This window comes from Leucoraja erinacea, chromosome 33, assembly GCF_028641065.1.
Source record: "Leucoraja erinacea ecotype New England chromosome 33, Leri_hhj_1, whole genome shotgun sequence".
Classification (NCBI taxonomy): domain Eukaryota; kingdom Metazoa; phylum Chordata; class Chondrichthyes; order Rajiformes; family Rajidae; genus Leucoraja; species Leucoraja erinaceus.
Genome location: NC_073409.1, coordinates 12,119,263 through 12,407,620, shown reverse-complemented (window position 1 = coordinate 12,407,620; position 288,358 = coordinate 12,119,263). Strand labels below are relative to the sequence as shown.

Below are 288,358 nucleotides of genomic sequence, written 5' to 3'. Positions count from 1 at the left end.
TCTCATTCCCATACAAATTTCACTCCCACTCCCGCAACTTCCTGGCCCCATCTCCCAGTACCATCACCACTCCCAAACCCCACACCAGAATCATCATATCCCTCTCCAGCAACCTCCTCCACACACCACCCCACATGCCTCGCCCATTCCCATCCCGCCCTAACCCCTTCAAAATCATATCCAGACTCACCCATCAATGTCCTTCCTACAATCTATGCCAGAATCAACCCCCCTCACCCTCCTCCCTATCCTCAGTTCTTCCCGCCCCCAGCCTCAACATGCATCCCCACACCGCAACGGGATTTTGATCAGCTGAATAAATGAGTTGAGGAATTGCAAATAGAGTTTAACACAGATAAATACTAGGTGTCTCTGGGAAGTCAAAACAGGATAGGACTGTCATAGTGAAAAGTAGGTTAGGCAAGTTAGGACTTTATTCCTTGGAAGTAGGAATAATAGGAGTAATAGATAGAGTGAATGCACACAGTCTTTTCCCAAGGATTTGGGAATCAAGAACTAGAGGGCAGAGGTTTAAGGTGAGAGAGGAAAGATTTAATCGGAACTTAGGGGGGAAACTTTTTCACACAGAGGTTGACCGTGTGTGGAACAAGGTGGCAGAGGAAGTGATTGAGGCAAGTACATTAACAACATTTAAAAGACATTTGGGCAGATACATAGATAGAAAAGGTTGATATGTGTCAACCACCAGCAAATGGGAATAATTTAGATGGGCACTTGTTGGGATGGACTGAAATTGGGCTGAAAACCCCATTTATGACTCTGTAACCCACAACATTGTTCTTGCCTCAAGAGTAACAATAATCATTGCTCTTCCACATTTTGAGGTATCTCAGTTAAAAATTAACTCCATCCCTTTTTGCACATGCTGATCAATACGATTCGTATTTCAGAGTTTTGGAATTGTGTACATTTTAATAATTTTCTAATCTCACCCACTGAAGAGCTTGGCCATGGGTACAATGCATGGCACTTCAGCTGCCCTCTGATTAAAGAGTACTAACAATTGCAAATTTCACACCATTGTGTTTAAAAATGAAAGGAGAATATTATTCTGAATTGCAGATATATTTTCTCTGATCTTACAAAAGATCTATTAAAAATCAATTGTGCCTGAATGGATATTATTAATGTTGCAGACAATGGAGTTTCTGAATGCAGCCACTGATTTTAATAATTTTAATTGGAAGCGTTTCCAAATGTGGAATATTGTGAGATTATAGTGTCACTTGTAAGATCAGAATTGATTACCACTTCCTACATGTTGATCTGCCATCTTGAACAGCTGCAGTCCTTCTGCTCTCAGGCTGCTGTTAATGAGAGGAGTTATGAGATTTGGAGTTATGAGAAAGACCAACAATATATTTCTGAGTAGGGATGGTGGAACAGAACTTGCTGAACTTCTACTCCCTATGTGTTAAGGTTTGCGAAGCATCTGTCAAGAGTCCAGTACAACACTGAGAGTGCCACCATCCCTGAGGGGTCATGTTTTGAGTGAGATATTAAATTAACCTCACCATTCTGAGTAAATTAGCTGCTGTATTCTCATCGTACAACAGTTTCTTGCATTTCACTGATGGCAAATTGCTGTGGATAATGATGACAACATAATGGGTTCTATCGAAATGCAAGCTTGTCTTTATGTCTCAGTAATCAATGCAATAGTTGATGAAAAAGTTCCTGATTCAATTTAAAAAAAAACAATTCCTGCTGCTTTATTTCTCTGACAATTGTTTCTATAACTGATTATACATGTGTGATGCTTCACACAGGAGTCAGTCACCCCATCTGTGCAAAGCCTTGTCAAACTCACCAGCCAGCACCTTTGTTTTCACGTTGCTCATTCGGATATAAACGTCATGACAAATAACATAGACTAAATCGAGAGCCGTGCTTTTGATGACCATAATAAATGGTTGACTTGAGCTGAGACTTGCAAAAATACATTCTGCCTCCTGATGACAGTCTATTATGTGTGAATTGCTAAGTCAGAGAGTCACTATGGAGACATCTCGAAGCACAGACTCCAGAAGCAAGGGAAATAAAGCAGCCTTTAATTAGCTTCTCCACTTCTCATTTAGTATTATCACTTGATTTTTCTGCTTGAAATCAGAGCAAGTAAATATATCTACATTGATTTTTCTTCTGTAGTATGTATTACATATATTTTCTTTTGTTGTGTGAAATGATGCTTACACAAACAGCTTTGGGGGATGCAAATGATTACATTTTCAACAACATGGCTTTTCAATATGCAAGCAGCAAAGTTCATATGAAAATCTAATAGATCAAAGTGAGTAAAGCTGAGGTGTCCCTTTGTATTAAACTGTGTGTATTTGTGCACTCTAGACATTCCATCACAGTCAGCAGCTACACACAGATACATTTACAAACAAACCAAACCCAGAGCCAATTGTAGAGCATTCTGATGGACCATGTCATGAGTTTTCTTCCTCCTGTGTGGTTATTCAGTGTTACTTCCAACTCATTCCCATTTTGTAAACCCATCAAACTCTTAAGATCATATGACATAGGAGCATTCGGCCCATCGAGTCCTATCTGCCATTCGATCATGGCAGATCTGTTTTCTTTCTCTCAACCCAATTCTCCTGCCTTCTTCCCGTAACTTTTGCTGCCATCTGTGGTAATGAATTCCACAGCTTCACCACCCTCTGGCTAAAGAAATTCCTCCTCGCCTCCATTCTAAAGGTACGCCTTTTATCCTGTGCCTGCTGGTCTCAATGAGATCCCCCTTCATTGTTCTAAACTCCAATGAGTACAGGCCCAGAGCCACTCTGGCAGTAGAATGACACCTTGAAGACTCGCTCTTCAATGACTCATTCCACTCCCAGTTGTTCTTAATGAATATAATTCACAATTCTTAGAGTTCACCCAAATGGTTAATGTTTAATACATTTTCCTTACAGAATTGCTCAGAGTTTGTCTTGTCTACATTCACTTGATGCTTAATTATAATCCAGGAGCAAACCATTTTTAGAAGCTTTAGTCATTTAATATAGAGTATAGGAAATGCAAAAAAAAGTTCTGAATGTTCACACAAAGGATGGTGGGTGTATGGAACAAGCTGCCAGAGGAGGTAGTTGAGGCTGGGTCTATCCCAACGTTTAAGAAGCAGTTAGACAGGTACATGGATAGGACAGGTTTGGAAGGATATGGACCAAATGCAGGCAGGTGGGACTAGTGTAGCTGGGACATGTTTGCCGGTGTGGGCAAGTTGGGCCGAAGGGCCTGTTTCCACTGTGACTCTACGACTGAATGGTGGTGTATAGAACAGTGAATATATGGGGATAAAGATGAGCTGTGTTGCTACTGGACTTCAGATGGTGCGAACTTCAGAATAATCGAGTGTGGTTACAAGATTGTAATCTAATGGTTCATGTCTTTTGTATGCATGTTATACATATATTAAATCATTATTTAATTGTATTATGTAGCCCTTTGATATGGTTATGGCTGATGTACAAATGTACTTAATTCCTGAACAAGATGCCTAATTTAACAACAGCCTGACAATCTGAATTATCTAAAAAAATCTTGAACTAAAAGTAAACATGGCCATAAAGCTGTTGTATTGCTGATGGTCTCACTGTCTGGGCTTATATATCACTAACTAATATTGGTTACTTTTATCTCTCCACTGATCTAACAAGTCACTCAATTATCTACTCAACAAATTGGATAGTTGTACAGCACAGAAATGGACCCTTTGGCACATCATGTCTATGCCAACTTTGCAGCCCATCCACACTTGTCCACATTAGAACTATTATTCTATGCCCTACCAATTTATCTGTCTAAATTACTCATCTGTCTAAAACATCATCATTGGATCTGATTCCACCATTTCCTCTGACGGCGCAATCCTGATATCACCCACTCCCTTTGTAAAAATCTAACTCCTCAGAACCCCTGTAAAACTTCTTCATCTCACCTTTAACCTGTGATCTATTCCTTTTGATACATATTTATTTTGCAAATATCAAGCATGTCTTTTCATGAACTTTGATTACAATGACAGGCCACCTCTCTACAATCCATCTGCAGAAAATCTCTATACTGCCAATTAATAAAAGTACCAAATGGTAGGACACATTTCTTAGACAGCCTTTGTAATAAGATATGTCATGTGATCCTCGACTCGGCATGAGGCACATTTCAAACAAAAACTGAAACAAAAATTGAAAGTGATCTCACTGCACCAGACAATGTGCCATTTCACCTCCAACGTGTGCCAGTCTACAAACAATTCCTTCCACTAATGTTTAAGTAAGAGGGCAGGTTCAAGGGGTGAAGAGCTATACCAAGAGTTGAGAATCCTCAGAACCTTCTGATTAGTTTAGGCTGCGTGCCGTTTGCTTTCCGCAAGCACCATCTCATGCTAAATGTTCCCTAATTACAAGCTTCTCTTCTTGCGATGCACATTAATTGGCCATCAATTATGCAGATCACAGTGAATAGAATTTGTGCGATCCTCCGACAGCAGCCAAGCACTCAAACCAGAAAGGGGCAGTTTAAACCATTGTATCTTATTCCTATAGACCATAGATCCTCACTAGAGATTTTAACATTTTCAGATTTTATTTAAACCTAAATGCATATTTCTTATCTCATGTTTATATCTCTTTCTATACCAGGTGTACTCTAATTCACAAGTTTCTTTCCCCCTCCACCGTTTGCCTCTATCTTGGTCCAAACCCTGACTAGTTATTAAGGAGGTGATTGTTGGACCTTTCATTCTCTGATGTTTCAGCTTCCCCATTGGTTCCCCTAACCAACCCATACTCTCTCCCCTACCACACTCACTATCACCCTCACGTTCCATTAGTTTTGGGGCACAGACATCTGGGTTAGTTTGATAGTGACTCTAGGTGAAGTAGAATCAGCCCACTGCATCCAAAATAAATTAACTGTAGATATTTATGGTTCCATTGAACTGCATTCCCAATCATTATAGCTGATTCCCATTCAACTAACAAGAAGGTTCCTGAGATACAAAGCACACAGAGAAATGGACCAATAGGCAAAGCTTTTCACCAGCAAGTGCTCTCAGGATTTTCTTTCATAAAATATAGTCAGGTTCATTGCAGAATTTTATTTTTCTTTTAAACCGTGATTAATTAGGACAAAATATGGGTAGAATTAAAAATGGTGTTATTACAATTTAGTGACAAAGACCTATAAGGACATGGAGACATTAAAGGAGATACATTCACAGCATTCTCAAAGACTCCTCACACCTTTGTAATGGACTGTTCGAACTACTTTTTTCCGGCAGACGTTACAAGGGCCTTCTACGCCCGCACCTCCAGACTCTGCAACAGCTTCTTTCCCAGAGCTATAGCTGCTCTGAACCGGCCCTGCTGAGTGCCCCCCACCCCCACGGACTGTCTCCCTTGGATGGTCACATCGCACAGACACATCTGCACTTTAGTTTGTTTTGACTATTTTACTGTTGTAATGTTCGTTGTACAAACCATGTTCTCGGGGTATCTAAACCTACATTTTAGTAGTTACTTAAGTTATGATGTCGGATGGAAGCTGCATACCCAAATCTCGTTGCACTTATGTGCAATGACAATAAAATATATTATTATTATTATTATTATTATTATTACAAACATGATTTATTATCTTAACACCTGAACTGAGAATGTATATGTGATAAGTGGCAAGTGATATCATGCCAGCCATAGACTATGTTTGAGAGAGTTTAACCGGCTACCCATAATATTCATTACTGAATTTCCCACTATCTGTAACGTGGAATCCCCTGATCAGAAACTGAACTGTAACAGCCACATACATATTATAGCTACAGAAGTATTCGGAGGCAAGTGGTTCCCTTCCTGACACCCCAAAGCTTTACTACCATTATTAAGTTAGGAGGTGTGATACTTGCCCAATGAGTGCAATATGACCAATTCTCAAGAAGCTCAAAGGACCCACTTGATTGACACTCCGTCGACAAGCCTAAATATTCATTCTTTTCACCACTGGTTTGCTGTGGCTGCCATGAGCACCATCTACAAAATGCAGGCCAATACTCAGTCAAGCCCCTCTGACAGCATCTCTGAAACACACAACCTCTACCATCAAGAAAGGCAAGGGCAGAGAGCATATGGGAACACACCACCTTCAGGCAACCTCCAAGTCGCACCATTCTGACTTGAAAATATATCACCAATCTCTCATCATCTCCAAGTCTAAATTCTGGATCTCAATCCCCTACAGCATTGTGAGACTTGAAGAACTGCAGCTGATCAAGAGGGAGGTTCACCACCACCGCAATTGTGGACAGGGAATATATAAATAATATAATAAAATACTTTCTGTAGTGTCAGGAAGTGCTGTCATGCCAGCAGACCCAAATCCCCAAAATAGACTAGAATATTTTCCTTAGAAACAAGCAGAAAGTTAACGAGGTCAAGGCTTTCAAGTTTGTGAAGTAGTTTCATCAGAAGGATGTATTTAAAATATCCTCTTTGTGGAGACCAAACTAATGGGCTTTAGTATAAGGGAGTCATTAAAAAATTCAGAAGGGAATTCAGGAAACACACTGTAATCAAGAGGAGTGAGAATGTGGGGCTGTGAAAATACATTTCACAGGGAACTGGATAAATAGGAGGTGGAGATGGTGATAAGAATGGTGGGAGGAGACTGGTGTGAAGCAGCAACACCAGCATAGAGCAGATGGAGTGAGCGGCCTGTCTTGGTTCTGCAGGCTCAATGTGACAATTGCTTTATTCAATTTGACAGAGTTCTTGCAGCAATGTTTTGAACTAGTTAGTCTCAGGTGCAACATCACAGTCAATATTGCTTCCAACACCCCAGGGCTTATGGCTTACAATTGCAGTTCTCAGCAGAAACCAATATTCTGTGTAATACAATAAAAGAGGAATATGGGAAAATCTGTTACAATACACATGTGAAATGTTTAAAAAGAGAACTGGGGCAAAATCAATATTTCTGTGTGAATCATCTCCCCAAGTAATATTGCTGTGGGGGGCATTAATGAAAAGGCTACTCTGGACTCAGACTCCAACATAGTGGAGTTCAGCATGGGGGCGAGAGGTTTCACCAGGGCATGCAGTGGGGACGGGGTTAACTGCAGGAATTTTACAGGAACCAGTGCAGAACCTGTGAGATTTTGATTCCCATCATATGATAGATTGAGAACCAATCTATCAATAGGCAGGTGGTTGATATGGAAATTGTAGATCAGAGTTTTCATGTTTAAAGCCAAACGTCAGCCACGTGGGACCAATTGGGGTTTCCAGTAATGATACTCCCAGATTAATCTGAATATCAGACAAACAATCCTGCTGCCTAAAGTTTCCCATCAAACGCCACACGCAACAAAGAGTTACGCAATGTCATTTAAACTTCATCCTCTCTCTGCCTACCTGACATTAGCAATTCCTCACTCCCCCACCATGGGTGGTGTGGGACCTGACACCCACATGCACAGGTTCAGCATCAATCATTTTCATGTGTCCCCATGCCTCTGCTCATAAATCTACCCTTTTGTGCCAAAATAGTTTTTTTATGTAAAAGCTTGGCTGAGGCAATTACACTAAATTACACTAGATTGTACTAGATTATAGCACAAAGCACTTCTATACAGAAGACCATCTTAATAAGGCTTTCTACAACAAATCCAACTCCTAAAAACAGATTAATAGTGTCATGTCGTTATTTTGTGAAGTCATTCTGTGGCCCCATTAACACATATGTGCCCTATACTACTCCACTGATCTCGTAGTCAAATATGCACTTTGGTTGCATTACAAAGGTGCAAATCTACCTTGATTTATTTTATCTTTTCAAATATTACAGTTTTGCTACAATATAGATACTGTATGCTAGTGGCTACAAAGACACTGCTTATTCATCCTTAATGGAATAACAATGGAATTCATATTACATCTGATGAACTTTCATTGATATGAGGTCCATGTAAAATAGCAAGTTTGATCTGATACTTTGACTTAAATTGATTTAATCCAACCATCATTTGATTTGCTTTAAACACGTAAATATAACAAATTGATGATGGCATAAGAAGCCACAATTTATAATTATGTTGCATGGTGCTACGTAATGGGTCAATATTTCTATTTGCCACATTGCTCCATTGAAGGGTTACCCAATAGCATTCAAACTTACCAAGATATAGTCTGACAATTATCTGAATAATTTAAGGTAAAAATCATTATTCCAAACACTATTGCAAGTAAAGGCAGACATGTACCAACTGCCTTGATGCTGACCTTATTAAATATCAAGCAGAGTAGGTGTTAATGAACATCTCAAGAAAATGAATGCATGGCAGATCCTGACATTTTACCACTGCTAATATCTCAAACCAAATGCTTTTCTTCTGACCTAGAATTCATTAATGGTCATTTAAGATGATCAGTGTATTCAATGTGAGCTGAGTAAAACATGGTCTATTCCAGAATATCTTCATCCTCAACTACAAAGCACATTCGTTGTAATCCAGTTTACCTTCACAACAGAGAATCTGCAATTAAACAATGCTTCTTGCAACCTCATGAGACTTCACAAGACAGGAAGTACTTTCAGAGTTTATTCGCCAACGTAATGTGGGAAATAGGTCAGCCAATCTGTTCACAGCAAATTCTCACAAACAAGGATGTAACAATCAACAAATTTACCTGTTTTTAGTATTATTAGTTGAAGAATGTACATTGTTGAGAAAAACTCCTCTTCATTTTTCCGTAGAACCATTTATATCCACCTGAAGGATCAGAGAGATTTTATATTAAATCTTTTGTCCATTAAATGTTATACACATTTAGGACTCCCCAGGATTTATCCCCTGACTGGAGAACAGTAAATGTGTTCCCCCCCCAACTCTGCGCGAATACTGATCGGGTTTCTTCTGTGTGCTCTAGATTCTGCCACATCGCAAAGTCATGTGGATTGGCAGATTAACTGGCCGCTGTAAATTGTACCTGTTAGGTGAGTGGAAGAACAGGAGGAGTTGGTAAGAATGTGGAGAAATTAAAAAAGGTAGGATTGTGTAAATGTGTGCTTTCACTAGTCAACGCGATCAATATAGGCTATATCACAGAGATTTGCGAAGGCTGCTTGTGAGAACATGCTGTGATTAAATTGGCTGCTACACATGTAATCCACCATAACAACTCTTCAAAAATAGTTCATCAGTTGAAGTGTGAATTGGGATGTCCTGAGTTGTGCAGGGTGGTAGAAATGCGTGCCTCTTGACAGAAAAGTAAAGATTGCGCAGTATCCACCAGTCCCAGCATTGAGTCAATGTTCAGGCAAGGCCAGGGGCTCTTTGTTCAGTTTACTCCAAACTAGTTATTTATCTCCTTTTGATTGATTCCTTCCAGTGTTCAGCCATGGGGGGTAAACCTCTGCCACAGACTGGTGCCACTTTCAATCTCACATCTGTAGCCCTCGGAGCTTTTTATTTTCTTGCTATTTTTGTTTCTGTGGCAATGAAGAATGAGTCATTGCAGCAAGTCAGTCATTGCTCAATTCTATCAGAGATTGCCTGAGTGCAGAGAATACAATGTGGGCACTATAATAACTACAGTCTAAAATAGATAATTTCACCAGTGTCTCCAACACTCACATGGTTAGCTTTGTAACGACCAGTAGAGTCAATGATCATTTATTAAAGACATTTATCTTTCATCTTATTATCATTTTATTTTAAGGCAAAAGGCTGAAAGATGTTGCATTCGTTGCCTCATTCTCTGGAGCCAATAAAGTTATTTCTGAAAAATAGTCTCTGCTACATTGAAGGAAATATAGCAGACAATTTGCACACAGCAAGCTACCATAATAAACAATGAAATAAATAATCCGTTTTAGATGCTACTTAAGGATTAAATATTGGCCTCAGATATCCTGCTTTGAGCAGTCGGATGTGGTAGTATTTTCTGGGATGCATTTTGCATTGTTCCCAAAGCAACATGCTGGTAATCTCAGTGCCTTTGCCCCAGCACCTTCTCTTGTGTTGTGGCGAAATCACACAAAAATGTTTCATCTTGAATCTCAGCCTATCATTAAAATGTACAATTCAACAGCTAACAATTATGTCTCCATAAGACACAATATTTTTATTAGCTCTGCTTTAAGTTGCACAGATCTAATACATTGTCCCATGCTACTCATTGTTTAGTTTGTGGTGTTTACACACAGTACGTCACATGCCCCTGCTCAGAGGCGAGAAGTGGAAGGTGCAGTGTTAAACCCACATCCATTCCTGGAAATAGCAGACACATCTCTTTTGTTGGTAGGAGGACCTTGAAGTGGTATTTCAGAGGAGACCTGCTGTGTAGGATAACTCCCCACCTGGATCCAAGTTGGGAATTGGAATGGTGAAGCTGGTTGGATACAACAGGCTGAATGACATTGTGTGTTATGATTTTATGAAGAATAGATGAAGAAGAAATGAACAGGATGTTGCGCTAATTCGATTAGAAGAAGAGGGATAGGAGGAAGCTTGTGTGGGAGATAGACAACAATATGGATCTGTTGTGCTGAATGGTTTGATTCTGTGCTGTACACCCAATATAATTCTGTGAGGCATTTGGTACCTGACCCATATACAATATCACATTGCCTGACAGAATCTCCAGCTCTATCACCAAAGCTTTTCCTCATAACTTCATGGTATCAAACCATATGGTTAATAGTGAGTCTGAAGAAGGGTTTCGACCCGAAACGTTGCCTATTTCCTTCACTCCATAGATGCTGCCTCGCCCGCTGAGTTTCTCCAACATTTTTGTCTTCGATTTTCCAGCATCTGCAGTTCCTTCTTAAACATGGTTAATAGTGAGATTGCTAGGGGAAATTCAGACCTGCCCATTCCTGTAAAAATAAAGTACCTGGTTGGACTTAGTGGCTCCTGAATCAGCTTTACTGCTTCCATGGGATCTTGTTATGCCTTGGTAACCTGCTATAAAATTTACAAAGCAGGAGCAGACTACAAAATTCCTTTGCTTTCACTGATCCAAAGAAAATGACTCTTCTCCATTATAATATAGGATGATTTTAAATGGGTGGTTGATGGTCAGTGCAGAATTGGCGGGCCGAAGGGCCTATTTCAATACTGTATCTTTTTATGACAGTATCTCCTACCCTCACTCCACCCATGACAAAGACAAAAATATAGAATGCAGTGGAACGGACTCAGCTGCTCTCGAGTTGTCTAACAATGGCCAATCCTCCCACTATGCCACTGACCTTTTCCTTCAGTAATATTTTGGTCAAATTTGTATTTATTATTAACCCCTGCTGCTGAGCCCAGACAATCTGCACATCAATGAAAAAAGAACACTTCATTTCACTCTCATTCACGGCTATACCTGCCCCATTTTCAAACCTTACACTGTCATTGTGCCTTCACACATTTACCTCTCCCCCTGCCTTCGGTTCGACTTTCTGTCTCACCATTCCACTATTTCATACCTTCTACTTCGCACATTGTTAACACGTGGATTTCCAACAAGCAGCTTCTATTTTGTATTTTATTGCCTTTGCCTGGCCCCAACTACATCCAGTGACCTGACTGATGTGTGAATGAGAGCAAACATTAGTCTATGAGAGCAGTTGGAAACCATTCAATACATGATTGTGAAGAACTATGTAACATCTTGTGACCACTACTGCCAAGCATATCATGGACAGCAAGCAGATATAGAACATTGCAAAAGCTGGAATCCTGAGCAAAAAAATACGAACTGCTGGAGGAACTAAATCTGGGCAAAATAGCGGGTATGATTTCTGCTGTCCTTTAAATTATACCCTTGAAAACCATGGTGTGTGCCTGGATCTGGACAACATTACCACAAGTAATAGTTGGGCTGTGGCAGATAATTAGATAAACTAATTGTAGAATGCTGATGGGCTAAGGGTAGGGAGAGGTGGGCCAATGGCAGGAGTGAACATCAACATGGCTACTTTGCAGTTATTTGTCTTAAAGTGCTGAACAGAGAAATGAGATGAGTATGCAGCTCCCATACTTCTTGTTGGTTGGATTAATGCCTCCATTAAAGGGAATCAACATTCAGTTCCATTGAGAGACAGAAAACATTGCTAATGTTGGAATCTGCAGCAAAAATCAAACTACTGTGGAAACACCACTTCCACTGCCAGGTCAAGGCCAAATGCAATGAAGAAAGTGCCTCATATTGTGCCTGACTGTCTACAACTCAACAGGTCTCCATCCAATGTTGTCGGTCCATTTCCTCATTGTTGGTCTCTCCACAGATGTTGCCTGACCCAGTGAATTTGTCAAGCAGTTTGTTTTCTACCATAGGGATAGGCCACGCATCCGGAGGTCCATGCTGGTCCCCAATCATTCAATTCTTCCAAAACCCCATAAAACCCAACTCAGAAGTCAATGAGATGAATGCAACTGTGGTAAACGTTACTCTGATTTATTGCTAATCACTTTTTCATTATATATATATATAATAGTTCAGTTGTTGGCTGAAGACTGGTATCACAGTGCAGCATCCAGCTTCACCAATCTCGAACAATCTTTTAGAAAGGTTGAACAACATGTCAAATCCAGCTGTAAATTAATGGAGAAAACCTGCAACTTCACAGACTTATTGTAAGATTAATTCTGAAAGAGATAAAATCCCACAGAAAGCATTTTTGATGTGAAACTGAGCTCAGTAAGCTGGCTTTCAAAACAGAACAGTTCTCTGGAAGCAGTTTGAAGCTGGTGAGCTGTCAGCTCAAAACCACTCTGACGTAGAATGCTGTCAAATGTGTTTATAATCTGCCCCCCAGAGCTTTGAACAAATGGAAACCCAATGAAACTGATTTCTTCCACTCTTTCAATATTGACCCCAAGGTTTAGCCTCAAAATCTCTTGGAATGCTTGCATGGAAGAAGAGTGGCAATGGGTGTGAGATATAAGTGGGTGATTTAAAAGAGGGGTATCTCTGCTACTTTTACTCTTTGACCTTCTGTCACCTCCACATAGAACCTTTACTAATTGCACTTGCTACGGAGTGGTCTCTCTGCTGTCTACCACAAGGTAGGTCAATGGAAGGATCTTCCTCAACTCCTGGTGTCCAAAGAACTACTCCCAGTGTAGATTATGTGCAACAATAGGAAGAAATGAAGCTCTAACCACAATACGTGGCCTTTTTTGACCAACTACTTTGATTCTGTCAATTAGGTGGAACTGTGGAGAACCTTTCTCAGATTCAGCCACTCTCAAAAATCTGGGTCACAAAAATCTGATGATGATGATTGATCAACCCATGATCCTATCCCATGTGAAGATCGGTGACAAGCAAGGGGACATCATAACTTCGATTTGTTTCCAATCTTTTTCTTTGCAATGCTGCACCTCACCTACACCAAACTTCTCACAGGAATGGAATTAATCTATGACTAAGTATTTTAATACTAGAAATCATAGGCTTAAAGTGAGGATGAGGGGAGGATTTAAGAGCAACCTCAGATGCCCTTAATTCAAAGGATAGGCCGTATCTAAAATAAGCTGCCAGAGGTAACTAGAAAAATGATACAATTGCGACTTTTTCAAAAGATATTTAGGCAGATATATGGATAGGAGGGGATTAGGATATGGACCAAATACAGGCAAACCCAGAATGCCAATTTGGTTGGCATAAACAAGGTGGGCCAAAGGGCTTGATTTCACGCTCTACATATTTCTATGATTCTATGACGAATAGGAAACAGTCTATCATACAGCACCTACACTCGAGAACCACGACAGGCAAAGATAAGGTGAACCGCCAAGTGTTTCCCCAGGAAATTAGTGTCAAAGATCAGAGGGCATATCATTGACGTGAGATGGTGTAAGTTTAAAGGAGACATACGAGGTCATTTTTTTTTACACAGAGAGTGATGAATGCCTGGAATGTGTTGCCAAGGGTGAAGATGGAAGCAGATATGATAGTGGTGTTTCAATGGCATTTAGACAGAAACATGATGTACAAGGAATGAATGGAGGGATATGGATCACATGCAGGCAGAAGGGATTAATTTAGTTTGGCATCATTGTCAGCACAGACATTGTGGGCTGAAGGGCCTGTTCCTCGGCTATACTATTCCACATTCTACGTGTCATGAAGCAAGTACCTCAAATGATAAAGTCATTCAGCACAGAAATAGACTGTTCAGCCATTCGAGTCTGTGCAAACCATTAAGCACCCATTTACACTAATCCTAGTTTATTCTCCCTACATTCCCTTGAGATTCACAGATTCAATCACTCACAAGACAGATGTATGACCTCCTCGCATGCCCTACGTAAAAATCCCGAAGTAGACACTATTCCATGCTCTGTCGCGGGACGGGATTACCAGGTGAACAGAAGAAAAAAATTCAAGGATGTGCTGAAAGTGTCTTTGAAGAAAAACAAGAAACACAACATCTTCACTGACTCTTGGGAATCTCTGACCCATGACCTCTCAAAGTAGCAAAGGAGCTTTCAGGATGATATTGTAAAACTTGAGTCCATGCATCAGAAGCACAAAAGAATCCCAGTATTAACAGTGGAAGCATCTCCTATCCCATTTGTGGAAGAGTCAGTGTTCCGCACTAGCCTCATTAGCCACTTTAGAACCTACCAAACAGCATGGGCGTAAGTCACCCTCGGTCTCAAGGGACTGCCTAAGAAGTGATGGGTAGTGCGCGAGGCGAGCTGTGTGTCACAGGAGTGGTGTGCAAGGGGAATAATACAAGGAGAGGTACCACCATTCATAGGTAGTGTATAAACTGAAGTGTGCTGGTAGTGTGCAAGCACGATTGTGGAACCAAAACAATATAAAGGGAATATGTAAGTCTCCACGCTGTAAAATGTCAGTAGAGCTTTATTAAAGGAGATTGCAATGAACAAATATGCATTGAAGACACATTAGAGTGCAGTAGCAATCTCCTAGGATACCTCGGCAGCTCACTCTGATCACAGATCGTAATGTCGGTAAAAATAAAACAAAAGGACAATGTGCAAGTGGAGGCAATGTGAATAAGATCAGAGTGGAAAAATGAATTTAGATAATCCAATAATCCCTGATGTACTGTACACTCCCATGACTGTGTACACATGCACATGCATACAGAAATATACACTCAACTAATGGATCAAACCTCTGAGTCCTACCAAGTCTAGTTGGGAATGCTGGTGGACAATTAAACAGCTAACCCAGGAGACCCTAAACACATCCCCATCCTCCACAATGGCAGGGACATGCATTTGACTGCTATATTAAAAAATTGAAGCATTCACAACTAATGTTCAGCAGAAATAAGCGAGTTCGGTATTTCAACTGCGCATGCCCAGGTCATAGGTCACTCGAGATAAACATTCTCGGCACCTGAGCTGCTGCATGTATGCAGACCTGCGTTTCATCCGTAGTCAGGATGAATAGCAGTCATTGTTGCAAAGTTGGAAACTCTAGCAGCTAATTTGTGCATAGGAACCTCTAACAAAAGCAATTTAATAACATCCTTCCTGTGACATTGAGGGTCTATGTTGGTCTTGGAGCACAGTGGACAATACGCCTGCTCTTCTTGTATCATGCTATGGGAACTTTATCAATCACAGCGAACAGGCACAGTTTAAATTTAAGGTCGTGTCTAAAGAACAGTTCATAGCCTCCTACATTCCTACGCTTTGGAATTGTGGTACCAGGTCATGATGTGACCAATTTCTACAGTACATCTTCAGACGTTTGTGAGAGTATTTAGTGACATGTCGAATTTCTATAATCTTCTGAGAAAGTGGATGTGCTGGCATGCCTTCCTTTTGATTGTATCTACTGGAGGTGCTGGGCCCAGAACAGGTCAGTTGAGATGTGAATGTCTAATAATTTGAAGCTGCAAATTCTCTCCAGAGCCAATACACCAATGAAACCTTGTGCAAGGTCTCCCGATTTTCCCTTTCATCGGGTCATATAGAGTTGAGGCCCAATACTGATCCCTGTGGCACACCAATCATTACCACCTCCGACAGTCCTTCAGCACTGTGTTCGAATAACAGCTTGAATTTGTGCTCATGTCTATAGAGTGAGAGTTGAATTCAAAACCTTCTGTCTCTCGGGTAAACACACACACTGAGCCAAGCTAATAGATTGCAATGCAGTACATTTGTATGACCCATTAATGCTTGGCTGTTAATAGAGCATTTAAGAAGCAAATTTCTATCTTCCCCACTTTAAGAATTTCTCTCTCTTCCTCCTCTCTCTCCTCAGCCCGATTCCTGCAGGCTCCTCTAATCTCCAGCCCAGCAACTCCCAAAAATTGCCGCGGAACTATTTTTAAACTGACAGTTTCCACAGCAACACTGGGTCTGGTTCCTTTCTGACACTGCCTATGTGTAGGAGTCTGCATTAATTCACAATCTGCAGCTTGGTCAGAATTAATGAATCTCAGCAGAAAGTAATAGCCATGGCAGTACAGATGCAATCTGATTGGATTCTCTATTCTAGCAGGGGAAGGATAGAGCCCCCAATGTGCAATGGTGCCTGCACAGGGTGAGGCTCCTCAATAAGAAACTGAATATTGACACTGTCATTTCAACAATGCACAGTGTATGCGTTTATCAAGGAGGTGGGAAGTATGATGGTTAGGGGAAGTTTGGCAGGGCAGAGTTTTTTTGGTGGGGAGGGAGAGGTTTAGAGTGGGGGGGGGGGGGGGGGTGGTTTGATTGAGAGGAGCTTGCTGGTGGGAAGGTTTAGAGGGGAGGAGATTTGGAGAGGGGTTGGTGCAGAGGCTAGGTGGAGATATGGTGGGGAATGCATTTGATGGGGGAGGAGGTTTGCTGCAAGGAGGTTTAGTTGGGAGATTTGTGGGGTTGGTTTGGTGCGGCATGTTTAGTGGGGGGACATTTGGTTGGGGGAAGTTTGGTGCTGGGGATGTGTTTTGGGGGTGTACATTGGGGGGAAGGTTTGGTGGGGGGGGAATATTGATGTGAGGTTTGGTGGAGGAAGGTTTGGCGAGGGGCAGGTTTTCTAGAACTGGGCATCGTAGCTCTTGAATGGCTAGATGCAAACAAGCTCCTGGTTAAGTCTATCAAAGTGTGGCCAAGGTAATGACACGTGAAATAGTCTATTGAAGAGGAAGAGAGCAATGGGTGTGCTGTTGGAGGTGTAGCCCATGCGATTGGGATCAAGGAGAATGGAGGATCCTTTGATCCAGTCAACAGATGTATCTAATGATGCCGAAGTCCATCACCTGGCCAATCCTCACTGCTTCAGAGAAGGAAATCATATCCACAAATGGCTTCGTGTTTCACTGACTTGATCCACAACAATGATTCAATTGGAATGCCCCAAAACCATATAGCAGACTCAGTCATTATCGCAAACAGGGGAACCCAGTCTCAGGATAAGGTATTGGAACTTTGGGCTGAAGTCTTCACCCTGGTATATGAATCTTTGGGATTCTCTAGCTCAGTGATCAGCCAATTAATATTCACATCCGATATGGACAAGTTTTTGGCCACAAAGTGAATCAAGTAACTTGGGTATCGAGCAGGAGGTAGGGCATGACAGATGAGTTACCATCATTTTATAAATAGTAGAGGAGGCTCAAGAGACCGAATGGTAAACTCCTTCTAACCCTTATGTTAGGAGGGTGCTTTACTGTCCATAAAGCATGTTCCTCTACAATAACAAGAAAGTAAAGGAAGAGTGTCCAAATGTACTTTCACAGCGAAGCCACGGCTGCAATGTGGGAAACAGATCAGATAATTTTCACACATCAAGCTCCTATGAATAGCTATAACATGGAGACCAGATAATTGTTTCTGTGATCCTGGTTGAGGAACAGATATTAGTCATGAAAGCATGGACGACCCCCCTCCTCTTCTTTGAAACATAATGCAACAAAGAAATCTTTGTTCAAATTAGTGCCCTGGAATTTTCTACATTCACTTAAGAGAGCAAACCAGGCCTTGGCTTCACGTCACACCTCCAAGAATGCAGCACTCCCTCGACACTGCACTGGAATGCCAATTTGACTCTCATCTAGAATGAGACTTGAACCCACATCCTTCAGCTCAAAAATAATTTTGCAACTCAAGGTTATACATAGATCACCCTGACTCAGACAGGGATTACAGTTTTATTGTTCTGGAGATGAACCATTGCCTCCTGCTATTTGATGGATGCCCTATGATCCACAAGAGAAAATATCAAATAATGAGTCGGAGTACAGGAAGGAGATTGAGGACCTCATGTCCTGGTGTCGAGGCAGCAACCTTTATCTCAATGTCAGCAAGACAAAGGAGATAGTGATCGACTTCAGACATACCCCAGTTTGCATTGACGGCGCTGAAGTAGAGATGATGGAACACTTCAAATTTGGAGGAGTAAATATCACCAACAACTTCTCCTGGACCACCCATATTGATATAATGCACAAGAAGGCACACCAACCTCTACTTCATAAGAAGGTTTAGGAAGTTTGGCATGTCCCCAAATAACCCTCACCAACTTTTACAGATGCGCCGTTGACAGAATTTATCGGGATGTATCACAGTGTGGTTTGGGAACAGCTCCATTCAAGACCGTAAGAAATTGCAGTAAATTGTGGATGCAGCCTAAACTATCACACAAACCAACCTTCCTTCCATTGACTCCATTTATACCTCACGCTGCTTCAACAAGGCCAGCAGCACAATCAAGGACGAGTCGCACCCTGGCCACTCCTCCCCTCTCCCATCGGGCAAAAGGTAAAGAAGTGTGAAAACACACACCTCTAGATTCAGGGCCAGTTTCTTCCCAGCTGTTATCAGGCAACTGAACCATCCTACCACAACCAGAGAGCAGTCCTGAACTGCTGTCTATCTCATCAGCGATCCTCGGATTGTCTTTGATTGGACTTACCTAGCTTTCCCTTGCCCTAAACATTATTTCCTTAACATGTTTCTGTACACTGTGAATGCTTGATTGTAATCATATATGGCTGGTTAGCATGCAACAAAAGCTTTTCACTGTACCTCGGTACACGTGACAATAAACTAAACTGAACTGAACCAAAATATATTGGAGGTTTCTGCTACTCAGGATATGATTTTCTCCAAATGTGATTCCTTTCTGTTCTGCCTCTGTCTATCTTTGCTTATATCCATTACCATCGGTCTGTCTCTGTATCTTTCTGTATATCTAACTGTTTTTCTTTCTTTCTCTGGAGAGAAATGGTTGCCGATTTGTATTCATACCCTCAGGAGCTACATTTGAATGTTTACGTTAAAGAACCTAATTATAGTTACATTATTCATGCCTTTCAGCAGAAGTCCCAGAGTGTGCGAGCTTGAAATCTTTTTCTAATAATAATAAGTTCAATTATCCCAGTCCATGCTAATTCCAGACCTCATCCACAACAATCATCCATCCTCACAATCATTATCAATGGCATTTTGAAGTTGTGGTGTGCAAAATTACGATCAATATTCAAACAATGATCGTATAGATAAATTAGCTGGGTATGAGATAATTTGATTCATCCTGTTAAAAATACATTTTCAAACTACAGCCTGAAAAAAAAAGCTTGACAAGCATCAACCAAGAAAATACAAAACAGAAAATGCTGGAAATACTCATCAGGTCAGGCAGCATCTGTGGTACACCATTACATCTTTCTTTAGTTTTTGACAGTGGACATAGCTATGGATCAAGCGATTTGGAATGTGTGAAAGATCTGAGCGTTTTAGTAGCACCAGTGTTAGCTCGCCAGCTGTGTCTCTTGCATCCTACATTCCAAATACCACTTCTCAGTTCAAAGAGTAGAGCCCAGGAATTCAGGCTGATACTCTTGTCCAATACTGACGGAGCCAACTCTGTCAAAGATGCTTTTTTTGAACTGCTTGTAAATCAAGGTTAATGTAAAAGTGGTTAATTTGGAAAAGAACAGAAGCGTTCCCCTCAATCACACAACTAGTAGTTATTTCTTGATCAATGCTTCTAAACACTAATGAATAATCAAATTGTTTCACCATGGTACCCACTTGCTGACTGCACACTTCCAGTATTACAAAGCAACAATAGAATATTTTAAGAGGTAGCTAAAGAATCTCAAGCTTTTGCTTTCATCTGCCACTGTTAGCATCATGGAAAACAGTTTAAGCATGCATGACATATCAGGCCAGAACCTTGGTCAAAGTGGAATGTGTTAGCATCCTCGTGGAGGAAAATGAAGCAGAGGGATTTTGCGGGAGAATCCAAGAATTCAGCGCATGTAGCTGAATGCACACTTGCCAGTGATGGAACAATTAAATTCCAGGGAATTAGAAACTAGATGATTCTAAGGGTTTCATAAGGCTAAAGGGCCGGATAAGGCTATAAAAATGGGGATGAGTGAGATCAGGAGCCAATCATAGAGAAAATGGGTGAATTGATCTTAGTGCGGACAGGTATACCAACATTGGGAAATGGGAGTCTGGGAAGAAAGAATTGGGATATTCCGGCTTGTCGGGAGCAGAGTACAGGACACGGTACCTGAAGTGGCACAGAACAATTGATCAGGAATGCATCGCTGGTTCATGCTTTATCCACATTGGCACCTACTTAAGATTTGGTTTCATTCGTGAAAGGGATGTTGCAGAGTGAGACGGCTAAGTGCCAGTCTATCACCATCCTCAGAGGAGCAATAAACTCATGGATGCAACAAAACTTGCAACACATCGGCACTCTCAGGATCGCTCTCACCACTGACTGATGCACAATCTCTTAGGTTATTTTACACCTCAGTTGGTAAATAGAAAATAATAACAGTTTCCTTTTGTAACTAAGTGCATCTTTCAAAATATAATCCTATTTTAAGTAAGATTACCGGGTTCTGTTAACATTTGAGCTGTTGATTCATTGAAAGTCTTTCATTTATATTGAAAGGTTTCCAAGCCCAAAAAACATGTTATATCCAAATTAGATTTTACATAATAAGAACGGTGTGTGTGTAAGTGTATGTGAATGCGAGTGACTAAGTGAGCAATGTTGAATGTGAGTTTGTCTTAAATTAGGAAGGAAAAGCAATGAATTAGGAAAGGACATTGTACATTGGCCTTTATTTGCAAGAGGATTTGAGTACAAGAGTAAATACATCTTGCTACAATGGTTTGGGGCCCCAGTGAAACTTCACCAAGAACATTGTTCAAAAGTCTGGTCCCCTGCTTATGTGTGGAATATTGAGTTCAACTAAGTTTCACCAGATTGATTTCCAGGAAGGGAGGGTGGGAGGGAGGGAGGGAGGAGGGAGGACAGTAGATTAAGCTCTTTAGGCCAATGCCCTCTTGAGTTTAGAGAAGGAGAAATGACCTAATTGAAATATAAAATTCTTACATGGCTTGACAGGCTTGATGTGAAGGTGATGTTTCCCTGCACTATGGTGTTTGTAACCAAGGGGTCACGGTTTAAAAATTGGGGGGGAGGCTGTTCAGAAAAGGGTTCTTCAACCAGCCAAAGGGAAATATTTTCTCCGCAAAGGGTTGTGGAGGCTCATTCTCTGAGTATACTCAAATCAAAGATCAATAGATTTGTTTAACTTTGGAGATGTCGAGGAGGGCGACTAAGAGTGTTGCATTGGATGAAGTCCACATGGATTACGTTAAGAATTCTGACAAATAAATCTCCTGGGATTCAAGAAAGAGTGAAAGAATTCAAAACTAGTACAGTGACACAAACATTGTAACATGTGATGGGTGCCCTGTGACTAGAACACTAACAGTGGGGTTCCACAGGCTCAGTAGTTTGTGCCTTACATCTGTTGCATTTTATAATGATGTTGTTTTACAGAAAGAAGGAATTAGTCATTTTTTTCACTTTGTTGGCACCTTTATGGCAACTCTTTAGTGTACTTTATTTGCAAAAAATAAAAATTTCACTGTACCTAGGTACGTGACAATAAAGTATAATCATCAACATCAGCATCCACAAGCTTGCCAGCTCTTGCTCTTTCCCTTCCCCTTCAGCTCTTTATCCTAGCTATTTCCCCTTTACCCTTTCAGTCCAGATGAAAAGTCATAACCGACAATGCTGACCGTCTATTTCTCTCCACAGATACTGCTTGACCCACTGAGTTCCTCCAGCAGCCGATCTGAAGAAGGATCTCGACCCAAAACGTCACCCATTCCTTCTCCCCAGAGATGCTGCCTGTCCCGCTGAGTTACTCCAGCATTTTGTGAGGTCCTCCGGCAGATTGTTTGATGTTGCAGATGTTGTTAATGGACAGATCAGCAGGACACACAAACATAAAAAAGAATTAAATGATATTTTTCAGGAGATGTGGACATTAATTTATTGTCTGTTCCGAAGTTTTCCCCAAATCGAGGGAGCACATTAGAAGGTCTGCTGGTTCTCCTGCAAGTTGCACATCATCTTATGCCTCATTGCACAAAATATGCCTCATTATCAATAAATCTTGTAACTCCCTTGCTAACATCACTGTGGGAGTAGCTTCACCAGAAGAACTGCTGGGTTTGATGAAGGCAACTCACAGAACCAGGTTCTGTAGGCAACAGATCCATTCTTATCCAGCTTCCTTTAGATGACATCTGTGTTACACATCGCAACTTGGGGGCAAATTGACTAGTTGCATCACGGTTTGATTCAGTAATTGAAACGCTCAAGAATGAAGGAGGCTGTAGAAAATGGTGGGCACTGCCCAGTCCATCAAGGGTATTAATGTCCCTACTATTGAATTTCATTGTTCCCGGTATATACAACAGCTAAGGACTCCTGACTCTTGAAACATAGAAACATAGAAAATAGGTGCAGGAGTAGACCATTCGGCCCTTCGAGCCAGCACTGCCATTCAATATGATCATGACTGATCATCCAAAATCAGTACCTGCTTTTTCCCCATATACCTTGATTCCGTTAGCCCTAAGAGCTATATATAATTCTCTCTTGAAAACAGCCAGTGAATTGGCCTCCACTGCTTTCTGTGGCAGATAATTCCACAGATTCACAACTCTCTGGATGAAAATGTTTTTCCTCATTTCAGTCCTAAATGGACTACCCCTTATTCTTAAACTGTGACCCCTGGTTCTGGACTCCCCCAACATGGGGAACATTTTTCCCTCATCTAGCCTGTCCAATCCCTTAAGAATTTTATATGTTTCTATAAGATCCCCTCTCATCTTTCTAATTTCCAGCAAATATAAGCCCAGTTGATCCATTCTTTCATCATATGTCAGTCCAGCCATCCCGGGAATTAACCTGGTGAACCTATGCTGCACTCCCTCAATAACAATAATGTCCTTCCTCAAATTAGGACACCAAAACTGCACACAATACTTCAGGTATGGTCACACCTGCAATTGGACCTCCTTGCTCCTATACTCAAATTATCTCGCAATGAAGGCCAGCATGCCATTTGCTTTCTTCACTGCCTGCTGTACATGCATGCTTACTTTCAGTAACTGATGTACAAGGACACCCAAGTCTCGTTGCACCTCCCCATTGGACTGGAGGGTAGCTGAATGACACCATTCAGATAATAATCTGGCTTCTTCTTCTTGCCATCTAAGTGGATAACCATACCTTTATCCACATTATATTGTATCTGCCATGCATCTGCCCACTCACCCAACCTGTAGCCTCATAGCATCCTCCTCACAGTTCGCACTACCACTCAGCTTTGTGTCATCTGCAAACTTGGAGATGTTACATTTAATTCCTTCATCTAAATTGTTAATATATATAATAATTAACCGGGGGACCAGCACTGAGCCTTACAGCATCAAACTAGTCACTGCCTGCCATTCTGAAAAGGACCCCTTATTTTCCTTCTCTTTGCTTCCTGTCTGCCATCCAGCTCTCTATCCATGTTAACACCCTACTCCCAATACCATGTGCTCTAATATTGCACTAATCTCTTGTGTGGGACCTTGTCAACGGCTTTTTGAATATCCAGATACACTACTTCCAGTGGCTCTCCCTTATCCATTCTACTTGTTACATCCTCAAAAAATTCCAGATTAGTCTAGCATGATTTCCCCCTCATAAATCCATGCTGACTTTGACCAATCCTGTCACTGCTTTCCAAATGTTCTGTTATTACATCTTTAATAATTGAAAAGGTCTGTAAACTGCTGTTACATCCTTAATGTCGGGACGACAGATGGCGCAATGGGCTAAGTGTTCGGCTGGCGACCGGAAGGTAGCCGGTTCGAATCCCGCTTGGAGTGCATACTGTCGTTGTGTCCTTGGGGCAAGACACTTCACACACCTTTGCCTGTGTGTAAAATGTAATGTAATTATGTGAAGCACTTTGGGGTCAATGCAAGTTGATTAAAAATGTGCTATATAAATAAGATTATTATTATTATTATTATATTAATAATTGACTCAAGCATCTTCCCCACTACCAATGTAAGGCTAACTGGTCATTCATTTCCCATTTTCTCTCTCCCTCTTTTCTTAAAAAGTGGGGTTATATTAGCTACCCTCCAGTCCACAGGAACTGATCCAGAGTCTATAGAACATTGGAAAATGATCACCAATGCATCCAAGATTTCTAGGGCCACCTCTTTAAGTACTCTGGGATGCAGACCATCAGGCCCTGGGGATTTATCTGCCTTCACTCCCAACACTATTTCCTGACTAATGTGGATTCCCCTCAGTTCCTCCATCATGCTAGATCCTCGCTCCCCTAGTATTTCTGGGAGATCGTTTGGGTCTTCTTTAGTGGAGACAGAACCAAAGTACTTGTTTAACTGGTCTGCCATTTCTTTGTTTCCCATTATAAATTCACCTGTTTCTGACTGTAATGGACCTGCTACCATCTCACACTTTGTACACTGAACGTGATGTTATGTGTCTCCCTTCAAGTAAAGTATTTCTGCCATAGGTTTTCAACTCCTCAGTTTCTCTCAATCGTCATTGGGAGTACGCCAGGCACCGGGCCCACCAAGTATCACCTCAGTCCCAGTTAGACAGTACAGATGTGGCGCTGGCCTCAAACCCTGACTGCTCGTCTAACTACCCAGCTTCAAGCACCGGACAAGGCCGGTGGCCTGTCGTCACACCCTACAATGTTTTAAGGAGCGGCTCTATTTTATTCAAATACTTTGGATTAAAAAGCATTAAAGTCATCTCCAGTGAGTCAGCACAGGATGTCACCATCAAGAAGGTAACCAGGGTTTCCATGGCAACTTCATGACAGCAAAGCAGTTTAGTCATCACTCTGAACACTGTCTGTAGCCAATCAGAAAATGTGCTGACAGCATGCTTGATTAGTTGAACTAATGAATTCCTATCATGTTCTGCACAATGAGGGGAGAGGGATATCAGGGGCAGAGATAGGGAAGGAACGGAGGAGGGGAACAGAAATGTGGGAATAGATGGAAAAGGGGACAGGGATGTGGACGGGAATGGGGAGAATAAGGAAGAAGAGGGTAACAACATATGGAGAGGATGGAGATGCTGTGGGAAGGGACGTAAAGTGTTCATTTGTGGATGGGGAGGGGACAAAGGAGAGCAACACAACAATGTAAGTTTGGGGGAAGAGGTTCAGATGAGGGGGAAACAGGGGCAGTGGAGGTCGAAAGGTTAGATGAAGGATGGAGGGAAGGATGAAGAGGGAAGGGATATGGTGTGGGATGGAGAAGGGAGTGTGGGTTGTGGAGTGGAATGGCCTGAATGAGCAGGTGCTTTCTCAGTGCTGAGAACAGTGAGAAACAACCAGCAGGAACACTGAGAGGAATTAAAAAAAAACTTGTATCAGTGATGATGATAATGAAGCTACTGGAGCAAAACACAAAATGCTGGAGGAACTCGGTGGGTCAGGCATAATCTATGGACGGAATGGACAGATGATGTTTCAGGTCCGGGCACCTAACGTCATCTGTCCACTCCCTCCACAGATGTTGCTTGATCTGCCGAGGTTCTCCCGCACTTTGTTTTGCTCAAGATTCCAGCATCTGCAGGTTTTGTGCGTCTCCCTAAAGTCACTGGGTTACGCAGAAACTCACATGGGATCAAACCATGGAAAAGAAAAGCCACGCTGTGTTGGAGTAACTCAGCGGGTCAGGCAGCAACCCTGGAGAGCATTTTTTGGTTACTTTTCAGGTTGGGACCCTTCTTCAGACTGATTGTGGGTGGACAGGGGAGGGAAGAGAGCAAGTGATGGTGATAGGTGAACACAGGTGATGGGGTGGGGTGGGGGGGTTGATAGGCAGATGGTTGGATAAAGGCCAGAGATGAAAAAACACTAAAAGGATGGAAGAGTTGCGAATTGTGAACCTAGAGAAAGGAATGTACGTGGAGAGGTAGCGGGGAGGGGAAGGGAAAAATAGCTGTGTGTCCAATTGGGGCACAAGGGGTTTAGAAAGTAGGGTGTGGGAGAGAAAGGGGAGGGGATGGGTTGTTAGATGTTACTTAAAATTCAATGTTCATACCGTTGGGCAGTGAGCTACGCAAGTAGAAGGTTCTGTCCCTCCAGTTTGTGTGTGGCCTCACTCTAGCAATGGAGGAGGCCCAGGACAGAAAGGTCAGTATGAGAATGGGAAGGAGAGTTAAAATGGTTCGCAACCATCTCAATGGGAGAACCAGTAGGCCTTGGCAGACCGAGCACAAGTATTCAGCATAACGTTCGCCAAGTCTATGGTTGGTCTTGCCGATGTACAGGAGGCCACATCGAGAACACCAGATGCAGTAGATGAGTTGTGAAGAGGCGCTGGGGTCCTTGGATGGGGGCGAGGTAGGGATAGGTTTTACATCTCCTGAGGTAGTGGGGGGAAATATCTGGGGAGGGGATGGTTTGGGAGGGAAAGAATGAAGGAGTAAACAATTTTGGAGCAGAATCTGTGGAAGACAGAAAGAGGTGGAGATAGGAAGATGTGACTGGTGGTGGGATCACGTTAGAGGTTGGACAATATGTTGAACCATGCCGTGGATTAATTGTGCACGGTTTCTGTGGGACCTTTATGTTAACTATAAGGCCATTATAACCTAAATTCTCTACATGGTGATGCCTGCCTCTCAGAGTATTAGCTGGGATACAAGCAGAAGCCTCCACGTGGCACATCCCGGACAATGCTGACGACAGGAACTGTACCACAGTGACTGACTGAAGTAGCCAATTCTGCAACCACTGACCGTCAACCGTCACTGACCGACCGGAAAGACGTGATATAGAAAATGGCCGGACACAAGGAAGAAGAAGAGTATTAGCTGTTTACAAAGAGCCTTGAAGATAATGTAGAAGCTTATTTACCATAAATTAAGCTCATTTTTTATTTATCAGGGTATGATCTTTATGTGGCTGCTGGGTTTATCACTTTCCAATGCAGGAGTTGTTGAGCATTTTAATCAAATGTGTATCAAGAAGCAGTAGCTCAGAGTCAATGTACCACAATATTCCAACAAAGGACACTGCATACACTTGGCCTTTAAGATAATTTTGCTTCAAGGCTGATAAAGAATCCTCCATTGTAATCAGTGCATCCTTTGAAAGCAAGGGGTTCCTGACATTAGAGGTCTCCAATCAAATGGAACACACATGGAATTTTGTGGAACTCCAGTTCAGATACAGGCCATTCAACCCATTACATCCATGCTTGCCAATGGAGTAGGTGCTCCAGCTTCCCAGTTCACTGTCCATAGCCATACAGGATATCCAAGTTCCACTCCAGGGATATAGGAATGGTGATTTCAAGCCATGAGTTGGAGAGCCAATCTTAATCCTTCTATCTACCTACTCCATGTTTCCATCACATCTACTCCAACCCCCTTCCCCGTCTTAGCATTCCTCTCTGATCTTCTCTCACTTCTTCCTTAATCCTTGTTGCTCCTGAAACTCTTCCAACTATAGACTTGCACTTCCCAATATGTTCGCTTTCCTCGTAAACCCCACACACTTAACACTCGGAAGGTTCTACATTAGTATAGATGTCAGGGGTTATGGGGATAAAGCAGGAGAATGGGGTTTGGAGGGAGAGATAGATCAGCCATGATTGATTGGCAGAGCAGACTTGATGTGCCGAATAGCCTAATTCTGCTCCAATGACTTATGATCTCTTGACCATGTCCTGTTCTCGTATAACTGACATCCAACAGCATAGGAAGAGGGGCACAGCCTCATTGCCCCCCCCCCCCCCCCCCCCCCCCCCCCCCCCCCCCCCCCACATATTCCCCCTCTCTTCTCTGTGTCCCACCTAGATTTGCTCCTATTTCTCCCCTTCGCCCTCTTGCTGATCCCTTCCAACTAAGCCTTTCAAAACCCCACTAACCTCTATCCACCTATCACTTGCAGGCTTTATCCTCAACTCCCCTCTCTTCCAGCATTCTTCCCTCGCCACAATGTCTGAAGATGGGGCATGTCCCGAAACATCACCGATCTATTCCCCCGAGATGCTTCCGACCTGCTGAGTTACTCCAGTGCTTATTTTCTTATTTTCCTCTTCCGTTGCTGGTATGTAAACCTGTTTACTGAATGAAACTCCAGAGGGGATGAATGTGAAACAACACCAGTACAATACAGTAATAAAACACGGAAATCATGCGATAACTTGTCAACTGCTCTGCCTCGCCAGTAATTGAAAATCAAAACATGGCTGATACTAAAATTCCGGAAAACAAATCTGAAAATGCTCAACAATTCAGGCAGCATCTGTTGAAAGAAAAAACAAGCTAATGTTTCAATTCAAAGACCCTCCAGCAGAACTGTCTTTAACAGACCTGAAACATGAATTTATTTTGTCTACGGACCTGTGCTGCTTGACCTGCCAGGTGCTTTCATCTTTTCCTGTTCTAATTTTTGCACTCCTGTGTCTTATTCAGAATAGAGAGTTAAGCGTGGAAACAGGCCCTTCAGCCCACCGAGTCTGCAATGTCCATCAACGACTGATTAACACATCATACACTAATCGCTTTTTTTATTTTCCTCGTATTCTCCTAAACGCCACCTTCCTTCAATACCTACCCCATTTATAATGGCCAACACCTTTGGCATGTGGGAAATAACTGAAGAATCCAGAGGAAACCCGTGTAATTTCAGGGAGAATGTACAAACTCCACACCTACAGCATCTGAGATCAAGGATTGAATCTGGGTATCTGATTGTGTGAGGCAGAGGCTCTATCAGCTGTGCCACTGTGCTGCTTATTTCCTGGCCACTGAGATAATGCTTTCTGATTTTAGCAGAGCCATGTGAATTTCCTCTATTTCAACAGGAACGATGGTTAATTGATTTGAAAGTTAGCATCTCCATTAAAACAGCTGGCAGGAGAATTACATATGGATGTGTTAATCATCCCAGTGTTAATAATGAAGAGCCTAATATAAGGCACCGTCTTCCAAACCAGAGGCCCATTTACTTGAGTTGTGGCTCCATAACATCTGTCTCCTCATTCACATTACAGTATGTCTCCTGACAGCTAAACACACATAACACACACTCACACTGCTGCAGAAGGAGACCAAAGATGGAGAGAGCACAAGAAATATAGATTAAATAAAAGTAGACTCTAAATTAAGTTACTTTGACTGCAGTGTTCGATAATGTGCTGTCCCCAATGCCTGAATGCTGTACACGACACAGGGCTCAATTCAAGCCACGTTAAATATTTTATATCAAATCTTGAGTGCTTTTGGATTAAAAAGTACCAAGGCTTGAGAAACAGATTGTGAGCTGTCATGTGTGAACAGTAACACATCATACAAATATCATAATAAAACATGTAGAAGGTACACCCAGTACAATGGCAATTTAAATATGACAGAATACAAAGAAAGTGCCAGGTGATTAGAATCGCTGCAATGGATGTATTCATCTGCTTGTATGTTTATTTTTATGAATCCACATACACATTGGCAAGGCTATCATTTATTGCCTGTCCCTAACTCCCTCTTGAGAAGATGGTGGGAAATATATTGCCAGTTCTTCTAGTGAAGGTACTCTCACAATACTGATGTAGGAGTTCCACAATTTAGATTAAGTGAGGGTGAAGAACTGGCAATATATTTCCAAGTGAAATGTGGATAATCGACGGAATCTTCTCTTAAAAGAGATGAATTATGATAGCAATATTCCAAATTCATAAGCCATACTATAATGCAAAGTCTTGTATAAATAAAAGTCTGGAAATTAATATACATAGGGCAGAGTATGGTAATGTAGAGAATGAACTATCCTGATGACAACTCTCCACACTTCCCCCTCCTCCAACCCCGGAGGAGGTACCAATAGAGGGAAACCTGTAAATATGGTGTATTTGCATTTCCAGAACGTACTTGACAAGATGCCACATAAAAGTCTCATAGTCTTTAGAAGAAGTGCGTTAACATGGATGAAGACAGAGAGTCAAATAAACGGGTCTTTGTCATGCTATAAAGATGTGACTAGTGCAGTGCCCCAAAGATCAGTTCTCAGCCTTCAATTATTTACTATTACATGTAGGCGGCAGAGTGTAAGGTATCCAAATTTGCTGATATCATGAAAATAGGTGGGAGAGTATGATGTAATTAAGATATTTGGAACTGCTGCAGGATATACAGTCCGAGTTATTGGGTTAAACCTTCGCAAATGGCAATCTTCGTCACCTCAGTAAACCAAACTAAGTTAACTTTTTGAACCTCTTCTTTCTCCATGGATAAAAACTCAGCCATGTCCCAATGGCATCATAGTAAATGGCACACTGCATTGCCTTTGCGGAAGTGACCCAGGCAGCTGCAGTGGAAGAGCGATGAGGTTAAGGAGAGAGGAATTTGGAGATGTGTGGAAATTGCTGGAATGATTTTCACAGCCTACCTACCTAGTTTTCACCATGAAAGTCAGACACAAGCAGCTTACAATAGCAGCAAAAAGCTGCAATCGCATTTACTATGTTGGAACCTGTATCATCCCACTCGTCCACTGACCTGCGATCTCTGACACAATCCAATCCAAGATAGGCAAAACCTCAAATTTGTGATGCTCATCTTTGTGTTCAAATTGCTTCATGACTTTGGCTCCCCTCCTCCAGCACTGCAGCTCCCCGAGATCTTGCGCATCTCTAATTCTGGCTGCTTATACAATCTCAATACCTATTGCTGGAATGCCAAGGTGCTGTCCCGCCAGTTTGCGTGTGGCCTCACACTGACCTCACTGTTGGTGCTAGAGCATAGAGAATGCTGAGTGACTTACTCTCCGTGGAAACCACATAAATTACATTTACACGACAGGACAATAGCTCTTAAAATATATCTGTTCAGGGCCTCCATTGCCAGATAAGCCAATGCACAATCTGAAGGAACAGAACCTTATATTCTGTTTGCAGAGCTTACAACCCAAATGGTATGAATATTGAATTCTCCAATTTCAAATAATAACTCCTTCTCCCTATCTCTTTCCCGGGCCAATCCCATTCATATTTTTCCCACCATCTCCCACCCATCAGTCAACCTGCTCACCTTCCTACTACTTTTTCCTTCTTTGTGCACATCCCCCAACTCCGAGTCTCCCAATTCCCTTTTATTCCCTCCTCCTTTCCATTTCCATCCTTATCCCTCCCTCAGGGAGGCTCAGGCTATACAATTCACTCCTCCTTCTTATCTGACTTTTTTTGGTCACCTTTTCACCTTTAGCCTTTGTCACTTACTCCATGCAAATGTCAACCATAACTTGCCTGTATACACCATTTATTTGGCAGCTTTTGTCCTGGCCCCATCACACTTTTTTTCAGCTTTGTCTCCCCTACTCCAATCAGTCTGAAGAAAGCTCCTGACCCAAATGTCATCTGTACATTCTCTCCACAGATGCTGCTTAATCTGCTGAGTTCCTCCAGCACTTTGTGTTATCATCAACACATAACATCAGTACAACATATCTAGTCATTGCTGTTTGTGGGTGCTTTATGTGCATAATTTGGCTGCTATTTCCCACTGTGCAATGGTGGCTACATGTGAAAAGTCCTTTAATGGCTCAGAGTGGTTTGGGATACCCCGAGGCTGTGAAAGTGGTTATATAAATGTAGCTCTTTCTTCTTGCCAGCGCGAGAGAAGAGAAATTGCTACATGACCTGCTATCTTGAGACTTACGTCGAGTGTGGTAATTACAGGCATATTTATATTACAGGATAATAGCCCCCAACCTAAATCATCCATCAAACAAACAGACGCTGTCCGATCGTTGCTCTGAGAGGGAACTGATATTCAAACATAAACTATCTGGTGACTGTGATTTTATGGTCCGTAAATGGTGAAATTGAGAAGATTAAATAGGAATAATTTCAGTAATAGAAAAGAAAAAGGGCACAATGGAACATAAAAGATTTATTGCATAATAGGAACTCAGCACTATTCTATTTTAAATCAATTCTGACTATCTAACTTCTTTCCTAATCCTTTTTACAATCTTAACTGGCAATTGCATGTCCCATGTACATTGCAGGATATACATGCCAAACAGTAGCGGATGTGCATACTCCATGTATTTACTGATTATAAACACCTCATAGATGTTGCAGGATATACACTCTCCGTGCTTAATACAGAATATCCATGCTTGTGTACATTCGAGGATGAACAGACCAGTGTTTATTACAGGATATAACAGACAGAGGGGCATTCTCCACATATGTTAGAGAAATATGTGCTCTATGAATACTTCAAGATATAAATATCTCATTCATATTAAATGTGCACGTACAATTCAGGATATTAATCTTAATCTATTTGATACTCAAAGGCTGATGTAATAGATTTATTTTTTGTTTCATATAATTATTGAATGATACAGTATAGGATGAGGCTATTTGCTCCCCCTTGCCCACCCTAGCTCTTTCAAGGAATTTGCTAGTTAGTCCCAGCCCGCACTTTATCCAGAGCTCCACATTTTACTTTCTAATTGGAATTGCTTCCACCACTTCCCAGCGGAGAGCAACACACATAAAAATATTTCACGCAAATAATTCACGTAAAATAGAAATGTTTTTCTCAGCTTCCTTTCCATTCTTAGATCATTCAAAGTCCTCTGGTGACCAATCCCTCGTCACTGGAAACAGTTCATTCTTACTTAATCAAAATGTTTCATGATTTTTAACAACTCTATGAAACATTCCCTAAAAAAAACCTCTATTCTAAGAAGAATGCCTGCATCAATGTCAAACACATTGGACAACTGAGATGTGGAAGTTTTTCCATGTGAACGGACTTCAGTTACCTCCTCGACCTCAGTACACACCGTGTCTGAAAGCCAGTCTGCAGCAATCGCTTCAATTTCTTCAAAAGACCCAACCAAGCCCACAATCCCAACCACCTAGGAAGAGAAGGCCCACTGGTATTCTCACAAGTTCTCTTCAAATCGCACACTGCAATGAATCTCTGACAAGATTTTCTTCTGGTTAGAGTAATTGTTGATTAATCCCTGCTCCATGAAATCAAGTTGGACGATTGCATTGGCGTGCTTACAATTCCAGTAGGCTTTGTTTAGCTGTTTCTCATTGATAAATGGCAGGCATAAATGGTACGGATCAGGAATTTCAAAATAATTCAGCTCCATGCATTACATGGTTTACAGAAATCCACATACATCCAATTTACCAAATCTTGATTTTCAAAGTACAAACACACTTCAGGTCTAATATTTTCTGTTGTGTGAGGTCTTATATTAGTCCCAAGCCAGCAATAAAAATACTTGAAATACTCATCAGATCAGGCACCTTCCATAGAGAGAGGCACAGAATTAAGGTTTCAGATTGGAGACTTTTCATCAAAATTTGAGCAATTAAGGAAACGAGAGAGAGGTGCAGAGATAGAGAGACATCAAGGTCAAAGACCAGTCAGTTGAAGACATAGCCACCAACAACAGAGCGACAAAATCAGGGGTGCACAAGAATCAGAACTGGTGAAGGCAGAATTCTCAGAGATTGTTGCTGGTCAGAGAATTTGAACATAGGGAGGAAATGTCTTGTAAACAAAAATGAGAAATTTCAAACAAATACAGAAATGCTGGAAGAACTCAGCCAGCTATGCAGCATCTGTGAAAAGAGAAATTAGTCAATGTTTTCAAGGGTGGATCAGCACCCTTCCTCATAATGAGGAGAGAATGGAGGGGGTTATAATATTCAAAGCTGAGCTGGGAAGAGGAGTCGCATTAGACAAAGCCGATATGGAGATAGGCCAAGACAGATCAGGTGAAAGGCATGACCTTTAGAAAGTGATTGTAAGAAACAGGGTGAGAAAATATATATATATATATAAATGTGGTCCGTCAATAACTGGCAGTGCTAAGTGGTGACTGGCACTATCCTATGGCTGACTCTGTACCATTCCCACTTTCCCTCTCAATCTGTGCACATCCTGGGAAAGGAATGCTGATCAGCCTCTCAGTACTATTTTGAATAGAAACAGGTATCTTCTATGTTCACTAAAAGAGAACATGGACCACACGTTTCAATCCTTCACCGCTGACCATGTGAAACTCTTGGTGCTTCTCCAACATATGCACTTTTGTAACCTTTCTGGAGAAGTTCGATACCTCGCACTGTTACACTGAATGTACTGAGCAAAAATCCCACCCATTGAATTCTATGGATATGCTGATGAATGCATAAAGTAATCAAAATTCATGTTATTTATTGTCATTGTGTTATTTGCATAACCATCAGACACATCCAGGTCTTGTCAGCCTAATTACTCACAGATTCTGCTCACTGCTTGCATCTGACCTCCAGAAATAGAAATAGATGAAGCAATAACCATGGTGATCTTTAGCTGTCAGCTCAGAATAAGAACACATCGAAGTCAAGCGAAATGGAGCATATCCTAGATTTCCAATTTATTAAAAAGGAAAATAAAATGAGATTGAACATGGAAACTGTTTGCCATTGATTAGCGTTCATTATATTTGGCTTTCATAGTCATGGTAACGTTAGCAAGTTCAATTCCACCTCCACAACCACATAATAAACAAATGCACCTTTACCTTTCACTCAGTCTCAGCCAGTATCTGACAACTGACAAACCACAGCAACAACAATAACTTGCAATTGTGTAGAACATTTGGTGCAATGCAACATTCCACACATGTCACCCAAATGTCATAAGCAACCTTACGATAAGTAAAATAGGACTTAAAGGGTCGCTCTTAAAGAAGCAATAGATGGAATCATAGGATTATTAAGGCACAAAAGGTGACCATGCAACCCACAAAATCCATGTTGACCACGTGCAAGGGTTATCATCACAGAAAAAGGCCCTTCAGCACATCTCACATGCTGACCGAGATTCCTCATCTAAGCTAGTCCCGTACATCCCCATTTGACTCAAATCCCTCTAAACCTTTCCAATCCATGTCCTGTCCAAATGTCTTTTAAATGTTGTTATTGTACCTGCCTTAACTATTTTGTCTGGCAGCTCCATATTCCCACTACACTATGTGTGAAAACATTGTCTGTCAGGTTCTTTCCACTCTCATCTGAAACCTATGCCATCGAGCTTTTGATTCGCCAACTCTGATTCGCCAACAATCCAATTTAGCCAGGGTTAACATATGGGGGTGGAAAAGAAAAGCAAATGGCAGAATCTTCAATTAATATCAAGGAGAGGGAGGTTATGTGCAAAAGTCTACAATTGCTGGAGTGTAAAAAGTTTGCAAAATTTTGAGGACTTGTAAAGTTAGAAGAGGTCAAAGAGAAGGAAGTGATTTGAACACAAGGCTGGGAGGTTTAGAATTGCGATGTCACAAAATGAGTCCTAAGCACATGATATGAGATGTTAGGTGAGAAGATTTTTTTGAGAGTTAAAAGTGGGTCAGACATCCTGTTGCTGATTACTTTTCTGTTTAACTCTCTCCAATGTCAGATGCAGCAATTTTTCTCTCAAATTTTACTTTAGACAGAATTGATCGCAATGGTGCGCTTTCATACATGATACACCTGTGGAGCTGGGTGCATAGTGCCACGGTGGTTCAGCACACTCAATTTTATAGTAGGATTATGCTCACGATATCAGCAGACAGGATTATGTTACTTGTTGGATTGCTAGTTAAATGACTCGTAGATAAAATGGTAGCTACTAGATGTGACGCAAATAGCAAAGACCTAGTCATGATCCAGCATTTATTTGAACATTATTTTAACATCTGCACTCAGTGAGACTTCTGGGAGGCAAAATATCTAAAACAGGAAGGAGCATTCACACACTGAGCATCCTGCTCTGCATCATTGATTGCTCTGTGCACTTCTCCAAAGATTCCCATTCAACCCTTCTTTCTCTCCCACTGGGCCTCACTATAACTATTTGCTAACCATAAAGTGATAGCGTGAAATTTGTAATCACAATGGGATGAACCCGAAACCAGCATTTTGATTTCCACTGTGAACTGTGTAGCATTTAATTAAAGCTTTGAAGGGACAGCATGAAACATAACAACACTTCCAGCAGTGACCTGATTGGTTCTAAGAGCTGGCAATAAGGTCATAATGTCTTAAGTGATAGGAGCAGAATTATGCCATTCAGCCGATCAAGTCTACTCCGCCATTCAATCATGGCTAATCTATCCCTCCAACCCAACCCCGTTCTCCTGCCTTCTCCCCATAACCCTTGACACCCGCACTAATCACTCTATCTCTGCTCTATAAATATCCATTGACATGGTTTTGCACAGTCTTATGTGGCAAAGAATTCCATAGATTCACCACCATTTGGCTAAAGAAATTCCTCCTCATCTCCTTCCTAAAGGAATGTCCTTTAATTCTGAGTATGACTTCTAGTCCTAGATTCTCTCACTAGTGGAAACATCCTAAGTTATGTAAATTATGTCAAAATTAAGTCTGGATGAAGGGTCTCGATTCAAAACATTAACTGGCCATTTCCCTCCACAGATGCTGCCTGACCCACTGAATTCTTCTAGTGGTTCTCTTTCCTTTGCTACCGATTCCAGTATCTGCAGTCTCTTGTACTGTAACAACATTCATTATCCCAGGAATCTTCTCTTATGCACTGCTGTGCCTGAATAAATAATGACTATCAATACCACTTGCTCGTATTCATAAGCTATATTATTAACTGAAGCTTTAATCATCTAAATGAAGCAACAACTAAAAAACAATCTCAATATCAGCTAATACAGGCTAGGAGTGAGTGTAAAATGTAACTGAATCCAATCCAGCCCACAGTGTGTGAAACAGGTAACAGACTGTAATCTATGTAGATTCATAACTCTCATTAATTAGCAGCTCCATGTCCATTCCAACATCTGTCACCTAGTGCCTTATTAGAAGTTTGACCAACAACTGCAATTCAAATACAACGACAGAAGCTTTTATAGGCACTTAGGGCCCTAGCTCAGGTACCAGGGTCAGGGTTGGAACATGCTTCATTAGCATGGGGAAAATGTAATTGTACTGGGAAAGCATTTGAACATTAATACTGCCTATATTATATGACAAAAGTCCTTGGAGTGACAATACTCAATAAAAAGGTGAGGCACCAGTAACTGTTTCGAGGAACATTGGGGCATAGATTGATAACATTTTCAGTGGTTTGTGGTTCAGTGTGACAGTGTAACACCTACATCCCTGTTCCTTCAGGATGTAGGGAGAAAGAGGGGATTAAGAATCCTTCAGACTGTTTTACAGGGAGCGGATGGTAGAGAGAACAAGCCCTGAAACCCCACTATTATAAAACATGAATAGTGACATCAGATAGCTGGACACGCCGGACCGTGGAGCCACTCACTAAACTGAGCAGGAAAACACGTCAAATGTTGCAAATTTCATATTATAAGAAATCTGGGCGGATTCCAGCTTGGGTTATAATAGCCCGCAGTAATGCTTTGGAGGCCAGTGACGACTGCAGTGTTGGTGAACTGCAGACTTTTTCTGAGGACATGATTGTCACATTGGAGAAGGTGAGGGTGTGATGGTATAATGGTTAACCATGGAATTACATGGAGATATTGCAATGTAGGGATTCCATTGATCATGGACCTGACCAAGAGCTCCACAGTAATGATTCCTAGCTGTATATATTTGTTGACCGAATACATTCCGATACGAGTTTACAACTTTGATACTAGTACTGCGATAAAGGGGGACAGGCTGAGTACTTTTCTCTAGAAAAGAACATTGAGGATGATCTGATACAATCTTTTAAATATGAAAAGTATTTTAATCGGCTGGATGAGAGATGTTGCCACGTATGATAAACCACAATGGGGTCGTTATTGTAAGACAGTGACTAATAAATCCCACAAGGCTTTCAGGAACAACTTATTTACCCAGAGCCTGGGGAAAATATGAGACTGATTCCCACAGGGAAAGACTGAGATGAATTGATAGTTACCCCAGAAAACCTAAGAAATGGAATAATGCTTTGCCAATGAAAGGAGGACCAGTGCAGGAATGTGGACTGTGGATAACTAGAGCCTATGCCTGTATCCATGTAAGGCTCTGGCATTCAGTGTTTGATTTTTAATAAGATGCTAAGTAAGGTTGGTGTGTGTATTGTTTGAGCTTGAAGGCTGCAGAATTTTGGTGAAAAGGGAGATTGTAGATGGTATTGCACCAATGGCAATGGGTACACCAACTGTGCCTCAAGGAGGACCTTGTTCAGCACAACCTTCCTTCAACCCACCTTGGCCTTCCGTCCACCCACCATTCTTGCTTCCAAATGCTGCCCTTTCTTCCACCCACCATATCCTTCCTTCCAAAAGCTGTGTCCTTCCTCAGTGTGCACTGCAACATCTGCTTCTTCTCACTACATTCTCCCCTCACAGTATTTATCTATCCATCTTCTTTTCAAGCAGCATATTCTACATCTCAATATACTGTAGGAAACCTTTCTCTTCAGATCTCCTCTGGTTCTGTCACCAATAACCCAAAATCTATACATACCAGTTACATGTCATCCTGGAAACAATGTCTCCCCCTCTACTCTATGAAAGCTATATACTGTACCTCCAAAGTGTTTCTTAAATGTTCCCGTGAAGAGCTTCTCAGCCTGTTGAGAATAATAGCTACAAGGACTCCTCCACTTCCCAATACTTGAGTATCAGCTTGATTTAAGCTTCATGGTGTCTGTAACAGACTTCAAAATGTAGATGAGCCTCTCCAAGAAAAATTATCAATATTGTTCACAAGACTTTTTGAGATACTATACACCGTACAGAATTAACATCCCTATATTTGAACTTTAGGTAAGTGACAACTGAACAGCAAAACATATTCAATGAGTCTATAAATATATTTATATTTACAGTGAGTCACAGAGTGAGATTTAGACTAGCACTGCAACAAACATTAAAAGGATCTATTTTGGGATTTTTAACCGCCAGTGAATAAGAGACAGGCTCAATCCATGCCCCAAACAGATTATATTGGTTGATATTCTACATAATTCACAATTGAAGGATAACATTCAAAGGATAGATGTATGGTTAATGTATGAATTACATGCGGGATCCATTGTAATCTGATAGAACATATAACACAGTATATATAGCACAGAAACAGACCCTTCGGCCCACCATGGCTGTGTTAATCATAATGCCAGTCCAAATTAATCCCATCTGCATGTACACGGTCTGAATAGCTCAATTTCATGACTGTTCATGTATTTGTCTAAATGTCTCTTAAAAATTACTATTGAAACTGCTTCCCCTATCCCACCTGGCAGTGCGCTTCAGGAACCCATCCCTCCCTGTGTGAAAGACGTGCCTTGCAAATCTCCGTTAAACTTTCCCCCTATCACTTTAAACCTATGCCCACTAGTTTTTGACTACACCTAGGAAAAAGACTAATTATCTTCCATATCTATGCCTCTCATAATTTTAGTTTATTGTCACGTTTAGTAAAGTACAGTGAAAAGCTTTTTTGTTGCATGCTCTCCAGTCAAAGGAAAGACCATACAATGACCACAATCAAGCCATCCATTGTGTACATTTATTGGATAAAGTGAATGATGTTTAGTGCACGATACAGTTCAGGAAAGTCAGATTAAAGATTAAAGATCCAATGAGTAGATGGCCGGTCAGGACCACTCTTTAGTTGGTGATAGAATGGTTCAGTTACCTGATAACAGCTGGGAAGAAATTGCCACTGAATCAGGAGGAATATTTCTATCCCCTCAGCCTTTCAGCATCCAATCCTCCAAAAAAAACAACCCAAGTTTGTCTAGCTTTCCTCACCCTCATCAACTCAATCTACGCTCATGCTGCCTTTGAATGCAGACCACTCATACTCAGGTCATTCTTCTCCCCTCTCCTGTCAGGCAGAAGATACAAAAACATGAATGCACGTACCAACAGATTTATGTTTTAAAGCTTCTTATTCAGTGTTACCAGAATCTTGAAAGAACCTCTCATATGCTAAGCATGGATTTCCCTTCTTCCAATTTACCTTGTTGTTGCCCTTGCACTGTTTTATAATCTGTACGTTCCCTGCAGCTGTAACACTACATTCTGAACTCTGTTTATTTTTTCTTATGCACGACCCATTGTACTCATGTGGTATGATTTGCCTGGATAGCACGCAAAACAGTGTTTTTCACAATACATCAGTACACATGAAATAATAAACCAGTAGTAATCATAGCTAATACACTCTAAACAAGGCAACAAAGTAATACATGCTAATCCAGGCAACATCCTTGTGAACCTCTTCTGCACCTTCTCTAAAATCTCCACATCGTTCCTGTAGTGTGGTGACCAAAACTGCAAACACTACTACAAATATTCCCCAACCAAAGTTTTACACAGCTGCTGGACAGCATGGCCTCCCAACTTTGATACTCAATGCACCAATCAATGCAGGTAAACATGCCATGCACCTCCTTTACAATATGAGAGAACTTTATTTATCCCAGGAGGCAAATTGGTTTGCCAACAGTCATAAAACACAACAAGATACATGAAACATGAAATTAAAATGACGAGTGCAAAGTCCAGGATTGGGGATGTGCAAAGATTGAGGAGGGGGAAGGGGAGTCAGTCTACCCCATGACAAAAAGTTGCACAGTTTGATGGCCACAGGGATAAAGGATCTCCTGTGGCATTCTGTGCTGCATCTTCGTGGAACAAGTCTGTTGCTGAAGGTGCTTCTCAGATTGACCAGTGTGTCATGGAGGGTGTGAGCTGTATTGTCCAAGATGCTCTGCAGTTTGAGCATCCTCCCTTCCAAGACCATCTCCAGTGAATCCAACTCCACCCCTGCAGTGGTTTGGGTGGGAAGGGACGAATTGACCAAGGAGTTACGGAGGGAGCGGTCTCTGCGGAAAGCCGAAAAGAGAGGAGATGGGATGATCTTCCCAATTCATCCCTTCCCACCCAAACCACCCCCTCCCCCGGTACTTTTCCTTGCAACCTCAAGAAATGCTACACTTGTCGCTTTATCTCCCCCCCCCATCCAAGGACCCAAGCAGTCTTTCCAGGTGAGGCAGAGGTTCACCTGCACCTCCTCCAACCTCATCTATTGTATCCACTACTCTAGGTGTCAGCCGCTCTACATCGGTGAGACCAAGTGTAGGCTTGGCAATCGCTTCGGGCCAACACCTCCGCTCGGTTCGCACTAACCAACCTGATCTCCCAGTGGCCCAGCACTTCAACTCCCCCTCCCATTCCGAATCCGACCTTTCTGTCCTGGGCCTCCTCCATGACCAGAGTGAGTCCTACTGCAGAGTCCTACTGCAGGAGGAGCAGCGCCTCATATTTCACTTGGGCAGTTTACACCCCAGCAGTATGAACATTGACCTCCAATTTCAGGTAGTCCTTGCATTCTCCCTCCTTCCACTCCCCTTCCCAGCTCTTCCACAGCCTACTGTCTCTGCCTCTTCCTTTCTTCTTCTCACCCCCACACCTCCACATCACTCTGAAGAAGGGTCTCGACCCGAAATCTATTCCTTCGCTCCATAGACACTGCCTCACCCGCTGAGTTTCTCCACCATTTTTGTCTACCTTCAATTTTTTCCAGCATCTGCAGTTCTTTCTTAAACGCTACTCATTCCTGGGATCCTTCTTGTAAACCTCCTCTGGACCCTCTCCAGAGCCAGCACATCCTTCCTCAGAAATGATGCCCAAAATTGCTCACAATATTCCAAAAGCGGCCTTACCTGCGTCTTATCGAGCCTCAGCATGACATCCCTGTTTTTTGTATGCATGCCCTCTTGAAATAAATGCTAGCATTGAGTTTACTTTCTTCACTACTGATTTGACTTGCAGTTTAACTTTTTGGGAATCCTGCACCAGCACTACCAATTTCCCTGTGCGTTTCCGATTTCTGGATTCTCGCCCCTTTTTAAAAATAGTCTACGCCTTTATTCCTACAACCAAAATACATGGCTCCACACTTTGCTACACTATATTCCATCTGCCACTTCTCTGTCCGCTCACCCAACCTGTCCAAGTCCTTCTGCAGAGTCCCTGCTTTCTATACACTATATGCCCTGCCACCTATTTTCGTATTGTCCGCAAAAAATTGCCACAAAGCCTTCAATCCCCTCATCCAAATCATTAATATACAAAGTGAAGAGTCGACCCTTGCGGAACTCCACTAGTCACTGGCAGCCAACATTATTGCCACTCTTTGTCTTCTGCCATCCAGCCAACCTGCTATCCATGCTAGTATCTGCCCTTTGATACCGTGGGCTCTCATCTTCCTAAGCAGCCTAACTGTGCGGCACCTTATCAAAGGCTTTCTGAAAATCTGAGTAAACAACGTCTACTGACACTCCTTTGTCTGTCGTGCTATTTACTTCTTCAAAGAATTCCAGCAAATTTGTCCAGCAATGCTGACCTCGGCCTATTCCGTAACCTCATCCTTTATAATGGCCTCTAATGGACTAAAATCTTACCAACCACTGAACTCATACTTATTGGCCTATAGTTCCACTATTCTGCTTTGCTCCCTTCTTGTGCAGCTGGGTGACTCTTCTCTGGACTGTAAGCAGTCGGGGTGGACAGAGAAATGCCCTAAAGGCAACGAGTGTACATTCCCTCCCAGCCGATCCGTAGAGTGTTTCAGAGACTCTCATAACACGGTCGCAGACGAAAGAACATCAAATGGGACAATAATCACCCAGGATACTTTGTCTGATCTTCGTCAAGTTGTGATTCGGAGACCTTTTCAACGGATCTTAATAAGAGAATGGCTGACATCTGCGTAAGGTCCATTTGTAATACCCTACCAGTGTCATCAGATGAACTGAGCCGAGAATTTGCCTCAATGTGACTGCACACCATAGGCGGGAAGATTAAACATCCACCGCCCGGCCAACCTCGCCTCTTGCCCCCTTCATGTCAAAACCACCTGCTGACCATCCTGAGCGGCCCAGTGTCCCATGAGTGGGATAAAAGTGCAGACCTCTCCCGGACCATTCCTTCTTTGAAAAGCAAGCAATTCCCAGGCAAATTATGTTTAACTGTTCAAAAGTTCTTATCTTAATGACCTGAATACAGCCCCTCCCTCCAGCAGACACTTCGTGACTGATTACGTTTGACAAGGAGGTGATATTTCCACAGAAGAGTAATTTTTAGAAGATGTTAAGAACAGAGGGGCAAAAATACTTTCTACACCGGTTACGTGCTTATTTTGGGGATGACGTTCATGACGCGCACGCTATCGTACTTCTTCTGACAAATGAAAGAAACGGATATTTATAAACCCTATCTCTCCATCTGAGCTCACCCTAAACACAGCACAAGCCAAAACAACGCTGTCCAGACCCGCGAGGGGCAACACCACCGGCAGGTCTCACCTGCAAGATTCCACTCATCACCTCCCGTTTCAACATGTAAATAAAATCCTCTACCTGCCGGAGCTACGATCGCAACCCTGCACACATTGCTTTCCTCTCCTCTCCCCTCCCCGTGCTGCCGCAGTCGGGAAATACATCGACTTCTTGATGTTTTATTTTTGGATTAAATAGCAACATTGAACAAGGCTCTCAGCGATTTCAACAGGCAGAGAGAGACACCATGGTCTGTTCAACGCCTCAGCGATGTCGAGCTCCGTCCCAACGCGTAAGTCTGCTTATTTCCCACCCTTTAAAACATCATTTTAAAAACATGGAATAGAGAGGCAATTTTAAGGGCTATTAAATGAAATCTCTATCGACGATTTAAGAATGATAATCTGTTACGATCTCTGTGTGAGCAGCCTAGATAGCTAAATGTAATTTTTTTAAATATGTATTTAGTTTTCCAGTTAGCAGTCCCCGCTCCCCCTCCCTTAGCTCTGTCCCCCGGGGGGAGATATTGCGGAGTTCGGCAACAGCAAAGCATTTTGGTGTAGGCGTGCTTTTAACTCTGTCTAGTCCGAGAGAGTTGCTTTTCTCGCCGAGGGTTACACTTTCAAATGTCTTCAGGGGTACGACCGGGTGTCCGCGACATTTACCAATTGATACTTCTTTGGCGGGATTTTCCCTCCGATCAAGAGACCTGCAGTTTACTGACCCGGGTTGAAGCAACAACGAGTCATTCAAATGGGGGCTCGGGAAACAGCCTGGAGAACGGATCGCTGGAAATATTGGACTTCTGTACCATTCTTGTCGATTCCCTCCCCCGGCTCCTGAACACGCCCTTTCTTTACCCGCGAATGCCCACGGGATGATTGCCCCCTCGGCATTGCCCCAGTGGGTCTAGGGAATCAGAGACGAGAACCCTTGTCACTGGTTCAAAACCCCTGCCGCTCGCACAAGGCTGGAGGATTGACGTTGCGCTATCTGGTTCCCACACTGAAAGGCAACAGGAGTGAGCGCCTGCACAATAATTAGAGCGAGCACATTAGCGAATGGTAAACAGGCTGCCCGCAGCACAATGCGGGTAGTACACGAGGCGTCCCCCAGCACAGGAAGGCAGGGTAGAGATACCAAGGGGATTTGGAAGGAGGAAACTGCAGGATTGAGGTAGGGGTAGTGAGAGGCTGCATGGAGCCCAATAAATAGAAATAGACAGTGCAGGATATTCTCAGCGGGTCAGACAGCATCTGCGGAGAGAGATGCAGAGTTAAAGTTTCAAGGGTTCTATGTGAGCGGCAAGATGTTGGAGAGGGGTGAGCAGGGACGGAAGAAGGGTAATTCTAGACCCAGAGCCTAGTGAATGAAAGGGATAGTGGTATTGTTGTGAAATCAGCACCGTGGACAGCGACCATTCCCTAACGACTTATCAACAGCCACAGTTAGTTTTTGGTTGGTCTCTGGTATGCGTATCCTCTGTTTCCCCGCCTGTCCGTTTATATTTCTTCGACGTCTCTGTCTGTCTGTCTCCATCTACCTCGATATCTGTCGGTCCCCACCACAAGATATTCGGTTCCTCTTGTCTTTGCTTTTCACATCCTCACAGTCAAAGCCTCGGTATCTGATGCCCGACACACCCTTCTCAATATCAGGCTGTTAGGGTAAAGATAGTGACTTTCCTTTTTGTTTGGTTTGCATGTTCATTTTGTAATTCTGAATATCCAATTCAAATCAGTGCTAATGTTCTGAATTTAATTAACTAATTTCCATTCCCTATATTTTCCTGTATAAATTAATTAGTTTTTAGCTCCGGTGGGTTATTATAATGTTAAAATTTATATTTAATTACAATTAAATACTTTAATTGAAATAAAGTGCAGAATGGACCAGAACATTATTAAGAAAATGAAGAACATTTTCGTCAATTAATGCCTATCGCAGGATTGGCATTTTACAGGCGACCTTTTCCTTTCACCGATTGGTGTTTCACAGAGTGAGGGCTCAGGAGATGGTGACCAAGCGGGAGAAGGGACGGGAGATAGCTGTGCTAAACCAAAGAGGATTTGGCGATACAACCACTCTGGGATGAAAGATTCCAGCTCTAAGGTTAGTCTGGAGAAGCTGTTGTTGTTCCCCCATCTGCAGACAAGTTGAGAGGAGACCTGACAGAGGTGCGCCATATCATGATTCTTTTACATGGGACGAATGCAGAAAATTTGTTCCCAGTGTCAACTGGTTCAAAGAGCAGGAGACACGAATTTAAAGAGACGGCGGGATTCATTTGGGAGCAGTGAGCGGTTCTGGTCTGGAACTCGCTGCCTGTATGGGCGGTGTAAAACAGGCACCGATGGCCTTCAAAAGTCAATTATTTAGGAAATATGTTGAGGGAAAACGGATAATTTATGGAAAAGTAAATTTCAAGGCTCCATGAAAAAATTGGGTAACGGGTAAAGACTGGGTGGCTTGGTGTTATCCTTTGATCATTTAACAGGTCTGTGGTTCCACTAAGCAGAGTTAAAGAAATGGCGAGGCAGAAAGATTATAAATGAGAACAAGGATTCTGAAATTCACGGAGCCAGTAAACAAGTAAAACTGTCACAACTGGTTCATTCAAACCTAACAACATTAATTCCAATTCGATTGGAGAGGTTAAAATTAAGATTGATTATTATGCATTTTGACATTTACTGCGCCTGGATTGATTTGCCTAGCGTACTAGACTATTTCCAACAACATTGTTATACTATACTATACATTGTGCCCCTCTAAAGGGTATGGTCCAATACAGTGCAATATTCTAACATTAGCAGTGATTCTGGAACCACTGATGCTGCAGCATCCTTCCACCACTTCAACCTGTGTGAAAGGAAGTTTCGAGCCTCGATTGGTCAAATCAGCCATCTCCGTACTCATCGCAACATTGTAGACTAGATGTCACGGTCTCACTTGAGAATGAGTTACGGACAACAACATCAGCAACGGCGGCAACATCCTAAGGGCAAACGCGTGTGCATTTCCCTAATCTTGCTGCTCACATGAACTGCTGCGCCATCTACTGTCCAAAACATGGAAAGTAGCTTCATCCAAACCATTGGGACTTGACTGATATTCTGTTGCTTTATACCCGATTGCATCCACTTGAACGTGATCACAGTTTTAATATAATTAGGCTGCACTGAAATGCGATGATGCTTACCCTACCGCTGAAGAAAATAGTATTTTACTTAACCGTGGCTATCAACTCTATTTAATGAGTGTCAGCACAGGTCAGGATTAACCAGTACAGACAGTTCCAATTGGGCAGAAACAATAAAGGGAGCCGGCTGCAGACATACCACTCCAAGAAGAAATGTACAAGCACAATTACTAATTAATTTTCTTGTGTCCTCAGTTTGAATCTTTCAAAAAATAAGTATGTAAATCTCGTCATTCATCTGTCAAGGTCAGCACAGTAGTGTAGGATTGAAAACAAGCCGGGTTCAATCCTGACCTCCTGTGCTGTCCGTGTGAAGTTTGCATGTTCTCCCTGTGACCATGTCAGTTTCCTTTCAGCGCTCCATTTTCCTCCCATATCCCAAAGACATTCTGGCACTCATAAATTAACCCTGAATATAGGTAAATGGCAAACCATCAAATTGTGTGTGTGTGTGTGTGTGTGTGTGTGTGTGTGTGTGTGGGGGGGGGGGGGGGGGGGGGGGGGGGGGGGTAGATGAGAAAGAGAGCAAATTGCAAGATTGCAGGGAAATAGGGAGGAAGAATGGTACTGCTGGAATTGCTGCATGGACCTGATGGCTGCATCACCTCCTTCTGTGTTGTAGTAAGTATTTCTTGTCATTATGCAAGGAAAACAATGGAATTTCTATGACAATAACTTCCATTTATATTGTGCCTTTAATTGGTTAATTGACCAGTCATCTCACAAGGTTATTATCAAAGGAAAAAACGTCACCAGGCTCTCTCAGGAGATATTAGCACAAGTGGGTTTGAGACAGTCTGAGTGATAGATTAAAATAAATGTGTAAAACGAGAGGCAGAGAGATTGAGGGGAGGAATTCCAGAGCTCCAGGTGCAAGTAGCTAAAGGGTTGGCTGCCACCGGAGGATGGGTTAAATTTGGGATTATCAAGAGGAGAGTGGAGAAGTCCTGAGGATTGAACACCTGGAGGAGAATATAGACAATGGAAAGATTTTAAATCATAGATGACAGTTTTTGAGTCATGAAGTTGCTTAACTGGGATGATGAATGGTTACCCTTGAGAATGAGTTCAAAGACTTGCGACCACCTGAGATAAAATAATTCACTTTATCTTTAACTCAAATAATGACTTTCTATTTTTAAAGTCCTAGTTATCGTTTCTCTCTTCACACCACCCTGTCCTGATTCGTCAACATCTAATGTTGCTGTCATATCCCCTTCACATTTCTAAACTCCTGTAGATACAAGCATGGCTTGTCTGACCATTCCTTATAAGACAGTCATCTGAGAAAATAGACAAGGCATCCATTTAAGCTCTCCCTAATCACTGTACTAGAGTATCAGCCAACGGTATATAAATAGCAATGAAACTGCGTAAGAACAGGAGTGGAAGTGGCCTCGTTCCCTCGTGCTACTCTTCTACTTAGTAAGATCATTAGTAGATCTGGTCTTTGTTTCCTGCCTGATCCCTCGACCCTAATCCAGGATCCCTGTAATATCTATAATTTGTAACTCTAATCTTTGTAACTCTACACAGATAAATGATAGGACATTATATACAATGTGTGTGCATCGAAGACAGTATTAGAACTTTAGATATATTATTGATTGTTGCCTTTTATTGTTTAACCCAGATGTTCAAGTCCATCAGGCTTCCAAAGGATATACAATAAGATCTCTTATCATGGATGATGCCACTGAACTACGGACCGATGGGAATTCCCTCCTAAAGGCTGTGTGGTTGGGGAGGTTGAGATTAACCAGACTTTTATTAGAAGGTGGAGCATACATTAATGAAAGCAATGAAAGGGGAGAGACAGCTCTAATGGTGGCTTGTATGACCAGGCATGTAGATCAGCAGAGTGTGAGCAAAGCCAAGATGATCAAATATCTGCTAGAAAATCAGGCAGACCCAAACATTCAAGATAAGTCTGGTAAAACAGCATTAATGTATGCCTGTATTGAGAGGGCTGGAGAAGAAGCTGTATCCTTGCTGCTGACCAATGGAGCTGATCCAAGCCTGGAGGATCATTCTGGTGCATCAGCGTTGGTTTATGCCATCAACACAGATGACAAAGAGGTCCTTAAATGTCTGCTGAATGCCTGCAAAGCTAAAGGGAAAGAAGTCATAATAATAACTACTGATAAATCTCCTTCTGGTACAAAAACAACCAAGCAGTATCTAAATGTTCCACCATCACCAGAGTTGGAAGAGAGACATATGCCTCTGTGTATGTCCCCATCCGATATTGAGCTCAAGACTTCTTTGACTCCATCACCTACCAGTGAGCAGGAAGATGAAAAATCATTTAACTTCCAGGTAATCTCACATCAAACTGGAAGTTACACTAGCAAACCACACAATGATCTTGGCTCTCCAACTAGAAAAGCCAATCCAAAACGAATTGGGACACGACTACCACAGTTAAAGAGGCTTCAGTCAGAGCCCTGGGGTTTGATTGCTCCATCTGTTCTTGCAGCATCTGCTTACCAGGAGGAGAGCAAAAGGGTTAGTCCAGATGATGAGATCATGCAAGGAATCAATGGGTTGACTCTGCCCAAACGGACAACTTTGTCCAGGACCAACAGCATAGAAAGTAAAGATCCATCTACGTTCCCATTTGTAGGTGACTCAACTTCTAGAACTCCATCCACATCAGCACCAGTTTCCCGAAAACAGTCCTATGAGAAGAACCAAGCTCAACATCAGCCTTTAGCTAGAAGAAGCACGTTGCCCTCTGAGCAAGATAGCGTCAGCAGCTTTGCTTCAACTGGCCAAGTGAGCTTGCGAGACACTGTTCACCGCAGAAGATTGGGCAATGACCATTATGATTCAGACTCCCAACTTTATTCAGATTCAGTCACCACTCCTTTTGATCCAATAAAAATTACTTTTGAAAGAAAGAAACATAACACCTCTCCCTTGACCTTGTTGAATAGCTCTCGTGAATCATTAGATAGCATCTCCAGCACATCACCTAATTCTGTTCGTCGCAGACCCCCAGGTCTCCTTGAAAGGAGAGGCTCTGGAACATTACTTCTAGATCACATCTCTCACACAAGGCCAGGACATCTGCCTCCACTGAATGTCAATCCCAATCCACCCATCCCTGACATTGGCTGCAACAGCAAACCTTCATCCCCTCTGACCATGTGCTTGAAGTCTGTCGTTCCCATGGCACCATCTTCACCAAAGCGAAATGACATGAAAGCCAAGAGGAAGCTGGTGAGAAGACATTCTATGCAGGTGGAACAAATGAAGCAGTTGTCGGATTTTGAGGAGCTGAACACTTAGCAACACATTGATCTTATCTTCATTTTATGGATCTTTTGGATAAGTAAGACTAATTCCAGTTTAACAAGTACAATGTTTTTCTTTAAAGTGATTCAATACATCGAATTGGGCTGGCTGGGTCACCTTGATTATATGTGATGGATACAAACCAATCAAATCTTGTTCCGAATAAGGATGAAATTCAAATGTATCGGGGTCATGAAATTAACAATAAGGGCTTCTCATATATACCATATGTGACATTCTATTATATTGATTACAGAAGACACTGGTCATTTCCCATTAAGCACCTCATTGTCTTTTGGTGCTGCAGTTGACACAATAATCATATTAGTTATCATCTGAAAACGAGTGTCAGTCTCCTGTTACAAACCACATGGGATATTTATTAATAGTCCGCTAGCACTTCCATTCTTTTGCCTGACCTTTACTTCAATTGACTATGGGGTCACCAGACATTCCTTCCATCGATTGCAAGGGCACTGGTCTCTCACTCAATGTAAAAATAAACTGTAGGAGCTTCTACTTATATCCACAAAGCATGAGTATAACAAGGGAAACCTTGTTGGCAGGGAGGGGGGAGTTTATAAAGGACAATAAAAAAATGGTAGAGAAAGTTAACAAATACTTTGTGTCTTCCTTGAAGATAGTTACAAACACATCTCCTAAAGAACCAAGGGTCCCATGCACATAAGCAAATAAAAAATAGATATGAATGAAGAAATGATTCCAGAGAAGTTAGTAAACTTTAAAATTAAAATAAAAGTAAGGACCTGCTCATCCACCACAAAGGTTTGAAAATGATGACTGAAGAGACAATATAAACTTTGCTTATCATCTTTCAAGATCTGACAAACTCTGTAATGATTCCTGCAGAATATAGTAGTAAATGTGATCCCCTTTCTTTAAGAAATGAATGAGAGAAAATAAGGGATTAATGATCTGTCAACCTGATGTCAGCAGTAGAAAATCTATAATTAAGGATACGAGGAGGGGGGGAGGGGGAAGAAGAAAGCTAGAAGAGGTGAGAGGCAAAACAAAGTGGCAGGCTATAGATGGACACAGGTGAGGGGGGATTTTGATAGGCAGATGATTGGAACAAGGGCCAGAGATAAATGCATGGGGTGTGCAACAGGGTTGGAGTTGTGAATAGCAGAGCTAGATGCAGGAAACTAGCAGAAGGGGAGGGGAGAGGTGGGGGGGGTTATGTTAGAATCTAGGTGGGGCACAGGGAAGGAGCAAATGAGAGGGGAGAAAACAAGGGGAGACTGTGGGAGGGGGAGCCTTTTAATGAGAGGTTACCTAAAACTGGAGAATCCAATGTTCATACCGTTGGGTTGTAAGCTACTTAAGTGTAATATGAGGTGCTGTTCATCCAGTTTACATGTGGTCCCCCTCTGGCAATGGAGGAGGCCCTGAGTAAGATGGTCAGTATGGGAATGTGGAGAGGAGTTGAAATGGTTAGCAACCAGGAAATCCAATAGGCCAGGTCAATCTCCATTTGGTATTTTGAGACAGATTGGGTACTGCAGCGATTGGTGCTCAGATCCCAACAATAGTATTCACAATTTATATCACCTATTTAGCTATAGGGTCCAAATGTAATATTTCTATTTTTGCTTATGACAAAGGAGGGAATAGGAATATTGATAAAGAAAATGACATGAGGCAGAAACTGTTCATTTAACAGATCCCAAGCATGAGGGACTAAATGGCATACTTCTCCTACCTATGGTCTATCAACTGCTGGGGCTCTGGGCTCACTCCATGTTCTGTCCATTGACTGTAGAGGCTGCTGGTTTCGATGACTTTCCCCTCCATCAGATGTAGAGGTGTTGTACCTTACATCTCCCACCATCAATTAGAGGAGGCACTGGTCACATACTCAAACTTTTTTCCACTTACTAAAGAGTGTGCTGGTGTTGCAATAAACAATAGGTGCAGGAGTAGGCCATTTGGCCCTTCGAGCCAGCACCGCCATTCAATATGAGCATGGCTGATCATCCATAATCAGTACCCCATTCCTGCCTTCTCGCCATATCCCCTGACTCCGCTATCTTTAAGAGCTCTATCTAACTCTCTCTTGAAAGCACTAGACATTTCCTACTATCAACTGCATGGTCCCACATGTGGTGTTCTCTACTATCAACTACAGGTGGTACTGAACTCTCACCCAACCTCTTTCTATTGACTGCAGGAGTCACCCAGCCAACATTCCCTATAATTTTCATTCCCTATAATGAACTGCATTGTAATGATTTCACTCAACATTCCATTCTTCCAACTGCAGCAAGTGCACCAGATATTCACTACCATCAACTGCAAAAAAGCAATGGGGGTCACACTCAGAATTCCTTCCCATAAACTATACGGGATGCCCGATTACGGAATGTCCGATTTACAGAAATCCAACTTTTCGCAAATTCTCCCATAAACATTTCAAGAATATTTAGAATAGGAAAGTTGGTTAGAAAAATGAAAATAACTACAGGAGTTATAGAATAATGATAATTCAAAATACAACCAGTCTTCAAAAAATGTTTACATGTAACCTTCCTGCAGTAATCAGGGACCATTGTCTGTTAAGAATGCAGGTGCCAGTTCATGGCAGGAGGCAATTTAAGAGATGTGGTTTGGAAACTGACAATGCGATCTCTTTTATTCATCTTGTAAAATACTTTATCAAACAATGTGACATCCATTTACAGTTTAAGGCCACTGAAACTAGCCACTAGTCACGTGACATTCTGATTCTGTACCATTGTAACTATGCAGGGTATGGCAATAAATAAATGTTCATGATAATCAACATTATTGAAATTGTTCATTTCGGACATGGAAAAAACGGTTTATGAACAATTCTCAGGAACAAAACCTTTACAATAACCTGGGGACTGTTCTCCTTTGGAGCATTGGTCTCCAAGCCAAGGCCACCCTAGGTATCCCTAGGTTAAAGATTATCTCACATACAAATCCTAGGGTATCCCGAGGTTAAAGATGATCTCACATACAAATCCCACTCGCTACAAATGCTCCAAAACATTTTTAAAGCAGTTTTCAAGATTGCTTTGCTGCATTCATTCATATATATATATTTCCTTAATTTAATTATAGATAGTGTTAGGATGAATAGTCAATGAAATTAAAGAATAATAGCACGTGTCTGTAGATACAATTTGGGCTATTATGAAAAAATAGATATGTGGGATAATTGACATTCAGACAGTTCCCAGGAACTGTCATTACCCAGGGACTGTCTACATTGAAAACTACATAGAACCAGAGTTCTGGAGACACCATAAAGATTTCCTAACACTATGCACTGATTTCAAACCTTAGAGATTCCCAATTTTCCTACTGACTCGGAAATAATTACTTGTCAAATGACAGCAGATGGGAAAATAATTTTTAACAAGTAGACCTCAACTTATTGTAACATTAATGTCATCACTATCAGAGTGCCATATTTTCCCATTGAAATCTGTCCAAACGCCTGTTCCATATTGACATAGCTGCATTGTTTTGGTTACGAAATGATGTCAAACCCTCCCAGCCCTTCCAGTCCTGTGCTTATGAAAATTTCATTATGATGGAAGTAGAATTGGCTTTCTTTTTTTAAGGCAATTTATTTGTGGGTTAATCCTTATTGTGAATCAGTATTTCCTTAATTATGATATATCTTGAAATATCATGTTTATATTAGTAATCTAACATCCTATGTTGTAGAGTTCAAATACCATGTTTTTTTTCTTCCACGCCAGATTTAGATATTATTCTGCATCTAGGGGTCCAAATAAAACCTGCTTTCACTTCCAAAGCTGTATTATATTAAAAGAAGAGGAAATTACAGAAAATATGTTCTGAGCTTTGGTGTATCTTGCATGACTGGTAAAACGCAGTCACTGTGGTGTATTTAGCAGATGCAAAGAATGTATATGTATATATAATTTCCGGTATCAGAAAGGCATGGTTAATCACAGGCTTCACAAGCTACTATTTTGGCAAGAATTATTATCTGCTATCTGATTACACACTGTGTTTGCTAGCTTCTTATCTGCTTCTGCTGATATTTTTTTTGATAATGCCTCACCTTGATAGTTGTTACTACCTGTGATCCTGGGCCTGTCCCAGTTAGGCGATTTTTTAGACGACTGCCAGCAACTAGGACAATGGAATTCACAGGTCAGCACCGGCGACAACCTACATCACCTGGCAACAACCTACGTTAATCTGGCGACAACCTACGACAGCACCTACAACAACCTTTGAGTGCCCAGATTGTCACCACTGTCGGCGAACATTTTTTAACATGTTGAAAAATCGCCTAAGTGGGACAGACCCATTAGGACAGATGAAATATTGTAATGCACATATGTAGGTTGGAGAATGCAGGCACATGTTAACATTTTTTTTCTGCCAATGATTTCCCTGAATGCTTATGGCAAATACATTCATTAATTTCTTGTAAAAATGACCAGGTTTCTACGAATATACAAAATAAGAGGAGGATTAGGCTACCTGACTCTCGTCTGCTGAATCAATTACCAAGATCATGACCGATCTGATTGTATTCTCAACTCTGCTTTCCCATTTCCCTGAGATAACATTTCACATCCAATCCCAGACCTAATAAAGAAATGATCTACCTCTGGCTTAAAAATATTAGGAATCTGCTTCCTTAAAGGGAAGCAGTCTCTTCAGATCCATGCTTGTTGAAAGTCCTCAGAATATTTTATGTTTCAATCAAGTCCCCTGTCACTTTTTTAAACTCCTGAGAATATGATCTGGACTGTTCAACATTTCCTTGTCAGAAATGTTGAACCCACATTCCAGTTATCAGCCTAGTAAACCTCTGAACTGCATCCAAATGCATTAACATCCTTCCTTACCAAAGGAGAACAATATTGTGTGCAGCACTCCAAATAGGGTTACAACAATACATACACATTGAAGTATACCCTCCCTATTTTATATTTAATTCCCCTTAGCATGTCTGCATTCTCGATTTTTGAGAGCTCAGGGCATTCCAAAGACCTTTGTAGCCAATGAAGTTCTTCTGAAATATAATCATGGCTATAAGTGAAGGAAACAGGTCAGCCACTTTGCACAGAGCACACACCCTTGAAGAACAATATTGTATTTCAGTAACTTTGTCTGAGAGATAATATTGGCTCAGGAAGAGAGGAGTACACCCTTACCTTCTTCAAAATTGTGCCATCCATCTGACAGGCCTTTTCTGAAAAATGTATCTAGGCAAAGGTGAAGTAGAAAACAGCTATTCTCCTGTGGATATAAAATGCTGGAACAACTCAGTGGGTCAGGCAGTAACACTAGAGAAAATGGATGGGTGACACTTTGGGTTGAAACGTCACCTATCCATTTTTTTCAGAGATACCATCTGACCTGCTGGGTTATTTCAGCACTTTATGTCTATCTTTGATGTTAACCAGAATCTGGAGTTAACCAACCAATTCCTTTTTATTATATTCTCCATTGGACCTATGTATCACTGTAGACAGCACATACAACAATAAAAATCAACCCCGTATCAAGGATGGTAAATTTGATTATATGTAATAGTTTCAGCACATCATCTTGTTCATAGATATCTTACCAACACTTCCACTGAATTCTACCCTCTTTTGCACATGTAGGCACTGAAATCTAATACAATAAATCCTGCTGTTTAATAATAACAAGGCTAATGTGCATTACTGGAGGTAGGAAGTTCATCAACTTTAAGTCAGTGGGCTTAAGGAAAAGTTAGCATTTTGATTTGTTCTATCAAGCCAATTACTCTGTTAAAAATTGTAAAATCTCAAGCTTATTAAAAATGAAAAGTTCAAGCAAATATTATTTACACTAGGAGCATAATTATACGATATAACCTAGGTTGTATTAGTATGTTTCTTTCAAAGTATTATTTGCAAGAAAATTTAAATTCGGCTCTGTTTAATGAGAAAATATATGTACAAGTAAATACTTCTTTGTCTACCAAGGTTGGCACAAAATGCTGGAGTAACTCAGCGGGTCAGGCAGCATTTTTGCAGAAAAGGAATAGGTGAAATTTCAGGTTGGAACACTTCTTCAGACATCTTCACACCCAGTCTGAAGAATGGTTCTGACCTGAAACGTCACCTATTCCACTGCTGCAGAGATGCTGCCCGACCCGCTGAGTTACTACAGCATTTTGTGCCTATCTTTGGTATAAACCAGTGTCTACAGTTCCTTCCTACACCCTTTATCTACCTATGATTTGATTCAGTTAGATGACTGAAATAATAATCTTACTTGGCAGTTTGCAGTTTCAAAATACATCAACATGTATGGATTTTTCTATTTAAACCACCTTAAATTCTTGTCTGTGGCAAGATTCCCACAAATCCAGACACATTCTGATGTTAAATTTGCAAGGGGAATTTGAGAAAGGACAAGCTTTTTGGAAAAGCCAATTTTCCTACAGCTCTAATTGTGTCTGTTGTCCTGTTTGCCATTATGTAAATAATGTGATATGTATTTGCTTAGTTTGTACATTTAATATCTATAAATAAGCCTGCACCAACAAGATGAATGTCATTTGGAGGGTCCCTGCAAGGTTTGCAACCAGTCTGAGCAGCAACCTTCCACCATCACCCTCTGCTTTCTTCCATGTAGCCAATATTCTATCCATTCAGCTTTCTCCTTAGATCCATGCGATCTAACCTTCCAGAGCGACCTTCCATGCGGAACCTTGTCGAATGCTTTGCTGAAGTCTATATGAAGTCCATCTGCCCTCATCAACCTTTTTGGTCTTGTCTTCAAAAAAGTCAATCAGATTTGTGAGACATGATCTCCCATGTACAAAACCATGCTGACTATCCCTAATCAGTCCTTGCCCATTTACAGTAAATGCCTGTATATCCTATCCCTCAGAATACTCTCTAGTAACTTTCCAACTACAGATGTTAAGCGCGCTGGCCTATAGTTCCCAGCATTTTCCCTGGAGAACCTTCTTGAACAGAGGCACAACATTTGCCACCCTCCAATCTTTCAGCACATCTCCTGTATTTAAAGAGTGCAAGGGTTAACTACCAAAGCAGACTAAAGTACAACATCGATTTAAGGGATATTGAAAAGTACAACCTTACTGATGAAAGTCAATTCAAGAAAGTCAAACTATAGCTAGGCCCACTCAATTTCAATTTGGGGGTGGGGGAGGGGGTGGGTATGTTGGGAGGGTAGAGAGTTGCAAATCTTGTGTGGAATAACTAAGTTTAGCCCTTATTTGTGTTCGAATATAAATAAAATGGCATTTTGTAATCTGCCAATATCCTCAAGCTTGAATGGTTCTGATGCTAACAAGAAAAGATTTATTATGGGTACAAGATGATTTAATGCTTGAGGTGTTTGGAGTTATTATTATGCCTGTTGGTGGACAGGAAGCAATATTTTTGAACACATATATTACTCTACAGACTGAAACTGACTGAAATCAACAGGAGTACATGTTATTTTATAATGATATTAAATATGTCAACGTTTTTGTTTCATTTAGGGATTTTAAGAGATCTATGTATTAGTGATCTTTTAGTGAGCATCTAATCAGTAATTCAATAATTTAAAAAAAACATTTATTTTATTTCTTTAACTCTCAGTTAATTTACAGCTTTATCTTGCAACAAAGTAGATTCAGAGGGAATCTGAAAATGGCTGAAGAACCAGGCACAGACATATCACTGTTTGACTAACAGCATCACCACCAAGAGACCCTCATAACTATGGTTATGTTTTCAAAGTCTCCAGGAAAAAAACAATCTGTCATGAATGTCCGACACCCTGCCTGCTCTCCAAAAATGACTAATTTGCAGAGTGGAGCCTTCATTCCAAAACTAGCTTCTGGGGTTCAAGAGGCTGCAGATGCTGGAATCTGCTTAACATTTCTGGTAGATGATTCCCTTGCATCCACAAATGCAACTTGACTAACTGAGTTCATCCAGCAGTTCTTTTTCCGTTTGTTTAAGAATGTAATGCTGGGGTTTTTTCAGGGGCGGATGAGGCCACATTTGGAATATTATGAGCAGTTTTGAGCCCCATATATGAGGCAGGATATGCTGACTTTGGAGAGTGTCCAGAGGAAGTTTATGAGAAAGGATCCAGAGGATGATTGGGTTAACGTATGTGGAGCGTTTGAAGCCCTGGGCCTCTATTCAATGGAGTTTAGAAGGATGAGGGGCAAATCTCATTGAAACCTACCTGAAAATAAAAGGCCTATTAGTGGATGTGGAAAGGACGGTTCCAGTAATTGGAGAGTCTAGAAGCAGAGGACACATCTTCAGAATAAAAAGATGTTCCTTTAAAATGGAGACAAGGAGGAATTTCTTTAGCCATAGAGTGGAATTGCCACAGACATTGGAGGCCAAGACATTGGGTATTTCTAAGGCAGAGATTGATAGATTCTTGATTAGGAAAGGCGTTAAAGGTTAAGGGGAGAAGGTAGAAGAATGAGTTTGAGACGGAAAAATCGATCAGCCATGATTGAATGGACTGAATGACCTAGTTCTGATCCTGGTTTGATGGTCTTATGGCTTAAGACTAACAGTTGTTGCATTATCACTGACCAGGGAAGCCTTTGCACCAGCCAATGCTGATGTATTAAATACGATTTACAGCATCTTTTTCCCCCTGACTACTGCATGTCATTGGCATTGGGGACTTTAAAATGGTTTGTAAAGACTCACCAGGTAGATTAATATTCACAAATTCAGTCAGACCCAATTCATAGAAACATAGAAAATAGGTGCAGGAGTAGGCCATTCGGCCATTCGAGCCTGCACCGCCATTCAACATGATCATGGCTGATCATCCAACTCAGTATGCTGTACCTGCCTTCTCTCCATACCCCCTGATCCCTTTAGCCACAAGGGCCACACTACCAAGCAGAATTTGTTCTTTTAAAATAACCAAATTCTGATTAGTTTCTTGTGGAATTACATAGAAGGAGTCAAAAGTTAGTTAAATCACTGGATAAAAAACAAGACACATTTGCTTGTCCTGAGTTCACTGCTTCAGGACAAATGCGAAGTGACTCACAAAAAGCTGGAATTAGTTCAACATGAAACTGTGATTCACTAGGTTGGAATTGGGCCAGATGTTAATTCATGGAGAGATTTTTGGACCACCGGGCATTCGCAGGTTATTGGGGCTGGGCAGGAAATTGAAGATGAGACTAATGAACATATCCACTATGACCTTACCAAATGGCAGAGTGGGCATTAGGTAATATGGTCTATTCCTGCTTCGCTCTCTTATCTTCTTAGATTATATAATATTCCAATCCATAGTAAATAAGAGCTACTACAAAGAAATAAGGAAACAATGATTGCCTGCAGAATGCTGAGTTTACAAATCTCAACGTTATAGCAGTAAAAATGATGCAGCTGTTCTCAAAGGGATGTGTCTATGTAAGCAAACAAGGTCATGCCACATTACAAGGTGGGGTCATACTTTGTTCCTATATTCTTAACAGCCTCTATGGCAAGGTAAGAGTTTCAGATGGAAATTATGGGTATTTGTGAATATGGAACCATATTTTATGCACATTATTCATTATATTCTTACAGTTACTGTACATTTGGTGAATCCTCAAGGTATACCAAGTAGCATATTCTTGCACTCCAGAACAGGCTTGTTTCAATAAGGCAACATGGTACTTAGTGTTAAACTTCAGAACTGCAACAAACTGAAAGAATTTCATCACTTTAATATTTTTCACAACTTTCAGAAATTTTAAAGCATTGTTACACCAAATGAGGTACTTACAAAGCATAGTCACTACTGTAATATAGGAGACAATACAGCAATGTTCACAGATCAAATTATTATTGACAATATCTAGGTATGCATTTTTATTGATGACGATAGGGATAAGTACAGTTTAGGGCATAAGGGGAAAACCTGTCTGCTCAACTTCAAAATAGGGCAGTTGGGTCGTTCAGATGGGGCCTGGTTAACATTTCACCTACAACACCTAAAACATAATGGTACAGCACTCATCAATATTGGACATAAACGTTGCCTTATATTTTATGGTCAAGTCTTTAAACTACAAATCTATTGATACAGAGACAAGTGTGGTACCCACTAAGCCAGAACTGATATGTGGACAGGAGGGAAAAATGGAAAATGATAAGGAGAGCTGGAAGTTGGTAATCAATTCTTTATTAAGCATTTCATCAGCCAGTGCATTCACAAGCATGACAATATTGTGAATAACAGGATGATCCTTCGTCAAAAAATCAATCCCATCTGAAACACAGACCACCAACATTGATTATGTGAAAAGATTCAGGGAGAACGATCCACTAGAAAGGCAGAGTAGAAAAAAAGTAACAGTTCAACTACTCTGGGTGTGTCGAGAATTGCTCCTATAACTGAAATATAAACGAAAAGACACATATATAGTGGGCTATATCTTTTTTTAAACTACTCTGCTGAGGATTGATTCAGAATATGTTTACAAGTGGTCAGACACCTAAAATTTAACAAATATGAACAAACTTTTAGACGGCTTAAATTCTGAATTTATATACCATAATTACACAACAATTAAAAGGGGGTCTAATGATGTTTGATGTACCAATCAGAAATTGTGGTTACAAAACATAAACATAGTTCAATTTAAAAAAAAGTATTTCCTTGCTGGGAGTATGTAAATGTGAAAACAACACAATCCATATCCTACTAGACATCTCTCAATTTCTCTATGAGAGATTGCCAAAAAAGAAAAAGTCGTTGAACTGTTAATGCTAACATGAATCCTAATGACAATCCTCCAGTAGCTTCATCCCTACAATTGGCCTATTTAGCAACAATTATTGAAGAAGCAAGTTACCCTGAAGTCTCTTCAAGCTACTACCAATTATTTATAGCTCCAAAACAGGTCAATGTAGTCAAGTGGTCTATGCCAGTATTTATTTTGGAAATTATTATTTTTATTATGTTTTTATACATGGGTATGAGAGAATCAAGGAGATCACATATTCTACTCTGAACTGCACAAATAGACAAAACATCCTCATCTACTTGTTCATACTCCAACAATTAGATGTCTCCTCTCTCTAGTCAACACAAAAGTTGGATCATTCTAATTGGATACTTAATTCTGGCTTTCAAGTTTTTATCTGACCAGTTAAAGCTGCTGGTTAATCTTAAGGATACAAGACAATGCATTTGTTTTGTTACTAGATGCCAAAATAATATATGAATACAAGAGGAGAGATTGTAACTGTCGCCAGGCTACGAGGTAAGTTCTTTTATTTTCAAATAAGCAGATCAAGAGAAATTTCGAAGGAGGAAAAACGCCAATTAACACGAACAGAGAAATAAGACGATATAATGGCTTATCAACCTCCCCTCTACTTTCCTATCCATTCCCATAACCTATAATTCAATTAGAATCTAAAGCTTTAATAATCTCTCCTGAGTGTCATATGTATCTGAGTAAAATCCAATAGCCCATTTACTGACCCCTTATCCTGAGACCTATGCCAACTCACTACCAGAGCAACTCACTAGATCTCAATTTTTCATCCGAGATGTACTCTTTCTTCTGTAAACATGCCTCCTCCCCCTCACCCTGTTGTCGTAGATGCAAACCTCACCCACATCTCTGTGTCCTGTAGTTCTGATCTTGCTACCTCTCCCACTGATAAAACAAGGATACAGGTCCCCTCATCCTTACCTTTCTCCTCACCAGCCTCCACATCTAACGCATCATTCTTCCACCACCTTCAACATGATCCCACCACTAGTCACATTTTCCCACCCCCACCTCTCTTCCAGCTTTTTCCCTCCTTTTACAATCAGTCTAAAGATGAATCTCAGCCTGAGACATCACCTATCCATGTTCTCCAGAGCTGCTGCCTGACCCAGAACTTTTTTTTTTTTTTTATTAGATCGGCCTTTAGTCCTATCTACATCACCAAGCAGATATTTTTCCACCATATATTTATCTAATTCCTCTAAAGCCACTACCACCACATCTGCAAATTTCAAAACACACACTGTAAAATAAAGTTTCCTCATGTCGTTCTTAATTCTTTTTTATTTTTACCTATGACCTCTAGTCCTCAACATCTCCACCAAAGAAAACAGTCTCTCACAATCAACTCTGCCTAGACTATTCATTACATCTGTCAAATATCCTTTAGGGTTTCCCTTCTCCAAGGAACACATATCCAGCCTCTCTAATCTATCCTTGTAATTGTTATCCATCATTTCAAGAACCATTGGCATAAATCTTTGCTGGACCCTCTCCAATGCTTTCACATTCTTCCAATAGTTCTATCTGCTGTGCCACTCTGCGATAACTCTCTGGGGATGCATGTAGAAAAACACGTAAATTTATCTTAATTCAAAAAGATTTACACACTCTAATTAAGATGTCACATATTAAAAAGGATCTGCATTACATGTTCAGCCTCTTAAGTATCAAGAGCATCATGCCTCAGGTTTCTCCTATATACATTCAGGCATACCCTTTCTCACTCAGAAGAAGGTTCACATATGAAATTAAGTACCAGAGGAAGTGGTTGAGGTCAGTACAATTGCAATGTTTAAAAGACATTTAGACAGGTACATGGAGAGGAAAGGCTTAGAGGGATGTGGGCCAAATGCATGTAAATGGGGTTAGCTCATGAATACACTTGGTCAGCATAGATAAGTTGGACCAAAGGGCTATTTCCATGGTGTATAACCCTATGACTCTAAACAGACTGTCCACCACTCACCAATCAATCTATATGTAGGGCTTAAATTCTTAAATAGATACAAAATGCTGGAATAACTCAACAGGTCAGGCAGCATCCCAGGAGAACATGGATAAGTAACGTTTTGGGCTTCAAACTGCTACACTTGATCTTCTGATCACATGGAGTCAAAGAGTTCTGAAAGAAGTATGTTGAGGAGTTCTTTAAAATAGTCTTGGCAGCGAGGGCTGACAGCCTCTCTGTTCTTGATAAAATCTCGTACAGCCTTCGTTTTCAAATACTCATGCTCAATTTACTGGGAGACAAGGATGTTGCACAGTACATTCTTTCCACAGCCCTAGCTTGACAAAAGATTGAAAATGCATTATACCAACTGAAAAACTAGACCTTAGGAGAAGAAAATATCCCTGATTAAGTTGTAAAACTAGACATGGAGGGACAACTGGTACCAATTCACCACCTCATCTTCTTCTGGGAAGAGGACGGCCCTTGGGAACACCACCATTGTGATATCTTCAAGGAAGTAAACAAATCTAATTGTAGCAAATTACTATCCACCACAGAGAATGTGAGCATAATGAGGCTTCTTGAACCATCTGTGGGATTTTTGTCTTTTTAGAGACAGAATCAACATGATATCAGACAAGAGATACAGAAGTGTGAAAACGCACACCTCCAGATTCAGGAACAGTTTCTTCCCTCCTGTTATCCGGCAACTGGATCATCCTATCAACAACTAGGGAGCAGTCCTGAGCTACTATCTACCTCACTGGAGACCTTCAGAACTAAACTACAGAGAATGATTGAATCAGGCATGCGTTTATAACTTGCAGACTGTGAAGTTCAGATAATGTTCCAGGAATATTGTCCAAATAGGAATTAAAGGACATTCTTTTAGGAAGGAGATGAGGAGGAATTCCTTTAGTCAATGGGTGGTGTATCTGTGGAATTCTTTGCCACAGAAGGCTGTGGTGGCAAAGTCATGGATATATTTAAGGCAGAGATAGATGGATTCTTGATTAGTACGGGTTTCAGAGGTTATGGGGAGAAGGCAGGAGAATGGGGTTAGGAGGGAGAGATAGATCAGCCATAATTGAATGGCGGAATAAACTTGATGGGCTGAATGGCCTAATTGTACTCCTATCGCTTATGATCATATGAAAAAGTGTTCATTTAATCAGCACGATATACTATTGTTTCATTGCCTGGGTGCCAATTATATAATGTGTTCCCATTGGCCAAGCCATCATGGCCTTGTCTTGCAATCTTTCAGAATGCATTCAAGAAGCTAGTAAACTGGTATGTTTTTATAATTTTATTATTTTGTTGTTTTTGCTAACTAATATTTTTCCCAGCACAAGATCAGTATAATGGATCTGCATTCTGGACATAGGAATCATGTCCAAATAATAGCTCATAAGTTCATGTGATAGGAGCAAAATTAGGCAGCCTTATTAATCATGAATGCACCTATCTCTGCTTAAAAAAAGCATTGACTTGGCCCCCACAGTCTTTTGTGGCGATGAGTTCCACAGATTCACCACCCTCTGACAAGAAATTCTTCCTCATTTCCTTCTAAAGGAACATCCTTTAATTCTAAGGCTATGACTTCTGGTCCTAGATTCTCCTACTAGTGGAAACATCCTTTCCTCTATCCAAGGCCTTTCACTATTCAGTAAGTTTCAATGAGGTCCCCTCATCTTTCTAAACTCCAGCGAGTAGAGGCTCAGTGCTGTCAAACTCTCATCATATGTTAACCCACTGATTCCTGGGAATGATTGTGTCACAGCTAATACTAATAAACTATTCATTGCCTTATAGCCGAAGGAGTAAGGTGAACGGAAAAGGACAGAATTCTGAAAACTGCAGAATGACTTGGACAGGTTGAGCGAGTGGGCAGAGAAGTGGCAGATGGAATATAGTGCAGCAAAGTGTGGAGTCATGTATTTTGATAGTAGGAATAAAGGTGTAGACTATTTTCTAAATGGGGTGAGAATTAAGAACGTTACATGCAAATCGTAGGTGCAAAGGGACTTGCGAGTGCTGGTGCAGGATTCCCAAAAAGTTAATCTGCAAGTTGAATCGGTAGTAAAGAAAGCAAACTCAATGCTAGCGTTTATTTCAAGAGGGCTTGTATTTAAAAACAGGGATGTAATGCTGAAGCTCTAACCTCTTCTTATTGAGTCCACACACAAGATTAGAAGTTGTTCAGCCAGAGCTGAACACACTTCTCCGCATCTGCATACAATGGTATCTGTCTTGTCGCTGCTTGTGCGTGGTGGTGGAAAGATTGGTGGAAACAGGGCCGCGACATGAACACTCTTTCCTTCAATTGCCCTATAAGGCGCTGCTAAGGCCGCATTTGGAATTTGTGAGCAATTTTGGGCACCATATCTGAGGAAGGATGTGCTAGCTCTGGAGAAGGTTCAGAGGAGGTTTACTAGAATGATCCCAGAATGAAATATACAGAATAATGAAAGGTTTGGATAGAGTGGATGTAGAGAGGATGTTTTCACCAGTGGGAGAGTCTAGGACTAGAGGTCATAGCCTCAGAATTAAAGAACATTCTTTTAGGAAGGAGATGAGGAGAAATTTATTTATTCAGAGGGTGGTGAATCTGTGGAATTATTTGCCACAGAAGGCTGTGGCCAAGCCAGTGGATATTTTTAAGGCAGAGATGGATAGATTATTGATTAGTACAGATGTCAGAGGTTAAGGGGAAAAGGCAGGAGAATGGGGTAAGGAGGGAGAGATAGATCAGCTATGATTGAATGGCAGAGTAGACTTGATGGGCCTAAATTCTACTCTTATCACTTATAAATGGGCCAACAGAATGTAAATTAATGAGCTCATTTGTGTACTAATGGAATACAATGGCAGGGAAGTTAGATGTAAACAGAACTTGGAACTATTATCTTCAACTAGTTTCTATAATACATGTGTGAAAGAAAGGGAATATGGCAGGGTCAGAAAACATAATTTAAGTGGAAACAGGCTGGTGTGGAATTATAAAGCATGTGAATGTATAATTCAGCCGCTAGTTTAAACACCATTTAATGTCATAACTAATATAGCTGCAGCCTCAACTCTATATTCCTGAATACCTTTGGTACACTTTCACTTCTTAAGTTAAACATTTTCCAACACTCCGCCCTCTCCACTTTATGACAATGTTTCAAAGGCTCATGACTTTTTCTGAGAGGAAAAAAAAGTCTCATCTCTGTCTTAAATGGTGACCACCTTATTTTTAACCAGTGACATCTAATTCTCGATTCTTCAAGCCAGGAAACTTGCCTTTACTTCAGGATAGAGAGACATGAGCCTGCAGATGCTGGAAGCTTGAGCAAAACACAAAGTGCTGGAGGAGAGAAGCGGGTGAGGCAGCATCTGTGGAGGGAAATGGACAGACGATGTTTTGGGACGGACGGGATACTTATTCAGACAGTTTGAGTCCCTCCAGCAGTTTTTTTTTGCTCGAGACCTTCAGGATCTTTTATTTACAATTTTCATTTCACAGCAACCAGGCAGGGTTCGGCAACTCACACACCTTCAGGATCTTTTATTTACAATTTTCATTTCACAGCAACCAGGCAGGGTTCGGGCAACTCACACAGCTTCGAACTTTCTGGCACCTGAGGCTCGTGGTACTTTGCAACGTTAAAGGTGCTCGATTCAGTGTAAGCAATGGACAAAACCACTGTGAGGCCGGATTAACTCCACAATCGGCAGTTCGGCCACAGTGGGCTTCACTTTAGGCTGTCGGTGCCGGCGCTGGAAGCGGCTCTGGGTCAACGCCGCCGCCGCCGCCGCCACAGCTTGCAGGCGACCTGCGGTTGCTAGGGACGTGTCTCCAGCCCGCATGCGCGGGGAGTCGGAAGTGACGGATGGGTTGCGTGGGGCAGCGGGTTCCGGTCGTGTCGGACGCCGCGCAGGTGGGACGTGTTCAGGTAGTGAGCGGGGCGACGGGCCGGTCGGTCGTCTGGATGTCTGGTGGGTGGGTGCAAAGAACTCCGAGCTGCAACTGAAACGCCCAAGCTGAAACCTTGTACTTTGCACCGGTTTCTTCAAGTCTGATGGTTAAAAGCGGGGCGTGCGTGGTGAATGATAAGTTTGCAGTGCAGCAAGGTGTGTGACCGGCATGTGTCGTCGGCAGCCAGGGAATTAATCTGCAGCTGTTAGTGTGGATTTGATGATCAAGCTTTTCCTCTGCCTTAAACAATGTTGAGTTTGAGTCATGGAGCTCCCTCCCTGACGACAGTGTGGAAACATGTTCTTCTTGCAATGAACAGTCTGCTAGAGGAACGTAGCGGGTCGAGCAGCATGTGTAAGAAGAAAGGAATTGTGGATGTTTGCGGTCGGGACTCTGCATCAGGACCCTGCAATTCCTTTCCCTACACAGATGATGCTGGACCCACTGAGTTTCTTCGGCCGATTGTTTGTTGATCCAGATTCCAACATCCGCTGTGTCTTGTGTCGCGACCCGAAACGTCACCTATTCATGTTGTCTATAGAGACACTGCCTGACCCGTTGACTTATTCCAGCACTTGTGTCTTCCCGTGACTGCTTCTACACCTTAAACTGTGCTACTGAAAGTGAAGGTGCAGCTGCCATATTACTGGGCTAGAAATCCCAAGGCCTTGACTAACAGATCTGAATTAATATCCAACTGCGACTGTCATTTTTACACCAACCTTACACTGACTTATTTTATTCTTCCAACATTCTTATTAACGCGCTCCTTCTCACTCTCTCCCGAATCTACTCGCTGGCACACGATGGGCAATTTACAGTAAATCCACTTAGTCACATGGAGAACATGTAAACTCCACACTGACAGCAGGGTCAGTTACGTCATACCTCGTCTCTATTGCAACTCAGTTAACCAACTCCCCATCCCCCCAGCCCCCCCAGCGCCAGATAAGTGCCTTCATCATCCACAAACTCGTTTTTTGGGGAAATACCTTCTAAGATTTCCACCATCCTTTGTTTAGAAAAGGGACAGAAGTTTAGGGGTAATATGAGGGGGAACTTCTTTACTCAGAGAGTGGTAGTGATGTGGAATGAGCTTCCAGTGGAAGTGGTGGAGGCAGGTTCATTGGTATCATTTAAAAATAAATTGGATAGGCATATGGATGAGAAGGGAATGGAGGGTTATGGTATAAGTGCAGGCAGGTGGGACTAAGGGAAAAAAAGTTGTTCGGCAAGGACTTGTAGGGCCGAGAAGGCCTGTTTCCGTGCTGTAATTGTTATATGGTTATATTGCTTCTAATTTCAAAGATGAATGACTTGGTTCTCAGTCCTTTACTTAAATTTCTACCATGTCAAATCAATTTGAACATTTCCATTAGAATCTAAAGTCGAGGTTTACTCAGATTGGAAATTTAAGCTAAAGTGGGTAGCGGATGGAGAGAGCTTCCGTTTTTTTTAGTAGTACACAGAGCAGTGTAGAAATAATGTACAGACTTAATTTTCCTTTGCTGGATGCCTAAGGTCAATGGTCGATATGAGATCTGAAAATTTTTCCACAGGTGGAGTGAATGGGTGGACAGTTTGGATGCTAATTCACTCCTGCCATTTGTACCAGGCTTCTGACAAAAGTATTTGAAGTACTTGGAGCCATCATAAATGCTCTTTCTCCATTTTAAGCTGTGAATGACCTGGGATTTTCATGTCGGTGAATGTTAACTAATATTGTGAATGTGATTCCTCCAAGTACTGAACAATTTTTCTCTTTCAGGTATTGACTCGTGAAAAGACCTTTATTTCATGACATACTGCTATTTTGTCTTTAATTAGCAGTCTACATTTCTGAAGCTGCTCCTGCATATCTGTCCTGGTCTTCACACATAGATAGCTGCTCCTGGTAGGACTGCAATGTATGATTGAGAGCAAGTGAATTAAACATCTTGCAGGTGAGCTGAAAACCACAGTGAGGCTTAGAATGTTGAGTCGGCTACAAGAGCTGAAAAAAGAAGAGGAAGCTCTACTGAAGATCAAAAGCACTTTACAAGATCAATTAAACCGACTCAAGGTAAATCCACAAAGAAAGTTTGTGTTTAGTGGATTGTCCTCTTGTGCTGTGCCATGCCAGGAGATGGAATCCCTTTCAATCAAATATTTCCAGGTTAGGTATGGTATAAGCAAATGGCACAGAAACAATTACCATGTCTTCATGTATTAATCCAGCCAGAAATAGCAGAAAAGTACATAGGAAAGATGTTTCTACTGGCCTATCCTGTTACATAGTGCACACTCTGTCATGAATTTGTTCAGAACCAAGATGGAGTTGGGGATGTGGAGATATTTCTGGAAAATGGCACTTAAATAGATTGGTCATGATCCAGTCAAAGTACTGAGTCTTGTCAGAATGCAGCTGAAAATTTAATAATACAATTAGGCCCTACAGGTTCACTAAGATCATAATTTATCAGGTTGTGGCCTCAACTTAACCTCCCTGCCTAACCATTGACTTCTCTTAGCCCCAAAATGCTTGATTATATTTAAATATATTTAATAATTTACAATATTGAATGAGTCATTCAGCCAGTATTTGTGTCAGTCATAAAATAATAATCCAAACACCTTCCAGCATTTGGTCTTAAAACATCAGGCCACACTGAATTTTGATAGAGGCCTGAGGGGCTAAATAGCTTTTCAGTTTCTGTGTTCTATACATGTTTGATTTATTTAACCTTTATGTGACCAGCAATGTCACTATTTTTCAAAATGCATTATGAATGCAAGTTATTGTTAATGTGGCTATCTACAGCTTTAGGAATGTGTCCATGTTAATGTGAGTTTGCTATGATTGCAGGTAGAAGAGTTGGCCTTGCGATCCATGATCATGACCAAAGATGAAGGCCACACTGTTGGCACTGACAAGTGTGGCCAAACACCTGAATCCATGGAGGTGAGAAATGTGTTTTGTGCTGTAAATACTGTAATGTTTAGTAAAATTTCCAAGATGACAGATTAGCCAGGCACAGTGACTGCTTGTAATTTTGTTTTGGTTATGTGCTGTCTTAATTCTGGTATGCTTTAGTATTTGTATGTACTTTTCTTCATTCATACTTGGACCTCATTTCTTTGTTCTATTTTCCATTACTTGGAGAAAATATTGCAGGAATTTAGAACAAGATAATAAGGTTGAATAGATTACTTTGTAAATAACTCATTGTTTACCTTCTTCCTTGCATTTCTACTCTGCTTCCCTGTAGTTTGCTCATTTGTGTACCTGCCTTTTATTTTTTTCTCTTGGGTTCTGTCCTACACTAACTCCTTTGGTCAGCTTGTCACCAGTACTCTTTTTGTCAATTTGAATGCTGTATCCTGTGATTGTGAGCAAGTCAAAGCTTGGGAATTCTGCTGAAAGTGAATCATCTCATGACACTCAAGTCTTTAAATGTGCAAAGTACAAATACAGAACATGACAGTGTACTATTCACTTACCTGGATAAGCACAGTTCAGACTACATTCAGAAACTAAAAGCCATCCAGGGTAAAAGTCAGTCTGAAGAAGGATTTCGGCCCGAAACGTAACCCATTTCCTTCGCTCCATAGATGCTGCTGCACCCGCTGAGTTTCTACAGCATTTGTGTGTACCTTCGATCTTCCAGCATCTGCAGTTCCTTCTTCAACACAGGATAAAAGCCCATTTGATTCACGCTCTCAGAATTTACATGAATAAACACAATTTCTTTTCCAATTTGTATTTATGCACAGATAACATGACTTTGCGTTAAAGAAAATTAGAATACACGCCATTTTCTGGGTATACAAATCCCCATTAATCTGGGGTACCCTGTGTTTGGTCCAGATTCTCAGTGGTGAAGTTGTGTATTTTCGATGACACATTAAATGGAGAAGCCTATCCCGGTGAGAATGATCCCAGAACATTACTTTTGAGGAGCTCTTCCTGATCTCCCTGCCTGAAATTTATTCCTCAGTACTGAAAGATACCTGATCAATTTCCCATTGCTATTTGCAGATGCTTGCTGTGCACAAATTGGCAGCTTTACACTCCCAACACAACTGTAAATTGATTTGAGATGTTATAAGGTTGTGAAATTTTCCCGAGAATCGAAAGTTATCTTCCTCAAGCCTACGTAATCCATATCCCTGTCCCCTCCAAGGTTCTCATATGTAGGGACCCAACAGACTAATTCCCCTCAAAATGGGTTTTGAACTAGAAAAAAGGAGCAAAACATTTAATATTATAGTCATTCTAGAATAATTTAATAGTAATTTAATAGAATAGTAATTCTAATCTTAAATTTAAGGAGTGAAAGTTATGTAAGATTCATTATAGCTTTAACCTAATGTGTCTATTGAATACCTTATTTTTATTGCTAATCATTTCCTTCTACAGTCTTTGATGCAGGTAGACAATGAAAATACCATCAATCAAACCCAGCTACAGTTAAACACATCCCAGTTTGTTACTCATATAAGACATGATGAGGAGGAGGAGGAAGTGGAAGAAGAAGAGGATGAAGAATATAACTAAATCATGCTTTGTGTCAAGACTTTAAATTAATAGCACAAAAGATGTCTTCAGATTTTTTTTCAATGTACAGCAAGTTGGATGTATGAACACAACAGCCTTTGAGAACTGCAGACCATAACTTCTGAAACATTACTTTGAAAGTGTTGTCTTCATTGCTTCACCTCCTTGACAGAAATGAGAAGGGCAGCTGCAGTGGACGACAGTTGCAGCGGTGCAACCTTTGTGCTGAATAAAGATGTGTTATCGGCACAAACTGACAAGTCCCTGAGAATTAGGAAGACAAAATCAGAAACGCATCTCTGCGGGTGTGCAAATTTTCGCAATTTTGAACTTTCTTGGAACATGGGTGCTGAGGTTTTGGAACAATAGACAACAAAGTTAGCTGGATGTATGAATGATATTCACATGCTGCAGTCTCTGTGCTTGGTCACGGGATCTTTTATTATTTTATTACTTCTGTGCATCCCCTGAGGATCTCCAATAGTGACTAATCACTATTGCAGTATTAGTTTTGTTAATAAAAAAAGCCTGTGCAGAAACTCCTGAAAGTACCATTACAATAGTAAGTGTCCATGTTTATGGTAACAAGCTTGGGTAGTCTAACAAGGAGAGAGGAATGTCTACCGAATGTCGGCAGAAATTACAGGGAGACGGGAATGTCTGGTGTGGCATCCATATAACTCATCTACAGCTGAGTTGGTGACAGCTTCTTGGTGTCATTACATATCTTAACAGTTCACAGTATTGCATTGGCTATGTTTGTAGCAATGTAATTGATTACCCGTACCAGCATAAAGTGCACATAACCCCATGTATTTATTAAACCACGATAAAAAGATTTCCTTTAAATTGTTTTCGGGAATGTACCCTGAGACAATTTTAGTGAAGGCTGATTGCTGAAAACAATGTTGTTGACCCTCCACCTGAGCAGGGCGTACAAAGCTCTTTGCCAGCCTTAATGCTGGGGCAAACAACCACTGTTCTTAGTTAATGTAAGCTGCGGAGAAAGACAGAAGGGTGCTATTTTTGATTGGGTGTCCTTATTGTACTGTTGTACTGTGCCTGAGCTCATTTTATTTGAATTTGCAGGATATTTGGCAGAAGCATTTGAGATATGAAATGAGATTCAGAATTTGAGAGTTGGGAAAGTTTATTTTTCTTATATTTTAAAGGGAGAATGTGTGTCAAGATGCAGGGTGCAAAATGGTTTAGTTTATATGTTAGTGATGGGAGATTGTAACAATCTATATGACATTTTTTTTTTCTGAATATAAATCTTAACATCACATCTTTTTACTTCTAAATTCAAATTAGTCATAATGATTGTAGGATTATCCCGTATAGACTTGAAGCTAATCATTGACAGGTAAACCATCATTACAATTAAATATCATTTTAAGCCAACTCTCAGTGCATGTCAGATGAGACTCAGAACCAAACAGCACATAAGCTGAATACAACAGAATGAAGACGCAGGCACTTCATGAATTGTTTTTCAAATCTAGTGCAATGAGAAGATCCCAGAAGTCTGAGAATGCCAACATTGTTGCCTCTCAAGTGCTAATGACAGCAGGAATAGGAGGAAAGGGCATCATGTGCTGGAACAGGTGAAGGCATTTGGACCATTGCGACCTATTAGGAGCAGAGGTTACCTGTATTAGACACAGAAGCTGCTACTGAATGTAAGAGGAACAATATCCTGGTGGACAGGTTTTCTGGACTACTCGGGAGGTTTTAAACTAGTCTAAACTAACAGGAGGGTGTGTACCAAAAAGGGCTTATCCAGGGAGGTATTGTAAACAAAATTAGTTGGTGTTTTTTTTGCTGTTTTGAGGAAACACTTTGGCTCATTGATCATGAAACTTTGTGGCAGGTGCTAGACAGATTAGGCTGCCTTTAAAAGATAATAAGATTCTGAAGCTGTCGCAGTCAGATGACTGAATGTTCTGAAGTGGCCTGGAGATGGACCAATATCATTTGAACTGGGATTAAATAGAAGTGTGTTATTGATCCTATCCCATTCTCCTTCAATAAGTGCAGGAGTAGGCAATTTGGCACCGAGCCAGCACCGACATTCACTGTGATCATGGCTGATCATGCTAAATCAGTTCTCCCCATATCCCTTGATTCTGTTAGCCCCAAGAGCTATATCTAACTCTCTTGTAAACTCTCCAGTGAATTGGCCTTCACTGCCTTCTGTGGCAGAGAATTCCACAATCTGTATTTTATGAATCTTATTTCAGTGAGACTGATGCATGCATGAGATAATCCAAGCTAATTTGGACTCCCAATGCAACATTATAGATGTTTCATTCTATGATTAGTAGCACCATTGAAGGGCCCATTTAATACATTTTCAAATTACTCTGAAAGCTAAACATTCATATGTGAAACAAGAACATGACGGTTTAGGGGAGCAGTTAGGCTAACATTTTGAGTAGAAGTGTGAATATGCCAAGGGAGATCCATTTGCATCCATACTATCACTCACTTGCAAGAAAATTGTCTATCTTCTGCTTCGAGGACCTTGATGCACATACTGACTCTTGTCCTGTGACTCTGGGGTAAGATCAGGTCAAACACACATGGCAACGTCACTATACAGATACTATGACCTATCATTGAACATTTCAACAACTACCTCAAGCCTACTGAAAGGTTAAAACTCACTGTAAAAGATAATTACAACAATGAACTCCCTCGTCCAGTTCAGTTTAGTTTATTGTCACGTGCACCGAGGTACAGTGCAAAACCTTTGTTGTGTGCTAATCGGCCAGCGGAAAGACAATACATAATTACAATCGAGCCATTCACAGTGTACAGCTACATGATAAGGGAATAACGTTTAGTGCAACATGTCTTTGGAAGAATGTAATATCCCCATTGGAATTTTATCAGAAGTTTGGATTTGTTGCAAAAGATCTTTTTTTGGAAAACGTGCAATACTTTTCAGAGGGGTGAGCCATTCTAATTCTGAGGCATTCACCCCATTGCAGTATCTAGGCAGAGGGAAAGAGGTTGAACTTGCTTTGTCAGTGGTTGCCACTGAGCAGCTGTTTCCAACCTGGCACAACATTGTGATCCTTTATATGCTTACATTTGGAACTATTCCTATGAAAATGGACACAGAGCTCATCCTCACACTGAAGTATTGTCATCAAAAACACACACAAGAGAGGCTGGTTCAAATACAGCTTAGAAAAGTTTGCTTACAAGGGAAACTCGGCCTTTACAAAGAGATTTGTCAAGTTCAGCTAAATTTGCTAACGCATCATTGAATTCCAAATGACATTCTCTCTCTGGAACCAATGAATAGTTTGCTAGATTGTTCTCCAAATTTTTACTTTATTTTTGGACTGTGTACGGCTGCAGGGTGGATTTATTCTGAGTGCCTAGTATTGGTGTCATCTTCTCATCCAGATAAATGAAGAAAGGTTAACAGGTAAGATGATGATTTGTGGCAGTCAGTCTTTCATTAATCTCATTTGCCAAACTTGACTGGATGTGTATATAACACAAATGAGCATTACATTAGGAATTCATTTTTTCTACAATATTGTCTGGAAATCAACAATGTGATATCAAGGTGATACCTTTAGCTATCTGGTGCAAATGTTCAACATCAGGAACTTGGAAAGACCCAAAAGCAGTATTGTGGCTTTCTGAATGGAGGATCCAATCTGAACACAAATTCAGTAAATGCTATTTTAATTACTTGGATGACAAGGATGCCAATTAATATAATGCAAGACAAAAAATACATGGTAGTGCATATCTTTGATACTTGTGCCTGCGGTAGAAGCTATGATGGTTAATAACCAGGTTTATTTTGTATGGAAAGCACAACATAGAAAGAGATCATTCAGATCAAGTGCTCACTCACGGCATCACATTCTCCCCATTCATCCGATCCCCCCATCATCTCGTTCTATAACATCCTCCTTTGTACGTTTATTCCTTTGGGAAGAAGTTTCACATTTGCACTGTGAATTCATTAAGATGGGGACACGTTTTCTCTTCATTTATCAATCAAATTAGTTCAGAATTTGAAAGACCTGTCGGGTCATCCCTCAGCTTTCACTTTACAATGTGCTCTTGCCCGTGTGGTTAGTTTTTCTGCGGCACTCTTCTGCATGATTGTGTTGTACTCTGTGTGTGGACAGATTGTGGGGAGAAGCTGCCATCGGGTGCTAGGTAACGACACTGGACTGATAAAGGCTGAAGGATGATGCAGCCCCTGGTTCTGCATGGAGGGCTGCTGCTGGCGCTGCCTCTGTGCCTGACTCTGGACTTTGACTGGACAAAAGACCATGGCGGATCCTTCTACTATGGGACTTTCCCTGCTGGTAAGTACATTGAAGGGCCCAAGTAGAGCTAGGAACTAGAGCGATGTATTCATTTACTGTTAATACTTTTAAGATGCTGTATGGTGAAGGCATGATTTTTATGGTCAGAACAAATCTATTGTTACAGAATGTCCATTTCTGGTCACTGATCTAAAAGTTTAAGAATAATCAAGAAAAATAATATTGGTCCTTCTCAGTTCTGGAATCTTCTCATTATACCAGATTTGTGGACAGTTTCTTAACTTTACGCAATATAAGAATAAACTGATCTATTGATATGTTCTCTGTGTCCAATAGCTTCAGAATTCTTACCAGTTTAGAGCAGGCCAATGTTTGTTACCAGAAGCTGGATTATATGCATCATATTGAGTTTTCAATGACGAAGGACTGTTGCCCCTGTAGTGACAGATTATTGGCAGTCCCCATAAGAAACAGTATGTGCATTTACCGTCTCAGTTTACAAATCAAGATCCAGGTGAAAAAAAGAGACAAATATTCAAAATCTTGATTGGTTGAATCTAACAAGTATTCTGAAAAGACTTTAGGATATTGGAATTGTTACAGCACCAAGGACTAGGATCTACTGCTTCATCTTCCACTATCCCAATGATCAATTGATACACAGACGATTTATTAATCAGTCCACAACAAATCCAGGCTAGAAATGAATAAAGCCCCCATGATACGTAGCTTTAGGAACTGAAACGAATGGTCTCCCCGCCCTTCCATAAAATAATTCAACTTTACAATAACTTTCCAATATCCATTAATTCATTACAACCTCAGAAACTACCTAATCTAAGCCTCAAACATGCAAATGACGAAGCACCACATATATGGTGCTGCAGAGAATTCAAAATAAATCTCTACTCGGCTCTCTCCCAAATAGATGACATTATAGCATGAATGCATGATTTCTAATTGTGGATTTCACAACCAATGGACATGTCCTTCTGTCTAACCCTCCCAAGATTTTTTATGAAACCTCTCTTGTTCTTGTGTGCTCCTATGTGTGAGTGAGCATAGCCCTTGGGAAACATTAAGTCCAAAGACATTTGCTTTCCACTGTACATCCTTTCAGATTATTCATGCAGAATCTCAAAATGTTATTTTCTTTAAGAAATATGTCTAATTTGCATTCCTTCCACCTCCGGTGCTGTGGGAGTTATGTAGGCTTCACGTTAAATAAAGGTCTTGATATTAAAAATTCCAACTTTGCTTTCAAATTCCTCCAAGATTTTGCCCCTGCTCACCCTGAGTGGAAATCCATCCCTGTAAACTCTGGTGCTACAACTCTCTATGATCTCTGTGTTCCCCCAACTCTCACAGCCTTCCAGTCAATGTCGATTTTAATCTCTCTGTCAGTTACTTGGACACCAACCCTAACTTCTCTGCCTCCCTCTCCTCCTTTCATGCTCCTTAAAGCACAACTCGTTGGTTGACTTTTGGTTCTCTCTTTGCCATCTCCTTTTGTGACACGCCTTGGATGTTTTACTATGTTCATGGCAGACTATACGAATTAATGAACAGTCCCGTGCAGCTACAGATCTTGTGACAGCATGGTTGTTCTGTTTCTCGTCTCGTACTGGACCAGACACAATCAGCTCCACACCAATTTTCTAAAATCACTTCAGAGTTTGTATTTAGAGCTGAAAGTCATGCAGTACCATCTTTAAACGTTCTGTGCTGCAGCATATATGAGCAACACAGTGGTTTAGCAGGCAGTTCTGCTGCTTCACATCTCCAGTGACCTGGGTTTGATCCTGATCTTAGCTCCGATTTCCATGTTCTCTCTGTGACAATGTGGCTTTTCTCTGGGTACTCTTGAGTTTTCTCCCATGTCCGAAACTCATAAGAGTTGTTGGGTTTATTGGTCATACTAGGTTGTCCCAAGTGTAGGTGGGTGGCTGGTGAATTAGGGTAGATCTCAAGGCGAGTCACGTTTATTGTCACATGCACAAGTGTGGTGAGATCCAGGTACAATGAAAATCTTGCTTGCAGCAGCATCACAGGCATATAGACTCGGAACAGAGACGTCCTGCAATGTATGAGAAATAATAATTACAAGGGAAATAAGTGGGATAATGGGATTTTACTAACAGCCAGCATAAGCTCATTCAGATGAATGGCCTCCTGCATTGTATGGAAATGTGAAAAATACCGAACTTTAATTAATCTTAGTTTGAAACAATTTGGAATATTTCCAAGTACCAATCAATGCACAAATATATTGTCGTGAAACACAGTGTTTAAGTACTCTACTGATTTTAGGTTTCTCCTGGGGTGTGGGCAGTTCGGCCTACCAGACAGAAGGAGCCTGGAATCAAGATGGGAAAGGTCTCAGTATCTGGGATGTTTTCACGCATAAGAAAGGAAAAGTATTCCTGAATGAAACAGGGGACTCATCCTGTGAAAGCTATTATAAATTCAAGGTAAGAACATAGAATATGGGTTGTGTTAGAGTTTTTCACATCCCAAGGTATTTTGCAGGCAATGAAATGTTTAAGGTGGAATATGGTGAAATTCCTGACAGAATGGGTGTGATTGGATCACCCACTGTCAATCAGGTCTATTGACCACTTTTCTAAGTGACTCGATTTGCAATTCTATATGTAACTATCCTCCGTCGCCAAGTATTTCTGGTGAAAATACATTGTTTGGATTACCTAACTGCCTGCACCTGGCCCTTATCCCAAACCTTTGGCGTCACAACGCCAACCCGTCAGCCGCGGCTGCACAGTTGGGGGCTATGGGTGAGTGGTGGAATATTGCGATCGGGGACCAGCCCTCCAGTGTGACAAGGACCCAACGTGTCCCACTTGGTCTAGTGATATTATAAACCTCCATAACATAATCCTTCTGGCTCCTATATTCCAGGTAAATAATTCCCAGCCTGTCCAGCAAACCTTCTAGACCCAGTAACTTCATAATTTTCCTCATGCATGCAAAGCCTGGTTAACACCTGATTTTATTACAGGAGGACATTGCCTTGTTGAAGGAGTTAAAAGTCAATCATTATCGCTTTTCTATATCCTGGCCTCGAATCATACCAACGGGGATAAAAGGTAACATCTCTCACTTTACTGTCTTGCTAGGTAGGGAGTCGGCCTTCTCTGAATGCTAGTAAGCTAATGTTAATGCTGTCAGAAGTGAGCAGATTCCCTCCTTGTTCACAGGGAGAAAATGAATTTTAGCATAATCTTTTGCTGCACTTCAGCATCCACAGATTTGCACATGATTGGCACAGAGAGTGGAAAGGTGTCAGGCCGGGTACAAGTTCTGGGACTAAGCAGGTATTAAGTATTTTTACTTTGTAATACAAATCAAAGTTTTGGTTTGCATTTCTGGTCGCCACATTATAGGCAGGATGTGTAGATTTTGGAAATCAGATATAATAGCAATGATTAAAAGGCATATAGAGACATGAACAGGGAACTGAGGGATATAAACCATGTGTAGGTAGATGTGAGGTTTACATTGGTGTCATGTTCGGCATAAAGTTTATGGGCCAAAGGGCATAGTCCTGAGCTATGAGTACATATGACGTCTCTCTATTCACACTTTTTGGTTTGGAATCCCCTTTAAACATTTGCTGTTCAGTAAACACTTGGCCTCAGTCACCCTGTAAGGGAAGGGAAAGAAGCTGTGCATTTGCCCCACAGCTGTGACAGACCAGGCTTGAAGAACCAGGATGGCATCATAATCATACTTTATAAGCCAAGTATGTTTTGCACCATATATGAGGAATTACAGTGCAACATACATGCAATATACAGTCATACCAATAAAAAGCAACAGAACACTCAAAATACATTTTAACACGAACATCCACCACAGTGACTCCTCCACATTCCTCACTGATGGAAGGATAAAAAAGTTCAATCTCTCACTTCTTTGTCCTCCACGGGTCGGGGGCCTTCCGTTGACGGGATGATCTTTCTCCTGTAGCCGGCGGCTGGCCTCCTCGTCGGGGCGATCAAGCTCATGCATCGGGGGGGGGGGATCTCAGCTCCCCCGCGCCGGGTGATCTACCATGGGTTGGGGCTAGTCGAACGTCTTGCGGCTTTTGGAGCTTCCCGATGTCGGTCTCAACCCGAGACTGCAAGCTCCTTGATGTTAAAGGCCGCAGGCCGCAGTTGGAGCATCGAGCCCAGGCAAGGGGCTCAAAGTCAGTCCCGAGCAAGGCCTCCAGCTCCACGATGTTAGGTTGCAGAGCGACCGGAGATACGATCCAGAAAACAATCGCATCTCTGGCAAGGTAAGAGATTGAAAACGTTTCCCCCGACTCCCCCGCCCACTACACATCCTTCCTGCAATGGGGCGGACAGAACTGAAAACCACTATTCCTATAATTATTTTTTATTATTAGGAAAAAATGCCTGTTATGCCCACCACTTTAACCTTGGCTGACACCCTTCCACTCTCGGCAAACCTTGTACAAATTTATGGGTACTGAAGTGTAACTAAGGATTATACTAAGGTTGTTTTCTCTCTCTGTTTCTGTGCTTTGAGTTATGAGGATAAATCTATCATCCTGGGTGAGGTCAGTTAATAGCTGTATACCTCCATGATTGCCAAACTTGCTGATACTCGGATACCAGCTCAGTATTAAAAATTCCCTGCTGAGCAATGACATCTCCCAACCTTTCCTCCCCATCACATCAACTCCCAAATCTGATCTCCGGCACTGCCACGTACATAGAAACATAGAAAATAGGTGCAGGAGTAGGCCATTCGGCCCTTCGAGCCTGCACCGCCATTCAATATGATCATGGCTGATCATCCAACTCAGTATCCCTTCCCTGCCTTCTCTCCATACCCCCTGATCCCTTTAGCCACATCTAACTCCCTCTTAAATATAGCCAATGAACTGGCCTCAACTACCTTCTGTGGCGGAGAATTCCACAGATTCTCAGTAGCCTAGCAGTACCTGTATTATCACACTACATAAGAGTCTTGATATAACTGTGGGAGGAGGTCCTCACTGTAGGAAAGTTACAGTAGAGTATAACAAAGATTGTATTTACAAATAATTTGTACATTATAGATAATCTATTTCTTATCTTTCAAAATTCTCCAGCCGAGCAAGTGAATGGCAAAGGAATCGACTATTATAATGAACTGATAAACACCCTCCAGGAGAGCCAAATTCTGCCCATAGTGACCCTGTACCACTGGGATCTTCCACAGGTCTGTACCAAATGTTTGAATGTGATTTAGGATATACTGGTACAGTGTCAGTCAAGGGACTGCAGAGTTTCAAGGATACAATAAAGCCAACCTTGTCTATAGTGTGAGAACAAACAAATAAATGAGCACTGACTCTTCAGCTGAATAACAGTCACAAAAAGGCAACAATTATACACAGTAGCCACATCCCACAGATAAATACAAATAAAAGAGCATAGGCTTCACCCACATGGTTAATTCTAACCTGTGCAGGAGGGCACTGTTGTGTTCATCCTAAGGACCATACTTTTAGAGAAAGTGGTCGTGTCACTCTGAATACTGTGATGTTACAATCCTGTCTTAATCTACTGAATTCTGTCATTGCAACCCAAAATGATTACAATCTTTCTCAGCAGGGACATCTGCAAGGGTGGGGTGGAGGGAATGGAAAGTGGAGAAACGACCATCTCAATAATCATTTAAAAATTCAATATGATTGTGAGCATACATTTGTCCATTTACATCAGAATGCATATATGCGCCTCTCCACAAGATGGGAAATCTGAATTTCTGCACTTCCCCCTGTATGTGAAAAGTCTGGCTTTATTTTACCTTTTCAGATTTGGGTACTTGTGACCAACTTTAACAACTCTGCTACTACCCTTCCCACCACAGACTGAACGACCAGGGACAAGACGTTCTAGCTCTAGTACAGCTGTGTTACACACAGGTTCCTGGATTACTGTCGGACTAGTGTCTCCACCTATCTGAGTGGGGTTTGATTACTTTGGTTGTGCAGAAGTGTTATTAAGAGATTTAATAATGACAATAGATCAGGATTCCTAGTTCTGCGGTGATATAGGATTTAACATCTCTGAGGTTGACAGTGGCAACAATGTAACAGCTGACATAATGAACTCCCTCCCTATCCTTATGTGCTATCAGTGGAGCATGTCCTCATTATCAATTTGGGGTCAACATGCAGATAATCTAATGATCTATAACGTTTGATGACTGATCAGGTCACCCTTCCCTGGCTGCAATGTCTTTTAAGGTAAAACCCTGCCCGTTATTAACTGATTTAATTGTTACTCCTCCTTTAACATTACACTAAATTTCACATTAAACTCATCCTTAGTGTAAACAAACAGGATTTCAGACCAGACTAACTTTGCTGCCTGATTTAAAACTGCATCAATGCCACATTTTGAATTACATTCTCGTGGCTACACTCAGCTTTAACATATAGTCACAATTAATTTTAAGATTGAAAAATACAAAATGTAATCTATTCCCGCCACCTGCTCTCTCCTTTTGAATGCACTGCCTTTACGTCAGGTGTTTATTGGAACTGATATGTAACTTGAACAAACGGTCCCACGAGACACAGAGGAATTGAGATTATAATCACTCTGTTCGGATATGAATTCTGTTGAAATGCTCTAACAATATTTATTTTGACTCAATACCTTTGACTATTTCATATTTACAAAGAAGTTGGCAATGAAACCAGCCTTCTTGGAGTCCTTTTTATTACTGTCAAGAATTTCATTGTCTTGGGAAAGGAGTTCAGAAAAGAGCTGTGTTCATCTTAACAAAGGCGTCTCTCTCCATCTCTTTTCACAGCCTGTACATTTATGGTTCTCTTAGGGCATACTGGGTTATTAAAATATTTTTTCCAATTTCTGTGGATTCCCTTTACTGTACAGCCACCTGGCCCTGTTAATGTAAGTACCATAAACCATCATTATATTGGACAGAAACAAACAACTGCAAGTGCTGGAGTAACTCAGCAGGTCAGACAGCATCTCTGGAGAACATGGATAGGTGACGTTTTGGGTCGAGACCCTTTTTCAGACTCTCAGTTCCAGGTGAGTTGATGGCCTGGGCCTGCTGGCCCAAGGAGAGGCGAAGATTGGTGGAGTCGTTGGTACCGGCCTGCAGGCGGCTGGAGTGCAGGTAAGGGTAGGTGGCGGCAGGCACGACCTGAAAGGGGTCTAGAGAGCTGTGTGGGCCGGCAGAGGCAGCAGTAGATCTGGCCTGGAAGCTGCCGGGCAGGGCGGTGTGGGCCAGGGGTGGTGTCGGCATCTCAGCCTAAAAGCGGCCAGGTAGATGGTGTCGGCAGCCCAGCCTGGAAGTGGCAAGGGAAACTGTGTGGGCCGACCTGGAAGTGGCTGGTGGTGGCGTCGGCAACGCACCTGAAAGCAGCCCAGCCTTGGAGGCGGTGAAGCCGGTGGTGATGTTAGAAACCGTCGATGGGTCCGCCGCTATAACCAAAATCCGTTTTAAGGAGGTCCGTTAAAACGAAGATTTACTGTACAGTTAGCCATGCTCTTCCTGCAGATACCTTCGCCAATTGATCTGTTTACGTCTGATGACTGGCTTGTTTTGTTTGTTCATCTAAGGTCATGTTAGCCCACTAGAAATTGGTATGCACTACAGCGTGTTAGAAAGAGAAGTTATAATGCATTAAATGGCATTTGATTCTCATTTCATATTTATCTCTATTATTTTTAGGTCCTCCAAAATAAATATGGTGGCTGGCAGAACAGTAGTATGATTAACTTCTTCAATGATTATGCCAACCTGTGTTTTGAGAAGTTTGGTGACCGAGTGAAACATTGGATTACTTTCAACAATCCTTGGGTACGTTTTATGTCATAATGGAGTTTGATTAATTGAACATTAACTTGTGGAACGTAACGCTGGAGATGAGAGGTATCAGTCACCAATTATTCAGCACTGATACATTTCGACTCCAGCATTCCTTAAAAAGGTGTGCAAGTAAAGCCGTTTCTATAAGTATGTGGCTATGCACAAATGGAAGGATATGGATCACATATACAGGCAGAGCAGATTAGTATAATTTATCATCATGTACAACATTGACACTGTGGGCCAAACTGTACTGTTCTATGTACACGATTAGAGTTATTTTATTTGTAACAATGTAACTCTTTCACATTGCACAATTGTATATATGCTCTCAGTTGTTTGTTTATAAGCAAATAGGCTCTGAACTCTCCCCATTTAAAAAAAGCTCACATTAGTATGATTAAACATTTTTCTCCATTCTTATTGTATCTAGTTTCAATCTAATGTTAAAGACTTGGTTCTCTATGCTTTGGTAGCATGATAGCCCATTGCAAAAATGGCCACACTGTTCCCAGAAGGAACAGGGAGAAGACTTGCTTTTACATCGTACCTTTTCACCCAGCTGAGGTGCAGTGACATACTTTGTTTTGGAAACATGGCAACTACCTTTCATATTCAAAATGCTGAGCGCTGCCATGTGTTCAGAATTCTATTTGAAAGTAACAACTAAAATTATTGAAAATGGTTTCAAAATAAATATTAATTATGATGACTTGAGACCATTTTTTTCCAACTTTACTTTTCTATATTATTCAGCTGAAGCCCGTCTTACACTATTCTCCACCGTGTTTCCATTCTGTTTCATTTATTAATTGAAAGCATAAGTAAGAATAAAATTAAAAATATAAAAATTGAACCATAGGATCTAAAATTAATTAGTTCTCAAATATTATTTTTTTGAGAATGAATTAAGCAAAATTCTCGTCAATTCAACAAACTGTTTATGATCTGTATTGCAATGTCCTCGTCGCAGGCAGTGGCCTGTAATTGGTTAATTACCAATTGATCCCATGTGTTGGATGGCAAATATATGAAGGATTATCCTGGGCAATTTCTTGTTTAACCCATTCGTCCCACCAATCAAGCTCCACCATTATTGATCTCCCTCTCAATCTCACATGAGAATTCTATAACCCAGAGTCATAGAGTGATACAACGTGGAAATAAGCCCTTTGGCCCAACTTGCCCAACCTGTCCCAGCTACACTAGTCCCACCTGCCCATGTTTGGTCCATATCGCTCCAAATCTGTCCCATCCATGTACCTAACTGCTTCTTAAACGTTGGGATAGTCCCTGCCTCAACTCCCTCCTCTGGCAGCTTGTTCCATATACCCACCACCCTTTATGTGAAAGTTGCCCCTCAGCTTCCGATTAAATCTCTTCCCTTTCACCTTAATCCTATGTCTTCCAGTCCTTGATTCGCCTATTCTGGGTAAGAGACTGTGCATCTACCCAATCTATTCCTCTCATGATTATATACCTCTATAAGATCACTCCTCAACTTCCTGCTCCCCAAGGAATAGAATCCCAGCCTACTCAACCTCTCCCTATAGCTCAGACACAATCATTTTTTTGAAGATATCCTGCTGTCAACACTTTTCTTTTAAACCTGACAAATATCCCTCGCCAGGCTAATAACTGGTACAAATGCTTATTTCTTTGCCACTCATTTCGAATGACTGCAAGCAAGGAAGATGGATAGATCCTGTTTGGGAAAAGGCCTGGTGCTGGCCTACATGGTTGCAGCTCCATCGTGGGAAATTTAAGTACAATTCAGGAGCTTTAGATCACAGTGGAATAAGTGGGATATGTTTAGACTACCATCATTGATGCTTATGTATTATATATTGCAGTCCATAGCTGTCGAAGGATACGAGGTTGGACTGCATGCCCCAGGGTTAAAGCTTAATGGAATAGGAGGTTACAGGGCAGCACATAACATTATTAGGGTAAGTTTCTATATCAAAAAATTGTTTAACAATGAAATAAAAGAACACTAAATTCTGATAATCTAGCACACTTGGTACTTTGGTGGTGCCAGACTGGCAGATGTTATTATTCCTTTTGAAATACCAACTAACTTTTAATTCACTTTATGATAAACTTTCCAGTGAGTCAGGTGTTTAGAGGGATGTGGGAATGCAGCTCTGGTGAGTTTAAAAGAAGTATAAGAATGGGGTCCTCATGAGATTAAAGGCAGTATGGGAACAGCGTCTTCATGAGATTAAAGGGAATGGGACAATGGGGCCCTGGTGAGTTCAGTGGGAATGTAGGATTGGGGCCAGTGAGTTAAATAGGAGCACAGTCAACAGAACCAAGTGAGCTGGATTCCAATCTATGAGGATTTCTGAGAAAACAGATAGTGGATCATCAGTTTTGCTCTACTTGCTTGCAGACAGCATCTTTCCTGATCTGACGAGGTCCTCATGTAGCATTCTCCAATCAATTTGCATAAAACAAAATGCATTAGACATGAGGAATTAATCAGTTTTGCCAGTGGTTGATACCAGGACATGAGCAGCACATGCATGCTCAGCCTCATAGTATCTGCCATATAACGTACAGGACATCTGGCAGTGGAGCACTGCCTCAGTAGTGCACCAAGGCATCAGTCAAGCGGGTTCCCACAATGTGGCTTCAATCCATGACCAAGGTCGAGGGTCACCAATGGGAGAAGCCTTACTCACCACATTCTGATGTCCGGTTTTGGTGGAAGGTTCTTTTTCTGGTCCTTTTGGTGGGCGAGACAGCTGAAAATTTTAATTAAGGTTGTGGGGGAGGAAAATGTGTAGAAGCCATGATTTCAGTAACACTCTTGGTGTTGACTTCTCTTTCACAGGCCCACGCGACAACTTGGCACACGTACGATAGACTCTGGCGCAGTCGCCAAAAAGGTATCGAGTTCTCAAAAATAAGGAACAAGTCTCAAACATATAACAAATAAGTAGCACAGGAGTGAACTGGAATGTCTAGCGTAAAGTATACTGCATGATTTGACTACTTTCTGCTATATAGATGTGATAGGGTGATGTATCATCTGTTTCAAGTAGAATTTATGAGACAAGCTCCATTCAAATAATCTCATTAGTCATTAGAAAGGCCTAAATTCAGCACAATTTGTTATATTTCAGTGAGTATTAATGACTGAGCAGTTCTGTGGAGTTATGCAAAATTGGGATTAACCTCCTTTAAATTGGTGGTTGAGAGGTTTTAAAGAGGTTCATATTGATGAAAGGGTTTGATAGATTAAATTAAAAAAACAACCGTCCCATGGACAAGAAACAGAAACCAGAGAGCACAGATTTAAGGTAATTGGCAAAAGTACTTAAGAAATAATAGTATGATATTTTATGCATGTTATTTATACACTGCCTGGAAATGTTGCAAAAGCAGAATAATACCATACACATGGAGAAATTACAGATAATTAAACTATTTGCTAGATTATGGAGAAAGAAGTTGTGAATAGAACTAAGCTATGTCTTTTAATGCACATTACCACATTATAATGTTTCATATTCAAAATAGCTAAATTCAGTCAGTTTTAAGCAGTGTCCAAAAGATGAGATAAAAGGCAAAGAGAGTCAGGGAAGGTCCTTAAGAACATAGGGCTCTTGTGGTTGAAGGATGGCAACAATGCTGAATGAATGCCAGGATCACTGAGCCTAAAACATCTGGAGGCCTAACACGAGGGACTTTATCAAATGGCTTACCAAAATCAATTCAGACATCTACTATCTTTTCCTCAACGGTGACCTGTGTCATATTCTTGAAGAGCATACTGTGAATCAAGAAGTTGACAGACCAGGAGACTACATAGTACATGGTTTAGTCCAAAACATAGCAAATATCAAAGCCAAGAGATCTTGACCAGTGGAGAAAGAGAACAAATATAGTGGATGATCTTCAACTCAGGAACCATTTTGATTTTCAAAAATCACAACTGAAACATATATATTCTAATTTAAAAGACTATTCATGTGGTACCTATTAAACATTATTTTAATATTAAAGGCATGGTGGGTATTTCCATCACAAGTGAGTGGGGAGATCCAGTTGACATTACAAGCCAGAAGGATATTGAGGCTGCTGAGCGATACATCCAATTTAATCTTGGCTGGTTTGCCAACCCTATTTTCAATGGCGACTACCCTCAAGTTATGAAAGACTGTATTGGTAAGTATAAAATAATAGGATGGAATAAAGTGAGTGCACACTCCACACACAGATGCATACACACACAAAGCCTATATAGCAACTTAACCCGACACAACAAAAACTAAAAACAGAGAGCAAATGAATCTGTTTAGACGCATATAATCCTGATTTTCCAATGGATTATTTAGCAGCCTAAAATGCAACCAGGCAAATGTTACAGAATGTATTTTGTTTTCTTAATATAATTTAAAATGGCACCAATTTTGCAGTTCTTTAATTTCCCTTCTTCACTGCTGCTTTCAGTAGGCCAGGTGGGAAAATGTGACCCCAGAAGTACCGCAGTATGGATGTAAATGCCATCCAATTTAAGCCTGGATTTATATTAGGCAGGCAAAGGCAGAGATTCATTATATCATAACGACATGCATGAACAGTGGATGGCAACTCATGATGTCACAGCACCTGGGACAGCATCAGTTAAAGAATTTTAAACAGGAAGCGAAAAAATCCAAAAGTGGTAAATAGAAGGGATTCACAGACGCATTGCCTGGGAAAGATACATTGTCCTATATGACATCAGAAATGCATGTATACATTATTTTCATGTTATATATTCAACAGGGTGCCAACAGAACAGTTTTTCTTCTTGTCCACTATCTACTCTGCTGGTCAGAATTATTTCCAGCAACCTATATTGCATTCATTCCTACTCTTTCCATTTAATAAAATGTGAAAGATTTTTATTGAATCCGAGCAATGTAAAACTATTTTTATGAAGACAACGCAATTCAATGACATGACAGATAAAATCCAGGACAAAATGGGGCCAGTTCAAGACTTGGGAAAATTTAGCATTGGAGCCAATGGTAGTGTTCAGAATATCTAATCTTTGAACTAATTCTAAATAACCATGGTGTTTACTCAATCAACAGGGAGAAAAAGTTCACAGCAAGGCCTGGGCAACTCAAGACTGCCTGCCTTCACTCCACAGGAGAAACACTTCATCAAAGGCACGGCAGACTTTTTTGGACTGGGTCACTTCACGACCCGTTACATCACTCACAAGAATTACCATTACAGCAAGGGACCAAATTATCACACTGATCGTGATTTAGTGGAACTCGTCGACCCACAGTGGCCAGACCCAGGATCTGAATGGCTTTACTCAGTACCCTGGGGTTTCAGAAGGATCCTGAATTTTATTAAGGTATTTACTACAAATCGGTGACGTGTAATTCAATTTCTCATTTTGAAGTAATGACAAATGATTTACGTTTATTTATTTAATGATCCCATGACTTGTAAACATACTATAGGCCAAAGTCCTCCTTTCTCAAACCTGCCATCAGTTTGTGCACAGAAAGTCCAACAAACAGCAATCTGATGATAACTACACCATCTACTCTTTTACTGAGGGTTAACATTTGGCCAGGACTCGGAGAGAACACCTTCTGCCCAAGAGAATCAGATGGCATCTTGGTTTAATGTCTCATCTCACTACTCTACTTGAATGGTCTTCAAACTCTATAGTGGGAGTTGAATGTACAATCAGTCGACTGATCCAAAGACAAGTCCGAAAATGTTTTGCAGTGTTAACCTCAAGCCACAAGTATTCAACCTTCACCCACTAGGCAGTGTTCTATGTGGGCCAAGTGTAACATCAAAAACCTGAAAACATAATCGACCAGTGTGGTTCTGAGGCGGTGTGACATCAGAACAGATCTGGTATTTGGTTGAGACACAAGAGCCCATCTCCAGGAAGAAACAAGAAACCCCATTGCAATACTTCAAAAATAGTGTTCTCTCAGTTTTCAGGTCTATATTTATCTCTCAACCAATTTAACTCCTCCTCAGATTGCTGGTAGTGGGATCATAGAACACACAAATGGACTGTTTTCTGCATCATGGCAGAAAACATTTAATTAGCTGTATTTGAGTTATTAAATATGCTACATAAATGTGTTCTTTCTTTATAAACGCTCATATCCTTACACCTACATTCAGTAGGCCATTATATGTTCAGCACTGTATAACTTTACTCTGAATTAATACTGCTGCCCTGCTAAGCCAGCGTGAGCACTCACCAAAGATGTTATTAACTCCGATCTGTTCCTTGGCACCAGTTTGCTAACTACGCTTTGCAGCCTCCAGTTTGCATTGTCGATCCATGGTGCATTAGACCACCTTCAGAGAAAGGCTCATTAAATGTTAGGAGCTCAGATAGGATGGAAACTTCCTGCAAAGTGCAACACCAGTAAATACTTCCCTTCACCGGGCACAACGATAAAACAAATCTAACAATGAAAGATTATAACAAGCTCTATCTCAGATTCCTATCCTGGGAGGAAAGGTGTGAAGACATTAAAAAGAACCATGAAAAGATCGATGAGAATATTTCAAGGAGTGAGGCTCTATGAATTCAAGGAAAGATTGGAGAAATTGCAACTGTCCCTTTCCAGTTGAAAAGATTAAAGTATATAAAATGATGAAGGGTCAGGACAGAGTTGATAGTGGGAGGATGTATCACTGTTGAAGGGCCCCGGGAAATAGAGGTTATGGGCATAAAATAAGATAGAAGGCACAAGAGGATTTTTTTTTTGTACATAACGTGGTTGGAATCTGTAATGCATTATCTGTAGATGTGGTCAAGGCAGGTCTATATCGTCTTCGGTACTGCATATTTATGGTAAGGAATAATTTGCAAGGTTAGAGAAAAGAGGTGGAATAGGAAGAGGTGGATAAGGAATTAGTGAGCTGTATATATGAATGGCAAACAAAAAAGCACAATTCCTGAACTATTTTATTCCCTTATTATTACAGTTGGGTTCATGCTGCATTATGGAAGTACGAGAACAAATGCACCATTAGTTTTGAAAATCTTCTTAAAAAATAAGTTTCACCACCTCACCCAGAATTTACGTCATCCCGTTGCCCAGGAAGATGGTGGTCATCTATCTCTGTGCCACTCTAGTCCTAGTGGTGGAGGTATTCCCTCAGTACTTTAGGTAGGCGGCAGTTCCTTCATTTTAACATTCTCAAAGATAATAAAAGAATAGCAACAGGTTCAAGATGGAGGGAAAGTTAGATTCCATCCACCAGACGGAAGTGTTTGATTTTAAAACAGAAATGGTGTTGAACTCAACCAATCAAGCTGCATCTATGGAAAGAGTAACCAGTTAATACTTCAGGTTGAAGACCCTTCATAACCAAAACATTAACTGATTTCTCACTTCACAGATGCTTCTTAACTGGCTGAATTCTTCCAGCATTGCCACTTTTGTTCCAAGATCTTTTGGGTTGTCAAGATCACAAGATTGGGACGTGGTGCTGAAGAAGCTTCATCCATCTGCCACTGTGACAACCGTGGACAATCTATCCACACTTGTACCGGGACTATAACACAGACTCAGAATCAGGCTTCTAACTGAAGCTTTGGAAAATGAACACCATATCCAGCATCATTTTTAAATCACATAGAAGTTTAGAAAATATGTTTTTAATAAAAGAAGCAGAACAACATGAAATACATAAACAGCAAAAATAACAGAAAATTCCAGGGAGACATTTCAGACATTTAATTGTGCTATCATAGATTTGAGGTGAAGGGCATGTGTAAGCTCCTGCGATAAGTGCATCTGGAAAAAAAAAAAAAAAAGGTTGGTCTCATAAATTGCATATTATTTGGAAAAACGACTTTTTGTGATTCCTCACTAATTACGATCCAAAGGTGCTGAACAAACAAATTGCTTTCCAGTCATAAATACCATACATAGTTGTGGGAATTTGCACACAGCAACTTCATTTGTTCAGAAATCTCTAGCTCTTTGTACAAAAAAAAAATCACCACACGCATTTAAAACAATACACAATGTAATAGTTCACTCCAGCAGAATTGGCTTATTTACAATTGGTCAACAATGCAAGACATGTTCGGCTTTCTGTCAAGCCTGGCTTTAAAATAAAAAAGTCAGTCTGGATGAGTTCGACTAACAATAAATTTGAAATTTGGGAATGAAATATTTGATTTGCAACACTTTTGTTTTCTGATTTGTTTCAGAGTCGATATGGTAACCCTAGGATCTATGTGACAGAAAATGGAGTGTCGGAGAAATGGCAGTGTACTGAGTTGTGTGATAAGTGGCGAATACAGTACATGAATAATTATGTTAATGAGATTCTTAAAGGTAGGTCTTCATTATCTAAATAAGGCATTTTCCATGATAATACATTAATATGAATTAATTGCGGTTGTTATTCCCCCATGGGAGTGAACAAAAATTAGAAGACGTGAATTTGTTTTTAAATGAAATTTTCTAGTCTGCTGAAGGTTAGTAGGGACGTTGTTGCAGCAATTAGTACATCACACCTTCAGTAGCCTGGATCCAATCCTGATCTCGGGTACTGTTCGCATGGCGATTGCATATTCCTGCAGCCTCAAAGTGTGTTAATTACAGAAATCATCTAACATTTTGGTACTAGTGCCTCCATATATCTTGCATATTTGGATGTTGTTATGAACATTTTGTTGCAAAAAATTGTTTAAATTATACAGATTCTAAATAAGTTGAGGAACATAAGAATTAGGAGTAGTAGTCCATTCAACCTTTCATAATCTTAGCTGATCTCCCTCAGCATAGTTTTCCTGCACTATCTCCTTATCCCTCAACTCCCTTTGTATCCAGAAATCGATTAAACTCCTCAGCAAGTGGAACTAACCTGCATACAGCTGTCAAGGCTGACAGGTATTTTATCAAAACTTCAATGAGATCACCTCTCATTCTTGCGTGACAATACAGACCCAGACCACTAAAGCTCTATTCTTACGGCAAATTTGCCATGACAGTGGAGAGGCAGGTGGTAGCAGTGTTTGCTCTACATCGTTCAACAAAATCAAACAAAATCCACCATGCAGCAGCTAGAGTAAAAAACGATGAGACAGAGAAAGAGAACGAGGGTGAGCATGACGGAAGGCAGCGAGAGAAAAAGGAACATAAGAGTGAAGATGGAGAAGACAGTCAGGGAGAGAAAGCAGGGGAGAGAACTGATTTGATTACGATAGGCAGAGAGAGATGATACAAAGATAGGAGAAATGGCTACTTTATCTCTTATCAATAAATAAACATCTGCTCATATTTTTAGATGCTGCAATTGAGAACAATCAATCCTGATAGCCTTTTTGAGAAAAACATGATTTGTAGTTATTTTAGTATCATTCAACCAAAGTAAACAAAATTCACAGTGGTTGGGACCTAAACCTTTTTTTCTGACTGAAACATTGCTATGTATGTATTATCTGAATTTTTCTTCATGCAAATACTCATGAGATGATGATGAGTTTCCAGCATTTCCTGATGCTATATCAAATCGTTGTGTTTATAATCACATGTGGTTTTGAAACATTGCAGCTGTGAAAGATGGTGCTCAAGTGAAGGGTTACACATCCTGGTCACTGCTGGATAATTTTGAATGGGATGAAGGGTATTCAGAAAGATTTGGCCTTTACTACATTGATTTTAAAACCAAACACAAGAGAAGGTATCCCAAGGCTTCAGTTCAATATTACAGGAAGATGATCAGCTCCAATGGATTTCCCAACCAGAGAGAAGTGAGTACCACAGTTTATTTAATTAACAACAATAATACTCACTTTCCGTGATTACTCGGCCAAGTGAGACCGGTCGAGCCCCGTTCCACCAACGCAATATTCCACCACTCACCCATTCCCATTGTGACGCCAGGGATCCCCGTTGTGACGCGAGTCATGGCAACCCTCCCCCAACTTCACCTCCCATCCCTCTTTCTACACCTATCCTCCTCCATTCCCCCTCATCCCTCACCTCTCCCTCCCTCTCCTTTCCCCTACCTTCACTCCCTCCCTCCATAACTTCTCTCCCCTCCGTACCCCACTCCTCACCTCCCCCCTATCCCACACCCCCACTCTCCCTCCCGACCTCCCCCACTGGCCACCTCCCATGTTTTGTTTACCATAACATTGTTTTTCCTCCCCACGGCAGCAGAATGTTGGTTTTTATCCAAATGATGGTGATTAAACAAACTTTCCACTTTTCTTTGGGTAGATTGAAAACTGGCTGCGTAAGGCCGCTGAGACGTGCTCAACCACCAATGCACTGCTTGCTGCAGGTAGGTGAACATCGTCACAAAGGCGTTAGAAGCACATTTAGGAGCAAGGCAACAAAGCCCATCAATGTCTGCTCTAGCCAGAGCACAAATGTAGTAATTATACCATTGTCTTTTTTCTGGGCTGCCTAGCTGATGATATTTCACCTTATGGGACACAAAGGTCCCTCTGCTTCTTTGCAGAACACAAAGAAGTGATGTAATTATTTATATAACTCAAGTAATCACCCTCCCACTCCCCGTTCGACAAAGAACAGTTGTGTGTGTTTATCAAAATATGGGAAGGAGTGTTATTCAGTAACAATGCCCATCCATTCTATTTGATTAGCATCAGACAGTGGCAGCTCACTATTATTGCCTGCTGTAAATACCTTGGAATATGCATTAGCCAGAGTATGAGTCAAACAGCACAGAAATGGGGTCATCTGACCACATCTCCAGCATTAAGGCCACACCTTCCATGCCATGCCTTTTTAACTGTCTGTCTAAATGCCTCTTAAAGTGAATGTATCTGATTACACCGCCCTCCTCTGGCAGGGCGTTCCATATATCAGTCACTCTGTGGAATAAAAAAATCCACTACGGTCCTCTTTAAATCTCTTACCTCTTAACTGAAACCTATGCCCTTGTTTTTGATACGAAGTGCAGCGTAGGTTCATCAGGTTAATTCCCGGGATGGCAGGACTAACATATGATGAAAGAATGGATCGACTGGGCTTGTATTCACTGGAATTTAGAAGGATGAGAGGGAATGTTATAGAAACAAATACAATTCTTAAGGGATTGGACATGCCAGATGCAGCAAAAATGTTCCTGATGTTGGGGATGTCCAGAACCAGGGGTCTTTGTTTAAGAATAAGGGGTAGGCCATTTAGGACTGAGATGAGGAAGAACTTTCAGCCAGAGAGTTGTCAATCTGTAGAATTCTCTGCCACAGAAGGCAGTGGGGGCCAATTCACTGAATGTTTTCAAGAGAGTTTGATATAGCGCTTTGGGCTAATGGAATCAAGGTATATGGGGAGAAAGCAGGTACGGGGTACCGATTTTGGATGATCACAATGAATGGCAGTGCTGGCTCGATGGGCCATATGGCCTACTCCTGCACCTTATTTCTATGTTTCTATGATACACCTACCATAGGAAAAACAGTTTTGCACTACCTACCCTGCTACGCTTCTTCTATTTTTATATATTTATTTCGAGTTGACCCACAGCCTCCTGTGCTCCAGGGAAAATGGGCCCAGCCTATCCAATCTCTCCCCATAGCTAGAATCCTATAATCGGGCAACATTGTGGTGAATCTCCTCTGCACTCTCTCCAGTACAATCCCATCCACAGCATCACATACGGTGTTTTCTAACCATCCCATAAAAGGTCACATTAAGCTAAACTAAAGGACAATTTTACAAGTTAAAAGCTGAAAATACTTGGAAATACACACACAGTCAAGCATCATCTGTGTGAAGAGAAATAGTAAATGATTCAGGTCTGAGATTTTTTGTTAGAATGGGGGGGAAAACACAGCAATTAATTCAGTGCAAAACCTCCCAATTATAAAATATTGCAAAAGTAACACAAAAGTTATTATCTGCAGAATAACCCTGAAATATAGATTACGTGGACAGGGAAACAGAAGCATGGCAAAGCTTGATTTACTCACAGGTTATGAATGACTACATCAGCTGACTTGAATGATCAAAAATAAGGTTTGTACTAGGCAACAGAAAAGTTGGGTAACTATGAATGAGCAAAATGGCTACCTTGGTCAAGTAGACGTTTCCGTACCTTCACAAATTGACTGTATTAAGAAATTGTCACCACTTTCTCTATTCCAGTCAACAAAATGTTTCATAGTTCTCTACAAATTATCAGCAGTGAATTAACTATTGCTTTGACTCCAAATTCCAAATAAAGCATAAACCAAACTATAATATTGAAACAATGCCACTATCTAGATGGAAAGATTTAATTTGCAGCTACATCAGACCATTCCTCTATTTGCAAAATGAAGATACCCCATTCACAAAAGGAACATATCCCATTTCATTAAAAATTCAGAGAATAAATGAAATTTGTTACAACGGACATCATCAACCAATTAGAAATGGAACTATTTAAGTTACTCACTTCCCAGCTGTCTGTAGCCTTTTTCATTTTGGTTTTCAGTTACTTTATAATCAGTTCACATTAGGACAGGAAAGGCCATTGTTTTTTTTTTCTCCTTAAAGGGACCATAAAATCTAATGCACACATCACAATAGGCAGCAACCTCTACCTGCTTTTAAGAACGTTAATTTTAAGATAAAGATTTCTGGGGTTCAAAATAAATTTTCCCCCTACATAAAAGCATTTTTGTTAAAAAAAACTCATGTTTTGAAATTCCAATGATTCCATAATAATATACTGGCTTATGTTTTACAACTGCATTCTTCTGATTCCATTACACTTTACTTGAAATAAACATGACAATACATACATCAATAATTAATATTTTGAAAAATAAATTCTACTAATCCTAACACTATTAAACACACACACCACAGAACATGTTGCACCACTCAAGGTTATATTCTCCATACATTTACTAATTTCCACAAACACTCGGTTGACCTATGCACCATTTTCTATAGTACTTTTAAAGTGACACTGACATTACTATATTTAAAATTGCAGGAAGGTATAGGAGGTCCACTAATGGGCTAATGGGTTCTTTTCTGTTTGCGCTTTTCAGCTGGAAGAACAGACGGAACAAATGAGAAGCAGGCACATTTGCCAACAGTTTGGCCAGTGCATGATGAAGTTTAGGTATAAAGGGCTTGATGTCATTTTTTTAGTGCCAAGATCAAGTCTTGAAAGCAACAAAGAAAGATGTGCACATTAGCCTTTTAGGTTACAAATCATGGCTAAAATAGGTTGAGATTACTTTGTCCTTTCGTATTTACAATTTCTCTAAAATAATCACGTTGAGTAATTATTTTGAAAAGTTGGGCATTTTGATTTTAATGCTTTCCCATTTAAAATATTATATTGTTTTAAACTAAAATGATTTGTTTTCTGCTAGTTGAGTTGTTTGGTTTATAAAATCACAATATCAGACAACTTTCAAATTCTTGGGTTGCTGGATTATAACAGCAGGAGCCAGTTGGCACATTTTATCTGTGCCACATCTCAAAGCAAACCCATTCTTCCCCAAAAAACTTATTTCCCTGCTTCATATTTTCTCTCACAGGTCCATTATCATCCGCCCTTCCCCTCCCCCTAATTCCCTCTGTTTCTCTTAAATCTACACAAGAGAAATTTAAAGGAGCCAATTAACCTACTGGTATGTCTTTGGGATGTACATGTAAACTCCATACAGACAACACCAGATTCAGTACCACAAAAGCACCACCTGCAAAGTGAAAAAAGCTGAAAAACTTGCTGGGTAGAGTCGGAAAAGCAAATCTACAGGTGCCAAAAATACAGCTAGAATAAAGTTTTCAGAAAGGGCTATATATTGTACAAACAGTGAAGCCGACCAGATTTACTTCCAAGCCCTAAAAACTTCAATAAACACATACAAAATGAATAAATATGATGGGCAGAGAATTACATGAGGTTGTATAGACCCTGGTTGGAGATGCAGGAGAGGAGAAAAGTAAACCCACAAGACTGACAAGGAGGGTGCCATTAGAAGATTAAAATGTCCATGATAGAAAGACTTGGGTTTGTTGTTCTTGATGAAGCAACAGAGCCGTAATCTGGGAGTCGCTTTTTTTTAAAGAAAGAACAGATGGTGGCTATAAACTGGGTCCAGGCGCCCATGGCAGCAAGATATAAATAAGCTCAGTGGGGAGCAATTGAGAAAGCATGTACGGGTCTTGAAAAGGGGAACAAGGATTAGACAAGGAAAAAAACCAGAAAATAGGCAATGAAGACATGTGAGAGTAGCTGACCTCTTTAAATGATTGACTCAAAGATATTTGGTTACATGGACCCGAGTCAGAGAATTAGAAATGGCAAGGAACATGCTTAGGATGCTTTAATTCAAATAGGTTATTAGCTCAGTACCTCTCATGTTCTGCTGAAATTTACACGCACAATCCAAATACATTAAAAGGAAAATAATCAAAGATACTTTTGAGTGGTTTCAAGATATAATTTCTATATTCCTATGACATTACTACTGGAAAAGCTCAAACTTCTAATCTGTAAACCTATCAAGGTTGTATCTCTATCTGTAGTTTGTGCTTCAAAGGAATTTAATGCTTCAGTTATGAGATCTTGCATAAAAACTAGCTGAGCAATAACACTGCAGTCAATATTCTCAGTAACAGATGTTTTAGTTTTTATTTAAATTTAAAGAATGGGCACATGATAAAATAATTTTATCACATATTAAATAAATTCACTTGATATAGTGCAAACAAATTATTTCTCAAATAATTAAAGGATTATTTGCATCATGTCTTTTTGTTTTGACTTAGATCCTCTCATCAATCATATGGAGATGGTGACTGAGATTGTAGTTCCAACCGTGTGCACCCTATGTATACTCCTGAGTGCTATTTTACTGATGTTCCTACTTCGGAGAAAATGAGAAACGAAGATTGTTGTTGCGGTATACAAGAACAAACATGGATGGCTAACCAACTTCTACTTCTCCAGCAAGTTTGTTCAAATAGAAAAAAGTTAACAAAAAATGATTTGATACTTCATTAGTATCAAGTCCAAAGATACTACTTGTTTTATTGCCAGTGAATGAGATAGTAAATCTTGGGATAGTAAAACTGTTTTTGAAACAAAACCATCATCCAAACCTGCAATTAATATTCCATGACTGAGGTAACAACAGGATAACTGGATTTTTCTTCCAATTGTTCCTTCCCTACTGGGCACTGTGTGCTATGCAAACCCATATTAATGATTCAGTACAGATAAAAGATAATAAATACTACAACCTATGTCTCTTCTTAAAGATTCAGTACCAGTTCCTGCAGAAGAACAATTTTGACTTTGGCAACCAACTTTAAAAGTTGCAAGATGCAATGTTCAATAAAGTATAGTGAAAACAATATTACTGTGTGCTAATGAAAAGTGCCACGTTGAATAAATCAGCCAGTTCTTCAGTATGTCATAATGAAGACCATAACAACTTGGTCTAGATTAAAATATAGTTTAAAAAAATGAGTCAAAAGGTAAATTGACCATATAATTTTTACACGTGAATCACTAACCATTGACACACAATTTCCCCTGTCCATATAACATATACTCAATGGTATATTATCTCTGTAAACAAATATTATTAATTGATCTTTTGTAAAGTATTGCTGACAAAACATAACAGTTGTCAAAGGGTTTGTCCAAATAAAATTTCCACTGAAAGATGGAATCTTAAAGCTATTATTCTAAACTTGTAAAATGGGCATCAAAACCAATTCTACGGTATTTTTAATTCTACTACACAAAATTAAAAGCTCAGTCAGGTTCAGGAGTTCATATTAAGTTTTGTCACTCATAATCCCAAACTAGAGGGCATTGGTTAAAGATATAATAGGAACCCGAGGAGCAACTCTTTCCACAAAGAGGGTGCAACACATATGGTATATGCGACCTAATTAAGTAGTTAAGACACATACGATATCAAAACATTTGGACAGGTAAATGAATAAGAGGTTTAGAGAGATATGGGCTAAACACAGGCAACTAGAACAAGCTTAGATGGGGCACCCTAGTCCGCATGGATGGGTTGGGCCATAGGGCCTCTTTGCATGCTGTGCAACTCTATAATACATTTGAAATTATCTATTTGTGTACCAGTTATTCATCTTTATGAAATCATATTCAGTAATTGTGGCAATTTAGTAAACTGCGTTCTAATAGTAGGATGACCTGAACAGTTAATTTTGTTTATTTTCTACAAAATGCTGCCCGCTGAGTATCTCCAGCATTTTTGATTTTATTTTAGATTTGCATCATCTTTAATGTTTTGCTCTTCTAGCCACATACATTATCCTGGTTGCTAGGTAGTACTGGAGAAAATCTTGAGGGGATTATGTTCAAGCTGCAGCAAGTGCCTGTAGTAGAATGATTAACTCTCCATGCGGAATAGAAAGGTACAATGTTTGGAAAAAAATTATACTGTTAGATTTACCTTTTCCCTACAATGTTTTAGCTGAAATGTGCTTGACTGCAGTTAATCACTGTATTGTAATAAAATGCTTCCTCACAATTGCTACTCAGAGTTGCGTCATCAGTTTGCAGATCTTCAAAACAAAAGGGAAACCAAATTAGCTGTGTATATTTTTAACTCATTTAAAACCAGTGTATCAATTTTCTTAGGCCATAAGAAGGTTAAATGACCACTCATTTTCAAATGTGCTTTGATAAAGTATAATGCAACAGTACAGAAATTGACCATAAACATTTGTGTCATGTAATACATTTTAAAAATAAAGCATATTTTAAACAGTAACATTTAAAGCTCTCAAATAGGAACCCCTTTAAAGTGTAATCTAAACTGACTAAAACATAGGCCACAGCTGTACGTTTCCTAAACTACATAGCAATTTATACATTAACTCAGTGAGATAGAAGCATATTGTTAACTAAAACAAATTTATCTAATAGATGGGAAAATATTTTTGATTAGAAAAGGTTACAAATAGGCCTGAAGGATTCAAGGAAATTAACAGCTAACTGAGTGGTCCTATATTTGAATCTGTACCATACAATGCAGCCCTGCCAACAGACTGACTTGGCAGCCAGTAAATAATGATCTGGAGATTCACTGACATTTTCCCCTTGTCTCCTCCAACCTCATACCCGCCGAATGCTTTCTATCTCAATCTCATCTTCAAACCCTGCAAACAAGGACATTGCCTCCGTGGTCTGGCAATCTGATCTCTACCTTGCAGATTGAATTGAATAAATGTTATTAGCCAAGTATGTATACAGTGGCTTGCAAAGGTTTTCATACCCCTTGAACTTTTCCACATTTTGTCACGTTACAACCACAAACGTAAATGTATTTTATTGGGATTTGATGTGAAAGACCAACACAAGTGGTGCATAATTGTGAAGTGGAAGGAAAATGATACATGGTTTTCAAATTTTTTTTTACAAATAAAAAAACTGAAAAGTGTGGCGTGCAAAAGTATTCAGCACCCTTTACTCTGATACCCCTAAAAAAAACCCAGTGCAACCAATTGCCTTCAGAAGTCACCTAATTAGTAAATAGAGTCCACTTGTGTGTAATCTAATCTCAGTATAAATACAGCCGTTCTGTGAAGGCCTCAGATGTTTGTTAGAGAACATTAGTGAACAAACAGCATCATGAAGCCCAAGGAACACACCAGACAGGTCAGGGATAAAGTTGTGGAGAAGTTTAAAGCAGGGTTAGGTTATAAAAAAAATATCCCAAGCTTTGAACATCTCACGGAGCACTATTCAATCCATCATCCGAAAATGGAAAGAGTATGGCACAACTGCAAACCTACCAAGACATGGCCGTCCACCTAAACTGACAGGCCGGGCAAGGAGAGCATTGATCAGAGAAGCAGCCAAGAGGCCCATGGTAACTCTGGAGGAGCTGTAGAGATCCACAGCTCAGATGGGAGAATCTGTCCACAGGACAACTATTAGTCGTGCACTCCACAAATCGGGCCTTTATGGAAGAGTGGCAAGAAGAAAGCCATTGTTGAAAAAAAGCCATAAGAAGTCCCGTTTGCAGTTTGCCACAAGCCATGTGGGGAACACAGCAAACATGTGGAGGAGGGTGCTCTGGTCAGATGAGACCAAAATTGAAGGTTTTGGCCTAAATGCAAAACGCTATGTGTGGCGGAAAACTAACACTGCACATCACCTTGAACACACCATCCCCACTGTGAAACATGGTGGTGGCAGCATCATGCTGTGGGGATGCTTTTCTTCAGCAGGGGCAGGGAAGCTGGTCAGAGTTGATGGGAAGATGGATGGAGCCAAATACAGGGCAAACTTGGAAGAAAACCTGAGAGTCTGCAAAAGACTTGAGACTGGGGCGGAAGTTCACCTTCCAGCAGGACAACAACCCTAAACATACAGCCAGAGCTACAATAGAATGGTTTAGATCAAAGCATATTCGTGTGTTAGAATGGCCCAAAGTCCAGACCTAAATCCAATTGAGAATCTCTGGCAAGACTTGAAAATTGCTGTTCACAGACGCTCTCCATCCAATCTGACTGAGCTTGAGCTATTTTGCAAAGAAAAATGGGCAAAAATGTTAGTCTCTAGATGTGCAAAGCTGGTAGAGACATACCCCAAAAGACTTGCAGCTGTAATTGCAGCGAAAGGTGGTTCTACAAAGTATTGACTCAGGGGGGCTGAATACTTTTGCACACCACACTTTTCAGTTTTTTAATTTGTAAAAAAATTTGAAAACCATGTCTCATTTTCCTTCCACTTCACAATTATGCACCACTTTGTGTTGGTCTATCACATAAAATCCCAATAAAATATATTTACGTTTGTGGTTGTAACGTGACAAAATGTGGAAAAGTTCAAGGGGTATGAAAACTTTTGCAATCCGCTGTACATACAAGGAGTTTGCCTTGGTGCTTTGCTCGCAAGGATAACAACACGATATACAGTACCCAATTAAAAATAAAACATTATAATTTAAACATCTAAAGAATGAAATAAAATATCCGAGCAAAAGGTGTCTACAGACTTTTGGCAGTTGAGTTGAGCTACTGCTCGTGGAAAAAAAGCTGTTTTTATGTCTGGCTGTGGCAGCTTCGATAGTCCGGAGTCACCTCCCAGAGGGAAGTGATTCAAAGAGTTTGTGGGCAGGGTGAGAAGGGTCAGAGATGATCTTACCCACTCGCTTCCTGGCTCTTGCAGTGTACAGTTCGTCGAATGGGGGAGAAGGTTGCAGCCAACAACCTTCTCGGCTGATCGAATGATGCGCTGCAGCCTCCAGATGTCATGCTTGGTGGCTGAGCCAAACCAGACCATGATGGAGAAGATGAGGACAGACGCTATAATATACAACTGGACCATCATTGCCAGTGACAGATTGTTTTCTCAGCTGCCGCAGGAAATATATCCTTTGTTGGGCCTTTTGACTGTGGAGTCGATGGTGGCCTCCAATTTTAGGTCCCTGGAGATGATGGTTTCGAGGAACTAAAATGACTCCATAGATATGACTGTGGTGTTGTTGAGTTGGTGAGTGGGGGGAGAGGAGGGGGAGCTCTCCTAAAATCTACAATGAATTCCACTGCCTTAAGAGCATTGAGCTCCAGGTTGTTGCAATGGCACCAGGACACCAGCTGTGTCACTTCCTGTCTGTAGACAGATTGCTCCCCATCCTGGATCAGTCCAATCAGGGTTGTGTCATCAGCAAACTTGAGAAGCTTGACAGAGGTGTCTGTGGAGGTGCAGTCGTTGGTGTAGAGAGAGTAAAGGAGAGGGGAGCTGGAAACTCTCAGACACCTCCTCGTACCTATCCCTGCACTATGAACCCACTCACAATTAGGCCACAGACTCTCATACCATCACAAAGCTCATCACTGTGACACCAAAATTGCTGGAGTTACAGACTGTGAGGAAGGCTGTCAAAATATACAGGGGGATATATATCAGCTACAGAAATGGGCAGAGAAATGGCAGATGAAGTTTGAATGCATAAAAAGAAATACCTGGAGTAGTAAATGTAATATGATCCACAGGTGGCTTGGTGTTCACCTGCCATATCGTCTTTAATTCTTTTTGCCCTTGACTACTAATAATCTCAATTCTCCACATGATGGGATTTTCACTGGAATACAAGAAGCCAGAATTATAAGGAAATCAGTTACAAATACAAAGAACATTGTGTTTTATTACTATTTTCTCCAAAGCATCAACTCTATTCAGTCTTTGACAAGTAGCCAGATCAGTTTGCCAGAAGCATTGAGCATCATGCATGTTTCTACAGGCGGAGTCATCAGTTGAATCTTAAATCATCTTATGTTTGAAGGCCGAATATCCTGGTTGCACTAGGAGTATGATTTTTCTTAATCACTCAAAAGTACCAATGACGAAAGGCACAAAAGATAACTAGAGAGTCCACAGTATAATAAACTTTAAATTAAACCATAAATTAGGGGAGGGGCAAAAAGTATATTGGATTAACACAAAGATAGACACAAAAAGCTGGAGTAACCCAGCGGGACAGGCAGCATCTCTGGAGAGTAGGAATAGGTGAAGTTTCGTATCGAGACCCTTCTTCAGACATGTTAGGGATATGGGAAACGAGAGACATAGGCAGTGATGTGGAGAGATAAAGAACTATGAATGAAAGATATGCAAAAAAGTAATGATGATAAAGGAAATTGGCCATTGGTAGCTGTTTGTAGGATGGAAAATGAGAAGCCAGTGCGACCGGTGAGGGAGAGATAGAGAGAGGGAGGGAATGCCGGGGCTACCTGAAGTGAAATAAATCAATATTCATACCACTGGGCTGTAAGCTGTTGGATTGTTTTTTTTATACAAAAAGAGACTCCATTAGAGTGGCACAATTGAGCAGCTGGTAGAGCCACTACCTCAAAGCACCAGAGACCCAGTACTATCCCGACTATGGATACTGCCTGAGCGGAGTTTACATATTCTCCCTCTACCTCCCTGCCCTTTAACTCTTTTTTGTTAAACAAAAACATTCACCTTATCTTTAAATATTTCCCATAATCCCCACCTACTCCACATTCAATTTTTTCAGTTAAACGTTTTCTCACAGCCGAGCCACTATGCAAATGCAAGTTCTCTCAAACACAAATACAAATTACAAGCAGATTTAAGCCATTTAATAAATATGTCTAATTAGATTGTATCTTAAAGGAATACAATGTTAAAAAGTGGACAATGTTAAATATTTTGAGTTTACGTTCTTTGACATCTTATGCACTTCATCTATCGATATCCATTTGTAGCCTTCTTATTCCCCTTCACAATTTATTTTCCTACCCATCCCAACCAAATATACCAGCTATATCTATGCTGACTATCAACATTTTGATATAGCTCATTAAAAGAAAAGACCTCAGCACTGTTCCCTGTGGCATATCACACATTGCATCTTTTTCACAAAAAAACAATGAATGTTTACTCCGTTTGCTGCTAGCCAGCCACAGCGAATGCTACCTCCTTACTTTTCCTCACACAGGACTATAAGGATTATGATTTTGTCCATTCTCCTTCAAGAAAGTAAACACAATAAATATATAAATGAACAGCATTTTCGAACATAAATTATACTGCAAATACCTATTTGGGCATTTTGATCAAAGATATTGTTCTGACATTCAATACCATTATACCATCCAAGCTCATCTCCAAAGTCGTGGAACTTAAGAGTCAGCATTCACCTCAGGAACTGGATCCTCGACTTCTTGACCAACAGACCACAATCGGTGAGGATACATGAAAAGTCATCCTCTACAATAATCCTCAACACTGGTGCCCTTCAAGGATGCGTTCTCACTCTCTCCCTTACACACCCACGACTGTGCAGCCAAATAAAAATACAACTCAATTTACAATGATGACACCACCATAGTGGGCCGAATATCAAATAATGACGAGACACAGTACGGGAGGGAGATTGAGAAACTCGTAACCTGGTGCCAAGACAATAACCTTTCCCTTAATGTCAGCAAGACAAAGGAGATTGTGATTCATTTCAGTAAACACATACCCCAATATACATGGATGCCACCAAAGTAGAGATGGTTGAAAGCTTCAAGTTCCTAGGAGTAAATATCACCAAAGGGGCTGGGAAGTTTGGCATATCCCCAACAACTCTAACCCCAACTTCTACAGATGCGCCGTATAAAGTATTTTTATCGGGATGCATCACAGTATAGTTTGCGTACAGCTCCATCCAACACTGCAAAAAAATTGCAGAGAATTGTGGACGCAGCCCAGACCATCACACGAACCAACCTCCCTTCTTCCATTGACTCCATCTACACCAGCATAATCAAGGACTAGTCACACCAGTCATTCCCTCTTCTCCCCTCTCTCATCAGGCATGAGGTACAGGTGTGAAAACATACCTCCAGATTCAGGGACAGTTTCTTCCCAGCTGCTATCAGGCAACTGAACCATCCTATCATAACTAGAGAGCAGTCCTGACCTAGTATCATCTACCTAATTGGAGACCCTCAGACTATCTTTAATCAGACTTTACTGAAGTTTACCTCGCACTAAACATTGTTCTCTTTATCCTGCATCTGTACATTGGAGATGGCTTGATGGTAATCATATACAGTCTTTAAGCTGACTGGATAGCACGCAACAAAAAAGCTTTTCACTGTACCGTGGCAAAAAACTAAACTAAACTAACAGCAGACACGTTTCATTTTTGCCTTACTTTTCATGGAAAGCTTTAATGGCGCTGGGATTGATTGGTAACTGGAAAACATGTTGTTCATCTAGTGGATTGTCCTTGTAGTATCTAGAACAGGACCTGTTGTAAGAGAAACCAAGGGAAAGTAATATAATATTTTTTTTTTGTAAAGACAAAAGATACTATCACCAAAGAAAATAAATGTACAATAAAAATGTATATATTAAATCCTCCAACTCCAAAGTATGCTATTGATTTCCATTATCTATCAAAACCCTCTAATTTTAGTGCATTACAAACATTAACCCTTCATTCAGCTCATTATCTCAATTTTTAAATCAAAGCAAACAGAAACCAAGGATAATGACCTTCCCCATTCTCTCTTCTTCCTTCACTGCGTATGCCTCTCCTCCTTTTCATCCCTATGCATCCTCATCACTTTCAAAATGAGATGAATACTGTATAATCTAATCATTTTCAGATACTCTGTTTTTTAGCCGTTTCAAATAATATTTCACGTGTATTCATTTAAATAATTCTCTAATTTTCTGCACAATGTAAAATTCCCATTCTTGCCAACTCTATAAGACACCTTAGATACCCACCAATTCTCATTTACTTTAAAATGTATTGATTGTGAAAAGCACACTTTTAATATCATGAACATATTTGTATTTATTTTCTATATTTCACACTTTTTACAAAGATGTGCAGCATTGCAACAAAATAATCTTGTCTGTACCTCCCCAATCTATATTTTTGTTGGAAAACCAACTCTTCCTAAAACAAAAAAGATAAGACACAAAATGATGTAGTAATTCAACGGGACAGGCAATCTCGGGATAAAATGTCTGCACAATGTTAGATTTAGCTTTTAGGGCTAAAGGAATCAAGGAATATGGGGAAAAAGCAGGAACGGGATATTGATTTTAGATGATCAACCATGATCATATTGAATGGCAGTGCTGGCTCGAATGGCCAAATGGCCTACTCCTGTACCTATTTTTCTATTTCTATGAAAAGGAATAGGTGACATTTCAATTCGAGACCCTTCTTCAAGAACGGTCTCGACCCAAAATGCCACCTATACTTTTTCTCCAGAGATGCTGCATGTCCCGCTGAGTTACTCCAGCATTTTGTGTCTATCTTCAGTGTAAACCAGAATCTGCAGTTCCTTCCTACACATCTCCAAGTGGTCTTTAAGAATTAGTATAACAAAGATCAAATGGAAAAAGATTAAGGATGATGGTGAAGAGGGAAGATAGCTGGTCGAAAGAGTTGAGGGGGATGGATGGAGTAAAACTAAAAAGTGATAAGTGGATCCAGATGAGGAGTTGATTGCAGTAGCCAAGCCTTGAGATGAAGGGGACGAGACAAAAGGGTGCAAATGGTGGAATCGAATAAGAAAGGGGGAGTGAATTGTAGAATCAGAGGGAGGGATGGTGGGTGGAAGGAAATGGAGAGGTTAAGGGGTGGGGAGGGTGTGGAGAAGAAAAATGGGGTTTCTTCTATCTCCTCTCTCGTCCATCAGTCTGAAGAGGGATCCTAACCCAAAACGTTGTCTGTCCATTTTTCTCCACAGATGCTGCCTGACCAGTTTGTTGTTAGCTCAAAATTCTAGCATCCACAGTCTCATGTCTCCATTTTCGGGCACTGTTCAATTAAAAACATATTCTAGAATTGAAGGGACTTCTAAACATAGAAACATAGAAATTAGGTGCAAGAGTAGGCCATTCGGCCCTTCGAGCCTGCACCGCCATTCAATATGATCATGGCTGATCATCCAACTCAGTGTCCCGTACCTGCCTTCTCTCCATACCCCTGATCCCCTTAGCCACAAGGGCCACATCTAACTCACTCTTAAATATAGCCAATGAACTGGCCTCAACTACCCTCTGTGGCAGAGAGTTCCAGAGATTCACCACTCTCTGTGTGAAAAAAGTTCTTCTCATCTCGGTTTTAAGGATTTCCCCTTTATCCTTAAGCTGTGACCCCTTGTCCTGGACTTCCCTAACATCGGGAACAATCTTCCTGCATCTAGCCTGTCCAACCCCTTAAGAATTTTGTAAGTTTCTATAAGATCCCCTCTCAATCTTCTAAATTCTAGAGAGTATAAACCAAGTCTATCCAGTCTTTCTTCATAAGACAGTCCTGACATCCCAGGAATCAGTCTGGTGAACCGTCTCTGCACTCCCTCTATGGCAATAATGTCCTTCCTCAGATTTGGAGACCAAAACTGTACGCAATACTCCCAGCTGTGGTCTCACCAAGACCCTGTACAACTGCAGTAGAACCTCTCTGCTCCTATACTCAAATCCTTTTGCAATGAAAGCTAACATACCATTCGCTTTCTTTACTGCCTGCTGCACCTGCATGCCTACCTTCAATGACTGGTGTACCATGACACCCAGGTCTCGCTGCATCTCCCCCTTTCCCAATCGGCCACCATTTAGATAATAGTCTGCTTTCCTGTTTTTGCCACCAAAATGGATAACCTCACATTTATCCACATTATACTGCATCTGCCAAACATTTGCCCACTCACCCAGCCTATCCAAGTCACCCTGCAGTCTCCTAGCATCCTCCTCACAGCTAACACTGCCCCCCAGCTTAGTGTCATCTGCAAACTTGGAGATATTGCCTTCAATTCCCTCATCCAGATCATTAATATATATTGTAAATAGCTGGGGTCCCAGTACTGAGCCTTGGGGTACCCCACTAGTCACTGCCTGCCATTGTGAAAAGGACCCGTTTACTCCTACTCTTTGCTTCCTGTTTGCCAGCCAGTTCTCTATCCACATCAATACTGAACCCCCAATGCCTTGTGCTTTAAGTTTGTATACTAATCACTTATGTGGGACCTTGTCGAAAGCCTTCTGGAAGTCCAGATACACCACATCCACTGGTTCTCCCCTATCCACGCTACTAGTTACATCCTCGAAAAATTCTATAAGATTCGTCAGACATGATTTACCTTTCGTAAATCCATGCTGACTTTGTCCAATGATTTCACCACTTTCCAAATGTGCTGCTATCCCATCTTTAATAACTGACTCTAGCAGTTTCCCCACTACCGATGTTAGACTAACTGGTCTGTAATTCCCCATTTTCTCTCTCCCTCCCTTCTTAAAAAGTGGGGTTACGTTTGCTACCCGCCAATCTTCAGGAACTGTCCAATCTAAAGGACTAGATCTTTACAAGCAAAAGATGTGTTTTTTTGCAAATCTGCAATCTTTGTTGTAACAAGACCATTATTTACGTAGAAATTTTAATTAAAAAGGGTGCTTTTCAAAATACTCACTGTGTCAACGCAAAGAGCTTTCCGTGTTTCAAAGTGAGAAAAGCACTGCAACTCACTACCAGCTCAAGCATGTGATGGAGCTTATGGAGACGGAGCACCTGCTCTTCTAAATTTACAGTAGAATTCACAAAGTAGTCCTGCAGAATAGCATCAAGTGTCAATAAAGCATAATTATTAGGCAGCAAATAACATTTAGTCGAGTCACAATTTATAAACATTATTCATTGTCCTTACCAAGTAATTCAAAGTAGTGAGTTCTTGACCTAGAAGAAAATAATTTGTCAATAACTAATTACAATACAATACAATACAATTTATTTGTCACTTGAACCTCATAGAGGCTCAAATGAAATGTTGTTTCTACAGTCATACACACAAGAAAAAAAGACCCAAGACACAACACAATTTACATAGACATCCATCACAGCGCATCTCCTCCTCGCTGTGATGGAAGGCAAAAAAAAAAAAAAACGTATCTCTCCCCTGCACTCCCCATTCCCCTCCCGATGTCAGAGTCAAATTGAACATTGAACAAAAAATTACATTCATATTTTTGCAGTGTGCATGAGACATGCAGGGCTTGCAGTTACTATCCCCCCCCCCCCCCTCCCCCCGCCCAACATCACATTATATGCAATATTAAATCGGTTCGAAATCCTTGGGGGAAGAATGCTCATGTCATTGACCAGACTTTCCAGATTACCTTTCCTTATCACTCTTACTCCTCTCCACTCTTTAAAGGTTTGCTGGAACTCTACTTGTCCTCAATTGATTCAGCAGCAACAGAGGATGAGAATATATCCTATCACAATTAAACAGTGCCATGTTACACAAACACTTCATGTCATCACACTACCTCAACCTCCTCCTGCACCTATTTTCTATGTTTTTGTATATGGAAGAAGTGTATAGACAGTTTCAAATATAATGTGTTGTTAATATTTTCGTTACAAATCAATAAATACTCTGGAACACCTACCGATAAAATAATTTATGTAATCCCTCCGCAATTTATCCAGACCTATCTCCAAAAGCATTCGTATAGCAGTTAGTCCATTAATATGGACAGCAGGCATGACGGATTGATAGGACTGTTGGATTAATTTGCTGAGAGAACTGTTGCTCCCTCGGTGAATCTGAAAATTGATCAGAAATTGTTCAGTGCTCAATAACAGTAGGCATATTGTAAGAATTACACCTAGCTACGAAATTTGTTAAAACAATTTAAGAAATGATTCTCTCTTAACAGGTGTACTTCTGGAATATCTGTATAACTACAACAATTTGGATGGTTTGGCTCTGAGGAATTATAAATGACGCAGTACAGAAATCAGTCAGAAGGCACCAATGGAAGTATTGTGGCCTCTACGCTTAGCTTCAAGTACTGTCAGATGCTACCTCCACTACCTCCAAATACCCAATTGCTCTGTCACACCAAAACAGACAGTCTCATGCCCTAGCATTAATCACCAAACAATGAAATAAAAATATAAAACAAATTTTAACTGATCCTATATTAGAGTATCTTCCAAAACTTCCAAATCTTAAAATCAATATATTTTTAAAATATATATTTCAGTTAACATTTTAACAAACATTAAAATATGAGTTATCTCCATACCCATGGTTGAATATCCTTGCATTTTAAGTGTTGGATGACTAGCATTAAGCAATCTACCACATCTCGATATGAAGAAACAGCTAAAAAAATAAAGAAAAAAAGAGTAAAACGCAAAGAAAGGAACACCAGGCTAACAAGAGGAGTAGAAAGCACAGCAGTTCCAACGGCATAGTCCTTGGAACCTCCTCTTTGCTCGCCACAGATGCTGTCTGACGTGTATAATATTCAACACTCTGGTTTCAGGACAAGAGAAAGCTAAGATCACCTGCTCTGTTTTTCACTTAAATCTACATTAATTGCAATATATTTCAATACTTTCTACTTTTCGCAAAATGTTTACAGTTCTATTATTGAACCAGATTCTAATTATTGCATGAATACTGCCCCCAAGTAGGCAAATCTTCTGAGGGCGACCACATGTATTCATCATGTATCTTTCTTGGCAAGACATCAGCAGAGAGTGAATCTATTAGGAGCATAGATTTCAATACTCTATCAAACTTCTGTAGGTGTATGGTGGAAAGTACACTAATTGGTTGCATCAGGGCAAGTTTAGTCAAACATCCAAGAATGAAGGAGGCTGCAGAAAGTGGTGAACACTGTTGTACTTTTCTATGTTCATCACAGGTATTGACCTCGCTACCATCAAAAGGATGCCACTGACGGCTGTGGAGTGCAAGTCAGTAGATTGATTAATAAGGGTGTCAGGGGTTATGGGGAGGGTGGGGGAGGGGGCAGGAGAATGTGGTTGAGAGGGAAAGATAAATCAGCCATGATTGGATGTTGGAGTAGACGATGGTCCAAATGGCCTATTTCTGCTCCTAGAACATATAAACATGATGCTCTGGATGCACTTCCTCAAGGCAGCTGCAAATGTCATCAAACCATTCTGGCCAGGCTCGCTGCCAACTTGGGAAATGTGGTACAGGAGCCTGAGAACTGTTAACTCTAAGTACAAGAACAGCTTCTTCCCAGCAACCATCTAGCTCTGCACACTGTACGTCAGCAACAACTATTATGGATTTTGTTTGGGTTGCGCCATGTACTTTAGTTTGCGCTATTATGGTCTGGTTACATAGTATTACTGATTATTTATTCTATTATTTATTATTTTATATTTATTTGTTATGTTAGTATGTTAATGTGCCTGTAAAGCTGCAGCAAGTAAGAATTACATTGTTCCGCGTTCCCAGTGCATATGACAATTAAATACTCTTGACTCTATCCAACATTAGTAAGTGGAATCTCTGTATCACTATGCTCTCTTAATGGGAAAATCTAATCCACAGGAAGCATCTGTCCCACAGGAATACATACTTTCCCTCATTCTAGTCCAAAGCTGCTCCGCAAAATCAAGATCACCACGTTCAGGAGTAAATGACGAATGGATGGTTGATTCAACAGCAGCTGCATCACTTCTCAATTTCTGATGCAAAACAATAAGAAATAAATTAAAACAAAATCCTGGTCAAAAATCTACTGCTAGTACATGTCCACTACCGATTTTCCAGCACCTTTGGTTCTAGACCTTTTCTGGATTATCCGTATTGCCAGATCGACAGACATCACGGCCTCTGAAAGGAGTCCAACGGTACCAGAAAAGTCCATTCAGGCCGCCAAGGGGCCGAGATACGGGCCCACAGAGTCGGCCTCGGCTGGAGTTCCATAGCCCCGGTCGCAGGGGGCAAATCAGATCTGCCAACTAGCCGTGGATATGGGAACGGATCTCCCAACTCCAGCTGCGCCGGTTCCAGAGCCCCAGTCGCACGGGGCAAATTTGACCTGCCGATCAAGTCCCGATGACGTTGAGATTGGCTGCCTCACCCGGCCTAAGCACTACATTTTCAGAGGGATTTCAAGTGCCCTCTCGCAATTTTGTCCGGATTAAGAAGGTGTCAAACCACCAGTGGCAGGAAAATCGGTGGCGGACCTGTATCTTAGATTTTTTGAATGATAGTATATTGTATTCCAGTCTAACCATGGTGCTGCTATCTTATTAGGATACTAAATGTTACAAACAGTTATTCAAGAGATTTACCACAAAATCCTGCCAGCTCAAAACGGAAATTCCAAACACATATGAAAATAATTTGCAAATTGACAAGTATCCAGAGTATTTACAGTACACAGAAACATGTTGAAATGTCTTACACTTTACATGACTTACACTCATTTTTTTCTAAACTTATTTTAAATGATTCTATTAAACTTTTTTAAATCTATGAATTGGATGAAGTTTAGATACTGAATTAAATAGTCTTTTGTAACCCATTTATAATGAACACCTTTAAACCCAAGTACAATAGAAACACAACATAGATTTAACATTCTATCTCCACCTATTTTTAAATGACAAAACATCTATGAATATCCCCCAGCGTGAACACCCCTCACTTTGCAGAAGACAAAGAAAAGCAAACTCTGCTGCTATTTATAACCAAAATATTTAGAAGGCATAAGCATGCTACTTCAGGCATGTTAATTGTAAAATAATATCCATTGACAAAAATAAATTAACGCACTCAATCAATCAATCAATCAATTGTCGTCTTTTTTGGTGCTAGGGGTGATGAGATTAACAGGCGATGAGATTTTAATATTAACATATTAAAATATGCTCGGTCGTCATTCCTGAATTGTGCCTTGAGTTAGGGGAAGTGCTAAGGAATGTCAAAAGATGAGGCATTTGCCACATGATACCACAAGGCCTTTCACCTATTCTTAAGGATTCTCAACTGGACCTATTCTGGTCCAGTTGAGTATCAGGCCATTGTGACCATCAAAAATGTTGATAAAGCACACAAGAAAGATAATACCATTGGATATCATGGGGAAGTGGTTAGACTCTCTTATTCAATGCTGCTTTTCAGCCCATGGCTGAATATTGTCTAGGTCTTGTTGCATGCAGGCATGGACCGATTTATTTACCGAGGAGATATAAATGGAATTGAACATTGTGTAGTCAGTGAACATATCCACTTCTGAACGTATGGTGGAAGGCCATTGATGAAGCAACTGAAAACGATTGTGCTTGGGAAGATTATCCTTGGAAACTCCTGCAATTATGTCTTATGATCGATTTCCAACTACCAGAATGATATTTTGTTGTGGACGATATAACTCCAATGACTGGAATGATTGCATCTTGATGCCTGATATTATTGTGCTACATGGGGAATGTGGTCAAACATACGGAGGCAGTAGCAGAGGTATTTCCATGATGATCCAGAGGCCTCGTCTGCAGCAGAGGAATACACAAATTATGAGACCACCAAAATGGCCAATAAGGCATAAAGTTTTACCTAGCACTAGGTCACTCAAGGATGATATTCTATACAAAACATAAAAGACTTATGAAGGTCCATTTTTATCTCACTACAGTAACTGCAACTGTGCAGATAAGGAAATAAAAACAAATTATTATTACTAGAGCTATCTTCATCATTAAATGATGGTACGAGTCTGTGCAGCGTCTGTGTTATTTTATTTAAAGCTAGCTCTGGAGTGTATTCCTTAGCAACAGAGATATTGCCAGAAAACTCCCCAAGGATGTTCCCATGGTAATCAAGTGAATGATTAGAACGACGACTAGGCCAGTTCAAGTGACCATCAGAAAAGTGGGTCTTCTTGATGAGCAGATTAAGTAGGATTAATTATGTTAGCAGCAACTGATCACGTACTTATCTGTTTTTGAGTGTCACATTGGCAATAACTGGATGTCTGTGCAATAAATAAAGATGCTGCAACTGATCTCCAAATGTGCATATTAATGTTATGCATTGATTAATTGGGGAGAGTGTGTGGACGACTCCTGCTGAGTTACAAGGTTGATTGAAATAAATATGCTTCTGCTTGATCTAAGAGCTGATATTCTGTAAGTGATACTTTGCTCTATAACAACACAATCAGTTTTGCTTTTCCACGGAGCACTTTTAATATAAAATTCAAAGTTACATTTACAATGCCTAATCCCAGTAAAATATTTCATTTATCCAAATATCATACCTCTGTGTCAATTCTCTTTGGCTGATGTTGAGAAGCAGTGATTTGGTTCTTCAGGTCTGCGTCAGACATGAAATGTAAAAAAGAATGATACCATGCTAAGATAAACAAGCCAACACAAATGTCTATTCATGGAGGAAGGCAGTGTTTCCATGTTACACCACTGGCATGCTGAAAGTTTCAGAAAGATTTTGACAATTATTCAAGTACTTATTGAAAAGGAGAAATGGCACATAATTTTGGAGCTTTCTAAGCCATTTTACAAAGGGGACAGCTCTACTTTCATTCTCAACTTCCAAACTCAAGCCCTTGCTGGAGGAATGAAACTTCAGCATACTGTACCATTTAAAAAACTATGGAAGAGTGCTTCCTTCCTCATCATCAATACCACATTGTTGAGATATATATATATCAGGCACGTGCGTGAGTAATTACTCAAGGTAGGCAGTAAGTCGGCTTTTAAAAAAAACCTTAAACCGTGCATGCACAGATTGTTCTCTCCATAAAAAATAAAAATAAGTAACAATTCAATTTTCCCAAGGTTTTTAAATCTCCTTCATTTTTTAATTACTGAATGGGTCGGGGATGGAGCATGAAGGCAGGTGGGGAGATGGTTGGAAAAACGGGAGCACACCGGGACGTTGAATCAGTTGTCATATTATTGAATGACAACACTAATTCAAGGGACCAATTGGAGGGAGTGTTCCTTTCACAGCATGGGGAAAGTCTGTGCCTGGGGTTAAAGATGCGGGGAGGGCAGGAGTGTCGAGAAGGAGGGGGTCGGAGAGCATGTCAGACTCACTCATCGCTGCCGCAGCGCTACGGGCACGGACAGCAGAACCAAAGATCCTATAGCATCTTTGAGCAGAACTGGCCGCCACTTCCGGGGAAGGAAGCAGCTCGGGTGGCTGAGAGCAGCCGCCGGGATCCGACAGTAGAAGCGGCTGTCACTTCAGCGCCTCTGCCGGCCCGCTCACCTCTGGCAGTGCTCCCCGACTGAACATCCCTCACCTGCGGCTTGCTGGCTTCGCTCATGTCAGCCGCTTCCCAGAAAATTATTACTAGAATGTTGCCTGGGTTTCAACAACTAAGTTACAGAGATAGGTTGAATAAGTTAGGTCTTTATTCTCTGGAGCGCAGAAGGTTAAGGGGGGACCTGATAGAGGTCTTTAAAATGATGAGAGGGATAGACAGAGTTGATGTGGACAAGCTTTTCCCTTTGAGAATAGGGAAGATTCAAACAAGAGGACATGACTTCAGAATTAAGGGACAGAAGTTTAGGGGTAATATGAGGGGGAACTTCTTTACGCAGAGAGTGGTGGCGGTGTGGAATGAGCTCCCAGTGGAAGTGGTGGAGGCAGGTTCATTGGTATCATTTAAAAATAAATTGGATAGGCATATGGATGAGAAGGGAATGGAGGGTTATGGTACGAGTGCAGGCAGGTGGGACTAAGGGGAAAAAAATTTGTTCGGCATGGACTTGTAGGGCCGAGATGGCCTGTTTCCGTGCTGTAATTGTTATAGGTTGTTATATGGTTATAAAATCCTTAAATTCCCACAGGTGAGTAACCTAAATTGGTCCCTTGAGCGCGCCAGCTCCAGCACCAGGCTCGGCTCCAACCCAGGCCCAGTCCCCGGGCTTGGCCCGCTGTACCACCCTCTCCACCAGATACTGGGCGGCAGTCGGGCGCCGCCACTCCTCGTTTACCACGAGCGCTGGAATGCCCCTCCCTCCCGGAGTGTCCCGTCCCGCCTTGCGAGTGCATTTTTTCCGAAATGGGTAAGTTTTTGGGGCTGTTTTTTAAATTTAAAGGATTAATAACTTTGGAAATATAGGTGGGAATGCGACGGGAAGATGTTTATTTCCACAACGAGAAAAATGTGAGTAGGACGTGAGAAAATGGGAAGGCTAGCGTTTGGAAGTAGATTAGGAAAACCAGATTGACACATCGTGGGCACAAACTAGACGAAGACTTTTAGGTATATAGAAATATCTCAACTGGAGTATTTTAAATTAATATTATAGCTACAGAGAATAAACATAATCAGAGGTTTTTATTAGTATTATTAATACTATGTGGCGGAGTAAATTGACAAATGATCCATGGGCTTAATCACATAAATACTTCTGTTAAGATCTATTCGATTATACATTCATATCATTTCACCAAATTAAAGCAGATATTGCTCAAGTATGAAAACTCTGTACCTTCGATTAATTCTTTCACAACTTCAACTGCAGATTTTTCTTCCAGAACCTCTGGCCACCCAGTTTCACCTGTTTTCAGTCCTTCAGCTAAAACCTGTAACAAAGCACATGAGAAACAAGTTCAAGTTACATTTATTGTCACATGCACCAATTGGTACAGCTAGATTTGAGATACCATACAGCCATACAATAAAAATAACACAATACACGATAGAGTTATGGGACTGTCCCACTTGAGCGACCTCATCCACGAAACCAGGAGAGTGTCTTCCACCTTCAAGCTCGAGGGCACTCTCCTGGAAAGCCTCAAGTTGGATTGACTGTCCGCGTTGAAACCGCGAGCTGGATCGACCGACCGCCTGTAAGTAAATATCTACCCCATTCCACTGCACTACGAGTTAAAAAGACCCATGTCAACCAAATTTTCCACGACCTAGCTGAGGCCACGAGCATTCGGGTACTTCATTCGAGCATGAAGGAGAGTTCCAGCGACCTCATAGGACCTCCAAGGACCACGTGTCGACCATGCTGCGAGTTTGAAGGTCGAAGACACTCTTCTAACCTCACAGTTTAGGTCGCCCAAGTGGGACAGCTCCTTTAACATAAACATACCCACACAACGGAATCAACGTTCCCAATGTGGGGGAAGGCAATAAGGTTCAGTCATCTTCCTCTTTGTTCACCCGGGGTCGGGGCCTTTGAACTCTTCGCTGTCGCCGCTACAGGCGGTCCGATGTTCAGGTTACCTCTCGCCGGGGTGATGGAACTCCAACGTCGGAACGGAAGAACCCTCTCAGCGGCTACCAGAGACCGCAGCTCCCGAAGTCCACAGGCCAAGCTAGACGGAGCTCCAACAATGGCAAACCCAGGACTCCTCAAAATTAAAGTTAGCGCCGCCCACGACAAGAAGCTCCACAAACCACAGCTCCACACGGGTAATTATTGTGGGTGAATGGAACAAGCTGCCTGAGGTGGTAGTTGAGGCTAGGACTATCTCATCGTTTAAGAAATAGTTGGACAGGTACATGGATAGGACAGGTTTGGAGGGATATGGACGAAGAGCAGGCAGGTGGAACTAGTATAGCTGGGACATGTTTGGCCGAAGGGCCTGTTTCCACACCATATCACTCTATGACATCCTAGAACTATGCTGCTGGTACATAGTTTTTCAGGTACAGCCTAAGGGCGGAAACAGGTGTAGTTTATTCAACCACTCTCCATCCCTCCATGCACCATGCCATCACCAACCACATTATATAATTGTGCTGCCACTGATAGTAAGAGGGCTATTGATACAGCTAACCACAAATTTCTGATAAGGTAGGAAATAATGAATTTAACAAATGCAAAATTGCCAATTTTATAATTAACATACACCATCAATTAACTTTGCTCTAACTTTTTTGTTCACAAAAACATTAAAAAAAATAGCAAAGTCAAATTTTGGTTCAACCAAATGAATAGCTTAAATCACTCATTATTTTTGTAGCTTTAAAAATAGACGATTTTGTGCCGAAATCCACACACTCTCGAACTCAACCCTTCTGGAGAATCTCCTCAATATGCAAGATAGTCAGGTGTTGCTTCATAAAGTGAGAGTGTACAACATTGTTAAATGCAGCACATCATCCATTTTGATAACGTTTGTTAAGAACAAGAAATGTATTCAGGCTACAATTTGTTAGAACATGACAATTCAAATCTGCTCTTAAAAATCACACAAGAACATTAAAGAGCACAAATGATTCTAATAGCTATTTGAAATACTTACAAGGAGAAATTCTAGTTCCTTATATATTTGATAAACGGGACTTCTCTGGTCACCAGGTTCCATTTTGATATTCTAAATAAATCACAGATACAAGGAAAGAGAAACTGTAACTGATGAAACTTTTTTTTTTTTTAAATGGCGGTTAGTTTTGAAAGTGAGAATACAATAACTCATTGCTCTTGGAAACTGATCAACACAATCTTACAGAAGACATTATGTACGGATATTAAAAAATCAACAAGACATTGCCAAACAATTTGTAGTAAAGGAAAAGGAGGTTCCAGGACGAAGCTTCCACAAATCAATGTTCATTTTATAGGATTTCATTATGCGAGAATACAATAAAAATCAAATTTTGAAAGTCGATCCCAGATGGAAATCACAACCATCTTAAACTAACCTACAATTGGACAATGTACTTGGTGAAATGTGGTACTATTACATATGTTTCCAAAGACACCATTATAAATATTGTGTGCAGTTTTGGTCTCCAAATTTGAGGAAGGACATTCTTGCTATTGAGGGAGTGCAGTGTTGGTTCACCAGGTTAATTTCAGGGATGGCAGGATTGTCATATGTTGATAGAATGGAGCAGCTAGGCTTGTATATTCAGGAATTTAGAAGAATGAGAGGGAATCTTATTGAAACATATAAGATTATTAAGGGGTTGGACACGCTAGAGACAGGAAACATGTTCCTGATGTTGGGGGAGTCCAGAACCAGGAGGGGCCACAGTTTCAGAATAAGGGGTAAGCCATTTAGAACGGAGATGAGGAATAACTTTTTCACACAGAGGGTTGTGAATCTGTGGAATTCTCTGCCTCAGAAGGCGGTGGAGGCCGGTTCTCTGGATGCTTTCAAGAGAGTTAGATAGAGCTCTTAAAGATCAAGGAGACAGGGGATATAGGGAGAAGGCAGGAACAGGGTACTGATTGTGGATGATCAGCCATGATCACATTGAATGGCGGTGCTGGCTCGAAGGGCCTAATGGCCTGCTCCTGCACCTATTGTCTATTGTTTATTGTCTTATTTTCCTCAGGATGGATCCTAACTGCCAAACCTCTGATCATGACTTTTTCCATCTTATCCCCTAAGAATACAAAGGTGTAGGATCAGGTCTAACCACCCCACTCCTTGCAAGAATCACAGAGCAGAGATGCTCAAACCTTGGATCAATGGATCGTGTGATCTAAAGTAACTGGTTTTGGATAATCCACCACGAAGAAGGACACGCTGTTGTCCAAAATTGGATTTCATGTACAAAATCGTCAAAAGTACAAATAATGGAGATCACTGAGTATGCATTAGGGAGTGAAATGTGGTGCTGGAAACCCAAAGCCCAGGAGTCGGGTAGGGATAATTGGATTCAGATCAGGGTTCGAGGGAAGTCTGGGGGCAGCAGTAATGGAGGATGGGGAGAAAAAGGAAATTAGTTAAACATACCTTCCAGACATAAACCCAGTGGCCCAGTAACATCAGAATTGAACTAAAGCTGAAGCAGGTCACAAACCTCACGTCAACATTTTATTTCAGCACATAGTATGGAAATCTGACATTATGCAAATTCTCTCATAAATGTTTCAAGAATTTTTCAAGAAGGAAAGCTAATTAGAGCAATGCAAACATCTTCAGGAGTTATGGAACAGGGTAGCAGCTTGTTAAATTAAAATCAAAAGTCTTCAAAACAAAACATCTGTTCATATACAAGTTCCCCCCTGTAATTAAATAGACACTATTGTCTTTTAGAACTCAGCTTCGGTTCACAACAGGACGCCACCAAGGAAATTGATTTGGAAATTGACAAGGTAATCTCACTACGTATTGACATTTGCAATATGCTTTAGCAAACAATGATACTTTACGGCCATCCAAACTCATCGCTGGATGCGTGATATTCTGATTTTGTATCATTGTAACGACACGGGAAGACAATAAATAAATGTTCATAATAATCAGCCTGCATTGAAATTGTTTGTTTCCGTATTAAAGTAATATCTTATCTTATCTTATGTAAAAATCAGTTTATGGAAAGTCTCATGAACCTTTACGTGATCTGGAGATCTGTCTCTATGCAGGTACAAGTGCAAGACAGATATTTGTGCATGGAATGCCAAACTAAATTGCACACACTCAGACATTGGTGCACGTAGCCAGCACTTGCCCGTCATGCATATGGATATTTCCCCAGCAATAACTTTCAGATGCAATCTTCAGATCCAACTTGAAAGCTATTCTCCAAGGACAAAATGTTGGCTATCCCAAAATAGACTTCAGCTAATCTTTAGCCAGGCATAATGAAAATGAGTGTAAGAGAACAGTGTATGCATTTTACACTGAAAAGCCAATGCTCCGCAGCATTACACAGAACAAAATTGAAGTTCAATGTCAGGATGAACAATTCCCTAATGGCTGAATACATTGCACTACAGATGTGGCAGAGTCAGCAATTTGGCATCCACAGCAAATTAAAAGTGCGGAAAAATGGGATAGAACTTCCCAAATGCAAAATGTGGTTTCTCTCCCTCACCCATTCATCCTCATGTGATAACCCTATTAATTTATCTCATAACATATTGTACCAATTTAATACTTTACTAATACACATTTGCTTACCAGGGTGGCAACCGATGAATGTTGGGGAGCTTCTAGGATTTTCACCACGTTGTTCCAAGCTAAATCCACCACAATATTACTCTGTGAATCCATGATTGTATTCTCCAAAATGGAGGCACCAAACAAATCATACTGTGCATAGCCTTTGGTCGATATCTGCATCATGACAATAAATCATAACTCTGGGTACTGAAATATTAGTACACTAAAAAAATTATTTTCAGTCAAATCCTATCTGTCGCAACCTCAGCAAAATACAAAGCTATTTATAGGTAATGAGATATTTGACAAGGTACTGCATCTGGAAGATTAGATTGCATGGGACCCAAGGCAATATAACCAGTTGGATACAAAAATGGCGTGAAGGTAGGAAGTAGAGGGTGGTACCAGATTATTGTTTTTCAGACTGTAACAAGTGGTGCGCCACAAGGATCAGTAATGAGTCCACTGTTGCTCTTTATAAATATTCATGATTTGGATGGGAATGTATTTGCCATAGCTGGTAAATTTATGTCTGACAGTAAAATTGGTAGTGTAGTGGGCAGAGAAGGTGGTCTATGATTACAATAGGATCCTAATCCTGATTAACTGAGCCAAAGAATGGCAGATGGAGTTTAATTCAGATAAATGGCAGCAGCATTTGGCATGCTTCGCAGTTTGGCACATAGGTCAGGGTTTTGTGTAGAGTTGGGATGTTATGTTTTAGCGGAACTGGACGTTAGCAAGATTGCATAAAGCAAATCTGGATAAGTTGGATCGTGTTTCTTGCGGCATTTCAGACTGGTGGGAGATCTTATGGGTCTCTGCTGTTCAACAGTCATTTTGCACAGAAATATTGTAGATGGAGACAGCATTCTGCATGCATATTAGCTGCTCAGTTTTCCCTAATCCAACTATCACTGAACTGTAAAAATGATTTAATTGACCATAAAAAACTCTGGCGCATCCTGAGTTTGTGACAGTAATGTAATTTATAAATCGCTACAACATCTAAATATATGTTTGCACACTCCTAAACTCCTAAAAAAAAAATCAATACAAAATTTAATAAATACTGGTGAAATACTAGACTCTGGAAATAAGAATTTAAAAAACCCAGAAAATTCTGGAAAGCTGAGGAGGTCAGCTACATGTGAGGGAGGGATAAAGAGTTAGTGTTTCAGGTTAATGACCTCAATTTAAGATTACAGTAGGAGCTGTGGATCCAATCAACCAGACCAAGAAATCACGTACATAATCTTGATTAAAATTGAAAAGAGTTTAACAACAAAACCAGAGGCTTAACCTTCTGGCTCAACATCTTCAACATATTTTAAAATTTGAAGCTTTATCAAAGTAATTTATAATTGAAAAGGGGCAAGAATACCTACAGCAGAACAATGATGTCTGTCCTTGTGTGTAGTTTTCAAACTTTCTAAGGTTGTGAAACAGTTTTTGTCAACAATTGGTCCTAAAATAATGAGGAATTACAGTCAAACACAAAATGGTCTGTGTGCGTTCTATAAACTATAAACTTAAAGATGAAAAGAATCAGCATATTTATGATAATTTCACAATCTAATCTGCTAACAAAATAAACTATATTTTATATTTTTTATACTTAAATTTACCACCAAACTATTCCATTAAGTTGTATATACTATATATATTAAATGGTGGGCCAAATGGCTTCCTTCACTGCCTTAACAAGTCTAATACTCTACTCACCAAGATCAAATGTAATGATCTAGTGAATGGGAACTGAAGATTAAGAGGCAATTGGCGTGTGTGTTGATGTGGGAAGAAAGAATATTGAAGCATCTGTGGTAGTTCAAAAGAGTCTCAAGCAGAGTTAATTCCTGGGTTGAGAGGATTGCCATATCAAGAGGCTAAGCAGATGAGATCTGTACTCCGTGGAGTTCGTGGAGCTGTGATCTTATTGAAATTTATAAGATCCGGAAGGGGCAGGACAGGGTAAAGGGTTGAGATCTTTTTCCTTGTTGAATGAGGGACATAGTTTAAAGATAAGGGTGATAGTAGTCATTTAAAACCATTTTCTGTAACTAGTGACTCATTGGAATTCTCTGCCCCAAAGAGTTGATGAGGTTACTCATTAGAAATATTTTTTAGTGCAGGTTGATACATTTTTGAAAGATTGAGGAATCTGGCACAGATAAGAAAGTTAGGCAAAGGACTGGTCAGCCAAGATCATATTGAATGGAGGGGCAGGCTTGAACAGCCAATTATTTTAAAAAGGGCTATGATGACATCTCACCAGTGCACGTGACAATGTGAAAAATCATTGGCATAACATCTTTCCAGGCTTTAACAATTTCAGCTCTTCAAACTGCCTTCAGTGTCAGAGCCATCACATCTCACCCACAGTAGACACGCTGTGACATGTGCAGATTATGGGCCAGGGTGTACCAGAAAACCAACTGCACTTATTCTCTTCTATTCTTCTAGTGCAGGGGACGGCAGCCTACGGCCCCCAGGCTGAATGCGGCCAGTAACCCGAAATCATCCGGCCCGCAGGCGGATTTTGTTTCCCGTATTCATCCAGCCCGCCAATCACCTGCCCCGAGTGCGACTGAGCTCTGGCTGTACCGCATCCTGCACAAAGCTGCCGGCACGCCCGCGCACCTTCTGCGAACATGTTTAAGAAAGAACTGCAGATGCGTCATCCGGGGAGGGACCCATGTGTACACGTGATAGATGTGGCCCACCATCCGCTCACAGACATGCGTCCCAGCCCCTGTTCAGTGCATTGCAGAACAAGGTTGCCGACCCCTGTTCTAGTGGTTGCATTTTTATGTTGTGTATTCAACCCATATTTGAATGGAACGTATTGATTTTAACTTGTTAGGCTGCAATTACACCTCCTAGTAAAAACTGACTCAGCTAACGTTTAATGCAATTATTTTAAAAAGGGCTATCATGCCATCTTACCAGTGCATGTGACTATGTGGAAAATCATTGACGCAATCTCTTTCCCAGTTTTATTGGGTTCCGCTCCAAACCAAACAGTGCCTTCAGAGTCAGAGGCATCACATCTAACCCACAGCGAAGGAAATGTAATAGGCACGATACAGCTGGTCATCTGTGACATGTGCGGATTATGAGCCATGGTGTACCAGGAAACTAATTGTCTGTGAGGAGGAAAAATAAATAGATAAATATTGTAGATGAGAAAGTAATACAAGAAGTAAACTTGGATTTAAGTCAAGTCTGTCATAGATACTAGCCTCAAGAAACTTCCACTCTGGCTTATTAAAAATACCATAAAGTGCTAGAGTAACCCAAGAGGTCAGACAGCATCTATGGAGAACATGGATAGGCCAAGTATTGGCTCAGGATCTTTTTTCAGACCAATTGTGATTGTGAGGGAGGGAGAAAATACTGGAAGAGAGGTGGGTGTGGGACAGGTGCAGGGTCTAGAGAATATTGCTTTGCAGCATGGCCTGGTTCGACAATGTGAATTTCCAGAAACAAAGCCGTTTACAAAAAGTAATGCATGCTGTCCAGTCCATCATAGGTAATGGCCTCCCCATCATCAGAGGGGTGCTCAAAAAGGCAGCTAGCATCATCAAGGACCACACTATCCTGGCCACATTCTCATTTCACTCAATACTGGGAAGATGATATAGGAATCGGAAAATGATATAATTGAAGAATTATATCATTTTCAACGTGAATCTGAGAAATGAACAGCATTTCTCCAAACTGTGCAAAGCATGTGAACAAAATTCAATGTATGGTATATATGACACTGCTATTATTTTGCTTTTACCTTGCTTTCATGACCGATAGAGGTAATGGACCCACATCCTCTAAATTACTAGATGTTACCTTCCTGGTTTCATTGTCATTATTAAAAGTGTCTTCCAAGTCGTCTTCATTCTCTTTAGGTGACTATGGGGAAAAAGGGAATCTGTAGTCAGCCTAAGCAACTGAAGAAAATAAAAACGTATAGCTCTGCCGTCTGTGTATCACAAAAGCATTGTGCATTTGAAGCAATGCTTTATCTAAAGACTCAAAATTTCCAAACTAATTCATCAAGTGGGATTATAAATATCAAGTATTGCAGATAATCAGCTGTAGGGCACAAATCAGAGCCTAGCCCAATTCAAATGCAGTTTCCAGACACCTACCACAACTTCTAACATATTTTTTATAACTCTAGAATAAAGCTAAAATTGGGTCAAATCCTACTGTCCCAGTTTTCCCCAACAATTGAACACAGCTCATAATTAAGTTAGGGATTTTCTAAGGATCTATATCACACAATGGATATGATTCACTAATCAACACACAATACAATTTTAAATGCATGGAAAATAAAAATGAAAGAATCTCGTGGATTTTAATGTGTAGGAAAGAACTGCAGATGCTTGTTTAAATCAAAGGTAGTCACAAAATGCTGGAGTAACTCAGCATTTCTGGAGAGAAGGAATGGGTGACGTTTCGGGTCGGGACCCTTCTTCAGACTACAGTATTTTATGTCTACCCTCTCTTGGATTTTAAAATGTGTAAGTTCTTTAAAAAAGGGTTTGTAAATACATATTGTGATTTGATTTCTCCCCACGAATAGTCAGAAGGAATCATAATGAAAACAAAAGGTTCTTTCACTGTTCTCAAAAACATCAGATTTTAATAAACCAGCACTTCAATCAGAAAGATGACAAGGATCAGTAATAGAAAACATTATGTCTGAATGGCAGAAAAAAAATCAAAGTAAATACAGAAAATGAATATAAAAGGTTATGGAGTCATTATGCAGTTTACTGCTGTTATGATTTTGAAATGTGGAAATTTGGAAAAGTCACCATCCTTTTACTTGGAGTGACAAGAAGTCAAAGCACAAAGTCACAAAATAAAGTCTTGCCTTCGTGTTAAGACTTAATTCATCATTAAGTATATTAGCCACAAAGTATATTTACTGGAAACATCTTTCAGCAAGGTTGAGCAATTTAAGATAGAATTATAATTTACATACTTACTGCCATTTCTGCTATGAACACAGATGCATTTTCCTTCCAAAATGCACGCAAGGGACTTTTATTCACTTCATCTACAATGTATACTTGGACATCATCCTGTGAGACAAATAGAGATAAATACATTTTTAGCCAATCTTTGAACATCCCAAAGCACTTTATGACCATAAAGTGCTTTGGGATGTACTTAAAACCTGCAAGCACAGTTATAAAGTAGAAAACACAAATACAGATGATAAAGATCTAACCTACCACATAAACAATTGAAAACATAATAATGATATTGGTGGGTGTAGTGGGGGTAAGATGAAGAGTACAATTTCACACCTTGTTGGTACTAATTTGATTTGTCACTGAGTTGGAGAACAGGATATATGCTTGAATAATTCTCGGCAATTATGCGATCTTTATTTCAACCACAACATTTGAACCACTAGGTAAATTTGAGAAATGTTTAATACAGGCAGATCCCACTTGTGTGAACTCAAGCCTGGTAAGAAAAACTATAGGTGTTTTGAAGGAAATGTCACGTCCTGAAGACATTAATTATCAATAATTTTAGCTGTGACCCAGCAAATTAAAGTATTAAAAATGCTATTCATGTACTTTATATAAATGATTTCTGTAGGCATACCTAAGAATTTTCAAAATATAAAAGCACAATATACTGAGCACGTGGTACTGAAATCTACCCAGCAAATCATGAGAAATAGCAGACGTTGGCCCTTTGAGCTTGCTTTGCCATTCAACTTTTTATTAAAGAAATACAGCATGGAAACAGGATATTTGGCTCACCAAGCCCATGCTGACTATCAATTCCCCCATTCGCACTAGTTCTGTTATCCCAGTTTCTCACCCACATCCAATACATTAGGGACAATTTTACACAGGCCAATTAATCTACAAACCTGCAGGCCTTTGGAATGTGAGAGGAAACCAGAGCACTCAGAGGAAACACATGTGGTCACAGGAAGAACAAGCAAACTCCACATAGATAGAACACAACATCATCATCATGATTGATCCTAGGTTTCTGTCGCTATGAGGCCACAGCTCTGCCAGTTGCACTATCTCAAATCTAACCATACAGACCAACATACCATGTGAGAAGTTGTATAAAGTCTTGTTAAAGTCCATGTTGACAATATCTATTACCCTGCCCTCGTAAATCCACTTGGTTACCTTTTCGAAAAATGTAATCACATTTTTTAGACATGATTTCTACACACAAAGCTGCAATCTTCTGAAAAACTCCAAATGACACCCAGCAGTCTCATTTGACTACGTATCCATTCATCAGTCAAGAAATGTCCTTTCCAATATGCAGGCCAATAACAGGATTTATGGAAAATTGGTAATGCGCTCTATTATTATGGTTTTCTACCTAATTGTGTTACTAGATTTTCTGTATAAAGAAAAATGTCATATTGTTAGAGGTGTTCTTGCTGGCATTTTTTTTTTAAACCACTTCAGTACCACTTTTTACAGAACATAATATTGACAGTAAAACACTTCAACATGAACAAACTGGTCTATCCATGGATTCCATGGCTGTAACTCAACCGTAAGTTGTGGATTGTCTCTTGTAACTTTTATTTGGCTGTTTATTAAATACTTTTTGAAACTCCACTTTTTCACATTCTCCAGATTACTTACAAGTTTATCATAAATCCACATGGACACCACTAATTCTATTCTGAACATGACCCTGCTGTTGGCATTTAGCAGCTGTTCTGACAAATGGTCGAGAGTTCCCTGTTTTCTCTTCCTTCTTTCCAGAATGGCAAGATCCATAGCACTGATCCTTTGCTAAATATTTTAGGCTTCAGTCTATTATGAACTGCTTATTTCAAGAACTGACAATTTCAAGAATGCTCATCACGTTTAAACTCACACTTTGAGAAGAAATGGTCAAGGATGGATTTTTTTTAACTTGTGGTTAACATTCCATTTCCAAAGCAGTCTGACAGCTCATACGATCCAAGAGAGGATGTGAAGTTAGAAATGAGTATCATTACATGCTGAAGCTGAACTAATTTCCACACATGAATTCATCAAGCAGCAATATGTCTTTGAGAAACAGCAGCGGCTGAAAATTATCATCAAGAGAAAGTGCTGGACTGGGAATACAAAGCATTAAAGAACAGGCAGAAAAAAATGTGACCAGGTATTGCAATTCCAGGGAGGTGTTCAATGGAAGAAAAACAACAAGCAAAGTAGCTTTTCATGTACATTACCTCAAACAGCACGGGGTCCTTTAGTGTTCCTTTCTTTTCTTGGTCACAAAGCCTGAGAGGGAAAAACATTATACTGAAAGACAAAATCAGACTGTAGCTATGTTTATACATATGGGTATTAAGTTTTGTTTATATTGTTTTACGGAAGAAGTTCTTGCCATTCTAAAATGGAGATATAAATCACATTTCTAGAATAAACAAATATGGAGACAGAAGAAAATAAAACATGTATCCAAAATAACAAATTACTTAAAATCTTAATGTAACTAACATTAAGAATCTTCAAAAAATGGAAGCCAAGCACAGCCCAGGTGAGAGCACCATACATCATTACCTTGGTATTTCAACACATTTGACCTGGTAACATTATCTAATATCCTTATAATTTGCTTATTGCACTAGTTAAATATAAAGCACTTCCCTAAAATGTTTTCCATGCTGATCAACTTACTCTTAAAGATTAGTCCTTCAAACAACTTTGCTGCCAATGAACCAGTAGCACAGACGGTATGTCTTCATAGCGAGAGCATTTGAGTATAGGAGCAAGGAGTTCCTACTGCAGTTGTACAGGGCCATGGTGAGACCGCGCCTGAAGTATTGTGTGCAGTTTTGGTCTCCCAGTATTGAGGAAGGACATTCTTGCTATTTAGGGAATGCAGCATAGGTTCACCTGGCTAATTCCGGGATGGCGGGACTGCCATATGATGTAAGAATGGATCGACTGGGCTTATAGTCACTGGAATGTAGAAGGATGAGAGGATATCTTATAGAAACATATAGTGTTATAATGTAGGCCATTTTGGGCCGGGATGAGGATAAACTTTTTCACCCAGAGAGTTGTGAATCTGTGAAATTCTCTGCCACAGAAGGCAGAGGCCAATTCACTGGATGTATTCAAGAGAAAGCTGGATATCGCTCTTAGGACTAATGGAATCAACAGATATGGGGGGAAAGCAGGAACGGGGTACTGATTCTGGATGAACAGCTATGATCATATTGAATGGCGGTGCTGGCTTGAAGGGCCGAATGGCCTACTCCTGCACCTATTCTCTATGTTTCTATGTCTTGTCAGGATTCTGATAAGCACCTGAACAGGTTGATCAATGAGAGATCTGTAGATTTTATCTTTCATTTTGTTGTTGGTGCTGTTATATGGATTAGCATTAATTCCACCCTGTTGTCACTGAGCAATTCTGGACTAGTACTCATGTCATGAAGCAAATAAAACAGCAAATACATTGCTGTATTATGAGTTACATATTTGAGAAGGCATAGACTATTTAGGGGTAGTCAGCATTGCTTAGTGCATGGGAAATTGTGCCTCCAAATGTCAATATTTTTTGAAGAGGTGACCAAGAAAATTGATGAGGGAATGCGGGAAATGAGTTCTTCCAGTATTTTACTCGAGATTCCAGCATCTCCAGGCTGCTTGTGACTCCAACTATTTATTTGATCTCGCGTCTCTTCAAATATTCATCCATTTCTTTCTTTGAATTATACTACTTAATCTTTCCCTCAATCCTTTCATAAAATACATTGCAGACCTGACCATAGTAACTGCGCTACACACCCACCCCCAAGGAGTTCTGCTGCCGATGGTGTTAAAGTTGCGCATTCAGATGATAAACACCCATCACTGGAACTGGCAAGCGTCAACACTCACCCAAGGAGAAAGGAGTGAAAGCATCGCACCGACTGTAGAACAGCTGAGCCCATTCAATACAAGTATGTATCTCAAACGCGTACTTTCATGGACGATAATAGTTCGGATTGCCAAAGAAAATTTCAAATCGCAGCCGATCAGCGCGCGCATTCCTCAGTAGCCCAACGTCACGTCCGACATAAGAATCGTCTTGTTTTAACGGCTATTTTAACGGAGTTTTAGTTATAAAAATGTTTCTGAACAAAACAAATGACCGCAAAACAAAACTTAAACACTAATGAATAACTTATCTATTCCGTCGTGTATTTTGGAAATGTATACCTGCGCGTAAAGATAGTGCCGACATTGAAAGGAAATAGTGCGAGTCACATTTTGTTCATTTTGCTGAGAAGCTCGAGTAGTCACGCCAATTTCAATTGACATTTTGTCTGAACTGTTAATTTGAAGCATACTTCTTGCAGTTACACAACTATTGATGGTTACTGCTAAAGAAAACTTGGCGGAAGTCTCCATTTAGCGGCATGACGGTGTGGCGTTCTTCCTTTTCCTGCCGAGGTCGCCATCCCGCGCGTGTGGCGCCGAGGAGTTGCGACAATGGTGAGTGTGTGAATCGGGTTTTAACTGCAGCACAGCCTGAGCAGGCAGCTGTCAGAGGGACTCGAGTAACCTCTGAAGATTTAATGTTGTTTACAATTATAATATTTTATTTTATTTTTTTAAATAATAGAGAGAAAGTCAGAGGCCGAGTTCTGCCAGGTCGCCATCTTAAAAGATTGGGTGGGGGAGGGGTGGGGACGTGGAGACACGTTGCTCTCTGTAATTTAGTTGGTTATTCAGTCGTGTTAAGGTTAATCGAACCAAATATAGTTAAACTAGGAAGGAAAGTTCAATATATTGCACGACAAACCGTTTCTACTGTATAATTTAGTTAAATCCGGTTGTTCTGCAATATGGGAGGCTTTCGAGGAACATATCTCCGAATTTTACATTTTTTTAAAACAAAATGGTATGATTTTTCAGTAATTCTGCTAAAGGGAGAACTCGTACGAAAGCGCATTTTCGGATTAATCCTTTTTCCATGCACCTGGGATCTTGGCTTATCAAATTTAGTTTGATGTCTATAAAGCAATCAAATCATATAGTTCTTGTGATGTTTGAGTCCGTATATGGTATTTCAAACTACAGACTGTAAGTTTATTTAGTTTATGCAATGTAATGGAACAATATTGTGAAGTAAATGAAAACTTGGGGCGTCCGATCAACCATGATTGTGTTTGAGCCCTCATTTGAAACTATCCTGGTCATTCGTACTGTAAATGTGGATCAGACTTAGGAAGTCAATGTCCTAATTACTGTATTATTAATGTGTTTATACCTAATGGATTTTTAAAATATATAATCTTTCAGGCTTGTGCTCGTCCACTGATAACGGTGTACAGTGACAAGGGGGAGAAATCTGGCAAAAATGTGGTTATGCCTGCAATTTTCAAGGCCCCCATCCGGCCAGATATTGTGAACTTTGTTCACACAAACTTGCGCAAAAATAACAGACAGCCATATGCCGTGAGTGCAGATGCAGGTAATTTAGATAATTTTTGTCGATTACTTTTGGTTCGAAATTAATTTGTCATATTTGACTTTTTGACGTGCCATATAATTCATATATCTGATTACTCATAAAAGAATGTTACTTGATTGGAATTTCTAACGTAGGAATGGGACAAAGAAATTTCTGAATTTTCCTTTTTTTGGATGAAAGATTAGCCAATGCATTTTGCTTCTTGATAATAATGGAGTAAAAAAATAATTGTCTTTATAATAAATTGATTTCAAATTATGACTTTAGGGCTGGGTTCTAATCATTTAGCCATTTTTGAATTGTTAAGATGTAAACATAAACTAATAGTCCATCTGCACTATGTGGCATAATTGTTAAGTTGTGCCCGAGTCAAATGTGCATTGGTAACTTGGAGAAATTGGATTGTGCCATTCAGGCCTCAGTACATCACACATTTAGGCACAATTTGAATAGGATTAACCTTAAATTTAAAAGAATGTGTAGTGATCTTGATAAAACACAAATAACAAGGGACTGGTTGGATAAATATAGGAAGATTATTTCCTCGGATAGTTTAGGCAGCATATTCGAAGTTGGCCGTTTTGGGACTGTTGGGGGATGCGTGTACTCGGGTGTTGTGAGCTATTGAACTGATATCAAACGTAGTTGATCTGCTATGGGTGTTGGAAGTACTCAGCTAGCCACCAACCACAGCTTTGGATTAAAAAAAAAAAGCCAATAGCATAGATTAATCATGCATCATAATCAGTTATTTCTGAAAAGGCTGATTACCTGAAATTGTTGTATTTAATTATTGTCCCATGAGTGTAGTCTGAAGATGAGATGTTATTCTTTAAGCTTGTGTTGGGCTTTATTTTAGCAGAGGGTCAAAATATGGTTAAGCATTAGTAATGGACAATGAGGAGATTGTTCTTGCAGATGGAAGAAAGAATTATCTGTCCAGTGGTCAAACCAGCATTTGGTTTCTGCAGTGTGGATGCGACCACATCATGAGTACTGAATGTATCATGTTAAATTAGAAGAAGTGAAATGCTGCTTTGCCTGGAGGGACTGTTTGGGTCCCTGAATGATAAAGAGGAAATATAACAAGTTAGGTCTACTTCCCATAATGACATGGAAGGTGTCAAATCAGGGAGTGATACTTGGCAGTGATGGAATGAAAAGTGGAGTTGTGGAGGAAACTAAGTCATTTTGAAATACTAATGGCAAAAATTTCAAAAGGATAACTTGTTACATTCTTTGATTAGTATGATGGAAGTTGAGGGTTGTACCCTATCTTCCATATCTGAGGGAAGGCATGAGAACTGGAACACACATGGTTGATCCCCATCAATTGTAAAGGAAAACATCTTGGTTGCACTTGAGTATACGGTGTTATTAGATGACATGGTCATACCTTTTGGAATGAATGGAGTGAAAGTTGTTCAATGTTTGAACACATTCAGGATTTGAAGAACTGCTCAAAGAAGAATTAAACACAGATCTGGTGAAACTGAGTTGTGGTGATGCAAATGAACTGAGATCTGTGGCGAAATGGCCATGTTGGGACCAAGATGCTGGAAGATCAATGTAATGAATGACATCCAATATGTTATGGATTTAAATGGGAAGAGACTAGATAAGAGAGAAGAGTATTTATTGAATAAGCTGAAAATGACTAGTCTACAAATTACTTTGGATTGTTGATCTTGGGGAGAAAAAGGAAGAAAGCTGTATGTTATTAGGTGGACTTTTTTGGTATAATCTAAGGAAGAGATTTTCAAACAAGTTTGGTAACAAAGATGGAGTTGCTCGCATGAGCTGCATGTTGCAAGAACAGAGTGGTAGGCCAGTCTGGGTATGATAGAGGGGAGAAAAATATCCAGATGTGATTAGACAATGTTTAAGAAAGAACTGCAGTTGCTGGAAAAGTCGAAGGTAGACAAAAAATACTGGGGAAACTCAGTGGGTGAGACAGCATCTATGGAGAGAAGGAATAGGCGACATTTGGGGTCATGATGTCTCGACCCGAAACATCGCCTATTCCTTCCCTATAGTTGCTGCCTCATCCACTGAGTTTCTCCAGCATTTTTTGTTTACCTTCAGATATGGTTAGCGATCAGGCTGTGGACCAGGAATTCTAAAATTAAGAGAATGAATAATTTGGGGTGAGGATCTCTTCCCAGAAAAAATGGGCACGAGGTAAAGGTGATGGATGACCATAATATCTGGCAGACAATTTGTAAAAGTGGGTTGTAGTGGAATGAAGCTGAGGCCCCTGCTGTATAAAAATAATTTGGAATCATAGTGAATAATAAACGGATGGCGTGGTAAAACTGATGTGATTTATATCTGAATAAAAGGACGAAAGTCCTTTGTTATAGCACTGGATGAGATGGAATTAAGAACCAAGACAAATTTAAAATGATGTGCGTCGTGGTGTGATATGGAACAAGCTGCCAGAGGAGGTAGTTGAGGCTGGGACTATCTCATCATTTAAGAAACCGTGAAACAGGTACAGTGCATTGAGAAAGTATTCAGACCCCTTCACTTTTTCCACATTTTGTTACATTACAGCCTTATTCTAAAATTGGTTAGTCATTCTTTTAATCATCAATCTACGCACAATACCTCATAATATAAAAGCGAAAACAGATGTTTAGTAATTATTGCAAAATAATTAAAAATAAATAACTAAAATATCACATTTACGTAAGTATTCAGACCCTTTGCTGTGACTCTCAAAATTGAGCTTTGGTGCATCGTGTTTCCATTGATTATCCTTGAGATGTTTCTACAACTTGATAGGAGTCTACAAGTGGTAAATTAAATTGATTGTACATGATTTGGAAAGGCACACACCTGTCTATATAAGGTCCCACAGTTGACAGTGCATGTCAGAGCAAAAAACAAGCCATGAAGACGAAGGAATTGTCTGTAGACCTCCGAGACAGGATTGTGTTGAGACACAGATCTGGGGAAGGGTATAAAACATTTTTTGGAGCATTGCAGGTCCCGAAGAGCACAGTGGCCTCCGTCATTCTTAAATAAAACTTTGAAACCACCAGGACTCTTCATAGAGCCTGGCCAAACTGAGCAATCGGGGGAGAAGGGCCTTAGGATAGAGACTTACTAACATATTCAGGGAGGTGACCAAGAACCCGATGGTCACTCTGACAGAGCTCCAGAGTTCCTCTGTGGAGATGGGAGAAACTTCCAGAAGGACAACTATATCTGCAGCACTCCACCAATCAGGCCTTTATTGTAGAGTGGCCAGACAGAAGCCACTCCTCAGTTAAAGGCACATGACAGCCCGCTTGGAGTTTGCCAAAAGGCACCTAAACAAAATTCCCTGGCCTGGTGAAACCAAGATTGAACTCTTTGGCCTGAATGCCAAGTGTCACGTCTGGAGGAAAACAGGCACCGTTCATCACCTGGCCAATACCATATCTACAGTGAAGCATGGTGGTGGCAGCATCATGCTGTAGGGATGTTAGCGGTAGGAACTGGGTGACCAGTCGGGATTGAGGTAAAGATGAACGGAGCAAAGTATAGAGAGATCCTTGATGAAAACCTGCTCCAGAGCGTTCAGGACCTCGGACTGGGGCAGATGTTTACCTTCCAACAGGACAATGACCTAAAGCTCACGTCCAAGACAACGCAGGAGTGGCTTTGTGACAAGTATGTGAAGGTCCGTAAGTGGCCCGGCCAGAGCCCAGACTTGAACCCGATCGAACATCTCTGGAGGGACCTGAAAATAGCTGCATCAGCACTCCCCATCCAACCTGACAGAGCTTGAGAAGATCTGCAGAGAAGAATGGGATAAATTACCCAAATACAGGTGTGCCAAGCTTGTAGCGTGATACCCAAGAAGACTTGAGGTTGTAATCACTGCCAAAGGTGCCTCAATAAATTACTGAGTAAAGGGTCTGAATACTTATGTAAATGTGATATTTCAGTTATTTATTTTTGATTATTTTGCAAAAATTTCTAAACACTTGTTTTCACTTATTTTATTGTGGACTATTGTGTGTAGATTGCTGATAAAAAAAATGAATTTAATCCATTTTAGAATAACGCTGTAACGTAACAAAATGTGGAAAAAGTGAAGGGGTCTGAATACTTTCTGAATGCACTGTACATGGATAGGACAGGTTTGGAAGGATATGGACTAAGCGCAGGCAGGTGGGACTAGTGTAGCTAGGACGTTTTGGATGGCGTTGGCAAGTTGGGCCGAAAGGCCCGTCTCCACTCTATTACTCTATGACACTATGGTGGTGCTGGGGAAGGTTCGAGCATACCTGTGCTGATGTATGGATTGAACGCCAATAATCAGGCAAGGATTTGAGATGCACTGAATTTCTTAAGTGTCTGATTAGTTAGGATTGAGGATTGAGGATTGCATTTTAGTAGGAATCCATCTGGATTAAGTACTATTTGACCTGATGGATGTATTTGAAATTCTGAGAGTATGTAAAAGAAAGAATGAAGTGTAGAGTTCCAGATTAGGGGGCAACCAAAGCCAAAGGTCATTTTTAGTAAATAATAAAGATTTGGGGAGAAATTCCAGGTAGAATAGGAATTCATTTCCATCTGGCATTCTTGAGGCCTGGATCCTTTTGGAAGGTAGAAGTGACAGATTGAGGTGAGGGCAAAGGATGTGAGTGCATGATATTGTATGATGTGCTGAAAGCCAGTAAGCATTAAAGACCAATGGATTGAGAAGTCTTGTGCTGCAAATTTCATGCATATAATTCTCATAATCATAAAGGTCAGTATTATTTGCATCTTATATTAAGGTAATTGCTTTTGCACTTAACTGGTAATAGCTACAAAGCAGTCAGAGCTCAATTCCATTGGTGTGGCCTGTACAGTATTTTTGTCGAATTTATTTTGACTGTTCGGGTTGTGTGGAGAAAGTAACAAGTGTATATGGTGAATCCAGTAGAATTTGTATTGACTCAACATTTTATGTTTTGTTTTTAGGTCACCAGACCAGTGCTGAGTCATGGGGTACAGGCAGAGCTGTGGCTCGTATTCCCCGTGTTCGGGGTGGTGGTACTCATCGATCTGGCCAAGGTGCCTTTGGAAATGTATCCTCTTCATTGTGTAAGGTTAAATGATGTTGTAATGTCCATTGTTAAGTCAGTACGTCTTTAAATGCCGTGTATCAGTAAAGTTGGAATATATACGGCTTGCATCCCATTTCAAGTACCTTAATTGTTTAAAAATGTGGCAGCAGCTTGCTATGATGGTGTAATTTGCGTCTTATGCTGTACACAGCAACAGTTGCCTACTGTTATCATGCTGGTACAGGTACATGACGAACATTTGGATCTGATCAGCTCCTGGCCATGTTGATGGATATTTTGAATTGAGGAACTTGGGTAATTTGTGTTTCTTGTCAAGACCAGCTAAACATGACCTCCTACTTGTTGCATCTTGGATATGTAATTTTTGCATGCAGTTGATACCCACTTACCTCATAGTGATGATGATTGCTCTTTGCTTTAGCTTTTACCACTCTAATGTTATTCCTTTATTATTATGATGTACTTTTCATTTTACAGTGCGCTACAGCAATTGTTTTCTATCATTAAATTGGTACATGGAAATGAAGAGCATTCAGTCCGAGCAAAATTGGATTCCCAGCCATTATTTAAAGTTTGCACCTTAACCCAACCTCAGATGTGCCGTGGTGGTCGCATGTTTGCTCCCACCAAGACTTGGCGGCGTTGGCACCGCCGGGTGAATATAACCCAGAAGCGATATGCCATCTGCTCTTCTCTAGCTGCATCTGCTCTCCCTGCTCTGGTGATGTCAAAAGGTGAGTGTACAGAAACAAACGTTCTTGAGTCGCATAAATAAAAGCAAAGTACTTAAATATAGACCCGTATAGCATGGGAACAAACCCTTCGTCCAACAAAGTCTGTGTCAAACGTGATACCCAGATAAACTAACCTGTTCTGTCTGCACATCAATATCCCTCCATTCTTTGCACATCCATGAGCCGATCTAAGTCACTTAAACACCATTGTCATATCTTCACCACCACCATTGGAAGCACATTCCTGGCACCCATCACCCTCTGTAAGATCCTGAACAAAATGCAAGGCCATTTTGCTTCATCTCAGTGACCAATGAGAGTTGACTCATCGTAGAAAGGATATCCAATTTTGTAAAGAAAATTTGGTTACTTTGTATCCAGAGCATTCTGAGTGAGCATAAAATTAAAGTTATCCATGTCGGTGCAATTGTTTTCCAGCTGTGAGTCATTCTAGAATTACAGCTGTAATGTAATTGATATGTTCTAATATTAATAGACAAACCCAAATAATATGGTTGGTAGGGTTGTAAACTCACCAACATTAAATTGGCTTATGCTTATTAGAATTAGCCGGTAAGCAACTTAATTTTGCTAATGGTAATTTTACTGTTTATACAAACCCTGGTTTTAAAGATGGGGCCTTTGAGTGCATTTTAAACTTCATTCCTGTTGGGCAAATAATTTTACTTCCAAAATGTGGCAGTGGCTACGATGATGGTGTAATTTGCGTCTTATGCTGTACACAGCAACAGTTGCCTACTGTTATTATGCTGGTACAGAAACATGACGAACATTTAGCTCTGAGCAGCTGCTGTCCATGTTGACAAAGACATATTGAATTTAGGAAATTTGGGGTAAATTTGTGCTTATGGCCCTTGCGACTAGCTGAAAAATGGCCCTTGCATTCTTGGATCATATTTTTCCCAGGCAGTTGATGTCCCAGATTTTGCCTCATGGTGACGATTGCTCATTGTTTCTTTAACAAATTTTCCTTAACTTGATTTGTTTGTTTGCACTATAAAATTGGGGTTTTGACATGGGGATGCCCTGATAACAATGTTGCAATCCTCTTCAGGTCACCGTATTGAGGAAATCCCAGAGCTCCCACTGGTGGTTGAAGATAAAATTGAGAGCTACAAAAAGACAAAGGAGGCTGTTATGATGTTAAAAAAACTGAAGGCCTGGAATGATATAAAGAAGGTAGGCAACTTTCTTTTAGTCGTGAATGATACACTGAGAGATGATGACATTTTACTTTTGGTCTGTGTTTCTGACGACTGATGATTTTGATGATCTGATCTCAGTTGCATTTCTAATTATTTTTTTACTTTTATTTAGTCAGAAATAAACATTGTTTTTCTATAGGTTTATGCTTCCCAGCGTATGCGTGCTGGCAAAGGTAAAATGAGGAACCGTCGTCGTATCCGGCGCAAGGGCCCATGCATTATCTACAATGAAGATAATGGTGTTGTAAGAGCTTTCAGGAATATCCCAGGTAGACCAATGCTTTTCAAGTGGTTTGTGTCATAGGTCATTTGATTGGAAAGGGATATGTTTGGAGCATCTTTAATGTTGGTACATTATGGCATCCTCTCAACAGAAGATGAACTGTTTAGTGTGAATTTGATAAAATTGGAAATGGGATACCAGTTAACAGTGTAATCTGTATATTTAAAAATTGAGCTAGACAGAATGATGAGATTCCACTTGGTCTGTGTTTTTGAAAAATTATGATATTAGTGGAAGTTCTGATGTCAGTTTAATGCTTTATTATTACATGTACAGTGAAGTGCTTTGTTTTGCATGCAACCTGGTAAACCTAGGCAGTACATAAGTGTTGCCATGTTGTGGCGCAGACAAAGTTACAAATGTTCACCGAACATTCCTGTCTACTGCCTGCCGGGTCCCTCTTCTTTCTCGGTGGTCCTCCACGCCATTGGCGACTTTGGAGTCTGGCGGGCGATCCAGGCCTGTCGGGTCCACCATCCCTGGCGGCAAGCCAGCTCCTGCTGGAGGGCTTATCAACTATGTCAATAGTGGGGTGGGATGTAATATGATTCCAAGATAGTTACAAACTCCTCTCCAAAGACCAGTTCTATTTTTAATTATAGGGCTTGTTTCTGCCTGTTTTTGTTTCATCTTTCAGCATGGTAGGGATTGACTGACCTGGGCATAGCATTTCCCATCTGCCATGAGTGTTAATATTTTCCAAGTGGGAACCTTTTGTGTCAAATGTCAGCTGAGAATTTGAACACTGCTTTGCGTTGCTTTGTCCACCACAGGTATAACTCTTCTCAATGTCAACAAATTAAATGTCCTGAGACTTGCTCCTGGTGGCCACGTAGGACGATTCTGCATCTGGACAGAGAGTGCCTTCCGTAAGCTGGATGAGTTGTATGGAACATGGCGCAAACCTTCAAAATTGAAGATTGGATACAAGTAAGGTTATGGTGTTAAAATGGATGGTTCATGGACTAGATGTGATAGGTTTTTTTTTCTCCATCTGATTTTTCTCGTTAAAATTGACTTCTGAGACTGATATCAGTGTTACCACTTAATATAGGTACTCCTGCCTAACTCGGAGCAATGTACACCTTGATAACTTAATAGATTTTATGTGACAATTATGAGATTCCACTTCGTGGTCCGTGTTTTTGACAACTCGTGATATTGGTGGAAATTCTGATGTCTAAGCAGAAGATTAATAACTTGCAGAAATTTCCTCACTCAGATTATCAGGCAGTTGCCGAGGATCAGAAGCTCAAATTGTAGAAAACTGATTAATGTCCTCCTGTTAGAGAGCTTAATTATTTAGTCATGTCTGCCGTCATTTTTACCGTTTCTGCTTATGTTTACCATCTAGCCTTCCCATTCACAAGATGACTAACACAGATCTGAGCCGCATCTTGAAGAGTCAGGAAATCCAGAAAGCTCTTCGTCCTCCAAAGTAAGTTAAGATGTTTCACATCGTTTCTATGTGCTCAATTTCGTTTCTCAGATCCTGAAATTAGTTGCATATCAGTTAGAATTGGTTGTCCAGTTTCAGGCAGTGATGAAATTCCACTTTGGTCTGTGTTTTTGATACCATGTGAAATGAGTGGAAGCTCTGACGTCTTATTCCTAATTAGAAATGGTTGGATATGCGAATATATACGAGGTAGATGAAAGATATTTGAGCGACACAGATAGTCACAATGTTATTTTCGCCTTGCATTATGGGATTTTGCCCTTTGGAAGCTGGTGCGTCTTATTTGTGCTGTTTTTCCTGCTGGGCTCATGGGCCTGTAGCTCTACACAATGTGCTTGAGTTACTATGGGTTTCAAATTGCTCATTTCACCATAAGATATGTTTTCCCTATGTCCCTAGTTTGAGTCTTTATGTACACTTAAGCTTGCCAGGAGAAATGCCTGCGATTGTGTCTCAAGGCCTTTTTTTATCCATTGCTTTTCACAGCAAAAAGATTCAACGCAGGGTACTGAAGAAGAACCCACTGAAGAACTTGAGGATCATGGTGAAACTGAACCCTTATGCCAAGACTGCACGACGCCGTGCAATTCTCCTGCAAGAAAAGAACGTGAGTATGGTGGTATAAAATGATGAGTTCTATCTTGGTTGTTTTTTTTCTGAAATAACTAAAAATTATATAATAGAGAACTTCCTGTAAGACTTGATAATTGCAGGGGATTGCTTTAAAAAATTGGGCCTACTAAACCAAATTACTATGTCCAAGTAATTTGTGGACCCAGTAAATTCCATGGCAATCAATGAATATGTTTCAATTTCACTGCAGAGTTCTGGTCATAGAATCAATGCAGGATAACTGTTTTCAATTGTATAGGGCAAAAACTGAATGCTGCAGAACACTTGCATTCTGAAATTGAAATATGACATCAACTTCAGCTTCCAATCTTTCTTGAAGTAGATTGAACAAAGCTGAGGGTGTTTTATACCCACTGTTGCAGCTTCTTGTGCTTTTGTGTGCATCATTACTTGCAAACATTTTAAGATATAAATACATTAATAATTGCAATTTGTATGGGTTTGCTTGTTGACTGGGTTAGCAGGATTTCGAATTGTGATTGCTTTTCCATTTCTTTCAGCGCAATGTCAAGCTGGAGAAGAAGCAAAAGGCAGCAGCATAAATGCAAATCCTCCGATTTACAGGCATGCGTTCTTACATCACTGTATGGTATCCATCAAAATAAATCTATTTAAAAATGATTTTCTGCATTGTCCTGTTTAATTAATCTTGTTTACACACGACATAAAGTTTTGCTCTGCACTTGGAGTATTTAATAAATCTATCCTCATTTTACTCAACAGCACTAGTGAAAATTCAGAATTTCACATGGGGGGGGGGGGGGGGGGGGGGCGCAGGAAGACAATGCTTGATAATTCTGCACCATGTGGATGTAAACCAAAGTTGTAATGTATTTGTAGCCAAACAATTTGAGTGTAGGATATTTTAAAATTAGTTTGCATATTGCCCCCTCTAGTGTTGCCGGCATACATTCTTAAAACAAATGGATACCAGGGGGTAGTCATTTAAAACAATTTTTCTACAGCAGGTGGTGAATCTGGCATTACCTACCCAGGTGGGTTGCGGAAACTATCGATGGAGGTATTTAGAAGATGGATAACGTATTCAAAATAACAGGGACTTAATGGTAATGGGAACTGGCACAGAAAAATTGAGATTTTCACATCCTGATTGATTTGTTTCATTGTCTTTCAATCTCTGGTCTTTTTCTAACCATCTGCTTATCAAGCACATCCCCATTACATGCCAGGCTTTGTTTTGTCCCTCCTCTCATCTGGCTTTCTTCCCTCCAGTGCCCATTTCACAAAAAATAAATCACTGTTTACTGAAAGGTCCCAACCTAAAACATCATCAATCCATGTTCTCCAGTGACACTACATAACTTTTTTTAAAGGAAAGTTGCAGCATGAGGTAGTGGCCATGATATTTAATGGTGATAAATGTGGAGCCAGGTTTTCCTATTTCATTAACACCACACTGATTTGCTTTCTCCATTTTGAGTTGTTGAGGCCAGAAATTCCTATGAACTTGTGGGGTATTTACACATTATTGAATTTCTTTGAAGCGTGTCCACTAGGGGTAATCTCATACTGTAACAAAACCTCCACTGTGTATTTTAGTTGACACAGGAAAATAAAGCAGACACTGAAAATTCACAATTCTGGAATGAGTTAGCAAATATTTTGGATCAGCAACCTATCAACAAACCTAGAAAATTTTGTTTTCCCAAATTAGCTTTCAAAAGCAGCAACATCTAGATATGGAAAGAAATGTAAAAATACTAAGAACACTTAATTGCAACAATAGACTTTAATGGTGAAAACTTTAGCAAGAACACAGGTTGAGGGTTTGAATTGCACACTTGATTCACACCATTTTAGCAGTCAATATTTTCTCACTGATTACACGTGGTCTAAAAGAAAGATAGTCTGATTTAATGTACTGCACATTTGATCCCCAGAGAGCTTCCAATGTGTTATACTGATTTTTTTTTTCAACATCAGTACTAAAGCACTTAAATACATTAAGATTCATAGCAAAGGAGTGGCAGGGGCCTCAGCAATGTAGAGCAGTTGAGTTGTACCAAATGCACTTGCTTCCTAATGCCAATATCAAAATAAAGATGGAATATTAATCTGGAGCATTACTTTACCCATGCACATTTACACCACTGGGGGCTAGTTGTGCACCTGATAAACAACTGGGCAAGAACCTATAGCTATTGAGTGAAGGATGGCCATCTTATGGCTATAGCAGCTGAATTAATCAATGTACAAGATATCTGCTCACCGACTACAAATAGGAATGTACATTTCTACTTCAATGTTTTTGCTTTACAAATTAATGATTGTTAATTGGTTAAAGTACTAATGACTTTGAAATTCACATAGAGATCCTATTTGCTCCACGGTTCGTACACTTTAGATGTCATTGGTGAGAACAGTATTCTATGAATGTAAAACTGACAGCGTTTAAGTCAGTTTTAACTGTCAATCCAGACTAATCAAAAGTTTGCCCTCAAGCACAGCCAATTTTATTGAAATTACTTCATGTGATACTCAATTGATAATGCAAGCCCGTGTAACTACATTCCATAATGTAGTAAAATTATATGAATCTGTTGTGGGGGGTAATTGAACAACTTGGAGCGATGGAAATAGGGGCTGTGCTAGAAAGATTAATCTCTGGCTTTAACTCAACTGAGAAATTAATGAGCAAAAACACAGCTGGAGGAACTGTGGGAATGGAAATCAATGTTCTTCGATTTTATAATCCAGCTCAAGTACAAAATTCACTGCATAGGTACATAACTTGAGGCACACAGCAGGTTATGCCAAAGAAAACTTACCCAAAACTTAGTGCCTTTGACCAAATGTAAAAGTGACTGAGCCCATCTCTTCCTTATTCCAACGTGGTACAGCAGGCAGTGCCATCCATTAATTCTAATCATTGCCTCTTATATGTTAATAAACTCAAGGAAAACATTTGTATGTTTTGATAGAATCCTACAGCCTTCTGTACTCAATAAATTATCAGTTTCTGGCCTTAGTTATTGTTATGGATTCAATTACTGCCATTTATGGTCCACTAAATTCACTCAAACATAATTATCTCATTCATGCACTGTGCCATAATTCCTTTCTCATCCTTTTAACACTGCACGTGCTTAAAATTTGGTACATACCTCCCAGTGCTGGTCACAAGTATTTCCGACATTGTCTCAGTCCAGAATGTTTTGCCTTTTGCACTGTTTTGCTGCTGTCCTTTGCTGTGATCGAGTTTGTCTAAAGTACCTTTAGGGCATTGTAGCAATAATTGGGCCAGGCTTCATCTTGAACAGAATAATCTAATTGACCCCACAATGAGAGAAAGGAAGACAGCAGCAAGAGCATGTAGCAAGAGCATGTAATTGCCCCTCTGAACTGGGCTTTTCTCGAGCATGTGTGCAAGCTTTGGATCAATTCCTTTTGCTAAAGAATCAGACGAGCTATCATGCCTTAAGCTGTCAGGCAGAAATCCTACCTTTGCAGGAAAGCCACTGAACTGCTAGAGGTTGGGTGCACCATTTGGTCTCAAATGCTGCAGTACTATCACACTCCTCCACCTCCCCAGTTTGTACTGAAATCCCAAAAGGCAAGTGTGGAGGAATTGCAGCTCAATTCAACCCTCTTAGTAACAGGCTCTCATGGAATTCCTAAGCTTATAGTCAGTCTGGCTGATTTGAAGCAAATGTTGAGATAAGAATTCTAATTTCAGTTCCCTCCACCCATCCATCTCCTGTTTTTAGAGTTACACTAGTGAGCAGATAACCTGCCACACCTTTGGGAACATGTTGAGGCTTGCAGTGGAAATAAATTAGAATGTGTCACTGAACTCGAGATTCCAGTTTCTCTACATGTAGTGCAGTGTATATATTAGTAAGTATTCAGAGCGTTCTACAAGTGCCACCTAGGGACCAGCAGACCCTCTCTTTAAAATGACGAGTTATGGGTCTGCAAGTAGCAAGGCGTTTCCATAATTATCCACAAAATTTGTGTGCAATAGTTTAGTACCATCCCTTTAAAAAGTCAGCTTCCCTCAACTCATTCCCTCATGGCACTGACCCCAAAATAAGACCAACTTGCTATCTATACCCATTAGCAAATACTAAAATTTAAGAAGGGCAGTTAAATTTTAACAGACATCATTCCTTTAAAAATGTAAATACATCTCTTTAAATATATAATGGGATAAAGGGTTATTGATGAGGTAACATCAGCAGAAACATCCATCAGTTTGCTGCACAAAGACAACAGTGGTTTAGCGGCACAAGTGATTTAGACTGTGGGAGTGTGCGTGGGAGTGCTTGGCTGCTTCAAGCCGATTGTTGTACACAGCCAGCCTGCAAAATCCACCTTTTCCGCCTCCGATCGCTTGATGAAGGAATGAGCCTGTCATAAAATGTGAGATGATTGTCAAGGGAAAAGATTAATAATTCAGAAGAGAACATTTCAGCCCAACTAAGAATAATCAAAATCTCCTCATTGCCACCGAGGTAAAAAGCTAGCAGACTCTCAATGTCAAAGTGTTGCTGCCATACCTTCTCTGGCAATTAAATGGACAATAGAACCATAAACCCACATCCCAAATTACTGAATCAAGTAATCAGAGGGAAAGCATTCACCCAATGAGCCTCTGCTGGCTTTTTGACAAATGTCCATTAGTCTTGTGCCTTTGCACTAGCATTTCCAAATTTGAAAACAATTTTCTATTCAATGGTACGACAGAACCAGTTTCTGCCAAGTTTCACCTAGCGAGGACCAGATCATGGCAGATCTCGTTATGTTTTTGCTAGTTACCATAAAACCCTCTAGTTGTTTACTTCTTGCAGTGAAAACTACTTTCTCATCCACTTTCAAATTCCTAGGTCGTCTCCATTTGTATATAGATCAGCAGAACCTTTGATCTCACCGGAGGAGACTTTCCCTGCAAAGGTTTGGATGTTTAGAACTGAAAGCCCTTAATCCGTTCCCTCCCCAATCTGGTATATGGAAATGTGCAAAGATACAAGGTGCAATAATGGCAATCCAGCCAAAGTAGGAGAGTAAATTATTAATTCACAGTTCCCATTCCAAGGCTTTGCTCTTAAACACTCAAGGAATTGTAGGAACTTCAGTATATTCATAAAATATTTATGCAATAATAACAGGTTGCATTAATACTTACTACAAAAGGAAAATAATTAAATCAATCAACATCAAGGGTCACTCACCATAAGCTGCTTCAAGTCTGCTCTCTCAGCAGGATTCTTTATCAAGCTGATAAAATAAACAAAGCAATATTTGACTGCAATTAGCAATAGATCTCCGCCCACAGTTCATTTTAAAAGGAGATATTGGAATAATGGGTTATTTCCATGGTATCCTGCTCTCTCCATAACACGGCAGTGAGAGCAGCACACTGAGGGCATCTTCGGGGGGGGTGGGGAAATATGCCCCCAGTGATCTAGTTACCTGATACTCATTCCCAGCTCACATGCTGGCTTTGAGATGGCTCTTCTATCCGATACAAGCATGTGAGCCAGGCATGAACTCTTCACCTACGAGCACAGAGGGAGGAAAGAAGAACTGGAGATACTTGAAAGGCAGCAAGTCTTTTTGCCAAAGGAGCTGATTAATGGGGAAACAAAAGTCTGCAGATGCTAGAGTCTGGAGCAAAAAACAAATTGCTTGAGAAACACAGCAGGTCAGGCAGGATCTGTGGAGGGAAATGGATCAACGACATTTCAAGACGCTTTGGACTGAAAAGGTGGAGGGCAGGATGGCCAATATACAAAGAAGGGGGAGGGGGAGGAGCGAGATCTTCCACACAAGAACCGAGTCCGAGTGATGATGGGTGGATTGGTGGCTAGAGTTGTGAGGGGAAGGGGGATATATTCACCTCATTCCACTGTTCCTGCTTCCCCTCCATCTCCCTTGCTCTCTTTTGCATTACAAAATAGATCTACCTCCTCCTTGAATATAGTGAGTGACTTGGCCCCCATCACAGAAGGTGGTGGAGTTTGCCTCTACATGAAGCTTGTCCTGATTACCATTCTGAAGGGCAGCCCTTAAACATGGCCAGGAGTGGGAATATGCACCTGGTTTCCTCCCTCATGCAGCTGTGGGCTCCTCCTGTGCACTGCACCCCACAACCTGAACATTTAATCATTATCAAACTCACCAAATGTTCACAAAATCCTGGAATTCGTCACTGAAAACTCCAGATGGCAATTTAGGTGGCGGCTGCAAAGAGGATTAACAAATAAGTAAAAACATGTCAATCCCATGGGAAGCAACAGCAAGACAATAAAACAGCTGGCAGCTGCAACAGTCTGGATGTTGTGAAGGCAGGAGGTGCAGATTAGAGCATTTTTACATGATGTATTAAAATCTTTTTGCATTATTTACTGAGTCGCTCTACCTGAATCACTACCTCCTTCCAACCTACCTTAACAAAACCTCAGTAGACTTAGCTGCATTATTTACCCATATACATTGGGGGGGAATGCCTTGCCTATCTGACCACACTGCCAGCAGCAGAGGAAATGGAAATGCTAAGAGCTTGTTTCACTGTTTATTTACATTACATGTGATCGGATCTATATTCAACCCCATTCATCTGCCTTTGCTCTAAATTTGGAATGGCTAAGATAAAAAATAGACATTGTTTAATGGTTAAAATTGATGCCTCATCCAGTCCTGTTCAAAGGCAGGGATTAACCCACTCCTGTGAACACAGGAAGCTGAATAGATCTCAGACCAGCACCACTGCGAAGTGTATGATCTTTCTTTGATCGATTGTTATAAGTCAGCAACTTCATTGCATTTGTATGCAGCAGCCACCAGATGGGTGGACGCTGAATTGGAAGGACGGTGGAATTTCTTAACCCTATTGATTCCTATGGTCCCAGCAGAGCAGAGCTCACCAGAGGCAAGGTCAGAGCTCAGATAGAAATGACAGCCAGGGATTACAGTGGGTTAACAATTGACCCTTGGAGGAGAAGCAGGTGCTGGAAATTGAAGTAGAGATAACCCCCCCCTCCCACCTTCGTTTTCCAATATTTGGGCAACAGAAATCCACGCTTACAAAATTCATTAATCTCCCTAAAAAATGTGAGATATGGAATAGAATTCACGCACAGATTTTATGAGAAAAAATGAAATAAATAAATGGAATACTTTTTTTTTTTAACTCACCTTTCCCGATCCATGTGCAGATGACATAACTTTGTATTAAGGGATGCCATTCCCTCTCCCTGCTCCTCTCCTTCTCCAACCCTCCCACCCCACCCAGACCACAACAAAGGCATTTCTGGAAACCGTCAGCATGAATGTGTCAGGTCGAGGCCCTCTGATCAGGGCTACACCTGCGTCACTACTCCTGCCGTGATTTGCCTACATCCTACATTCACTGTGAAGCAGGGTGGGGGTCCGGGAACCGTTGCTGAGCTGGGCGTCCGAGATTGATACTGACCTCATTCACGATGTAATCCAACAGTTCAAATATCGCCATCGGAGGTCGACTGTCCAGACCAAAGGCTGCAAGAAGAAGGGATCGGTTCAAGGGCACTGAGAGGGTGTGGACACCAAGTCCCAAACTTCCCCAACAACTGGCTAAATTATCCCAACAATACATGCACACTGGATTCCCAGACACAAAATGACACAAAGTGCTGGAGTAACTCAATGGGTCAGGCAACATTTCGTGTTGGAACCCTTCTTCAGACCGATTGTAGTGGAGGGAATGAAAGCTGGAAGAGAGGAGGGGAAGAACAGAGCTTGACAAGTAGTAGATCGATACAGGTGAGGTGGGTTTTCTGATAGTCAGATGCTTGTTCAAAGGCCAGAGATGGCCTCATTGATGTCCCCATAACTATTAATCAACCCATTACCTGCCAGGCCATGTCCTGTCCATCCTCTTGTCCATCTTTCTTTCCTTCCCGGACAATAAGTCAGAAGGGACTTGACCCAAAATTTCACTCATCCATGTTCACCAGAGATGCTGCCTGACCCACCGAGTTACACCAGCACTTTTTTTGTAAACTAGCATCTGCAATTCCTTGTTTCCATATTCCCAGACTCAAGCAGCCCAATGATACAGTTTATTCCCAGATCCCCCATTCCTAATGATACGGACACACAGTATCCGCACCAATCTCACGACCCCTACACCATAGGCACACAAAAGTATAGACTCTCCAAAATCAATACCTGGGATGCAAGCATACAATATTCCCCCACATCCCCCACACCCAACAGCCAATTCCCCAGCCCTCGCGATCGCAGGACCTCCGTAGATGATCGGATACAAGGACACGTTCCAAACTCACAGCTCCCGGCACGCCCAGGTGGTCGACTGCTCTGCTCGGAGAATGTCGAGTCTTCACCCATGTGGCAGCCAAAGATATGTCCAAGCTCCTTAGCATCAGGTGGAGGAATTGGATATCTGCCGATGGCCATCTCCACCAGGGAGAGGCCCATACTCCAGATGTCAGACTGAACGGAATAGTGTGTTCCCTGGAGTCGTTCCGGCTGGGAAACAAACAGAAGGTGGCCCAGAGATTAGCTTCCCTGTCCAACGCATACCCACCCACCCGGATACCCATTCCAAAGCCAACACAATCAAGGCAAAAATGTGCCCATCGTTCCAACACTATAATTCGCCAGATTTTAGCCATTTGACATTTTCTTCCCACATGTCCAACAGCAGCATTGAGAGCCAGGTTCAGGGGAGCACACAGCTAGATTACCCGTGGAGACCTGTGTGGGAAGTTTATTGCTCTGCATGCTCCTGCCCTCGATGATGATGATGCAAGATTATTCATTATCAATAAACACTTGAACAGGAGACAAGTTGGGTAATGAAGAGGTTTGGGGCCAAAAGCAAGTTCCTTTGGCACAGACTCAGCCCGTGCCTTCACTCTGTGACATATCCCATGATGTTCAGAATGTCAGGTGCAGCTGTCAAGTTAACATTCATCATTAGGTTAATGATATATTGGTAGGTTAATTGGTGGTCTCTAGTTACCCATTTGCATAGGTATGTGCCGAAAGTATCAAAGAGGAGTAGATGGGCATGTGAGGGTGACAAGGTGCAAGGCTACAGGGAACTAATGAGATGAGGAATGATTCTGATGGGATTGCTCTGTTTGGAGGCAGCATAGAATCCTTCTGTGCTGTAACAAGCAAGAAGCTTGTCGTTATAAAGGACAAAGCAGCCCTTGGCTAGGAGCAACTCTCGGTGCTCAGTCCCTTGGAAGATGGAGTTTTTTTTTTTAAATTTCAGGGCAGCAGATAAACGTCCATCACTGACTCAGCAAATCCCGAACTCCCAGTGGAGAAACATCCGGCGGCAATGTTTTCTAGTCTCTGAATTCTGTTTATAGCTTCAGATTCACAAAAGCAAATAATCCTGGCATGAATCAAGCACAACTTACAGACATGTAGGACCTGGTCCCAACAAACGAATTGGCCATCGAGTCAATCAGCTGCCCACTGACCCCAAAATCACACAGCTTGATTTCACCACGGGAATTCACCAGGATGTTCGAAGGCTTAACATCTGGAAAGGAGAACAATTTAGAAGATTCTAGAAGCATATTCTATGGTGCATTATTGGCTTTCATATTATTAATTAATTATAAATTTTACCATGGAAAAGGAGTAGAAACGGGAAAATAAAATGCAACATTATATTAAGTCAGAGAATGGCACAGATTTATGGCGGCAATGGCTGGATTAGTTGGGATTGGGGAATGAGGGAACAGCGATTGAGGGAGTATTACGAGTAAAAGCAGAGATATACAGTGCCCTCCATAATGTTTGGGACAGACCTGTCATTTATTTCTTTATTTATTTGCCTCTGTGCTCTGCAATTTGAGATTCGTAATAGAAAAAAAAAAAAAATCACATGTGATTAAAGTGTCACATTGTCAGACTTTATTAAAGGGTATTTTTTATCTACGGAGCATGAAACTTTGGCAATTGACTCGCTGTCAGCTGGAGCGAGATGCTCAGTTCAGCTCCTCGATTATGCAATGGTCCTAAAATAAAATAGCTCATGCGAATATCGAGAGCATCCCTGTTCCCTGCTGTATAATTCAATTATCTAGCACACTTGCATCCTGGTATAGCATGCCACTGAGCTTCACCTCTGGTTACAGGTGGACCATGTGCTGGGAGATGTTGGTGCTGTGTGGCAGAAAATTGAATTGGGTCACCCACACACCTGGAATCCCTCCGGGTCACAGCTCACTGTCGGCTTCTGAAGGGCAACTAATGATGGGCAATTAAACCTGGCCTTGTCCTCAGTGTCATATCACATTCTTCCCACCTCCTTAAAACCCATCACCACAAGCAGGTTTCTGGTCATCTGCCTCTTGAACTCCTTTAGGCTGGAGAGGTTTGATCATCTAATGCGCCTAGATAGCTTTTACTATATCAAAGATGCCATTAGACAAAGTGATATTGTTAGTGTGTAACTAGCAACATAACCATTGGCATTAAACATCCTCCAGCAATGCCAGAGCCGTTTGGTAATCAGGGTCTACAATACTCCCATTACGAAAGAGTCAGGGTCAATTCTAGCAGTGCCTTGGTCCTTATAACGTATCCAACAACCCTGTAGCCCAGGCATTTTACATGGAAAAGCTCCTCACTGGGAACAATGTTTAATAGATTGTTACCGTACCTCGGTGCATAATCTTGTGCTTCTCCCGCAGGTAGGCCAGTCCCTTATTAACCTGTAAGGATCATAGTTTGGTTAAAAGCATTCCAACAGTTCAGAGCCCCTCTAATCGAGACTATATTAACCATTTGCACAAAATGCTGGAGCAACTCAGTGGGATAGGCAGCATCTCTGGATAAGGTCTGAAGAAGGGTCTCAACCTGAAAAAAATCACCCATTTCTTCTATCCAGGGATGCTGCCCGTCCCGCTGAGTTACTCCAGCATTTTGTGTCTATCTTCGATGTAAACCAGCACCCGCAGTTCATTCCAACGCATTAATCATTTACACGTTGCAAGTGTCTGTGCTTCCGTCAGGGAGACCAGCTCATGGTGGCCCAGCGCCCATCACCAGTGAGCAGGAGAGCAGACGCTAAACCTGACCTGGCTCCTGTTGCCAGGATTCCCTGGACATATCTGTACAATCAATAGACTCGTGTCTGCCTTTAGGTCGCAAAGGCAGACACAACAGTGGCTTCCAGGGGAGTGTATCCCTGCCTTGGTCTGAGTGTTTATAAAGGTGGAATGCCTGCTAACACAATGCAGCTCAGCGGGCAGAGCCATCGCCTCAAAGCCACCCAGCTTGTCACAACCTCTGCTGCTAAATTGTGTGGAGTTGACACGTTTTTACTGTGACCACGTGGGTTTCCTCCAGGGGGGTCGACACCTAAAACCAGGGACTGCGGTCTCAAAATAAGGGGTTGGCCAGTCAGGGGAGAGACGAGATGAAATTCCTTCACCCAGAGGATACAAATGAATGGATGTTTGGCCACTGAGTATTTTTAAGATGGAGATGGGTAGATTTTGGTGTTAAGGAATTCCAGGGATGTGGGGAAATGGTGCCGAGGTGGAATATCACAACGCGGATTCTAGTTAGGTAACACAGGTAACAAAGCATTTTCTATAGAGCAGTGGATTGTAGCATCACGTCTACCACTAATAATTCACATATTGATAGAGTGCGGCAGCGGGGAGTAATCCAATCATGGGATGGCAGATTGTCCTTCCTGGAGTTTGAAAAATCACTATTTCTGGAACAGTACGCTCCTGTACTGATTGTGTTATACTTACAGCTATGCTCACTTTGCCCAGGACTTCTTCTGTAATTCTTCCAGCCTTTTTTAGCACTTGATCCAATGATCCACCATCCTAGCAGCAAATGAAACGCGATAACCAGTCAGAGTGAACAAAACTGCTTGGTTATCTTATTGTCATGGTGTTTGCAGGGTCAACAACAGAATGTGATCACAGATATTCCTCTAGACCATCTTCAGTCCAAGACAATTAAATCCTGTTCCCAAGTGGTTCAGTTAAAAATTCATGTTTCTGTTTTGGGAATGAAGCTAAACATGGAATGTGGGGCTTTCAATGCAGAGGACAGGAATAGATGTTCTTATTCTACAGCAACTGAGTGGTGGTCAGAGCCCACAGTCGTGGACATGGTGGCCTGAATAATGCTGAGTCTGGGGATAGAGGGGGTTGCAAAAACTAGGCCAGGATTCCCTGCAACCGAGGTGGGGTTCAAGAGATCGGGGAACCAAATGGTAAATTGTTTGGAGAAGCTCGACCTCATGGCCAACACATTAGGAAAACCTAGCCGTTGAGTGAGGGAGAATTGCGGAGCTCTAATGTAATTAATTCTGGTAAAACAAAAATTTCAAATTTCATAAATGGATAGATTTTTGATAACCATTGGAATTAGGGGATATGGGGGAAAAAGGAAGTCAGTAGAGGGTGCAGGGACAAGAACATGTCAGTGGTGTATGGGAGTGATCCTGGTTGCTCCCAGGCAGACGTTTCCTGTGCCCAACAACTTTTCCCTGCATGAAATGCTTTGGGTTCTGTACCATGTGCTCCATGCAGATGCTGATCTCCCCGTCGCTGTAGAAAGCACCGTAGAATCCCACGATGTAGGGAGAATTGCACTCGTGCAGGACCTGAAGCTCTCGGATGATCTGGTTGCGAATGGCTGGCTTTATCTCCAGGTGGATCAGCTGTGAAGGGAAAAACACTCACTTAGTATTAGCCTCTTCTTTTCAAATCAAGACATCACATTCGAACAGCCTCCAGGAGTCAGCTCCTCTGATCTCCATCACCGTCTCCATCTACTCCCCTCCCAAGCATTAAACACTTTTTTTATTCACCCTAAACACTGTCTGTGGGAGTGAAGAACAGAAAATCATAGAAATAGGTGTAGGTCAGGCAGCATCTGTTATAAACAAAGAAAGAGAGTGAACTGAGAAAGTGGATGACTTTTCAACAGAACTTGCCAGTTCAAACAGAAGCTGGTTATCAGAAATTGTAGAATTCAGTCTTGGATACTCTGCCACAGAGAGTGTTGGAAGCAGAGCTACTGACATTTACTTCTGACATCAAGCAGAGCCATTGACATCGTTCACATCAAGAAGCATTTAAGAAGCGTCTGGATGAGAACTAAGTGCCAAAGGCTATACGGATACAGATCAAGTGCTGGAAGACACGATTAACATGTATGGGTACCCACTGATCATCATGGTGGTCTGACTGGCCTGTTCCATGCTGTATGAATCTGACAAGAAATAATTAATTCACCCAGGTTTAGGAGCTGGAGCTTGCAAATAGAGAGGAGAAAATTGGTGCTTTGGGAGAAAATTTGAGCTGTGCCACTAAAATGGGAGAGTATTCACATGATAAAGGCAGACCATGCAAGAGCTCAGGCACAAAGGTACTTTCCCAGGTGTGTGTGTGTCTCGGGTGTGTACAAGGATGAGCGTTTACACATGCCGCATGGAGCCAGGCACGACAGGGAAACTCCTACCAATGTAGATATACACACAGTGAACAACCAGTGTATGCGAGGGTCTGCACTCCGACTGTTCATCCCCACACGGGCCAGGTACACAGACACATTGTGGGTGTAGGGTGTAGTTACTAGTGCCATCTGCCCCTCACTGGGAAGCCTCAATGTGATAGAAAGGGGGAAACAAACCACCAATCCGGCCTTCAGGTCAGCGGGAAGGCGCCTGCTAGAACAGGAAGGAAGTGTGTTTTACCTTTCGGGCCATGATTAGGCCGGAGGGCTTGTGGGAGACCTTGAATACAACGCCTCCGTTGCCCGCACCCAGTTCCGAGATCTTCTCAAAGTCATCGTCCTTCAGCTCGCCAACCTTCTGCTTCTGAGTCAGAAAGGCCTCCAGCCGTTTCCGCTGTTGTTCGTCCAACTCGAGTTCTTCCAACTTCTTCTGCAGAGCTTCCAAATTTGTCCTAAAGTGTGCGGAAAATGAAACTTTTAACAAGACCGTATGCAATGGCATTGCATCAGCCCAAGCGCTTGAGGCCATATTGGGGTAACCAGGGCCGGGAGTAACATGTGGAGGAAGGGCAAGGATCATATTCTTCAACGTCACGAAGGGAGGTGGTGGTTACCCCTCCCCACTAGAACTCAAAACACACTTTTGTTCATTAAAATCTGGGCCACAAAATGTTTAAGAACATTTACCAGGGTAAAATAATGAGGCAGGGAGCAGGGAATAAAAAAAGACTAAGAGATTAAAGTGAGATTTGACCAGATGAAAACAGACAGATCAATAAACTGACATATAAGCCGCTTCAGGGTCTATTGATCTGTGTCAGACTGAATCTGTCCAGCTCAATGAGCCAAGATAAAGCAGCTTCCACTGGAAATAATCTCCCTTCGGTCCTCCATCACTAACTGGGACTTTTTCTAATTCAAAGAAAGAACGTTTCATAAAATAAAACAAGGAACCAAAAAAAAAGCAAAACACAAGTGAAAGCGGCAGGCACGGCCGGCAGCGGCCAAACAAAGAGAATAATTAGTTTGTGACACTGAGGTAGAAGAGGCAAAAGAATTTGAAGGAACAAAATTGGAGGCTGACAGAGAAAGGGGCAGCACTGTGGTAGAGATGCTGCCTTACAGCGCCAGAGACCCCAGTTTGCGTTCCTGACTACAGGTGCCGTCTGTATGGAGTTTGTACGTTCGTTCCCGTGACTGCGAGGGTTTTCTCCAGGGTCTCTGGTTTCCTCCCAAACTCCAAAGATGTACAGGCTTGTAGCTTCTGTAAATTGTCCCTAATTTGTAGGATAGTGTTCATGGGTGGGATGATGGCTGGTCGGCGCCAACTCAGTGGGTCGAAGGGTCTATTTCCATGCTGTGTCTCTGAAGTCTAAAGTTGTCTTGGGAGACCTCAAGGGGCCGAGAGTTGAGATTAGGAATACTTTGCCAGGTTGGCAATCCTAGCAACTAGGTTGCCAGGTTGCTAGGGTTCAATCCGAACACAGGTTGGATAAACAGCAGAAAAAGATGAACTCCCAGGGCTACAGACTTGTTGGAAGAGGTGGATGGGATTGACAAGAGATATTGCAACAAAGAGAAAGCATAAATCTAATGTGCCTAGTTGCCTCCTGCTGTACCATTTAATTGACAAAAGAAACAAGTACACTCATACAGCACCCTTCATCACTGTAGAATGGCCCAAACATCAACCACCGAGATACTTCCAGTGCAGGAGTTCAGCAACAAAACTTGGGGTCTTAAAAGCAAGGGTTGGGAAAGTGGAGGGTTAAGGTGCAGACTGAGACTGGGAGAGTTCCACACTCTCTGGGGACAAAATGGATCGCTACATCCCTACATCTCGATTTCAGAACAAACCCAAACCAATTAGGAGCAGACGAGGGCATTCGATCCAATTTGTGATCCCAGCTACAAAGACAGATGTGTTCAGCAATTCGTTCTTCCCCCGCACAATTAAAGTATGGAATAATCTCCACCCAACTATAGTTACCCAACCAGACGCAACTAAATTTAAAGTAGCTCTTTCTTCCCAATAACCCTTTCTGGCTTAAGCCCTCCCTTCACCAGTTTAAATTCCATTTGGAATATTTTGGAGGACCAAGAAACCAAGAACCAAGGAGTGGGGGCATCCTGCAGCATCATGCAGCCTGAGCTGTAGGAAACCTAACCAAGAAATGGAGGTTCGAGGCCAGTTCCAAACACGGCGCGGCTCGAGGGAGGCAGACACGCACGAACAAGACAAGAAAATAGGAACACAAGGCCATTTGGCCCCTCAAACCTGTGATTGTGCTCCAAGCCCCAATTCCTCTTCCAGTTCCCTGATCTTTCTAAAGTTGGAACTAGAGTATTTAATGGGGAAGCTGATAAGTCAAGGTTGCGTGTTTGATGTGACAATGAATAGGCATCGCTGCCTCAATGCCACACACCCAGGCTTTCAGGAGATGGAGTGAGGGCACTAGTTTTACTATCATCATCGACACATTTCATTGGAACAGCAGGTGGCAGTGTTTCCAATTCCGTCCAACAATACCCAGGATTCCCATCGCAAAGCACTCTGAAAACCAAATCCATTTATTATTTTGTTGAATCTTTCAACAAGAGCTGAGAGCGGCTCCCCGGATACGATGGAGTGCTTTCAATTAAAACAGCAGCCACGCTAATCCAAGCTGCGTCCCAGAGGAAATGACTCATTCATTTCTCCACAAGCCCCTGACTCAGATTTATCACTCACACTGTTACTCAACTTCAACATATGCCAAATTTCCTAAGCCTCTCTCCCGAAAACACCATCCCAGGGGACACGAGGCCTGAAACAACCGACTACGCAGAGGATCTCTTTCCTGACGTTGGGGTTACTGACAGTGATCACACCCATTCCTCCAGTTTCCGTGGTAACCAACACCAGATTTTGTGGCATGTAGCAAGCGGAGAACACTTGCACAACAATAGTTAGCGCACTTTCGAAATATTTCTTGCACTAAACATTCTCAGGATTTTCCAGCCTTCAAAGTACCAGAGTTACCACATATAAGTGTTGGACAGAGGACTGAAGCTTCTACACACGCACGCACTGCCCCACCGTGGAATACCCAGGGTTTTCCCCCCCCATGTGTGGGCGGTGTGTTGAACAGATATTGGTTTCAATGACAATCAGTAACTGGGATTAAAAGGGCTCCTACATTGGCCTCTCGTGGTGCAGAGGTCAGCTCCACTCCCCCGAGGGATGAAGGATTCAAGCGTCACCCACAGAACCAAGCACAGGACAATGTAGGCCGTGCTCTGGTGCCGTACAGGCCCGACACAGCTTCCACTTCCCTGATGGACAGAAGGGTTCTCATGGTTCAATGGTATCCCCATATTCCTCAAAACAGATTACACACTCGTTATTACTGTACCATTAATCTGAGTTTGCTGGACAAATAACTCCCTTGTTTTTGACATCTTACAGTCATTACACGTCAGATGCGTTTCATATTCTGTAAAGCATTCAGGGACAACCAGCAAGGGTCAAAGAAGATCCTACAAAAATGCAACTTCTTTTAGCAAATGGACATTGAGGGGACATCTGCCAGAGTCCCAAGGATTACCGTTCCCTGAAGGTTTAAGACCCAGCAACAGACTCAGTCTATAGAGGGAGAGCTGCATTCACTTCTGCATCAAGAGAGGGAACCCTGGGGCATGGGTTGTACCTGATGAGATGCCGCACCTTCAGAAAGGAGAACAAATGACAAAGTAAAGGCAGGCCCCAGGGAATGTTCATGCAATTGTCATCAATTCCAAAGGATATTAAAAAGTGAAACCTAAACAACTCAAGATGGCATCTGAACCTTCCCTCCCATCCATACCAACGAGCGACACTTTCAACGTAGAATCTCTACAATGTCCTCAGAGGATTGGACCTGCTTTGGACTCCCCCAACAACGTGAAACTACCATCCCAAAACCCAGTGCGATGTTCACCACTGCACGTCCTCAAAAACCTGGAAGATTCTCGAGGACAAGCCTCAGGCCCCACACACTGCTTTCACCCCCTGCGACACTTGCTATGCTAAATGGCCCATGACATGGTAATTGATCAATTACAAATGTACCCGCTTTTTATAAGCAGACCTGAGCAGAGAGATTATCTGTGCAGCCACTAGAATGGTCAATTATTTTCTAGTGCTGTCGTGATATCCTGTAGTTATCAGTGAACTCAGTGGTGTTGTATTCCCAGTCCTGATAAATCGCAGTAATGGTTTGTACATTCATACTCAGTACTTTGTCCACACACACAGCTTCCTGACATTCTTGAGATTAGGCGTAGATTGCCCAGAGGGAACGAGGTCTGTGTGGACAGGAAGGATGGCTCAGAACACTGAGCGAAAAAAGGATCAGTGCAGACTCATAGACTCACACGCATTACCCACCACACTTCATTACAGCCAAAGCCAAAAGACCACTCGACCCACTTTTCAGTAACCTACCTCTGACAGAAACAAGTGTTGAGGTCTATAGATTCCCTTTCTAGAATGAAATGCAGCAGTTAATTTACCTGCTAGACGCCACAGAGAGTCACGTGCACAAAGCCTTCATCGCTCTCAACAGCCATATCTGGGGTACACAAAAAAGCTGGAGAAACTCAGCGGGTGCAGCAGCATCTATGGAGCGAAGGAAAAAGGCAACGTTTCGGCCCGAAACGTTGCCTTTTTCCTTCGCTCCATAGATGCTGCTGCACCCGCTGAGTTTGTCCAGCTTTTTTGTGTACCTTCGATTTTCCAGCATCTGCAGTTCCTTCTTAAACACAGCCATATCTGGGCTTTGCCTCTAGCCAGATGACACCTCAAGGCACCTACCCACAGCTTGACAAACCAAAGTGCTTCACGACAAGCGATGCCCTTGCAAAATGTGATCACTGTTGGAACATGGCAAACACAAATCAATTTACAAGTAGCTTAAAAAAAAAAAAAGACCAGTTAATTGGGTGTTTTGTGCATGAACACTGGGATCCTATGAACCTATCCCATTGGCCTGGTCTTTCCTGTATCAAAGCAACAGAACATATCAGGTCAACATAAGCTCTATCTGAGAGGCAGCACCCGAGAGAGGTTTCAGGAAGCTCTGCCTCAGGAAGGGCAGCCAATATCACAGACCCACATCGCCCTGGCTATGCTCTCGACTTGCTGCTGCTGTCAGAAGGGCGGTGCAGAAGAACCATGACCTCAGGGTTCAAGAACAGTTTCTTCCCATCAAACATCAGGCTCTGGAACTACATGCATAGCTCCAATCAAACCCCTATTTTGCATAGCTTGCACTACACAGTTCGGCTTGCGACATTATGATCGGATGAATTAGTATGACTGATAATTTATTGTATCATTGTTTGCTGTATGTGTTTTGTGATGGTGTTGCGTTTAATGTGCCTGTAAAACTGCAGCAAGTAAAAATGTCATGGTTTCATTCCTTGTACATATGACAACAAAACACTCTTGATGATATAGTGCTCCTTTGGTACCACACCAAGGGGGCTTGTCTCAAGCGAGAGAATTTCTCCCATTGAACCACTGCCCGAACAGAATGAATAATATGAGGATCAAAGAGTTGGATGCGAATAGACAGCTCAAATAAAATGAATAAATTACTAATTTGTTTCTTGAAATCTCTCTCAAACAGAGTAGAAAAGCTTTGTTCTGGCTCATCTGTGGGGAAGCGCATCATCCCTTATTGAAGAAAACTTCTATCATCTGCTGAAACCAACATTTACATAACTAATGGTGTGGTAGAAACAGGAATAATTCATAAATATTCCCGCTGAATGCAGAACGAAAGAATATTAAGTGTCACATCAAGAACTGCCAGCAGGCTACATCCGATCCATTAGGGCTGGCATGTAAAGTGTGTTTAATTGGTTTGTTAATTGCTTATAATTTTAGTGGCCTTTTCCTCAAATTACCAACATTTCTGTAGCGTCAGTGACAATTGGTGATTCTGTCCAAGCTTTAACTGTGTTTCCATTGGGAATTCTGTTCCCACTAACGCAAGTTGAGCCCAGTGTTGAGCTGATGAATTGGGAGTAACTCCCATCCTGGACTTCATAAGTTCCCTCCAGGCAGACCGATAAATGTACCCAAAGCACTGTCACAAGAGTGTTGGGATTGAGTGGCAGCTCCAGCAGATGTGACAATGGTGCAATTGACATATTGAGCTGTTCATACATGGAGCTCCCAGCAGCACCTACGTAATAGCTACTTGCACATTTACCAATTCTGGATGGATATATTCCTGGGGAAGTACAAAGATTGGGGCAGTGGGTGACACAAGCCCAGCATCTGGGGCACAGATGTTGCAGGTGAACTAGTGGCATCAATTAGAGTTGTCCTCTGTCTGCTCCCCTCATCACACCCAATTGTAAACCCCAGCATCCCTGACAAAGCTCACTCACCCTGGCTATTTAAATTTTGGTCTTCACCATCATTCGCAGGGACTATGCACATTGTGCAAGACCCTTCAGCTGAACGACTCTGCCATTGTGCATCAGTCAGGCCATCAGGTCACCCCTGATGAAAATTCTGAAGCAGTATCTGGGAACGAGCATTTTACAAACTAAAGTTCCCTGTTTAAAATGCATCAACTTGGTCATTCACCACAGAACATCGTGTACTGAAGGAGGCATCAGATATCAGTAGTGGGAGGAAATTGTGATGTCTGCTACAATGAGGCAGGTTACACCACGTTCTCTGGCAGCGGCTGCTTGCAGTGTGCAGGGCTCCTCACTATACAGCAAAAACACAGAAAACTGGAGGCAATAGAGCAAGTCTCCACATCAATTTAAAGCCTGGATGGGGCAATCTGTTTGCCTTAAAGTGGCTGACAAACACACTGTTTATTCTTCCTTGCCTTGCTGCTTCATTAGGTTTCTGTTTCTCAGTCTCCTCTTTTGGTGAAGTTTCAGCCCAGGTTTGGTGAAGCACCACAGACGCCATCAGGCACAGCTTGGCAGCACAGCGCCTGACATAGCCAGGAATTCCAGCAACAGCCTGGACTTATGGTGGAGTCAGTCGTCGAGTCGGAGACGGAGCAATTTTGGTGCTGCTGGAGTCAGAGTCGGTAAAAAAGTCCCGACTCCGACATCAACATAAATTTCAGAGACTACGATAATTGGAAAAAATCTTACTTTTTAAACATACCGCACACTTTATTTCCACCCAGAAAATGAAAAATCACATCGGCGCTGTCATCTGGCGGCAGAACGACGAGAAACAAAACGTAAACAAACGCCATCACCAGCTGATTTCCCTCCTACCTGCTACTGAGTGAACATGCCTGGATAATTTCTGAATTCAAAAGGGAAATTTAGTCATTCATTTATGGGGAAATGTATTATAAATGAATACAGATTACGAAAATTTCCATGATTTACTGCAAAAAAAAAATCGTCAGTGATGATTAATTAGTTCTTAACAGCAGTAAACACTAGTCTTGGCAAAGCGTCAAAGAATTTGGTAATTTTTCGTCAATACAAACCATAATTTCTACTTTCAGTTGGATGCTTGACACAATATTCTAGGTTAAAAGGTTAGTAAGGGGTTGAGTAATGACGAGAAAAAAAAGATTAATTCTCATTTAGGAAAAAGTATAGTGAACCCCCAAACTAACGCGGACTGCGTTCCCTTGACCCCCCCCCCCCCCCCCCCTTTAACCTAACCTAAACGGGGGGGGGGGGGGGGGGGGGTGGGGGGGGGCTGCGTCCCCTTGACCCCCCTAATCCCTTAAAACAAATTTCCTCAGATTATTTAATTACCAATGAATAGAGACTACTAAAGTGAGTTAGTAAAGGCAAGTAAAGTATGTCAGTTCTTCCGCAGGTAGTTACTGTACTTTAGCCCCATATTTTGTGATGTATAAAAGATGTTAATAATTCCATATCAGGCACTATTCATTCACCAATGTCATTAATTCTTTTCTTTTACAGGAAAAAAAGAGTTAATTCAAAATTTCCCAAGTTAGCAAGGTTGAAATCCAAAGCTCCCTTCTCAATGGCAAAGAAAACTCCAACCAGATTTAATATTTTACAATAACTACAGATGAAAAACATTTTGTATGGCAGTCTACGATAGAAGATGATGACAGTGAAAGATTGTGTGAAACAAAACTCAGTTGTTTCTCCGGCTCTGATAAAAATGCTCCAACAAGAACTTCAAATTTGAAACATTTGTAGCGATTCCACCGTAAAATTTTAGATGTTGCAAATGAGAAAGATACAAGAACCAATAAAAATCGTACAACTATATTAAAGTCAGCAAAAAAACTAATCTCCTGAGGGACAATCCGGACAAGCATCAGTGCCAAGGTTCATTACTACAATGTAACAGTAACAAAGACCACAGAAATGTTTAAGAAACACCTTATCGAACTTGTTGTAAGAAATGGTGTAGCCTTAACTTGATTTCCACAGCCAGCCTTTCTAGGCCTAAATGGTGAAATGGCTAAGAAACTACGAGTTTCTCTGGCAAGGGAGAGCATCTGAAACTTATACTTGAAGAAGCCAAGAATGAAAAGGAAAAGCTTTGAAAAACTCTAAAGGGGTAGTTCATGTTCATTAAAATGTTTGCCACCACTCGTCACAGGGTTAACTAATTTGCCATCAATGCTAGATTTGTTGATGAAAACAATAAAATAGTAACTCGGACATTAGGACTAAAGGACACCAAGGCACATCATGAGAGCATTTATCTCCAGAACTTAGTGGAATAAATTTTGAAAGATTTTGAGATTAACAAAGACCAGATTCTGTGCATTATCACTGATAAGTTATGGAACGTCTATAAGATAATAAAAAGCCTGAGGAAATGTTTCAGGTCGGTCCTTCTTCAGACTGATGGAGTAGAGGAGTGAGAGCCAGCGTCAGTACATTTCACAGTATGTTTTCCCTACCGTCAAGCAGGAGGTACAGAAGACTGAAGTCCCACCAGGTTCAGGAATGGCTACTTTCCTATAAACACCAAGTTCTTGAACCAATTTGCACAACCCTAATCCATCTCAACAAAGGAATACTATAGTCCACCTCTTGCACTACCAAGGACTAGTTTTTTTCCCCCAATAACATCTTTGTTATTGCAGATTTTTTCTTTTACTGTCTTGCAGAATTTATATCGCGTGCTGTCTGAGTTTATGTGCCTGGGGTACTATGCAAGCAAAAATGTTTATTGTAGCAGTACTTTACCGTACATGGGCACATGTCAATAAACTCAACCTGACTGGATAATGATTTCTGACAGGCTCTTTGACTATGGGTCTATCGCACCAAGTTCAATCCTGCCCATGCCATCATATGGTCTGACATGCAGGATTTACAAGGCAGAGATTAAACAATAAGGGCCACAGCTAAATATCAACTTTCTGACCATGGGGCTGGGCCAGTAGTGGCTTATTGCTGCCATTGACAGGCACTAAAACATCTCCCATTTGCCCATCCACGCTCCTCAAAACCCAAATCGGTTGATAAGTCATCTCAATGCTTGTTACTTCATAAATTCTCTTGTGGGGTGTATTGAGAGGAGTTGCCAAGCCAAAGATGTTATATCAATACAAGTTACAGTTGTCAATTTAAATAATATATAAGCTACAGGAAAAACCACCGCTACATTGAAATATTAAATCACAAAGGTCTTGGAATAACAACAGCTTCCACACATGGTGTTATATTCCGTGCAACGGTGAAACACGTGGATATGGTATAATAATGAAAGGATGCACGAGTTGAAGATTTGGTTGTCATGACATCGTCTGGTACTATAGAACTGAAGTTGCCAAGGAGATTAGATAATTGCTTTTTTAAACACATACTGTTCTATGTAAATGATTTAAACCTTCCTCTTGGAGTTTTTGGAAACGGAATCACTCTTAATTTTTTTTTTGATAATCAGTTTCCACAGTGAAAAATCAGCTAACGAGGAATTCTCTATAGCTAATGGGTCTTTGCTGGTCGCCAGGCATCAGGAGAATCATTCGGAAGCCACAACATTTATCTTTTGCAATGCCAGGTCCTTGGCTTGCAAACTGGGGATGGGGAAGAGGCACTAAGAGAAGCAATTCTTTCTAAGTGCTTAGAAATCGAGTGGAGAATGGGAGGGGGTTATGGATGAACAGGACCCTCTGAAGTGGGATACATCACATTTGGGACTCTCTTTAAAAGATCAATGCCAACCCAACCGCATCTCCCTGACCCATTCACCATTTCTCCAACTCCTTTATTCTACAAAACTTAATTTTGGAAGTTCTGATTGACTTTGATATCCGAAGCCATCAGTGGGTGCCTGGGGAGAGAATTTTAAAAACCTTAACTGCTTCCTCCCCCCCCCCCCAGGAATAAATGGCCTAAACCACCTAGCTCTGATTTTAGAATTGCATCCCCTCATTCTTGATTCCCTATTAGGAGAAATAGTTCTTCATTATCAAGCCCACCCAATCTGTCCATCATTTTAAACATCTCACCCCTCAGTCTTCTGCAGTCCTTTTACGTCAGGTCCTGTGACCCAGCACGTTCAGCCAGTGCAGCATTTTAGGGACTGAGCGTTGCTGATACAGCCTCCAACCCAGACAAAGCAGATCTCACGACCACCAAGGTCCAACCACTGGGTGGAGAACCCTGTCCCATGCTGTCGCTGCTGTGAAAATATTACTGAGGATATAATTGAGGAAGGGTGGAAGAATCACAGAGCCAGGACGCCACAGCTCACAGCTCACTTCTCTGGAAAATTATACCAAATGAACCAGACTCGGAGCTAGGATTAAGGGAGAGTTCACAAACGTGTTTACATATGAACACAAATTAAGAGCAGTAGTATGCAACGTTCAAGCATTCGCTGCCATATAACAAGGTCACAGCTAATCTGGGTGTAACCTTAACTGCACATTCCTACCTACAGCAAGCTTTCACCTCTGGATACCTGGGAACAAAGTGTTGAAGTAACTCAGTGGGTCAAGTAGCATCTCAGGCGAATATGGATAGATGACATTTCAGGGCAGGGCCCTTCTTCAGATTAATAGTAGAAGGGGGCAGAAAGCTGGAAAAGAGGCAGGGAACGAGGCGAGTGTTAGTTAGGTGGATACATGAGGGGGGGGATCCCAGACCATGTTCCGGCCTCACCCGATTTCCAGCCTTCTTTCCCCTACTACTATTAGTCGGAAGGTGTGACCCGACCCAAAAATCTTGCCTATCCATGTCTTCCAGAGGCGTTGGCTGACCCACTGCAGACTTTAATGGGGGCAAGCCGTGCAGAACACTGACTGAAGCTCCAAAGCTCAACGTGTTGCAACAGGGAGCATTTGCTCAGGAATTCCCAAACAGATGAATTCCTGAGCCTGGCCAATCACAGCCCCGGGCAGCAAGTGCCATCCAAACCAGTTGCATTCCAGTCTCAAGAACAAAATACAATTCTCAGCAGTGAATTAAGACCAAACCGAAGATCACCACTTCCAGCGACTTTGTTTTACAACCAAAGATTGCCCTACACCACTTTGAAGGCCAGGTAAACACTCGAGGGAAAATTGTGGATTAGTGAAGAAAATGTTTAGAATGCACAGGGACAGAGATCGAGTATGATCAGTATTGGTGGCCTGCTCGACTGAGCAGTGACTGGGGGGGGTAACCAAACACCAATGTGGTTCAGTCACATGCCAACCTGTGGTGGGTACTGGTTCACAGGACATGTCAAGTTGCTGCCACCTTTGGGCAGAAGGTACAGAAGCCTCAAGTCCCACACCGCTAGGAACAGCTACTTTCCCAAAACTATCCGGTTCTTGAACCAACCTGCACAACAACAGAAATATGTTCAACAACATAAAGGATATTATGCATCACCTCTTTCTCGACCTTGGACTTCTTAATTTTGTTAAATTGTGTTTTTTCACTAACATCTTGTTTTTTGGCAGTGTCCTTTTTATTTTTACAGTCTTGCAGAATATTGTGCTTTGTGTGTTTGTCTGAGTATGTGCCATCAATACTGCTGCAAGCAAGATTTTCATTGTATCTACACCACACCCTACTTGTGCAGATGACAATAAACTCGACGTCCGGTCCATAGAACTTCACCAACGTCTTGCATTTATACAGTAAAATGAAGATGTACTTCACAGGAACGAGCTGACCACAAGCCACAGGTGGAGACAAGTGCTGAGTCAAGGAGATAGGTTTTGAGCAGAGGGGAGAGGCTGAAGGTTTTCACAGGGAATGTCCAAGCTCGGAGCCCCGGCAGCTGAAGGCACAGTCACACCCACCAGTGGTGGAGCCATTAATGTGAATGTGATGTGAAGAAGCTAGAGTTGGATTGGTGGAGAATCCTCAGAACTACACGCCTGGCGAGGGGCAAAGAATGACGTGAGAATACGAACAAACATGTTAACACAGAAGCGTTTAAAGGAAGAAGGCAGCCCTGTAACCATTTGAATTGAGGGGGTAAATATAAAATGACATTTCTTCGTTAGTGTTAATGAAATGAGGTGTGGAAAGGACCAAGGTTTCGCCAGTATTTGTAGGAACCGACACCCGGCTGCATAGCTGGATCAAGTTCACACTGTCACGAGATGGAAAGGAGAGGCGAGATACCCAAAATAAACAGTCACTCCCTGACATGAGGCACAGTTCTGATTCCAACAGAGTCATATCACTTACATAATTCAAACAGATCACTTCAGCAAATGATGTGCAGTCTCAAGTGCTCGAGGTCACCGTGACAAGTGGTTCACCCTCTGCCCATAACCTCCACACTTGTGGCACAGCTGGTGGGTGGGGTTGTAGTGGTGGAGGGAGGAGTGCTGATTAAACACCAGAACTCTGTTCTCTTAGCTCGTGAACTTTCGTACCAGCAATTAATGTTTTTGGCACTGAAGGAGGGCTGCATAACACGAGTGCAAAATTCATTAGCCAGAGGGAGATCATTCTGTTGAAATCATTGCCACAGATAACTGTGGAGACCAAGTCATTGGGTTTTTTTTGTTTTTTAAATAGAGATTGATAGGTTCTTGATTAGTATGAATGTCAAAGGTTAAGGGAGAAAGCAGAAGAACAGTATTGAAAGGGAAATATAGATCAGCCATGATTGAGGGGGCAAATGGCATAATTCTACTCTGTCTTACGATCAGCCCCCAGCCACCAGTGTAAATGTTGAATGTTAAGTTTCTTTTGAAGATAGGTACAAAGTGCTGAAGTAACTCAGCAGGTCAGGCAGCATCTCCGGAGAAAAATGATGGGTGACGTTTTGCATTGGGACCCTTCTTCAGGCTAAACTCTCTGCCTCTCTCCCCACCTTACCCAAATCCTTCCTTCCTGAAACGCCTCAGCCAGACCTATTAAGTCCCCAAGCAACGCTGAATTGGAACTGACATTGATGCCAGGAAACAAGGACAACCTCCTGGATGCTATCAAACGGAAGAGAACGCCAGGAACAACAGATTTAAATGATGTCATAGAGCGATACATCGTGGAAACAGGCCCTTCGGCCCAACTTGCCCTCTATTGCCAACATGTCTCGGCTACATTAGACCCACCTGCCCGCGCTTGGTCCATATCCCACCAAACCCATCCCATCCATGTACCTGTCTAACTGTTTGTTTTAAACGCTGGGATAGTCCCTGCTTCAACTACCTCTGGCAGCTCGTTCCATACACCCATCATGCTTTGTGTGAAAACATTACCCCTCAGATTCCTCTAAATCTTTTCCCCTTCACCTTAAACCTATATCCTCTGGTCCTTGATTCACCTACTTTGGGCAAGACTGTGCATCTACCTGATCTATTCCTCTCATGATTTTATACACCTCTATAAGATCACCCCTCATCCTCCTGCTCTCCAAGGAATAGAGTCCCAGCCAACTTAACCTCTCCCTGTATCTCAGATCTTCTAGTCCTGGCAACATCCTTGTAAATCTTCATGTACCCTTGACAAAACATGTCCTATAACATGGTGCCTAGAACTGAACACAATACTCTAAATGCAGCCTCACCAATATCTTATACAACTGCAACATGACCACCAAATGGATAATGCTTTCCACATTTGATCAATGCAACTTGTTCACATTAACACCTTCAGACACGTAATAATCCTGGTGAATCTGCTACAAACAAGTACCTCACTGCTAAGAACTGTTTACATCACCATTGAGCGTCTACAACAAAGGCAGCTTTAAGAGATATGCAAATTTTGACAGGTGCCAGATGGTGAAATGCAAGAGGCAACCTCCTAAAGTGCAGCTATCAATTACACTGCAATCACGAATCACCCTCGTGGATCAATCAGTTTACCCAAAATGGCAGTCACAGCAAGTAGCACTGCTATCTAGAAGCATTAACCTTCCAATAGCCTGTGCACTAATGCACAGCCTTGGTCCAAACATGAGCCAAAGAACTAATTTCAAAGGAGAGTGTGACTACCATTGATATCAAGACATTTGATAATGCAAAAAATAAAGTGCTTGAGGAAATTAGCATACGATTCAACATCTAAAGTTCCTAGTGTCAACATTTGACAAAGTGTGGCTTCCACAAACCCTGGTGAAACCATGGTCAGCTTGCACAAAGGGGAAATGGCACCAACTGCTGGTGTCATACAAAGGAAGATAGCTGTGACCCCAAATCAATCATCCCAGACCCAGGACCCCACTGCAGAAGTTCCTCAGGGCAGTGTCCAAGGTCCAACCACTTCAACTGCTTCATCAATGACCATCGGTCAGAAGTGGGGATGTTCACCGATGATTGCACGATGGTCAATTCTGTTGACAACACCTTAATGAACAAGTCCATGGCTGCCTGTAGAAATTCCTAGACAATATTCAAGTGATAAGTAACACTCAGATCAGGTGATGGCTACCACCAATAAAAGAGACTCAGGCCACATGTCCTCGACATTCAATGTCATTACCATCGCTGAGGCCATCAACATCCTAGGGGTCACCAATAACCAGTCCGAACCAGGCACATAAATGATGCTGTAGCTAAAAAAGCAGATACATCTTGCAGCGTGACTTACTCCCTAATATCCCAAACCTTTCCCACCATCCAACCGAGTAGAATTAGAGCTTACAGCATTCTCAATATTTATGGACAGCTGTGACCCATGGTGGCAATGCCAGTATTTTTTTTAAAACCCATTTTTAACTGCCCTTCAACAGAGTGACTTGTTGGTCTATTAATGACTAACTACACAGACCAGGTAAAGACAGCAGATTCCCTTCTCTGGAACAGATGACCACGTAAATTGGTTCAAAATGACAATCCAGTGGTTTTACAATCACCAGTACTAGAACCAGCTCTATAACCATGTTTATCGAACTAAAAGCATATTACACAGCTGCCTTGGGGTGACATTCATTTCACTGGGACCAACAGTGCAGTAACTAAACCAATGTCTTGCTGCTGCCCAGAAATTGTTGGCTGTTCTTTGTTGGGGAATGAGGGGTATACATGGAAATTACACCTTTCCACATTTTTCAGCACTTTCCTGCCACAATGTAGATGCTGCTGATTGCTGGAGGCACACAGGCTGCAACAAAGCAGTGACAGAAGCCACATCGAGCAAGACGGGGGAGAATTTAATTTCTCATCCTGAGGTGGGATCTATTACAGCCCGAGATCTAGCTCGACATTTGCTTCTGCAAAGGAAGGCAATACCAGTTGTACAGCAATCAGGGTGTGTGCGCTCAAGTACCTGAACCCAGAATAGGACTGAAAAGTACCGTAGAAAATCAAACTTGCGGTCATTACTTCCTCAGGTAAAGTTTGAAAACTACCCTGCTGAAAATTTCCTGGTAGCTACGACAGATAACATTTCATTATTCAAGAAGACTGGAACCGAAATGTCCACTGGAGATGATCAATATTAAATGGTTCCCTGGGGGAATGTTCTCTTGATGGCCTGTCAGCATAGTCACTTTCCAGAATGATTATTTCCACAGAGGAACAAACTATTATCCATTTGATGATTACTTAATTCCCAGAATTTTCTTTTTTAACATTTTTATTGTGCAGACATGCATACCTGCAGTTTCATTGCAGTTAAGACTTGAAATATGTGGCAACCGTCCACCAAATATTTCTTAGATTAAGTAAAGCTGATCCCTACTTCAGCGAGCTCGTCATAAGTAAATATTTTTGCTACAAATACAGTGCTGTGTAGCAGTTGCAGCTGAATACAGGGTCACCAGCACAAACAGAAAATTAGCAGCTCTGCTCTGCCATTTGATAAGGTTGTGGCTGATCTGACTGACCTCAACTCCATGTTCTCACCAACCTACGGTAACTTTTCACCTACTTGTTTATCAAGAACCACTCCATCTTTAAAAACTGCAAAGACACTTCAGTAACATCGTAATTTGTTTCAGATTCTCAACCACATTCTTGAGCAACCCACTGGCATTTCTCCTGTTATCTGGTACACATCCTCATACACCACCTGCACAAATGAGCAGTGCAATTTGAATTCACATCTTCAGATTAATAGGATAAGTCACTGGATGACAGTCCAATAGATAAACACAATATCTCTGTATCTTAAAGTAGGAATTAAATAACAGAAATGTAAAAACAAGATAGGACCTACAATTTTTTATTTTATTTAGACAGTTCCAGCTACGTATCCCAGCCTATAATGTAGAAAACAAGAATGGGACAAGGCCATTCAGCCCTTCAGATCTCCTTCACTATTCAACATGATGGTGGTCATGCACCCATCTCAGTACCTTGTCACTGCTATTCCCCCCAGATCCCTTGATCGCTTTGTCAAACAAAACCATTTCAGTGCAACTTGGTACACATGATAATGACAAACCAATACAGTCAAGAAATATGTCCAATTCCTTCTTCAACATGTGACTTGGCTTCCAGTCTTGTGGTAGCAATTTTCACAGGCTCATCACCCACTGGCTGAAGAAATCTTTCCTAAACCTCCTTATCTTGAGGTGTCAACCCTGGTTCTGGACTCTCAATATTGGGAAACCCAATAGGTGTCTAGTCCAAAGAATTTTAGTTTTCTATGAGATTCTTCTAATCCGTGAATGCGGGCCTAATTTACCAAATCTCTCCTCTTTCAGAGATTATTCCAGTAAACCTTCCAAGGCAAGAATATATTTCCTCTGAGACAAAATTACATACAAACTCCAGGTCGGGTCTCACTAAGTACTTGTACAGCAAGACAACTTTGGATCTGCTATAAAGTCCCACTTACCATTTGCCTTCCCACCAGTTTTCTGTGACCGGTGAACAAAATCAATCAGGTCTTTTGCACCTCCCCCCATCCCAGTCAATTACCTTTCATATAATAAAGCATTTCTGATTTTAGAAAGAAAGTGGATAACATCACATTTATCTATATTGGATCTGTCATGCATTTGTCCTCTCACCCAACTTGTCTAAATCACAGTGGAGCCTCTTTGCATCCTTCTTGCATCTTACACTTCGATCAGGAGTGTGCTGTTTGCAAACCTGGAGATGTTCCGTTTAGAACCATGTCTAAAACATTGATTTTTATAGCGAGTAGCTAGAAAGCGTTGATCAAGCATTGATCCCTGCAGCACCACCTAATCAAAATCCTTCTGGAACTCCAAATGTACCACATCCACTGGCTCTCTGTCGATTGTAAAACCTCCATTCTCAAGTAGTCCAGTACAATAACCCTGTCATAATCCCATACTGACTTTGACCAATCCTATTAATACTTTCCAAGTGTTCTGTTATTGTAATTTAACACTTATAACCAGCCAGGTTTTGCCCCACCCAATCCCTTTGCCAGGTTGCTTCCCCCAACTCCACTCTGCAGGGACCCAACGCGAAACGTCGGCTGGTCATTTCCTCCATAGACGCTGCCTGACCCGCTGAATTCCTCCAGCAATTTGTATTGTGCTTAAGATTCTAATATCTGCAGTCTCCAAAGTATGTGTTCAATTGTTCTGCCATTTCTCTACTCCCAAATAGGATGTCCCCCCTTTTCTGACCGTAGGGGTCTCTAGTCGAGCTACTAAACTTTCTGTACTTGAGGGTGAGACTTTGCCTGACCACAACCCCTCCTGCCGTGACCACGCTGCACAGTGACAGGGTTCCCCATCGGGGAGTGGCCCGGAGTCGGACCCTCGGTTTCCACGGACAGCGACGAACACTGTGAACTGCAACGCCTGAGCCACCTCACAGCCACCGCGGGCCCACATCAAACCCCGCCCGGTCTTGCGACCAGGTTTGCTCCCTGGTCGGGAATTGACAATGCCCAAAGGATCAGAATTCCCGTCCCATTCATTCCCAACGGCAATCAGCGGCGTCGCCTCCGTGAACACTACTTATAAACAGCGGCTGCTGGGACTGAGCTCTCTTACTCTGCGGAAGTGGTGCCGTTGATTGCTGATCCATCGGGACTCGGGTGCAGCTGAATGGGTCCCGGCTTCTTCTTGGGCATGGTGACCGAGGTTGGGTGCTGGCCTGAGCGCTGTCGGAGCTGGGTGCTGCCCTGCGTGTACACACACGTGTGGGTACGAGTGTCGCCCCTCCTGCCGCCGAGCCGAGCCGAGCCGACCTCTCCCGTCCCTCCTGCTTCACAATCTCAGTTCCGCCTGTGTTGCCGGCGGATCACGGAGGCGCCGCCTTCCCCAGACCCGATCCGTGCGCTGTCTCCCTCCGCCCGTCGTGCCGCCACAAGTGTAGCAAGTGGCTGCTGTTGCTGTTTCTGCCGCCCGCCCGCCTCTTTGTATCCAGTTGCCCGCAGCCGGCCGCTACACATCCCCCCCCCCCCCGCCCGCCTCGGAAATGCGTCAGCGCTTCAGCTGAGTGCTCAGAGCTCGCCAGAGCCAACCGCACGACCGCGGAATAGCTGTTGCTGGAGGACAGGGTGCTAAACCAGGAAATAAATAATTACAAACGATGTAAATTGGGAAATGTAAACGGTAACTGCGCAACTTCACTTGAAAAAAGACACGTTAGACGCCAAAACTTCGGATGTTCAATTGATAAGTCTATAAAGTGGATTTCTGTGATCCCCATTTGCTGACATTTTGCGTTCACCAAATGTCACTATTCCCCAAGATTAACGTTGTGTCCAAATCTGCACTGTATTTGAAATGCTGTAAACATAGTTCCCTCCCATGTGGCCAACAGGGGGAGTGTGGTCGCAGCGTGACATGTTGACATAGGAAATCTCCTTTCTAATGCGATTGTGGGAAATAATAGAAATGTGATCATTACGATGGACATGGGGATCATACCTTTAAACCTAGGGCTTTATACTGAGCGAAGCACTTGAGAAGTGCAGTTAGAAAAAACAGAAGGAATCCGTTCAGATGTGGGCCCATGCCTTCCCCTGCAAGCATCCAGGTCAGCCCATTCATCAGGTCTTACCTTGTGCAAAACGCAACAGCAAACAATCTTCCATCATACTTTCATGCAATCACAGTTACAACTAGATCAGCCATGATCTTATCAAAATGACAGAACAAGTTTGAGTGGTCACATGGTCAACTGACCGAAAACATGTGCAATGTCGGAGACACTGCTCCTGCTTTCTCCAGCATCCCAAATCCAGCTCCTGTTCTACACCTGGTCAATGTATGGGCTTCGACCCTCAAAATAAGGGAGGGGATTCCACGCCAGTGGGTCACATGAGTGGCAAGGTGGGGGAGGGGGGGGGGGGGGGGGGGATAAATTTGTGATTTGGGGAAACTATTGTATGTATGTATAGCCTCCGAGAATGTCGGATGGAGATTTGTAAGGATCATGTATTGTATATATTTATTTCTCGAATAAAGTATATTTTGAAATATTTAAAAAAACAAAATGCTGGAGTAACTCAGCGGGACAGGCAGCATCACTGGAGGGAAAGAATGGGTGACGTTTCGGGTCGAGACTCTTCTTCAGACTGTATATTGAGCCTTATCAAGGCAGCTAGGTAAACAATGCCAGGTGAACTCTATTAACAACTGTAAGATAACTCGTGCTCACTGAAAAAGTGACACTGCCATGTTTTACTTGACAAGGTGCTCGTTGCTTGCAGCAGCAACACGGGCATATAAACTCAGATACACAAACATAAATTGCACATAAATTCTACAATTTTTTAAAAAGACAGCAAAAAAACTAAAAAGTACCACAAGATGTTGTCAAGCTGGAAAGGGTATAGAGAAGATTTACAAGGATGTTGCCAGGACTAGAGGGTCTGAGCTATAGACAGAGATATTGAGTAGGCTGGGGCTCTATTTCTTGGAGCGCAGGAGAATGAGGGGTGATCTTATAGAGGTGGATAAGACCATGAGAAGAATAGATTGGGTAGACCCATAGTGTCAATTGCCCAGAGTAGGTGAATCGAGGACCAGAGGACATAGGTTTAAGATGAAGGGGAAAATATTTAATAGGAATCTGAGGGGTAACATTTTCACACAAAGGGTAGTGGATGTATGGAACAAGCTGCCAGAGGAGGTAGTTGAGGCAGGGACTATCCCAACATTTAAGAAACAGTTCGACATGTACATGGAATGGACAGGTTTGGAGGGATATGGATCAAATGGTGACAGGTGGGACTAATGTAGCTGGGACATTTTGGCTGGTGTGGGCAAGTTGGGCCGAAGGGCCTGTTTCCACATTGTAGTAATTGGATCCTTGACTTCCTCATTCACACACCAGTCTGTTCGCATTGGTGGAAATGTGTCAGGCTCGATAACAATCAGCACGGGAGCACCTCAAGGCTGCGTGCTCAGCCCCCTGCTGTCCTCACTCTATACTCATAACTGTGTAAGCTGGACACAGTGTGAACTCCATCATCAAGTTCACCGACGACACCACTTTTGTGGGAAATATCACTGATGGAGACGAGTCAGAGTATAGAAGTGAGATCGACCGCCTGATCAAATGATGCCAGCACAATAACCTGGCTCTCAACACCAGCAAAACCAAGGAACTGATTGTGGACTTTGGAAGGGGTAGGATGGGGACCCACAGTCCCGTTTATATCAACGGGTCAATGGTGGAAAGGGTCAAGAGCTTCAAATTCCTGGGCGTGCATTTTTCCGAAGATCTCTCCTGGTCCCAGAACTGAGCAATTATAAAGAAAGCACATCAGCGCCTCTACTTCCTGAGAAGATTACGGAGAGTCGGTATGTCGAGGAGGACTCTCTCGAACTTCTACAGGTGCACAGTAGAGAGCAGGCTGACCGCTTGCATCATGGATTGGTTCGGCAACTTGTGCGCCCAGGAGCGGAAAAGACTGAAAAAGTTGTAAACACTGCCCAGTCCATCATCGGCTTTGACCTCCCTACCATCGAGGGGATCTACCACAGTCACTGCCTCAAAAAGGCTGGCAGCATCATCTAGGACCCACACCATCCTGGCCACACACTCTTCTCTCCACTGCCTTCAGGTAGAAGGTACAGGAGCCTGAAATCTGCAACAACCAGGTTCAGGAATAGCTGCTTCCCCACAGCCATCAGACTATTAAATTAAACTCAAACAAAATCTGAACTTTAATTAGCCTACTGCACTTTATATGCTTATTTATGTGTGTATGTGCATAATATTCACTGGTATATGGACACACTGATCTGTTCTGTATTATTTATGCTTGCAATATTCTGTTGTGCTGAAGCAAAGCAAGAATTTCATTGTCCTATCTGGGATACATGACAATAAACTCTATGCCCTGTGGAATAGTCTGTGGTTCCAATATTGGCCTTATCAGCCACCAGAGTGTGCACAGAACCAGAGTGGCAGTAAATCGCCCTCAATCCCAAAGGATTGCTTTAGAAAGAAGCATAAAATCACATCTATTTGGGCATATCCCACTCCCATCACGTCTAGATCTGTCTTCAGTCTTCTTCCTACTGAAATAAATCAGCTCAGTTTTGTGACTCTCCTCATAATTGTAAAACTGGTCCTCTTGTTTTCTGCATTAGCTCCAATCCTTAAATCTCCACAATATTCTAAGTGTGACCTTGTTGGTATTCACACAAGGTTGGTATAACTTGTCACACAGGAGGAGAGTTGATCCTTGAGTGGTATTGACAATAATCTGACAGGAAAGGTTATGGTTTTCTCAATGATTATTCAGAACTCTCCAATGAATTAACATCTACAACAAAGGGAAATAAAAAAATTATGAATCTCCAAGGATTTCTCTGGGAGCTGTTAAACACTACTTCCAATAAAAAGTCTGATGTGGAATAATGACTGGCTGTTACAGTCTATTACTAAGGTTCATTAGCATAGATTAGCTAAGCAAGCATGATCATTTGAAATATTCATTACATCAAGAATAGCAAGTTGAAAAATGTGGTCCTTCACACCAATGTCAAAATGCACTTACTGTGAGATTGGTGGGTGCCTTGGAAACATCCAATCATCATCAGATTTAAACAGCCCTTTCCTCAAAGGATCACGAGACTGATTGAAACAGGGGCACTGTCAGCATCTAATAGATGGATAGGTGGTTGAAGAAAACAAAAATTGATGGAGACAGGATAGAGCTAGCATAGGGATTAGGCGCAGCTGCTGCCTCCTAACTTGCACCATTAACCCATCACTGGTCTATTGTACAGGATGGCAGACAGTAGCCAGTCCATCACAGGTACTGACCTCCCCACAACTGAAGGAGTCTATAGGAGGCGCTACCTTAAAAAGACAGCTAATATCATAAAAGACCCCATAAATGAGCACTGATAATATTAGTGTCATGTATATCATCCCTAATAGCATCAGGGATATATGATAGATATTTATCATATATATATATATATCCCCGTCCACGCTCTCATTCTGGTACTATAATAGGAAGAATGTGCAAGAGCCTGAAAACCGTAACAACTAGGTTGAAGAACGGCTTCTTAGCAACAATCAACTTCTTGAACACTGTACAACACTAACAGTAGCAGCTCAGAATTTCTATAGACTATCTTTGTTGCACTATAGACTTTGGTTTTGCACCATTATGTTTATTTTGTATTACGGTTATTAATTTATTGTAGATTATTATATACTATATGTGTGGTATTGCATTTATAGGCCCAATACACTCAGCAAATAAGAATTCCATTGTCAGTACATATGACAATTAAACACTCTTGATGACTGCTCTAGGCCCAGCAAATTCTGCGTTAAAAATCTCTTGCTTTTGGTTTTCAAAACTCACAATGGTTTCACTCCTCCCAGCACCTTACTCCTCAATTCCTGTCATACTCTGAGATCATTGGGCTCGGATGAGTCTGCCGTTTTGTACAGCTTTGAGCTTAATGAGTTCACCGCAGGAGCAGCCACTCTCATCTGCCTGAGCCCTCAACTCCCTCCCTAAACATTGCTGCCTCCTTCACTTTCTCTGAGATAATCCAAACATCTCAGAATGTTAACCAGATTTTTGATCACATATCCTAATATGTCCTCAAGTAATCAGCTGTCTGATCAAGTCAAGCATCCTAAGCTGCTTTCCTACATCATTGCCATTGCAAATTGTTGCTGCTACTCTTGTGGGAAATAAGCACTAGCACAGACTGGGTAGCTGAGAGCAGTTAAGTGTCCAGATGAGCACTTGAATTGTTTAGGCTTAGACAGCTATAGAGCAAGTGCTGGGTGATGCGATGATTTTGGAAGTGGTTGGTATGGAGGTTGGGCCAATTGGCCTATTCCCACGTTAAAATTTTATCGTGCAATTTTGATCTTTAATTGGCTTGCAGATTTGTAATAACACTGGCAAATTCTTCTGTAAATATATCATTCCATGTATAATAATTTTCCCAAGAAAAATCATTAAATCTAAATAAAATATGGTAGCTATTTTTTTCACAATGTCATTACACTTACCTTGGTAGTTTAGTTTTTTTTAGAGATAGGGCATGGAAACAGGCCCTTCGACCAACTGTGTCCACACCAACCCTTGATTGCCCGTTCACACTAGTTCTATGTTATCCCACTTTCAGATTCACTCTACATACTCGGGGCTACTTACTGAGGCCTATTGAACTATAAGTCCACACGTCTCTGGGATGTGGTAGGGAATCGGAAGATGCAGATGAAACCCATATGAGAGTATGCAAACTACCCACCGCCAACATCCAAGGGCAGGATTGAACCTGGGTTTCTGGCATTGTGAGATGGCAGCTCTGCCAGGTGTGACACAATGCACCCTTCCTGTTTTGTATGAATGCCTGAAGTCAGTGGAGTTTCTAACAATGTTGTACAGGCTCTCAGGTGTATGAGCTTGAAGCTGATTATCTAAAAATTGAAATGCATTTGTCCCCCTTCTTATACACATAACATGTTTTACAACAATATTACCTGGTTTAGATCACACGCATGTCATCTCCAGGTGAAATTGTACCCATTGGGAATGCTTACCTACCAACGTAACCTAGAACTTCTGGGTGACACTTATGAGCTTTGTCAATCATTCATGGAACATCACGCTATCTTGTTGTATGGGTCTATTTAGAGAGATGTTTTATTGACTTGAGTCACAGACTTCAAACTTACTGTAGAATGTTCAAAGTGGACTACACCTACCAGAGAGCCATTTCTCCATTAAAAGCTGCAAAGATCCTCATTGAATGATGACACCATGGCTAACACTCCATTTAACAATGATTGGCTTCAGAGGGTAGATGAGGGATCTCCAGTTATCCAAGGCTCTGGGTTCTGGTCAGCATTGATGGCTTCTCCTGAGAGCAGCCAGCTATTAAATGCACTCATCTCCCAGTTATTCTGTGAGTGAGATCCATAGCTATCGCTGGTAGCTTCAGGCAAATACCACACCCTTAAGGGCCTGTCCCACTTAAGTGATTTTTTCAGTGACTACAGGCGACTAGGCTGTCGCCACATGGTCGCGGGGTGATGCCTGTATGGTGGTAAGCAGTCTCTGGAGGATGCCTGGAGAGTCGTAATGTTTTTCTAGTCGCCGCTGGATTTTGAAATGTTCAAAACTTTTTGGCGACTATGGGCTTGACGTAGCTTGTCTTCTACTGTTGCAGGTGCTGTCATAGGTTGTCACCAGGATGACGCAGGTTGTCGCCAGGTGACGTTGGTTGTCGCTGGGTGCTGACCGGTGAATTCCATTGGCAACTACCTATGTCAACCGGCAACAGATACCGGTGACTGAATTGTCTTCAGTTGTCTTCAATTGTCGCCGACAGGGTCGTTGCTTGTTGTAGCTTGTCACGGGTGGACGTAGGTTGACTTTGGTTGTCGTAGCTGGTCGCCTGTGTTGTCATAGGTTGTCGTAGGTGGACATGCTAATGGGTCGCCAGTTGACGGTACCTTGCCGTAGCTTGACGTCGACTAGTTGGTAGGTTGCTGTAGCTGTCGTAGACATTGTCGGGGGGGGGGGGGGGGGGGGTCCTGTCACCAGTTTCTCGTCGCCCTTTAGTACATAGGAATACAATCTCACATCATCTCACTACCAAAATAGGGAAGTTCAGCCAGATTGAAGTGAGATGCAGACACACAAATCATTGTATATTAAAGAATTTAATTCTGTGCATTCTGCTTGTGAAATTTATCTTCGCACTTCCACATTTACAATAGAAACTGCAATTGGAACATTGCAGTGTAATTAACACCCATCCCCCTCCTCCACAGTAGGAGTCGTGGTTATAGCAGTTCTACAAGTGGGAGGGTGTCACTGTAACGACATGTCAAGTTGGCACAGGTTCCTCGTACAAAGAAAATAAAAAATACAATAATAAAAATTGAATGCAATAGACACATTTTTATTTCTCCTTTTATGATTTGAGCCAAGCCAAAGCATATTACAGACATTCAAATATTTATGAAATGTTCTCTCTCTCTCTCTCTCTCTCTCTATCTCTCTCTCTCTCGCTCTCTCTCTCCCCCGTCTTCCGTAGGTTGCAAAAACCCCTGTCGTAGATGTTAGGCCTCAATGTCCCCCCCCCCCCATGTTTTAAAAGCGATTTCTGCCACTGCATCCAACTTTTTACCTTGTCTGCACATCTGGACGCCCGCAGCGACGACTGCGGAGGGTTGAGGTCCCAACCACGGGGGAAAGTGGAGGAGGACTGGCCAATTTTTCTGCCTTCCACCACAGTGATGAATGCTGTGGTGGATTGTTTGTGTTAAATTTTTTTATTGTGTATTTGTGTGTTCTTTATCATTGTACCACTGCTGGCAAATTCATTTCACTTGCACTTTATGTGCAATGTGACGAATAAAACTGTATTGTATTGTATTGTATTATAGCAACAATGTTGCCATCATAGAACACTTACTCCTACCAGCACGGGAGGGGGTGGGGCCAGGGGAAGTGGAATTGGAATTGGAATTGCTGGCGGAGGCAGGGGAAGTGCAATTGAATTTTTTTTAGTCCAGTGCTGGAAGAGGTAGGGCAGTGGTGGAATCTTACTTTGGGGAACAGGTTACGTTGGGGGACCAGCTCCAATTCCATGGGCTCCCATTTCAGACCCAACCAGGATCTAAGGTACCTAACTTAATACACCACTTCTTGCAAGTGTTCTTCCTCCTTGCACTGCATTCTATACTCTTCGCCATGCGCCAGTACTTTCTGCTCCTCCATCAGCCACTCCCAGTGTTCCAGGCCTCACGCTTCCAGAAGTGCCATGGACCTCTGCTCCTTTTCTTCCCCCGCTGGTTCCACACTTAAACCAGTATTTCTTCATTTACTTGACATCCACCAGGGTTTGCAAGCTCGCCCGTCTCCAGATGGGACCCTCCCACTGATGCTGTCATCCGCCCCCAGGCAGAAGGCCTCACTGCTGGATCAACGTGATTTCGACCACCCCCATGACGAGATCTGCGACAACATTGCCAATTGATCAAGGTGGGACCCCGACAATAAAAAAGTGTCTAGACCCAAAATATCGTCTGTTCAGTCCTTCCACAGGTATTGCCTTACCTGGTGAGTTCCCCGCTATCATTTACCGCAACATGGTGCTGCTGTGGAGTTAGGATATTCTTCAACCTTGCAAATTCCAACAGCAGACATCAATCGGTCTAGCAATGGGTATTCCAATCTACAGGAACAAGTAACAAGTATTGTTGATGATTATATTTTGTGCTAGTGAATGTCAACCCGAGACAAAAAATGGGGCTTATAAAGTGCATTAAAAATGTACATTCAGTTTAGAACTATAACTGGCTCCAATAAAACCATGAACAAAATTAAAAAAAAATGACAAATGGCCAAGACAACTGAAGGTTTGGCCACCAACGGTAACTAAAATCATTAATGGTTGCAGAAGTAATCACAAAGAGAAAGGTGTTGGGATCTTGACGGGGTGTAGAATTACAGGATGTCATGGAGAAAAGGCGAGCTCCAGCCAGAGAGATTTGAACAAGGCATGAGAACTTTAATCGAAGACATTGCTGGATTAGGAGACAAGCAGAAGGTCAATGGGCAAACACGACTGAGTACTAGATATGGGCATCAGAATTTGGATAAAGATTCTGTGGGTGATCTGAGAGCCTGAGCAAAAGAGAGAGATGTCTATAGCTGAGGAGATGATAACATTTAAAAACAAGTAAGCGATACAACTGATTCCTATTCCCTGGGAATACATTAAAATAAACAGTGGTATAGGCACAAAGAGAATAGATTAATATTTCACAAAAACACAGCGGTTGTCACTGATAATAAATAGCACTTTACTCTCCTACTGCTGCAGTGTGCTTGGGTAACTATGGCAACCAAAACATTAACACTCAATGATTCTTGTACTTTGACACTACTTTGATTGATTATACAGGCATTGTTTGTGCCTGGAATTATCGCCCCTGGAATAAGCTTCACTTAGAAACATTATTATTAAGTGCTCCTCAACCTATTATATAACTTTAAGGCCCTCTTACTAACAAACCAGATACTCAAGAACATGCTATTTCCCAGCCAAGGGTGCTGCAAACCTGCTCCCATCAAGACTGATAATGGCAGGAAAGGGGAGGATCAGACTGGGAACCATGCCCTTTTGTGTTTATTAATGATCAGTAGTTGGCTTTAAAGGGCATGGTTTTAACATTTGCTGATGACTCAAAATCAAACTAAGAGTATTAATATTTCTATACTAAACAAAGAGTTTACATACGGCAGATAGAATTTAACGTTAAAAAGTGTGAAATTGTACAGTTGGATCAAAAGAATGACAAGAGGCAACATGTTAAAGAAGAAGAGAACAATGCATAGCACAGGAGCAGGCCGTCTGATCCACTGAGTTACTCCACCACTTTATTTTTTTTTGTAAACCATCATCTGCAGTTCCTTGTTTCTATAGGAAAAAGCCCCTCTGCATATGATATCTGTGTCGAACATGATGCCAAAATAAACTAATCCTTTGGTTGTCTGTAGAGTATATTTGATCTTCGGGTTTATAAATAAAGCCACAATGTACAAAATCAATAATTGGTTGGGCTGCTCTGTGTTCAGTTCTTGGCACAACAATTTGGGAAGGATGACAAGCATTGGAGAGAGTGCAGACAGTATGCAGAAGAAATTTACCAGGATAGCCCAAAGGCTGAGAGGAATTTGATGAAATTGAGGGAGCCAAATCCAGAGAGCATAGCTTTAAGATGATGTGTGGGACAAGTTATTTTACTCAGAACGTGCTGCCTGGGGTGGTGGTGGAGGCAGATGTGATGGCATTTCAGAGGCTGTCTGATAGGCCATTGCCTGCAGAGATTAGTTTAACCTGGCATCAACACAGATATTGTGGAGTGAAGGGCCTGTTCCTGTCCTATACTGTTCTATTTGTAAGAAGGAACTGTAGTTGCTCGTTTATAGTGAAGATGGACACAGAATTCTTCAGTAACTCAGCAGATCATGCGGCATCTCTGGAGAAAAGGAATTGGTGACCATTCGGGACAAGACCCTTCATCATACTGTGGGTCAGGGGAGGGGGAAAACGAGTAGTACTACTATGGTGCTGTAACCTAGGCAGTCGCAGCACTTTGATCGTGCAGTGGCAATGTATTTCCATGTTCGCATAGTGTACAAATGAGAGGGAGGTCACGCTGTAATTTGCCCCAGAGAACTGCTGCAATTTGACTAAATTACAGGTGCTACATTAATGCAAGTTGTTTTAAAAGTTCTGACAAATTGAAGAAACCATTTCTTCAGAGCTATGTATTCACACGTCGTGTCCGCCATGTTTTCATGCTTTTAGCAGGTTTTGATTAATGGAGAGTGCTATTCCATACTGAGCAGAGCACAGTTCGAATCCCATCTGAGAAACATTCTCTCCAAATGAGATATTGCTCATGAATGCAACCTGATCCATTAAGGGAGTATTCATATGTTCAGTATATCAAACTGCCACTGGGAGGAATCTGGCAAGCACTGGCAGGTTTCCTGAGACTGAACATGTTTGTGTTTTAAGGTTAATTATCAATCCTGGCATAGAGACAGTTGTTGCATGATAACAGATAAACCCAGATCATATTGTACAGGATCTGTATCAGAATGAACCAGCACAAACATTTGGTGAAAACATCTCTGCCAAAATTTCAGACTGAGTTAGCAGCTTGCATTTAGCCCCAATCAAAATGTTGGAAATAGATAGTTCTGCTGGTCTGCTTGAAAACAGAATGAATACATCTGTCCTGTTAAACAAAATGAATAAGTGTTTGGAATTTTGCCTAGATTGGTCAGGCTAATCGTCGACGTTTTAAAAGGATTTCTTTGCTCCAACATAATTAATAATTTATCACTCAGCTTTGTGCAACAATGGTTTTGTTCTAGAGTTTTAGTTTGAAACAGGCTAAGTTCAGATATCAGTGAATGAGTCAAATTTATTGAAATGTGACCTGTTGTTCTCTGAACTCCTGGGCAATGCTGACCTGGAAGATCAGCAAAATTGCTTGTTAATTTTCAAATAAATAGTTTTTGCATCAAAATAAACTCCGCAGGACGTTTCAGTAATCAATACACTGAGGATACACCTAATTAAACCAGTAATTTTATATTCTAAAAATAGCATAGATGAGATGAATTGGTCCTTGGGCAGTAACTGGGTGATTGCAAATCAGCTGCAGTGTCACACAAAACTAAATTTCCTTTCCAATCAGACAAAATTAAAGTGGATGGTTGACATCCTATCACTCAGTTTGTGCCAAGATGTCAGAGTTCACCAATAAAAGATCACTATTCTTCCTGCCCATCTCCTTTCTACCTTATTATCCCTGTAAAGCAGATAATCTATAGTTATCTTTTTAAAACTCCTACAACTGTGCACACAACCTACGTCACAAGTTTAGACATGCATGTGACCCATAAAAGTGTCACCATATGAAAAATCAATAAGTAACAGATTTATTCCTTCCTTTTCAATGCTCTCCGGTCTCCAGGGGGTATTGCTGTCACTATCAACCTCCAGTCACAATCCCCACACAACCTCCCATTGTAACTGTCTCTAAAGGCAAAGTTATTTTTATACATAGCACTAAAATTAAACAGAAGCATCAATTGAGGGTTGAATATTGCATTTCATAACTGCTCTTTAAATAAACTGTTTTCTGCTGACGATCTGAAACATTTTAATTAATTTACATAAATCTGCAGCCTCTTTAACAATACAATTTCAAACTTTCAAAAGCAATCACTTGTAGCTTTAATTTTAGCTTGGGATTCATCTCTCTCATGTTCGCTGCTTTCATTTAATATTTTTCCAGCTTCTCGTTGTGACAATTGTCAAATGATCCACCACAACCTTTTGGATTTTTTCTCTTGCCTATTATTAAAATAGTAATAATTGCTCCAGGCGTATAAGAGGCAGAAACAACATTAAAAGTAGCCCTTTTCTTCCTCTTTGCTTCTCTTTCTGCTTGCAAAAACGTTTCACCCCTTTCTATTTTATTGAATGAATTCAAATTGAAAGAGACTCAGATTTAATGTCATCCAACTGTAACATCATTGGATTCCTAACTCTTTGTATTTCTAAATGTATACTTCACAACATAATCTCAACGGCACGGTGGTGTAGTGGTACAGTTGCTGACTTACAGCGCCAGAGACCCGCGTTCGGTCCGGACCTCGGCTGCTTGTCTGTACAGAGTTTGTACGTTCTCCCCGTGACCTGCGTGGGTTTTCCCTGGGAGCTCCGGTTTCCTCCTACACTCCAAAGACATGCAGGTTTGTAGGTTAATTGGCTTGGAAAAATTGTAAATTATTCCTTGTGTGTAGGATAGTTAATATGTGGGGATCACTGGTTGGCATGGATTTGGTGAGCCAATGGGCCTGTTTCTGCGCTGTATCTCCAAACTGTTAATTCAGTCCTATTTACTCTATTTATACCTACCCAAGTGGTACACAAATGTTATTAATTTCTTTCCTCCCAAATCTCTTCCAATTTTAATTATGTTGTAGCTGCGCCTGCTAGCGCACGCAGATATCGAACTCGGCGTTCGGAAGCCGCGGTCACGCGGACTAGGGAGGGGCTGTTGTTTTTTTAAATCTCTCCCTGCACTGGAGACCCGACCTTTTCTCGTCGGGTTTCCGTTGTCGTTGGGGCCGCAATGAGGAGCGGCCTCCAACAGGAAGAAGCCGGGGACTCTGGTGCTACAACTCACCGTCGCCGTCGCGGGGCTGGCCGAGTCCGGAGCGGGTGGAGCGGTGGAGGAGCGCTGCTGCTGCTGTGGCCCGACCAGAGAGTCGGAGGCTCCAACGGCAGGACTGTGGACGGCGGCACCGGGAGCCCGCGGCTCCCTGGAGGGAGACCGCTTTTCAGGGCTCTCGCAACGGCGACTTCCCCCGCCCGAGTTGCGGGGTCGAAGAGCTCCTGGAGCGGGGCCTGACATCACCGCCCCGCGCGGCTTGGAATGGCCGCGGGACTCTGCGAGCGCACGCCGGGGGCTCTAACACCAAGACCCGGTGTGCGACCTTGCACTACCCGGCGTGGCTTTAATGGCCGCGGGACAATCGCCATCGCCAGCCGGGGGCTTTGACTTTGACTCTGACATGGGGGGGGGGGGGAGAGTGCAGTGGAGAGATAAGTTTTTTTGGCCTTCCATCACAGCAATGTGATGGATGTTTATGTAAATTATGTTGTGTCTTGGGTCTATGTGTTTGTAATGTATGGCTGCAGAAACGGCATTTCGTTTGGACCTCAAGGGGTCCAAATGACAATTAAATGTATCTTGTATCTTGTATCTTGTATCTTTAATTCCCATATTTTGTTTATTATATTTAATAATTAATTCTAAATGTATATTTTTAAATAATTTCAAAGAAAATGTGTCTACTTTTATCAGCTTACTTTTCTTTAGATTCAATCCTTTCCAAACTAATTTATATGTCATTTAGTGCCATGAAATCCACTTCAACTAATTAAGACAAAAGCTGTCATTCAATACTCATGATGGAAAGAGGTGATAGCTGGGCTGATTTCCAGCCTTTTCTATTTTATTTAAGATTGGCACTGTTTTATTTTATATCTGAACAGATTAATTGGGACAAGGTTACTTTTGAAGCATTGTGACGTTACAATGATGCAGCAATCTTTTACTGATAAATGAGAAATAAAAGTTGGTCAGACAGTTTCTAATTCCAATAAATCTGTAAAACATTTTACATCCACGGCCACAGGGCCTGACAATAATAAAAATGCATGGGCTGATAACAATTGCATTCAGAAGCAGTATAGAGGAAGAAAAGAAAATATTATTAATTTTGCTTCAGCATCAAAACTAGGAATGATAAATACAATGGAGACAATAAAGTAGATATAAACACAAAAAGGTGGAGTAGCTCAGCGGGTCAGGCAGCATTTCTGGAGAGGATTGGGTGACATTTCGGGTCGAGACCCTGCTTCTGACTCAATAAAGTGGAGCAGTTATAGATAGCACCCATCTCCTGCTCCCCTTTCTCTGTTGAACTTTTCTTTCAGCAATATCTACAGTAATCCACATTTGGTATCTCCTAAAGAGGGTTGTCTGGTAACACACTCACTAAGCACATTGGAACATCGAGGCAGCTCTCGGTGAAAACAGAAATCACCATTGTCTCTAGTGTGCCAGCACAGATTTTACCCATTTGAGGAAAAGAGTGCTTAAAGATGTAAAGTACTCTAGCTGAGCATCAAACACTAGGCAGTGGCGATATCTACCCTTCTGAATGCTTTATAGATGGGGAAAACCTATGGCACTGGCTATCTATTCTATTATTGCAGACACCCTCAAAATCCACTGATAGGATGTGAACAAATATGTGTCCTTGCCCAGACTAACATCTCCAAGCATTGTGGTACGTATTCCACACAGCTGGTTTAAATGGAGAAATGACATAATTCACACTCCCAAAACATCCAACTCCAAGTTCAACCACAGTAAAATGTTACCTGGAGGACAGGGGAAACACTTCAAGGAGATTCTCAAACACTTGGTGAAATAAAAATCCCAACTGACTCATGAATTCTTTTTTGGCGCCTTTGAGAGGGGGGCGGGTTTAAAATGCCGTTTTCTCCAGGCTGTTCAAATTGATGTTGGTCAGCCTGTTTAGTTGCTAAAGAAAAATCGCTCCGACATTCGTTCTCTGCAGTTATTTTTTAATATCGCTGGATAATTTAATTGTTAGAGTAAATTAAAAATCATCTTCTAAAACCGTGAGCGCTGACAATGGGACGGATCTCACGTAGGGACAAGGCAAGGTACGCCGTTTATTTTTACATAAAATAGTGCTTCTTAAGATGCCTTTAATCAAAATTTTAAGCTGCGTGACTTGGGGCCCATCCGAACCGGCAGTATTTTTCCTGCCGACATGGGGTTCAAATTCACTGCAACCGCAACGTTCCAAACCATCGCGTTCCACAAAATCCCACTTGCAAGATGATTTAAATGGCCATTAATTTACAGGAATTAAACACTAAATAAATTCCGTCCATTTGGCCTATAAATTAATGACAATGAGATTTTAAAATCATGTTATATTGTGAATTCTTGTGTGAATGTTATTTGGACACTTAAGCTATTTTAAAATGTTAATCTTTTCTTAAGAAATGGATAGATGTTTAGATCTGGTAATTGCATTTTGTAATTAGCTACAATTGGATAACTAACTAATTATATGCTTTAATTTCAGGTCATCCAAGTAAGATTGTTTAATATTTGTTTCAGAATGCTTCAATCTACAATAACTGAACATTTCTTTCAGTTCTCTTAATTTTTAAGAAAGTTATGGGCTTTTGATTGTCCTTGATCACAGCTTTTGTGTTAAGTCAATGGAAAAGCAATAGGGAACAAGATGCTAATTTCCGAGTATGAAAATGGCCATAACTTTTTTAATACTGAAGATATGAAAGTGAATTCGGTGTCAAATTAAACTTCCTCTTATGCTTTATCTGATGGGATAAATTGCAGACTTGATTTTTTAAATCTCCAAAATTTGTAACATTGCTACATATGGGACAAACCAATTTAGCCCAATATATGGGATGTCCTGGCTAACACGGGACAGTTGACAACCCTATAGAGGCAGGTGACTGACAAACAGAGGCAGGGAAAAAAACAGATGGATTCAGATTCAATTTAATTTCAATTTTAATTGTCATTGTCAGTGTACAGTACAGAGACAACGGAGCCAGGTGAAGGGAGCTACTCATATAAGGTGTGTTGGAAGGTACTGCAGATACTAGTTTAAACCAAAGATATAGGCTCTTTGGTTTAAACCGTAGACACAAAAACCTGGAGTAACTCAGCGGGACAGGCAGCATCTCTGGAGAGGATCGAGTCTCGAATCTCGACCCGAAACGTCTGCAATGATGCTGCCTGTCCTGCTGAGTTACTCCAGCTTTTTGTGTCTATCTACTCTTATAAGTTGACAGATATTACACAATCAATAAAATGTAAAATAGAAAGAATAAAGCTCATGTGTAATAAATAGAACTACTAAAAAAAGTAGGAAGCTCGGAAAGGAAGTGGATCAAACTTGCCGTCCATTGAGGTGAGTGAGGAGAAGCCTGACATGGAGGTGTGTGAGGAGAGGCCTGACATGGAGGTGTGTGAGGAGAGGCCTGACATGGAGGTGAGTGAGGAGAGGCCTGACATGGAGGTGTGTGAGGAGAGGCCTGACATGGAGGTGAGTGAGGAGAGGCCTGACACGGAGGTGTGTGAGGAGAGGCCTGACACGGAGGTGTGTGAGGAGAGGCCTGACATGGAGGTGAGTGAGGAGAAGCCTGACATGGTGGTGTGTGAGGAGAGGCCTGACATGGAGGTGAGTGAGGAGAGGCCTGACATGGAGGTGAGTGAGGAGAGGCCTGACATGGAGGTGAGTGAGGAGAGGCCTGACATGGAGGTGAGTGAGGAGAGGCCTGACACGGAGGTGAGTGAGGAGAGGCCTGACATGGAGGTGTGTGAGGAGAGGCCTGATATGGAGGTGTGTGAGGAGGACTTGGTGGGAATTCATCGGTTGAGAAGTTCACAGCAAAGTTCATAGACCTGAGATTTAGTTCACAAAGCGATTCTTCTTCTTCTTCTTCTTCTTCTTGTTCATTTATGTAACGTTCAACCTTATTGGCTGCGTCCTACGGTAAGGAAGATCGTGGGCTCTGATTGGCCGCCTGCAGAAGGCGCGCTTTGGTTGTTGAGAGGAAAGTGAAGGTTTTCCGCGGCGGCGTTAAACTTAAAGTCCCGGAAACCGGGTGAGGCCGTGAACCGTTTAAAGATGTCGAGGGGAGGGGGAAAAGTAGCTGACTTGTGCATTAAAATATTGTGGTCTCCCAGTTTTCCGGAGAAATGTCTCTCATAGTAAATTTCCTTTCATTTTAGCCTAGTAACTTTGTGAGGGTGTTGTGAGATCAGAAAGTGTGTCGGGGGGAGATTGTAGTTTGGCGGTGCAGGGATTTATAGCAGAAAGGTTAGAGAGGAGGTGAGCTTGCTTTTGGCCCCACGTTGTGGTGGTCTGCCAGTTCCTTTCTAAGAGGGAAGTCGAGGCAGAACCTCATCTTCCATCTGGGTATAAAGAAGTCTTCGCTGCTTATGGTGTAACTTCACAACTGTAGGTAGTTCGCGTTCTTCGTCCAACAGCAGCCCATTTCTGCTGTGTTGCCTATTTGTGACCGGAATTGCGGCACAAGTGGCTACAGATCTTACCATCTCTATCCGTCCATCTGCCATCCTCCCCCCACCCACCCCGACAGTAGTGGGCTGAGAGGTCTCCTTCCTGACTGAATATTTTGAACAGTTTTGTACTGATGACCGATAGACAACTTATCCATAAAGCTTTGTTTCATTTCATCACATCATTACCTTTCATTTTCCAGTAATTTAACTTTCATGAAAACTTTAATGTGATACTTGTGTAAAACAAAGTATTTTGTTGCTGTGTTCCATATTTCTTACAGCAGTTGTCATTTATTTGTTTGGGGCTGCTTTGACTTTTTTTAAATTCTGCTTTGGCTTTATTAGCCTGATCTAATGAAAGAGCATAACTAAGTTACCTCGTGTTTATCCAACATCACAGTCATTCAAGGTTTCTGTGTTTCTAATTCTGGCCTTCTGCATCTTTTGGCCATGCCAATAGCTGCTTGCAACTAGCTTTCTGAAATTGCCTCAATTGTTTTTAACATTTGGTTCTTTTAACCATCTGTTTGGCCATGTGTGATAAGATGTGTGTGGCATAGTCCTTTTTTTAAATTTTATTTTATAACACAGCCATGAAGTAATCTAGAATATTTTCTAGCACCAATTACTTGTATGCAATATGTAAATAACCCCGAAATGTAGTAAAATATCCCAACACTACTAAAAGAGCCAGGTAATTGTAGTTTTTTTTCATGTTTTCATTCCTCTTTGAGCAGCCCCATGAAAATGAGGATGACTTGTTTCTATTACATTTTTGTTGCTGTTGTAGGTTCTGAGCTGGCTGATGAGCAATTGTGAGAGCTGCAGAATCTTCCACAGGTGGGGCATGAATAGTCTGCCAGGGCAGGTGGCTGGGTAATTTGCACACTGGTTTGTTACATATAGGACGTCCATGTGTTCTTGAAGCATTCCATCAAGATCTGAATGTTCCGTCCCCCATTTCGAACTGTCATGGGCCAGGGATTCCCGGGAGATGGGAATGTTGCACGCTTTTCAGAGGTTTTGATCATGTTCTTGAATCTTTTTCACTGTCTACCAGCTAAATTGGTTGCACAACAGCACTTCAAGTAGAGTGTAGTTCATTCTACGTTGAACCACACTGAAAGCTGCATTCATCTTCCCATTTTCAGCACCAGAAAAGGGTGCATCCACCTTGTTCTTTACACTGGCTATCTTAAACCTGTGTGTCTCACTCAGCATGGCAACAACAAAGCCAAATGTTTGAGTTCCTGAACTATGATTGCGAAGTGTGTTGCAAGCCTATCAGTATTGGGTGTGTCAATGAGGACCCTGCGATTCCAGGGCTTATTTTGATTTTTTTAAACCTGTGATATATCATTTGAAAAATAGATTTTACTTGGTTTGATATGATTGAAAAATAAATGTATTCTAGATACTAGCAATAAAGATGTGGAATCATCCTCTTAACTTGCAGGCCCTGATTATTGAGTTTCTGTTTACAGACTTATTATTTCAAAAAATGTGTGCCGCATTTAAAGAAGAAATATTAGTTTGAGTTCTCTGCTTATACTTTGCCATCTTTGCAGAGCATATCTGGAAATGTTACTCGCTGGGAGTGGTGAGGAGGGAGGAGGAATTAAGGCTAATATTGAAAAGGTTACTATTAAAGATTATTGTGTGGAATTGCTTGGAGAAATAACCCAAGTGATGGAAAGCAATCAAGGCTGCTCTTTGGTTATTGTCGTAGTCGTAGCAAACTTGGTCCGGCTTGGAAACATTTAATGAGTACATGAATGGCCATTCTCTTATTTGTAAATAGCTTTGTTCTAATGGGCCATGGTGGGATGAGCAATAGGAATGAATGAAAAGGGATTATAATTATGAGATGCACACAAATACAAGAAAATCGGAGTAGAAGTGGGCCCCTCTGGCCTTGAATTCAATATGATTGTGGCTGATCTAAGCTATCCTCAACTCTTCTGTGCTAGTTCTTTATAACCCTCAATTTCTCGATCTTTTAAATATTTGCCTCTCTATTTTAAATAGATATGTAAGATAGAAAGTCAGGAAAGGTAAGATACTGATAGCAAAAGATATAAAAGGTGCAGACAGATGTGGGTAGGAGAGAGAGCAAGATGGATAGAGCCAGATGTAGGTGGATATCTCTTTCTATCTATCATGTAGAAAGATGTGGGTAGATAGATTGTTCTATCTTGCAGAAAGATGTAGGTAGATATCTTTCTATCTTGTAGAAAGATGTAGATAGATTTGGCCTCCAATACTCTTGGAAGATTGGAGAATTTGAGAGATTCCCAATGCTCTGAGAGAAGAAATTTCTACACATCTCAGTTTTAAATAACCACTATCATTTTTTGTACCTACATCCCATTTTGCCTTGTTTCCCCACTAATGAAAATATGTAAACATCTTCTCTGTCATGTTTTCTTAAGATCTTATGGCTGAATAAGGTAATTGTTCATTACTTTGAACTCTAATAAGGAATATAAAACCAGAAAGGGAGCTGCTGATGGACTTTGGTGGGCCAGGCAGCATCTGTGGAGGGAAATGGACAGTTGAGGGTTTGGATTAAGATCCTTCATCTGGAGTAAACTAAACTGCCCAGTGCTTCTGATAGGAATTTGCTGGGTAAATCTCTTTTGGACTGTCTTCCATATTACTATATCCTTTTTTAGCTAAGGGGACTAAAGCTGTATATACGATAGTGAGTATAGTGTCAACAACACCCTGTAGAATTGCAACAAAGCCTGCCTATTCTTAAATTCCAATCGCTTTGTAATAAAGTGAATGTCTTTTGTCGCCTTAACTACCGTACTTGTTAGATTTAACTGCCAGTTTATTTTATGATTAATCCCTTAGAACACCTAGATTCCTCTGAATAGAATTAATTTGCAGTTAGAAGTGTGAGTGGGGGAGCATTTTGGCACTAGTGACCATAATTTTATTAGTCTTGAATCAGTCTGAAGACGGGTTCTGGCCCAAAACATCTTCTGTCTGTTCCCTCCACAGATTCTGCCTGACCTCCAGTTCTTTGTGTTCTGCTTATAATTCCAGTATCTGCAGTTTCTTGTTCCACAATTATATTAGGCTGATGTCGGGGAAACACTTGAGAAGTGTCCAGGCCATTAGATTAACTGACATGTTTGATTGCGTGTCAGTTTGTCCTTGCTCTCTAACAGAGTGTTTTTTTTACTCTATTTTTTACTTTGCCAACTTGACTTGTATTTTATTTGCAGAGGAAAGGACAAGTTGCAATAATGAATGATCCTTTGGAAAATGGTTTGTTTGGTATCCGTGACAATGATGAGTTAGAAGATGAAATCTTTCCACCGCTTCCTCCTCCATCATCACCTGGCCAACTGGGATATGGTGAAGCTTTAGCTGATGGTGGTGAGTCATGTGTTTAAAATTGAACGTGGCTTTGGAAGAGTAATACATTTATTTAAATATGAATTTGGGTAGAATATTTTTACAATACCTTAAAGTTTTTCCATCTTTGAAGTGACTATTTGGGTTCTCCCAGGGTAATCTTTTTCCTGATTATTCTGGGTAATGTCATAGAGTTGACTAGAATGTCACGTTTTCTGAAGTTTTGTGCACCTTGCAAAGGAATTTAGAATTTGAGTTCAGGATGTGGTTTGGGAACTTTATTCACTGCATGCACGTGAACATTTTTTGCTCTGAAGTGATGTAAATGGGTATCTGCTGCCCTTGTACAGTGCTATCATATGGCAAGCAATGTGCATTTTGTCATCACTTGAGCAGTGTTCAATTGGGATTCTGGGCCTATGAATGCCAAGATTTGTGGTAAGTAATGGTGTGAGGTAGCAGTGGTGAGGAAACCGACTTAGTGTAGGAAACAAACTGGTCGTAGCAGGCAAATTGTGCACTGCTACTGCCTTTGAAAAGAGGACCAATCTTTCTGGTAGGTTGGAATCCTTAAGGATTTTCCAGACTATTACATTACCAGCTACTAGATAATGTAACCTGCCTTGTTTATTTGTTTGTTTGTTTTTTTTGTTCCTCCAGAAGAGGAAGCAGGAACTCAATCCAAGGAGCCTGTGGTACTCAGAAAACATGTAAAAAAACCACAGCCAAAACTGGATGCCCAGCGGTAATTGAAGCTTTGAACTCTGTTAACGAGGATGCTTTGTTTCCTGTAACTGCTGCTCATAAAATGCACAATCACAATAATACTCTATTAGATTTAATTCTGGTTTACTAACCAGAACCAAATTCCAAATTGTGTATTTGGAAAAACAAAACAAAAATTCTGCAGATGTTTAATACTATAAACCACAAAGAGAGAAATTTCTGGTAATACTCAGCAGGCCAGGTAGCATCTGTGGAGAGAGAAGTGGTTTGTTTATCAAGTAAGTAACTTTTTTTATGGAGGAAAGCACACGCTGACTTTAGAGTAGAAATCCCCAACATTGGCCTGCATATCCAGATATTTGGAGACAAGGCTTTGGAATTTGTCCACTTGGAGCTCCAGAATTGTATTTTCACCTTGTGCTGTTTAGGGAACTTAGAACCTTGCTCTAAGGTTGGAAGCTGCGTTGTACAACTGGCTGTGCCGACACTACCTGGGAATTGGTTCTGGTTATCGACAGTGTTGCAATAGCAGGAACTTTGGACAATGGGACGTCATAGGTTTAATTTTGGGTTAGTTTACTGGGATGCTACTCCAGAAATGCTGTTGGTTGCACCACCCCCATTATTACTCTTGAACCTTGGATTATAGTATTACGTGGGATAATTGGCCTGTGCAGACTGATGCTTGTGTACATTATTAAGAGAGTGCTGCATTGTTGGAATGATATATTTCAGGCGAGACTATGAATTGAACCATTTTGTGCGGCTGAGTGGAGAAACTCCCTCCATGGTATCCGCTGGTGTAAATTCTCAGATTATCATTAATTATCTAATAGAGCAGATAGTTCCCAGACTTGCCCACGTTGAACAGTGTCAGCACGTCAAAGGTACATCTCTGTCGCACATTTTGGGACATATTGAGGTCACTGAGATCAGTGGAAATTCTGAAGAAGGGTCTCGATCCGAAACGTCACCCATTCCTTCTCTCCAGAGATGCTGCCTGACCCGCTGAGTTACTCCAGCATTTTCTGTCTACCTTCGATTTAAACCAGCATCTGCAGTTCTTTCCTACATACTTCTAGTCCCTTTGATCCTTTTTACTGATTTCTGCAGCATTGTAAAACACCTCTGGAAGTGAGGATGCTCTGTATTTTTGTAACAGAATGTGCAAAATTTGTTCTTGGACACTTATTTATTATGCCATGGAAGAAGGCCTTTTGGCCCCTCTGATGCCATGCCAACTGCCAGCAGAAAACACACTCAGTAGTATTTCTCTTGTTGCCCTGTGATTTTTAGATGTATTGTCACGTGTACTGAGGTACCATGAAAAGCTGTGTTTTGCATGCTATTCAATCAGATCAGATAATACTATACATAAATCCAATCAAGTCACTCGAGTACAATAGAGTGAGCAATGGGGAAGATAGAGTGCAGAATATAGTTCTCAGCATTGTAGCACCAAGTCCAATGTTCACAATTGAGTAGAGGTGAAAGAGGTACTGTATATATCAGTTTATGGTAGGACTGTTCAGATAGCCTGATAACAGAGGGGAAGAAGCTCTTCCTGAGTTTGGTTTTGCAGCTTTCAAGCCTCTACCTTCTGCCAGACAGTAGGAGGAATGAATGAATGAGGTTAGATAAGTCTTTGATTATATTGGCTGCTTTTCCAAGGCATGGTGAAGTGTAAATGGTGGGAAGTCTGGTATGTGATGAACTGGGCTACATCTACAAGCAATTTCTTTCTAAGCTGTGATGAAATCCGCATGTTCCCATTTACTCCCTTTTATTCATTTTGCTATTCACTGACACAGTAGCCTTTCTGGAAGGAAAAGTGCAATGAGAGCTTGAGTGTTAGGAGACTGGTAGAGTGTACAAACACAAGTGCACCAGCAGGTAGAGTCACTGTTGGTGGGGGGGGGGGGGAATGAAAAGGAAAAATTAAGTGCAGAAACAGCAGAAGTAAGAAAGGACGCAAAGTACTGGAGTAAAAATCTGCTGAGCGACCTGCAGTGTTACTCCAGCACTTTGACCTTTTGTATATTAACCAGCATCTGCAGTTCCTTATTTCTACAATAGCAGAAGGAAATTGGGGAGAAGGGAAAACAGCAGATTAGACCAGAGTAAAGATTTTACTGCATCAGGGAAATAAAGTATGGAGCCAAATTTAACTACTATGCATTTGAGAAAGTGTGGAGTGTAATAAATAAGATGAGTGAACAGGAGTGTAAATAACCATGTAAGAATATATGTGGTGATATTAGAAACGTGGCTCTAAGGAGCAGGATTGAGCATTAATATTCCTGGATATAAAGTATTCAGGAATAATTGGGAGGGTAGCACCGTTAATTGAAGAGAATGTTAGTGTTGGAGATACGGCAATGTAGAGGGGTCAGAGACGATCTGTTTTGTTATATTTAAGGAATAGTCTCTTTGATTACTAGTTCAACAACTGAACCACTGTGTCACCACCAGAAACACTTGAGTTTAATAATATTTTTCTTTTTTTGAAATTACAGGTTGACTTCAGATCGAGGATTGCCTGCTTTACGAAATTTGTTTGATAGTGTTCAATTTAAAGGCAAAGGACATGAGGTAAGAGAAAAAGAAACGGCCCCTCTACTTGAATTCACTCAAAATGCGGTTCGGAGGAAGGACTCATCCTCACCCAGGTAGGGACTGAATAAAACGGTTTCCCCCTCCCCCCCCCCTATCCCCCACATAAAAAGGACTAAAAGGCCTCCAAAACAAAACTTTTAACAAACTAAAATTTTTAAAAAAGGATGAAAAACTAACGGCTGCGGGTGAGGCTGCCACATACTATGGGAATTAAGCATGAATGCAAATCAAAATGTGCAGAAATAAGCTGCTATCAGGATCATGTTATTCATGTTTAGGGAAGCTACATTCAAGATAACCCATTTTCAGAAGCTAGTATGATAATATATTTTTGACAACCCTTGACTATTTCATGAATATTTGAAGGGTATTCAGGAAATTTGTGTCAAATTTATACTAGGAGTCTTCAGTTGCCTCATTTTGAGCAAATGGATTAACTTTTCCTTCCCCCTTGTGTGAAGAGTGAAGATGTGAAGACTCTCCTGTGGCACATGGAGCATTGGGCTCACAGGCTGTACCCCAAACTACAATTTGAACAATTCATTGGGAAAGTGGAAACCTTGGGAAATAAAAAGGAAGTTCAGGTAAATGTTTTAGTGACATTGGCTTGAGTTTCAGTGTTCTGTTCTTTATCAGATAATTGTCAAAAAATAAATTTAATAAAGTGCTTGTCAGCTATTAAACATTTATGTTTGGTGCACAACACTGGATAGAATTGCTGTAGAGGGTACTGCTGTGATTAAATCTATTCCTGGATTGTGCTTGGTTATTGCTGGTTAGAATTGTAGGCTTGTTTCTATGGTGACCATGGACAACAGATGCTTGACCTCTGTTAGCTGTTAGTTTTCTACATGGTGAAACCAAAATGTATAAAAAAATACCCTTTAATTAAATCTGACAATGTGCACTTTAACCACATAGGATTTTTTTCTATTACAAATCTCAAATTGTGGAGTACTGAGGCAAATAAATAAATGATGGGTCTTTGTCCCAAACATTATGGAGGGCACTGTATTTACACATTTGGGTTTCATTGGAAGTAACATGAACAAATCTGCCCTTGATCTGTGTTTATTTTGAAACTCATTAACCAGCAGGCTAACTTGTTTTGTTTTCTCTTTTGATAATGCACTGCGCATTGAAATGAGTGCTAATGTTTCAAATTCATTACCTTATCAGATTCCATGAAAGGTCAACCTGAAACCTCCACAGATGTAGCACAACCTGCTATCTCCAGAACTTTGCTTTTATTTCAAATGTTTAGCATTTAAATATTTTACGTTTGTGAAATGCAGAGGGACCTCTGAGTCCACACTTGTGTGATTGGTACAAACCTTCCTCGAACTAGAGACAACTTCTGAATGTTATTTGTCTACAAACTTGTGACTTGTTTTTGTGCTTTTGGTAATGGCTCTATGTAAACATTTTCCATTGGCAAATGTGTTAATATTCCCAATTCAATTTCACCAGCTAAATTGATATAATGTACAGTAGTTGCAGCTATTCTCAAACCCTTTGCCATTAAGGTCAAGGGCAATCTCCTTGTACATAATTTCACAAAGTCATCACCAGAATTCTGATAGGACTGTGAAGGCGAATGAACAGCCTCGGTATAGCAACCAACAGTTTCTTTGGTCTTCCGCTAGGAAAAGTATGTGAGATACACGGAAGATTCCCGACTTTCAATTTGCAGAGCAAGTCCCTACTTCCCATTAAAGTTTTGCTTTTCATGACAATTGGATCTTGTGGCATGTGACATTAAGCAATCCAGTTCCTAGCACCATTCCTGCATTTGTTCATTTTTACTTATACTTGGACAGTATTTCTGAACTAAAATATTCATTAAGTGAAGAATGACGTCTTGTGGAGAAAAGGTGGGGTCATTAATTATTTCAGGCCAGTAACTTGCAACATTTAGTAAAATTTGAATTTGCATTTCAGACCTGTTTGAAGAAAATTCGACTTGATATACCTATAACTAATGAAGACTTTACATCGAATGAAGGCAAGTGCTTTTGTTTTCTGATTGATGTTCAAAATATTTGTAAAAGTATTGTGTCCCTTGGAAAACAACAGCACGCTATTTGGGAGCTGCCATAGAGAAAATCTAGCTTTGAATCAAATTGTGTCTGATGCTGAAGTTTTATCTTGTACAATCACAATAATACTTTATTAGCTGTGTTTTGCACCATACGAGGAATTTCATTTGCCAAGTCAGTCACACAAATAAAAAGCAACAGAACACACAAAATACATTTTAACAGTATACATTTTAACACCAAAGTGACTCCTCCATATTCCTCACAGTGATAGAAGGCGAAAAAAAGTTCAAATCTCTTCCCTTCAATGCTCTCCCGCGGTCGGGGGCCTTGAGCCTTAGTTGACGGGGTGATCTTCATTCCCGTGGTCGGCGGCGTTTGGGCCCTCCGCATCGGGGCGATCAGCTCCTGCATCGGGGGATGTCAGCTCCCCCGCACCGGCGATCGGACCCCGGGTCGGGGCTGGTTGAGCCTTTGGGTCATTGGAGCTCCCGACTAGCCTCTCCCGAGACTGCGAGCTCTTGATGGTAAGTTTGCAGATCGAGGTTGGAGCGATCCCAGGCAAGGGATCAGGTCCGATGTTAAGTCCTTGCCCCGCGGTGGGGCCCAAGTCAGCCCGAGGAGGCTTCCAGCTCCATTGATGGAAGGCCGCAGAGTGACCGGAGATGTGACCCAGAAAACAATTGCATCTCCGGCAAGGTAAGAAACTGGAGAAAAGTTTCCTTCGACCCCCTCCCCCCACATAAAACAAACCGGAGAACATTTACACAAACTTTTAACACACACTAAAAAATAAAATAAAGTCGGAAAAATAGACAGACTGTTGGCGGGGCTGCCAATTGTGCATTGTTTGGATAATTCTCAAAGTTGTGTAATGTAAACCCAGGTTAACATCTGTAATTCAGTTTTGTTTTGGATAGGGGTGGTCATGAAAACGGGTCTGGTCATTATCTCAAATCATTTTACGAATTGCACATGAATGATGGCTCCAAGCTGAAAGGCTTGTGGTGGCTGAGTCACAGTGCTCTCCATAATGTTTGGGACAAAGACCCATCATATATTTATTTGCCTCTGTACTCTACAATTTGAAATTTGTAATAGAAAAAATCACATGTGGATAATGTGCACGTTGTCAGATTTTATTAAAGGCAAGACAATGCCCAGGCCATAACACCCCCACTGCAGTGTTTCACAGAGGAGATGGTATGTTTTGGATCTTGGGCAGTTCCTTCTCTCCTCCATACTTTGCTCTTGCCATCACTCTAATATAAGTTCATCTTCGTCTCATCTGTCCACAAGATCTTTTTCCAGAACTGTAGTTGCTCCTTTAAGTACTTCTTGTCATACTGTAGCCTGGCCATCCTATTTTTGCAGCTAACCAGTGGTTTGCATCTTGCAGTGTAGCCTCTGAATTTCTGTTCATGACGTTCTCTGCAGAGTGGTCATTGGCAAATCCACACCTGACTCCTGAAGAGTGTTTCTGATCTGTCAAACAGGTGTTTGGCGATTTTTCTTTATTATAGAGAGTTCTTTGGTCATTAGCTGTGGAGGTCTTCCTTGGCCTGCCAGTCCCTTTGTGATTAGTAAGCTCACCAGTGTTCTTTCTTAATGTTACAAACAGTTGGTTTTGGTAAGCCGAAGGTTTGACTGATGTCTCTAACAGTTTTATTCTTGTTTCTCAGTCTCATAATGGCGTCTTTGACTTTCATTGGCACAACTTTGGCCCTCATGTTGATAAACAGCAATAAATGTTTCCAAAGCTGATGAAAAGACTAGGTGCTGAGAGCTCTCTTATATCTGCATTAAGGAGGCAATTAAACACACTTGAGCAATTACAAACACCTGTGAAGCCATGTGTCCCAAACATGATGGTGCTCTGAAATGGGGGGACTATGTATAAACACAGCTGTAATGTCTACATGGTGAAACCAAAATGTATAAAAATGGCCTTTATTAAAATCTGACAATGTGCACTTTAACCACGTGATGTTTTTCAATTACAAATCTCAAATTGTGGAGTACCGAGGCAAATAAATAAATGGTGGGTCTTATTGAGGGCACTGTACGTGCAGCTTTTTCCACTATACTTTTAATGATGTAATGTTATTTCCTTTAAATAAGTGATAAAAGATTGTCCTTCCTGTGTAGTGTGTAAAAGTGGTTGTTGAACTATACACATTCTCGCAATCTGACAAGAGATTATCATGCTGATTTGTATCCAATACAGTATGTTGTGCAGGATTAAACAGTAGAATAAATCTTTCCCCTCTCCCCACCCCAGTTGGGTTCCCGGAACTGGCTATATGTAAAACTTCAAGACCAGCTTAATTTTGAGTTACTTCTGGAGATTAATGGGTCTTGTCACACACTACTGTCCAGACTGGGTAAAGACAGATCTCCCCCCTGAAGGGCATCAGTCAACCTGCTTGTGTATTATTTCTCCATTAAGGAAACACTGTTGTTATTGCCTGTTCATAAAAACATTGCCGAAAGTGGTTATTTGCATGTTGACTCGGACAGCAAGGATAGAGTTTTTCAAGGTGTGTGTATATATACCAACCCCGATCTTCTGTGTAAATGGTAGCATGGAGGTGGGTATGTTAGCCCGAGATAGTATTATGAATGTTCACCTTTGTGCTTATAAGATCCTTTATTTACTCATCATTAAATAATAATATGGCCCTTTTCTTCAATCACAATTTCTAATGGAGGATTCAATCTTTTTAATTAAAAAAAAACAAGAAACAGCTTAGAATTTGACATTGGCAGCAAGTTTAATCCTGTGCAGTGAGGATCTGCTTGTTGACGTGGTCTTCTACAATGTAGAAATAAAGAACTGCAGATGCTGGTTAATACACAAAATGATCCAAAGTGCTGGAGTAACTCAGCCAATCATGCGGCATCCCTGGAGAACATGGATGTGGTTCGAAACCCATCTTCAGATCCTGAAAAGGGTCTTGACTGGAACCGTCATCTATCTATGTACTCGGAGATGCTGCCTGACCCGCTGGGTTACTCCAGCACTTTATATTCTTCTGCAATGTAATTGGGTACATGGGTGATAAGTGAGGAGTGATGGTGATATGTCAAAGAGGTTGTTGATAGAATTAAGCCCACCCAAAAATGTAATCTGTTTAAGCCACTACATTAACTGGCTGTTAAAATATATTTTGCATTCAAAATTGGGTTAAAATGAATTAACGCCCTCCATTCTAATTGACCCAATACTCAATCAAAAGCAATCATTCCACCCATTTTGCATAGCATTTGCTGCACTCAGAATAGTTTGGTGTTTGGGCACAGTCAATAACAACAGGTCAAAGGATTTGGGACATGTGTTTTGTGCAGAAATGCTGATGACATTTCCCCACAAATTCAGGGCTATTGTTTCTCCTGCCCTTTTCCCGAACCTTATTACCGACAAAGAACTCTTTCCAATGTGCACCAGAAATCTTCACCCCACTTTCTTACATAAACAGATGAGCAGAAACCAATTTATAAATTCTAAAATACTGTCCTCACATCCAGCAATTCTCAAAAAAATAGGGATGGCCAGGGATTTTTGTTTCTTTATGGATTCCTGCAGATTTAACTCCTATCTCTATCCACCAAAACTTGCAGTGATCCATTACTACAATTTATATTTCTCTGCTCTACTGCCAACTTTGTCTGAAGTCACTAGGTAGGTTCTGTTATCTTCCAAAGGAGGTATTAAGTAAATCCTTGAATTTTCGTGGGCTTTTTGCTCTGAGTGCATCATAGCTGAGTTAAACAGTCCTACTACATTTATACATATTCTGACTTTTTGCATTTTCCTTTACTGAATGTGATAGCAAACTGCAATGGGAAATGAGTGGTGGCATTTTGTTGCTGCCATAACAGATTAACACTTAACATTTCCTGATATCTACTTCGGTTAACATTCAGATAAAGTCATGAAGGCTTGCAGAGAATTAATTGGAGATTTGTGATAAATTGACAAGCAAAAATCCTCTGAAATAAACCGTTTGTATTTACAGTTCTGGAGAGTGAGGACAGGGTCCAAACGGATGATTTTGAAACTCCATTCGATGCAATGCCCAGCCAGCCAGTTTCAAAATCAACTCCAGGCTCCAATGCACTCTCTGAGGAACAACAGCTTCAGATCGAGAGGAACAAACAGCTTGCACTTGAGAGACGACAAGCAAGACTTCAGCTGACAAATCAAACCCCCTCCAATGGTAATTATTAAGTGCTTTTTAAAATGGAATTTACTGCAGGCCACTGATTTTTGTACCAAAGGAAATGGTAGTACGGTGACCTGTTTTTACTGTTTAAAACAGGAGAAGGTAGCAGTGGGATTTACTTTTATCTTCCTTCTGTGAAGGAGGATTTCATCAGTAGCTTATGCACATGGAGGGATTGGAATTTAGTTGCCTACAAGTATGTATCCTTATCACCTGTTCTATTACACAGTGATTAAGTTGGTGCTGGAATACAATGTTATGGTCAAATGTGGTTCCTGGTGATAGGGCTTATGAAGTTGTCTGATATCTTGCAGCAATTTATGGAGCAAAATATACTTGCTGCCTAAGTTGAAGATGTGTAACTGCTTTACACATACAGCCCTGCACCAGCACATGCATTGCTTTTTTTAAAAATTATGATTAGATTTTGCTCAATAATTCTCGAAATACGGTGTATTAATTGTAAACCACATTCACTGTCGTACGATTCGATCTAAAAGAAAATTAAGTTTTACTCTTTTGCAATTTCATTCATTTCAAAGTTACTTGAACATGCTCTCCTGATTAGAGTTTAAGGTGATAAAAAGTTGATTATCTAATTAAACCATGCTGAAATTTTACGCATTGAGGGATTACGGTGTATTAAAGGTTCCATCCTGCCATTGTGACCCAGTCTGCCTCCTTATTTAAAGAGACAGCTTATTTCTAAACATCACTGAGTGTGAATTAAAAAAAAATATTGCCAGCTAGTTAATCTGCTCTGATTTGTAGATTTTAATTGTGACTCTTCATTTCTGTAAACTACCCCATGTTTGGTCTGTGCAGCTTCGTGTGAAACTGTCTAATTTGGCAGGTGAAAAATTATCTAAATGGTTAAAAAAAATGCTGAGGGATCTGGGTGTTCTAGTTCACGAATCACCAAACGCATACAGCAAGTAATTAGGAAAACTGAAAACTTTACTACAAGGAATTTAGTACAAAAAAGGGAAGTCATACTTCATTTAAATGGGCCATTGGAGAGATCACAGCTTGAGCATGGGGTATGAAATAGTCTCATTACTTGGGAGAGAATGATAAGGCTAGAAGAATGTGTGCACAGGAGATTTACTTGATTAATACCTGGCAGACAAGCTCAGCTTGGATCTCAAATTTAGAAGAGCGAGAGGGGATGATTTAAATGTAAATGATCCTGAGGTGTCTTGGCAGGGTAGATCTGGAGAGATCTTTTGTACAAGATGTTGGGTGAGGCTACATTTGGAATATTGTGTTCAGTTTTGGTCACCCTGTTATAGGAAAGATGTGTTAAGCTGGAAAGAGTTGAGAGAAGATTTATAAGAATTTTGCCAGGACTTGAGGGTCTGAGCTCTAGGGAGAAGATGATCAGGCTAGGACTTTGTTTTTTGGGGTGCAGGAGAATGAGGGGTCATCTTAGAGGTGTATAAGATCATGAAAGGAATAGATAGCAAAAACAGGAAGGCAGATTATTATCTAAATTGTGTCAAGTTGGGAAAAGGGGAAGTACAACAGGATCCGGGGGTCCCTGTTCATCAGTCAATGAAAGTAAGCATGCAGGTACAGCAGGCAGTGAAGAAAGTGAATGGTATGTTGGCCTTCATAACAAGAGGAGTTGAGTATAGGAGCAAAGAGATCCTTCTGCAGTTGTACAAAGGCCTAGTGAGACCACACCTGGAGTATTGTGTGCAGTTTTGGTCCCCAAATTTGAGGAAAGATATTCTTGCTATTGAGGGAGTGCAGCGTTGGTTCACAAGGTTAATTCCCGGGATGGCAGGACTGTCGTATGCTGAGAGAATGGAGCGGCTGGGCTTGTATACTCTCGAATTTAGAAGGATGAGAGGGTATCTTATTGAAACATAAGATTATTAAGGGTTTGGACACACTAGAGGCAGGAAACGTGTTCCCAATGTTGGGGGAGTCCAGAACCAGGGGCCACGGTTTAGGAATAAGTGGTGAGCCATTTAGCACGGAGATGAGAAAACACTTTCACACAGAGAGTTGTGAGTCTGTGGAATTATCTGCCTCAAAGGATGGTGGAGGCCGGTTATCTGGATACTTTCACATGAGAGCTAGATAGGGCTTTTCGAGAGAGAGCTAGATAGGGCTCTTAAAGATATCGGAGTAGGGGATATGGGCAAAAGGCAGGATTGGGGTACTGATTGTGCATGATCAGCCATGATCACATTGAATGGAGGTGCTGGCTTGAATAGCCTACTCCTGCATCTAATGTCTATTGTTTAAGATAGGAGGGAAAAAAATTAATGGGAATCTGAGGAGTGACATTTTCACACAGAAGGTGGTGGGTATATGGAAAGAGCTGCCCGAGGAGATGGTTGAGGCAGTGAATATAATGGCATTTAAAATAAATTTAGGCAGCTAACATGAACAGGAGAGGTTTAGAGGTATATGAGCCAAACATGGGCAGATAGGACAAGTGTGGATGGGGAAGATTGGTCCATGTGGGCAAGTTGGACTGGAGAGCCTGCTTCGGTGTTGTTTGACTGTTATGGGGGAAATCTAGAACTGCATATTAAGTAATTCTAAAGTGCTTGTTAGCTGAGAAGTATCATTCCGAATCTCAAAGACAACCATTTGAATTAATTAGTGCCTGCAGATTATTCAGGAACATTTTCCCCATTGTATTTCAGATCAAGGAGATTCCCAGTGCCCGAGTCAGTCCATGGAGCCAAATAAAAAGATGGTACTTGATCCTGATATGTTTGAAGATGAAAATGTAAAAAGTAAAGCTTCGGAAGAGGTAACCAAAACTGCACTCTCTGAGCCACTTGGTGAATTTCAAATTCCAACAGAGATCAGTCCTGCTGTGAAAATTCAAAAAGACTTAACAGTTATAGACAAAGCAATTGACTCCTTTGAATCAACAGACAATTCTGAAACTACAGAAAGCCACTGAAGTGCAGAAAATGAACATTGATAGGGACGCTTCTTCATCAGCAGCTGGAAACCTCCACAGATGACAATTAAACATGACAGAGTTTTGTTTTTTGAAGTATGACATTGCAATTAGGTGAGAAGTGAAGAATTTAATGCAATGTCTGTTTTATTTGTGCAGTATTTCACAGAGATTCTGAACTGCTACAGTTGTAAAAATACTAAATCACTATATTGCAAATAGAATTTGGGAATCTAATCATGGCTGTGTTCTCACCACAGTTTTACTACTGGTGCCCAGAAATGTCACTGAAGCTAATGTCTCAAACCATGATTTGTTTCCTGGGAGTGTGAAATACGGTATTGAGCTCCCAAAAAGATTTTCTTCCTAATATGAAACCTAGTTTTTTAAGCTTACTGTAAGATAAACCTGCTTTATTGGAAAGTTCTAGCGAACATGATGGGATTGTATGCTGCATACGAGTACAAAAAAATTCAAACCAGCTGTAAGCACAAAACAAAACAGACTACTTATTATATTCGTTTATTTTCTAAACCATGTATGGTGACTGCAAATGAATGGTAAAACCTTGTGCCAAATGCATTAAATAAAACTTAGAATATATACATCTTGTTCAAAACACCACATCTTTACATCTTTTGCATTGTTAATTACCATATTTTGTATTTCAAATAACATCAAACTGCATTCCTATGGGTTGTTTGAATAACTGGCACCAGCCATTTAGTTTGGACTACCTTGGCATCAAATATGCTAAAAAATCTGTTACTATTGGTGGTTTTGATTATTATAAATGGACCCAAAGTCTTGATACTTATCCCACTGAAACATCTTGAAGAGCCATTTCCTTAATTTCTTCCAACAATGAGTAGAGGCTGTTACCCTGAGTTTGACAATATTCTCTATCTTCATCTCTGATCAATGTTCTTTTTGCATGCTTTTGGGCAAGTTGTGCTTCTTCAGCAGATCTGATTACATCCCGAACCAAGTCGGTCTTTGAAGTGTGAGATGTTCCATGTGTAGGTTCAGTACCAGTCTTGCTACGAGGTTGGTTGTTGATGATGTCCAGTTTGATGGTGTCAGGATGTGACCGGGATGAGAATTCTGAGATTCTTACCTATTTGAGCACAAACGTTTACAAAAATTAAATGATATGTGTCAATTATCTTGTTTCTTGCTTATTAAAAATTGTAGAGACTAGGTTGTTGAGTTAAGACATTGCTCAAATAAGCTACAGCAATGATGGCAGGAAAATGTGCACAAACTCAGCACCTGAATGTTTGAACAAGTGAACAAAATCAGCTTCCTTCAATAGGGAATGAATGTGGACCATGCTAGGCACCCACTAAACTCCAATGGTTAATTATTAAATTGCATCAAAGATTGAATCCACTGGATGGAGAGCTTGGGGTGGAGGAACAGGGTACATGGCTGAATTGACAGGAGTGCTATGTGAGAGAAACAGCAAGGATGGTTGCATTTCTGTGGGTAACATGGTTTTATGATAGGAATTGGGAAATAATGTTTTTTTTTTATTTCAAGGATTAAAAACAGCAGGCTATTCAGGTCCTCCTGCATGCTTTGTTCTTCAGAAATGTAACTGATCTACCTTGTCCCACATTCACTTTCCCACCCTCTCCCCTTCAGTTTCCCTTGCTGGTTTAAAAATCCATCAATCTTTACTTCAAGGATTCAGTAAAACAGATTTTCTTCTCTTCATCAACTTGTTGCTTTAAACATAGCCTCTCAGTAGTCTGAAGAAGGGTTCTGACCTGAAGCATCACCTGTCTATTTCACTCCACAGATAATTCCTGGCCTCTGTTTTTCCCCCTAAAGATTCCAGCATCTGCAATCTCTTCCCTCCATCTCACATTTGAAGTTCTCCAAAGGATTAAGAAAGACTATTAAAAAAAAAAAAATCAAAACTGCTGATGTTGGAAATCTGAAGTAAAAATGAAAAATGCTGTAAACACTTTGCAGTCTGGCAGCATGTGAGAGAAGATATCAGATTCAGATTCAGATTCAATTTTAATTGTCATTGTCAGTGTACAGTACAGAGACAACGAAATGCATTTAGCATCTCCATTGAAGAGCGACATAGCAAACGATTTGAATAAAAAAAATAATAAGTGTCCCGGGGGGTGGGGGGGGTGGTGGTGATTGGCAGTCACCGAGGTACGTTGTTGAGTAGAGTGACAGCCGCTGGAAAGAAGCTGTTCCTCGACCTGCTGGTTCGGCAACGGAGAGACCTGTAGCGCCTCCCGGATGGTAGGAGGGTAAACAGTCCATGGTTGGGGTGAGAGCAGTTAATGTTCAAGGTTGATAACCCTCAATCATGAAAAGATTGCAGCAAGGGTGAGGAGGGTATTCCCCCATAGGGTGAGGAGAAGGTTGCCCAGTTTAGAGGTTCTGAGAAAAGTTAAAAATAAACAAAACGGGCAGGTCAGACCAGCTGTTGAAACCAAAAGGAAGGGATTCAAAAAGGATGTTAAATCAGGCAGTGGATGGGAAGTTTCATGTTACAAATGGGGAACATTGCAACAGAACAGTCCAGTTCTGATACAGAGAAAGCAAGTTGACTGAAATTGTTGAATTAAGTCCTGGAGGCTGCTAATTGCCTAGATGGAAGGCTTATGTTGGAACAGTGCAAGAAGTCACAGACAGATTAAAATAGGATGGAAAATTAAAGTGAATGGCAACTAACTGTCTGCTCAGAAAATCCCCGGTGAATGGAAGTGGTTTGCATTGTGGTCACTCACGTTGCCTTTATTGTTGGACATTGTGTATTTATATTTGATTTTTTTTTTTAAACTCAAGTGTTTAATATTTGCTCTTATTTTTGGAATTTAATTTGTGTAGTTTTGCCCAATTATATATGCATACATTGTATACTTACTGTGATGTGTTCAAAGAGAGAGAAGGTAATAGATTCCCCGCCAGCTGTAGTGGAGATAATTTTGTCTCTAAGGCGTCGGAGAGAGCCAGGTTTCCATTCACATGATCCGTCAGGCTGTGCTGTGATCACAAGTCCCTCTTTATTCTTTAGGAAAGCTGCAGCTTTTACACCATACCTAGGTTCATACACGGGGCACAATTTTATTTTCTATGAACTTACTTACATAGGTCGATTTGGTCTAAAATGAAATCTACAAAAATGGTACAGAGTAATGTAATTCAAATTAATTCAAATTAATGTCAGCTTTCAAATTATGTTTTTTAAATGATACTAGTGCAGTGCCAGTTTGGTGTGGATCATAGTTATGGGTGCATGTAAGGAAAACCTGACTGTTATTCTTGTCTATTAGCTAAATTACTTATACAGACATACTCTTCCACTGAAGGTCATCCAATTAATTGTGTCAAGCATGCTCTCATTTTCACCACTAATTAAAATAAATGGGCATTTATTTAATGTTATAATCACCGAAACTTTCACAGTTGATAAAGGACTGAAAGTATAGTTAATAGTTTCAGACAATTCTCAAGCCAATTTACAAAGGCTTAACTCTAATATGGCACTGAAAAAAATTACCTACATTTAATTGGTAAGTCCTATTGGTTCAGAAATAGATTATAGCTAAGGCATAAGACTATTTTCAAGCTAACCTTTGAAATGTCATGGCATCTTCTCTGTCCATTTGAGAAATCATGCAAGGCCTTGACCTAATGTCTCAATTGAAAGATGGCACCTTTGATACTATGTTGGGCGAGTGTTTGCTCATCCCTGTAGTAGAATCTACAACCTGTTTCCTACTTTCCATTGCAAGATAACAACATGGGACAATGGATCAAAGCACAATTACGTGGGTGCTAGATATCTGACACACAATCTGTATTTATGGAGAGAGACCGTCAACATTTCACAAATATGACCACAAATGTGTCATGTGCCTTGGTACTAAATGAACATATAATATATCTCTATCTGCTTTACAGTTGAAGCAAACAAAATGATTATTTTACAAACAAAATCAAGAAACCAGCTGCTGCCTATAAAACAGTAACAAAGTTTAATGACTTTTCAGTAGCTGTGGAATATACCGTGAAAGTTACTAAATAGAGCATTGTGATTGCTGCAAGCACTATTCTGCCATAAACATTTCTTGTAATCCATTGTATTTCCTTAATATTACAAGACAAAGAAACAAACCTTAGGGTTACGGAGGTTAAAAACAGAAAAGGCTAGGAAATCTCAGGCAAACTGGCAGCATCTGTGGAAAGAGAAACAGTCAATGTTTCAGTTCTATAAGTCTGTCCCAGAACTGAAATGTTGACTGCTCTTCTTTCCACAGACCTGACCTGCTCAGTTTTTCCAACATTTTGTTTTTGTTTCAGACTTCCATCTGAATGTTTTATTTTCACAGATCTACAGTGCTCTCCATAATGTTTGGGACAAAGACCCATCATTTATTCATTTGCCTCTGTACTCCACAATTTGAGATTTGTAATAGAAAAAAAATCATATGTGGACATTGTCAGATTTTAATAAAGGCCATTTTTAAACATTTTAGTTTCACCATGTAGAAATTACAGTGGTGTTTATACATAGTCCTCCCCCCTTTGTCTATGCAGTCTAAGCACTTTGAATTGCAAGTAGCTGAGAAATCTCAATTTGGGAACAATTATTATTGATATTTATCAAACTAAATTAAAATGATAATTAGATGTTCTGACTTCGGTGCAACTTACTTTGGTACAAATACCAGTACACCATTTGCTCGTATTGAATATATGATACCATCTGCTACGCAACGCTCATCAGAAGTGGAATCTTTATCCTTAAAGTACATGCACTGAAATAACTCTACGGATTGTTTCTGCACGCGCTGAGCAGCCTAAACAATGGGATAAGAATCTTAATTAGGCAATAGTATGCAATTCTGCAAACTGAAGTTATATAAAACATTGATTTTCAGACTTTGTGCAAGGCAGCTTTTTACAAATTGCCTCCGTAAGCCAAATAATCATTAACAGGCTTGCAGTAAAGAATAGCTTCCACCAAAAAGTACTGTCGAGACCTATAGAGGTGCTCCAGCTTCAGTCGCAGTTTAATTAAAAACAGCATTTGGCATAGTAATTTCAAAAGCAACATTATGCAAGATACCATTCACAAAATGTAATCTTTTTATTTAAAAACTAAGCAATCTTTTGTCAGGTCTTGAACAGGTTCCTTGTATTAAGGGTTAGTTCTTTTTCAAGCTTTCTTTCCTTCAGTAACGGGTTTCTGCCCAAGACCTTCCCTGAATGTTTTTGCAAATATCAAGCAATACTGCAGCATGTACAATAGCTGGGAACATATGAAGGGGTATAATCTCTAACAAAGCTTGATATCCACTTTTATTTTTGAAACATGTTCTCTTCCAAGTGCGATTAAACATTTTTCAAATATGCTGTTGCCAGATTAGACTGCTCTTCCTTTCTAGCTCGGACTGCATTTTTGCTTCCAGAGGTAATTTGATTACTTTCTCGCTGATAGAATTGGTAAAACTTCCAATTTTGAATGAAATTCTGGGAAACTTTTCCCGTGGATCTACTCTAGCTGCCCAAGCTTCAAATGTAGATGACAAGGATGGGAGGTCTGTAATAATGTGTTGCAACCCTTGTTGTCAAAGTCACCTTCTGACGAACTATCTGGAAGGTTTTTCCACCAAGTGCTGCCAGCACAAAATGATATTAGCAGAATCCGACAGTTCTTTGGCCATACTCCTTCCCTAATGAGAATGTAATGATACCTTTACATTTATGTTATGGTTTAAAATAAAATAATAAAAAGCCTACTGAGTTATTTCTGCACTCACCCTATTCTTCTTGTTGATATGATGACATAATTCTTCCAAATCCTTCTGGCTGAGCAATGGATTTTCAGGTTCCAATTTCTTATCTTTTAATAAAGCTGCCATTAATAGTCGATGGACTACTATGTCTGCATATCTTCTGATTGGAGATGTGAAATGAGTATATTTGTCCAGAGCAAGTCCTGTGATTTAAAAAACAAATGCAACATCTGTTGGGATGTACAAATAATCCAGACTTTGTCAATTTGGTTTCATAATAGAGATATAAATCAGCAGGTAGACACAAAATTCTGGAGTAACGCAGCGGGTCAGGCAGCATCTCTGGAGAGAAGGAATGAGTGAATAAATCAGCAACTTGGGGAGGTAAAATATCCTACTATTATTGGTGAGATTTTAAAGCCCTGACTTTATTTCCAATCTACCAACTCAATGTTTTGTCAAGGCCATCATCTAAGCCCTGGCTAACCCATTTGCATTATTTTTCTTAGTTCATCCTGCTATTGACTCACCAAATAAACTAGGAATCTCCCACCATGATTATGCAGCTCAACTAAAAGGTTAAAAAATCTAGTCTCCAGTTAGAAGCCAGCAATGTGTCTGAAAAATATTTTTCCTTCACAAAGGAGAAGTGTATGTTACAAGTGATTGTATAGAGAGCAGATTTAAAAACATTAAAAGTCACACAACTTTAAGCCTGATGTGTAACAAAGGAACCACTCTTCTTCCCTGCAGTTTCAGTGAAACGTTATTGATTTTAAGAAGTTTTTCCCCCAATCAACTTGATGTCACGTGTAGTTGATGTAAAGGTATACAACGTTTTAAAAATGAAAAACTTTCAGTTGTAGAATTCCTTCGATAAGCCCAAGACTTTATAAAGTATTTTACAGTCGATAGGTAGGCCCACTGTTGCAATACTCAAAATATATTGATTATAAAATACATTTCTCCTCTGATCTCTTCTTAAACCATCGGCTGTCTGAGGGCCATTCTATACGCACTATTGATCTAATGCCTTGCCCAAGAGTCCATTCTTTACGAATAAGCCTGGATGAAATGTGCCTCACCAGCTTTCTCCTCAAGAGAGATCACTGGAAGTGTACATGATCAAGTCTGTGCCCTTGAGATAAAGATAAGTATTTATTCAGGAGCACAGAATCCAACAGTAACACCTGATGATATAACTCTAGCTCATCATCAGCAGTTCAGCACATCCCAAATCCAAGATGTCTTTAATCTCTTCACTCTCCTTTACTCTTAGGATTTTATAAATAGTAAAATAGAGTATTATCTTGAAATGTAAGAAGGAACTGGCCTGATTTAAATTATTGTTGATAATCTGACAAGAAAATGGAAAAATCATTTAAGGGAAAGTCATTCCAGACACCTCCCATTAGAAGCTGTTGGCCCACTGAGTCCACGTCAGCACCCAGTCATCCCTTCAACCCTTGCAGTAGCCAATTTGCCTCCCAACCAGCATGTTTTTGCAATGTGGGATGAAACCGGAGAACCCAGAGGAAAGCCACGTGGCCACAGGGATGAATGTGCAAATTACACACTGTATCAAACCAGTTCATAGGAGCTGTGAGAAAGGTGTACAGTCCGATTGACTTACCCTAGTATTCCAACCAACATAAGGAAATGGGAGGAGTAGGCCACTCGGCCCCTTTAGCCTCTACCACCTTCCAATATGATCATGCCTGATCCTGGCTGACTTCACCACATTGATGTTAGCTCCTCAATTCCTTGATCTTTCAAATAATTGTCATGGCCCTGTCCCAAGGTACGAGTTAATTCCAAGAGTTCTCCCGAGTTTGCCCTGATTCGAACTCGGAGATTTACGGTAATGGCCGCTCGTCGGTACTCGGGGCTCTCCTGGACATTTTTCAACATGTTGAAAAATCTTCACGAGTCTTCCCGAGCTTACCTGCTGTTAGCGTTATGAGCCGCTAAGAGACGTCCCCGAGCTCCGACATACCAGCTACGTTCATTCTCCGTGCTTACCACGAGTGATTTTTTAAAAACTCGGGAGAGCTCTTGGAATGAACTCGTACCGTGGGACAGGGCAATTTGTCTCTTCCTTAAATATACCTAATGACATGGAACCACCTTTCTTAAGGGTTGGGAATCCCAGAGATTCTCCACTCTCCGAGAGAAGTTGTTTCTATGCTAGCTAATTTTGAGAAAGCAGGAACTCTGCAGAAGGGTTGGGAGAATGGACAGAGAAGTGGCAGATGGAATATAGTGTAGCAAAGTGTGGTCATGCATTTTGGTTGTAGGTATAAAGGCGTAGACTATTTTCTAAATGGAGATGGAATTCAGAAATTGGAGGTACATAGGGACTTGCGAGTGCAGGATTTCCAAAAAGTTAATCTGCAAGTTGAATCAATAGTAAAGAAAGCAAACTCAATGCTAGCATTTATTTCAAGAGGACTAGTATACAAAAACAAGGATGTAATGTTGAGGCTGTATAAGGCGCTGTTAAGGCCGCATTTGGAATTTTGTGAGCAATTTTGGGCACCATATCTAAGGAAGGTTGTGCTGGCTCTGGAGAAGGTCTAGAGGAGGTTTATAAGAATGAATTTTTATTTTGTTACTTGGTTCCAATGGATTATGAGTAATATTATTGGTACTGTATGTGAAAATAAAACATTATGAACATCATCAATGGTATTAAGAGGACATTAATCAGTCTTACTTTTGGCCCCAATCAATATTGTTTTTAAAAATCCATAGTGGGGCCTTGACTCAGCGTTTCAGCAGCACCACCTGGCAAAGCTTCTGCTGCACGACTATCACCATTGCATTTGAATCCCATGGCCTCACGTTCTCATTACTTCCTCTAATAGATCTCAGTGAGTGAGAGCAAGTGAGATAGAGAGAGCAAGCAAGGGAGGGAACGGAGGAGGGAGCGTTCGAGAGCTATGTGCACTGCAATCTCATGAGATTTGTAAACTTTCAAATCCTCCCTCTTATACTTTTCCAATTCCACTGGCACATAACGGTGATCATGGTCATGCCCAAAATTAAACCTTTCTGCCTCTATCCTGATTTATTTCTTAAAAATTAACCTCCTTGACCAAACAATTTGGACATCTGCGCTAACTTCTTATCATATTGTTCAACTGTCAAATATCAACTGTTAAAGTTTCCTTAAATAATTTCTGTTTTATTATGTCCCAATAACCAAATTATTGTAAATTAATCAAATAAAAAGCCCCATAAGATGTACACATTAAAAATGATTTTTCAAAACAACTTTTTAATTAATTGTGTGTTCATTGCAAATATACAATCTAATGCAGTTTTGAAATCGTGATTCCCATGTTAGCATGGAAAACCTGTCAGACAACTCACAGGCATCTGCAATGCAGTGTTAGGCACAAGCACTGACTAATGCAGCCTGAACACTGCATAACACAGGCTTAATGGAATGAATGCTGCAGTGAATGTGTGGGTGTTTTGGGAGAAAACAATAATCTTATTTCACTGCCAATGCACGTACCAATGGTGTGAATATTCAACATTTTAAGATGACCTTTCACAAGGAAGAAATATTCTGAAAATAATTATGAATATCTTTTTTCCAGGCATTATTTAAAAGATATAAAAATATCCTGTTATAACTGAACTTAATTAATGTTCAGATATGGGAGCCTTGTAAAGGAAAAATCATAAGGGAAATCAGCACAGTTGTTGCAAAATGAAGCCCTCAACAAGTTCCACAATGTAATATCATACTATTACATTGCTTTTATCTACTCCACAATCTGACAAAAATATATATAATATTGTTTACCGTAATGATAAAAGAGATCCTCTGAACAGGAGCCAGTAGAAAAATAAAGGGCATTGGACATTGCCTGCGTGGCCATGGATCGCAAGAGTTTATTCACCAGAGGATCACCTGGATCTTCTGCCATGTCCAGTGAATCTGCCAGAGCTTTGTTGGAGCTAAAAATTACCAATGTAAATTTTAAAAATGAGTATTGTTTTTTATTACAAACATCTGTGAACACAAAGAAGAATCGGAAAGATAGAAATCAGAAAAACTCCTACTCCAAATTAATTCTTTACCGGATCCCAGAACTGTGGTCCACTCTTCACTTCCCCTCACCAAATTTTCTTAATATAACTTAAAAATTAAATTTCATCCAATTGTTATGAATTGGACAACCTAATGGCCAAAAGCACAGTTCAGGTTTTTCCAGAAGTAACATTTCTGTAAAATATGCTCAGGATTTTCTACCTCTTCCTAAATGCAACCAAGGGACGATGGTTAAATCAGTCTTATTTTTCTTTATTTGTTTTTTCTGGATATAGATGCTGTTGGAATAGCCAGCGTTTATGCCAGTCTTTAATTGCCCCTGAAAGAGTGAGTTGCGCTCCTGGATACTGTAATCCTTCTGGTGAAATTGCTTCACAATGCTGTTGGACAGAGCAATCTGGGATTCAAACTCAATGAAAGGACACTGGAATGTTTTCAGGTCAGAACGGTGCTCAAATTTGAGGGAAACCTGTAGATGGCAGTGTTTCCATGCAACTGCTTCTCCCGTCTTTGGTGCTACAGGGTTACAGAAATACTGGCAGAGTAGTGTATGTGAATTATTGCAGTGCAGTTTGTAGATGGCAAAAATGATAGGCTGTTAACGGGCTAGGCATTGACTCAAAGCACGAGGATTTCATTGACATAAGAAACCAAGAGTTACTGTATGATCCTTCTCCATAAATGAAAACATGCAAACTGACACTTCCTATCCATACCTTACCGTGTGTCTATTTTGAATCTCTTTGCCTTTGCACACTCAATCAGTGCAGTGAAGGACTCCTGTCTTGGTGGAGGATGGCATCGTAGCAAGCCTTGGTGAGGCAAGTTCTCAGTAATTTTCTTTGCCACCCAGTGGTTTGCCATAATCATGCATTCTGCTACAGTCTCATGCACCTCCAGGGGTTGTTTGGGCACCAGGTCACTGATGTTCTTCTTCTCATCTAACTGTACTCGGATTTCAATTCCCTCCAACTCTAGGCCACCTTCAAGGGAGCGCTTTGTCCGGGTGCGACGAGCTATTTCAGTCAGCTTCTCCACTGCCCATATCAAGTCATTCAACCGTCTACATTTCTCTTTCTCTTCAAGCCCTTTGAGCTCAGGGATATCCACAACATTGCGATCCCCATCCAACAAGGCTTGAGCTGCTTCATAGAATATCTTGTAAGTAGACCTTATAATGGTTCGTCCAAACCACACTTTAAGGACTTCATAATTAGTTTTATCTAATTCCCATAACACACTGATTGCATACCTTAAAAAGACAATGAATATGAACAATTAGCTTGCAGCTTGAAAGATGAATTACAACTACAAATACCGTGCAGTAAATTAATGACAAATTAAGAATGAATCAGGCATTCTAGCATAGTTAAAAGGTGGCCGAAATCCTGCTGATGTTTAACAATGGTGCCACAATTCCTTCCTACAGCAGGTTTGTGATGGCAACAGTTCAGTGGAAGCAGTGAATAAAAGTCTGACACCATCTTCTGTAGGAGAGGGATAAAATGAACAAACAATAATTTGATTGAGCATCCTTAGCCTCCTCTCCAGAATTACAATGAAATGTAGTTACAAAGTTCCAGCATTAAAATATGCGATGCTTCCTGCTTCCTCTCCCTGGGCAAAAATATAAATCCATCCTTCCTTTGTAAAAAATGAGATTGGCTTCAGGTATCATTGAGACTCACCTGTCAGCACCCCCAAGTAAAGAACATCGATCAGCGCTAAGGATGGCAGGTAACATGTCATAGCGTCTGTCTGCTAAATAACAAGTTGTTGCCCTGTAAAGAAAGTAGTTTGCATCAATATTAATTTTGCGGCCAAAATGTATAACAACTTTGCTGAAAAATACTTTTTAATGGTCACATTGACATAACCCAAGAACAGGATCTTGTGGCAGATGCTCAATACACTTTCATTGTAAATTTGTATATCAAAAGCAATATCCCCGTCTACAGCCTGCTGCATTCAGGCCTGAGATCTGAAGCTGTCCAGACCCAGCTGCTTCCTTTGCTTCCCACCAGTAACATTATCAGCGTGACCCAGAATGGCTGTTTTACATCCCAGAAAAAAAAAGTTATAGAAATTCCAAAAACATTTCCTATAAGTAAATTATCTTTTATTATAAGGAGTACTTTGAATGACAATTATTCCTCCTAGGTTTATTTCAGCTTCGATCATTTGAGCTTTTATTCTGATTTTTATTTTGCCATACCTCGATCTAGCCTCCAGATCTGTGTACGAATTTAATTTGACGAAGTGTGTGACATCTGCAATATGAACGCCCAGCTCCAAATTTTCATTTGCTAATTTGCGAACAGACAGTGCATCATCCACGTCTTCACAGTCCTTGGGGTCGATGCTGAAGACCAGGTGAGTGTTTCTTAAATCCACTCGCCTGCCTTGCTCCTCTGCATCAACCTTCCAGGGATTCTCAGGAGTGTTCACTGGTATTTCACGCAGCTGAAAAATTAGAGAAAACAAGCTGAAATATTTAGATTGGTTTTTATACCTTTATATCCGAACAATATTTTTCTGTTAAAAATTAAGACAGAAATACTTTCCCTGGAAAAGTTACTGGAATGAAGGAAAGATGGACCTTCAGTATCCCTTCTAAGGGATTAGAAGAGAGGATAACTGCCCTTCAGTTTTTGCTCTTCCCCAGATATAGTGCCTGACATTGGTAAATTCACTACTGTGAACTGTGGAGATAAAAATAAACGCATTGAGCCATAGGCAGCAATTTATAACACCACTTCTAAACTGCTAATGTGGATGTATGGTTTTTCTCCAGGACACAAATTTGCCACAACTATATTCTGAGACTTGAACGTTCTCTCGTGAATTTTCTTAAAGGCTTCAAAAGGCACAAAGACTAGCATGTTTCACAGCAAGTTATTTTCTTTTTTCTAAATATTGCTTTTTTCCTCAAAGTGCTGGAGGAACTCAACAGGTCTGAGAGCATCTGTAGAGGGAATGGTCACCTCTTGGATCAGACTGGAAGGTCCAAATCCGATGTCGTCAGTCCATTCCCTCCATAGATGTTGTCTGACCTGCTGATATTCCAGCGTCTACCGTTCACTGTATCTCTACAAATTAGTGATATAAATGACGAGTGTGTTTCTGATTGTGGCTGTCAATAATCAGGTATCAGCCAGACATCAGTAGAAACTCCACAGAACCCATATTAGCATCTTCACAATGAGGCAGACAGAACCTTGTTTAGAGATGGACTCTCCAACAGTGTTGCATACTCTTAGAAATGGGTGAAGTATTAGTCCAGATTTAACATTCATTAAATTGGAGGGTTTGAATGTGATGCTGAAACAGAGTTCTACAAATGAGTTAAGCTGATTCGCAACTTAACATACAAATATTTTTAGCGTTTAATAAATTGATAAGCTCCTTCAACACAGAAATCACTATACCTAAACACAATCTCAGCATTTTTGTGCCATCAATAATTTCCTTTGTCATACATTTCAAAACTGGATAAAATCACATGTACAATTCAACGGTTTACAACAATAATTAAGGAATCACATCTCTTACATCACGTACAGTGAACACTAAGATTTACCTGGGCTTCAGAGAAAGGGCCAATTGAAATGCCGTTTTCAACAAGAATAGCTGCAATTTCTGTCTCTAAATCACCAGCTCTTCCAAGAACCTTCACAAAATGTCCATTGGGATAAAGAGATGTAGAATCCCAGGAATCAATTCGTACAATAATTCGGAAATTCTATGTGATTGGGAAATAAAAATGATTAAGTATCCTGTATGAGGCCATTACAGCACTGCCAGGTTCATTCTTTTATGTAAGCATATGATTTAAACAGAGTGCAGCAACTTGTTTTATTGCACTTCAATGCAGGTGCTTTTTTGCTTGATTAAAATTTCTAAAACACGAGTCTCAGCTGTATTTTATATTTGGGTTTGATATAAAGAAAGAAAACATTAGGAATCACACATTAGTTTTACACTTCACATAAAATTAGTTCCTTGTGTTTTCAAAATTTAAATTATGTTAGTCCACTAAACACATATTAAAAATAAGTGAAATTTAAATGTTTTGTCTTATCTCAGGAGTTCAACATAACCAAATGGAAAATAGATAAAACAATTATTTAGTCAGAGGATGGTGAATCTATGGAATTCTTTGCCACAGAAGGCTGTGGAGGCCAAGTCAGTGGATATATTTAAGGTAGATATCGATAGATTCTTGATTTGTACAGGTGTCAGATGTTATGGGGAGAAGGCAGGAGAATGGGGTTAGGAGGGAGAGATAGATCAGTTATGATTGAATGGCAGAGTAGACTTGAAGGGCCAAATGGCTTAATTCTGTTCCAATCACTTATGATTCACTTGAATGCTCAAGATTGGTATAGAGATTAATTTATGGGAAATAATTTATTTTTTAATGTCCACAATTAAGTGAATGGAATAAAGCACAATCCCTGAGACTATGACCAGATGGTGTTGGAGATTTAGTTGCATTGTGCATTGTGTTGGTTCTTCTCAGCTGGTTCGGTGTAAAAAGTGCTACATCAGACTTAACAACCTAGTGTTAGAAAGACAAAAGTAAACCAGCACTCCTGGCTGAGATTTCTATCCACTGCTCCACATCAGGAAGTATACACATCTGGATCAGCAGTGAGCTATGAAAATGATCGTTTGGTTTGTTGGGGCTGTGAGTAAACCAAATATGAACAAAAAGTTAAAAAACCAAGGACTATCGTAGAATTAGAAAACGAGCATTAAAGAACATCAATTCTAAGGAGTGGAATTTAGAATGACTCAGTCTACGAAAATTATGCAGATATGGTCTTCACAATGTTCATAAAACATTATAAATTATATTACTTTTTTAAAAGAGTAAATTTATGACATTTACCTGCAGTGATTCAGCTTGTTGAGTGCTGATCCTTATTTTAGGAATTCTGTAATCCCAAGGCGTAACTAGGATCTTCCGAACATTTTTACCCTGAGATTGTATGTCTTCTTTGGGCGGAAAGGTCACAACATAATCTCGCCAATTGCGCTGAATAATGCCAACAACTTTACCTATAAAAAAAAGATACTTAGTCTGAATCCGTTAATTTGTTTTTGCCTCATATTGTTAATATTCATTAAAACAAAAAAAAGAATGATCTCATGTATAATGTGATTTAACTATAGAACTTACAACCTGGTCCAACCCCTTCACCCGTCCCTGTTATACAGTGCCCTCCATAATGTTTGGGACAAAGACCCATCGTTTATTTATTTGCCTCTGTGCTCCACAATTTGAGATTTGTAATAGAAAAAAAAATCAAATGTGGTTAAAGTGCAAATTGTCAGATTTTATAAAAGGCTATTTTTTATGCATTTTGGTTTCACCATATAGAAATTAGAGCTGTGTTTGCCCTCACCCCCCCTCCCCCACCCACACACACACCACCCCTCCCCCACCCACCCATCCCCCCCCACCCCCTCCTCCCCCTCCCACATCCTCCCTCCCCCCTCCCATATCCTCTCTCTCCCCCCCTCCCACATCCTCCCTCCCCCCCCCCCCCATCCTCTCTCCACCGCACACCCCCCTCCCTCCCACACCCCCTCCTCCCACCCCCCACCCACACGCCGCTCCGCTCCACCCCACGCACCCGCCCACCCCCACACACCCACCCCTCCCCCTCTCCTACACTCCCCGACCACAAACACCCCCACCCCACCCAAGGTTAGGATCAATCCTGGATGCTGGAGCTGTGAGCTTTCTTGAATGTGAATGTGTTAACCATTCAGAACATAGATGGATGAAGACATTTCTTCTCAGTGTGATGGGTCTTTGGAATTCTCTGCCCAAGAGGACCCTGGAGGCTCAGTCACTGAGTTTATTCAAATTACAGATCAATAGATTTTTGGACTAAGAAATATTAGATTAATGCAATAAAATGGATCTGAGATAAACGACACCATGATCTTATTGAATAGGTTGTACAGGCACATGGTTCGAATGGCCTATTTATGCATTTCTTTTTTATGTCTTTATAAGAAACGACTGCTTATATACATGATTGAGCAGGGAAAAGAAAACTAAAGCAATTAAAAAAAAATGTCCAAAGATAATACTTAAAAGATTTGGTTGCGTGTTTTACCATTAAGCTCATACCTGTAGGCATTGGCTCAGTTTCGGTTTCCTCGGTGGCTTTCTCCTCAGATTCATTCTCACACAGTATTGAAGCTCTTCCTTTCCATTCATTCCTTGGCAGTAACTCAACAGCTACCACATCTCCCTCGATAGCACGATTTCGAGTCTTTGTGCCACAGATAAGTATATCTGTTTCCAGTTCTAAGAGACACAAACAACACACTTATACAAACAAATCAATTTTGGCAAAAATCTTTATTTTAAAAAAGATAAAAAAAGTTACCTGATCTTTTATTAGGTAATCCCTGAATGCGAACAAAGGCTTCCAACTGAGATCTGTGCTTGTTGACATTTAAAATACCCTAAGAACAGAAAGAAATCTGCTAATATTTACATTAAATGCAAGAGAATTGAGAAACAGTGGAATTATTTTCCAGCACAAATTTCACTGTTTGCTGTGTCATTTGCATTTTTTCAATATTATAGACGAAAAGAAAAACTGACTGGAAGTATTTAATTTAATACATTGCTGAAACTCAGTTAACATTAGCAGACAAATATTCACTTGGGATAGTTTTTGTGATCTCATCTTTTTTCAACCATTTTGATACTGTTAGATGTTGTAAATTGTAAAATACATGCTGGCTACATGCTATTCTACACTCCCAATTTATATATCAAATGCAGCTACTTATTAAATGACATTAAAGACTAAACCATTAAAGACAATAAGGCAATGCGATCAGCTTCTGTGCAAAGTTGTTGAGCTGCACAGAGTTCATCGTATGTCAGTCATGGGCGGAGGTCCTTCGGCCCAGAGTCCATATCAACCATCTGTACAAATTTCTTTCATAACACAAGAGGACAATAAAATAGAAGATGACAATAAAATAGAAGCCATCAGACTCTTCAAGTCTTCCCCCCACCCCCTCTTAATTAATAGGATTATGGATGATCTACACAAGCCTCAATTCGTCTTCTGTGCCATTTCTCCACACTCTATTTTTCGATCTTATAAATATTTACCTATATCCATTTTAAATGCTTCTAATGATCCAGTTCTCACACTCGCCAAAGCAGTGAATTCCAGAGATTCAACTCCCTCAGCAAGAAGTAGTATCTACAGACCTCAGTTTTAAACGACCAGCTCCTTATCTTGGAGTCAATGTCCCTCGTTTAAGCTCTCCCACAGGTGGAATCAGACTAATATCTAAAGTAGGGTTTCGGTCCGAAACGTTGCCTATTTCCTTCGCTCCATAGATGCTGCTGCACCCGCTGAGTTTCTCCAGCTTTTTTGTATAACCAGACTAATATCTATCCTGTCAAGCCATCTTGGAATGTTATATGTTTGAATGAGGTCACTCCTCATTCTTCTAAACTCCAAGGAATATACGCCCAAACTACTCTCTCTTGGTAGGGTATCTCTCTCATCCTAGGAAGTAGAAAAATGCGACTATATATTTTTTGTAGGCACTTCCCACATTTCCATCAACCTGCCTTTCCTTTCCCCAGATTTTACCACCCACATATTCTAAGAGCAGCTTACAGTGATCAAGTAACCTACCAACGTGCTTGTCTTTGGGAGGAAACCAGAGCACCTGAAAGGAACTCACATGGTCACAGGAAGACCATGCAAACTCCTCATTGGCATTGAAAGTCATGATTGAGCTTGAGACGTTGGTGCTGTTAGGCAACATTTCTACCAGCTATATTTCTGTCTATCGTAGTGCGCACTGGGTTGAAACATGAGTTCACGACTGCCATTTCAAAACCAAATGTGTCAGTTTACCTGAATATATCTCCCAGATTTGATGCCAGCCTCCAGTATTTCCAAAGACAGATGTTCCAAATATTCCTTTCCATTCTTCTCCTGAATTTCATTCTCTCTTTCTTTCCGAGACTGAACAATAGACTCATACAGCTCGTGCACTGCTTTCAGGTCAGGCCAAAAATTCTCCAAGTAGCTCTATAAAGAAACAAAACGATAAAAGTGATTGTAGCATGCTCATCAGCATTTCATTGCTTACAAATACAAAATTGCATAGTCTGCATAAAATGCAGCACAGGATAAAAATATCTGTACAGAAAGACGTAAGAGTAACAAACTGTCACAAATTGGCATCTTTCTGTTGTAAAGGTTTGAATCTACCCAGATAAAAATGTTCATTTACTGGTGCTGGAAGATGTTCAATAAGTAATGCCCAATAGACACAACCAAAACATTCACTCCAACTAGAAATTAATGACTGAAATGGGAAATTGATGAAACTGAGACAGTTCAAATGGGATAAAGCTTACTAATGGATAGGATAGAACATGTTTCATTCAATCCTACCACATATGCCAGTCAGTGTTGCCCAATTCATTTTACATTCGAGTCTTTTTGTAGATACCTGATAATTCACAATCTGTAAGTATCCTTCCAAAATCCCGAAATTAGACCAAATTTTGTCATGTTTTACACAAGAAAAGCCTTTTTTGCAAATAGTTTTCTCTTGTTTATTTGGGATCTAAATCCAAGTTTCCACTGAATAAATATTTTCAGTAACGCTACTGCCATCTAGGGACAACCATAGGAATTACGAACAAAAATGTTATACCATATTCCAAATATTGTTTCTCCAGCAGAGATTTCTGCTTATATTGTAGTATTGATTTAACTAATTTGTGTAATTGAACATAAAAAGGTTGAATCTAGAGACAGTGAGACAGTGAGAGAGAGAGCGAGCGAGCGAGAGAGAGAGATGTGATACAGAAAGTGAAATAGGTATGACATACAGAGACATGGAAGGACATAGAGTAATACAGTCATTGAGCTGTGCATCATGGTAACAGGCCGTTCAGCTCACCCTGTCCATACCAACCAAGTTGTCATGTTGGGCTACTGAAACAAAGAACTGCAGATGCTGGTTTATACCAATGATAGGCACAAAGTGCTGGAGTAACTCAGCGGGTCAAAGAGCACCTCTGGAGAAAAGGGATAGGTGAACTGCGGAACTGGTTAAATTACTCGAGTGGAGAAAGGGGGCAAGAGGGGAGGGGAGGAGAGTGTAGGTAAACGTTACTTAAAATTAGTGAAATTAACATTCATACCGCTGGGTTGTAAGCATATTAGAGTCCCATTTGTTTGCATATGGCTCAGAACTCTCTGAATTTTATGCCCAAATGTCTCTTAAAAATCATAAATGTATTCTTCTATTGCTTCTTCTAGCAGCTCATTCCAGATACAGGCTACCCTCAAGAGTTAAAAAATTGCCCGAGGTCCCTCTCTCCTTAAATCTCTGCACTCTTACCTTAAGCCTATGTCCTCTAATGTTAGAATGGCAAACAGACTGTGAGAGTTCACTTTATCCATTTTCTTCATTACATTGGATACCTCAGTAAGGTCATCCCTTAGCTTCCTATGCTCAAAAACATATCTTAGCCTATCCAACCTCTCCCTATAATGCAAGGCCAGAAAACATCCTGGTGAATCTCTTCTACACCCTTTTCAACTTAATGACATCCTTCCTGTAGCTGGGCAACTAGAACTGCACAGTTTTCCAAGAGAGCCCACGCAATCGACTTGTACAGTTGAATCATGACGTGTCAACCTTTGTATTCCATACCTTCCCAATGAAGACAAGGGAACTAAATGCCTTCTTCTCCATACTGTCCACTTGACTTGCCATTTTAAAAGAACCAGGTACCTGTACTCCCAGCACTCTCCATTGCTCTACCATTCACTGTGCAAGATCTACCCTCATTTGACATGCCAAAGTACATCTTGCACTTGTCTGTGTTAAATTCAATTTGCCATGCCTTGGCCTATCTTCCCAACTAACCTAGATATTGTTGTAAACTTCAGATATCTTTCCTCACTCTACTATGCCACTAATTTTGGTGTCATCTGCAAATTTGCTAACAATGCTATCTACATTGTCATCCAAATTTGTCCTCTTTGTTCTCGGCAGCTCCACCACGCCGGGCCCCTCATTGTTCTCTGCCCCCCCCCCCCCCCCCCCACCCCCCCCCCCCCCCCCCCCCCCCCCCCAACCAACCTTTTTTTCTCGGCATTCCCTGTATTTAAGTTCTACCCATATAACCTTACTGGACTATCACCCATGAACATGGGGGATAGAGAGAGATCAGTGTGAGGGATACTAATATGCTAGGGCAATTATATGATCAAGAAGTGGATGAATTGGGTCTCTTGAAAAAGCATTAAAGTGGATAAATCCCCAGGGCCTGATGGGATCTATGACAGGTTATTAAGAGAGAAGGACAAGTGAGAAGATTGCAGGAGAATCTTGATGAAAATCTTTGTATCTTTTATTGCCAGAGGCAAGGGAGCTGGAGGATTGGAGAGTTGTTCCTTTGTTTAAAAACGCAAGTAGAAATAATCCAGTATGGGAATGGGAGGGGGAGTTAAAATGTTCAGTGACCAGGATATTACATAAGCCTAAACGGACTGAGCGAAGGTGTTCAGCACAACAATCACCAAGCCTGCGTTTGGGTGCTCAGAACGCAATGCCAATGGTGGCTGTGGAACCATTAATATGTTGGCATTTACAAGGCTTTTTGAAAGGCACATGGTTACGCAGGGACTGGAGGAATATGGATCTTGCACAGGCAGAAGAGATGAGTCTAGCTTGGCAGCATGATCAGTACAGACATTGTAGGCAGAAGGGCCTGTTCCCGTGCTGTATTTTTCAATGTTCTATCCTTCTTTGTGTTTCAAGAGCTTCTGGATTTTGCTTTGAAGATTGTGGCACACTTAGCACTTCTGGAAAATAGACAAAATACAATAATCATTCACCCAATACCGAGTCAACCTGGTCTACATGGAGCTGTCTGGAATGTTCTCTTTGGACACTAATTCCTTCTCCAGTGTTCAAAGGTATAATCCCCACTTTTGCTATTTCCTCCATCTTCCTAAAACTGGTGCCAGAGCTACTGTCTACAGTGTCTCGTAAGATTTCGACACACCATTTCACAGCAATATTCTGGTTCATTCAATGGTTCCAGTCCTATGTCATTGGACTATTTATTACCTTAAATGATACAACAAACACTCCATCTGTTTCACTCCCATATTTCTGAATGGCTTCCGCATCCTCAGTAACCATAACAACTGGCATTAGTCCTGCAAGATGATTATAATACCAGACTGTGGCATAGTAAATGCACCTAGAACAAATAATTAACATTTTGATTAATTTTGTTTGCATGACTTAAAATTCAAATATTTCCACAGCATGACAGGACTGTAATACCAATCAGTTTCAGAAAAAGCTCAGGAATCTTTTTTTCCTAATTTCAAACATCCCCCAATTTCCCAAATATATTCCAGCAAAACAAAAAAATCTTATATTGGTTAAATGCCTCTGACTTGGATAAAAATAAAATTTACATTGCAACATTAAAATATGTACAAATTCACCCATAAATCTCCACCTTTCCAGAGCATAACAAGATGTTGCACATTCTGCATTCCCTGCCATGCATCACAACTGCTACATAATCATGTGACTTTATCATTCGAAAGTCATCTATAATTGCTCTTGTCAGCCGCAGGTGACATTCCACCATAAAAACGACAGGAGCTGCAATAAAGTTCAATGAGACAAAGATGCCCAAGAGCACCACAGTCTCATAGCCGCTTTTCTCCTCAGTTACAAAACCACTTGAAATAGTTTGCCTTGTTCCAGCCTTAGTAACTATAAATCTTCATAAAATAGTTTAGTTTAGCTATAAACTGTGTCAATCCTTGATTAGATTAGCAGCTCGATAGTTGGCGATAGCACTAGTGGTTCTGGATCAACTCCAAATTGTTTTCTGCAAGACTGAATTAAATGTTTTTCTGCCAAATTATATATTAATATATTTCCATTCATTTTTTACAAAATATTTTAAAGCGCCAGAGTGAATTAAAGACTAGCGAGATGAGTGTAGAATATTTTACCATAATTAGTATCCTTAAACAGGTAGAAAGATTAAAATGAATTTTAAAGACAAACCTGGTCTGCCATTTTTCTAGAGACTCTCCTTGCTCTCTCGGGACATACGAGTACAATTGAAATTCATTGAAGAACATAACGCATTCATGACGAGCATCCCTCAGCAGGTTCCGCAGCTTGTTATACTGCCTGCAATGAAACAATTGTTGATGCAACCATGCCAGCTACAATGGTATTTCCATAATTGCTCATTTAAAAAAAAGAACATTCCATTCCGATTCTTCCACCATCACAACTATGAGATTCCTACCTTTTTGCACTGAAGGTGGAGCCAATTGACATCACCACAGTTAAATTTTGTTCCCAGTATATTCCTAGCACTTTCATCAACACACACGGCATTTCTTCTATTTTTTAGATCTGGGCATCACTAAGGCCATTATTTATCACCAATCTCAAATTGCTATGGAGAAGATGGTAGTAAACTGCCTCCTTGAACTGCTGAATCCCTTGTGACGAAGGTGTAGCTAGTCACAGATGGCTATTGTGCAGAAGCTATTGGGATGGTTTTTCCTTCCTTTCATTGTGAACGTTTAAAAGGAAAATTTTAAAGGAAAATTATTGAAGCCTAATTCCTCAGTTTCCTTTCTCAATCCACTGCATAGAGATGGCCTGGAATGTTGCTGGAACTCGTGACTAATCTCATTTTCCCTATTTCACCATGGTAGAGGTCTCAGTCTTTGTCAGGTTGCTTTCCACTAGTTTCCTCGCTAAACATAACCCGACAGGCAATACCTTGTCTCCTGATTGATAGAAATATTTCACTCTCAAATTATTAATGACTCTTTCGCCTGCATTCAATATACCACATTTTTCTAAAATTCGTTCTTGGGATCTGAGTGTCACTCACAAGGCCAGCATTTATTGCCCATCCTTAACTGACTTTGAGGAGATGCTGATGAGCCACCTTCTTGAACTTCTGCAGTCCTTCTGGCAAAGGGACTGTGGTTGAAGGTTGGTCCAGGAATTCGATCTGGTGCAATGAAAGACCAGGAAGGTATGCAACGGGAAGGAGTGCATAGTGTTGGCAGTGTTCCCATACATCTGCTACTTCTGTCCTTGGTAGTACAGATCACAGATTTGGGATGCTGTCAGTGGCCTAATGACCCTTCAGTGAAGGGACTATCGTTTAGTCCTTCTGGCAAAGGGACTCCCTCAGTGTGGTTGGAGGTTGGTCCAGGAATTCGATCTGGTGCAATGAAAGACCAGGAAGGTATGCAATGAATCATTGACACCGAGTCCACAACTTTGTCTTGTAGCCACAGTAGCTATGTGGCTGGCCCTTTTGAATTTCTGTTGAAGATCTGAAGATGGCTGGGCCTAGGTCACTACCCCAAGGAATTCCTGCAGTAATGTTTATGGGGATGTATAATCAACCTCCAAAATCACAACCATCTTACATTGTGCAAGCTATGGCTCCATCCATTGTATTATTTTCTCCTAGATGCCCATTGACTTAATCTTTATCATTGTGTTGTATTGCACCCCCATATGCTAAATGAGGCAGATTGTGAACAAATCTAGCAACTTAAGACTGAACAATCATGAAGTGCTGTGGGTCATCAGCAGCAGCAAAATTATACTCAAACACAATCTGCAACCATTTGGCCTGGCATAAACCCTGTTCTACCATCACCATCAAGCCACAGGATGAACCTTGATTCAATGAGAAGGAGGACATGCCAGGATCAGCATCGGGTATACCTCTAAATGAGAAATCAACCTGGCTACAAGATAGGACTATTTGCACACCAAAGAGAATAAACAACATGCAATAGACAGAGCTAAGCGGTCGCACAATTAATCAATAGATCCGATCTAACCCCTGCAATCCTGTCTTCAACCAACGATTCACTCCATGTGACATTAGCAAATGGCATTGGGTACAACAAAGGCATGGGGCCCTGACATTCTGGCAATAGTACTGAAGGCTTCAGCTCCAGTACCTATTGCACCCTTTGCCTAGTGTTCCAATACTACAACAAATGTGGAAAATTGCCCAGGTATGTACTGTCCACTAGAAGTAGGACAAATCTGACCCATGCAATTACCGTCTTGTTAGTCTACTCTCGATCATCAACAAAGTGATGGATAGCAAAAGCTCAGTTTGTATTCCAGCAAAATCACTCAACTCTTGACATTACAACTTTGGTCCAAACATGGACAAAAGGGCTGCACTCCATAGGTGAAGTGAGAGTAACTGCCCTTGACATCAATGCAGCAAAGAACAAGGGCAGCAAAAGCATAGGAATCGTCACCTTGCAATTTCTCTCCAAGCCATACACCATCCAGACTTGGAAATATATATCCATTTCTTCACCTTCACTGGGTCAATATCTTGAAAATATCTCCCTAACAGCTCAAGAAGAGCAGCTGTTTAAGGCACAACTCACCACTACCTGCTCAAGGGCAATTAGGGACGGGTAATTAAATACTAGTTCAGCCTGCAAAGCACACATCCCTTAAATGAATAAAAATGGCATCTTGATGTCACTTCCAGTCAAAGCCTGCCTTGAAGTCAAAGGCTGTGAAAAAGTATTGTAACTGTACCTGATTAGCTTGGCTAAGGAATCAAAGACCAAACTAAAATCAGGAAATAAATTTGGTGATACAATAACCCCATACAAGAATGTTTTTATAACAAAATAAAGGAGTTACAACAATCTCATTAGCTTAGAAGAAATGTGCTTATTGGTAAGAATCAATATATTTTATCAGAAGAACTAAATGTGGAATGGGATTTAATTAGATTCTCCTTAACAATTATATTTTATCTTTAGGCATAGTCATGCAATGCAAGGAGGTGTTGAGAGTCAGCTAATAGAGGTAAAGGAATGTAGTATGAGACTGTAGAAAGCAAAATATTACTATCTTCACTCATGTCAATCCATACAAATACTGTAAAACTACCCATTACTCTGTAGTTTGAAGATGCAAATCCATACAAGTAAAAAAGATGTGATCAGGTCTGTGTATATTGACATTTTGATAAGGAAAGTGACAGAAGGTAATGAGCTTTTCGATTTCAACTTGATCAACATAAATACTCAGCTCAGTACCAGAATATATTAGAATCTCCAGCCACCAATTGTAAGTGTTTAGTTATACAGCATGGAAACAGGTATTTCGGCCCATGCCGGCCATCAATCACCGCTTCACACTAGTTCTATGTTATCCACTTTCACATCAACTCCTTACACACAAGGGGTAACTTATAGAGGCCAATTAACCTACAAGCCCGAGCGTCTTTGGGATGTGGGAGGAAATCGGAGCAGCCATAGGAAACCCAGGGAGGCCACAGGGAGTGTTACCACCACACAGATAGCACCCGAGTTCAGGATCGAACTAGAGTCTCTTGCATTGTGAGGCAGCAGCTGCGCCACTATGCCACACTGTTTTATTTTAAGTGTATACCGAAGTATCAGTGTCTTTTAAACCCTGAACAAAATTATAAATGTGACCTCAATGCTTCTAAAAACTTCATAGACCTTCAGGAAAAGACAGAACATTTAAATTAGAAAATAAATTGATCATCCAAACAATCGATAGCTTTAAAATAGCAAAACCAATGGATTTCTATTAAGGGGAAAAATAATTTGACATTTCAGCACCACAATAGATTAAGTTAAAGAGGATATTCTTCTATGACTTCTGATAACATTTGGTGAATTAGCAGAAGACTTTACACTGACTTTACAGAGCTGTTATAATTGGGAGCTTCATGGAAGTGAGAAGCTACATTAAAAAGCCACACTGCTTTACAGGTCTATCTACTCGGGTCCTTGGGTGCTACCCGTGTGGAGTTTGCATGTTATTTATTATCACTGCCCGAGTTTCCTGTGACTATTCGGGTTTCCTTCCATGTTCAGACTTGCTGGTTGGTTAATTAGCTATCGTGAATCGCCCCTGGCATAGATGCATGATGGTGGGTTAATTGGGGGGAAACAAAGGGTCTGTGAGAGAGTTTACATGGAATTAAGTGGGAGAAGTAGGGGTGTACGCTGAAGCTGGGCAGAGACTCCAGGGACTGAATTGCCTCTATCCTGTGACACAAGGAAATGGCAGAAATATAAAACACTATGCAAATCCAAAATGCTGGGTTTTTTTTTGTTTCTTTAATCATAATTGCCTTTTCATATAATGCTATATACGAGGCAAGCTTAAACCTCTATATAAATCAAAAATGAGTTAGGAAGAATCTTACAACCCTTAAATATTCCAACAAAAACAGTAAAGAAAGAAAATGGTCCCAGGCACAGATATCCATATAACACACAGTGGGAATCAAGTGAACAACAGGGACAAAATGAACAGCAATCTGTTAAATTGAGCAGCTTTGATTAAAATAGCCTGGGGCTTTTAACAGACGCTCAGTCCTCAAGGGAAAAGTTCTCAAAATGTCATTAGTAAGTTTAACTGATTGTGGGTTTCACCATTTACACCTTCTGGAAAATTGAAAAATACTATTAAATACTTCGATTTATTTAAAAAAACCTCCAAAGCCAAACACTTTTTATTGACTGTGGATAAATAAATCAATAATTGTACATTTTCTCTATCTCCTGGTTTCAAGTTTGTTTTAACCATGTATCCACATGGATAGGAGGAGGAATGAGGTACAGATGAGAGCTTAGAGATCCAGGAAAGATGTTCAATAGGTGACAATCTAAGGGTTACTCTCAGTGTCCTGTGCCAATATGTAAAGACATAGGAGAATAAAGCAAATGATTGTGTGGCTGGAGAGATAGTGCCAAAGGAAGACTTTACACTCCGAGGCATTGGAACTATTGTTGAAACAGGTTGCACCTGTAAACATCAAACCGATTGCTCTTCACAGAGCCAGAACCTATCTCCTTGCACAGGGGTTTGCAAGTGTTACTGGGAGAACTGCTGTGTGTTACGAGAGACACACAATCGATTGCAAATGCTAACAAAACACTGGTGCAAAACACAAAGTGCTGGAAGAACTCAGCGGGTCTGTGGAGGAAAATGGACAGTTGACCTTTCGGGTCGAGGCTCTGCCTCTGGACTGAAATAATGGCGGGGAGATGGCCAGTATAAAGAGGTGAGGGGAAGTGGGGCAAGAGGTGACATGCGGCAGGTGGATCTTGGCGAGAAAAGGTGGATTGAGTCAGGTGAGAGAGAGAGGGGTGGAGATAATGAGAGAGGCTGCAATGTGATAGGTGGAGGCAACTGAGGGCTTCAGATGATGAAATCTGATGGGTAAGGTGTGGAAAGAGACCAAACAAGGGAGGTCAGATGGGAACAGTGGAGGTAGGGAACCTGATGGGAAGAGTGTGTGAGTAAATGGGCGGATGGTTTAGGTGGGAGAGGAGCTAGGGGATGGGTGTTCTGGCAGGATCTGGGTGCATAGAGGCACTGAGGAGGAGCAGGTTAATGAAACTAGAGAAATTAATGTTTATGCAGTCGAGATGTACACTACCAAGACAGAATAAAAAGTTCAGTTCCTCTAGTTTGCGCTTGGTCCCACTTTTTAGGTTTAGGTTTATTATTGTCATGTGTACCAAGATATAGTGAAAAGCTTTGTTTTGCATTCTATCCAATACAGACTTCAGAATATAGTTCTCAGCATTGCATCAAATTCATAAATAAAGATCAATATTCACAATGGGATAGAGGTGAAACGAACAGTACCCTAACGTGGAAAGACCAGAAGCCTGGAAATAGAAGGAATGTCGTTGTTTCTGAGTCTAGTAGTTCATGCTTTCAAGTTCCTGTATCTCTTCTGGACAGGAGCAGGCAGAACAAGGAATGACCAGGGTGGGACAAGTTTTTGATTATAGACACAAAGTGCTGGAATAACTCAGCGGAACAGGCAGCATCTCTGGATAGGAAAAGGTGACATTTCGGGTTGAGACCCTTCTTCAGACTGCGAGTCAGAGGAGAGGGAGACAGAGATAAGGACGTGTAAGGTGTGAAAACGAGACATCAAAGGGGATGCATATCAAGGAAAAATCTAGAAAATATCTTTGTTAGCTAGGAGAAGATGATAACAAAGCATACAGAGATAAAAATTAATCAGGGGGACAGTCAGACCGGTTGGAGAGCTAGGAAGGGGGAAGGATGGAGAGAGAGAGGGAAAGCAAAGGTTACGAAGTTAGAGAAATCAATATTCATACCACTGGGGTGTAAGCTGCCCAAGTGCAATATGAGGTGCTGTTCCTCCAATTCACACTGACAGTGGAGGAGGCCCAGAACAGAAAGGTCAGTGTGGGAATGGGAGGGAGAGTTAAAGTGTTTGGCAACCAGGAGATCAGGTAGGTATAGGCGGAGGAATGAATCTGGAAACTGGAGGTGCATGTGATAGTAGTGTTGTTGCAATCATGGGAGACTTTAACTTGCTTGTAGACTGGACTACTCAAATTTACTGTATTAACTTGGAAAATGAATTCCCGAGTACACACTGGATACTTTTTACCTCAACATGTTAAGGAGAAAACTAGGTCACTTGGTTCATGTTTTGTGCATTGAGAAAGGGTTACCTGATAACCCGTTGTTGAGGGATCTTTGGCAAAGAATGACAACAAAAGTAATAGAATTTGATAAGTTTGAAAGTGATGCAGAAATAAAGTATTTATTTTTTGCAAAATATCCAATAAGGCTCAAAGTCCCAATAGGAAGTGTGATCCATCTGTGACTGACAGGTGAAATTAAAGAGCATTAAATCCAAGGGAGAGGCTTATAGCATTATCAGAAATAGCACAAGACCGGAGTATTGGGAGGAATTTTCAGAAAAGGTGGACAAAGAAATAGAACATAAACCAGTACAATACAGGAACAGGCCATACAGCCAATGTGTAACATGATGCCAAATTAAACTAATCCCTTCTGCCTGCGCATCTCCATATTCCCCCATTCCCTACATGTTCAAGTTTCTTTATGCATGTTAAACACACTATCACATGTTTCCAGGCACCTACCACTCTGTGTAAAATAACTTGCCTATCACATCCCCTTTAATCCTTTAACAGTTATACCCCCTAGTATTTGGCATTTGGGAAAAAAGGTTCTGACTGTCTATCTTACCTATATCTCTCATAATTTTGTAATCGTCCATCAGGTCTCCTCTCAACCTCCAACATGTCAGAGAAAATAATCCAAATTCATCCAACCTCTCTTTACACCTAATACCCTCTAATCCAGGCAGCATTCTGATAAATCACCTCTGCACCCTCCCCAAAGCGTCCACATCCTACTTGGTATGGGGCGACCAGAAATGAATAAAATACTTCAAATGCCTCGATTCTCAATTTGTTGATGATACTGAACTACGTGAAACTGTGAGTATGGACGATGTCAGAGCAGATAAGGAGAAGCTGAAAGAGCAGCTGAGAATGTGGAATTAGAAATGTAGGTTGAAAAATGTGAGGTTATCTACTTTGGTATACATACGAGGACATGAGGAGAAAAGGTGTTTATGAAAGTGTGAGATTGGGTGTTGATGTTCAAGGTGACCCAAGTGGGCTATTACACAAGTTGCTCGAAAACAACATTGATATAGAAAATGATTAACAGGGAAAATAGCCTTTTTATAAATAAGGTTTTGATCTCAAGAGCAAGGAAGGCGTATAGCACAAGGACTCAGCGATTCTGCACCTATTTCTGAGGTAGATGTCAGACCAGGCTCGAATGGCTGGATGGCCTACCCCAATGTTCTTTTTGCACTAATTCTGGGTGCTGTATCATTACACCGTCAGCACCCAAATTAGAGGTTGTTTAATCAGACTGCTTGGCAACATACAAGCAGCTTCTATTGAATACTATTACCTCATAACAAATTTTAATTTGCCCGGTTCAAATGAAGCCTCACAATAATATAATACCTTTATAAACCACATTTAATTTATTTTAAGTCCTTCCACTGGACACTACAAACATAATGGTGAGAGTACAGAACGGCAGGCTCTAGAGTTTAGATGAGGGTGCAAATAAATGAATCACATAATGCATTTTAGATAATGTTTTACAAAATAAAATGTGGGGAAAGAGAGAAATTTAAGGAAAATATCAAGAGCAGGCGCCCTACGACCAATGGAGTGTAGGAAGTGACAGACAATTAGAAAGCCAGAGTTTGAAAGCCAAAGTAGTAATTTTAAATTTAAGATGCTAGAGGGCAGAGGTAGATAGGTTGTCAGAGCTGCAAGTGATGGGAGATGAGCAGAATGAAGACAAATGTGGTTTGGAATATTGGCTTTTATGGAACACTACACCAAGTGCATACCCACTGGGTCTGTTTTCCCCCAACGCAGGGGGGGGTGGGGGGGGGGGGGGGGGGGGGGGGGGGGGGGGGGGGGGGGGGGGGGGGGGGGGGGGGGGGTTTTGCTGCGGCTTCACACACACATACTAACCACCCCACACACACACGGGGGGGGGAGGGGGTAGGGAGTGTAGGGAGGGGAGTAGGGCAGACAGGGTGGGCGAGGGGAGGGAGGGGAGACCGCTGGGTCCCGTTCCCTCAAAGTGCGGTTGTGGGGGGGGGGGGGGGGGTCTGCGGCTTCACACGCACACTAACCACCTGCCATACACACAGGGGGGAGGGAGGGAGAGAGGGAGAGAACTTTACTTAGCCTTGGCAAGCTATTGAGTGTTAGAAATAAATGTGACAATATGACAGAATTGATGGCTACCAACAAAAAGAAGTTCCAAATAATCTATGATTTGAACAATCTGCCTTGTAGAGAATTCCGAGGATAAATTCACAATTCAAATTTGGAAAATAGTGCAATGTCCCAAGATATCTTTCTGATAAGTTACCTGAAAAAAGTGCCCTAATTTTCCATGTTCACAGATGGCACCTTCATTCAGTCTTCAACATAGCATTAAATTTAGAAAATTGACAGAAGTTAAGCTTGGCTCCCTACGTTCTTTAGCTGGAAGCTACTGGCAAAAGAATTAATAGAATGGAACAGAGTAACATTTTGAAAAATCTTGCTAGGCTCCATTTCAACAGAACAAATATTGCATCTCCATAAGAAAAAACAGGATTTTGGAAAATGTAATGCTTTTTCAATCAAAGTGATCATTATTTTACATTCATCATAAAGCCAAAGGGATTCAGAAGGAGAAACACCAATCAGACTTCCAAAAGGCCTCTGACAAAGTTCTACATGTAAATGTAAATCTCTGGGAATTCAGCATAAATTATGAGAGTGGACAAAAATCAATTTAAGTAGCAAATATTTATTTGTTGGAGTTAAATAAATTAATGGTGGGAAAAAAAATCAAAGGTCTGTGCTTCAACTGCTATTAATCAAATTAATAATTAATGATATTAAGAAACGGGTAGCAATGTGAAATTAGAATTGCATATTGTAAATTACCAAACAAATTAAAACATATATCGGAGTTCCAAACAACAAATAAGATTTAATATGGACAAGTGTAAAAAATGATACAATCGAAAAAGTAAAAGAAAAACATAACTATTTCATAATGGGGTCACAATGTGGATGAGCTCAAAAGTAATCATGGAACCTCAGCTTAATGCTCAACATATATAACTAATATGCAGCAGAAATATATGAGGCTAATTTAATGATAACTTGCATAATTAAAACGGTTAATAAATTGTTTTGTTCTTAGAGACGGTGAATTATTGGAATTATTGCAAAGAGCCATAAAACTGACCTGTACTTATGAGTTACAACTGAGTGGTGAGCAAAAATGGAAGCAAGTTGACCATTTCAGCATTCAAGGTTTTTTCATATCAAGGTTATTAAGGAAATGAATATGTTAAAAGGAAAACAATAAAAACAGGCTGAGACACAAGGGATAAGAGTGAGTCTGAGTAAAGACGAATTACAGATGGTGATGAGTCAGTATAGAAGTGAGTTCGACCGATTGACCAAATGGTGCCAGCACAACAACCTGGCTCTCAACATCAGTAAAACCTAGGAACTGATTGTGGACTTTGGAAGAGGAAGGATGAGGATCCACAATCCTGTTTATATCAATGGGACGATGGTGGAGAGAGTCAAAAACTTCAAATTCCTGGACCCAGCAAACTGATGCAATTACAAAGTAAGCTCATCAGCGCCTCTACTTCCCGAGAAGATTATGGAGATTCGGTATGTCAAAGAGGATTCTCTTGAACTTCGACAGGTGCACAGTAGAGAGCATACTGACTGGTTGCATCATGGCCTGGTTTGGCAACTTGAACGTCCAGGAGCGGAAAAGATTGTAAAAAGTTGTGACCACTGCCCTGTCCATCACTGCCTCTGACCTCCCAACCATCGAAAGGATTTATCGAAGTAGCTGCCTCAAAAAGGCAGCCAGCAACATCAGAGACCTACACCACCCTGGCCACACACACTCATTTCACTATTGCCATCGGGAAGAAGGTACAGGAGCCTGAAAACTGTAACGGCCAGGTTCAGGAACAGCTTCTTCCCTTCAGCCATCAGGCTATTAAACACGACAATACAAACAAGCTCTGAATTACAATAGACTATTATTATTATTATTGCACTATAATTGTTTGTTTATTGAATATATGTGCATGTATATATATACACACACTGAACTTTTTCTCCCTCCCATTATGTACTATGTTTACATATTCTGTTATGCTGCAGCAAGTAAGAATTTCATTGTTCTATCTGGGACATATGACAATAAAACACTCTTGACTTGATTCTCTAGATAAGAAAAGTAATAAAAAGGGTAAAACTAAAGGCTCTGTAACTAAATGCACATAATATTCAAAACAAAGCAGTTCAGCTAAGAAAATGAAAAGAAATAAACGAGCTGATTGTTATTACTGAAATAGCTGCAGGAGGATATAAATTCGGACTGAAATATCAGCAAGTACACAAGATCTAAGAAGGATGGTGAGCCGAGAAAAGTAGAGTGTGGCTCTGTTAATTAATGATATTCTTTCAACAAGAGGGGTGTTCTAAGATCAGGAAACCAAGTTGTAGATATGGTTTGGTTTGATACGATTAATAATGAAGAGAAAAAGTCATTTCGGAAAGATGTAGAGGTCCTCTAACAGTGCCTACACAGTGGGACAGGGTGCAGAAGAAGAAATATTGAGAACCACTGGCAAGCACGGTTATAATTGCAGAGGATTTTGATCTACATGTAGACCAGAAACTTCAGGTGGGCAGATGTAGACTGGATGACAAGCACTCAGAATAGTTTGGGATAGTTTCTTAAAACAGTGCATTCTGGAGACAACTGAAGAGCAGCTATACGAGGCGTGATATTGTATAATGAGGATTCATTAAAGCTCATGGTGAAGGCAAAAATCATAAAATGTTTGCATTTTGCATTCAGTCTGAAGGGGAAATAAATGAGTCCATGATCAACAGTTTAAACTTAAAAAAGGGCACAAAAGCAGAGTTACTCAAGATGAACTAGCAAATCAGTTCAAAGAATCAGTCACAACGTTTAAGAGGATTTATGAGAATGCATAGAATATGAAAAAAATATCCCACGGAAAGGACCACTGTCTGTGGTTGACAAAATAGTTAAAGGTAGGATCAAACTTAAAGAGAAAGAAATATAAATTAAATTAAAATTACGAGATTACAAATAAAATTAGAGTATAATGAGAGTGTAAGATGAAGCTAGCCAGAAATCCAAAAATTATAGTTTCTGTAGATTTTTAAAAGAATAAAAAAGAAAATAGAATGTTGTTCTTGCAGAAACGGAGAATTAATAATAAAAAACAATGAATGGCAGAAGAACGAAACAGGCATTTAGATCAGTTTTCACTTTCTGTATGGATTCTCCATTAATCAGAAATTAAAGGGAGGGTAACTCAGAAAATTAAAATCTTCAGAACTTAGTAGCAATGAGCTGCAGGCTGACAAGTCTCCAGGTCTTGGTCAGCTTCTTCCCTGCTGGTTTTTACAAAATACCATAGATTGCGTAGAAAACTTGGTTAACATTTGTCATAGGAAGAATGGTAGAAGCTTTAATCAAAGATGTTACATCAGAGTATTTTGAAAAAATATCGAGGTAATAGGCAAAGCCATCATGGCTTAAGACAAGGGGAATCATGTTTGACCTATATACTGGAGTTCTAAGAAGAAGTAAAGAAATGTACTCTACCTAGATTTTCAGGTTGTTTAATAAGGTGCCACATCAAAGGTTAATGAGGAACATTAAAGCTCACTGTGCATTTGCCTGGACAGAAAATTGAAAGTTGAAAGGCGAATACAAACCAAAATAAGCATTAATAACCATTTTCTGGGCATCAAGGTAATGTGCTACCAGGTTCAGTAGCAGGGCCTCAACATTTATGATGTATATAAACAGTAAAGATGTATAATGCTAAATTTGTTAATGACGCAAGGAAAGGTGGGAAAGTAAATTTGAGGGGGAGACGACGTGGTTACGAGGGGATAATAGGTTAATCCAATTGCAAAAATCTTGATTATCATGTGGGAAAATTTGAGATTTTTCATTTTGGCAGAAAAAATAAAAAAGCTTATTGCCTAAATGGTGAAAGATTGTATAGAAACGGATTTTGGTATCCCAAGTGCATGATATAGTGAGTAATTTGAAAAGCTAATACCTGTAGAACGTTTGTTGTGATTTGTTGAACAAGAATTTATTACAAAAGAGGGAAATTGCACTTGTTATGCAGTGCAACACTGAGCCAATATTTAGAATACCATTTTCTCCTTATTTAACAGGCAAGTCTTCTGAGGAATGGTTGGACTGGCCGAGCCTTAATATCCTGGAATTGAGAAGAGGGAGGGAGAATGGAAACAAACAAGACCCTAAGGGGTTTTGAAAGGGCAGCTGCAAAATTGCATCATATAATTTATTATATAAAACTCTCTTTGTGCGTTTGTTTGTTTTCTTGTCAGTCACATCTCCTCCAAAACCCGATGCGGTAACGGTGAAATTTTAACATTTTCCGGTCGCCATTTACCTCATGAACTCAAAAATCTCCTCATCTGAAAATTTGGTTAATTATTTCCTGAGTTTTTTTTACTCCGCCCACCACCCTTAACTGCCCCCCGCATAGCTTCCTTCCCCCCCCCCTCCCCCCCCTCCCCCCTCTCTCTCTCTATTTCTCTGTGTGTGTGTCTCTCCCTCTCTCTCTCCTCGCTCTCTCTCTCTCTCTTTCTCTCTCTCTCTCTCTCTCCCTCTCTCTCTTAATCTCTCTCTCCCCTCTCCCTCCCCCCTCTACTCTCTCTCTCCTCCTCCCTCCCTCTCTCCCCTCCTCTCTCTCCCTCCCCCTCCCACCCTCTGCCCCCTCCCCCCTCCCCACTACCCTCCTCCAACCCCGCTCTCCCCTCCTCCAACCCCCTCTCCCCTCCCCTCCACCCCTTCCCTTCCCCTCTCTCCCCATTCCCTCTCCTCTCTCCCCCTTTCCCCCTCTCATCCCCCCTCCTCTCTCTCTCTCCACCTCCCCCCTCTCCCTCCCCTCTCCATCTCCCTCCCCTCTCCATCTCCCCCTCCCTCTACCCCCGTCTACCCGCTCCCCCCGTGTGTTTGGGGGGTGGTTAGTGTGTGTGTGTGTGACACCGCAGGCCCCCCCGCAAACCGCGCGTTGAGGGGACGGGACCCAATGGGTCCCCCTTGGTCTAGTATCCTCTTAAAGATGAATTTAGAACCAGCAGTTACGGTTTAATAATGAGGGGTTACCTTCTCAGGACAGGTGGTTAAATTTATTTTTCTGAAGGCCATGAGTTTTTGGAACTCTCTTTCTCAGAGAGTGGTAAAAGCAAAGTCTTAGAAAATTTTTAAGATGGCAGTAAACAGATTCTTGATAAGCATGGGCGAATGGTTATAAAACATGCATGGGAACGCATAGTTCAGACTACAATAAAAACACTTTAATCTTACTATATGCCTCAGTAGGTTTCAGGAACTTCTCCTGATCCTAATTGGTACATAAGCATTCCATTTACAGTATTTATCCACTCCTGCCTGCATACTTAACAGACATAATAAAACCTGGCATTGTAATTGAACCCATTCCCTTATTTACTTCCAGCTCTGTAACACTGTATCCCATCTTCCATGTACCAATGCAAAATACTAATCCTTACTCTCTCGCCTCTAAAACAGTTATCTAACATGTAAACTCACATTCTCTACTCTCCATAATTTCTTTTCTCAAAAAATGTTATAACCCATAACTACATCGTTACTCTGTTCCTTGTCCATCTACATTAACTGCTCTCTCCATCTCTCACTTCAGAAATGTCACATTTATTTCCATTTTTCAACACCATATAGAAAGAAGCCATTTGGCTCAAAACAGCTCCAGAGCAATCTGATTCTTCCCAATATTTATTCGTGTAATCTGTTCCCATAAACTACCCCCCAGATTCCATTACACTCTTACACCTGTGCAATTTACAGTGGCCAATTAATCTTTCAACTTCCATATCTTTGGGATGTTGGAGAAACCAAACCACCTCGAGAAAAATCATGTGTTCAGGGAAAACATTCAAGTTCCACACAGGCAGCACCAGGGTTCAGAATCAAACCCAGTCCTTCAGAGTTTTGAGGCAGCAGTTCCACTGGCTGTGTCATTCTACTGCGCATGGCATGACACCCAACCTTCTGTTCAAATAACCAACTATTTCCTTGCTCCTCATCTCTGTAACATCCTCTGTAATTTACCACTTGTAAGCTAAAATTCTTTATTCAAGTCACGTCCCTTCTCTTCTCCCTGCTCCCCTGCCTTTGTTGCCCGATCTCACAATAATATTTTTTCTGTAAATGCTTGCTTTGCTTCAACCTTTTAACATCTTTTTCTAGGTCATTTTTGCCGGCCCTCTTAATCTCTCCAACTGCCAACTTGTTTTTCTTTATTATATTGGCTATGAGTTGTACATAAACGTGAATACTGGAATCCAAATTATTTAAATACTTAAACTAAAAATAGTGTGTACATTGCTTTGCTGTTATAGATGCAAAGTGGAGGTCAGTTAGTCTGGAGCTATTTATTTTCCAAGCACTGACTATCCTACATTTTATGTAATTTTTAGAACCATCATACAATCTAAAGAAAAAGAACCAGCACTAACCTGCGTCCCTTCTGGTGTTGGACAGCCTGACAGGCTGTCTGCATGAAGACAATCCCTCTTAACTCCGGAAACTCAAGTATCTCCAGATAATCTTGCACCACTTTCCAGTCAGGTATCACATAATGTGTTGCACTTTGTGACAGCAATTTCCCTTCTGAAACATTAAGTTAATATAGAACAAAGTGTAAGCAAATTAAAAAAATTAAAACGACACTAACCAACAGGTTAGCTGCAGAGTAAAATAACTGATTTTCAAATGGGGCATTAATCTTACATTTGCCAGATAGATCAGTTAAACAGCTTCTTTGTAGATACGCTGCAAATGCATATTGTTTCCTTATTAGAAATGTTTTAATCAGTCAATTTTTACATGTTTTTTAAGTTAATATTGTGTCAGCCATGGCAGCAGTAACCTCTAAGTCATGACATAAGCCATTGAGATTATGATAATTTATGATCACATTCTACAATAGGATTGTGAGAGTACTGAGGGGTGCTATGTTTTACGTGGTCCCAGTCGATCTCTTGGATAGAAAAGATTCCGCAATGGTACTTAAAGAATAAGCACCAGCAACTAACATTTATTCCTCAAACACCATCACCAAAACAACCTAGCTAATCCTCAATGCATTGTGCTTCGTGGGATCATGATTGTTTTGCACTTGTAATATTAAAACGGTAATTGCATGAAAGCACTTTAGTACTTGTAAACTCTTTGGGGTCACCTGAAAGACACAAGAACGGTATTTGAGTTCAGGTTAAATAATCATCATTTTCTCAGCAGATGCTGCCACACTGCTGAATATTTCCAGCATAATAAGCAGCTTTTTGTTTTTACGTAGTCTTTGAGTTCAACACTTGCCGCGAGCATTTACGTTTCGGCTGAATCCCCCCCGTCCCCGTGCTTTACCGTTGTGGCACTGAGCCTCGCACAAACAGCTGTTGCATGGCACCGACTCCCGCAGGTAATGCTCCCTCACAACACGCACAGACCTCCCCTTACAGCTCCTCAGGTGCAGCACCTTCTCCGTTTTTATCATTGTGCCGCTGAAAAATATATCCCGAGGTCGGTGTCTATTCAAACTCGACTACCCGCCAAGGGCTGAGGAAACCACGTTTTCCGGACGTAAATAACTCGGACAATCTCCTCCCTCCTTCTTGGCGCCCATTTTCTGCCCGTCTCACCCGGAAATATTTGCCTACATTACCCGGAAATACAATTTCGCACTGCGGGGCAAGCGGTGCAGTCTAAAATGAATATCCTTTTGGATCTTTGGTTTGCTATAGGATCTTCGCTTTGGTCTAAAAGGAACAACAACAAAAAACAATGGGGCGGAGAGACATGGAGAGGCGAGGTTTCGGATCAACACCTTTCATCTGCACTGAAGGCGGGGAGATAGCCAGTACAAGAAGGATGGGGGAGGCAAGGGCTGTCAAGTGACAGGTGGACCCAGGTGAGGAGGGGTTGGTAGGCAAATTGGTCAGGTTAGGAGATGGAGGCGTTGAGATAATAATCAAGGCTGAAGGAGATAGTTGGAGGCCACAAAGGACTGTTGATGATGGAATCCGATAAGAAAGTAAGACATCACAGAGACTAACTGGGGAAAGAACGGGGGACAGATGGAAACGGCATGGTTGGAAGATGGGCAGTGGACAGATGGGCTCAAGAGCATTGAAGGAGGCCCTTTTGTCCAACTCGTTGTGCTGACCAAACGTTAGTCCCAAAATCAGTTTGAAACGTTTACTATTCATCTACGTGTCCAAGCGTCTTTTGAATGTTGTAATTGTATCATCTCTTCTTCTGGACAGCCTGTTTTATACATGCAGCACCCCTTGCTGCTCCTAAATTCCCTTTCCCATTTAATCTTCAACCTTAAAAGACACAAAGTGCTGGAGCGACTCAGCGGTCAGGCAGCATCCCTGTCGAACATGGATGGGTGATGTATCGGGTTAGAACCCTTTTTCAGACTCACTGGGGGTGGGGGAGAAAGCTGGCAGAGAGGAATGACTGGACAAAGTATGGCAGGTAAGGGGGAGGGTGGTCTTTGATGTGCAGATTGGGTTGTAAAATACGCAGGAGGAACATAAATAGCAGACAACAGAGGCCTCAGCACCAATCCATGTGGCACACCACTTGTTACAAATCTCCCGTCTGTGAAGCAATTCTACCAAACTCTCTGTCTCCTACCTTCTTGAGTAAATCAAAAACAGAGAGAAATGGATAAGGGGGCAGGGGATTACCAGAAATTGGAAATGTTAATGTTCACACTGTTGGGTTGTACCCAGACACAATATGAGGGCTATTCCTCAAGATGCATTTTGCCCCACTATGCAATCATTTTCACAAGTGTTGGCACAACTCAATAATTTGAAGTTTGTCTTACATCCAGTCATTACAAAAAAATACAAACTGCCATTGTTTCTTGTTACAGAATTCAATGTTAATTCAATAACAATCATCATAAATTGGAAACTATATGAACAAAAGTACAGAAAAAAATATTTTCCAAATTCATGTCTTGAGATAATGAGAGTGAGAATATGAATGGATGTGGAAGAAGGATTTTTACTCGCAGACAGGCCTAATATTGTTGTTACTGGTACAGATCATTGTTCATCACAGATGAATTATTTGATTGCAGTCGAGTTTGCAACCAGGTATCTGTTCTATTACCAGGCTACCTATTAATCTCCCTTTTTGGTGCCTGTCTTTTCCTTGCCTAACTAGTACTGTCCAGTTCACCCACTTCCCACCCTCTTTCTGTACTTCTCCTATGTCACTGACCAACAAAACTTTCAGTTTTAAAATTCTACCTCTTCAAATTGTTTGTCGAATCCCTTCCTGTCTGTCTCCCAAATTACATTGGAGACTGCAAATGCTGAAATTTGGAGCAAAAGAACAAGTTGCAGGTCGAACAAGTTACTGGTAGTGGCGACAAATCCAACCGAAAAGACAGAGAGGTGGGCAGAAGGGGTGGGGTAACTCTGCTGGTAAGGAATGAAATTCAGTGTTTAGGAGGGGTGACATAGAATCAGAAGATGTAGAATCCTTGTGGGTAGAGCTAAGAAATCGCAAGGGTAAAAAGACCCTGATGGGAATTATATGCATGCCTGAAATGTAGCCTGGATGTGGAGAACAAATTACATCAGGAGATACAATTGGCATGTAAGAATGGCAATATTACAGTGGTCATGGGGGATTTCAATTTGCAGGGAGACTGGGAAAAACAGATTGTGCTAGGTTCCAAGACAAGAAATTTGGAGAGTACATATTAGCTTGTAGTAGAGCCTACTTGGGAAAAGGCAATTCTGGATTTAGTATTGTGTAACAACCTGGATTTGATTAGGGAGCTTAAGGTAAAGAAGGTAGTGACCATAATATGATGGAGATTATGAAGGAATTGGTGGTGATCTTTTAATAATCACTATTGTCAGGAGTGATTCGAGAGAACTGGAAAATTGCAAATGTTACTCTGCTGTTCAAGAAGGACGTGATGCAAAAGAGGCCGGTTAGCATGACTTCAGTAAGATTTTGGTAAAGTGAGAAGGTATTTCTTTAGTCAAAGGGCGATGAATCTGTGGAAATCATTGCCACAGGCAGCTGTGGAGGCCGAGTCGTTGGGTATTTTTAAGGTGGAGATTGACAGATTCTTGATTGGTAATGGTATCAGGGGTTATAGGGAGAAGACAGGAGAATTGGATTGAGAGTGAAAGATAGATCAGCCATGATTGTATGGCAGAGTAGACACCATTCTCCCTGATGGATGGATGGGTGGATAGATTGACCAAGGCTGGTGATCTGGAATATGATAAGGAAATGATTTCTGAAGGATCAAAAAGGGAGGAGAGGGATGAATAGGGAGGGAAAGTTCAGCAGATGGAGGAGGGGGAGAAAGGAAAGGATCTATATGCGAGGCCAGGGGGAATTGAGAGTAAGGTGTGTTTGTGGGGGGGAAGTGGCGGATGACTTGTTACTTTGGGACAGAAGATTTTTCCCGAAGTCTCCATTCAGCGATAGATAAATTACATTGTCGGTTCCATTAGTATATTTCCATAGCTCCGTACAGCCGCACGGTTGCCTCACGGCCCCCAACAACTCCGGTGCTGTCCGTGTGGAGTTAGCGCATATGGGTTTCTCCCACACATCCCCAAAACGTGAGCTAGATTAATTGTCCATCGTGGGTTGGTAACAGATTGTTTTGGGAGGGGGAAGCGTGGAATTTTATGGGAATGCGGAGAGAATAGGTCGCAGTGAGAAAGCAGTGCGAGAAATGGCGTTGCTCTGAACCGGCATAGACCCGATGGGCAGAATAGTCTCCGCTATAATTCCTTTGTGTCTTCAACTATCCCCTCCTGAAAACCACAATTGGATCTGCAATCTTCAAACATTGAGGCAGTTCGTTTCAAATGATATGCCCACAATAAGGTTTTATTCACGTCAACCGTTTTTCTTTGCTGATTATTTTGATTCCGAGCTCCCTGGTCATTGTTTATTTAATATTCTATTCCACGTTCCCTTCACCTTTGCAAACGTTACTTTTTCAGTCTATGCTTGGCCTCGCCTTTTAGTTTACTACCTGGTTACCATTTATATCGCTTAGAGATCTCTTGGTTTTCTTTTCTTTACTCGCTGGCAATACTCTTTGTGCCCGTACACTCCCATTGGTACTTTCTCTGGGCAAAACTGCACTCAATTCGTCTGGATGTTAGGTTGCTGTTGGACACTCAAGATAACAATGCACAATGAAGGAGTTTTAAATGCACACTGAGATGAAAGAACTGTTGCATTGTATATTTGGAACTCTGTTAGGTCAATACAAAAGTGACATTACAAATACAGTAGATCCTTAAGATAAACATGGCTACTAATATTAAAAGGTGATATTGTAAAATGTGTTAGAAACCGAAATATCACATTGGCATATGCGATTTGTTTATGTGGTCACTAGGCGGTATTTCGTGTATTAAAGTACATTTTATTCACTATCCCGGGGAAATTTTGGAGGTTTGTTACAAATGTTAAAGTTCTAATTCCTTGCTTTCTGAAAACGCCAAATGTAATCAAATTGCAAATGCACAAATTGAAATGTATCAATTTATTCTATCTAAAGAACAACCATCCTTCCTGAAATGTGTCTTTTCCCCACCAGTTTTCTTCACTGCATCTCCCCGTTAGAAATATCAGTCGGGTAAAGGGGAGCGAACCAAACTTCCCTTTCTCTACATTCCAGAATTTGGGATTGAGGGAAATCGCAAGCGGAAGACAATTCGTCAGCTTGAGCTCACTGCCAGTAGAATATACTGGGGTCGCTCGACTGCTAGTGTGCAAAGATTTCTAAAATAATTTTGCATTTTTGTTATTTGGCAGATCTTTGTTTTTATATTGAAATGCCGGCGCATCGATCATTTTCGCGTGGGGAAAGAAGAAAGGGTTAATGTTTCGATTGACCCAGAAGATGGATCATGGCTCCAGTTTTAACCTTTCTTTGTGGAGGAATGATGGACGATTCTCAGTACATGTTTTAATTGTGTTGATTTTTTTGTTGACGGGTGGGGGCGCTGGCTACCCAGAATCGCGCAGAGTCCTTGTTGAAACTAAAGCAAATACATTAAGATGCAACTTTATTTTCTTCTGGAAAGTAATCGTTACACAAAAACCTGAACGCAACCAATCTCCAACAGTTGTGGCTCAATGTTCAGGAGAGTGAAAGCGAATTTGGGGGAAGTAGAGTTCCGCAGAGACAGAATTTGGGGAGTTTGGTAGTCTGCCCGAGAATTTACTAAACACTGAATGAAAGCCACGCCGTCTCCGTGGTATGTTGCTCATATATCTTGTCCAAAGCTTCAGTACGCAGTGCACTTTTCGGAAACCTATAAAAAGTATATACAATTTTCCATTCATCCAACCAGAGACAGGCTAGATGGGCAAGTAACAAGCACCAATAGGAATTCTCTATGACCAGTTCAATGAAAAATAATTCCCTGAGGCGTTTGCAGTACAGTGTAAGGGACTACATGCTGAATGTATAAGTGCATCAATGCAATGGCCACGGCATAGCGTCCAGGGACTGACATACATCCTGGACAAGCTACCGTGTTCATATCAGGATCTTCTTCTGATTCCATCCAGTTTAGAACAGTGATGAGGACGTGAAGTGGAACGTGAGTACAGTACTTCTAACCATGTGTGCTTTCTATCCCATCCCCTATGTCTTGGAACTTCGAATCATATGCGTAATTTAAAATCGAACTTTAAAGTAAAGACAAATGATCTATGTAGTTTGAAATGCACATTTTCTTTATGTACCATTGGATGTCCGGTTTTGTCTTGTGTTTGTTGTTGAATATTCTTGATATCAATAATGCTACCGAAGAGGTTGTAAATATTAAGTTACATTTATTAGATTTGCAATTTTGAATCCGAGAACCATTTACTTATGATAACTATTTTTGGATTAAGTCGTCAAGACTTCGCAAGAACAGCTTGAGCTACTGAACCTTACCTCAGCGAAATTAGCTTATTTGGTGAAGTGATAATTGTCAATGTAAAAACGCCATACAAAGGCAATTGAGGCTTCTGGCTCGCTTCACTGACTTCAACCACGAGATGCAAATAAATAACATTACATTACTAACTTAGTCAGTTTGTTTTCCTGCAACTACACTTCGCGTCGGGTAACCTGACCTGACCAGTATCGCGTCGGGACGTCCTGAATCGTAAGGCGTGCTAGCTAAATACAATATTTTTATTTGCAGTCACTCAACTCTGATTGAGTATTTGCTTATGTTCGTATATGGAGTGAAAGGGACGATGTTATAAGTTGTTCGAAGTCCACAGAAGGGTTGCGTTAGAATATTGAAAGTATAATCCGAATCATCATGATGGGTTTGCGGTGGAATGTTTTATTGTGCATTCTGCATAACTGTTCTAAAAGCAGTCAGTGTAAATATTATACGTTCTGCTCCGTCGAAAGGGGTCATGATCGCAGGTCGATATAACTATATCAGACAGTTACATGTTAAAAATGCAGGTCTCTGACAGTTCATTTTTTCTCCTACAGTGGTGCACTCATTCTTTAAAACAAGCTCCCCACAAGCCTTTCTTAGTTTCTAGTCATTCATTATTTCCATTACAGTCACACGGAGACCGGAGTTAAAGGCGGGATGATGGTGGCATTGAGGGATGTGTTGCCTATCAGACAGAAGGTTTATATATAGAATGAGCCACAAAGCAGATCAAACAGAATTGGGATGGACGTTGCGATGTGCTGCATTTGATGCCTGTTTAAACTAAGCACCGGTGCTCAGATAGAGAGACACGGGAAAGGACGCTAAATGCTGGAAACCTGATAATATTGGAAACGTAATTGAAAGAAAATTGTTCATGTAATCCATTTCGAAGTGTGTAGAGAATTGGGAGCAATTGCATGCAATATTGAGTTTTTTTTGAGCACTGTAGCTTTTACATTCAATATTTAACACGTAATGCAGCAAAATGTGAAGGCATTAACAGCACCACTTATGAACATCTTTGTCGCAGATAATAGTTCTGGAAAGGTGAAAATTGAATTCTAAACGAACGAGGAACGTCAGTTTAGAATCTTTGACGAAAAGCTCACTCAAATCAATGGTACACCGAGGGAACAAACACTCTTTCACAGTAATCCAGGCGCCTTGTCGGTGTTTCTGCGTACCCTCTTTCGCGGAGTTACCATTTTACATTCTCGACAAATAGCTATTCCGTCAGATATTTAAGAACACTACAGTTGCAGAAGAGAAACTAAACGGATCATTGAATATAATTTGTCATTAAGAAGAAGCATGCTGCATTCACAGCAGCGTCTGCGCCTCGCCTGGTTTAATGTAACCTGACCAGACTTGACGTTGAGACAAAGCCGGGACTGAAGATTGCTGCCTCTCGTGGTCCGGTGACCGACAGCAGCCGGAGGAATACCTCGGACCGCAGCACCATGATACCCGGAACCGCATTGCTAGCTTGGCACTATTCCTGTTTTAGCAAAAAAGCGAAATCATGAAAATATACAGTTTAACACTTGTAATTAAAATGTAAATGTGTATGTTTAAGTAAGATCGTCTTAGCAAGGAGAGGGAAAGGTGTGATCAATCTGAGCATTTTGGAACCAAGGTGCACGACGCATTGTTCAAACACACTTTCATTCATTTCATTAATTAAATTACACTTGAAAGCTGCACAATGTCAAAGCCATTCCTTCCCCAGAATAGTTAGAATCAAAGTGAGCGGATAACAAAAGGCTCCAATTACAGTTTAAGTAAAATACTGACTTCATTATCTGTGGTTCCTTTTTATATATAAATGCGTTCTTTAATACTTAACCGATTTTCCATGTTCAAAGGGAAAGTTAATATAACAGCTCGACAATGAACTAACCATATCATTTTTATCGGTACATTAGAGATGTAAGAGACGTAGAGTTGTCCCAATGTTGTACTTTTTTTAAAACTAAAAAACCCAAATCCACTGAAAGCACAAGAGAACCAACATCAATGTCTGCTTGATTTATTCTTGAACCCTTTCCTTCTCTCCAGAGATGCTGCCTGTCCCGCTGAGTTACTCCAGCTTTTTATGTCTCCGGTTTAAACCAGCATCTGCAGTTCCTTCCTACACTCTCAATGTCTGCTCACCGGCTAACAAACCCAGTTACGTGGTCCCAATTGCAATCTGTTGGCTCAGCTTGGCAGCCCATTTCGTTCCCATGTCCAGCATCATACTCACCACGCAGACACTCTATTCTGACCTCTATCACTGGAAGTAATTATCAATTGGACAGAGACAAGATTTTAACAAATGTACAACCATTGACTCCTGTGAATTTCTTCATCGTGGACATTCATAGTGGAGACGATTCAATTGGACACGTCCTGTGGAAGAGTCTGCAGTTTCTTCACTAGTGATGGTTGGTGATGGAGAGTTATCAGCATCTAATTTCTGAGCATTAACATCTCAGATGACCTGACCTGGGCCAACACATAGATACAGACATAAAGAAAGCGTGCCAGCACCTTTACTTTCATAAAGGTTTACAGTGATCTTGGTGTCTCCGAATACTCTAACAAGCTTTTTACAAATGTACAGTAGAAAGTATCCTAACTGGTTGCGTCACAACCGAGTATGACAATTCAAATGCACAGAAATGCAAGAGGCTGCAGAGGGTGACAAGCTCAGCCTGACCCATCACAGGCACAGACTTGCCCTCCGCTGCCTTAAGAAAGCGGCATCTATCATCAATGATTCCCACCATCTGGGCCATCAGATTCAGATTCAGATTCAGATTCAATTTAATAGTCATTGTCAGTGTACAGTACAGAGACAACGAAATGCATTTAGCATCTCCATGGAAGAGCGACATAGCAAACGATTTGAATAAATAATAATAAGTGTCCGGGGGGGGGGGGGGTGGTGGTGATGATTGTCAGTCACCGAGGTACGTTGTTGAGTAGAGTGACAGCCACCGGAAAGAAGCTGTTCCTCGACCTGCTGGTTCGGCAACGGAGAGACCTGTAGCGCCTCCCGGATGGTAGGAGGGTAAACAGTCCATGGTTGGGGTGAGAGCAGTCCTTGGCGATGCTGAGCGCCCTCCGCAGACAGCGCTTGCTTTGGACAGACTCAATGGAGGGGAGCGTGGAACCGGTGATGCGTTGGGCAGTTTTCACCACCCTCTGCAATGCCTTCCGGTCGGAGACAGAGCAGTTGCCATACCATACTGTGATGCAGTTGGTAAGGATGCTCTCGATGGTGCAGCGGTAGAAGTTCACCAGGATCTGAGGAGAAAGATGGACCTTCTTCAGTCTCCTCAGGAAGACTGCTCTCTTCTCACTGCTCTCTTCTCACTGCTCTCATCAGCCAGGAGATTTCATAAGACTGAAATCCCACACCACCAGACACAGCTACTTTCCTACATCGATTAGGTTCTTGATGCACCCTACACAACCCTAACCATACTTCGATGATGGAGCACCACGGCCCACGTGTCACTTCTATAGATTTTTTTTCCCTACAAAGAAAAAAAGAGTTGAAATATATTAATAGTTATTGGCTTTCTTCTCACAATTTTTGATTGATTCAAAGATGCAGCATAGAAACACATTATCCCACTTTCGCATCCACTCTCTGCACACTAGGCGCAATTCAGAGGCCAATAAAACCGACAACCCCGCACGTTTTGGGGGATGTGGAAGGAAACCGGTACAAACCTACACGGTGCCTGGGAGAACCTGCAGACTCACACACACACACACATAGCACTGGAGGTCAGGATCGGACGCGGACCCCTGGCGCTGTGACGCAGCGGCTCCACCAGATGCGCAACTACTTTACAAAGTTGTTCCTAATTTACATCAATGTAACTTAAGATAACTTCGCTTTCAATCACTTTTGGGTGACTTGTAGCGGCGAAAGACGCGATAAAGTTGAAAATGTCGCAGCAGACTCAACGCCTCGCGCAGTTCGAGGCTGAAGTGACACGTGGTGGCCGGCAGCGCATGCGCACGTGGGGGAGACGTCACGTGGTATCTCCACGCTCACGCGCTGCGTCCGTTGATCATTCCTCGAGCGCGAGGGCGTCAGATAGTTCCAACTCCCCCCCCCCCCCCCCCCCCCCCGGCCCCTTCCCTCTCCCCCCTCCTCATCCCCCTCTCCCCATCCCCACCTCCTCATCCCCCTCTCCCTATCCCCCTCTCCCCCTCTCCCCACCCCCCTCTCCTCACCCCCTCTCTCCCCCTCCCCCTCTCCCCACCCCCCTCTCCTCACCCCCCTCTCCCCATCCCCTCTCCCCATCCCCCTCTCCTCCCCCCCTCTCCTCACCCCCTCTCCTCTCCTCACCCCCCTCTCCCCATCCCCTCTCCCCACCCCCCTCTCCTCACCCCCCTCTCCCCATCCCCCCTCTCCTCTCACCCCCTCTCTCCCCATCCCCCCACTCTCCTCTCCTCCCCCCCTCCCACCCCCCCTCCCCTCCCCCTCCCCATCCATCCCCCCCCTCTCCTCACCCCCCCTCTCCCCTCCCCCTCTCCCCTTCCCCCTCTCCTCTCCCCCCCCCTCTCCCCATCTCCCCTCTCCCCTCCCCCCTCTCCTCACCCCCCTCCTCCCCCCCCCCTCTCCCCATCCCCCTCTCCTCCCCCCCCCCCTCTCCTCACCCCCTCTCCCCCCATCCCCCTCTCCCATCCCCCTCCCCTCATCCCCCTCTCCTCATCCCCTCTCCCCCCCCCCTCTCCTCCCCATCCCCTCTCCCCGCCCCCCTCTCCCTCCCCGCCCCTCCTCTCCCCCCCCCTCTCCCCTCCCCCTCTCCCCATCCCCCTCTCCTCACCCCCTCTCCTCACCCCCTCTCCTCTCTCCCCCCTCCCCCTCCCCCTCTCCCCATCCCCCTCTCCCCCACCCCCCTCTCCCCATCCCCCCCCCTCTCCCCCTCTCCCCATCCCCCTCTCTCCCATCCCCCTCTCCCCCTCCCCCTCTCCTCTCCCCCTCTCCTCATCCCCCTCTCCCCATCCCCCTCCCCATCCCCCCTCCTCTCCCCCTCTCCCCCTCCTCCCCCCCTCCCCCCCCCTCCCCCCCCCTCTCCTCCCCCTCCCCCCTCTCCTCATCCCCCCTCTCCTCCCCCCCTCTCCTCCCTCTCTCCTCACCCCCCTCCCCATCCCCCTCTCCCCATCCCCCTCTCCCCATCCCCCTCTCCTCACCCCCCTCTCCTCTCCCCCCCCCCTCTCCCCACCCCCCTCTCCTCCCCCCCCTCTCCTCCTCCCCCTCTCCTCATCCCCCTCCCCCTCTCCCCCCCCTCTCCTCCTCCCCCCTCCTCTCCTCCCCCCCTCCTCTCTCCGCTTCCCTGTCCCCACTTCCCCTCTCCTCATCCCCCTCTCCCCATCCCCCTCTCCTCATCCCTCCCGCTCTCCTCATCCCCCTCTCCCCATCCCCCCCCACTCTCCTCTCCCACACCCCCCTCTCCCCATCCCCCTCTCCCCACCCCCCACCCCCCTCTCCCCCCCCCCCCTCTCCCCACCCCCTCTCCTCATCCCCCTCCCCCCCCCCCTCTCCTCAGCCCCCTCTCCTCTTCCCCCCCTCTCCTCACTCCCCTCTCCTCATCCCACTTCGGTCCCAGGCCCCTTCCCGCAACCCCCACCTCCGTCCCTGGCCCCTTCCCCCTCGCCCATCTCAGACACCCAGCCCCTCCCCCTCTCTCCCCCCCCACCCCGGATCCTGGCCTAGCCAACCCCCCCCCCCCCCCCCCACTGCCGACTCCGACCCCTGTTCTCACCCAACCCCGGAACTCCACCCCCTCCCATCTCCGCCCCCCTTACCCCACCCTCCCCCTCCCATCCCCGGCCCTCTTCCCTCACAACCCCGGCTTCTGCCCTTTCCCCCCACAAAACCCTACCTTGAGCTTCCCAAACCCGGCGAACAACGCAGCGGTAATAATATTGACGTCTCTAACTTCAAGTAACCCGTGCTTTCCCTCTCTCTCCAGCCCTCATCCACACTAGTTCTCCGACTGATTAATTTTACTGTTTGTATGCCTCGTTGTCAGCTTCCCCACGTCCAACAATGAACCATTCTACATTCTCTTGATCACTGTCTGCTTCGATCTGTTCTTTTCACATCTTACATGTTCTATGTACCTTCCATATCTCCAGTTTCCCTCTCCCCCGACTCTCAGCCTGTAGAATGATCTCGACCCTGAAACGTCACCCATTCTGTACAGAAATGCTGCCTGTCACGCTGACTTACTCCAGCATTCGGTGTCCAACCTCATCCCAGGTTCCTCTCGGCCATTCCTCACCCTTAATCAACAAATGTTTCACCTGGTAGACACAAAATGCTGGAGTAACTCAGCGGGACAGTTCCTTAGCCTGGTACTGCTCTCCACCCTCTCCTTTCCCAGGACACACGAAGGCACACATCGCGCCACCCCAAGGTTCTGTGCCCAGTGACCCCCTCATCCCCCCCATCCCCCCGTTTGGAGTTTATCCATTGTGGGCTCCCTGCCTCCCCTCTTTCATAAGTTATAGGAGCAGAATTAGGCCATTCGGCCCATCAAGTCTCCACCATTCAATCATGGCGGATCTATATTTCCCTCTCAACCGCATTCTCCTGCCTTCTCCCCATAACCGCTGACACCCGTACTAATCAAGAATCTGTCATTCTGAGCCTTAAAATACGTTATAGTAGAATTAGGCCATTCGGCCCAATCTCCACGTGCCAGTCCCCCACCCCCCCGCCTATTCAATCCTTGCCCCCCCCCCCCCCAATTTACCCCCATGCCTCTTCTCCCCTCCTTCACCTGTTCCCCACCCACCCACTGCCTCTTCCCCACCCGTCCTACCTCTTCCCTACCCACCTCGCCACTTAGCCATCCACTCCCCCTCGCCTTTTCCTCGCCCCCCACCCCTCAACTCTTTCCCATCCCTCGCGCTGCGCTTCCGCACAAGGTGCCCAACTGTAAAATGGCACCAAACAGGAGCGAGTGGAGGCGGCCGGCCAAGTCAATGATTGCCTCCCGCAGGTGACTCAGACTGCGCCCAGATTCGACATCGTGCGCAGTGCTCGTGTAGTGGGCGTTGTCCTCCGGTACCCCTGGCTGATGGCAACTAGGTACTGTATTCACCCATGTTTGTAAATAGTCTTGACTCCGTCCAAGGGTCCCGAGGCGAGACCAACTGCAGGCTCGGCGATCGGTTCGCAGAACACCTCTGCCTGGACCTACGCGATCTACCAGTTGCAAAACACTAATTCCCTTCCCATTCCCACACTGACCTTTCCGGCCTGGGCCACCTCCACTGTCAGAGTGAGGCCCAATGTAAATTGGCTGAACAGCACCTCATATTTCGCTTGGGCAGTTTACAACCCAATGGTACGAATATTGATTTCTCACTTGAAGTAACCCTTGCTTCCCCTCTCTCTCTGTTCATCCCCATCTTACTTCTCCGACTAGTTTCACTGCCCTCCTGATTAATTTTACTGATTGTGTGCCTCGTTGCCAACTTCCCCTCAGCCAACTATGAACCATTCTACATTTCCTTAAGCATGATTTACTTTGATCTGTCGTTTTCACACCTTACCCCTCCATATACCTAGTCTTCCTCTCCCCTGACTCAGTCTGAAGAAGGGTCCCGACCCGAAACGTCACCCATTCCTTCTCTCCAGAGATGCTGCCTGTCCAGCTGAGTTGCTCCAGGATTTTTTGTCTTTCTTTTTGTTTGCAAATAATTAATGGCAAACAACGTGTGACCCTGACAACACTGATAACCCTCTCTGTATCACACACCGTGTTGTTATGGGGGGTATAATAGGAGTTAATTTTATTGTTTGCAGTTACTTCGTTCTGTATTGGGAGAGTCGACAAATCGCGGCAACAGTAGCGAGTCTTATAGTGGTCCAGACTTGAACCTTTTTTAAAGTGCCAACTACCCAAACTCTGGTTAAATATTTTTATTTTATGGTGTACACGCGCTTTTATGTGTTTACTATTGCAACTCTTTGTTCCCCTCCAAATATGAATGCCAGTTGGCAAGATTAATGTTGTAACGTTTGTTTACCATTATCGATTCTCTAATTAAAAATACAGTAATGTCCCGAATGACAGAATATTATATTGCGAATTATATTCATTTACATTTTCTTTGACACCAGTTTGGAGACGTTATTTATGCCGCCACTGCATGAGATTGCATAAATAAGCCGTCTAAATTGAATTGTTTGGTTTAAAAAAACTTCTATTTTGTTCTGGTATTCTGTTCCATTTTAAGTTAATTAACTATAGAACCAGAACAACTCTGTCGAAGACGGTCGGCATCTGTGGTTTCATGGATCTATTGCGCTCAGGTCAATGAAATCCACTACACATCGTCAACGCTGCAACTTCCAGGGTCGGTTTATGGGGGTGGGAGGGTTTTCGCCTGATTGAATTAAAAATCAAGCTATTTTACTAATTGACTGCTCAGGAATTCGTTGTGGTCAAGTATTATTATTGAAATGTCCGTGACCGTGCACATTAACGTTGCAAATTGGAAGTCTGCCATTCTTCACTTTCGTTTTCATTGAAACCACTATTTAAATTTTCGGGAATTATCAATCGAAGGTTGTTAATTTAATTTAAACGACGAGCCAGCTTTTTAAGGAATAGAATTGTTTGCCAGGAGCTCAGGATTTTTTGATGTATCAAATGTAGCAAGATGTAATTTTGGCACAATGCAAGGAAAGTAGAAAGTGAACTATGTGTAGAAAGAAAAATGTGTGGGACGATGAATACTTTATGACTTTCTTGTGTTATTGATTTCTTGTATATTGGTGGTGAGTGAGCTAGCGCATCATCACACAAGTATCGTTTATTACTTGTGAATTAGTAGTTTAGAGAAGCAACATAGGGACGTTAAAAGGCAGTCCGTCGTTCGTATGAGGCCAGGTCAGTTTCAATTGATTGATAGATAAGCTGAGACGAGGAACAATGCGGAAGATTAAAAAAAAAACGCCTTTAGCACGAAGTCAGGTTAGTTTCTGGAGCGAGTGAGCAACTCGGAGGAAGTGCAGCGCGGGAGATTGAAACGGCAGCTGTTAATGTCTGGGAATGACTGCTCCTCCTGGTATATAAAAAGAAGGCAGGCATTAGTGAGCCGTTTTCGGAGAGGCTTCGCGTTGAGGATAAGTTGAGGCTTTGGCTCGATAGGCTTCAGCGAGGGTGCTGAGCAGACATGGAAGGCAAAACTAGGCAAGGCCTTATTTTCCAGATGACACTGAAATAGATGGCATCATAGACAATGAAGATGTAATTAAAGTGGGATATTGAATAACTGGACAAGTGGGTGGAGGAATGGTAAATGGAATTCGGATAGATGTGAAATGATCTATTTTGGGATGTCAACCCAGGGCTGGACCTTAACAATGAACAGTAGGGTCCTGTGGAGTGTTATGGAGTAGAGGCATCTGGGAGTACAGGAACATAGTTCCCTTAAAGTTGCATGGTAGGTAGACAGGGTAGTGAAGAGGCTTTAGGCCCTCTGCCCTTTGTCAGTCAGGGAATTGAGAATGGAAGTTGGGATGTTATTTTAGAGTTGTGCAAGATGTTGGTGGCTGCACTTGGAATACTGTATCATGCTCAGTTTTGGTCATCCTGCTATAGAAAGATGCCAGTAAGCTGGAGAGGGTTTTGTTAGAGGGACATGGGCCAGATGCAGGCAAAGTGGACTAGCTTGGAAGGGGCTTCTTCGTCAGCAAGGGCGTATTGGGCTAAAGAGCCCGTTTCCGTGCTGTGTGACACCGACTTAAATGTCAGTTCTCTCCAATAGATGAAAATTAGCTAGTTTATGTAATTTCAAATATTAAGTGCTGTGACTAAACAATAAATTATGAAGGGGAGTTGAATATATCTAGGTAGTGTAGTTAATAAAACAACATTATTGTGTAGCGTATAATCTTTATAGTGTCCTTTGAATTTCTAAATGGTCTATTTTAATCTTATGCTATGGTATGCATTTGGGTTTGTTTTGCTCTATGAAAACTTCATGATATGAATACAGTTCCATCTGTGGGTACATTTCACATAAGTAAATTCATAGTCAATTCTAGCTAATATTCTTTGTTTGACATTGATTAAGATTTCTGCATTGAATAAAGGTAACAATATTTTGCTTAAATTGTAGCAGATAAATGAAAAATGTTTAACAACAATCTCCACCACAAATCAGTAGTACTTCTTTGAGGGAACTGAGTTACTGTCAAAGAATGGGCATTAAGTTAACCGAGATACCAACTGTGTTGCACACAATAATACATTTCAGGGAGTAAGTTAGTGCCACTTTTAAAAAAGCATTAAAACAGCTTTTATTAACCATTAAATAAATGATTTTCAGTTTTTCTTTATCTTGTTTTCTCAAACATTAACAATGACATTGTCATAAAAAGAACTGAACAGATTAGACTTCTGCGCGAAACAGTGCAATCTTTACCGCCATTAATACAAATGTATTTAACTGCCCACACATTGTTCATTGTTACATTTTGTTGCAGTCAGTCCTGCTGATTGATATCTTTTGGCTTGTGATGTCTTGATTTTTGTGCAGCATCAGCACAATGTCCACTGATGTCCACAATGTGGTAAGTTGAATTGGATAGTACACTAATTTAAGGAAGGACTGTTCCGCAGCCTAATAACGGAGGGGAAGAAGCTGTTCCTGAGTTTGGTAGTGCTTTCAAGCTTCTGTACCTGCTACTGCGTGGTAGCAGGGAGAAGAAGAATGACCAGGATTTGGGACAAGTCTTTCAATTTTTTTTCACTGCTTTTCTGAGGTTTCTGGTTTAATGAGTACTGCAGAAAAGTATTAATGACGCCGCGTTCCTTTGAATAAAATTCATGCAGTATTTCTTAAAATTTACTGTCATTAAGGGCTCCGGAACGTGAGCACGGGCTTCTTCTGTGCAGGTACAGTCATTCACCCACATTATTTTAAGAAGGAACTGCAAATGCTGGAACAATCGAAGGTAGACAAAAATGTTGGAGAAACTCAGCGGGTGAGGCAGCATCTCACCCGCTGAGTTTCTCCAGCATTTTTGTCCACCCAAGTTATTTAGTAATTTGTACCCATCATTTAGGGATGTTATATGAATTTAAAAAAAAAAGAAGTTTGTGCGTTTTCACTCTCTCCTTCAAGGTTAGTTCTTCTGTTTGCCTATATTTGCTTCAGTTATATTTAGTATTATTTATCACGTTGTGGTTGTAGCTTTTGAATGATTTAAACGTATCGGATTTTTAAAATTCATATAAACTCATAGCATTGCCTGAGCACCAAATCCCTTCAACAGTACCTGCAACTGAAGCTACGGGTTGATTAGTAGACCTTGAAGAGGCATTGTATGTATGTATGTGGCAATTATGGCTCATGGAACTTTCTCTCACACTACTAGTTATATTCATAACTACATATTTAAATACATGAAATTTTTGAACTTTCCCAACCCCTTAAAAAATGCCTGAAGAAGGGACCCTGACCTTAAACGTTGCCTAGCCATTCCCTCCATAGATAGACACAAAATGCTGGAGTAACTCAGCGGGTCAGGCAGCATTCCTGGAGAGAAGGAATAGGTGACGTTTTGGGTCGAGACCCTTCTTCTGACCCTCCATAGATCCAGCCTGACCTGCTGAGTTCTCCAGCACTTTATGTTTTGCTCTTAAAATAAATCTGTGGTCCGTTGAAGAAACAACACGATAGACCACTCTGGAAGTGCAAGTTTTGCTTTACACTTCATACTGTAGAACACATCATAATACATCCTGAGTGATTTAATGGGGTTAGATTAATTTTTTGAATCTGTTGTCTAGAATTAATTGATACCCACCCTATGTATCTTATCTCAGATTTAAATCGGAATTCCGATTTTTTATTTGTTTTTGTTTTCCTATTTGTCAATATTTTGCGCCCGATTATTTGGTGGCCAATCGCTGTCCCTAAGAGGGTTGCGTCCAATCACTGACCAGCTTCCCTTAAAATTCCCATCCTATCAACAAATCGGTCTCCTCCCGTCCAATCAGCCGCTGTCTCCACGGGCATTGTGTTCAATCACATAATGCAGTTTAATGGTAATTAGCAGCTATAGTAAAGGTTGGAAGCCAATGGAGCTACTGATAGTCAGACGAGAGCAGGATAGATTAAGACAGTGTATAATCCATAGCACCTTAGTGTACAATTTCATAAAATATACTAAATAACAGGGCTGACAGACCTTGGCTGGGAACCTTGGCCTTCCCAATTGGGTCCCGCACCTCCTAAGGCCGACCCTGTTGAGGGATTAACGATAATGCTATTAACCATTAAGGAAAAACTCTTGTTGAAAATGGTCATTGCCTAGCACTTGTGCTCTGCTATTCTTACTTGCAACTTACACTCCATGCATGAATGTTGCCTAAGCTTTGCTCCATGCAGGCAACAACTGCTTTATTGACTCAGCAGTAGTGAATTAAACTGACTTTCTGCTCCTCTAAGGAACATCCCTACTTCTGACATTATGATGGCTGAGATAAAACTGCAAAAGTTCATTGGGGTTAGGACACTTGCTGAGGAATTCCTGGATTCCTGATTTCTGTATTTGGGAAGAACAGTCAACAATCATATCCAGCTTTCTTTCTGCAAGATAAGACTCCAGCCACCATATTGCTTTCTCGTTGATGCTAATTGATTTAAATTTTACCAGAGTTTTTGTGATGCCATGCTTGATTAAGGACAGTCACTTTTCATCATGCTTGGACCGATACCATAATGATGGATGACTTCAAATGATTCACACAAAGATAAAATGAGCAGCAATGAGAAGACTTGTGGAGCAAGTCTTGAAGGCATTTTTGATTACACTGATTGAAGGAAAACATAATGGGAAGCAATTAGATCGATTAGATTTGTCCTGTTTTATGTGAACAGACGTACCTGGACTAATATCTACATTGATGGAAGATACTAGTGTCGCAACTGTACTGCAACAACTTGGCAAGAGATGTGGTTAATTTTGGAGTGCAGGTCCTCAGTGCTACTGTTGGAATGTTGCCAAGTCCCACAATGTGTGCTATATTCAGTGCCCTTAGCCGTTCATTAGTATCAAATATAGTGAGTTGAATTGGCTGAATGACTTATGAGATGATGGAGACTTGAGGAGAAAGGCAAAATGGGTAATTCATTTGGTATTCTAGTTCCTGATTATGACATCTGCTTCACCTTCGTTTCTGGTATTCACATGTTGGGCCACATAATCATTGATGATTGAAATGTTTTTGTACATGCCATACAGACCTCCTGTCCAATGTTACGTTGTCCTCCAGCATCCTGTCATCAGTTGACAGAATAGCAGATTTGAGCTCCTCAGAGTAACTGCTTTTTGCCTGAGGTGCCTCAGAAATCATATAACCATATAACAATTACAGCACGGAAACAGGCCATCTCGGCCCTTCTAGTCTGTGCCGAACACGTATTCTCCCCTAGTCCCATCCACCTGCACTCAGACCATAACCCTCCATTCCTTTCCCGTCCATATAACTATCCAATTTATTTTTAAATGATAAAATTGAACCTGCCTCCACCACCTTCACTGGAAGCTCATTCCACACAGTTACCACTCTCTGAGTAAAGATGTTCCCCCTCGTGTTACCCCTAAACTTCTGTCCCTTAATTCTCAAGTCATGTCCTCTTGTTTGAATCTTCCCTACTCTCAGTGGGAAAAGCTTATCCACGTCAACTCTGTCTATCCCTCTCATCATTTTAAAGACCTCTATCAAGTCTCCCCTTAACCTTCTGCGCTCCAAAGAATAAAGACCTAACTTGTTCAACCTTTCTCTGTAACTTAGTTGCTGAAACCCAGGCAACATTCTAGTAAATCTCCTCTGTACTCTCTCTATTTTGTTGACATCCTTCCTATAATTAGGCGACCAAAACTGTACACCATACTCCAGAATTGGCCTCACCAATGCCTTGTAGTAATAATTTGAAGAATAGTGTGCTGGGTATTGTGGCACCCTACAAACTTTGCCTCAGTTATATTAACTCTGCTTATGTTACATTCTTGTGCAGAATGTGGGCATGGAAAGTAAAGTCTTTTTTTTCTTCCCCCTGCCCCCCCCCAAACTGAATTGTCCTTGAGAAGTGAAAGATCAACTGTGTTATTGCACTGTTGCCTTCTGTATGCAAAAATACTCTTATTGTTCAGTTATAAAGGCCGTTTTAGTATCTTGATTCAATAATAGAGTATGATGAGTACTGACCAATGAGGACAAGTAACAAAACTGTCTGCGATTAGACGCATTTTATTCATGATGAGAGAGAGCATTATGTTAGTAAATGTCATGCAGCCTATTTTCTATGTTCAGTCATCTTGTGCAAGTTGTAAGATTGGTATGAGACTTGATGCAGTACTAATTATGTGAGGATGCCTTAAAACATAATGTTAAGTATGAGTTATGAATATTGAATGACTGTTGAGTTGTGCTGAATAGTTTCAATGGTCAATGATACACTTTTTGGGATATTAATCTGAGATTCCATTTATTAGCCTTTAACTATTTATGCAAGGTCATTGATTTTTTAAAAAAAAGTGTTGCATTCAGAACCTGTGCCATTACTCCTGCCTCTCACCTATAGAGCTGTCTGCCCCAAATGCCTTTTCAGTACCTATTTGGGAGGTCTTTTTTGTGGATGAAGAACATCTGTCCCACTTGCTTATCTCTCTCTGAGGTCCCTGCAGCAACATAAATTGGGGTGGAAGATTGCAACCTTCACATGGTCCGCCCCGTTTCGACTAATGCAATCAACTCGACGTGCACAAACGGAAGATCAAAGAGAACAAGTTGACCAACAACTTTAGGCTGTTCACGCCACAAGAAAGAAGAAGAAGCAACATAAGTTGACATGCACAAGTGAATTGTACATGCGATGCTGGTATCCATTTTCAGGAGCATTCTTGTTTGCCATGTCCCTGAGATATGAAAGTGGATATGAAGGAGAAACAGAATTAATGTTTTAAAGGTTAATAATCATTTATTAGAAATGAAATGTGGGTGTCTTCACATTCAAATCATTATCATTTGCTGAATGTATAGTTTTGGGAAAGATATTATGTTGTTCATGTCTCTGGGGTTATTGAAAATTTCAAATTTAGGTAAATTAGGTTTCCAGTTTATGGACAAAAATGACTTGCGTACGTCTGTAAAATTGGAGCCCACTTATTACCCAGGAGCGGCCTGTATAAGGTTGCACAACACTGAATAACTGTGTAATACCTTGGATGTGCTGTAGTATTTCCTTTAAAGCAAAATAAAATGTTGCTTTCTGTGATGGTGGGCCATTAAAAGATGCTTTCTATGAAAAGGAAAATAGCAGGGATAACCCAAGCATCGCCAGAGGCTTTTCTATTCAAATGTGAAAGCCTTGAGTTTTATTTGGAGCTTTGTCCCTCAGCAGTATTAAATCTGTGTTTGCTAGCCACAGGCACTCTAGGTTTGTATAGCACAAAAATAGACATAATAAGGTTGATATTCTTAATTGATCTTAATGGAGTAAGGTTCATAAAAGTACAGGAAATCAACAGTGGTGCTTTCACTTAGATCTTAAACCCCCATTAAAATTGAAAGTTGAATAGGGTTCAAATTGAACCGATGGAAATGTTTTTTATTTTGGTAATCTTGAAGTTTCTTTTATGAAGAAGTAAATCATGAAAACATCTCAGAATTATTACCCCCAAGGAAATCAAACTGTAAGACTATTTCGTGCCCTCATAATATGTGTGCAGGTGTACACCAGTTAGATTCAATAATCTAAAAGAGGATTAATCTGTCAACCTGTATTAGTGTTGGAGATTGTAAAATCCTGCAGAAAGTAGAAATAAGATTTTCTAGATTTTGATTTTAACCTCACCACATACTAAAAATTGATCCCAACTAAGAAGGCCTCCAGCAAATTTACCAGCTGGAGAAATGTTTTTAGTGGAAACTCTTTTCAAAATATTTTTCTCTCTGCAACTGAATGCAAAATTACTAAAGCAAATAGCACTTGAGGGAATGTTTCTCTAGGTCAGGCAGCATCTATGGAAAGAAACAATAATGGAAAGAGAATAATAATGGCAAGGCCCTGGGAAATGTGAACCACTTGATATAACCTTGGAGCTACCACATGACAAACGTCAATGTCAATAATGAGATTCAGATTGCTCTCAAGGAGCCAAAATGCCCAATGTTGAGGCCCTAATTACATTCAGTAACCTTTGTTGAGTAGTTCATGTTATTCACATGACCAACAGCAGATTCCTGCATTGGACAGACAATTTCCAGACCTGTTATGGGAAGGAAAACGCAGCAGTGCCTCCATTGCCTTAGAAAACTCAGGAAATTCAGCAGGACCCAAATGAATAATACAAAATTCTATAGATGTACCTTAGAAAGACCCTTTTGGGATTATCAGAACTTGGTTTGGCAACTGCTCTTCCCAAAGCTGCAAGAGATTTGTGGATGGAGCTCAGCAAATCATGCCACCCAGCCTTCCCCAACATTTATTCTCTGCATTTTATTTTGCCTCTTTATGTGGCCAACACAATCGAGGGCCACTCACAGCCCAGTCATTCCCTTTTCTCCCCTCTTCCACAGGCAGAAGAGCATGAATGTTTGAAAGCACGCTCTACCAAATCCAAGGACTGCTTCTTCCTATCTGTATCAGACTCGAGAAAGGATCTTTCATTAGTTAAGGATATATTGCTAAACCCCTCCTTTCCCCCAATTTCTTCCTCATTGTGGCTCTTGCACATTTTTATTAATGTGCATATTCTCTGTAGCTGTAACACTGTATTCTGCACTCTGTTTCCTTTCTCTTTACAGTACCTGTTGTATTGGTGCATGATTTTGATTGTAACCATGTATGAATGTTTTCAACTGGGTAGCACGTGAAACAGAGTTTCTCATAGTATCTTGGTACACATGACAATAATATACTGATACCAGGGTACCTGGCAGACTAAAGAGGTTCACTGCCTACACGATCTCTCAAACTACCCACTCTCTTGACTCATCATACCACCTCCTGTTTCATGTTTGAGTGCAGTTCCCACATTGGCTTTATCAGCTATCTCAGAACCATCAAAACTGAAGTGGATTTAGTTTCAATCCCAAGAATCTAGGTACAATAAGGAGGAGTTGCTGTTATAATGTTTTTGTAAATATAATGCTCTTTTCAGTAGGTAATTAATATGAAATAATAGATGTCTTTCTCCTGGTGAGTTGTAAAATGACACATCAGTGAACAAAGACAGTTTTAATTAAACTTCACAGAGCCGCAATTGAAACATTTTATTATAGTTTGTCATAGTCATAGAGTGATACAGTGTAGAAACAGGCCCTTCGGCCCAACCTGCCCAAAATTGGCCAGCAATGTCCCTGCTACACTAGTCCCACTTGCCTGCTCTTGGTCCATATCCCTCCAAACCTGTCATATCCATGTACTAGTCACAAGCCTCCAGTCCGGGAAGCAACCTTCCACCATCATCCTCTGCTTCCTTCCATGGAGCCAATTTGCTATCCATTCAGCTATCTCCTTGGATCCCATGTGATCTTGTAGATAGCTCGTTCTAAGTTTACCCCCAGTCTAGTTTCAGTCAAAAATCACTGAATCAAGCACTTGCACAGCTAAACTTTATTTTGACAAAACACAATTACAATCTGCCTGATCAAGCCCTCTTGGCCTCGTTCAAACAGAGACACTCCAGAAGGTCATGCCGTCCTAAGCGCTCTCCGAGACGATCGACGCAGGACCTTGGGGCAGTGGACTTTTATAGGTCCCCGGACCTCGAGAGGCTGAACCACATGGGGGTGGTCTCTTTACAATCCAATTACAGATATCGATTAACCGCATACATGACAGACATCTCCGTAACCCAATAATGCAGTGGCTAATACATTGTATTCAAACAGTGTTCTCAGAGGAAACGAACATCGCAACATGTGCCCTGATATGCAAGAAAACCAGACAAGGCTCAATACTTAATCCAATCAACATCCAACAAAGTAAACTTTTTCACCATTATTTACAATGTGTATGTCTGGTTTGCTTTCATCCGATCCATTTTATGCATTTTGCGATTATTGTCAGAGCCTGCAGATGTTCCCATTCTCTTCCTGCAGCTCTGATCTAGGCTCTAGACAAACTGGCACCATTCTGCAGCTTGTCCCATTTCTACAGAAAGCACTTTTAAATTGACCAAATGGCCTAGCAGCCCCAAAGCCTTTACTCAATTTTAGGGTCCTAGCCTCTCCAATTTGGCCTGGATTAACAATCTAACCATCCAGAGCAGCCTACCATGCGGAACCTTGTCGAATGCCTTACTGAAATCCATGTACACAACGTCTACAGCTCTGCCCTCTGTCCATGAGGGAAATTGGTTGCAGAATAATTTAATTTCATATATTTTCTGAAAATTATTTAAAATTAGAATATGTCCATCTAGAACATGTTTACATTGAATTTTTGATATGCTTTTGGTACATAGAATGCATGTTAGAGAAATATTTTTATTAGATTAGCACAGAAAAAAATTCAGTAAATAGGATTATATACTTACTTGGTTAGAAATAAATTCCAGTGCATCCTTAAGATGTTGATGTGATGAAACTGTATTGGCTTTGTCCCACCATTTCTCTCCTCACCTCCCCCGCTCAACAACTGAAAATATATTTGTTTTCACACTTCCAGTACCCGTGAAGCATTATGTTTCTCTCCAATAATGCTGTCTGATGCGCTGAGTGCTCTAATATTTTCTGTTTCTAAAAACAAAAAAAAAAGCATGCTAGTAGTCTGAAATTAAAACTGGAAACTCAGTAGGGTCAGACAACATATTTGGAAAGAGAAACCGAGTTATTGTTTACATTTCAAGATTTGTGTCAGATTTGTTTCTATTTCTATTTTGCTCTTATGTTGGAAGAACCTGAAATGATTCTTGTGTAGGAAAGAACTGCAGATGCTGGTTGAAATGGAAGGTAGACAGAAAATGCTGGAGTAACTCAGCGGGTCAGTCTGAAGAAGGGTCTCGACCCGAAAGGTCACTCATTCCTTCTCTCCAGAGATGCTGCCTGACCTGCTGAGTTCTCCAGCATTTTGTGTCTACCTTGGAAACGTTTCTTTCTCTATTGAAGTAGTATTCTAAAATATTTGTATTAAGGTACATATGAGGGGCTTACTGCTTGGAATTCACAAGTGCAAACTAAGCTCCCATATAGGTGACCACCATGTTACACGGGCAGCGTTCCTTGAAAACTGTCTGATTTTTCCATAATTAAATGCAAAACCCTATTTTCTATTGCACCCATTTGTAAGTGGAAGTCTGAAAGGTGATGGTGATAGATATATCAAATATAGGCAAGATGGTTTAATGATATAACTCGCAGCAAATTACTTGTCGTATCAAATATAGATAGTTTAATGTTATAACTCAACAAAATTAACCTGCAGCTCTCAAAAACACATCTGCACATGCGTCAAGAAATGCAAGTGGAAAAAAATGTATATGTTTATTTCACCTCCACACACACACACACACACACACACACACACACACACACACACACACACACACACACACACACACACACACACACACACACACACACACACACACACGCACACACACAGTGAATTTTATTCCAGATCTCGGAATTTTGGGTAGTGATTTGCGAATTGTGAATTTTCATGATCTGAAAGGCTGTAATGTGGCTCTTGTCTGTATTCTGACACAGCATGTTGTAACTTCAATGCAATATTCTACTGTACCTCTCCAGAAAATCTGCTATATATATATATATATACACTCAAAGTGGTTGAAGTAAATATTAACCAGTTTTATTGTAAGATTGGAAATATGTGATGGTATGGGTGCTTTGGTAGTGCAAATTGCAGTTTACTACAAAGTAGCTTTAAGGCCCTGTCCCACTTTCCCGAGTTACTCACAAACTCTCCCAAATTTTCCCCTTGATTCGAACTTGGGGAATTACAATAATAGCCATTGGTAGGTACTCGGGGTTATTTTTTTAAACTCGTGGATATTTTTCAACATGTTGAAAAAACGTCCCGACTTACCTGATGCCCCGACTTCCTACGGCTGGCATTACGAGCCACTACGAAACATCTACGGCCTCCTTCGAGCTCGCTACCGACATTCCCCGAGTTCGAATCAAGGGGAATATCGGGAGAATTTGTGAGTAAATCGGGAAAGTGGGACAGGGCCTTTAGAGTATTTAGATGTATTCTACAGCTTTGAATAAATCCAAGATGTACCTCAAATAGATGTACCTATTATCAGGAACCATTGTCTGGATTGTTGGAATAATGCAGGGTGATCCAAACAATTGATATCTGCAGCCATTTTACACTGGACATTTTACCCGAGGGGTGGGGGGTGGGGGGGGTCTCTCTTAAATGTGGTAAGAATCATTGTCTCCATCACACTATTAAGCAGAGTTTTAGACACCTGCTATACCATGAGTGAAAAATATTTCTCTCAGCTGTTCTCCAATCTGCCCACCAATTAATTTAAATTTCTAAGCCATCTGGATAAAGTTATATAGTATTGAGATGTCCTTTTGCCAACTTGTCCATGCTGACCACGATGTCTACCTGAGATGGTCTCTTTTGCTTATTGTAATTGTTCTTGCCCCTTTTCTCTCTCTGGTATATTGTCCTGTATATCTACCACCCTCTGCAAGAAAATCATGCCCCCTGGCTCCCCTTTAAATCTTTCCCTTTTCACCTTAAGCCTGTCACATGATGTTGAGGCAAGGAGCTCATACCAAAATTATGGACAATTTTTTATCGGTTATCTTTGTGGAATATAACAATCATTGCTGATTACAAATTCTGAACAATGGAGGCTTCTCTTTCAGGACTGTAGCCACTGTTGTTATGGTTTCAATGCACATTTGAAGTATACTATAATCTTTATACCAAAAACAGAGACATTTCATTTATTATATTGTGAACCTTACCTTGAGCATAGAAGTTCATCTTTCCTCCCTCTGAAAAATATATTTGAGTATTTACAGCCTTTAACTGTACTAGCAGCATACATGAAAACAAAGAGTGATTTAGTTGCTATGAACATTCGTTTTTTCGTACACAATAAATCTCCACTTGTATTAGTAATTTTCTTATTATGGGAAATCAGAAGATTTAATGAATGCAAAATGAATGTTAACTGGTTTGTTAACTGGTTACTTGATTGACTGAAGGATTTAAAGAGACTGCATAGAAACAAACCCTTTGCCCAATCGAGTCCACGCTAACTATTGATCATCCGTTCACATCTGTTCTGTTTTCCCACTTTCGTATCCACTCCCTACACACAAGGGGCAATTTATAGCGGCCAATTAACCTACAAACCCGCACACCTTTAGGATGTGGGAGGAAACCGGAGCACCTGGAGGAATTCCATTGCGATCACAGGGAGAATGTGCAAACTACACTGACAGCATCCAAGGTCATGATCGAACCCAGGTCTCTGGTGCTGCGAGTCTACCATTTTAGGAAGATAACAATGTGCTGAAGGCAGTATGTCTGATGGAATCTACTTTGATATTGGCAATGTTTTTGACGGCATAGTCAAAAAGGTAAAAAAAAGTAAACGGGAAAGTAATACATTGAATCCAAAATTGGCTCAGTGGCTAGAAGAATAGGGTATTGATTTTTTTTTTGTGATTATGACTGTTATCATTGGGATCATTACTTGGTCTATTGCTTGTTGCCACATATGTTATTGATTTTGTCTTAATTGTAGGGGCATGATATAGTTAGTACATAATACAAATTCTGACAGTTAAAAATGAAGAGGAAAGCTTTAGACGGCAGAAATATGATTATTTGGACAGAAAGGTAACAAATGACATTTAATCCATAGGGATGTAAGGTAGTGAATTCGGAGAGGTGCAACAAGACAAGTGTACATATAATAAACTGAATTATATTGAGTGATATGGAGGATTTCTGAGTTAATGTCCAAAATAGAAGGGAAGGACAAAAAGCTGGTTGTAAAAGTTGATGGGATGCTTTTGTTTACTGATCAAGGTATTGGGTATAAGAAGAGGGAGGTTATATTGGAACAATGGACAACACGAGTTTGACCATAGCATGCACCTACAGTAATCACATCAAAGGAAAGATGTATTTGCAATGGGGAGACTTATGAGTATGTTGCCTGGATGAGAAAATGTTATCTATGAGGACAATTTGGATAATAATAATAATAATAATCATCTTTATTGTCATTGTACAAGACAACAACATTTTGTTGGAGCAATCCTCCAGCTGCACAGGAATATGAGTATAAAAATACGTTTAAAAAAGAACTCTTAAAAAAATTAGATTATAAACATATAGGAGTATGGGTGGGTGTGTGAGAGAGAGGGGGGGAAATCAGTGTGGGAGGGGGATAGAGTTCAGTAGTGTCACAGCTCTATGGTAGAAGCTGTTTTTTAGTCTTGTCATGCGGGCGCTCAGTGTCCTGTATCGTCTTCCTGAGGGCAGGAGGGTGAAGAGGCAGTGTCCAGGGTGTGTGCTGTCTCTAATGATGCCCTTGACCCTCCGGATGCAGCGGGTCCAGTAGATGTCCTCCACTCTGGGGAGCTGGGTGCCAGTGATCCTCTCAGCAGTCTTAATGACGCGTTGGAGAGCTTTCCTGTTCTCTGTTGGATAGTTTGGGGAAAACAAATCTGGAATAAAGGTGGCAAAGAAAAATGGGATTGAAGTTTATAAAATTACGTGGAATAGACTAAGAACTAAATGAGCAGAAATTCATTTTTAAATACAAGAACAAAACGGGTACATGGTATAGGCTGGCTTTGGCATTTCTTGACATTCAGTGACATCAATGGAAATGAAATTTGGAAGTCATGGGAGGGTGTGGTGGAGACAGAGGATTTCACGGCATCCATTTTGTAATAGTGATCAAAGATCTAACCCCACTATTTTCTTATTTTACATTTCCAAAGGAAAGAATTCTGGTTAATAAACAGTTGCCAAATAGACATTTTGGTTTGTAAACATTATGTTATCTGTGGTGAAGCCAGTATAAGCAACTAAGGTAAAAAGATGTGATATTTTCAATTTCCCCTAAATTAATATTTGTTAGTTGTAAGTAGTTAAGAATGAATATACTGCAAATATTTTTGTGACTTGATAAATTAGAAAGCAGTTTATTTATCATTATGGTTGGCATAAAGTTATTGCAGAGGTTAGCAGCTTCTACACCGCCTAAGCTGCCGATCTTTGAATCAATGAATGAGAGATAGGAATGTGAATTAAACACCACTTCACTAACAAACTAGGATATAACTCCATATAATTAAATACTCTAAGCTGCTTTGTTGTATATAATTGAGTAGTTTGTGACTGGGGAGACATGTTCACATTGAGTACTCTAGTAAAAACATCACCTAGGACAGTAAACTTGTCTTAGAAAAATAGGGCATGACCAAAATTAGAAATTGTGCTCACTGGAATCGCATCATGGAGCTATTCCCACCAGGGAAAGATACTGCAATGGCTGATATTGTATCTCAGACATCAGTATGGGGGTTGGCGATCAATCATCCTATCCCCAAGTGATCATAGTAGTGATGGAGGGCCTACACATTGTCAGCTTCAACAATGTTCATCAACTACAAGATCAAAAGTGAGTAGGCTGGGGGGGAGAGGAGGTTCCTTCTACCTACCTCCCATCCTTCTGGTTCAACATTGCACAACTCCTTCCTTTCTTATCATATTCCAGCAATTGAACCTTTCTGTCCTCCACATCACCTCCAGCCTTGGCTAATGTCTCTACTCTTCTCCCTAACAGCCAATCAATGCCCCTTTACCTAGATCCACATCACTTGCCAGGTTCGATCCCCATCCCTTTCCTTCACTTCTAGATATCTCCCGTTCACTCCATCAGTCTGCAGATGAATTCTGACTCAAAACGTTGTCTGACCTGTTCCTCCAACAGTTTGTTTTTTCCATCAATTACAAAGTTGATTCCCTTTGTGAATACCAATGAAAGCTATTCACTTATGTAGGAAATCACCTATACCTTCTGGCTCCTCGCCCATGTTTTCTCATGCTGGTGCTAATGTGCCCTACATTTTTTTTCCTGATTATTCCTTTTCCCTTAATATACCATTTACACTTTACATTTACCTTAATTCTACGTTGCTGTGGTTTTTGTTTTTTTGTTGAGGCCTCAGGTTGTTGATAGTGTGAGATTCCAGGCTGAGAAATCTATTGTATACGAAGGGAAATAGATACGCTTTCCTACTGGAAATACTGATTTTCTGGTATTGGTATGGCTAGAGCCTTATGTTGCTTGTCAACCCAGCCGGAATGATGATCACTTGATGCTTCTGAGAATGGATTGCTTCTTACTCTGAACTTCATTGATGGTGCTCAACTCCTTGGGTGGAGAGTGATTAATGAAGCCCTAACAGAAAGTCCAGGTGGGGGGGGGGGGGGGGGGGGGGGGGGGGGGTGGGGTGGGGGGGGGGGGGGGGGGGGGGGGGGGGGGCTCTCATTATCACCTTCTTGCTTGATCATCTCATCTTGCCAAGGACCAGGTTGTAAGGGCTCCATTCTTACAAAATTGGGAAACTATGCCAGGAAGCAACAACAAAGTGAAACAGTTTCTTGGGAGTTTATTGGAGAGACTCCATATCAGCCTGGGTATTGAAATCTCTACTCAGCACTAAAATAAAGACCTGTGTTTTGTTTTGGGTGGCTCTGGCTAAAATTCAGAGGCAGGAATTTTGCAACTGTTATTGTTGCCCAAGATCCATCCATTGATTTGACACATAGGCATGAATATGGGCAGAATTAAGAAATTATGCAATTTTGCTGGTGTTTTTTTTGCGTACATGATTTGCAGACTATGGAAGCATTAAAGGAATGAAAATCTTTGAATTTCCTATTCAAAGAATTTGTTATGGAGCATTTCTGTTCTTGAGCAAAGCACCTCTATCTTCCATATGCAATAATCTGCTCTAAGTTGGGAGATGTCGCTGATTTGCATTGCAGTTGCCCCATTTGAGTCCGAGGTAAGAAAATTAAGGGCTACTATAATCTTAACTGCCACACATGCACAGAAGTTCAGGCATGTTGAAACTCACTAAAACTCCTTAATGTTAGCTGTTGGTCACAATGCTGCTCAATCAAGTGCATGTGGATGCTAATATTCTTTGAATGCATCCTTTCTGGACAGAACTTCCTGCTATCTTTTTAACCCATGTTACCTATTTTCCTCTTTATGATATGGGAGCCCTAAGTTGCCTCCCACCTTTCTTCCACAGAAAGGGAATCACTTGCATCATCATCATCATACAGCAATGAATCTCATCATCATCATACAACAATGTTTAATATTGTTAAAACAATCTCTTCAATGCTTTTGGTTAAATATCAATAAACCGGCATTTAGGTAAACCCGCCACTGAGCATTCCTTTACATATTTATATTGCATTGGGAGTGGTTTTGTGCCGTTGCTGAGACAATGTATATTGAACGTGGTTCAATCAGTGGATCAGTTGGATCAATACTGTCTTATTAATCAGGGAAGTCACCAAACCAGTGTTAGGGAAGGATTAATGCTGCCAGCTGTCCACTGTTTTTACTTACAACTTGGCATAAGATTGACTTCAATTTGCTGAGTAGCACAAGTCATGGCAAAGATGTGCATTGAATATTTGTGAAGGCAACGAGTCTGAAGAAGGGTCTTGACCCGAAACATTATCTATCCACGTTCTCCAGGGATGTTGCCTGACCCGCTGAATTACTCCAGCACGTTGTGTCCTTTTGTGCATAAACCAGCACCTGCAGTTCTTTGTTTCTACAAACAAATTAGTATCCGTAACTTTGTAAAAAAAAAAAAGGCCACCTAGGACAGCTTTGTGGTAATTTTTTTATAAATTAAAATATTATTAAAAGATTATTTCGGTTCTGATGCCAGCACAGTTACATTTTAAAGTCTTGCCAAAGTCAGCAATAAGCACAATATAATTTGGCTTGTTTGGTGTCCATGTAGAATCAAGATCAATTTGAAATATTTCCTTTAAGACATTAACATTACTGGTGAAAGTTTGCATTAACCTTCATTAATTATATTAACCAAGAGGATAAATATTTCCATTTGACTATTTTCATTGGAATCAGTTATAGAAAAATATAACTCCATTTCAAAAGAGCTAATCTTTTCCAACTTATTTCCTTGATTAAAACAAAACAAATCTGGTGAAAGTAAATTCTGGAATTGAAATTGACAAACCTGAAGTTAACTATGCTTGGGTAAATTCTGAAGTTTTAAGACATCGCCCACATGAAGTATGGGCCAATAGTTTCTACCTCTTGGGTCTTAATAGGCAAAAGTGCAATACAGAGACATTGCCTATGCCTCAAATTATAATATGTGTTAATCTCTTTACCATTAATTATGCTGTACACTAGGGGCAAGGATGACATTATTTGGTATCTCTAAAGGATTGCTGGTTGTTCTTCTGGGGTAATTCATAATGAATAACAGCTGCAGAAAGATTGAGGCCAAACATTACAGAAAACAGCTTTTGAAGTTTCTACTATGAAGCTAGACCTTTTTTTGGTGAACTGACATTCTCCTTGGAAGTAAAGTGCTGCGAATGTATGACTGCAAAAGTTAGTGCTGTCTCAGCAGCACAGATTTTGGGAGCAGGTGAGGAAGGAATTTTCTGGTCTCGGGAGAGTTGCTCTGGGAACGATTTGTTTAGGTTTACAATATTGCTTTAGCAAGCATGGTGCAGGTCACACAGAACCAATATATATAGCAAGCTGACAGCCAGTCAGCTTTTGCATAAGGTAAGCATACCTGTTATACCAGAGCATTTCACATTTCCATCCTAACAAATCATCTGAGAAGTTTTGCATTAAGTGTGACTAGCAGTAATATTAAACATAGCTGCCAGTATAAGATGTATGCAGGTGCGCACCGTAGATTTGTATAGAGTGGTTAATGGGAGAGTACTTGGATCACAGTTTTTTTACATTCTTGCGGTGGTGTCACCTGCAAATTTGTAAATGAGAATTTGGCTGCAGTTATTAGTGTATAGGGAGGCTGGGCATTGGCGTTGATAATCATTGTGGAGGATGCTTTGTTGCCTTTCCTTACTGATTGTGTCCATGTGTCAGCAAGTTGAGAATCCAGAACGGGGTGCTCACTCCAAGGCCCAGGAGTATGGAGATGAGTTTGGCTGTGATTATGATGTTGAAGGTGGAGCTATAGTCAATAAACAGAAGTGTCATCCAGATGTTCCAGCGATGAGTGAAGAGCCAGGGAGATGGTGTTTATCTACTCTGTATATTTTGCAGTTGTCAATGAATTGTAGTGGAACAATACCATCTGGGAGGCTGGAGTTAATGTGTACTATGACCAGCCTCTCGAAACACTACACCATGGTGGATGCCAGAGCCACCAGATGGACGTCATTAAGGAACACAAACTTCCTTTTCATTGGCACTTGGTTGACTTGTTAAATTAGGTGGGAACTTCAGAATGTAGTCGGGGAAAGTTAAAGATGTCCGTGAATAATCCTGCCAGCTGGGCTGCACAGGTTTTGAGGTCACAGCCAGAGCCTCCATCCAGTCCAGTTTATTTCTGTGGGTTTACTGCCAGGAAGGTCGATCTAACATCTGAGACGTGTGCGGTCATTCCACTGACCTTCGGTTCAAAGCGAATGTAGTATACATTGATCTTGTTGGGATGGGACACCATAATAGTCTCTTGATGTTGCCTGACTTCACTTTGTCACCCATTTTGTGGCATTTATACCTTGCCACATTTAACGGGGGTGTGAGTGATCACCCTGGGCTCGAACTTGGTCCGGACTTCCCTCTTGGCATCCTTATTGGCTTTGCAAGCTTATACATGGATTTGCGGTATCACTTAGGATCATTTAACATGAGCATTTCAGACGTCGACTTAACCTTGGAGTGGACCTCATGATTCAACCATGGTTTACAGGTTGGGGAGCATTTGTGTTGTCTACTTTGGCATGCAGTCCTTAAACGTTTACTGATGAAGTTTGGGACAGCAATGGCATTCTCATCTGGCTTTACTGTAGAGTTCTAGAAGGGTGTAGAATGCATGGCTGTGAGGATCAGGGAAGTAATTGTTCTATTTCAATGGCAGATTGGTGGACTCATGGGATCTTAATCTTTCATTAAAAAGGCATTCAGCACAGCAATGCAAGCCACTTCGGTAAGAGAAGGAACTGTGGGGATATTATTTGAAATTGGATAATTCATTGTTCATGCCATTAGATAATGCATGAGGCAAGTACCATTAAAATACACTTGTTCAGGTACATGGATACAGAAGGTTTGAAGGGATATGGGTAAGGTGCAGGGAATTGGGACCAGCTTGGATAAGCAACTTGGTTGACACAAACAAGTTGGGCTGAATGGCCTGTTCTTCGTTGTATAGCTCTATAACGCGCAATGGAACTTCCAGTTTAGGAAGGCTCCAGGGTGCTGTGGAAGTGGATGTTTTCATTGTATTATTTGTGCAGTTGATGACGGCTTGCATTCGTAGAAGTCAGTGAAAACTGCAAATCTGCACCAAACCTTGCGCCTACATAGGCTCTCGCTAATTCATGTAATTTACAGCACTGGCCTTATGAATTTGTGTGCCATTGTTTGTGAGATCTTAAAAATGTCTTCCTTGGAAGTGTGGAATGGTCCAGGCAAAGTAGTCAGTGGTGTTGGTGAATTTAGCAGCTGTTGGTAACTTCAGCGGCCTCACTAACTTCCTAAACCACTGTAACATAATGTCCCAACGGCTATTTGATGAAAACCAGCAAGCCAGACGTCTTCTTCACCACCCTGTGCCTGCAATCCCGTTTTCATGGAATAATGTACTTGTACTCCTGGATCCCTATGCTCCACAGCAGCCTCCAGCGCTCTACCATTCTCTGTGAAGGCCCAGCCTCTGGTTGGTCTTCCCAAAATGCAACACCTCACACTTATCCGAAATAAATTCCTGTTGCTGAGCCTGGAACTCGGGTGAGTTGATGGTTCTGGTCAGTCACCCTTCAGTCTTCCGGCACCTCACCCGTGACTAAAGATATAGCTCAACCAACGAATTTGATGGGGAATATCAATGCTTTTAGGAATATTCAGGAATATTAGACCATTTAAACTCTCAAGGCTGCTGAACTACCCAAGAAGATCATGTCGTAATTCTTTCATTAAAAAGACATTGAGCACAGCAATGTATAATAATTCCACCATCACAGTTCCATCATCCCTTGATTTATTTATGACAAAATCTCATGGACAAACATGTTTATTTCATAATTTGATTAACTTTTTTGTTTGCATTGGTTTCTGTTTCCTAAAATTCAACATCCTCTTTGCTCCCTTCTCCAAGCTGGCAGGTTAATATGAGACTGGATGTCCGGATCAACTTGGGCTGTTTTTTAATTAGCATCTACAAGTGTGCAAGTTTTGCATGCAGCCACTCCTCTTGAATTCTTCTGATATTGCTTTAATCTATTTCTTCCAGGATGTATTAACTGAATTAGTAACTGATCCTCTGGAAAATCAAAGACATGAACTCGTGTCCAATTCTTGTTTTGGCAGTATATTGGTCTTTCAATGTAGATCTCTTTTGAATGAGCAATGAATGGCTTGTTATCTGACAATGTTCATATCTATAAACGATTGCCCAAAAATAACACATTTATCAGTTTGGGTTTTGGGTTGGATTTCCATGAGTGAAGTAAAGTTGATTTTTCGGATTCCTTTTAGATTGGCAAAATCAGCAGGATGGCATATCAATTTTCTTTGTGTTCATTGGTAGAAACCTTTTTACAATCCATCTGCATGTGTACTGAGAAACAATGTTTGCCAATATTATTGACATGTACCTACTATTTTATTAAATCATGCACATATAGACATATCAGTCATTCTGCCGTGGGCTGGTGGTTTACCTGCCAAAGGGTTTATAATATTGGAAATTGCACTGGGACCTCAAAATAATATGTGCACACTGCTACCTTGTTCTAGCTTACCATGTTCTTATTTCAATGTTTCTTTCCTATAATAGATAATTTTATTGATTAAGTCAACACATAATTTTAGTTGATATTATGATTGAAGCAATTAAAATTTGGTTTATGGAGATTAGCTATGGTTCAGATTTGACAATATTGTACATTTAGAAAATTGGCAGTAGATGCAAAATACTATGGATGATGTAACATAATTGCAGGTGTAATTAACAAGGTACAATAGCGTTGATATTTCCTGATCCATAATCCAAATATAAATCTCCAAATATTTTCAATAGGCAGGCCATCATGATCTTTATAATCGATGTCAATATTTTTTCTGCAACCATGCTAACAACGTCCTATCCATGGAACAAAGCCCCCTCATTCTATATGAGAACGGTCAGGATAATAACATGCAACACCTTCACCTTTCATCCTTTGCAATCTCTGAGGATATTATTTTAAACAGAGTTGATTTCACCTTGTATTTAAGCATTGACAGCTCATCAGTATCTGTTTCTGTTTGCCAGAAGTAGCCAACACACAATAAGAGAGAGATCTCTGTCAATAGAGAAAGTAGAGTCACGGTCATCAAGGTCAGCTATTTAAGTGTGTCCTTTAAATCAGGGAAGATAATTAGAGAAGGAGACAACATACTGATAAGCAGGAGGCCCAGGGCTGATCACTTTTCATCCTACATTATATTAGCAAACATGTGCAACTACTGTTGAACACCCACATTTTTTAAAGTGAGAACACACTTTTGCATGCTCTTCTGGCTTTGGTATTGTCATCAGTTCGTCAATGCTACTAATTATATTATTTTTGCAGTGAAAATAAATTTAATATTTCCAGTTTGTTATTGTGTATTTTAAATAATCCCACCTTTTTGCTCTCAAATTAGCAGCAAAACAAAATCCATAACAAATGTCTACAACAAATTATTTTTCCACTCAATTCTAACATTCCTGTTAATGTGAAATAATATATTTCCATTTACAGGTAATGATATTGATTGTATTACTATGATTAAACGAAACTATTTTATATAAACTAAACATCCGCAGGAAATGCTACACTTGTCCCCCTCCCATTCCGAATCCGACCTTTCTGGCCTGGGCCGCCTCCATGGCCAGAGTGAGGCCCACCATAAATTGGAGGAGCAGCACCTCATATTTTGCTTGGGCAGTTTACACCCCAGCGGTATGAACATTGACCTCCGATTTCAGGTAGTCCCTGCTTTCTCCTCCCCTTCCCAGCTCTCCCTCAGCCCACAGTATCCGCCTCTTCATTTCTTCTTCCCCCACCCCACCCCACCCCTGCATTAGTCTGAAGAAGGGTCTCGACCCGAAACGTCGCCTATTTCCTTCTCTCCATAGATGCTGCCTCACCCGCTGAGTTTCTCCAGCATTTTTGTCTACCTTTGATTTTCCAGCATCTGCAGTTCCTTCTTAAATTATATTTTCTAATCAGTTGTTACCACTATTCATAACATTCCTTTTACTGAGACTTTCACTAATCTTTTTCCCTTTTTGTTTTGGCCTATTATTATACCTTGGGGATTGCCTTAAAGAAGCCAGCTGTGAAAATCTACCAAACGCATGAATCAGCTGAAATGCATTAAGTGCCCAGTAAAAAATAATTTGGTTTGAAACAAATCCGAGTGTCCAGCATAAGTCAGTGATTAAAATGTAAGCACAGCAATAATTCTGAAATTTAGACACAGGTGAAGGTGGATTATATTAAATTTAAAGTTTTTAGATTAATCTTGCTGTGTTGCTTGCATAAAAGTGAAATGAATGAAAATCTATTGATAGCTCAATGGAAATATTTCATGACATTGCTCTGGAATTCATTCAAGTGACAGGAATAATGGGTACACAAGCCTGAATTTTTCTTCATATTTTTGTGAATCAGCCTATAGATCCTAGTGTTTTTCAAGCATCATCTATTTGATGAAATGAGAAGACAGTATTTAAATATATTTTTTGATTTTGTCACTTTGTTCTGTGGTCCAATCACAGGTCGTAATTGTCCAACTTGTGGGATATGTTTTTGTATATCAAGTTCACTGAATATCACCTCCTTGAATAAATATTTACAAATGCACCATTAGTTACCAAAGCAAAATCAGTCACTGTAAGGAGGACACAATTCTTAAGGTATTACAAAATATTTCTAGTTGTTTAGTTTCTCCTAATTCAGGAAGATAAATTATCAACATGCTGTTCTAGTTCTAGTACCTGATTTTACTGGAGCAGTATTGGTTGGTACATGTTTATTTGTTATATGTACCAGATATGAACTGGAACCATGAAATTCTTATTTGTTTCAGCTTTATATGCACATTAGATGCAACAATAACTTTTAATATACAATACATTATTAGTTTTTCTAAGTAAACAAGTAATCACAAGATTACAACTGTAACCTGCACAGGCTAGATGCAGGTTGGACAGGCTAGATGCAGGAAGATTATTCCCGATGTTGGGGAAGTCCAGAACTAGGGGGTCACAGTTTAAGGTTAAGAGGGAAGTCTTTTAGGACCGAGATGAGAAAATCATTTTTCACACAGAGAATGGTGAATCTGTGGAATTCTCTGCCACAGAAGGTAGTTGAGGCCAGTTCATTGGCTATATTTAAGTGGGAGTTAGATGTGGCCCTTGTGGCTAAAGAGATCAGGGGATATGGAGAGAAGGCAGGTACAGGATACTGAGTTGGATGATCAGCCATGATCATATCGAATGGCCTACTCCTGCATCTATTTTCTAGGTTTCTATGTTTCTAACTGTAGAGGTCCTGCTTTTTAACTTTCTACATAAATTCTCTATGCAAGATTTAATCTCTTTTCTTGACTTTGTTATTGATACTAATATGGACCACAACCTCTGGTTGCTCTTTCCTTCCCTTTCAGAATGTCCTGTACTCACTCGAAGACATCCTTGAGCCTGGCACAAGGGAATCAACACATTATCCTGGAGTCTCTCTCACAGCCACATAAGTGCTGATCAGTGCCCCCACTAGTCTATATAAAGTCCCCAATCACTACTGTTCAATTGGACTTTTGTATTATCTGCTGTACAACAGAGCTGGGCGTGGTCACACGGATTTAGCTGATGCTCCTATCCCCTAAGATGCCGTCTCCCAATAGATTCCAAAATCTATACCTGTTAGGGCCTAGCTACAGAGGATTGCTGCACTACCTTCCTGTCTCCTGCCAGTCACCCATCTAGCAGAAGTGTGACCACTTCCTGAAACCTATCTAGAACCAGAGTAAACAATCCAAATTGGTCCAACTTCTACTTGCAGCTAATACCTCCTAATCCAGGCAGCATTCTGCTAAACCTATTCTGCACCCTCTCCTTCTTTACCACACGATGTACTTGTATCGCCACTTTCAGGGAGCTATGAATTTGGACCCCAAGATACCTCTGTACATTAATGATATTGAGTCTTGACATTCTTCCCAAATTGCCACACCTCACACGTGTGTTGATTAAATCCCATCTGCCATTACTCTGCCTGTATCTGTGGCTGATCTATATTCCACTATATACTTTGCCAGCCTTCCTCACTGTCTGCAAATCCAGCAACTTTGGTGCCATTTGTAAATTTACTAACCCACCCATCTACATTTATGCCCAAGTTGTTTACATAGATTCAGATTCAGATTCAGGCACTGCCATAAGCTAACGATTGAGGAGCACTTCAATAACAACTCAGACCCCCGACTCATGTGGCAAGGCATCCAGGCCATCACGGACTATAGACCCACCAACACCACCCCCACATCCAGCGATGCCTCCTTCCTTGAGAAGCTTAACCACTTCTATGGCCGCTTTGACAGGGACAATCTAGAGATGGCCATCAAGGCTGTGCTCCCTGCAGATCACCAGCCCCTCACACTCACCCCCTACGACGTGGCACTGAGCAGGATCAATGCACGTAAGGCTGCTGGCCCTGACGACATCCCCGGGCGCGTCCTCGGGGCCTGTGCTGCGCAGCTGTCAGACATCTGGACTGACATCTTCAACCTGTCACTTGCCCAAGCAGTTGTCCCCACGTGCCTTAAAACCACCTCCATCGTGCTAGTGCCAAAAACACTCCACTGCGGCAAGCCTCGACGACTTCCGCCCAGTTGCACTTCCTCCCATCATCACCAAGTGCTTCGAGAGGCTGGTCCTGGCACACCTCAAAGGCTGCCTACCCCCCACATTGGATCCCTATCAGTTCACCTACCGCAAGAACAGGAGTACGGAGGATGCCATCTCAACGGCACTTCACTCCGGACACTCCTTCCACCAGGAAAAAAATAATTGCACTACAGGTACTATGACTGTATGCACATAAACATATTTATTTATTGCTCATATTCTATGTCGCTCTTCGAGGGAGATGCCAACTACATTTTGTTGTCTCTGTACTGTACACTGCACAATGACAATGAAGTTTGAATCTGAATCTGAACCTGAATCTGAGATGCTATCAAATGCCTTCCCAAAATGTATGCTACTTTCTTCAGTGAGTCCAGTGTATAAAACATCAAATAATGAATCCCTAAATCATTAATTGATGTGGCTTACTGCAACTACTTTCAATTGTTTTCAGCTTAATGGTGCCTATTTCAACAAAGTGAAGCTTTGAATGAATCTATTCCTTGGTTTTTATTAACTAAGTTACCGCATTGATGCCATGGCTAAGAAAGCACACCAATGCCTCTACTGCCCCAGGAGATTAAAGAAATTTGTCATGTCTCCAATGACTCTTACTAATTTCTATAGAAACACCATAAAAAGAATCTGACAAAGCAACTTGGTCTGGCCATTGCTTTGCCCAATACTGCAAGACATTGCAGAGAAAATCGAACATTGGACAATACAGCATAGGAATCGGCCCTTCAGCTGACAATATTCTCACCAAACATTATGCCAAAATAAAGTAATTTCTTCTGCCTGCACGTGATCCAGATCCCTCCATCCATGTGGAACTATGTGTCTATTCAAAGGCCTCTTAAATGACACGATCATATCTGTCCGCACCACCATCCCTGGCAGCGCGCTCTCGGCACTCGCCAATCAATGTGTAAAAAATCTTGTCCATGCTCATCTCCTTTAAACTTTGCCCTCTCACCTTTAAGCTACTGTATATCTATTCTTTGATTTCCATCCTTGAAAAAAGGTTCTAACTGTTTACCCTATCTATGCCTCATAAACTTTTATCAGGTCTCATCTCAACCTCCCGAGTTGTGGATGCAGCCTAATCCATCGCACAATTGGTAGTTCAAAAATGGCACCAAACTGGCAACTCTGCATACTGTCTCAGTGTACTACTGCTATACACTTGTAATCTATCTGAGATGCTTATCTAATATGTACAGTATCTATGTGGCTATGTACAGTGATACTTGCATTGAACTGTATACAAAAATGAATTTCACTGTACCTTGGTCCTTGTGATAAATAAAGTATCATACCATCCGTCGGGCAGGAGATACAAAAGCGTGAAAGCACGTGCCACCAGATTCAGAAGCATTTATTTTGCTGCTGTTCTTAAACGACTGAACAGAGATCTCGTAAGCTAAGGGGTTATTTCCCAACCTACCACATTACACTATTTTGTACTCTGCACTTTCCCTGTAACAATAACTTCAATACACTGTAGCACTATATTCTACACCCCAGTATTTCTCTCTTTGCATTACGTGTTGGACGTGCGTATGGTTTGATTATACTGTATTGTATGATTTGACTGAATAGCATGCAAAACAATGTTTTTCACTGTATCTTGGTACGTGACTATAATAAAATAATATTAATACCAATATTAGCATTTCCAAATGCAAATTAATGATTGACCCAGCGGAAGTGAGGGCTATGGGGCTCACTTGCAATTGCAAAGTCCCTTATCACTACTGTTCACCTAGTCCCTAATCACTACTGTGCCCCCTCTGTCATCAGCAGCCCACCAACAGAAAGATTAATAATGAGATGGTCAGCTTATAAAATGGCAGTATAGTCATTTTTGATAGACTACAGAATAAAATCAAATTATTTAGATTTTATGGAGGAAATTGCAACTGATGATATTTATGGGTTTAAGGGTAATAAAGAATTATATTTGCAATGTAATAGATTATTCTAGCTTATACACCATTTAAGACTCAAAGTCTCAATGCTGCATGTTTTTCGCCATAAAATAAAGTAGCAAAGTAGCAAACAAATTCAAATAATAGCAGCATATTTTCATTTAATTATCAACTGGTGTTTTGTTAAAGCTGTGATGTGTAATCACTGAAAACCTTGGAGATTTGAATGAATAGCCAAGTGACATTGCTACACCAATGGTCTCAATGCATTTAAGGCTCTGGAATTGATCTGAAATATATAAATGCTTAAGGCAAATTAATGTTGAAGGAAGATGATTGACATTCTTTTGGAAATGTGGTAGTGCAACTCACTAATGATTGCAATCTCTCATCTCCTGCGATCTCATCTGTGATGCTGATTCTACAAATTACTTTTAACTCTTTAAGAACCCTCTGATACAGGAAACATTACTTAGTCTTCCGTGTTCTTTAATAATCTCCCATAGATGAAGTTTGCTGCAAGTGAGGCATGTTATTTGTTTTTTATTCTGTTTATATTCCTTGGAATGTTCAGGTACAGCACAAACTGACTCCATTAAAGTATTATGCAACAATAATAATTTCATTGTTGCATAATATTTCTATGCTTGCATCGAAAAGGAGAATAACAATGTACCTTCACGGGCACGTACAGCCTCAATGACTCTATGGTCTTTTTTGCTCAGCCCAATGTCAGAAGATCCTTCTCAAGGGCAATCCCCTGGAAAGTGTCTGGCTCTGATGGTATATCTGGCCATGTAATCAAAAACTCTGCGGGCCAACTAGCAGGAGCTTTCATTGACATCTTCAACCTTTCACTACATGGTCCAAGGTTCCCAACTGCTTTAAAAAGACATGCATACTATCCGGGTCCAAAAAGAGCAAGGTGACGTGCCTCGACCGGTGACACTCGTGTCTATTATGATGAATGATTCCAGGGATTGGTTATGACACAAATCATATTCTGCCTCAGTAATGACCTGGAACCACTTCAATTAATTTACTGCCATAACAAATCAACAACGGATGTGAACTGCTGGCTCTCCACTCTGCGCTGGACCACTTGGATATCAGGAGCACATACGTTAGACTGTTGTTCATTGACTACAGCTCATTGATCAACATCATCATCCCTTCCAAACATGTTATCAAACTGAGTCAATTCAGTGTCTGCTCCTCCTTATGTAACTAGATCCTGGACTTCCTCATCGGTAGATGTCTATTAGTATAAATGAGCAACAATACCTCCTGATCACCGTCTATCAAGATAGTCAAGAGTGTTTTATTGTGATATGTTCCAGATAGAACAATGAAATTCTTACTTGCTGCAGCACAACAGAATATGTAAACAAAGTACATAAATGAGAGAAATAAAGTTCAGTGTGTGTATATATACACAAACACACATACTCAAAAAACAAACAAACAATTATAATCATCCGGGCACCTTAGGGCTGCGTGCTTGGTTCCCTACTCTACTTTCTCTATATTGATGACAGTGTAGCCAGACATAGCTGCAGTGCCATCTTTAAATTTGCCAATTATACTCCCATCGTTGGAAGAATAATGGCTAAAATTGAGTCAGAGTACAGGTGGGCGATCACGGATCTGATTGAGTGGTGCCAGAACTGCAAGCTTGCTCTCAACATTAACAAGACCTAAGAGCAGATTGTTGTCCTCAA

The 288,358-nt window shown here is 41.2% G+C and overlaps 8 protein-coding genes, 1 long non-coding RNA gene and 6 other non-coding genes across 24 annotated transcripts; 11 read left to right on the top strand and 4 right to left on the bottom strand.

Annotated features, from left to right (window-relative positions):
- Positions 1-43,641: 43,641 nt before the first annotated feature.
- ankrd34c (ankyrin repeat domain 34C) lies at positions 43,642-51,345 on the top strand. Its single transcript, XM_055661360.1, has 2 exons — positions 43,642-43,968; positions 48,512-51,345. The coding sequence occupies exons 1-2, from the start codon at positions 43,947-43,949 to the stop codon at positions 50,170-50,172; spliced, it is 1,683 nt and encodes a 560-aa protein (XP_055517335.1). The 5' UTR covers positions 43,642-43,946; the 3' UTR covers positions 50,173-51,345.
- A 15,443-nt stretch (positions 51,346-66,788) lies between these two features.
- snapc5 (small nuclear RNA activating complex, polypeptide 5) lies at positions 66,789-71,979 on the top strand. 2 transcript variants are annotated; one of them, XM_055661358.1, is made up of 4 exons: positions 66,789-66,865; positions 68,657-68,950; positions 69,734-69,829; positions 71,288-71,979. In XM_055661358.1, exons 2-4 carry the CDS (start codon positions 68,861-68,863, stop codon positions 71,423-71,425), a joined length of 324 nt encoding a protein of 107 aa, XP_055517333.1. In that variant the 5' UTR covers positions 66,789-66,865; positions 68,657-68,860; the 3' UTR covers positions 71,426-71,979. The 2 variants fall into 2 exon arrangements, with proteins under 2 accessions (XP_055517333.1, XP_055517334.1); XM_055661359.1 differs by lacking the exon at positions 66,789-66,865 and adding an exon at positions 66,932-67,043.
- A 148-nt stretch (positions 71,980-72,127) lies between these two features.
- Positions 72,128-100,097, top strand: LOC129712704 (lactase-like protein). Of its 4 annotated transcripts, none has more exons than XM_055661350.1 (14): positions 72,128-74,867; positions 75,589-75,771; positions 78,043-78,203; positions 78,749-78,836; positions 80,852-80,961; positions 83,458-83,586; positions 85,449-85,544; positions 86,435-86,489; positions 87,610-87,771; positions 88,686-88,960; positions 91,811-91,937; positions 93,159-93,358; positions 93,831-93,894; positions 98,358-100,097. In XM_055661350.1, exons 2-14 carry the CDS (start codon positions 75,651-75,653, stop codon positions 98,468-98,470), a joined length of 1,701 nt encoding a protein of 566 aa, XP_055517325.1. In that variant the 5' UTR covers positions 72,128-74,867; positions 75,589-75,650; the 3' UTR covers positions 98,471-100,097. The 4 variants fall into 4 exon arrangements, with proteins under 4 accessions (XP_055517325.1, XP_055517327.1, XP_055517328.1 ...); XM_055661352.1 differs by adding an exon at positions 96,623-96,696 and having other exon boundaries at positions 72,128-75,771; XM_055661353.1 differs by lacking the exon at positions 98,358-100,097 and adding an exon at positions 96,623-98,058 and having other exon boundaries at positions 72,128-75,771.
- zwilch (zwilch kinetochore protein) lies at positions 91,234-130,959 on the bottom strand. Its single transcript, XM_055661349.1, has 19 exons — positions 130,631-130,959; positions 128,968-129,019; positions 126,734-126,829; positions 125,524-125,645; positions 124,683-124,882; positions 123,125-123,204; positions 121,755-121,910; positions 119,142-119,213; positions 117,371-117,464; positions 115,165-115,220; positions 112,477-112,585; positions 111,160-111,239; positions 110,518-110,674; positions 109,773-109,801; positions 109,539-109,675; positions 106,262-106,357; positions 103,551-103,669; positions 100,028-100,139; positions 91,234-91,388 (listed from the first exon to the last, which is right to left on the bottom strand). The coding sequence occupies exons 1-18, from the start codon at positions 130,681-130,683 to the stop codon at positions 100,045-100,047; spliced, it is 1,803 nt and encodes a 600-aa protein (XP_055517324.1). The 5' UTR covers positions 130,684-130,959; the 3' UTR covers positions 91,234-91,388; positions 100,028-100,044.
- A 114-nt stretch (positions 130,960-131,073) lies between these two features.
- Positions 131,074-142,237, top strand: rpl4 (ribosomal protein L4). 2 transcript variants are annotated; one of them, XM_055661356.1, is made up of 10 exons: positions 131,074-131,227; positions 132,038-132,209; positions 137,175-137,281; positions 137,877-138,015; positions 139,091-139,215; positions 139,381-139,510; positions 140,298-140,454; positions 140,879-140,962; positions 141,470-141,590; positions 142,117-142,237. In XM_055661356.1, exons 1-10 carry the CDS (start codon positions 131,225-131,227, stop codon positions 142,156-142,158), a joined length of 1,080 nt encoding a protein of 359 aa, XP_055517331.1. In that variant the 5' UTR covers positions 131,074-131,224; the 3' UTR covers positions 142,159-142,237. The 2 variants fall into 2 exon arrangements, with proteins under 2 accessions (XP_055517331.1, XP_055517332.1); XM_055661357.1 differs by lacking the exon at positions 131,074-131,227 and adding an exon at positions 131,619-131,636.
- LOC129712828 (small nucleolar RNA SNORD16) lies at positions 137,433-137,532 on the top strand. The gene has a single exon (XR_008726146.1). It is a non-coding gene; the product is annotated as a small nucleolar RNA SNORD16 (small nucleolar RNA).
- LOC129712827 (small nucleolar RNA SNORD16) lies at positions 138,723-138,822 on the top strand. Its single transcript, XR_008726145.1, has one exon. It is a non-coding gene; the product is annotated as a small nucleolar RNA SNORD16 (small nucleolar RNA).
- On the top strand, positions 139,251-139,317 carry LOC129712825 (small nucleolar RNA SNORD18). The gene has a single exon (XR_008726143.1). It is a non-coding gene; the product is annotated as a small nucleolar RNA SNORD18 (small nucleolar RNA).
- Positions 139,703-139,770, top strand: LOC129712824 (small nucleolar RNA SNORD18). Its single transcript, XR_008726142.1, has one exon. It is a non-coding gene; the product is annotated as a small nucleolar RNA SNORD18 (small nucleolar RNA).
- Positions 140,635-140,705, top strand: LOC129712823 (small nucleolar RNA SNORD18). The gene has a single exon (XR_008726141.1). It is a non-coding gene; the product is annotated as a small nucleolar RNA SNORD18 (small nucleolar RNA).
- On the top strand, positions 141,061-141,129 carry LOC129712826 (small nucleolar RNA SNORD18). Its single transcript, XR_008726144.1, has one exon. It is a non-coding gene; the product is annotated as a small nucleolar RNA SNORD18 (small nucleolar RNA).
- Positions 142,238-143,351: 1,114 nt separating the features above from the next.
- On the bottom strand, positions 143,352-173,787 carry map2k1 (mitogen-activated protein kinase kinase 1). Its single transcript, XM_055661355.1, has 11 exons — positions 173,430-173,787; positions 155,334-155,544; positions 154,149-154,295; positions 153,373-153,450; positions 152,268-152,319; positions 151,015-151,139; positions 149,908-150,109; positions 149,052-149,116; positions 147,759-147,820; positions 146,809-146,854; positions 143,352-145,987 (listed from the first exon to the last, which is right to left on the bottom strand). The coding sequence occupies exons 1-11, from the start codon at positions 173,507-173,509 to the stop codon at positions 145,874-145,876; spliced, it is 1,182 nt and encodes a 393-aa protein (XP_055517330.1). The 5' UTR covers positions 173,510-173,787; the 3' UTR covers positions 143,352-145,873.
- Positions 173,788-175,092: 1,305 nt separating this feature from the next.
- On the bottom strand, positions 175,093-190,563 carry LOC129712702 (uncharacterized). 2 transcript variants are annotated; one of them, XR_008726115.1, is made up of 3 exons: positions 190,468-190,563; positions 181,946-182,063; positions 175,093-177,163 (listed from the first exon to the last, which is right to left on the bottom strand). It is a non-coding gene; the product is annotated as an uncharacterized LOC129712702 (long non-coding RNA). The 2 variants fall into 2 exon arrangements; XR_008726114.1 differs by lacking the exon at positions 175,093-177,163 and adding an exon at positions 181,405-181,843 and having other exon boundaries at positions 190,468-190,561.
- tipin (timeless interacting protein) lies at positions 190,563-207,620 on the top strand. Of its 3 annotated transcripts, XM_055661348.1 has the most exons (9): positions 191,711-191,785; positions 191,882-191,931; positions 194,328-194,481; positions 195,121-195,205; positions 197,703-197,778; positions 198,264-198,386; positions 199,744-199,807; positions 203,861-204,061; positions 206,731-207,620. In XM_055661348.1, the coding sequence occupies exons 3-9, from the start codon at positions 194,349-194,351 to the stop codon at positions 206,994-206,996; spliced, it is 948 nt and encodes a 315-aa protein (XP_055517323.1). In that variant the 5' UTR covers positions 191,711-191,785; positions 191,882-191,931; positions 194,328-194,348; the 3' UTR covers positions 206,997-207,620. The 3 variants fall into 3 exon arrangements, with proteins under 3 accessions (XP_055517321.1, XP_055517322.1, XP_055517323.1); XM_055661346.1 differs by lacking the exons at positions 191,711-191,785; positions 191,882-191,931 and adding an exon at positions 190,563-190,670; XM_055661347.1 differs by lacking the exon at positions 191,882-191,931 and having other exon boundaries at positions 191,683-191,785.
- On the bottom strand, positions 207,503-245,169 carry dis3l (DIS3 like exosome 3'-5' exoribonuclease). Of its 2 annotated transcripts, XM_055661344.1 has the most exons (17): positions 244,893-245,169; positions 243,983-244,136; positions 228,963-229,091; positions 227,997-228,132; positions 224,753-224,929; positions 223,247-223,325; positions 222,985-223,164; positions 221,731-221,900; positions 220,417-220,578; positions 219,052-219,299; positions 218,525-218,617; positions 217,558-218,088; positions 216,588-216,742; positions 212,795-212,973; positions 211,686-211,831; positions 209,893-210,067; positions 207,503-208,113 (listed from the first exon to the last, which is right to left on the bottom strand). In XM_055661344.1, exons 1-17 carry the CDS (start codon positions 245,020-245,022, stop codon positions 207,811-207,813), a joined length of 3,147 nt encoding a protein of 1,048 aa, XP_055517319.1. In that variant the 5' UTR covers positions 245,023-245,169; the 3' UTR covers positions 207,503-207,810. The 2 variants fall into 2 exon arrangements, with proteins under 2 accessions (XP_055517319.1, XP_055517320.1); XM_055661345.1 differs by lacking the exons at positions 207,503-208,113; positions 211,686-211,831 and having other exon boundaries at positions 209,899-210,067.
- Positions 245,170-288,358: the final 43,189 nt, after the last annotated feature.

Coding starts and splice junctions, on each gene's coding strand:
- LOC129712704 (XM_055661350.1), top strand. CDS start 75,651: ATGATGCAGCCCCTGGTTCTGCATGGAGGGCTGCTGCTGGCGCTGCCT. Junction 83,587..85,448: donor TTACTTTCAACAATCCTTGG/GTACGTTTTATG, acceptor TATATATTGCAG/TCCATAGCTGTCGAAGGATA. Junction 85,545..86,434: donor CAGCACATAACATTATTAGG/GTAAGTTTCTAT, acceptor TCTCTTTCACAG/GCCCACGCGACAACTTGGCA.
- ankrd34c (XM_055661360.1), top strand. CDS start 43,947: ATGTCGAGCTCCGTCCCAACGC. Junction 43,969..48,511: donor GTCGAGCTCCGTCCCAACGC/GTAAGTCTGCTT, acceptor TGTTTAACCCAG/ATGTTCAAGTCCATCAGGCT.
- snapc5 (XM_055661358.1), top strand. CDS start 68,861: ATGTTGAGTCGGCTACAAGAGCTGAAAAAAGAAGAGGAAGCTCTACTG. Junction 68,951..69,733: donor ATCAATTAAACCGACTCAAG/GTAAATCCACAA, acceptor CTATGATTGCAG/GTAGAAGAGTTGGCCTTGCG. Junction 69,830..71,287: donor AAACACCTGAATCCATGGAG/GTGAGAAATGTG, acceptor TTCCTTCTACAG/TCTTTGATGCAGGTAGACAA.
- dis3l (XM_055661344.1), bottom strand. CDS start 245,022: ATGATAAAAACGGAGAAGGTGCTGCACCTGAGGAGCTGTAAGGGGAGG. Junction 218,618..219,051: donor GATCTGGAGGCTAGATCGAG/GTATGGCAAAAT, acceptor CTTTCTTTACAG/GGCAACAACTTGTTATTTAG. Junction 210,068..211,685: donor GTACTGGTATTTGTACCAAA/GTAAGTTGCACC, acceptor GTATGAACCTAG/GTATGGTGTAAAAGCTGCAG.
- zwilch (XM_055661349.1), bottom strand. CDS start 130,683: ATGGGCTCAGCTGTTCTACAGTCGGTGCGATGCTTTCACTCCTTTCTC. Junction 121,911..123,124: donor ACAGACATCATTGTTCTGCT/GTAGGTATTCTT, acceptor GTCATGATGCAG/ATATCGACCAAAGGCTATGC. Junction 112,586..115,164: donor CAAAGAGAATTGACACAGAG/GTATGATATTTG, acceptor GTTTTGCATCAG/AAATTGAGAAGTGATGCAGC.
- map2k1 (XM_055661355.1), bottom strand. CDS start 173,509: ATGCCCAAGAAGAAGCCGGGACCCATTCAGCTGCACCCGAGTCCCGAT. Junction 151,140..152,267: donor GCACAAGATTATGCACCGAG/GTACGGTAACAA, acceptor TCTCCTTTCCAG/ATGTTAAGCCTTCGAACATC. Junction 146,855..147,758: donor CAGGATTTTGTGAACATTTG/GTGAGTTTGATA, acceptor TTATTTTATCAG/CTTGATAAAGAATCCTGCTG.
- tipin (XM_055661346.1), top strand. CDS start 194,349: ATGAATGATCCTTTGGAAAATGGTTTGTTTGGTATCCGTGACAATGAT. Junction 195,206..197,702: donor CCAAAACTGGATGCCCAGCG/GTAATTGAAGCT, acceptor TTGAAATTACAG/GTTGACTTCAGATCGAGGAT. Junction 197,779..198,263: donor TTAAAGGCAAAGGACATGAG/GTAAGAGAAAAA, acceptor CCTTGTGTGAAG/AGTGAAGATGTGAAGACTCT.
- rpl4 (XM_055661356.1), top strand. Junction 137,282..137,876: donor GCCAAGGTGCCTTTGGAAAT/GTATCCTCTTCA, acceptor ACCCAACCTCAG/ATGTGCCGTGGTGGTCGCAT. Junction 141,591..142,116: donor TTCTCCTGCAAGAAAAGAAC/GTGAGTATGGTG, acceptor CATTTCTTTCAG/CGCAATGTCAAGCTGGAGAA.